Source organism: Epinephelus moara, chromosome 1, assembly GCF_006386435.1.
Source record: "Epinephelus moara isolate mb chromosome 1, YSFRI_EMoa_1.0, whole genome shotgun sequence".
Lineage (NCBI taxonomy): Eukaryota > Metazoa > Chordata > Actinopteri > Perciformes > Serranidae > Epinephelus > Epinephelus moara.
Genome location: NC_065506.1, coordinates 24,398,510 through 24,686,867, shown reverse-complemented (window position 1 = coordinate 24,686,867; position 288,358 = coordinate 24,398,510). Strand labels below are relative to the sequence as shown.

Sequence of the window (288,358 nt, the reverse complement as noted above, 5' to 3'; positions counted from 1 at the left end):
ATGACCTCTTTGATTTTTGTTACTCTGAAAACGTTTTCTGTGTGAGTACTTTATGAATCATTGAGTGTGTGTGTGCGTGCATGTGTTTGTGTGTGTGCTGCACTTGGACTTGATGGAGCTGAGTCTTAAGTTACTGATATAAAGATGGGCTGTTTGTGTGATGCAGAAAGTTTGAGAAGGTGGTCATTTGGAATAAATTGTCCTGTTTTTATAGAAGGTGTAATGTAATGTAAAAAAACAGTGGGCTTATGAATCTGCTCAAGGACACAGTTGTGACAATGGCTGAATGAGCTCTGTGGTGCATCTCAGTAATCCTTAAGTGATGATCCTGTCATAAGCAAATTACACAGGCAGATTTCCACCTGTCATTGCCTGTGCTATTTTTGCTGTTATATAAAGGGCACATGAAGGAAAAATGAAGAGGGCCAGTCTTTTTATGATATTGTCTTGAAAAGGTCATCTTACTCCAGCCTGTGTTTCAACTTTTCCTCCTAACCTGTTACAGCATTTCCTCTTTGTTCCCTCTGCACAAACGATGACTTTGATCTTTTTCATATTAAGTATTAACAGGCTTGTGTTATAGTTGGTGATGCGGAGAAAATTGATAGCATGTGCACATAACGGGCAAAGTTTCTGATCAAAAGCACTTGTTAATAACTCTTTTTTCTGTGTTCCTTGCAAGGGAAAAAAGAAGAGTGGTGCTCATTCTTTGCATCAACTTGATCCACATTAATTTGTTATAATGCAGAGTTGCATAGCAGGCTCACCATCTGGAGCACTGGGAGAATTCGCAGTGGGCCATTGGCTTGTGAGCTGGTGGCACGGAACCAATACAGATGGAGCAGCTCACTGATCTTTCTTCCGTTGCCCATTAGTGAAAAAGAAAAAATTGAAGTGAAAACCCTGCAGTGACTGTTAGAGCCTTTTTCCACTTGTGTTACCAAACAGAAAGCTTCCTCTTCACAAGTGGAATGTCATAAAACTAGTTAAAAACTCCAAAGTGACAGCGTGTCTTTAAGATGCCTTTTGTTGTTGTTGTTGTTGTTGTTTTGTAGTGCAACAGGTTATATCATGCTTTATGGAGGTTAGCTCTCATCATCAGAAGCTTATCCATACACGTGTTGCACATGTACCGAAGCATGCATGCTTATGTGCAACAGAAAGTCAGAGTGGGGGTGGTGTGTTTGTGTGTGTGTTGATGTATCATATATACTGAATGTACACGTCACACACGTTGTGTGCAGTTAATGAGGTTGCATTGATGCCAAAACCAAATGTTTGTGGTATTAACGACTGGAAGATGTTATTCTGCAGTGTGGTTGCTCTATTTTTAGAGAACCTGAGTCCCAGCAGGCTGCTCTGCCGTCAGACTGTGCACACTGATAAAAGATTTTACTGCTTTGCTAAACAAGAAGAGAAATAAACCTGCTGCATCTCCATTAAGTAGGGATGTGCATGATTAGTCAATTGGTTGATTAAACTTTGGTACCTGCGCTAGTCTGCACCAAAAATACTAGCAGGTTGAACTTATTAAAATTATTATTTTTATATGCAGTTGCTATCATGTAATGAAAATGCTGTTGTATTAATCAAGATTTATTTTCCTTAAGGATATTGTTTTCAATAAATATTATTTGTTAGTTTCTATTTAGTACGTTTTTGTTGTTTTTTTGTATGTTTTTAGGATAATTTGCCATGTTTATAATGCACAGGACAAAGTACAACACATTTCAGTAATATTTCAAAGATGATTTGGTCACTGAAAAATCAGATTGACAATTCCAAATAGTTCTTATAATATACGCAATATTTTTTCAAACAGTATTCATCCTTATCAGTTAAATCGCGCTCAGTTTTCGGAGTGTTTTTTAGTGTTTTCGTAGTTAATGACTACCCAACTATTCTAAGTTTAAAGTTCGGTTTATACTCAAAACATTAGTCATTAGAAACATCCCTAATTATAAGACACCTAAAATAATGCCTCCATATGCATATTTATGTGCTTTGACTTTGGTTAGTAAGATGAATTATGTCTTTATATTTTTTATATTATAAGTGGTTAAGCTTTATTCTGTTCTATTTATGTTTGTGAGCTGTTTTCCTCCCAATGTTAACTTGTATTATATCTAAATGATTTAATTGCTTAAGTGTGAGAGCATTTCATTGATATTAAAGTTCTATGTCAGTAGATTAAACAGGCTTTCCAAATTTTTAATAACTGTAAATACAGCAGCTCTCTATCATAGTGTGAGTTATTGCCTTTCCTTGCTAATCTCATTTTAGGACAATAAGATTTTTATAAGAGAAGTTTTTTTCAAACTCAGCCAAATAAGTGTGAAATGTTCTTGTCGAGCTCATAACGTTGGCAACGTCTGCAACTTGATTATCACATTCCTGAAGTCAAACCAACTTCATCGATCAAAATGTCTCACCAGTAAGAGTTGGTCTTCTTCCAGACTTCAGTTTTAATGTCACAGTTTAATGCATAAAGATACCGAGCTCTTTATTTTCCAGAAAGCATTGGCAGGTATCATGCACAAATGTTGAACAACGCCCCTCCAAGCAGGCTGAGCGGAGCAGTTGTTTGAAGAGGCATTGTGTCTGTCGTGCATACTAAGCCTCGTAAGTGTGTTAGATTTGGACTTGAAACAAAATGCCCCAGAGATATGGTTCGATTCCAAGTAATGACATACAGTACAAAAACAGCACACGCCATTAAGAGTGCGTTTGAACTCCTCTCTTTGAGCTTCTTGGCCATTAGCCTGATTTTCCCTCAGTTATATTTATTTTTTTAATTTTCCTTCCTTTCCTGTTATTACGTTGCATCCTTAGTGCGAGTTGACAGCTTGTGTTTTAACATTTAATATTTTGTTTGGTGTGGCATGAACTTCAAAGGCAGGTAGGTTTGGAGACATGGGGGGCGGGGGGGTGCAGAATATATTCAATTCTCAGTTGAGTCCTGTTGAAAGGCACAGCCAGGAACTGAACCAATAACTCAATACAGCATCTTTAATCTGAAGCAGGGTATTATCCACCAACAGCTCAAACTGTTTTACCATCACTATGAAGTCTTCATAGCTTATCATTCACCTATCTGGAGGTAAAATGATTATGTCATTGTTGGCCTTATTTATAGTTTGTTATAAATAGTTGTCAGGTCGTGTGTGTGCTATCTTAATGCAGTTTTGGTGTGGATGGATTTTATTGCTGGACATTTGGTGTTGTGTAGTACAAGGACACTTTTTAGGCTAGTGTGCCTCAGTTCAGGGTATGTGAACACTGGGGAAGGACAGGGTACAGACGGGAATTTATTTTTTAATATAAAATACCCGCTGATGCTCAAACAACTGGTGAAGGTCTGTGTTGGTGTGCTGATCCGTGTGAGTGACGGCTTTTAATTAATGGCCTTGTAAAGGGAAACCCAGGTGGGCCCTCTCTTCCATAGGCCAGCGGAATGAGGCACCCAGTGTTTGGGATGGTTTATTAATGCTTTGACTGGTTAGCCCAGGGTAAAAAGGACAATTAGCATTATCCGCTGCCATATGCTGCCCATTGAGACAGAGGCAAAAGACAAAAGCCCGGGCTCCTGTGCGAGGCTAACCTGAGATCTCCATGGAACTACTATCAACCCTGGGCACATGTGTAAACCAGAAGACCCATGAGAGCTCCACCCCTCCCAGAGCACTTTAATTACACACCCAGACAACAACACGCAGGAGTCCAGCTCACTCAGCAAAGCCCAACAGCCCTGAGTCTCACTTCGGCTGCTCTCTGCATTGATATTATGTTCACATGTGTGCTGCGAGTGCGAGCGAGTGATTAAATTGATATACTTTGGTCGTATGGCATATTTTCCATCAGCGCTGTGTCATAAAACAACTTTAGCGAGTAAACAACCTTTGCGGCCGTCATCACATCCGCAGGCATTAGAAACCAACCTTTGAGGAGGGAGCTGTCATAATGCCAACATCTGAGAACGATGTGAGGCCATTAAAAGACGGATTCATCTCGCGGAGCTCGGGACACAGGCTGGAAATGTGCAGGTGGAATCGAGCTGGCAGGTCTGGCTCTGATTAGTGTTACACCATGGTGGGGTCATCCAGTCCTGTCTGTGGGAGGGAGGATTTGTTCAAACCTTCTCTCCCTCCTTCCCTCCCTCGTGCTCTCTCTTTCTGCCTCACCCTCTCTCCCTCCATCTGGAGTGGATGAAGTCACGGACCACATCACTGGTGTTTGGCCTTCAGTCTCTTTGATCCTCCCGCCTAGCTTGGCACACACACAGCTGTACAACAGCATGCCCATTGTGCCTCTCCTTTCACTGTACCACCACCAGCTTGCAGGTACAAATATAAAGAAAGCAAAGCAGGCTGTTTTTGTACCACTTATTTGATTTCTGCCTCTCTGGGAATGCTGTAATTTGCCAGGCATTTAGACTATGCATGTAAACGGGTATCATTATACTTCCATTAGAGGTTGAGTAGATCTGAAATGCAAATACCCCTGATAATCCACTCCTCCCCTCACGAGCTTGATTGCTCGCTAGTCATTAAAGTGTGTTTGTGGTTTCAGGGTCATATCTGTAGTACATGTGCGTGTGAGATCACATATTTTTATGTACCCCAAATTTTAATTGTGATACTGTACAAGAATTGAGATTTGAAAGCTGATGGCATTTGTAGGTTTCAGCATCATTATAGTTGACAATGGTGGACCGAAGGTTATCTAACTAATACTATTTATGTTCTCACTGCAGGTGTACGCACCATCTCCAAACTCAGAAGACTTCAACAGAGATTCACCTTCTTACTCGTCTCCTAAACCCTCCAGCAGTATGTTTGCAAGCACTTTCTTTGGTAAGTTCTCTGCACTATTGGATTATGGTAGTATTGGATACTAATACACCTTTTCCACCAAATTAGCTCTGGTTTTTGAACCGTTTCCCTCCAGGAATTCTTGAAACCTTGGTGCTGTCTGGCAAAGCAACCTGTGTTTCCACCTGTGTTGAGCAGAACCATTGAAATGTGTTATCATCAGAGGGCGGTGCACGTTACACAATGGAAGTTAACAGTAGTAGCAAAATGGCGGATCATGTTGCAAAATTTTGTTCTGTTATGACAGATATTTGTTTTTACTCAAAAATCAAGCATGAACTAACTAATAATGAGACCACGGCATGCTGTTTTTTTGTCTGATGATTTCATATTTAACTTCTCCATCGTTGCCTTCTCCATCCTTTCTTCCCAACCTGTAGAATATGACATCCCCACTGATGTCATCACAGTTCGCACTTCAGGTTAAGAAAAACATGCTATATTCTGGTTTCAGCTGTGAACCAGCTTTTTGGGTTTTAGCCAATTTATTTTTGATGTAAATGCTCTAAACATTTAAAAAATAAGGTGCGGGAACCAGAACGAAGCCTGTTCTATGTTGGCGGAAAAGGGGTATAAGAGAGCTGTGCGATTGCTACGCTACAAGGTTTCAGAATTATATTACCATTACTATATTCTTATATTCTAATATTTTCTGGTCTTGTGTATGAATAATTTGAAGTAGTGTTTTTATATGTAAATTGTTCTTGCCTTTGCTTTTTTGCAGTATTTATTTATTTATTTATTTATTTATTATTAAGCCTGTGCTCAGTGTTTATTCCACTGTGACTGACAGAAGAGAGGACTTCTTCGTTGGTTTTTTCTTTGTGTTATCTCAGCTGTGTTCAGGACGAGGATCATGTTTCAGTTCCAAGAGTAAACGGACCCCAACTTTTAAGGGTCGGGGGGGGTTAGCCGCTGTCTGGCACTTTGTCAAAACTAAAATGCACGTTGTATACAATAATGCACTGAAATGATGCATTTATTATCTTCAGATGGTACCCACAGTTCGTCTGATCCTTGGAACTCGTCCAATGGGATGAGTCAGCCAGGCTACGGGGGAATGCTCGCTGGATCTTCATCTCACATGCCACAGTCAGGAAACTACAGCAGCCTGCACTCACACGACCGTTTGGTAAGGAGCACCTCTCAGCTGGTGATCCCTAAGCATATGAACAGCTGATAAATAATTGTTGGTTACTTTATTTTGCATCAGACTTATGTAAGATGTCTAATGCGTGTTGTTAAGCACATGCAAGATATGATTTTTTTTTCTTTTTTCTTTGCCCTCACTGTTAGAGTGGGCGTGTACGTCTTAAATTGTTGTCTGGTTATTATCAGTGAAGACACTGCTGACCCTTTTTGTCAGTGTTTGATCTCTGCCTGCCTGCCTCAGCTGGCTGGGCATCACAGGGAGTCTGCAGATGCTGCCTGCCCTCTCTTTATCTCCGTCCCTCCCCCCAGTAACTTTAGCTTCATCGCAGCCTGGGAGATGTCAAAGGAGAAAATAAAATTCAGAGAACAAATAAGCTCTTTCTTTCTCTCTCACACACACACACACACACACACACACACACGCACACACACACACACGCACACACACACACACACACACACACACACACACACACACACATTTGTGACTGAAAATAGAGCATTTCTGTTTCTTTATCTTCCAGAATTACCCCGCACACTCAGTCTCTCCAGACATCAATGCCAGTCTTCCTCCCATGTCCAGCTTCCACCGAAGCAACACCAGCACTTCGCCATTCGTCACTGCAGCGCACACCCCGTCCGTCAACACGGCCGATGGGGTCATGGGTACGTTCTCATGTTAACAGTCCAGCTACCTGCTCAGAATGACTAATTCAATGGCCCCTGGTGTAATCATCACTGAGCATCCATTCTGTAAAAGTAGTGAGTCAGGCAGTTGGACAGCTGCTTTGTATACCGTGACCACTCGTCATTTGTCTGAGTTTGCTGTTATAAAGCCTCCCTCTGTGTTTTCTTAGCTGCTGCAAATCGGGGGAACGCCACTGGAAGCTCACAGACTGGAGATGCACTGGGCAAGGCTTTAGCCTCGGTGAGTTATTGCCCCAGTTCATTTTACTCCTCATTCATAGCATCAATGAATGTGTTTCCAAGCACACAAGTATCCTAGTTTTGGGTCTTATCCTGGTTCAGCATGTGATGTTTACATGGTACATGACACACTGTTTTTTTATATCCCTGTATACATTATTCCAACGTTTTCCAAGTTCTCGCCAATATTTGTGCAGTTAATTTCTTATCATCTTAGTGTCTTTGCTCTGTACCAATAAAGAACATTCAGAAGCCTGGATAAGGTGTTTACATGCCACGGTGGCCTGGCTTCAGGATATGCGGTTTACATGCACAACACATACTCCAAAAACCTGATCATAACCAAGATGCCCGTACACATGTAAACACACTCAATCTGGCTTAAGCTTTTGCTGTCAACTGCACAGAAGTCTCTGCACACACCCCCCAAATCTGACCTTCTCTTGGGGTGTGAAGCTCAAGTCTAACTCCATTGCACCCATACTCTTCAATCATTTTTGGATTTCTCTGCAAAATAAAATAAATGTCTGTTTCCGTCTCTAAAGAAGGTGACCTCAGTAATCATGCAGGGAATTAAGTGCTATACTGACTGCTGATTAAAAAAAAAAAAGCCCAGAGGACATGTTTGTAGTTGTTTTTGGCCTAAGCCTGGATAATTGTGGGCTTAAACTAAGAGCATTCAAGAAAGAGAATTGTGCATTGAAAATACTCCTAAAGCCAGTGGATTACACTTCACTTTGGAAAACCAGCTCTGGATATTCGTGACATCCTGTAATGTATCGTAGTAAGTGTTTAATTCGTTGTAGGTCACATAATGGAAGGAAAATGTCTTGCATACAGTTGTGCACACATCAGGTGATGGATAGACTATTTGTTTTTAGTTCGATTCAGTCTCTATTCTTTGTTTTCTGTGCCTTAAAGCTCTGTCATATTATAGTTACAGTATAAGAGAAAGTCTTCAGTATTCACCTAAGAGGGTGATTTCCCCATTAAATGAAAAAGGACATTTAAGAGAAACAATCCACAGGGATAACCTTGAACTTAAACATGAAGTGAATGGGCAGATGTGACAAAAAAATACAGAGCTGAAATACAGGGAGTGACTTTTTGAGCTGAACAAAATCATTCAATCAAGTGTTGAAAGTAGGGACGCTACAAGCTGCTTTTGATTTAAAAAGTCTAAACCTTACAGTTTTACAAAAATGTCCTCAGATATTGTTAAACATGTTGCATAGACAATTTTAATTTCACACCCCCTTGGCACAAGCTGTATGTTCAGGAGGAATATTTCTCACTAGCGTAAAGCCAAAATATGAGAGTTTAGGGATGGTAATAACAAATTAAGTCCTTTATATTTGCAGACTCAATTCTATTAGCATGACAAAGCTGGAGTGAAATGGACACGGTTGGACTGGGGTGGGGGTGGGTGGATGGAGCAGGGGGCACAGGGGAGTTTATAACTGCTGTGGCTCAACTCCACGGGCCGCCCTTTGTAGAGCTTTTGTTCTCCGCCCTTTTAAATTGGCCGTGCTTATTGGCCCCATGCCGCCTGCGGGAGCGTAACTGATGATGAGGCGGAGCTTTCATTTATTCCAGTAAAATGAGCCATGTTTCACTTTGAATGCAGCGTTAGTAGCCGGTGAGTGAAAAGAATAGAAAGTCATATATTGTCGGGTCAGAAGTCACGGTTATAAACAGCTTGCTTTTGAGAAACTGAGAAATATTTGGGTATATTTGTGCTCTCAGAGCGTAGAGAAGCATAAATAGTCAGTCCTCCCCTCAGACAACAGCCAATCCCTCCTCCTCCACACTTCAATGAAATCTCCATCCTGATACTCCAACTTGATTGAAAAACTAAAGCTTAGAGATCAAGATTGAATAAGGAGATTATTAATAATGAGTGCATTCTATCATCCCCCACAGAAGTCAAACGTTTTCCTGCAAGCTCAATTTGATCTTAACTTGGAGGAGAAATCTCTGTGGACCTGCTGTTTTTTTCCTCTGCTAATTAGTCAGGATCCACCAGTAATACCCTGAGTTCTCCGAGACATGTTCCATTATGGCATAATATCCTCTTATTACAGGAGTTAAAAAAAAATCAGGGATGTGTTTGTGCTTTAATCCAGCATTTGTTTAAACAAATGAAATCCCTGTGGAAGTTCTGAAGACGTAATCTCCTCGTTCCCTAGTGATTGACATCATCCTAAAACTCAGTGACCTCGGCGTAACCTAACGGAGGATGCACTGACACAATGAAGCTACTGTGAACAGTCTGTCAGTGTAGAAATGAACCTGAAGTAACTTGTGGCAGAAATCCAAGGCATTTGCCCCAGTTGTCCTCTTCAAAGAGTTAAGAAACGTACAAAAATAAACAGCTTTTGAATCATACCAGATTTTGATATATGGTTCACAGTACAATATCTGGTGCAGGCTGAAATGCAGCCCTTTGAGATTTACTGTTGTTGGCTTAACGGGGTTTCCAGGTTGGGCGTCTGCACTTTTTGAAGCCACAGAGGAATAATAACCAGAATCACTTTCTATACAAGTGAGAAAAAACAAACTTTCCCCTGAAAAACTACAAGTTTAATAAGTTACTATGAGGATATGAGTCATTTCAAAAACAAGAAACTCTCACTTTTTACTCTTGTTGTATTTTAGTTGGAGCCAATTCAACACCAACCTCTTGACTGCAGGAGTGACCTTAATTCAACCTGTTACACTTTTTTATTTGCATGCTTATTTAAACACTAAGTTCAGTTTAGATACATTACATATAAGAAAAGAAAAGTCCAGTTTTAAGTTTTAAATTCAAATGCCCTCATACAGCGACATTAAAGGGAAACTTTTTAACCAACTCTGTTTCATCGCATGTCAAACACTGTTCATCTGCCCACACTGTGATGACACAGAGCTGGTTGAAATTAATTCCCCTTAAATTAAAAGAATTAAAGGTGCTGTCCAGATATACAGTATAGTGTTGATCTTCACCCGCCATTATCTGACTAATACCCCTTTTTCCACCAAAATAAGAGCATGTGTAGATTTTTGAAACACAGTATAACATGTTAAAATAGGCGATATACTCCTTTTCATTGCCAGTAAACCAGCTCTGCAGTGGACGAGTGTTTCTGGTGTGTCAAGTTCGATGTCATAGACAGAACAGAAAACAGGTTAGAAAACAGTAGAAATCAGCTTGGAGGCCAGCGAAAATGTTACTTTTTATATGTCTTACTCATTCAGTCTCTCTCTTAAACTTGGTGCTGACTAAATACACGTCATTGTATCGCGTTGTAAAAGGGAGTAACATTAGCTTGTCCACCCGGATGTCATATTTCCATCACTGCAGATAGGAGCCAGTCGGAGCTGGAGCTGATTAATACCCGTGACTACTGCAGAGTCATTTGTACCGGGAATGAATGTCTATTGTAACCTTTCCCATAAAATAAAAAAGTCAGATTTTAGTGGGTGTTAGTGGATTTTTGGCCAGTGGGAAAGAGGCTCTGCAGAAGGATACAGGAGCAAGACCCAGGTGAAAGACATCCAAGTGAATCCTGTTTATGGTTCATTTTGTTAAGGCCGTGCTCTGAGCACAGATGACTGTTAACGACTCACATGTATGCACTTAGCATTTTTATGACATCCCTGGTGGTAAAATCACCATAATTAATGATACATTTTTGGCTTGAAGATAGTAACAGCTGTTAAAGATCTGAAGAAACAGCGACCAGTGATATATATGTATATGTATATATATATATATATATATATATATATATGTATATACACTTTTTTTTTTAATTTTGGGCTGCTGATGGTGCATCAATGATGAATCTTAAATTTTTTCTCTTCCTCTCTGCTCCCACAGATTTACTCACCTGACCACACTAGCAGTAGTTTTCCATCCAACCCGTCGACACCTGTGGGTTCTCCTTCACCTCTGACAGCCACAGCAGGTGCTGCCTCAGCAGGTACCGTGGTGACTGCTGCCGGTACCCCGTCTGGAAGGCCAGGTAGAGCAGCACTGTTGGATTTTCATCTCATACACACCTCCAATGCATCTACACCAGAGATTAACAGTTAAACAGATCTTTAGTGAACTACTTCATAAAGGCTTTTTTAAGGGCCTGTGACAGACACACATAAGGTTGTGTTAGACTTAGGCCTTGAACTGAAATAGCCAAGGCTTTCATGAATATGCCTTTCCGTAATTTTATTACTGTTACTATGTGTTGCATTAGTTGGATTAATTAAAGCCTAAACAGAGTGAAGTGTAAAGTTTCCCTAAAGCTTAATTTAATATCACTTTTAGCTGTGAAGGAGCTCTAATCATTCTCTACTCATTCTCCATGCTTATCTATGCCAGGGCAGTTAATGCCATTGTTACATGAATCCATTGTAAAAAAAAAAATCAAGTATTCAAGTATTTGAAATCATACAAAAGGCCTCACTTCTTAAATTTCATTAAATGTATTTCTATCTAGTTACTTAACTTTTTATTTGATAGTAAGCGTAAGAATATGTAATGTAAACATGCCGGAGTTAGCAAGAATACTGATTAACATCCGTAGTTCCTCTGCAGTCCCTGAGCACACGGAGTGATGTGAGTTGTACTGAAAGCATGAAATCAGTGTTGTAAGTTCCACCTGAACGTTAAAACAGTGTCTGACGTGCTGGCCCAGTGTTCACAACATGGGCTTTACTTTCATGGCCAAGAGAGCTGCTCCGCATAGACTCCCAATGACATCACAGACTGGTTTTGGCTCTGAGCTTTTTATGAGGGTCTTTGTTCATGTTCATAAATTTAGATCTAGCTGACAAGTGATTTTGGAGTAACAGGACAGGAATTTGTTTTTAAGTGATGGGAATGAAGCTTTAATGACAAACCCTGGAATGACAGTGTAAATGAAAAAGATTGGGGCTGTGGCTTTTTGGGTGCTTAAGGATTTGAAAATCTTGTAATGAAAATGTTTGAAGTGGGTCTTGAATTACGTTTTTGAAAAGCTTTTTTTTTGTTTTGTTTTTTGTAGAACTGTTATCCAAGTTTTTATGGCTTATAACAGCGGCTCATTGCACTCGTCCTACTTTGTAATAAGACACACTTTTTGGGAGTAGATTTATCGTTACGTAATCGTGTTTTTCCACACAAGTGCTTGGCAGTTTATGTTTTTATGTCAGCTTGATTTTTGAGGATGGGCAAACAAGACTCCCTCTGAATTGAATTTTTATTTTGGAACAAATGCAGAGAACAAAACCAGGAACGTAGTTTAAAGAAACAGTGCACAGCCCGTACTCCAACCCCATACAAAAAGGTTCCTGTTTTTAATATATTGAGATTTTACAGTAAAAAGAGAAGTGCGTAATAAGAATATGGATTGTCAGACGTGTTGACAGAGGCCCGAGAGTAATGGAAAGTGAATGAGGGGAAACAGTAAGGGAAAGCCCGGTGTGTTGTTTTAGCGGGCAGTTGTGTCATGTGTGGTAATGGAGTGGCGACAGCTGTCTCTACGTATGCCCCCCTCATCCTCAGCTGTTGCCCTGCCCCATGGACAGCTGTTCCCCCAACACACACACACACAAACACACACACAGACCAGGCTGCAAAAGGCCTTGTTTATCTGCCAGTGGGTGAAGGAGGGCTGCTGTGACTCAGCTGATGATGAGGTCTATGACAGACTCACTTGGGGAGATCCCCCCTCTTGACCTATTTACAGTACAGCATGCCACACCTGGCTGCATAACAATAGAAGTGAAGTCCAGTTTATCATGCAATGTGTTCTGAAGTTTTTCCAAATACTGTTATGTTATGACATCATGTAGGGCTGGGCAGTGTAGGGAAAATCAAATACAAGGATATTTTTTGGCCAAATACCTTTTTCGACATATAAAGATATTGTAGGGTTGACTTTTGGTGCTTTCACAAAATATGTACACGGTGATATTTCTATTAAAATATCATCAGTAATATGGATATAATGACTAAGGTAAGGTTGGGTAGGGTACAAATAAGGAATAGAGCAGCTAGAACAGTCCTTACAATAGTATGATATCTAAAATCTAAGATGATATCTAGCCTCATAACGATACTGATATAATATTGATATATCGCCCAGCCTTAACATTATGTGTTGTTACAGGATGTTCTTATCAGTGTTTTAAGTTATTATGGGAAAAAAAATCAAATTTAAAAAGTGATAAAAGTTCAGTGTTTATTTTTATTAATGGAATTCATATAACAAATAAAAAACATACTGCAAAATGAATACACGTGGGATTTTTGGAAATGGATATCGTTTCGCTAATTATTCACCCTTATTACACTTCTGGGATTAGAAAAAGAACGCTACTTTGAAATTGGCACGAAATTTGGCTCGCTGTTGAAAATCCATTCATCATTACGATTACACCAATATACAGCACATTACTCAAGACTGGTTTGTTCAATTAGCCCTCTCCGGTGCACGTGGGAACCAGAGCCCCGGGCTAATTTTTCACAGCCGCCAGCCAGCAGAGGCTCATGTGGAGTTCCTGTCTCACTCACCTGGGAGAAAGCTGAGGCAGAACAGAGGCTTTTTCATTTCCTCCTCCAAAGTCACTTTTAATAGTCTGTTAATTAAAGTCTGATATATCCAAGGCTGTGAGGGTAAAGAACACGAAAACTCCAGTACTGAAGTTTAGCGAGACATTTCATTGGAATGAATTAATGGAAAAACAGCTTCCTGAGATTTAGGGAGTCATTTTTATTGTGTTTGTCAAAAATATACATGAGGTGTTTTTTTTTCTTTTTCTGTCACTGTAATTGTGCTGCGTTTGAAAACCACTGTGTTGAATTCAGTGGTCGATTATGTCACTGACCACATAGGCCTTGATTTGTAAAATCAAACGGTCTTTTTTCCCCCGATAATTCAGCATGTTAAATGGGTGTCACAGATGGCAGAACCTGTCGATGAATGAAATCACTGATTGTCGGTTCAGTTAGAGCACAAGAAGAGAAATGGAAGTGAGGAAAGTAAACAAATGGCTCAAGTCAAGAGGGCATGAGATCGAAACAAACATGTTATATGAAGTAAAATTATTCTTTTAGCCATTACACTCTTGAATAGAAACAGTTCGTAATTGTTTTTGTTACCGTTTGTAAATGTTCCTTTAAAATCGAGTTGTGTTGTTAATGTCCTAACTGGCTAACTAGCATCGTGAATCCGTCCTCTCGGCCTTCTGGTTTCCCTTTTTAAATGACAAATACAGACTACCGCCATCTGCTGGTATGGAGTGTTATATCCTCTCATGTAGGTGCAGAACATATGTGCTAGTTTTATGATGTGTGTTGGCCGAGACATAGGTGACATGAGGTAGTGCAACAGTCGGCCTTTGTCACGACTAGTTCTTTAATGTCGCTTTGGTGTATCTGGGCCTTTAGGAGTAAAAATACTGCATCACTCTACTCACACATTAGACTCAGAATGCCATTCTACCCCTTGCAACTTTTTAATTACTCTTTGAATTAAGAAAGGGTAACAGTTTATCTCAGCCAGGCCCCTCTACTATAACTTTGTCCCCTCATCCAAGTCTGCATGTTGAATTGCCGTGCTTTAGTAAGAAGAATGATTTTATAGATTCACCCTATAGGATAAATAACCCAAACAAAGTCTCAATCTGCAGAGTGTGCTGCTGACTGTGGACTCTATGTACCAGGATGTAGGCTGGGTTTGGCATCCATCCACCATAATAGGCACCAGTATAGCACAGAGAGCCCTGAGCTGGAAAGGCCCAAAGACATCCTATCCTGTGAATAACCTGGAAAGGTTCATTATTGTCAGAGTCCATTAGGGTTATTTGATTGTATAATGCTTTGCCTCCTGTTGCACATGGCAGGCAGGTTATTTGGATGATTGTGTTTTAGGAAAGGAGAAAGAAAGAAATGTTGTCCTGGAAATGTGATGAGCAGATGTGGATTCCTTTTCCTTTGCACTAATTTACACCAGATCAATCCAGCTTGATTTGCTTTCCTGTACTGGCCCGTAGATTTACTTTTTGGCTCGTATAAATGTACAACATCCACTGTGAACTTCTTCCAGCCAAAGGTAAATTGTAATCTCTAGTGCAGAGTATCTGAAGTTTCCCCATATTAAGATTACATGATTGAAATGCATGATGTTTCATTTGGATTGAAAAGAAGAAAAGTGCAGCAGTAGATCTGGCTTCACGAGACGTACCGTATTAGTAGAAATGAAACAATGGAAGTTAGATGTTTCCAGATGTGTACGCCGTAAAAGACGTGAAGGCAAACTGATTGTGCTGCCACTTGGGCTGACCCAAATGCTTCGAAGCTTCAGTTGTTGGCATGGTAATTGTTGACCAAATCAGTATTTGAATGCTCCATTTATACGTATATTATTAAGTTATTCTCTGACAAGGACATTTAAACCTATTGATTATTTTGTGACTCCAACTCACTCTCATCTAACGTCAGTCACCAGCAGTCCAGCACTACTGAAACTGAGACTCTCTGACCACACGTGACAGGTTTACAGATGCGCTAGCACGGTGTTCAGGCGTCTGGAATAGTCTCAAAATTTGTGAAGATGGCCCCCAAAAAGTCAAGTGCCAGATTCGCCAAAGAAATTTAGCTATCTAGCTATTATTGCCAATGTCTCTGTGACTTGCAAGCTAACAAAGGGGCCAATTGTCACATTATTTCAGGTGCAAAAAAGTCTGACTTACGTCGGCATCTGTCATTACCTGACCCAGAGCCCCCTCGCTGAAGCTTTGATTACTCATAAATATTTCTCACTGAAGCTACAATGCCCAAAAACTTGTATTCTGGACAGCCCTGATTGCCACTACATCACCAGCCGAATAAACTAACAGAAAAACTAAAGAGAAAGATAATACTGTAGTGGAAGAGTATGAAATATGCCAGATGCTTGGCATATTTCTTTCATCAAAAGCCCTGATGAAGGCCATGAGCCGAATACTATTCAGCCGGGCCGCATTTTTTAAATCACTCCGATGTGTTTCTAGAGATTCAAAGTTTCCATCAAAGAGGAAGTGTGAGGGAAAACTAATGTCTGAAGTCAGATCTCCCATATTGTCCTCCAGCCTCTCATAGCTTTCCACATTAATGTGCAGATGCAGCGTACATTTCAGGGTGGAAGTGGGTATTAGACGAACCCTCCTCTGGCTCATGTGTCAGGATGCAGTCCAGCCATCAGGAAATGATGCAACCGAGTCCTAAGAGATAAAAATATCCCACATGGAACAACAAGAAACCAGAAAATCAGGATGTCAGTGTGTTATGGCTGCGTGTTATTGTGTGTGTCAGTTAGATTTTGTATTGGAGCAGGATACAGCTATCAGCCATGTTGATATGAAAGTGAATCAGAGGATTGACCTCCACTACATCTCTCCCTCTCTTCATCAGGTACCAACCAGTGGCCCCGCGCTGGTGGACAGACCCCCTCCTCTCCAAATTATGAGAACTCCCTTCACTCACTGGTAAGCTCCCTGTCTGCCTCCGCCTTCTATGATGGATGTTCACTTTGGATATGTTACCCGTGGAAGACTGAGCTAGCATTACAGGGAGATTCCTGTCTGACAAATGTTTTGCTGAGGAAGGTGGGGGTAGAGGGATAACCAAACTGAACAATACCTGTCCCTTGGGGCTTGCCATCTGTCCTCCACTCCGTGGGCCAGGATGGGGATGACAGTTGGGGGATGGGTTTCGTTCAGGGGGCGGGTGTGGGGGTGGCAGCTGTTTGCTGAACAACTTCTCCAGGATTCCTTCGCTGCCATGCGACCAGAGCGACAGCTCACCTTTCATCCAGCCTTTTACCTGATGCACATGTCATGCATTTATATTTTCTGCGAGGAGGTTTATTACAGGTGAAAGTACTGAATTATGGAGCCCTAAATAGAAATGTAACTATAAACACATATAACACAAAACAGTCTATATCAAAGCAAGACTCAAAAAAAGTTTTCAAAAGCATTTTCTTATTGACATTAGTGTCTATTTAAGTTATTAACTCACAGATGTGTTTGCCACAGTATAAAGCTACTTACTGTCAGAGGAAGCCAAACATCTTGAAACCCACAGGCCTTTGCTGTCACTTTTCATAATCAGTAGACTTTTCAAATGCATGCTGCTGCATAGTCCACATGTTAAACACATTTATTGTTTCAAGTCCCCATAAAATGAAAGATAGATTTGTCCAGTTTTAATCCTATGTCGCTGTGTTAATTGATCATTTATCTTGTTATATTCACAATATATGTCACAAAATCAGCATCAGAGTTTTTTCACATAAATTCCCTGTCTTTTCTCCTCCTCTTTAAACAGGTATTTTAGTTTCAAATGTTTGATGACTCATCCTACACTGACGTTTACAAATGTTAATCAACTAAGACTTTGAGTGACTAGCTAGCTACCCATCATATATATGGATATCAGTCAGCAAAAACTTTGTTTTCAATTTCAAAACAGTGTGATCTAGTTAATTTATGCACCAAACTCTACGCCTGCTCACTTTTTTTTTTTTTTTTTAATATATTTTTCAGGGCATTTTTTCCCTTTAATTGATAGGATAGTGAGGTGTGAAGGGGGGAGAGAGAGAGGGAGAGACATGCAACAAAGGGCCACAAGCTGGATTCGAACTCGGGCCGCTGCAGCAACAGCCTTGTACATGGGGCGCCTGCTCTACCATTAAGCCACCGACGCCCCCGCCTGCCCACTTTTTAGCGGTCCAATCAAATTATTTAATTTAAATCCCACTTGTGACTGTACAAAGCTCAAATAGTCTGTTTTACTAGGAAATGCATAACAGCACAGGTGCTAAAGACACTCTAACTTGCTTTTCACATCGACTAGATAAATAAATAAAATAGCTCAGATCAGGACTTTAAAAGGCCACACTAATTCCAGTTGCAGTCTTATCACATAGTCCCATTCAAACAGCTGATTGCATGTGAAGAGGATATTGAACGTCACCTTGTAAAGGGTTCCTTCCACTCTTCCTCCGGCATTGTTTTATCTCTTCATGGCCACCACAGATAAGTAAGAGTACACAAGTGAAGCTAACAATGCAAGTGAATGAAATCAGATTACCGTAAAGTTAGCTGCTGATAAAACTAATGTGGAAACAAAAATTGATTCCCGCCCTGCTTGACATGATTTAGAACAGAAATGCAGCACTACAAGAAGTGGCTTATATATTTTTGAATATTTAATGTTGTATCTTATAGTTGTTAGAATGGGTTTCTTTGACTTGTAGGAGGGAGGGCAGACCTGCAGTAGAGTCAAAGGTAGTAGCTTTTGCAAGTGGCAACATTAATAGATAAAGATTTTTAAGTAGTGATGAGAAAAAATAAGGAGCTATTTGAAGCTGTTTAAAAACTCCTATGGTCCATGATGCAAATGTTCACTGACACCAAATTTCTGGACAAGGGAATGACTGCAAAAAGTGAAATTATCTGCATTTCTTTGTACTTTTCGGTTAACCATTTTACTTTCTGTTAGTCGGCCATTTACTGACCAGCATACTCCTGGTTGCCAGAGGGTCCCGTTTATCACATGTAAACTGTGGTGAGCATCATCTTCTTGCTGGTGGAGAAACTTTTGGATGCGTGCGGCCATAAAATCTGTAAAAATCATTCATCACTGCACATTTTTCAAATCTAAGCTCTAAATATACAAAACATTGAGCCTTAAAGAAACACAATGCAGGAATTGTCAGCTACTGATTGTAGACAGTATCGCCAAGTGAAAGTGAAAGCCAACCGCTGGGCGTTTTGCCTCGCTATATTTGTGGTTTTTTTAGGCACTAGTGTCCTCCTTTTTTACAGCTTTCTCTTCAATGCATACTGCTTAGTCTGGTACCTTGTCACTACCTTTTTATTAACTCCAACCCTCACCTGCACGCTGTGCACAGGATCATCCCAAACACAACGAAAAAAAGAAGAGAATAAGAAAATATAGGCAAATGGCAGAATTTCTGCCGATAAATCCACTGCTACACACTTCTAGTTGGTCATTAGTATACCTTTAAGAATGCTTAGTCTTTATGCCCAATGACTCCAGAGCCATTAGGCTTGTAAGTGGTTAAATATTATTTAAAAAGATTCTCTTACAGTTTTTAATGAATGAAATATTCCACTGGCAGGCAGTGGAGGGGAGTGATGACATAATCTCAGGATTCGCTCAAGAGTGTGTAGAGATAAAAGCATAGATCACAGTTCTCCTTGTAGCTGAGTCAAAAACTACTTGGAAATTTGGAAAGCCCCATCGCTTCTAGGAAACAGTGATGAACAACTGTCTAAACATGTGAGCTGAGGATTAGATTACACTCAAAATGACGGATCTCCTAAGTGAATATGTTTATGTTAGGATGGGAATTATCAGTATCAATTTCTGTGAATTAGCCGCTTTTAATAAGAAACACTCGTGTAAAGTGATCTGTTGCGTCATATCACTTGAGTATAGTAAAGGCACAGCTGGATATGATGACTAAAACAATGCAAAGTAATATCATGCATCATAATTATATCACTCAAGGGTGATATGGGACAATGGAGAAGGCAGCTTTTACAAATGATTTGTTTCAAGAGAGAAATAAAACTTGGGGGCCAACTGTGTAAAGAAACTTTTGTGCATTGTGTTTAAGATAATGTGGAGGATGTGAACTTTTTGTAGCACCCCCTACAAACCCAAAGAAAAGAAGAAAAGTCCAATACTGTAGAAGGGGTTATTAAATGTGCAAACATCCTTACAAAATGAATAGTCAGCATCTGTGTGCTTCCCTCCAAATCCTGCCCGTCTTGTCTGTGTGTCTTTACAAAAACAATCTTTATCCACAGTGTGTTTCTAGTATTTATAGATACTGATCTTTTTTCATAATCCTGTCTTATTCTTATTTGACTTTGCCAGAAAAACAGAGTTCATCAGCAGTTACATGAGCATCTCCAGGATGCCATGTCTTTCTTAAAGGATGTCTGCGAGGTACTCTTCAGACAGAGTCTTTACTCATTACGTGTTCCATACGTCTTTGCATTTCTCATTTTGTTTTTGACTTGCAGTTCACACACCTCACAGTGAAATGCACTTTCATCTTTATTGCCTTTGTTGCCATATTGTCATGTTATGTTTTAGCCGTTCCAGCTTGCAGTAATCAGCTTAAGTTTTGCTTAAATGTTAGATATTGAATTAATTGTTGAAGCACTCCTGATGTACATCTGTCCATTGTGCAGTTTCACAGAAATAATGGCATTTGCTGACTCTTACAACTCAAGCTGAAACAGCTCTATTGATCTTGCATTTGAATTGCCTTCTTTATCTTGTGTTTCAGATGTTTGTTCTTTTTCTTTTCAAGTCCACACCATACAATCAGTGTTTTCAATTTTTGTCCTAATGTGCTTATACTAAGCTGCTCTGTCCTTCTTTTCCTCTCCTCTCCCTCTCCCTAACCCTTCACTCTTCAATCCCTCTGGTCCTCCCAGTCTCGAATGGAGGATCGTCTGGACAGACTGGATGATGCAATCCTTGTTCTGAGGAACCATGCAGTGGGCTCCACCGCCAGTCTGCCCAGCGACATACACACTCTGCTGGGACAGGCACAAAATGGGCCAATAGCAGCCCTTGGAGCAAACTTCCCCGCCTCTGCATTGGTCCCAAGTCGGACAGCAGCGATGGTAAGAGTATTTCACATAAGTGTTTAGATCTTTAATTTTATATGGATTCAGGATAAAGTGAAGGAGAAAACTGATTTCTGTGGTGGATGTGTGTTATTTGTCAAACTTCCCAACGCAAAAGGCCTGGGCCACCTGTTCATACAGGTCCGCTGCCATGTGTAAAAACTAGACATTTTCCACACATGAACAGTTGAATTTATCCTGACATATTTTCCATAAGTGTCACGGCTGGCCTAAGGCTCACCCTCCTCTGGAGAGCGGCTGCATACACAAGGGTGAAAGAGAAATGAGAAAAACAGACGTAGTGGAGTGAAGTTGCGCTTTGGTGTAGGAAGTATTTGTGTGTTGCACTAAACCTCTTGAGAAACAGGAGAATGCAGGTCTCTGTATAAATCATGATGTGTTCACCCATCCTCCATCCGAGGTATTTCATGCTACAGAGCCAAGAGATTTGAACACATCTGCAGTGGAAAATAGATACGGCAGCTCGTCCAACTGCAATCCAGAGGTGATTAGGAATAATCATTTTCACACACAATAAAAAACAACAAAAACAGTGCTGTATTGGTTTAAAGAGTTCAGATTACTTAGATTAGAGTATTAAAGTAGAGTAGATTAGATTATTTATAAAGGTACTGAATGCAAATGATGGAAGGAAAAGTCTTAGACAATTGAACAGAAAACACAATATGTTTCATGACCTGTATTTTTTATATTATTATTTTTTCACTCTCTTAAAGACATGGTCTTCTGATGGAAATTATATGCTCCCATGAGTAATATTAAGTTAGTCAGATGTCAGCGGTCAGAGGAGACCAGAGCAAAGCCATACATTTGCACTACTTTCATTATTAACTTAAAGTATACGCATCAGAGTGCACATCTCCTCCAGGAAACCAGAAATGTGGATTTATTCATCTTGTATGATGCCTAACATTAGTGGATCATAACATATCGGGTGCAGATGCTCCAATTCAAAATGAGACAAAACTTCAGACAAAATTTCAGCTTTTGAGCCATGACGAAAGCCAAAATGCTGCTTGCAACAGAAGGTAAGGCTTGATGTTTTTAACTGAACCCTTTGTGGAAAATTTGCCGCCTCTACCAGCCAGTTAGGAGGAATGAGGAGTCGGCAGTCAATTATGGTATTAAACAGTCAATAGAACAGGTTTTTCAACAATTGGGAATCACCACAACCGCGAGAGCTTACAGTTATAAATGTGCACACAAACTATTAGGCTGATTGGTCCAGTAGTTTGTGAGATTAGCTGTGTACACGCACACACAGACACAACTAACCGTATGATCTGGTGATAATCAAGTGCTTTGTCTGTAAAATGTCAGAAATGAGTGAAAAATGCCCCTTACAGTTTCCAAAAGCCTAACATAATTTCTTCATATTGCTTGTTTTGTGAAGTGACTTAAATGATTAATTAATCATCAAAATAGCTGCCAATTATGATTCTGTTGATCAGCTAATCAACTTTTCCTTTCAGCTGTAGCGCTGTTACATTTTTCCTGTTAACCCAGCCCCAGGCATCCAGCTGACATGAAACACATATTTAATATTTTCTCCTGATGCTAATTTGAAATTTAGTGCGAATAAAAAGAAGAATGAGACATGTTTTCATTTAGTCAGACATTTTTATGTTTATTTTTCAAAAAAGATTTCACTTGTGTTTTGTTGGCATGAACATCAAAGCTGTGCTGTATTTTCTGGTCCAACTTCTAATCAGGATTTCTTCTGTCCCTCTCTGGTCTGTGGTCTCAAATCTCCTTTGTCAACATTAATTTATTTTGAATACAGTTAAAGTTTCTTGTTTGTTGTGAGGCTCTGTGTTTTCTGTTACTGGCTGTTTTCACTCTGGTGCTGAAGTTGGATCTTTTGAGCTTGTTTTGTCCCCTAACAAGAATTTTCTTGTGGTTGTCAGAAGAGCTCAGTTTGATGTATTTGTTACAGAGAGCTTGGTTGTGGCAGTGATGTTGACCGACTGCGACTGTGAGATAGAACATACTGTGTCTGCACTAACACAGCACTTCCTGTGTGGGAAGAGGTCCCCTCAGACAGAGCTCACCAGCCTCGGCACGGCACAGCCACAGGCTTTTTACTCAGGCTGACACCCCGCCCTCTACCCCCTTCCACCCCTTTTCATCACTTCTTTTTAACAACCCAGGAAATCTGAATCGTTGGAAACGTGTGTCTGAACCCGTGGCCTCCACCCAAATAGAGGTCCTCAGCTGTATGGTAATCAGGCCCAGCCATGAAAATGGCAGCGTTCTTTTCTTGCCAGAGCCCCAGCTTCCCTCCTCCTCCTCCAGACAAAGAGTTGTTTGGACACCTGTTGAGAGCACAGCAAAGATTAGCGTAGCACTGAGGAAGGGGAGGGTCTCGGGGTGGCGGGGTTAACAGAGGCCAACAGTGACTGGGGATCACATTCCTTTAAGAAAAGGAGGGGACAGCCTTCACCCTCAGTGACGATTTCCCCGCCTTTCCCCTGGTTCTCAGAGGGGATATCAAATAGCTGAAGAACATGTGGTAAACCTCAGGAAGGAGGGACTCTGTGGTGCAACACGGTTGGAGTTGACCATTTTAATGTTATGAATGTGGACAAAATAAGACGGAAATGGCCACACTGTGGAGTGGGTTCGGCTTGACATCTTTTGAAACAGAACACAGGAGGATTTGTCTCATTTTAGACATGAGAAACAGACATTGTTTTAATTGTGGTTACAAACAACAAAGTCTAAGAATGTCAGCAGCAGAGATGTTTTCATAATGTATTGTGAAGGGGGTCTTCTTTTGAAATATGATTACACAGGTGGCGCTTATTCTGTGTATTTCACTGTTGGTTATGCCCTCTACAACATACTATTGTGATCACCAAAGCACCAAAGCACCCCCGTGTTCGACATGACTGACGTGAATGAGTTTTTGAACCATGAACACATTGTTTTCCCAAAAAAGCCTTTTATGTGAATACATGAATCTTTGAATACATACAGGCTGTCAAACAGCATCAAAGAATGTTAATAATTAACTGTTTAACTGTTAATCAACAAGTAGAACTTTGACGGATCAATACTGCCAGTTAAACTGTTAAAAATATATATTAAATATAATATACTAGTGCTACAGGGGGAGATGATAAGACAGCAGAGTCTTCTGCCCAGGTTACAGTTGTTGGCCGCCACCAGGGCAATGCCATCATGTTGCTCCTGGGAGACAGCCACAGCACCCCTCACCAAGCCAGTGACCTCGAGACACAGGTGGGGTGGACACCTATATGAGAGACATTCGTCCCTCATTCTGTCACTAGATACCAATCCTCCTCACTGGTGGAAAAGGTTCAGCAAACTTTCTGTTGCTGCCATTACACAGAACATGTCTGCCTGGTTAGCAGAAGCCAACACAGCAGCAGCTAACATCCGAGACCAAGCAGTTAAACAGTCCTAACAACCTCAAAACCTCTCAACACCGAAACAGTTCGTCCCATTTTAGATCTTCAGGCTTCTATTAATCTCTCTTCTCTTGCTCAAAAATATAGTTTCATGAAATGTCTTCACAGAATGTCTGCTTCCTTTCTTGACAATGTCCTTCCTGTCTGTGTTGCAGCAGGGTGGTGCCCACACTGACGATGCTGCCAGCCTGAACAGTAACCACGGAGGCCTGCCCAGTGCCGGCTCCACGTCCAGCACAGAACTCAACCACCAGGTGGAAACGTTCAGAGGTCCGACCCACCCCCTCAGCCTTATCAACTCATTATATGGCTCACATAACATGACATGGGCATGGCTAAGTTTATGTATAATGCCTTACATTTACATTGTCTCTTTCAGGTCTTGCTTCAGCCCTGGCTGGCCAGGTGCCCGCCACACTGGAGCTGAAGGTGGAGAAACAAGACAAGGATGAAATGAACGATAACCTCTCCAATGATGACAAGTCAGATGACGAGAGCGACAGAAGAGATATGAGAACACCCAGAGCAGGCACACGCACAAGGTAACAACAGAACACAGACAGACATTCATTTTCCAAAGATGAAAGAAATTTAGTGTTTAGCTAATAATAATTTGAATTTAAAAGTGTTTAAACCACCCCAAATCTTGAGGATTGATTCTGTTTTTTTTGTTGCTGATGTTGTTTCATTTAGCGATTTAAATTGATGTTGTGTAAAGATGTAACACACACTGAGCGAGTATCAGGCCTGAGCAGTAACCCGCATGTAGCAGAAAGATGTCGCCAAACCATGACTATGTTGACATGCACATAATATTCCATGTTTTTCCCTTATTTCTGAAAACAGTATTCCTCTTCCACTAATGTTCCTATCTACCTGCAACCGAGTGTACTACAATTAACGCATCCTAACATGTAATTTATCATGTCAAAACATAAGTGGAACAGCCGGAGCCGCTTTTGCCATTTTCCACCGGTGGCGGACTTGTTAAATCGTGCAAACACAGACTCCCCCTTTTATTTCTTCAACCATCCTCTTGAAAAGAAAGTTGTTGAGTTATTTGTGCATATCCAAAAATCTATTGATATCCAAGTCTTTCATAACATTTGAATTTACGTGTGTTTCTCCCTGTGACCAGAAATGTGTCCTTTTCTTTTGGGAATCCATCTCTACTTAGCCTTGCAAACTGTTTGCGAGTTGGTTTGTGCACAAGGTATCCATGACAATGCACAGACCTGGCCATAAACAGGCAAGAGCCTAAGTGTCTCAAACTGCTGTACAAACCCCATTTGAGACGCATATTCCAAATGCACTGTATACATGTCCAAAGAATGCTCCTAAAACCTGGATATCGTTATATCCCACATCTTAACTGGAAAATGCTTCATTTGAAGAAGGCCTGATTTCGTAATATCCAAATGTAATATGATGTTTACATGATCTGTATCACATTCATAATATTGTCATGTCAATAATAGTGGAATATTAGTGTGCATGTAAATTTAGTCAGGGACATTAATCTGGGCAGGTAGTACATTACATAATTTTGAAACAGATTTCACTGTACACACCTCAAAGACTCCTTTCTGTGAGGTCAGGGCAGAATCGCATTAAAATGTTTAGGGTTAAAATGCTGAATTCCCTTTCAGCATCACAAAAACAAAAATTAATAATCTTCCTTTTAACAAGGAACACAGTGAAAAGGAAATACCTTAAAGCAATCATACTGACGCTGACAAGTTGAGTGTGGACAGCCACCCTCCTGTTCTTGTTATTAATCTTGCAGCAGTAGCAATAAGTAAGAAAGCAAACATTGAAACTGAATTACATGTAGCCTCAGGTCAAAATATAAATCTGTGTTACGTTATATTGATAAACTGTCACTAACAAGTATGCGTGTCATTAATTTTGGTTAATTAAGTCGACACATTTAATGTTGTTTTTACAAAGTGTGTAATACTTAACGTAGCTTGCCGCTTGGTCTTTCAGCGTAATGAGTTCACATTATTACAAATCGGTTGCTAATTATGAGCTGTGCCTGCACGCGTGCATGCGACCGTGAGATTGTTTCAGTGAGGATTATTTTGTCAGGCTGTGGCACACTGGTGGCCTGGTGGTTTAAGGTAGCGAACATGAGCCGTGAAATCATCATGAATGCATTAAAAGTGAATTTCATTACTGAGGTGAATTATAGCTGGTGAAAGTGACTGTTGTGATTTTTTTAAAGATATTTTTAGTGAGGCAGGGAGACATATATTCTTCTCAGTTTCATCATTTGTTGTTGAACTGTAAAAACAGTTCTTTCTCCCACAGTATCACTGAAGACGAGGACCTGAACCCAGAGCAGAAGGCTGAGCGTGAGCGCGAAAGGAGGATGGCTAACAACGCCCGTGAACGCCTAAGGGTGCGAGACATCAACGAGGCCTTCAAGGAGCTTGGTCGCATGTGCCAGCTGCACCTGAAAAGCGAGAAGCCCCAGACTAAACTGCTCATCCTCCATCAGGCTGTGGCCGTCATACTCAACCTGGAGCAGCAAGTCAGAGGTCAGTGTCCAGCTGATGAAAGCTTTACCCTAGAATTGTAGCAAATGACTAAACTGTCAGCGCTACATCACATCTAATCAATACTGATCCTTGAAAATGCTTCACATCATGTTCCTGCTGGCAGTAATTTCAGTTTAGTGTCACATCCAGAGAGAAGACTGTAAATGTGGAGTTATAAAAAGCAGAACTGCAGTAAACAGAGCTGCAGTCTGATTTATGGGGAGCTAATTCACTGACAGAGCTGCCAAATATGGATACTCAGCCAAAAGATCATAACACCAGCAGAGAAACTGCCGGGAAGCCATTCAAGTGTTAGAGTACACTCTACTGATGACCTTCTAGTTTGCTGTAGTATTACACTTACAGATATTAAAGCTAGTAAATCAAAGAATGTATCACAATAATGCCTCTCAATGCTTCATTCACTCACAGAAAAGTTTAATTTCTGTCTCTCTGATCTCACAGAGCGGAATCTGAACCCCAAAGCAGCCTGCCTTAAGAGGAGGGAGGAGGAGAAAGTGTCTGGGGGCTCCGGTGACGCCCAACAAGCCCACACGGGGGTCCATCCAGGCCTGACTGACACATCTAACCCCATGGGCCATCTCTGAGTAGCAGGTTTGTACTCTCACCTCCAGGGCTGCAGCTAACAATGGTTTTACATATTGATTAATCGGATGATTAGTGTCTCAAATACCATCAGTTAAGAGAAAGCGATAAAATAAAAACTATTGACTGAGATCCTAAGATGATTGATACTTAATTGCTTGTTTCAGTGGTTTTTAATTGTTTTGTGTGTTTGTTTTTTTTGTTTTTGTTTTTTTAAATCTCTTTTACATAGAGAATTTTTACTTTTTTCACTCTGTCTATAAAATGGTAAAAAAAATGTCCCTCACAGTTTCCTAAAACTCAAAAATATTTTGTTTACAATGATGACCAATAAAAAAATAGAACAGATAAAAGGCGTTACAACTACATAATGTCTGGCATCATTGCGTGATAAACCACTTAGACATTTTACATAGACACGTGCCAGCTTTTCTTGACTCAGTTTGACTAGCCCAGCACAGCAGGGATTTGCATCTCCATACAGCAGGTCTACCTGCTTGAAGGTGTGTCTTTAACTGATGACACGCTTGTGTTTGTGAACAGAATGCTTTCCTGTCCATCCTACTGGTGTTGTTGTGGATAACATATTTCTTGTACTGTTGTTGGAGGCATTACAAAAGAAAAAACAGTCAAGTAAAAAACACATACCCATGTAAACATATGCACAAGAACACACATAAACAGATACCTACATACATATAAAACATTTAAAGGAACAGGCAGTTGAAGAAAATAAAGGCCTAATCATGGCCTATCCTATTATGGTCGGCTACAATAAGATGTAAGCACATTTAGTGCAGCATGCACCACATGTGGAGTTATCAATAAAGTGTGGGAGTCGAGCTTTTATATATTCCATGAATGGATTCCAGATTCTCATAAATTTATCAGAAGAGCCATTTAATGTGAATCTTAGTTTCTCAAGTTTGAGGTGTTGCATCACTTCCCTCAACCGCTGAGTCCACTTCAGTGGAGGAGTTTTTTCAGTTATTGCTCGGTGATGCATTACTGTCCACTGGATACTGGATTGCTTGCTTGCAGTGTCTCAGAAGTATAGGTGCTGTCGGAGCACACTGGAACAACGCTCTGCCACTTTTTTTCCACCAAATGAGGGAATTTAATATTTGTAGTTTGCATGATTTGGCATAATGCATTTTGTTCTTATTTTAAAAGTTTATTTTCAACTTGGCACAAGATGGCGCACCTAAACTGTTGATGGAAACACAAATGGAGGCAGCATAGTTTGTCTCCGCGTGGCCAAAAGTGCCATTTGAAAAGCCATATTAGTTAATAATCAATAAGTTGCAGATCCACTGATGTTGCGAAAAAGAAGGATTATTGGCTGTTTGTTTTATCTCTACTTACTTTTCTATAAACACATAAGTAGTGATAATGGCACTTTAAAATCAACCATTTCTTATAGTCTTGATCCTCAGATATGAGTAGAAGTTGTTTGTACCTCGTGTGATTATTAATGAGCACCTCTGATCAGCGTATTTCCTCCTTCCTCTCCGCAGATCAAAGTGATCCACATCATTTCTGTCCCGTTTGAGTCGGTGACCTTGCTTCCCAGTGACAGACAGGACTCACAGTTTGTGACACCAATCGGAGGAGACAGACCACTTGAAGCAAAACTACGAGACTAACACAATCCAATCCTAAAAGATTGAAGAGGAGCAAAGTGTCCAGCTCCCTGTGACCAGTTTCCATCTGCAAATTACTCCCCACAATGAAAAAAAAAAATCTTCAGCACATATCACTGTCTGCAAGAAGTGTTGTTGCTTCTGAACAATCAGAGACTTCGCAATCTCCTCCAACCGTACGTGGAAATTGCCTTGTGCCTAAACTGAATTGACGAATGCATTGTAACAGCAATTGTTTTGTTTTCTTGTCTGTTTCTTTTTTTTTTCCTATTTATTATGTTATTGAGCTATAAAGTGTATGTCTAAAGGGAAAGTTGAGTAAATTCAAAGAGAAGTATGCAGCTTTTCAGTCGATCTATAGTTTGCCAGTGTCACCGTTAAAACTGAGAACTCCCTGGTAATTCTTCGGTGAGTCCGAGATGGAGGGGAAAAGATTAATTTATTGGCCAGTGTAGAGTGATATTTATACCCAACTGAAAATGATCATTAGCTGTTAGAAATGAAGATGTGAGTGCCCCATTTAAAAATGAAAAAGAGGATATATTATTTATATTTATATTTAATTCAGCCACTGACCACGTGTAACCAAAACTACCTATGTGTTTGTTTCTGTGTAGTTTAGATCTGTGCTTCTGACGAGCAGAATAATACTGTCGGCCCGACTACGTTAGCGTCAAAGATATTGTCTGCAGAGGTGACAGACGAACGGCAAACTCTAGGTTTACTGAAAGCTCAGATGTAGTTGTGTTTTTTTTTCCTCAGTAGTGAGCAGTGAAAATACAGAGAGCAAACTATTTGCAAACCTTAGCATTCCCTGCATATTTTTAGTGTCTTAACTGAAGGAACAGGGGACTTCATTGCCCTTCCCTTTGCCATATAGTGTTAAATGTAAGCAGTGACATATTTTTGCAGATTCCTGTCTTTGTTTAGCCTCCTGACAGTTACACGCTCCTGACGTCAGCACAGAAGTGGCTTGTTTTGTTTTTATTTTATGGTCCTTTTTCCCGCCACCAGCTAATCAGAGATCGCTTGATTAAGACATAGTTTAAAGACGACGACGACGACCACACTTTCTCCTGGCCTGATGAACACATCACTTCATTTTCTTTTCTGTTAATATCTCAAGACGTGAAATTTCAAACGCAGTTATTCTGAGTAAAATTTTTTAGTTATGCTTATTTGTGTTATAACAGGTAATTTTCTTTAGGCTTCCAGCATTATAATGTCCAGTTACAGTCAGCGGAGAGGAACCTCTAAGTTATTTTTCAATAATGTTTTCAATCCAAGCCGTGATATACTCAATACAATAAGCCAGAGTAGATATGTCATGAATTTTGTTGAATATCATAGAACTGTAGCACAATAATGAACAAAAGCAGTTAACAGGATTTTCTTTTATGTTTCGAGACATTGTTCATGGCTTTATTTTGTTTTCCCTATCAGTGTGCATGCTTTACGTTTGTCTTTGGTCTTAAGACTTGCTTTATATTCCATTTATTTCTTTGTATATTGTCTTCTGTCATTATCTACACCTTAAACAAGGCTGCCACATTCAGAATAACTATTCTGTACAAAAAGGGACTTAAATTACAAGACATGATGCCACACCAAGAGTTTACATTGAAGTTTTTTGATTTAAAAACTTTGTTTTTGTGGGGGGAAAAAAAAACCTTGAGCATTTCTGTGTATTCTCTGACTGAATGTGGCCTTGTTCTTCATTTCAGTATTCATGAGTTTGTATTCATGTTGGCAGACTTTGATTGAGGGTATAATGTATGTCACTTCCTGCTCTTTTTTATTTTATTTTTCCTGTTCTTCCTATATTTCTTTGCTCCTCTGTTTGCCAAGTTAGACTTTGCTGTAATCCCAGATGCTTTCCCTTGTATAATATATGAGAAAAAAAAAAGAAAATCAAAAGGAAAAAAAAACATTTGGCTTATTTTTCACTGTAGTTAGTCTTTTATACAATAATACTGTAAGAATATTTCTTGAATTCTAAATATTACTCTTTCTAGATTTTTGAAAGCAAAAGTTTTGAGTAAAAAGTTTCTTACTTTATTTTACTATATTAGATAGTAAAACATACGGTTATTTACAATAGCCTGTCCATTATTACAATAAATTTAAAAATGGCATCTCAAGAACATAGCTGAATTGTTGCTCGTAGCGCTAGTACTTCAAAAGGCTTCGTACGAGCTCCAGATTCCTAAAACTTTGACCTCCATCTTATTCTCCAGTCTCTCGTTGTTGATTGATAAACAATTTGTTCTTGTGTCAAACGAAAAGGTATTGTCGATGCACATCAAAAAGAAACAAACAAACAAAAAAAAAAGACTGCGGCAACGAGCATTTGAATTTTCTGTCTTTTTCAACAGAAAAACACAATGTATATAACATTTATGTTGCAATAAATGTGCCATCTTTTTTTAAAATCAATTGTATGTGCATTTATTTCTCTCACCCAGCAAACACATCTGTTTCTGTTTCTGCTCCATATTTGCATTTTCTGCTCTCCATAAAGTTTTATTTTATGAAAAGGCACAGGAAGGATGAAGTAGGACGAGCTCAGAAACACGGGGGTTAATTTAGACTTCCTTATTGTTTTTTTGTTTTTTAAGACATTTCTACAGTGGATTTAGGCCAAATGAGTGTTTTATAGTATGTAACTCATTTTTGAAAATAATACCAGTGGACCATTGTAGTCTGTATGAAAAGTACTATGGATATATGTTTCTATTTTTAATAAAGTGTGATAGCAGCGTACTGTACTTGTGCTGTGCTCCTACTTTTTTTACATTAAGATGTCAGCAGGATGAAGAAGAGCTATAGACAGCTCCTGTGTGAAAGCCAGTTCAGCAAAAAGGGAATGCATGAACAGGGAAAATAAATGAATATTTAGAGCACATACATTTTATCTTTGCTTATTAATTCAGTGTGACTTTATATCACAAGTAATATTGTTAATGTTTCTTATACTGAGTGTCAGCATGCATCATGTAAATGTAGAGGCAAGAAATAATGAAACAGTGAGCTGAAACTAGTGCAGGAGTGAAGTTAATGCAGGCATTATGAAAAGAACAAACCTAAACTGTGTTTTCTAATATTCGTTTTTGTACACCGCACTTCTCAATCTGCTACTTGTGCTGTGACTGAAGTTAATGAATCCCAAAAGTGTTGTGAAACTGCTGCTCCAAACCTGGAGGACTGTCGTGCTGTAAATCTCAGACCCCCGTACATCTGCACAGAATTATCCTCGTGCAGATGCGAGCATGAGAGTGCTCATCACGTCCTGAGAGGTCTGATCCCAGTTCAGTTCTCTGACAGAGGTGACACCCGGAGGAAAAAGTGCTGACTGCTGTTCAGCCTGTGGTGAGCTCAGTGATGCAATATAAATCATGACATGTCATTTTTCAATATTCTCTGCAGGGAGGAACAGAGCGTGTGAGCATGTTGGGGTGGAGGTGGTGCTGGTGGGTGTGCATGTGAGTGTTTTGTGTAGGAGTGGGACCACCATGTCAGAAGGCTGACTTCCTGTCATGGCTGCTGGGCCAGCTGACAGAGAGTCTTTGGCTCACATCCTTGAAGCCCGACCGTAGAGGCTGCTGCTCCTCCTGCTCCCAACAGTAAGATCATCCGCCTCTCTGCTAATTTCAGGATGCACGCTGCACTTAATGTGCTGCTTTTCTTCTCTCCACTTTGCTCTTTCAGTTATTTGGATAAATTATCACATGGCATGGACATTTTTATTTTCCCTTATCGAGCCCAAATTACAACAGTCTTTCCAGGGGACCTCTCAAAAATAACCACAAAATTATTAGAAAATTACAGAAAGTTAAGTGATTTGGTGTTTTTGTTTTCCTTCATATTGCAGCTGCACGGCATGCTGAGGCCACAGTCACATTTCATTAAGATACTGTCAAATTAGTACAGCAATTTAAATCACAACATCAAGATCAGCTCTGCTTTGAAAAAAGCAGAGCCTGCATCTCAGGCTTTCTTTGCTGGTTTCTTGTAACAGTTTGTTCACTTTGCTGTTGCATTTGGTGTAATATCCTGTGCAGGAGTCACACAGCCTCTCCTGGCCCCCAAATACTAACAGAGGTACCTGGGAGTTCTGGTTCACCTGCGAAATGCCACTGAATATACTCAAAAAGGCACATCTCTTTGAGTCTGGATGTCTTGTTCAATAGTGTCATTTGGAAGATTAATACCAATCCATTGGTAACTTTAAAGTTAAGATCTTTGTCCAACCCTCCTTCATGCTGCTTTTGAGCTTTTCAACCAACGCTGCTCCCAGTCGTCCACATATACCAAAACTGGCAATCATCAATCATCGCTCAGGTGCAATATCTATACCTCCTACATGCAATAATGTAAATTCAGCCATGTTATCTGTCCATTTATTATACTACTTTTTTTATAATACCTTTTCCTACTGTTTACTTTTTATATTGCTTTGAGTTTCCTGCTGCTGTTTCTTGTGTTGAGTCTCCCTTGCTGCTGCAACCACTGAAATTTTGCCACTGTGGGACTAATAAAGGATTGTCTTGTCTTGCCGTGTCTTATCTTAAATGTCCTCTAGGTCGGTGTTTCTCAAATAGTGTGCCGCGATGCAAATCCAGGTGTGCTGTGGGATTTTGTGATAACCACACATTTTTTATTGGAATATTCAACTGGGCCTAAAAAATGCATTAATGAATTTTTAATTGACTGTGTCAGTATGTTGTTTGCACCAATTCACCAACTGGGAAAATGGATCACTTTATTGCACTGAGCAAATTACAACAAAGCACCAGCGAAGACGACCTACCACTGGAAGAGAAAAAAAAGTCAGTAGAAAGTGTGACGAAAGCTACCTGTCTTATCTTTTCTTATGTTTATTGTCTTACGTTATGATAAAAGTGCTAACAAGCATAATAGAAGCTATAGTGCACAGATATAAATACAGGTGTGCCTTGAGATTTTGGCTTGGACACAAAAGTTTGAAAATCACTGCTCTAGGTAAAGTGCCATTGCTGAACCCATTTCTGATATTTTCCAGTCTTTTAAAAGAGGAGGAGCTTACAAAGGATGGTTATTGGGGTGAGGGGAGCCTTCAAGAATCTTGTGTCCATTTTTTCCAGGGGAGGGTAGCTCCAAGATGATTTTTTAGAGCATCACTTTGTACGGGCGCTTCCTATCTTGTGTTGAGGTGTTGCACACATACACAGTTAATCCGGAGGTGAGGATGCTCTCAATACCAGCATATTAGAATTGGATCATACCTAACTGCGATATGTAAAACTTTTCAGGCTATCCTAGAAGAAAAAGTCTTTGCTGAGAAGAAGACAAAAGAAGGGGAGATGGTTACACCCAATAATTTGAAGTTCTCCACCTGTTTACAGAGGTCCTTACAGAGGTCCATGACAACTTTCATTCAGCTCCCAGCTGTCTGCTGCACATCAGTCCACCAGGGATGAAACCTCATTTCTGTGAGGTGCATCAGTGTTAGAAATCAGGCCTATTAATTCAATCTCATTGATGAACTTAAACAATTTAACAGACTGTGAGTGGGATATACAGTCATTTCTCCACCAGTGTCTTCAGCTGTGGCCTTTGTCTATCACATTGGTGCAGAGCCAGTTAAATCAACATTTGTTCTGTTATAAATCAGCAGAAAAGAGTAAATTAAATTGAGCTAAGGGCGTGCCTCTATAACATCTCCCATGCATGTCAGTTAGGTTGATTTGCCGCTGGAAAGCCTGCAGTCCGTCTTATAATCAGGATAAGACTGAGCTGTGCACTGAGCATGCCCAGAGGTCCCAGCTGTGGCACCTCAGCGGAGAACAGAGCTCTCATTGTGTGCTGCTGTAACCCAGCACAGTGGCACAGAGCTCAGATTAAAGACTGTGGTGCTGCGCCGTCTCTCTGCGGACACAAATATAAACAGTGGGCCACTACACAGGCACCGGGGCAGCTGGGCCTCCAGTTTCATGCAGTTTATGCTGGTTTATTAAAACTACTCTGAGTTGATCATTTCCTCAGAGTTTCAGTGTGAGTCAGAGTGGGCATTACAAATTTAGTGTTTCTGTCACTGTCTGTGCTGGAAAGTAATTAAGTACATTGACTAGAGTACTACACAGTACTTGAGTATTTTCATGTTATGCTTAGACTTTGCTACATGTCAGAGGGTAATACTGCACTTACTGCAAAACACTGATTTAATAACTTAAGTTACAGTTACTTTGAAAATTTACACTTTTAATTTAAACATATGATCAATTTACAGTATAAAATACAATGCATCATTGCAGATATATCTACCCAACAGTGTGGAAAGTAGTTCCAATTTGCACCATCTCAACCAGCATAACCTATGATATAAATACAGTATAGTACATTCATTCATCTTCCATAACTGCTTGTCCTATTAGGGGTCACAGGGGGGCTGGAGCCTATCCCAGCTGACACTAGGCGAGAGGCAGGGTACACCCTAGACAGGTGCCAGACTATCACAGGGCTGATACATAGAGACAGACAACCATATCTACGGGCAATTTAGAGCCACCAGTTAACCTGCAGGTCTTTGGACTGTGGGAGGAACCCGGAGTACCCCGAGAAGAAATAAAGCCCACACTGACACGGGGAGAACATGCAAACTCCGCACAGAAGGGCTCCCCAACCCCAGGGTACGAACCAGGAACCCTCTTGCTGTGAGGCCACAATGCTAACCACTGCATCACCATGCCACCTACAGTATACAGTTTAAATGTATGTACAACCCTGAACAGGGCTGTTTGTGTGCATAATGATTTACTTATGACTTTTACTTGATAACACGTAATTGAAACAAAGTATTTTTGCATAGTATTATTGCTTTTTTACCCAAGCAAAGAATCTAAGCACTTTTCTGTGGACTTTGTCTGAGAATGTGGAGTCCAGACTGTCCAGTCTGAGATTGTGAAAGTAGGGAATCTATCAGAAGTATTATTTGTGAAATAAAAGGTACATGTAATGAGTAATTTTATCCAGTTTCAGTGAAGTCAGGTTTATTTATAGAGCACATTTGAAAACAGCGAAGGGGCATGATCACTTAAAACACAGGAATAATTTTTAAAAAAAGCCAGAAACAAGAGTATAGAATAAAGTTGATAAAAGCATACAATATCTTATTAAAATCATAATACAAAAATTGCATAGCACAAACAACAAAATAAACTACAAGCAAAATAAATAAAAAACAGTGTGGTCAAGCATGTCATCATAAGTGTAAAGTAACATAAACTGAATGACCAGAAAAATGAATACTTTTTGTTGCCAAAATGTTCTGAGTATGGTCAGGTGTTGTTGTCTAAGCACAGGTGGTCATTCAAGAACTTACAAGAAGTATTGAAATTAAATATCCTATCAAGTGTGTTTCTAATATTTTGTCAACCTTCATACTTCTCTGTCAAAGGTAAAACATTAATGGCACCTTGGAAGTCTTTTATTGCAACATAAAAAAACTAGATACTGGCAGAAGCAAATGTTATTATTATTAATATCAAATCATTTTTTTCCTATCCAGTAAGGAGATTTGCGCCTTTAAACATGCTGTAAATATCATCACATATTGTTGTCTATGAAGATATTTATATGCAGTAAAAACAAAATAAACAGTATGTATACATCTCTCAGTGCACCTACAGTATCACTGAAGCTGACTGTACTCCTGCTCCTGTAACTCCCTACTTTAAGCCATCCTGGATACTATTTATCACTGCTCATTGTTGTTTGCTTAGTCCTGCACTTCCTCTTGAAGCACACATACACACACAGACACTTTATTTCTGCAACAATACTCACTCTCCACTACACCCAGAACATTTATCAACATTTCTTCATCCCACTCAGCATAATGCCTCCTCATGCCATGCTTTTACATTGTAATGCTGCACTCCCACCGTCCTGCTGCATCGCACTATCTGCTCACTGAGTACATCTATGGTGATGCGTTCACTGCACTGTCTGTGTGAGTCCCATGCATGCATGCACTAGTACCACTACCACCACCACCACCAGTACAGGTTCTCATTAACTAACCGCATTCAGGTCAGCTCACTATCCACTAGATGACGCTCTCGGTTTTTAAAGACATGCAGCTGCAAATTGCATTTATGCAGAGTGCAAATAATTAAATTGACAGGGAGTTTAGAGAGAGTACACACGTGGTTAATTCTCCCAGGTTCATTAAATAATTAATAAATCGGTTTGTATTCAAAATGAATACCAATTTATGAAGCTAAAGTGTGTAACTTCAACCTCAAAGTTCTTTATTTTATTATGTGCACTACAATTTCAGGAAGAAGCCGTTGGCAAAAGAAATCTTGGACTCCTCATCAAATTTGTTTTTTAAAAACAGAAAAGAAAAAAGCGCAAAAGCACAATGAGGATCTGAGACATAACTGCAAGTAGACAAAAAATAGTGTGAAATATCTGCCAGAATTTCTAAAATACTTCAGTGGGGTGTGTTTGGCTTATTTGTTTAGTAATTCTCAGAGAGATATATTATATCTGCTGGGTCCACCCATGTGTTTTTTCACATAGCAAAAAAGTGACTCACCCCAAAACTTGAGCTCAGTCATTTTGTATTTGCATTTGTATTTTTGTTTTGGCACAGCTTCTTCCAAACACAAGCAAACACACTTTATCACTTTCTGCCGCCCTAAAGTTCAATATTTATTTATCTATTTATTTATTTATTTATCTAATTGTTGATTTAATTTGATTCAATTTAATTATTTTTTTCTTTATTTCAAAGATGTTTTGATGTATTCATATGACATGAATTAAAGGAGTGTGAGGTCTCTCAACTACTACTTGTGGTTTCGGACTCTCAGGACCCTGCTGAGCTGACCCGAGCCGAGCCTGGCCGGTCCAAACTGAACCTGACCTGGGTGAAGAGGTGCTGGGGCGTCAGGGAGGGTTCCTGCTGTGAGATCTGATCCTGGACCAGCCGCCTGGCGTTTGGGTGGGTGGGCGGGTTTGTGCGCTTGTTTCAGGAGGCGGAGCGGCCCCGAGCGTCGGACGTCCTTCTGTAACTCTCCTGCTCTCTCCTGCTGGAAACAACACACAACTAAATAAGTTAGCAGGCAGCAGCGTGGGCACTTTTTATCTTTAAAAAACTTATTTTTAACTCTCGTTTATAATCTGCGGTAACTGAACCAGAGAGGGAAACGACGCCGGTGAGTAACCAGCTACCAGTGTTCATTGTACATGTCTGCTGTGGGAGCGTTAACAACTCAACAAGAGGCACAAAACTCAACATTTAACAGCAAAAGGGAGAATTAACCTGCTATAAACTGAAACTAGTGAGTGACTCAGAAAAGATAAATGAGTTTTACAGTGTATGTGAGGCTGGTGGTGTGATTCATGCCACCTGTTGCACTGAGCAGCGATGGAAAATGTCCACAAACTGCGTCAATTCAATTTATCGCAGTTTCAGTCACCTGGTTGCTCACAGATTTTACTCTCAATCTCTGTGTGTCATTTACACATTAGTGGTATTTTAATTGTGTTTACAGTCGCTCATGTTTATGGTTACCTGACGCCCCAGATTAGTGAACTCCCATTCATGTTACGTAACTTTATAATATTTTCCCACAGTGTAAATCCTCGCTGCTTTCACTGACTTCGTCCATATTTTACATTCAGTCTCTCAAGGTCGGCCCCTCTTAACTGATGTGTTTTCTTGATGCAGTCATGTGAGTGAATGCAGCTGCAGACACGGTGTCTGGACTCTCTGTGACACAGAAAACTAATGAGTTCACATGAGGAGATAAAAATCTGCTTTGTTAAATCTTTGCAGAGTCTCCCCTCCGCACAGATCAAAGCCAGGGCCTTGACATCCAACCTGGGCTCAGTGCTGACCTCCCTGTTCTGCAGCACAGGGGTCAGTGAAGGCAACACTGCCTCCATATGAAGGACAGACAGGCTCAGTGAGGGTTTCCTCCTTGTGCAGTGAGAAATACAATGGCAGGAAGACAGTTGCACACTTGTCGAGGCATACATGTGACACTGAGGATGAAAGAATCTATTGTGTGTCTTCTTTCACTTTAATCTGTCCTCTTCCTCCTGGAAGAAACACTTTACCTTGCAGGCCTCCTTCTTCCCTACTGTGCAAACAAAAGAGTGGGAAACTGAGTACTTATGACTTACTGAGGCACACAGATCAACCAGTTGACCTGTCAAAATCAAGCTGAGGTGAATTATGTACATATTTTTTAATTGTTTCTAGTCGTGTGTTATGGCAGAGGTAGGCCACCTCACCTGAAACAGACACAGCCTCTGCTAATATCCTATAAATTTGGGTAAATACACTTAATAAAATGTTACCCTTGGGGGGAAAACAGCAGAGGTGCTGCGTCGTGGAGCAAATGCTTTACACTTAATAAGATGTGTCAGGTGGCTTACCACCTCGGCTAACCAATTTCCTTGGAAACGCTGAAATTTTCGATCAGTGCTTATAATTTTGATATATTTTGTGATATTGATTCCCTAATGTAGTAGATTTTGGGGGGAATCAGTTTAAAGCTGTTATAGATAAAGGACTCGGACAGGAACGTCTGTTTTTGGCTAATCCAGCACATTGAATTCATAACAAATCCTCATCATATTGATGCAAAAACAATAAAGCAAAACATCCAATATTGCAATAAAGATATCTTGCTCATTGATTTGTGTTCTGCAGCTTTGCCCACAATGGTCTAATGCAGGGGTTCCCAGCTGGTGGGTCGTGGGTCCCTTCTGAAAGGACCGCAAGTGACACGCAAACATGTCGAGAAACAAAACAAACACAAAAAAATTACCCTTTATTTCTAAGAGCAGTGAAATTCCAACACAAAGCTTTTATTTTTGAAGTGCTGTTTCCTGCTCTAGAATGAGCAACAGATGACAGCTACTTAACAGAGACAGCAAACTAGCTCAAAGACATGGCCAAGCGCAAGAATGAAGCTGAATGCATTTAACTGTGTGGACCTTAATGACTAAAGAGAAATCTGGACTCTGTGGCTGCACCAGTTGGGAGCCACTGGTCTAATGCAACCAAGGACCAACAGTCTGGAAAGTCTTTGTTAACAAATGTGCATCTTCTCATGGTACATACAATCATATCTTTAAACCCTAGACGGCCCTTTATTCTTCTTAATGGGCTATGAGTTGTCAGTCTTTACCTATTTAACGCTAATGTGACATATCCTGCTTCTGCCTTTGTTTCCACTCTTATCAGTGTCTTTGTTCCAGGCCCATCTCCGTCTGTCTTTGTATTGTAACATCAGGTAGAATGGGACACTATCAGCAGGGCAAACAGGAACCTGCTAAAAGCCCATTGTCCGGTGAAACACATGGTGGCCGCTGATGGCTTTGTCTCCACCGGCTTCCCAGGCATAAATGTGTCTGAAGAACACTCAGCAGCTTACTTTGATATTTGTACACAGTTTGATATTTATTGCCAGCTGTGTTCTCACGATCCTGCTGCAAATCTGTCAACCCTCGACAACCCCGCAATTATTATAAATGTGACAAAAGTGAGCCGGATAAGATTTTGTTGCTCTCTTTTCATGGCGTATCACATGAGCGTGGGCTGCAAATTACAATGTCATTTACAAGGATCAATTACACTGGTATATACACACACACTACACATTCCCTCTAAACCTAACGCCCTCCAAAGTTGTGTCGAGATAGCAGAGCTCTCACATTTCTCCCAGGTCTGACTGACTCATGCTGAAGTGTTATCTTTCTCTCCATACCTTTCTCTTAACCTGTTGAACCAATTCTTTGTCATGCATGGCAAACAGTCATTTTGTTATGCCATACCTGTTAGTCACTGGCTTTTCTAAACAGCACCCAGTCATTTTTACAAAGAATGTGGCCGATGTTGACTCATATTTTTGGCGATATTATGGGTTCTGAGAGGCGACACAGGCAGCTTGTTGTCTCATTCTTCATTTGGTCAGAGCACATTAGCTGAGCAGTTTGACACAAAACATCTCAGTGGAGAGAAAGCACAACATTAAGAATGCAAAACAAGAAAAGCAAATGAAAGCAGGCGACGTAATTAAATGCAGCGAGGCTTTAATGTTTCATTAGTGGCTGAGTGTGGAACTGGGAAACATTTGTTGATATTACTGAATTACGTAGTGTCTCATCTCTAACTAATAGAGCCTGTCTGAATCTTTGCTTGCAGAGGTGGGCCACCTGATCCAGGGAGAGGGATTTATTTTCCTTCTGCATTCCTGATGGAGTCGTACAGAGTGACTGGCATTCCTAGCAGCGGACCACAGCGGGGCCACACTCAGCCGTCCCGCCCCTCCAGGCCCAACAGTAATGGAGCTGGAACATACGGTCTCAGCATCCGTGTCCAGGGTATCGATGGACACCCTTACGTAGTTCTCAACAACCAAGACAGAGGCCCTCAATCCCTCATCGACCCTGACAATAATGGGTACATCGACACAGAGGGCTCTTTTATTGAGAACTACCAGGAGTATGATTTCAGGGGAGGCAAGGAGGCTGGATCCATCAGCCCCTTCATGGAGTACAGGTCTCAGAAGATGGCGCAATACTCTGGGCCTCAAAATGGCATCACAGATTCACAGGGAAAGACCCTTTTGAACTTTCAGAAGCACCCTGAGATACTGCAGCCGTATGATCCAGAGAACAACTCCCTGAACATTGACGGTTTCCACAGCTTGCCTTCAAGATCTTTGGCTGAGAGTGGGAGCCAGCACCAGAGTTACTCCTCCAAACCTGCTGTCGTTGCACCGTCCAGTGCCAGGGCATCAAGTCTGGACCGGAATAAAGCTCCTGCGCAGCAAGAGAAAAGGCAACTTCCATCCCAGAGCCAGAGTGAGACGGCCCTCACTAAGCCGAGGTCACAGCCCCAGGCTCTGCCCCCATCCCAGATCGCTCAGCCTCAGTCGAGGCCGCAAACACAAGTCGCTCAGCCGCAGTCCAAACCTTTTCTCACTAACCTGAATCCACCTCAGTCCAAGCCAGGCTCTAAAACGCAGCGGCAAACAGCGCCTCCAGCCCAGCTTCAGCCCTCCACCGTGTCAAGTCCCACGAGTGAGCAGAGCAAGACATCATCCAGATCCCCCACTTCTATGAGTAGCACCAACTCAAGCCTTGAGCGCACCCGCCGCGAGCCTGATGTCCTTCCTCTCCGCAGGACTGACTCCAGTGGTCCAGTTCTTCAGTCCTCCTCCTCCCGTTCCCGCCACTCCTCCGGGTCTTCCATTTCTAAGACTCTGTTGGACGAACAGATGGATGCCCTGTACTCAGACTCCATCAACCGCCACGAGAACCGCCGCTACATCCCTTTCCACCCAGGTTCAGGCAGAGACATTGACACAGGCTCCATCCCTGGTGTCGATGAGCTCATTGAGAAGTTTGATGGCAAAGATGGCAGCCACCAGCGCAGGGGCAGGGCAGGGCGCAGGAACAGGATCAATCTCGAGGACAGGAAGCGCTCACGCAGTGTGGATAGCGCCTTCGGCCTGCGAGATGGCTCTAGCTATTCGGACGGGTTTAGCCGCCAGCGAGGCACATCAATGGAGCATGTCTTGCGGCCCTCACAGCTACGGCTGCAGAAAACAGCTGGCGGTCAGGACTCCTGGGTCACGTCTGTGGATGGTAAGGGTGATTCCAGGGCTTCATCTCGTGTCGCCAGCGCGCCCGGCTCCCCCCAGAGCACCATCTCTAAAGGTGTCGGCGCCATTCAGGGTTACAGAAAGCCAGAGACTCGCACTTCTTCACAGCCATTCAAGACTAAAGAGAATGAGGACAGTGCCTCTTCAGCTGGAAAGGTTTCGACAACATCACTGTCAACATCGCTGTCCAAACCGTCTACCACTGCGGACAAAAAGCTCAGCTCAGAGGCCGACGTTCAGGTAAAAGGGATCTATGCAGAAACTTGTCTCATTGTCTTTCAAATATAAGCACATTGTCCAACAGTACGTTAAGTCATCAAAATGAGGATCTGTGAGTCACCTTTTTTGCTTTGCTAAGATCTCCCTCTCTTTTCCTGCCATTTCCAGACGACACCTGATCTCTTGAGAGGTCAGCAAGAGCTTTCACAACAAACACATGAAGAGACAGCAAAACAGATCTTGTTTAATTACCTTAAGGACGGGTGAGTTCTTTTATTATTTCAGCTTTATTTGCTCATATTAATAAAATAAAATGGGACCAAATGTTGTGAAACAGTTCTCATCTTAATCCTTTGATGTTAGCTGAATCATGAATTGAGCATATTGTTCACTCTGAAGCCCAAATCCCACACGCTGCACCATAAGGCAATGCATCATGAAGGAAGAGACTGTTCTGTGGTTTTTATCAGAGTTGGACTGTTTGTGATAAAAGTAAAGGAATGTGCTCTTCTTACCCTCCCATCCAGCCTGTGAGAGATCCAGCTGTTTGTTATCTCGCTGAATCCCACTTTCTTTCTCTGCTTTCTCCATGCTGCAGTGTGAAAGCGTTCTGTTTACTTCTGTAATCAGACACTTGTTGCCCGTCAAGGAAAGGCATATTGGGTTAAAAGGTTAAATGTAGTTCAGGTTTGAAGGAGCCAGATATGATGTCTTGTGCATTCTCTACAGTCTTTGAACTTCAGGTAACAAGTCACTGTCAAGAATTGTTTTTTGAGAACGATGGACAAACGCCAGTCAGCCTGCACTGTTGTTCATGATGTCACAGTTAGAAACAGTTTGCAGGTTTCTGCGGTTCTTGCTAAAGGCTTGTGATAATGTAGAAAGAGAGCAGGAAACTGCTTGGGTGTGTCGGGCCACAGGTCAGGAGTCACAGGACAAAGGAAAGGAAACACAGATGGAAGTGCTGGGGCTGAAACTGAGCTACATTCCCAAGGCCTCAGAAGACAAACACTCACCAACAGGGGTTATAGAGGTTTAATAAAAATCATATGTATGAAGAGAAGAGAGTTTTAGGGGGTTTGGCTGTTTGTGACAGCCGCCTAATTTATTGAACTAATATATCACTGATGTCATGTGAAAGTGTTGTAACTCCATTTTTATGGATTCTGATGTTTTCACTTTAACTGAAGGATTAATAGTTTTTCTGTGGAGCGAGAAAATCCTCCCATCTTTGGGCTTACAAACGTCTGGTGATAAACTCAGAAATGCTGCTGCTTTTTTTTTTTTTTTTTTTTTTTAGCTACAAGAAGTTGCTGTTTACATTCAGGAACACTTAAGCTGGCAGAACAGCGCTGCAAATTGTTGCTCCGTTGCTATCTTTTTAATTAGGATGTAAATTATGTTACTCTCAGAGAGAATGGACCCAAGGTAGAAAAATGTGTGTGTGGCTGGTTTTGTGTCCAAATGCTGTGAATCCAGGCTCCCTAAAAGTTCTGTTTTTGTTTCAGTAATTATGTAAATGAATAAAACTACGACTTGACTGTATGTTAACTCTTGATAATATTATTTGAAGGCATTTGAGGGCATTAGAAATGGTGATTTTTCTTGGCCCTAGCATGGTTGCTGCTACATTTTTAGCTCTGTTTACTACAAAATTACCAGGCGATGACATTAAACTCAGCAATTCCATTATACTGCCCATACGTTTGATTCCTCTGCTCATGTGCCGCGTGGTTTATTGGACGGGTGTAATGAAGCTGTTTGTGCTGTGAGGTGACACATCAAAGCAGCATGATCCTCCCTGACCCTTTCTAAGCTGGGAATGACTTACTCTGTTCCTAGAACAGTCTGGAATTAATTCCTGATCCCCCCAAACACTGAGAAAAGTTGTTTTTTTACCTTTTAATAACCCGAGTGTGTTAACATACTGTGTGTGTGTGTGTGTCTGTGTGTATATGTGTGTGTCTGCAGAAGCAACGATAATGATGAAACGACAAAGCGAAAGGTCAACCTTGTCTTTGAGAAGATACAGACGTTGAAGTCTCGGGCCACGGCGAGTGCACAAAGTGATAACAAAGTGAGACATTGTTAGATCATTGTAACTGTGCTCCATTAACAGCTGAAGAACCCATAAAACATCTCCTTTGCAATCTTTATGTAGTTTTATATTGAAATCATAAACTTGGGATTATAAAGCTTCAGTTTTACCCTCATGCTTTAGCTGTCTGTCAGTATATAGAATAGTTGTGTGTTTGGGGTTCAGCTTCCCAAAGTGAAGCCCAGCTGGTTGATACATTGATACACGCAACAAACATTTTTTGTGCTAATGTATATTTCCAAATGAAATTCTTCCTTAACATCCTGTTTGATATAAACCACTGAGGAAAACTGTGATCTCAAAGCGGTTTAATGGACCCTTAAAAACTGTGTGCAAATTATCTTTCTGAAGCAGACACTGTCAGTTATTAAATATTCACGCTTTACTACATAACTGAGTACTAATGCTGGAGTCCTAATATTCCATTTGCATTTCATTTCAAAATGGATCCTAACAAAATAACTGTCTTCTTCTGTCAGCCCCTTGACTTCTCTGCACAGACCAAAGCTCTGCAGGAGCAAAATGATGAACTGGGGAAAGAAATAAACGACCTGAAGAGAAAACTTGAGGAACAAACCATGGTAAGTGTCTCTGTGCCTCTGACACCAGCTTGTTTATGTTGGCATGTCAGCTTATTGCTAAACTTGTTGTTGCAGTTTGAGAATATCCTTTTATTGAGGGTTTAAGGGATTACTCGTCAACTTGTTGAATGAAAGAGATATTTTGGGTGTACTGGTTAGATGTTAGAGTTGGATAAGCCCAGCACAAAGGCACATTTACTTGGACAGAATGAAAGAACAAACAGGCTACTCTCTTGAAAACTAATTTTTTTCACAACAGACATCTTATATGCTTCTTCTTCTTCTTCGCAACATTTAAAACAAATCCCATTAACAAAAATAACACTGAAACTGATCATATCTTTATGTTTCTACCAAACAATAAGTTGTCAGGATTAAATGCCAAAATCTTGGTGCAGGAAATGTAAAAGACCAGACATTTGTATCTGAACTGAAGCTGATATTGTCAACATTAATATTTCTGTGTCACCAACAGAAGAATCAGGCTGACAAGAGGGCAGTTGCAGGTTTGAAGGAGCTGCAGCAGGAGCTGGAGCGGAGTGCAGAGGAGTGCAAGCGTCTGAGGGAAAAACTAGCCAAAACAGAGGTCGAGCTCCAGACCACAGTGGAAGAGTAAGTGACCATTTTGGAGAAGTCAATAATGATCAGAGTATGTTATTCAACTAGTCTCGCATTGTTGTGTTGACTGTTTGATATGTCAGTGCCAGGATCTTTTTAACTTTTGTAAAATTTGGCCAGAGGCAAACCAGCCAAGTTCAGCTCCCTTCACTGGTATCTCCATCTTGATTGTATGAATCAGAATCAGAAATACTTTATTGATCCCCTAAGGGAAATTATGAGTCATTACAGTTGCTCCGATGTAAAGAATAGACAAGTGTAAGAAGTAAGAATTAGAACATGAAATGAAAATATGTAAATGTAAAGCAATAAAATAAATATAAAATAAATATTTTAGAGCGCACAGATTAATAATTAGCCAGAGAAAAAAAACAAGTACAAAGAAAGCTAAGAAGAAAGAAAGACTTTTCCAATGCTCCAGTATGCTTCAGTAAACACGAGTGTTTGCGGTGGGAAGCTGGTGAGGGATCCTGATTTTTTTAATGTTGTATTGATCCCTCTTTGTTGAAGTTTTGCACAGAGGGAGGTGGGAACAGGGAGGGATAGCATGACCCTCGTGCTTTCTATGCGATGCTGGCGAAGCTCCTTGTTGGCAGGTGAAATAAGGATGCTGTGTATCAGATGAACCATGCTGCTGTTGACACTTTCCCCAGATCATATAATAATAAATAATGATAATAATTAGCTTGATGTGTTATTTATCAGCTGTTGCTTTGCACTGAGATATTTCCATGCACTGTCACGCTGGAAGCAGTGTAGGATGAAACCACTCAGACTGTTGATAGTTACTGAAGTGGTTACCATGTCAGCTCCTCTGTCTTGATATACAGCCCTTTGTGCCTCCTCTGGTTTGTTAGGTTTATCTTTCACCTAACATATTAATGTGTGTTTGTTGACTGATTTACTATTCACTCTGACAGCACTAACTGTTCAGCTCCATTTCTGCCCTTTAACATACAAATCCGTAGTTGTCTTTCTCAGGACGAACATCATTTGGTGTGTTTTTACAGCAGGAATCAATGTGCCGCTTCAGCCTACATCACTGTGTGGTGATTTGTTTTAGGTGCCTCACATCACTTATCACCCTCCCCCTCTGTGTTGTCATGTGGAGGCAGTTTAAACATTATTGGTTTGCCATCGTTCAGGTATTCGTTTGAACCCCGGTGCTCTGTAGGCCTCACATGAAGCCCCAGCACAGGTGCTGCCATTTGTATGTGCGAATTAAGGGGCAGGTGTGCGGGTGTGTATATGCGCAGATACACAGTAGGTATGTGGAGTGACTGTACTGTGTTGTGACATGTCATGTGGTTTGTCAGGCTGTTCCAGGTGAAGATGGAGAGGGAGCAGTACCAGACAGAGATCAGAGACCTGCAGGACCAGCTGTCAGAGATGCATGACGAGCTTGACTCGGCCAAGAGGGCTGCCACAGATGGAGAGAAAGACATCATTATGGCGGTAATGCAGTGTTCATTGTTCTGGAGAAGAGGAAAGTTTTTTTTGTGTACGCTTGTATACCAGCCTGTCTGTAAGGAGCTCAATGATTTGTTTCTGTCAAACCATTGCAGCCTCACGTGGTGATGGCTTCATCTGAAAGATTTCTCACCACAGAATAAACTAAATATACAGAAATATAATATTGGAACTGTGTGTCTAAAATGACTTCATCGCTGTTATTGATTATTTCCAGAAGGTCCACATTCTGTCGTGTCTTTTGCTCTTCATGTTTGATCTATAAACAGCTACATAAATGTGGCTGCAATGAGAAATGTCTGTGTAACCAAGATGAAGAGCAAACTTAAGGATCATGGTCAAACTCAGCACTCCTCAATCTGATTCTTCAAATTCCGAAGTGATAAAGAGTAACCCGACCGTCTTTATTTACTGCAGGACATGATGCAACTGAAGGTAGAGATGCAGGAAGTTCTTCTGGCCAAGGAGGACCAAGAGGAGGTGCTGAGGAGGCGAGAGAGGGAGCTGACAGCTCTGAAAGGAGCCCTGAAGGAGGAAGTGGCCGCTCACGATCAGGAGGTGGACAAGATGAAGGAGCAGTACGAGAAGGAAATAAGCAAGCTGCAGACGTCTCTGGCGGAGGCCAAGCAGGTAATCAGCCCCCCGTTTGTTTTCCCTCCCCTCTCCTCCAGTTTGACTCCCTGTGTTCACCTCCTACTCATTTCCTTCGCTCTCGACCTCCCCCGCTCCAGAGACACCCTGTCACAGAGGAGTGTGGAGATAAGCATCAGGGGAGCTGTGAGCGTGTGTGCTTTGCATCGCAAGTTATGCCATGTGTTTGTCATTAGAGGTTGGGCTGCTGCTTTGAATTGACGGTATTTACACCTTACATCTGTGGCACTGAGTGTCAGAATACTGAGACACTGCCAGAACAGGCAAGATACACAATATCCAGTTACACTGGCACTTTAAATAAATATCACTGTATTTCTGTGGAAATTATTTGCAAAAAGAGCAGGAAATGAATCAATATTTGTCCCCAGTGGGGCAGTGGGATGAGTACATTTAGCAAACACAACACTCAGGGCACATAATACAACACTGAAACAATACAACAGTGAAAATACTCAGACAACTAAAAAGATAAAAGAACAAAACAATAGATTAAAGATAAATAACTATGTTTTACTCCTAGAGTTTAGGAGGGACGTGGCAGAGGGTGCAAAGGAGGGCTTGCGTCTGTTGGCTTTAGCTTGTTGAAGTCTGAAGAGGGTTCCAGATGGCTGAAACTGAAACTGCTGATGTAAAGGACGGGAACAATCAGACAGGATGGATTCAGCTTTCTTATATAACTGTTTGTTGGTAAAGATCCTGCAAAGTTTTCTGTGTGGTGCCAGTTACTTTCTTTCAAACATTGACACTTTATTAAGTAGATTTTTGGGGTGTAACTTTGAGAGATAATGGTGGTGAGGAGGCCTTGTCTCATTGTCTCCATTGCCTTTTAAGAAATCTTAAAGTCGTGATTTCGACACATGATTGGAGGGCAAATAAAAGTCATGAGTAAAATCCTATTTTTATATTAGCATAATTTCACAGACCTGTACTCAGCGTACTACTGCAGCCTCACATTCATGCTGAAAGTCAAGTTAGCAGTTGACTTTTCAATATTTACAGATTTCTGTTAACCCTGTAAACTCCAGCTGCACATGGGTTGGTTGGTTTGGTGCATATCTGCTGTGTTAGTCATACATTTGTGATTTGATGATTTGGTTTTATCAGCTCCAGAGAAATGCTGATGATAAAGAGCAGCGATGTTATCGCACTGCATAAACAAAGTCATTTAAACTCACTGATCACCACAGGATAGGATGTTCACCTGCTGCAGTGAGAAGTTGTACGTTTTTTTTAAATGACGAATGTGGAAATTAAGCTCAGCTTGAGTTCACACTCTTGAGCTGCGTCAACAGAGCAGACTGATAAAATGAAAATGAAACACTGTGTAAAATTTAGATCTAGCTCGTCATCATTTTTCATGGGAAGTCTGTCTCGCCAGTCAAGTGTACAAGTGTGTCCTTATCTCAGTTTTTCCTCTGGGGAGGAACGATTTACAGGAAGAATGATGTTCGATAATAACATTTAGAGACATTTATCTGTGTTTGACATATTTAGGAGTTGCCTTACTGGCAAGGTCACTGATGTAGCTCAGCAGCAAGTCTCAATTAAAGGCCCTGATTTACTGCGACACAGACGTGGACAGAGTTCTGGTTTTACTACACTGGCAAGAATTGAACTTCTGAAAACCTCACGTTAACAGTTATAAACCTCCTTGAACCAGCAATGAACTCGCCGTTATTTAAGGGCGAAAGATAAGATGTGAATTCCCTTCAGAGCAGAGAGGGTTTGTCAACTGTTGTTCCAGAAGTGAGGGAAAGTAAGTTAAGACGAGCAGCAGTGCATGGCAGGAGACAGCACAAGGACTGAAGACACATTGTTTTCAGTAGGTCGCTGTGTGACTCACGTGTGTCCTGTTTGTCTCAAAGACTGGAAGTTGTCCTTGTTCTTGGCTTCCTGCAGGCCCGTTGGGGGTCCGCAGCAGCGCTCTGCAGCAACAGTCTATGAGAACATTTCCTCTTGTCGAACAGAGGTACTGCTCCCCCGAGGGAGTGTGTCATCAGGGGTTTACCCTCAGTGCTTTGTAAACACTTGGCAAGATGAAATCATTGTTTGTTTCTCTTTTAAGATACAAAAGAGCATTTCATTCACGTCCTTGAAATAACGTGCTGTCCTCAGATCAAATGTTGTGAGGCCTTTGTAGGTTAGAAGACTGTGCCTGGCAATTATCATATAGAAATATCAACTCAAATTCATCTACACAGTGGCACATTAATGGTTTACCTGTTTATATATGCTGTTTATGTCGGGGCAATGTGCAGGCAGGTGATAAGGTCAGACAAGTCAGCACAAGACACATAAATCATAGTAGTCGTAATTGTAGTCATGTTTACAAAATAAGCGTATTGCTAGTGTGTCAGTAATTAAAGCTAGACCATTATTCTGGACATTATGGTTTTCTGTGTGATGAAAATACAGTGTGATAGACAGACACACCAAAACAAAAAAAATGTAAGCTTAATTTTAGCATGACACCCACTGCTTTTTAAAGTTCAAGCAGCCAAAGCAGTCTGAGCTACAAGTTATGTGAAAGCCTGACATTAAAAGGGAAAACTGCTTATTATCTCATGTGCGCTTCCACTTTGTATGAGGGTGTCAGACAGAGGGAAAAGAGAGCCGGAGTGAACTGCGCATCTTTTTATTATTCAGCCCCATCTCTGACTAAAGTGCTGCTTCCCCCCATTGAGCAGACCTGACGTTTGCGTTGACCGGAGCAGCCCATGCGAGGAAGAATGCTGGAAACTGGAGCACTGAGTTGCTCTGTATACTAGTTAATTGCAGTGGCAAGCCATCACTAATCTAATGAGCTACCGTTCCTGAGTTGCGTCGTGTCCCCTCTTCCCTCTGTGCCCTGAAAGAGTGGGGGTAATTGCGGACCTCAGTCGAAGATGAATGATGAGTTTGTTTCACACAATAATAGCAGCGGGGGTTGGGACATGCTGAATAAGTGGGTCAGTGTGCTGTAGAAAAGGGGATGCGTGGCTGACCCCCTGAAAAGAGCGGGGGGCCTGTTTTGTGTCTTAAATTGAAAGCTGCATTGTGTTTTCAATGAACCGAAATCTGTGGAATTTCATCAAGGTTGAAAAATCTTGGTTGCACTTTCTTGAGAAGATATGAATCTACTTATTTTAAGTTCTTAATGCCCTGTAACAAAAGATGTCTGCACATTTGGAAGTGGTTTTGATCTCTCATGCCAGCATGTGCTGGTATGCAGAAAATGTGGACAGATGAGGTGTGGTGAGCAGAGAGAACGGTCTGTTTCCAGGAATGTTGGGGTCAAAGTGGAGAATGTGCACCCTGCAGACCTCCTTCTTCACTCAGCTCCAGCTCTGTTACAGTGCACCCGCTCCCGACCTGCTGGAGAGGCGTTGGATCTTTTCATTTATACCTCTTCAGGGTGCTGCAGTTGCATCTCCATCTCCGCAGCGCTCTGGATCCTCAGTGTTAGAGGCTTTAATAGGTCTCAGCTGTACTCTCCCATCCTCACTGTAAAGACAGAGCCTTGTGCTTATCACACCATTTCCAGCTCTTGTTATGTTTCACCTTCAGCCCCCGAGCCACAGTGTGTAACACGGCCACATTGTTATCACGCTCTCATCTGTAACCTCAATCCAAAAATGCCATATTTTTTCATTTCCTAACTCCACAGTTTCCACACAAGACTCCGCAGTGATCTCCCGCTCACCTAAACGCAGCCCATTTTCTGGCCTGTGCCATTCTCGCCCGTATCTCCGCCTGCCTCTCAAGTAATCTCTGCCAGTGTGTGAACTGAAGTCTCACTGTCTGATCATCAAACTTACGTGGCCCAGAGAAGAGTTCCCCCTCGGGCTTGTTTTGAAAGTAAAGACTCCCGCATGAGTCTGTGTGTTTGATGATAGCACTATATTTCCCAGCATAGCTTTAGGAGCTGATTTAACAGGTAAAGAGGAGGAAGCAGACGCAGGGCAGGGAAGTGAGGAAGGAAATGATGGAGAGAGATTCTGGATCTCGACAGAGACGGGAAGGAACTAGCCATTTATCCTTGTTGGTCTTCAAATAGCTTTAACGATAACTTTACAGATTGATGACATTAAACAGTTTAAAAAAACGGGAACTAAATACAGCAGCAGCTCAGTCAGAAAAGATTCAGTTCAGAAAATGTTGCTGCACGGACACATGAGGGTCACATCCGTGTGAAACCAGGCAGCGGCTGGATTATAGTGTTTGTTGTTCCTTTACCTCGCTGCCTGTGAGCGCTGATGTGGAGGGGGCCTAATCTGCTAAAACAACTTGAAGGAGTCAAGTTTACTGTGTTTATATTAGTCCAGTCCTTATGTTTACCTGTTAAGCTTTGTTGCTTGTTTTTAACTGTATGGCTATCTCTGTGTTTGCACATTGAGAGCAACAGAAAACAGAGTCATATTCCTTGTATGTGTGCGCACTTACTTGGCCGATATTCTGATTCTGATCTACCATAGAGACGACCAACAACTTGTGAGACTAGTGGTTAAAAACTGAGAGTTTGCATTCATCAAGCAGTGCTTTTAAAGGCAATCAGTTTGTTTTTATGTGAAGTTGAAGGCGATTGTTCATTTCTCACATGAGTTCACATAGTTTTGATATTCTTGCCCCCTGTACTCCTCATCATGACCATTAAGTAATGAAGCAGTCTGGTCACATTTTAAATTACATTTTGATCTTTGTATTTGTAACTTTGCCAGTTCAGAACATCAAGTGTGTAAAGCGTGGGCCGAGATCTCCATGTTTGAGTTGTTAGTCTCCACACTTGAACTGTTGTGTGGGATGTGGATTTTGGGTGTTCCTTCTCTTGCTCACAAGTTTATCCAATCCTTGTCTTTTTTGGCCTTTGGCCTGGAAAACTGTTGCAGGAGTTTTCTCCCCTCTTTGTTTCACTGCTGCGACTTTACCAAGCCTTTGACTGAGTTGTAGCCAGGATGATAGTGTGAGATTTAATTGGCACTGTGAAGCCTGAAAGTCAAAGTCTGGAGTCACACTCATCTAACATGTTAATTTTGATAGATAGTCTGTAAGACATGTAATTCTTGAAGTGGTGCGTCTGGTGCAGTGCTTCGTGCAGTATTTTCTGCCGTCACATTGTGTGATCCAGTTTGACATTGGAGAAATGAATGGATTTACAGATCTTAGCAGAGTATTTTACAAAAATGAAAGAGTAATGTAGATTAGATGATCCTAAATGTTTTAATATCCAGGATATTCCCTGAGTGACTGCGCTGATGGTTAGGGAGTGAAAACTAGCAGAAATGATGGAGAATCTCAGCTCCACATCACTTCAGAAAGCTAGTTTACCTTTTTCTGATTGATAAGTTGTTTAGTCTTGCAAGTTACATGTAGGTGCACTGTGATGGAGGCACATCAAAACAGTTTCATGTCTTACAGTCATGCTTGTTTATATGTGATTGCAGTTGTGGGTGTAGTTGCCAGCAAACAGTGTTTATGGTGTCAACAGCTGAATCCCAAAGAGTCAAATGTGACACGTGAGGGAGGACTTAGGACTTTTGGCCAATAAAAAAGAAAGAAAATTAATCTCCCTAAATTCTCTTTCTAGTTTTAAACAGAAACATCAGTGTCTCTGTATATCCAGTTTCTACAATGTCCTGTTATATCCAACCACCCCTGCAAGCTTGCTATCTGTATCTATATCTACATCTATATCTTTATCTTTATCTATATCTACATCTATATCCTTGTAAAAAGTCTCCTTGACATTAAAGGTCTCTTTTTCACGAGCAACCTGGCCACTAAGGCAGCATAAACTTTGTCACAACATTGAACCCAACCGACAAAACCAGACAAATACAACTGTCACCACACATAAGCCAACACAGCATCCATGCCAACTTTGGCTCCACACAGAGACTCCTTTAAAAGCTGGTATCTGTTGCCATTTCTCTGAGGACAAGACAAGATTTGATTACCGTTCTCCTTTGACCAAAGAGATGCCAGTACTTCTCAGCTGTCGCGTTTTAATTTCGACTTCAATCCTTCCTTTCAGTCCGTGACAGGCCTTCTGTTCCCTCAGGTCTGGGGACCTTCTTTAATGAGGAATGCTGTTGTATTTGTAACACACACCTCGTGCTGGCGAAGCAAATCAAGGCTTCCACACTCCCAAAGAAGTTTTTCTTATTTGTTCTCCTGATATGAGGGTTACGCTCATATAACGTGATACCATACAGGAAATGACCTGTACTCTGAATGACCTTGGATAGTTTTATTTTACTATATCTTGTTTGGATTTTTTGTAGCCTCTTTGAGTCAAACACAACAAAGACATTTTTTGTTTTACACAACAAGACTACATCACTTCATCTGTCAAAAAGCTCAAACCCACGACAAGTTAAAACAGGTTCGGTTACATTTCATCTCCAACCACAGAAACAGTAAGCAGCCGCCAATAAACATGAAATACATGTCTACAACACTCACACTGCTGCTGGACCAAGAGTTAAAAAGCTTATTGTAGCCTGACTGTTTGCATGTTCTCCCCGTGTCAGCATGGATTTCCTCCGGGTACTCCAGCTTCCTCCCACAATCCAAAGCTATGCAAGTTAATTGGTAACTCTAAAAAACAAAAAAAACAAAAAAAAAACGTAGGTGTGAATATGAGTGTGAATGGTTGTCTGTCTCTGTGTCAGCCCTGTGATAGTCTGGCAACTATGATGCAATAACATTCATTTGAATGAGAAGACAACTAGAAACAGTGAATCAAAAAAAAGCATTGGTGAATACTTAAGTCCACCCCCTTAAAACAATAATTAGCAACATCTTCACAGCATGTTGGCCCATAAGTTAAAGTGTTATTTATATTGGAGTCTATAGATGCTTGTGGTCGTGCAGAGACAGCAGGTGGATGTTGAAGCTGAACCAGTGGTGCAATGTGATGGCAGTGATAGTCAGGTAGAGGTTATGGTTTTGCAACTCCTGGTCTAAAAAGAAGGGATCACACAGTACAGATTGGTTTGTAGTGCGCAGACGGACAGTTAAATGAACAGATATCGGTTATATATTAAGTTTGTGAACAAACATGTGAGTGACGATAGACAATAGGGGAAGCAGGGAAGAGAGAGGGAATTCACCAGAAGTTAAACAGAAAGAGAAAATGTGAGATAAAACACACTCCTGTTGACTGATTTGCTGATCCTGTTGGTATCAGCCAATCAGATTCTGTGTTGTTGTGCCTTTGTTTTAAGTGAAATCACAGTTTTTCCAGCTGTTGTAACCTTTGAAAGTGTTATTGCACCGCATGTTATGTTGTGTGCCATTCTGTTGGGTTTTGTGGAACAAATATTGTCATAGGTTGCCAGGTGGTGGACAGGGGGGAAACATGTGGAAAAATACCTCCAACATTTTCTTTGTCTACAAAAAAGAAAACAAAGCACAGGCAGAGTGACATCAGGAGCGGCGGGGGGGGGGGGGGGGGTAGTGACAAAATGAGTCAGCAGCTGGCGTCTTGGAAAGTGTTATAATTTGGGGAAACTGTCTGTTTACAGTAATTTTGAGATGCATTTGAACTTGGTTACTTGTAGCTCAAATGTTTGTATGAAAGTTCATGTGCAGTATTGTGAGTTTTTATGGTGTTACCTCTACAACTGATGAAGGGATTAATCTTGCTGACATTAATACAAAACTTCAGAGACATATTAAATTCAGGGCAGGAAAACAATCTGCACTCTTCATGCTTGTAGATTTCTGCCACAGGTTTCTTGCAGCTGTATATATCTTTGGACCATCAGCGCTTTTGTTGCACTGGAGGCTTATTTAATGGAAATAACTGGGAGAGCCAAGATTTCACCAGAGCACACGACCTGGGACACATACCTCACTCCAGCACTCGTGGTGTGCTTCAAAGACTGCACAAAGTTAGTTAATGTGCAACTTTATACAAACAGTTTGAGTACACACGAGGACCCAAGTCAAACTTTGAGTTAGTGTAAAGGAGAGAAAAAAGGACTCACGGTACGATATTACCACATATTCGTCTGTGATATTGTGGTACACTGAAGTCAGCTTGTGTTGTCAGTGTCTTTGTTAAATTTATATTTAAAGAGGTGATAAAGGATCATATTAAATGCACAGATTAAACAGATCATTGTCTAATAGCTGATAAAGTGTTTGTTTTGTTTGCACTAATCCTTCAGTGGTTGTTAGGTAATCTTTAATAAGGCTTTAACACTTTAAATGAATGATTAACTTTTTGTAGTAGTGTACAAGAAAATGATCTGGTTTGTGAAGGCTTATAAGAGAGGTGGCATTTCTGTCTTTGTCTTACAATGTAAGAAAAGTTGATCTTTCCACATATATCAGATACCATGTCAGGTCATGATGCTGGTCTGTTAGAATCCTTCCAAATAAATGAGAGTTGCAGATGGGAAAGTCTAATGGAAAAAGAGTCTAACGTCATCCCCTCCTGTTCCCTCTCACAGGCAGCGTCAGGGTGTCCCTCTTTGTGGCTGGGTGGCTTTGCCCGTGTTTTTAACTGGTATGACCCAGTGTGGGAAGTGGGACAGGCAGAGAAGTGTGAGGGCTGAACTTGTTGTGTGTGTTGTTAAAATGGAGCACTGACACACACTGTCAATGCTTTATTATTGTAGTGAAAGCTGTGTTTAGACCCACATCCCACCCAACCCCTTTGACAATCAACACTTTGATATTCAAGTTTTTTTTTTTTTAAACCAGCATGAGGAAGCTACTGTAACCCAAAATAACACAAGAGACCGCCCGGTTGTCTGGACCCAAACTGCAGATACATCGGTCCAGAAAACTGTAAATGTATTTCCTCAGTCAGTTGCTAGTTTATAAGGTCCAAGCTAAAGCCTTAATTGAGTTTTTTTAAATTAATATTTCTGTGTGCTTTTTATTTTTACTTTTATTTTTAATTTTTTATTTGTATTTTTATTTTTAATTTAATTTAATTTATTTTATTTTATTTTATTTTATTTTATTTTTTGTATTTGCACACAGATAAAACTTCATAAAATCCAGATAATGAAAAAAGTAGAAGTGTGTCAAGTGAGGAAAAGACGCCACAGGCTTATACAACAGCCCTCGCCTCAACTTTTAAGGAGAAAAACAAACAATTACATAAAAGGAGACTTAAGCTAAGGTAATTTAGAAACATGCATCAAAAGAGAAATGACAACAAGAAGCAGACAAAATGAGCAGAAAAACTAACAAATCAGTAGACAACAAACCAATAAATACAAAGAAATACATACAAACAATACAGAGAAAGGGAAAATATATATAGTTAGACATCATGAATTAAATGTCATGATAATGGTACTTGTGGCGACTGTAGCTTTTGGTGCTGAGGTACTGTACCGCATTATACTAAGTGGTTGTTTCTAGTATTTACAGTAGCCTTTTTATTTACAACAAAGTCTTATATGTTGTCTAACATGAATTCTCCTTTGTCAGGCTAATCTGACAGGTGAAACAGTGTTACCCGTGCATTAAGCAGCACAGTCTGTACAGATCTCCTCGCTCCTGTGACCAAACTAAATGACCCAGTCAGGCAGAGATGAGGGCGGCTCTGTGGAGACAGGAGAAACAGGTCTGACTGGCCTGCTGTCTCTGAAGCAGGGAGGCACCGTCACCTTTCTAGTACAGGAGGTGACTATAGTCATGCACGGTGACAACAAGACGAGCCGATCAACGAACGCCTTTCAGCTTAGTCACAACGGGCATTAAGGGGTGAAGAGAGGTAGACTTTGGATTCCAGGAGAAACTAAATTTTGCATTTGTAAATAAGTTACCACCTTCGAAACCTCGTTCAAATTCCCAGTAACGCTCACTGCATGCTGCAACTCACAAAGCTTCACACTTTTCGCCCGCCGCAGTTAAAATCCCTCTACATTGAAAAACCCACTGTGATAACTTGTGTCTTTGTGCTTTTTACGTCACTGATGCATCAGGAAAAACATGAAGGTTTTCCTGATGGTGTGGAGGGAAGGTGTGTTTTTTACTACGCTACAAACAGGTACTGCTTAAGAATAACAAACTACAGTAGTTTTTAGTTCCACTGTTTGTATTGGTGCATTTTTCTGTGCCGTCTTTCATCAGTGCGTCACCAGCTGGAGCACGACGCAGTCAGTTGGTTCTTGAAGACAGAAAGGTGTGTGTGTGTGTGTGTGTATGTGCTGTCATGCTTTTGTGCACACACACACATGCTGTGATGGAGAGTAACCTGCCTGTGCAGAAAGAGAACATTGAACTTTATTGACTCTTTGACACATTTTCACACCTGGAGCGTTTATTTAATAACTTTTAGCTTCAGTTTTCCGGCTCTGTTATACAGATAAACTGAAGCTATAGATTTTACAGATGTCCTCTCTCGTGTTGAACCTCATTGTACTGACATAAACAGGAAATTGCCAAACCAGTTTCCTAACATTCCATCTCCGTTCCAAAAAAATCTTGTTTCCAAACGAACATTTGTGACTCTGTTGTGACGCTGTAGTTCATCGAAAGGGTGTTATCACAACTGAAAACCTGTTATCTGTCGTACTGATTGAGTCGCGTGGTTGTTGTCAGTTTTCTTTGTCTCCTGTCACACAGACATGTATTTCCGCCTGTCTCCCGCTCTTTCTCTCCTGCATAGCACTCCACCCTCAAATGTCAGAGCCAAAGCACACTCTTCATTCAGAAATTTGGGCATGGAGAGAGCTCACAGGACTCCCCATTAACTCTGTCCCTGCCGCTGCTGGCACTGGACTTAAGACTTGTCTAAAAAGCTGTCTGACAGCAGTATGTCAGGTGGAAAACTTTAAATCTAGTGACACAGGAGACTGACAGATCTGCCTCGTTAGGCTGCTGATTTTATGTGGCCCTCAATCATCAGAGGCTGATGAAAGCTCAGATTTAGTTGCCTTCATTTGTGCTTTATTATGAGGTGTGAGAGAATCACAGGAGGACACTGTTATTCTGTGTCTCCACAGCAACAAATGTTCAGCAAGAAACTGAGCACTTCAAATAGCTTTTTGTTGCATGAGGCATTTGGGAGAGTCTCAAATGTTCCATCATGCATCGTTGTTCCACTTTCCGCCGAGTGTCACAGACTCCTGCTTCCTTTGTGCTGAGGCCTCGTGTCTTGTTCTGATCTACAGAGCAGCGCAGCAGTGGTCCGTGAGAAGGCTGAAGTGGAGGCAGCCAAGGGTGCAGCCGAGGGCCAAGCAGGACGGCTGACCCTAGAGACCGAGCGGCTGCGCAGGCGGGCACAGGAGCTGGAAAATGAGGTGGCCAAACTCAACCGCATCATCGATGAGGCCAAGCTACAGGAGAGCAGGCAGGGGGACAGAGCCGGCCGACTAGAGGTGAGAGGTCAAGATGAGTCAGTCACAGAACTGCTGTTACTGCTAGTTATATTTTGTATCATATTTTGTTATATGAAAGTTTTATATGCCACAATGTCTCCTTAACAGAGAGAGAAAAAGCAGTTGGAGGAATCTTTGGCTGAAATTAAGGAGCAAGAAGAGGAGATGTCTCGTGCCAATCGAGCGTTGACCATTCGGTTAGAGGACGTGCAGGTGAGATCGATATCACTGAGCTACACAGTATGTGGAGACATGTCTGTCACAAGGATGGTTTGATATCTTTAATGTTGTGTCCTTCTGTAGAGGAACTTTTCCAAACTGAGCACTGAACACAAGGACCTAGAGGAGAGGTTACAAGAGGAGAAGATTCAGAAGGACCAGTTCAAGCGCATGAAGAACGACATGGAGGATGAGAGGAAGCTGCTGGACCGCACAGTGGAGAAACTACAGAAGGAGGTGAGTGTCTGTAGTGAACAATCCATAATTTATTTTGTTTTCTAAAATTAAGGGATTTGACAGGATTCAGGTTGATTATGTGGATTTAAAGGTTTTTTTTTTCTCATATATCTTTCTGCCTCTCTCCCTGTACTTCACCTCACTGTGCCTGTAGATGAATGATATCGTGGAGGCGTCCCAGTCGTCCACTCTGGAGCTCCAAGAGCAGATTAATATTTACAAAGAGAACAACCGTCGGGAGCTGACAGATCTGCAGAGGCTTCTGAAGGAGCGAGGACAGGAGCTGGAGCAGTGCCTACTGGCTACCCAAACCCTACAAGACGAGGTACAGTGGGCTACGTCAGACTCATCTAGGGTAACATGCTGTCAGAGGGGAGTTACAGATTTGAACGCTGACACTGCTTCCGTGGTGCGAGTGGTCAGATCAAGGCCATTATTAGTCAGCCTGACCCAGCACTCCCATGCAGGACAGCAGATGATGAGCCATTGTTCTCACTCAACCAGTTTGACCCCTCCCGCCAACATCATCCTCTCCTCTCAGAGCGTGATGTCATCACTTAGGTATTTCTACTCCCTGCTGCCCTCCTAAACCCAAAACATAGCATTAAAGTGAAGTAGTTGAGCCGAGTAAAGCCCTAGAAAATCTCTGCTCTTTATTAAAATTAATGTTTACTCTCAAGAGTCAGAATTAAAAGGGCAAATGTGGAAAACTCCTCTGATATGTGGCCACAGCACCATAACGGTGAAAGTTAACAACTTGTGACCACTCTCTGCATTGTTTGCATTTGAGCAATTTATCCTCGTCAGCACTTTGGTATGTGAGGAATGTTTTTGTTGAAAGTGGGAACAGATGAATGTGAATAATTTATCTTAGAGAAGAGGGTGGCTTATGTGGTTTTATGTATTTATCAAACATTGATTTAACAGGGCAGGGCAGTTAAGACTGTACTTAGAGTGACCGCACAGAAATGGTTTTATAGTTTATGAAAGCAGAAATGCTTCAGGACATTGTGAGATATAATGTAGTTTAGGGAGGAAAGGACCATAGCAACGAAGGAGTAATACAGATAACAGTGTACAATAGATGACTGCCTCTGGGTTAGTAACCATCTCCAATGTTCCGGGACCAAGTAAATTATAGGGTCTGTGAATGAGATATAATTGATTGTCCCATTGTATGTCAGTTAATTTTCTTGCTCATTTCAGACCCAGGGGCAGCAAATGTAGAGGGATGATTTTCTTTGGAGGTGTTTTTGATGTGTCTGATGACCCCATGTGACTGATTTGTCGCAAGAACATATTGCTGTTTTCCAGAGCTGCACACCAAATATAAACCTGCCACTTTCTGTGTTAGTGAGTTACAAGGGGGAGATTAGTTGTGGTCCTGTAAAACGAAGAGTACGAACCAAAAACAAAAGAGTTCTTGACCATTAGTTGTGCTTTGAAGTAATGTAATGTTGCATTAATCTGCAGTCAACAGGCATGTAATGAAGCACTGCTGGTTGCACAGTTGTTTGAGGTCATGTGCCCCAAAATGAGACAACGTGCCTGTAAACGACATTGACTGTAAACACTGCAGATTTCGGGGCGTCGGTGGCTTGGTGGTAGAGCAGGCGCCCCATGTACAAGGCTGTTGCCGCAGCGGCCCGGGTTTGAATCCAGCCTGTGGCCCTTTGCTGCATGTCACTCCCTCTCTCTCTCCCCCTTTCACACTTGTCTGTCCTATCAATTAAAGGCTAAAATGCCCAAAAATATCTTTAAAAAAAACAAAAAAAACACTGCAGATTTTAAAACATTAAAAAGGGGTTTGAAAATGTTTTCTGAAGTAGGAAATTCATTCAGCGTGTTTGTTAGGCCTTTACGATACACACAATGTAGCCTAAATCTAACCCTGTAAACAAAACCGTGTCTGTTTATAATGAAAACTCCACTGGGTACCTTTTAATAGAGGTTTTGGCAGGCTCTGCCCTTTTAAGCTCAAGAGGCTCCCAAGCAAAGAGAAAAGAAGAGCAGTGACGTTTCCCTCTCTGGAAACTGTAGTCATTACTTTCAGCCTTTATTTGACATGCATAACTTGCTGTGGCTCAGTTTTACTGATTTACTGATCTGGATGTTCCTGATATGGGCTTTCAGCTGTACATGTGCTTGTGGGCAAAGTGTGTATGTAAGGACATGGTCAGCATCCTTTTTTTCCTGTCTACATTCATGCTGATGTATCTATGTCCAGCTGGTGCACAGGAAGAGGAGGATGTCAGTGTTGTGATATCATTGTTTTGAAAGCTGCAGCGGCAGGATTCACATCCTCCTCCTCCACCTCTCCTGAGAAACTGATTGCTCTCGACTGGGCCTAGTGAGTCCACTTTTCCAGCTGCTCTCGAACGCCTCGTCCATCTCCACCCATGTGAACTTGGCAGACTATCACTAAAATTACAAATGTAGGCTACACTCATGCTTTTTCTTTAACAGTCTCTATTTTCAAGAGTGATCTGTCCAGGAAGGCGGCGTAAAAGCAGCAATAAGTCATAGCAGGTTTCACTCCCTAGATCTGCCCTATTAATCCAAGTATACAGTAATTTATTCATCTCCTAACCTCCTTATTGCTCTTCAGGCCCTGAGAGAGGATGCACCATTATCCCATTACACTTATTATTAAGTCTTTGTGTGCTCAGCTTTAGCTCGACGGCTTGAATTAGGTCTTAAGTATTTACATGATGAAATATGGAATAATTCTGCACTAATGGCCAAATATTTGTTCCTGGTGAGACGTAAGGGCAGTTGATGTATTTTCATTGTCTTAGCATTAAGCAATGGGGGCAATTTTCCAGCTGTGGGGGGCACTGCTGCTGAATGAACACAGGGGTAAGCTCGAGCTGCACTGGATTCATTAGTCACTCAGGGGAACCATATAATAATTTTCCTTAAGCAGCAGCTAAATTGTTGGTCATTGCTTCAGCTGTGATACTTAAGATACTTAAGCTATTTAAGATGAGAAGTAATATGACTTACTGAACAGGGAGATGGTCTTTCCAGAAGTATTTATTACTGCACTGAGGGTCATTTAATTAGACACTGATTAAAGACAAGTTTCAGTGAAATGTGCATATGCATTCCTTCACACATAAACCTGATTGTGTTTTCTAAATCTTAAGATTATTGTGGAGCAGGGTGCACAAGCCTCATTTCCATTCCCACAGTTCACCATAAATGGATTGAATTGAATTTTCCTAGTCGACCAATAGTCGTCATTTGTTGCATGTCGTTTTAGTTGTCACTACGTGAGGAGGACTTGCGGCAGTGTCAGAGGGAGCGAGACGAGGCCCTGCTCAGGGAGAAGATGCTAAATGACAAGGTTCATGAACTGGAGGAGGAGGCTGAGACAAAAGCCAACGCTAAAGATGACAAAGCTCGACATGTCAAACTCATGGAGGTAAATGATGATGTCAGATAAAGCTGCTAATAAAGGTTTTATTAATAGTAGACATGATGACGTCAAATCATTGCAAAAGGCCTTATGATGATAAGTACGGATACTCATACACCTCAGTAAACATCAGTTATCAATAATTTTTGATATATAACAGATTCAGATAGCAACACTCACTGACTGTATGGCTGTAACCGCTTCATTGTGCAGGACAGAATCGCTCAGCTGGAGTTAGACCTGGAGGAGGAGCGTCAGAGTGGAGACCAGCTGATGGACAGGATAGACCGAGGAAGAGTACAGGTACAACACACACACACACACACACACACACACACACTCTCAACACTTTCTCATTATCAGTGCTCACCTGTGTAGGTGACCTGTGTCCATGTTCACTTTAGTTCACACAGACGTGTGTCTGTTCCATCTCAACCTGTAAATGATATCCAGATCTCCTGTTGCTTTGTCTTCCACCTCTAACATCATGACCACAATCACTAATCTCTGACTGAAACAAAAGTGATCTCCACAAAAATATTTCGGGTCTCAAATATAGTCCTGAAAGAGTCAGGTTACGTGATTTATATGTAGGCTGATGATGCTTCAGTGCATGTGCACACTCTCAGATGTGTGTGTCTTAACATTAAATATCCACACTACATACCCAGTTTATTCCTGGTCTGGATAAAGTGGACGGGTTATTGCTTTGTAAGATGATCTTGCATAATCATTCAGGTTGGCGGCCTGCCAGCGTGCTCTAAGAGCGTCTATCCAATTTTCATGCATCAGTCACAAAAGACCCCTCTTAATGCGCCGCTCGAGCCAAAATATGCGAGCTGCCAAATGTCTCAAGTTTGCAGGTTGCGGAGTTCACTTGGAAATTACGCTCAGTAACTTCATCTCGAGGAACAAATCCAGTTCTTGTGCTTGAAGTCAGTTTTTATACCCTCGCTAGCAAATGCTCCAGTTTTCCTTCCTCCCTGATAAAGCTGCTGACGGAGGCACCGTGAAGTAAGATTTAGATAAAGTACGTGTGCTTTTAGGATTGTTGTTTGTTCATGGGAGAGTGCTTACTAATCACAGGGAGGATGTTGGTTCTGGAGTTTTTGAAATAAAACTGCTTTATTGCAACCCTGCTGATTTTATGTAAAGGTGTGCGTCTTGTGGTCGGAGTTTTACGGGACCTTTGCATCTCTTTAACATTAAATGTAAAACTGAGATCCAGAGACGGGCCTGGCTACAGGTTCCTCTCAGTCTGGAACTGACACAAAGGTTGTGACCAAAATTTTGAATTAATGTGCGTGGCGACATCAAGAGAGGCTTAGTGTGGTTGAGTAGAGTATTTAAAATCTCCTTAAATGGTTTCCCTTATAAAAAATTCTTGGCAGGGAGAAAAGAGTGGCGTTGTGACAAAGTGGCAATAGTTCAGCATGAGGCTGAGGTCGGTTGTCAAGGCAACACTCGAGCTTTGTGCAGTCAGAGTGGAGTAGGTTGAATGCTAGTGGTGTGTGTTTTTCAGTGCACACGGAGACACACACACACACACACGCATGCGGGTATGTGCTGGTGTGTGTGCTCTAATGTCTGTGGGGAGGAGAGAGGCGATGTATGGCTATGGGATGGAGGGGTGGTGGGGTTGCAGCAGAGGCAGCAGGAAGAACACCTGCGTCTCTCTTGGCACCAGGTGCTCCTCTCCTGTCTAAATGAGAGTAATCTCCCCTCTCCTCTCCTGCCGTCTTTCACAAAGCAGATTAGTTTCGCTGTATGTTCCAGTCTGCTGATTCAGCTCCCTCAAGCACTGTGCTGGGTGCACCAGTTATAGGGGCCATCGTTCATCAGAGCAGCCCACTGTCACCCACTAATTGGCATAAAATATCACCAATTCTAAGCTCTCTTCACAAAGAAAAAACCATCACCGCTCTATCGATTACTTTTCATCCTCCTTTCTTTTGAAGCAGACTATCACTGAGCAGTCATGTTCATGCAGTAAGGCCTCTCTGAGTTCATTTTGTGTTCAGTGAGTGGATATACGATGACACCAGATTAGTTTTAAAGGAGTAGTTCGACATTTGGGAAATACGCTTACAGTATACGGTATTCACTCTCTTGCGGAGAGTTAGATGAGAAGATCCACAGGGATGGGAATTGATTTTATTGATACTAATGCCATTATCAATTCTGCTCATTAGTCTGGAGCCGGTTGCACAAAGCACCTTAAGTTTTCTCCTTCAGGTTTCCCTAAAATGTTTACTGTGATTTAAGTATTTCTCCCTATCTTGGTTTTATACTTAAGGAATTGCATAAAATCTGTTAAACCGTTGCACAAACAACCGTAGTAACCAACGTAAGGGCAAAAACCTGAAGTACCTTTGACTCTGTCTTAACTGCTACATGGTTGAGTTTATGGAAGTAAATGAGAAATGCTAAATGATAAGTAACTGATCTTGCACTTTAAATTTTACCAGAAGTCAGTTTATGATTGTGACCGTCTGGGGTTAGATCACTTAATTTCTTCAAGGCTGTGCTCTTCCAGCCCATTTACAATTAATGATTGCTCTGTGGTTTCAAGCAATAGGATCTTTTCAGTCACTTATTGGCGAGTTTTTTTCATGAAAGCCTTAAGTGTCTTACTTAAGGAGCAAACTTAGGGGGCTTTGTGCAACTGGCCCCTGATTCTTTATCGATTCCCTTATTGATTCCTGATATATTTTCTGTGTGGAAAAAAAAGTAGGGCTACGCAGGTTTTCACCACAACTGTTTTGTTATCTTTGAACCTGAACACTCAATTATCATTTTACAGTGCAGACATAACAATCAGCTGTTTTCATCTTTCTTCTTGGAGCGTTCCCGTCTCTGTCATCACTCCTTTCAGTTGTAACATCCAGCAGCGTAGACCCGTGAGTTTGACATTACTGTGTTGCAATGTGCAACTGTTAGTAAATATGTGCTGGCATTGATGAAAGGAATCAGAAAGCTTAGAGGAATACAATACCAGTGAATCGGACAATGTGGAACTGGTTCTCGATTCCCCATTGTTAAAGATCTATACCACTCTGATATCTATCTTTTAAATATAAGGGCCAGTAGCCAGTTAGCTTAGCTTAACATAAAGACTGGAAACAGGTGGAAACAGCTAACCTGGTAACAAAAAAATCTTATTATATTCACAGAATTTTGTTTCATTTTTTTTCTCAATATTGATCTCAGCTCTCTCATGAAACTGAATAACTGTATTAACCAAAATAATGAGCGATTCTTTCAATCTTGTATAATCCCACACACCTTACACAAAATTGTTGCTAGGTTTAAAAACATATACCTTCTACCTGTAGTCTCAATGCCTACAGCTATATTTTCCTTACAGAAACTACTGTCATTAATTTTTTTTTTTACTACAACCCCGTGTCACTGAGAGTTGACAGGAAGATTTCAACAAAAAGTGGAATGCAGCCAAACAAGAAAATCGAGCTCCCCAATTAACTGAGGCCCTTTACTGAGGCATTAACTCCTCTATTGTTTAGCGTTTTGAGTCACTCAGCACTGCAGTGGTTTCTGTTGTGAGTGAGACTCAGGCAGTGTCTGATAATAATTGTCATCAGACTGTGTGGGACCGTAGCGATGACAGTGTCTGGGCTCGGCTTGACAGGTGGAGCAGATGAGGAATGAACTCCTGCAGGAGAGGGCTAGCAGACAGGACCTGGAGTGTGACAAGATGGCTCTGGAGAGACAGGTACACACTCTCCTGTCTGGAGGAAAACAACTACACACAGTGTTACTCTACAGTCTCACAACAAAAGCACCAACTCATTTCATCCATATGTCTTTTCATCGTTTTCATTTGATAGTAGCCATTCTCAATTTCCAATTATATGTTTGAAACAATGATATTAAGATATGAACAAACATTCGCCCAGATCTGTACCTCACTACCTCTTTCTCTCTGTGACCTCTGTAGTCCAAAGACCTGAAGAGCAGAGTGGCTCATTTAGAGGGTTCCCACAAGTCCAACAAAGAGGGCCTGGTAGCCCAGCTGGAGGGTCGCATACAGGAGCTGGAGGAGAGGCTGGAGGGAGAGGAAAGGTGAGATGAAGGCTCCCGACTGGGAATAGAGATGAGGTGTGCTGTGGTGAAGGTGATGGAGGAGCAAAGGATTAGAGGGGAAAGTTGACTGTAAAGGTTCATTAGGTTGGTACCACAGTGACCTCTAGGCTGCAGGTGAGAGTTAGAGTTTATACTGGAACACTAATAAATGTAAGTTACAACGTTGAAGCCTATAAAGATCACGGCCAGAATATTGATTTAAACTGAAGTGGTACTTAGTAGTGATTTTTAAATCCAACTATGGTGCAGTCAGACCTGATAGAATCTGATAAGCTCTCAGTTCTTTCAATTCAAAGATGTAGTAAGTCAGAACAATGTGCTGGACTTACTACATGTACAGTATGATGATGCCTCTCATTGCATGTGTTTCAGGGAGCGTGCCAACCTGCAGCTGGCGAACCGCAGGCTAGAGAGGAAGGTAAAAGAGATGATGATGCAAGGTGAAGAAGAGCACAACTCATTGCAAGATCAAAAGGACCAAGTACGTAATACTCTTATTAGACTCAATACACTAGAGACCTTAAATTACATTAATAGCCATATAGTGAAACTATTTGTTGAACCCTTTTAACGCCATGCATGTTGGCTCTTCTTGTAGTTGAACCTGCGTCTAAAAGCCTTGAAGCGGCAGATGGACGAGGCTGAAGAAGAGATCGACCGGCTGGAAAACGGCAAGAAGAAGCTGCAGAGGGATCTGGATGAGCAGGTGGAGGCCAACGAGCAGCTGCAGAGCCAGCTCAAAACTCTGCGGAGTGAGATCAGGTAAACGGCTAAAAACAATACACAACTGTCCATTTGCAAGTTTGTTATCTGGAACACACTAAAGTAAGGAAACACAGACATTCTTACTGTCCCTGTTCTGATATTATTCTGTCTCATCCAGGCGTAAGGGCAACTCCGCTCCACTGCTCAACACGCTGGACGACGATGACGACGACGATGACATCAGCACCGACGGGGAGACGTACTTCAGCTCGTCTCTGGGATACAAGCGCTCCTCAAGTCAGGACAACATCTTGTCCACCTTCACTTTGTGAACGAACCCTGAGGTGGAGGATGAAGCTGCTTTAAATGCATCACTGCTGGAACAAACAGCTGGAGATCTGTGCCAAAACTGTAGATATTACACCAAAACATCTGTGCGGTGAATCCTGGGCACGATCTCGATGTAATTCACTCAGTATTATTTGAGCAGCTCTGATGGATGAAATCAGAACAGTCTTTGTATTAGAGCGTCCTGTAGAAATTAAATGTACATACTGTTTAATTTTTATATTCCCACTTTAAGTCTTATGTAAATTTGTCCGTTCTATTCTGAGTGGATTTTACTTTATTAACAAATGGATTACACGTGATTATCTTAGCGTTAGTAAACTTGAAAACGCACTCTTTAATGCACTGTAAAACAACGCAACCAGTACTGCCTTTTGTGAACAATATGAGGTTATTAATCCTCACTTTTTTATGCCTATCAAATATGTTAAATTTTCATACAGTATCTGAATATTAATTTGTATATCATTCAGTCAAATAAAATATATTTACCTTTTTTAATGAATTAAGATCAAATCCAAGTATATGAAGTGAGGAGTGCCAGGATGTTTTTTTTTATTTATTCATGGTTGAATACACAAAATCCTGGCTCAGTGAGGGTTTTAGGGACCAGTAAATGAGGGACTTTGTACACATCCATTTTTATACAGTTTTTATACAAAAAATAGATCATGAAAATATTATTAACAGGCATTTGTTGTAATTTTATTACACAGGTTATTCCAAATATTAGAGACAACACAGTATTGTTTTTACATCAACTGGAAAGGGCTGCTTCATGCAATCAAGACAAAACCTAAATTAAATTTCTGTAGTCAGCACTGGACTAAGTCACACATATCAAAACCATTACATCTCTTTTCACTGGAAACACTTTGATTTAACTTCATCTCTGGGGATTTCTCTCATGAATGGGGCAGTGTGGATACTGAACACAGCCTACGTCTTTTTGTTTAACGTCATACTTGTGTGTTGAAAGCCTCGTACGTGTTTCCTCCAATTTTCTTTGAACTGAATGAGGGAATTTCTTCTGATGAGCAAAACTGACATTCGATGTTTTGCTACACTGTGATGATTTGCACTCTCTGTTGGCTCTACGCTGAATATGTCCTCGTCTGACGCCTGTGGAGGGGGAGTGGATTGAGACAAATTGCTGCCACTACCTCTCTGTACACATTTGTATGATCATAAATCCTGCTGAGACTAAAATAAAGTTACTTCCAGTTACTCATGTTTTTTTTTTCTTTGTTGAACAATTCATGATTTTAACATTTACAGATCGGTTGTAGACATGTTTTAAGATGTATAAAAATACTTGCTTTGAATAATAATTTGCATCTCATAAGGTTTTTCCACAAAAAGTTAAAATACCTAGTTAAAAATGTATGTTTATTTATTGATTGATTACTTGTACGTGTTGTAGTCAAGACCATCTAAACTGAGACCAAGTAATGACCAAGATCAGAGTGCCTCAGGACAGAGACACGATCAGAACTTTGAGGAGTTGAGACTGAGTCAAGACCAAATCAGTGTGAGTCCCACGCTGCATCACACACTATAGGCACCCCTTAAATTGATCCTCAGGATCCACATTCCCATAAAAACACCCACAGAAAGCAAATAAAGATTCCTCTTCATGCATCTGTTTTACTGTTGCACTGAATGTGTGTATGTATCTATGTGAGTGCAACATGAAAAACATTTTGATAAAATAAAGGTATTGTAGATATGATTTATGTTTGGGAATTTCCCAGGAGCTGAAATCAACTTAACCATCTTAATTTAGCACTCCTTTTTTACTCAGGCAGTTTAGTGATATCCCCACAGATGTGGTCCTCACCGGTCTTGAAATTAAGTGTACTGTAAAGCCATCTTTGTCTGAGACCAAGACTAGACCAGGACCTTCAATAAGTGATTGAGACCGGTCAGTTGACCAAGACCGATCTGGATCTCAGTGCTGCTGAACTTTGTTTATATAGCACTTGTGATAACAAGGTTTCAAAATGCTTCAAAAAATAGTAGATAAAAACCAAAATCATCAATAAAAGAACATTACAATAAAATACCAACAACAGAGGGATCATAAAAACACTGGGGAACAAAATAAAATTAAAACACTGATAAAATGGCCAGTGAGGGGGTGATAAAACCCAGCAACGCATTAAATATTCATACATCTTTTCCTATAAAGTGAAAGACAAATACAATAAGTTATAGTTAGTTTTGGCTAGCAGGTGGAAGACGTATTTAGATCCTTTACAAAAGTAAAAGCATCAAAACCAAAGTGTGACAATACGCCATGACAAGTAAATGTCCTTCATATTAACTATTTTTTTTACTACTAGTAAAAGTATTATCAGCAAAATGTAAGCAAAGTATCAACAGTAAAAGTGCTCATTATACAGAACAGCCCCTTACAGAGTGCTAACATGTTAGTGAATTTTTATTACCTGTGTATTAACATGTATACAGTATTTTAATGTTATCTGATCCACGGGGAGCTGAATTGAACTATAAGATGATCATACTGTTTTTCTCTCATTAAAAGAAGCTAAAATCTGCCCAAATAAAACTTTCAGGACTCAATAATTTTACGTCTAATCCTTCTCACACTTTTTTTTTGAAGAAAATGAGCTTTTGCCATTTAGAGTCCCACAGACTCAACTGAACACGTTCAGCATCTCTTTTGTTCCTCAGTCTATCAACCAGTTAAATCAGAGTATGGCTTCTAAGTAGCCTCAGTGTACCTGGGCCATCACTAAATGTAACAGAAATGTTTAATTTATTGCACTGTAATGCCTGATGTGATTTGTAGTGTTTGTAGTAGTATGGTTTTTGTTGCTTGGTTACATGATGTTTTGTATTGTATTTATGTAAAACAGTTGATGTCCTAGTACACAGAGCAGTTTCAGATGTCCCTATGATATTGAAATGAAATCTTAATCTTAATATACACCACAAATTACTTGATAGATTTTTGCAGTGTTTGTATGATACAAAATGTGAAATCTACAAAGTAACTCAAACAGAAAACATGTAGTGGAGTAAAAAGTACAATATTTCTCTTTCAAATCTAGTGGTGTGAAAGTGTGACATACTAACTGAGATGACTTGATCGGCCCAGTGATGGTTGTATACTGACTTCATTCATCCTCAGATGAAATCTCTGTGGGGTTGAGGCAGCTGTGTCAATAGCGGCTCTTTATCTTTAATTTCGTGCTCAGTGGGTCAGTGTTTTTCCTGCTGGAACATATGAAGCACATGAATCCTGTGTTTGGGCCTGATCACCTTTCAGCCCGAGCTTTGACCTCCTTCAGCCTCTTGGGCAAAGAAAAAAAAGTATTCGTGGTGCAGGGCTTCGAGCTCACAGATGTATTTGTAATTTATTTAGATCACATTGTAGAGATCTGGTTTCAATTTAATATTAAAGATTAAAAGAAAAACATTAAAGCTACTTCTATGTCATGTTTTAACGTTGAGAAACTGAGAGCGTAGACTTGCCACTCTGAAAACTTTCTTCACACTTGTACCTACAGCAGGACAAGGAGGTGAATAGACTGAGCTTTCTTATTCACACTGGCTGACTGGCTATTGTTGGCAGGGCATGACCTTCATTTGTTGCTATTCTGTGTGGAACAAACAAATCAACCGTTCAAGTGCCACAGCATTATCTCTCCCTCCTTTGTGGCAAGCCAGGCAGTAAACTAATAGGGGCTGCAGGCCGGGCGGCTTAAGAGGGGAAAGTTGTGTATGCTTAACAAGGTGATCATTCCTGGGATTCTTTTATGTGCTTGAGTGACTTCAACCGGGGTGACTGCTGAGGAATAAAGAGGTAGACAGCTGAAAGAGTTGTCTCAGAGGGAACTGTGGGAGTTTTCTGATGTACAGGGTTTAAAAAGCTCCAGTTTTTCACACGGAGCTCTCTATTTCACAGCCCTTAACAGGAAACATACAAGTTTAACAAGTCTTACAGGGATCTAGAAACAACTCTGGCGGGTTAGTGTAGGTGGACAGAAAAAATAAAAACAGCTTGTGAGCGTCACTGTTAAAATGTCACAGTACCATGCTGCCCCCTAGCTGTAACAATGGGACCTGGTTTGATGGTTTAGATTCTCTGTGTGAGATTTCCTGAAAACTAAGAGGTGATAGAGCAGGGGTGTCAAACTCATTTTAGTCCATAGACCGCATAACAGATGATGAACAGCCTGATATGTCTTTAATGAATATAAGTGTAATTTCAAAATTGTCTCAGTTTTTCCACACTCAGTCAGTCATCTTTTCACTGTCATTACATGTGCATTTCTACATATATTTCCACCCCTGTGCAGAAATGCAAGCATCAACACACCAAGCTAAAGTTGAAGCTACTGAAGCTGCTGATTGACAATATTTTGCACAATGTTCAGTATCTTTAAATGTGACCACAATAATTAATTATTCTTTTTTCAGAGAACTGTATTCTTGTCGGGGTAGAGAAGTCTCTGAAACAACATTTTACATTTAATTCAACTTCAGTTTCATTTATAATGCCCAGTATCACAAATCACAATTTGCCTCAGAGGACTTTGCAGCATACGGCATCCCTCTGTCCTTTGGATCCTCACGGCGGATAAGGAAAAACTCCCTCCCAAAAAACCTTTTAATGGCCAAAAAAAAAAGGTAGAAACATCGAGAAGAGCAGCTGAGGAGGCTAATAACTGTTTAAGTTGCTTATGAAACCTGGCACCTCTTAGCCCTCACAAGTGCATCAACATTAGGTGTGCGATGTCATCCAGTGGGCTGGATTGGACAGTTCTGGACCACGAGCCGTATGTTTGAAACCCCCATGATAGAGGATTGAAAATAAATATTTAAATTATATTAACAAAACAGAGAGCTGATATTATTTTGTTAGTAAACTGTGGGGAATTTGTGCATTGGAGTTTTGCTAGTGAAGTGAGAAAAGTGGTCACTATCAATGGAGAGGCATGCCTGTCTCTGTGCTCCATTACTTTTGTAAAAGTATGAGCATCAGTAATGAAGTGGTGAGCAGTAAATGGTTTGTAAGTGAGCTGGTTTTTATCACCGAGCCGAGCTGTCAGGCCTCTGCAGACCCACAGGGACTCAAACAACCTACGTAACCCCCAGATACTCCCATCTTGACGATGAATAGCTCCCAGTAACACTGGCTGGCTTACTGAATATAGCCACCATCAACACCCACAAAGTTTTATTGTGTTTTTGTGTTGGGTAATACTATAGTAACTGTAGTAACACTGCTCAGGTTCTGTACAATAACGCCAAGGTAAACATTTGGTTCAGGCCTTTAGGCAGTGAATACCTCAGTGCAGCAGGACAAACCTGCTTTCAGGGCTTGTGCGTCTGGAGTCACTTTATCTCTTTTACAATCAACACATAGCTTTATCATTTAACGCGTATGTACTTAACACAGCTGAGTCCTTTTCTGCAACATAACAAAGGACGCTTTGTTCAGATGTGCAGTTCATTATGTGAAGGTTTTTTTAATTGTGTTGGCATCATAAAGTTCAGTACATTCTTCCAGCCGAGAAAACTGATCCATAGATTCAGATTGAATAACCTGACAGTTTATCAGATCAGTGTCAGGTTAGTTTTGCATTTTTATGGCTATATATTCTCATTGCAGTGTTCAACACAGTGTTATCACAGCATTAATCTTCAGGCCTGAGCTGTAAGAGATTAATAGCTGATCCTTGCTGATATGGGCCCAAAATGGGCATCTTATCTGGGGCCCACTAGGGTAAACCCACCCATATTGCCAATTGGCAAGGGGCCAGTATGTAACCCATGAACAATCCCATATATGCCCCATTTTTCAGCCCATTTACTACCCACATGAACTCCACATACAAATGTTGGCTGGCGGGGCGTCGGTGGCTTAGTGGTAGAGCAGGCGCCCCATGTACTGTATAAGGCTGTTGCCGCAGCGGCCCGGGCTCGACTCCAGCCTGTGGCCCCTTGCTGCATGTCCTTCCCTCTCTCTCCCCCCTTCACACTTAAGCTGTCCTATCAATTAAAGGCTAAACTGCCCTAAAAATATCTTTAAAAAAATTTTTTAAAATTGTTGGCTTGAAAGCGACATAGGTGGCCACCTTGGGCGCCACCTTGCTTGCCTAGGGCCCTGAATGTGCTAGGCCCACACTGTCTTTTCCTAAGCATAACCAAGTGGTTTTTGTGTCACAGCACTGCTGAAACATAAAGTTTCAACGCATCTGTGACATCATCGGTTCTCAAACTATGATACTCCCTCTGGTGGTATGTGGAGGAATCTCCGCAAAACTTTTTTTTTAACCTATAATGATAATTTAAATAATGGCCTATATCATTTAGAATGAACATACATAAACTATGAGATCCATAACATGTAATCTAAAAAAGATTTTGCCCTTTTTGTAATAATTTTGTTCAATATCAGCCTGCTACGGAATCGTGTTCATGAACGTAACACATGCATATATCCATAGTTCTGAGCTAAACTGTGATAGCAAGATAATAAGCCGAGGTAAAATGAAAGTTGTAAGGACACTTTAATTGTGGCTCCAAACAGGAACTATTAACTATTAAGGAAAAGTGTGGACCAGGAGGTGAATATTTTGAGCAGCCCTGTTGAAACTGAAGTGGACATCAACCAACAGAGTGCAAGTGCTAGTGGCTTCTAAAGCAGTGCCTGTGAAGTTTCCACAGCACCTGATGAGGGGTTGGCCTTTGCAGTGTACCAGAGCCGTATGGAAGACTGTAAGTGCCAGTTGTAGTTCTGCTGCCCCTTTGTGGAGGGTGGCTGCTCCTAGTCATCTGATTTAGAATAAACCTGCCTTCTGTGTGAATTGTCTGTAGCTAAACAGGGTAGGCCTACGCTACTGTACTTTAATGTTGGTTATAGTGGTGGTACTTTAACATCCTAATACAGTGGTTTCCAACTGGTGGGTCGCGGTCCAAAAGTGGATTGTGGTTCCATTCTGAATGGACTGAAGTGACTCGCAAATGTTGCAAGTTTGTAAAGAACACACTGTATCTTTAAGTGCAGTGAATTTCTGGCACAGAGCTTTTAATTTTTACGTGTAGTTCCTGCTGTAGAGTGAGCGGCTACTTGACAGAGTCAGCAAACTAGCTTGGTGACATGTCTAAACACAAATATGCCGCTGAAAGTGTTAAACTGTGTGGACCTTGAACTAATAACTTGACTAAGGAGGAATCTGGACCCAGTGGCTGGACCAGTTGGGAACCACTGGCCTAATATTTTCTGAGATGATACACTGTGTAAAAAGTTTAAGAACCACTGTGCTACATATTGATGTAAATGTAACATATCCATGGTTTATAGAAACATACAATGCAAACATTTTTTTGTCTGGTGATTGTGATGTTTTTCAGTGATGGATTTACATTTGTTCATAAAAAACAGTTAATTATAATAATTAGACTCCAGCAGTTGCACAACTCAAGTTGAGATCTTCTAGATTTTCTGTGTTTTTAGTAACAAATTCTCCCTTAGTGTTACTGTCCCTCCACCCTGCTCAGCGAGGAAACTCTGTTTGTGGATACACAAAGAGGGAAAGACTGTAACTTTAAAGGATCCCACCTGCTAAAGCTTCATATTAGCTTCTGTTAAACTTTAGAGGTAATTTTCACACAGAATTAGGATAGTGGAGTCCCCTATTGTTTACATGAAACTGTAAACTGCTTTAAGGGGATCTTTTTGCAGCCAAGAACCAGTGACTCATTGAATGTACATATTTGACATGTTAATTTAGTTTAAAGACTGACTTGAATAAACACTGACCTATCCTTTAAAGAGTACACGTTTGTGTACAGCAGCTTCGACCTACAGTATATGAGAAAAATTTCCTTCTTTACTTGAAAATATTCAGCCTCAAAACTTATCTCTCTGGCTGTATAGGAAAAGAACCCAGCCATTTTGAACAACCCTAAAATCAGTGCAAGTAAGTTTGAGTTGATTACCACACATTTTTCTAAAGCAGGTCAGCCTTGTGAGGCTGTGTAATCACAGACGGCACATTTGTCTGTCAGCAGTGGTAATGTTGCTTTGGGATAGAGCAATCACTAAAACACAAGTTAACCTAAATACTACAGCTGCAGAGACGCTAAATAGACAACAGCTATTGTTGTTGGTTTCAACAGTGAAATCCTCCACAAGCAACCGCTCCCACGCAGGAGATCAAACACCTCGACTGTAACCTGCACACAGCAACAAACAATACATGCAAGTTATTACTGAGAAAAAACAAGCTTCTAATTATCCCTGTCTGTCAGTGGGGCAGATAGTACGTAGTAACAATCCCTTCAAGAAAAAATATTGAAGTAAAAGTCTTGCATTAAAAATGTTACTTGAGCAAAAATACTAAATGTACTTAAAGTATCTCAAATTTCCGCTGTAAATGTACTATGGCATCATTAGATTTTTAGTATTGATGCATTAATGTGTTAGCAGGATTTCACTATAGTAGTTCTTCAAGGTAGAGCTAATTTTTAACAATTCTTACAAGGCTAAAACAATCAATGACATGAGGTTAGCTGGTGACTCTAAATTGCCTGTTGGTGTGAATGTGAGTGTGAATGGTTGCCTGTCTCTATAGCCCTGTTTCCACTGAGCAGTTCAGCTCAGTATGCTTTCCACTGTGAGAAGCTGTGGATGGTACCAATGAAACTGTTCCACACTGTCCCCATTTTTGGTTACCCCTCTGTTGGGGTACCTAACACACAGTTCTAGTACTAAAAGGTGGAGCTGTGAACACTGCAGTCCGTTGATTGGTCAATAGTGGACGGTCACACTGCTCAGGGCTGAGTTGTGGCTGGATTTTAGGGTTATGTAACCACTGTTCATACCATGGAGAGTTTTACCTACGTTAGCAATGACAGCCCTGTGACAGTTCTGTGACCTGTCCAGGGTGTATCCAGCCTCTCGCCTATAGTGTCAGCTGGGATGGGCTCCAAAGCCTGTCATTCTATCAAGCCCATTGATTCATCCAGACAATGAATGAATGAACAATCAATTAATCATCACCAGTGTGAAGTGTCCTTCAAGATTTCTCCTTGCCTAAAGTGACACCTTCAAATTACTTGTTCTGTGAAACACATACTCCAAACGCCCAGATTACTCAGTTTACTATAATTTAGTAAAAAAAACCCTGCTCATCATCTCATTTAAGAAGCAGGAATTATGATTAATGGGCTAATTGTTTCAGCTCTTGGGACTTTAACAGTTTGATCTATGACAAAGCAACATATTTTATAAACTCATCAAATATTTTATGTGTAGAATCTTAATCTGAAAAGTAACGACACCTGTCAAATAATTGTAGCGGAGTAAAAACACTACAGTATTTCCCCCTGAACTGTAGTTGAGTAACAGTATAAAATGCCATGAAATGGATGTACTCTTTTAAGTATAATTACCTCAGATAACAGTCCTTGAGTAGATGTACTTAGTTACCTTGTGTAACTGCAGTCTACATGTTGCTTTCTGCACATTGGCATGAATTAAGTTGACATTTGTTCTTTTCAGTGACACATACATCGTGTGGTTCTTGTAAGACCTGCCTTAAATCAAGATCTGATGTCAAAACAGTGAGAGCGCAATCACAACAGGAAGTAAATCTGATATGTTTATGGCAGAGGATTACGGCTTGACACTGGACTTGGATGAAGGCCTGGCTGAGTGACCGGCTCACCGATTGCAGGAGTAAAGAAACACCGTTTGTTTGATGTCTGGTTACTGATTAACTCCTCAGACCTGTAGAAATACCTCTTACATTTGTTCTGGAAATTTTTCTTTTCATATTTACTGACGTATTTTGACATCTTTTTTAACATCTGATCTTTGCTGAAGAATAATGTCCAGCTGAACAAGCTCTGGCTTGACAACTTCTATACCTTTAAAACTTTACTCTGCTTAGTGACTCTAATTTGTCTGTAGTTTCTATTAAAAGGGAGTGACCGCAGGCCATTCATAACAGGAATGTGATCCGTCTGTCAGGATGACTGTCTGTCTGTCCCTTAAAGATATCTGACAGGATGAGTGAGTTTAAACTGATGAGCTTAAATTTATTGTTTAAAACCAAACAACAGTGTAGCTGTGAGGAAGAAGGAAGACCATTAAAAAATAATGCTGCCTTCCTTTTCATCACGATCCACTATCAACAGTATCAATAATGTATAGGCTGAAGCAGCTCCTGCACCACAAAACACCTCCTGTACCTTCAGTATCAACCAGTTTCAAATCATTTACTGAAGTTAACTAACTAAACTAGCAACACCAATAGGCTAATGATCCAGTTATATAATAATATAAAACTTAGGAATAATTCTTGCATAATGAGTACTTAAACTTAGGATGCTTGCAGTCCATTTTGTTTCTAATACTTATTTTACTTAGTAAAATTTTCAGTGCAAGACTTTTAGTATAATGGAGTATTTGGGTGTATTAATATGTGAGTAGTACTTAAAGCTCCAGTGTGTAGGATTTAGTGTCACCTATGGTTATATAATATTCACAATTATGTTTTCATTACTTTATAATGAACCCAAAATAAGAATCATTGTGTTTTCATTACCTTAGAATGAGATGTTAATATCTACATACAGAGCGGATCCTCTCCCACAGGGTCCACTATGTTGTTCTACAGTAGGACAAACCAAACACTGGCTCTAGATAGGGCCATTCATGTTTTTGCATATTTGCATCTCCTACACACTTGGCACATGGAACAAGTTTCACCTCTGCAGCCTCACCGCTAGATGCCACTAACTCCTGAACACTGGACCATTAAGGGCAGTTCACGTGAGCAAAATTCACATCGGTGAATATATGTCTCCCGTCCACTTTTCAGTGCAAGCACAGGGATAAATAATACATTCTCTTCTAGTGGCAGAGCAAATTTGCATCTTTGCATCATGTAGTGTTAAACTAAAGTCAACTTTGACCGGCCAAGTCGCAGCCTTAAGAAACAGTAACAGAGTTTGTGTGGAGGAGACACTGATTTTTGTTTTGTCTAACCAGCTGATATCGTATGAAACTAACTACAAACTGCCCCACATGATAGGAGCTGCCTGGCTGGCAGTGAGTCAGGAGACAGGTATGGAACGTAAGAAAATGGTTAATGTACCAATACATCATATTTAGCCGTATTTATCAGTGGGCTAGCTAACATTAGGTAGCAAGCTAGCCCTCTGTAGGCGTCATACGCCGCACTGCCCACATTCAGCGCGAATATCACCTTGGCAAGTGGAAATTGCTCGTGGGTTACCATACTGTAAATGTTGTAATTGTTAGAGGTGGAGCTAACTTTAACTACTTCATATGGTGTTAGATATTTAACCTGTATTATTACATTATATGTAGATGATCATGTGATTTGTGTGAACAATCTTAATCTGAACGGATGTTAAATAAATGTAGTGAAGTAAAAAGACCAATAATTACCTCTGATATTTGGACTAGAAGTATTATGTAGGATAAAAAGGAGACACTCAAGTAATGTAGAAGTACCTTAAATTTGCACTTAAGTACAGCGCTTGAGTAAATGTATTTAGTTACTTTCCACAGCTGCACAGTAAGTGATCAAGCTTTTGATAAAAGAACAATAATCACCTCTGATATGTGGACTAGAAGTATTACATAAGATAAAATGGAATACAGTACTTGAGTAAATGTACTTAGTAACTGAAAAGAACAAAATACATTGTGTTTATTGCTTGTCAGAACTGTAAAACAGACCAATATCATAGATAAAGTGGATAAATATTTTACAGTTAGTAGAGCATTTCTAAGAAAGCTTTGCATGCATAGCTGTAACATGAGGATATTGCCAAACTGTGGAGTGAACAGTACACAGCTCCTCCTATTAGCCACTCCTGTTGATAAGAAGGACTCCACCTGTCCCAGCCCGAGTACGAGGCCCCTCCCTGTGAAAGTCCTGCTCTTTCAGGGCAGGAGGCACAGACCAGGGAGGCAGCTGAAATGTGGCCAGACAGGTCTGATGGGAATGCAAAGACAGAGAGAGAGAGAGAGGCAGAGAGAGACAGAGGGCAGGGAAGATTGCTGAGTGACTGACAAGCCTGTCAACCAGGTGGAGTTAGTAGCAGTCTGGCAGGAATTATCACAATGACATAGCTGTGTTTGTGTTACCAAGTGTGGAACTGGATTGCACCTGATCTTTTCACAGAAGGAGAGGCAACCTTAGGGCCCTGTGGACTCCCCACGACCACCACTAGGACCAGACTTGACAGAGTGGAATTTCCCTCCTCTTCCCTGGCTGGAGCCGGGGGCAGATGGTCACTCTGAGAGTTTGAGCAGAACTCAGGAAGGAGCAGCGAGAGGAAGGGTGGGAGGAGGTCCAGAGAGGGAGAGGAAGAGAAACGAGGAGTGGACAGAAGAGGAGACATGCATCGGTACGCTTCAGGACGAACTGTTTCCACCACCACCACCACAACAGAGGACTCTCCAGAGTCTACAAGTGAGGTAAGAAGTCCCAGAGAAGTCAGGACATTGAAACTCTCCCTCTGTCTCCCCCTTTTCTTCCTCTGTGTTTTGCAAACAGTTTTGTATTTCCCCTCCCACCCTTCTCTGTTTGTCCCCCATTGTCTTTAACTTTGCAGCCACTTGTTTCTTGTCTGTTTACAGTAGGATAAATGTCCTGAGTCCCAGCTAACATTTTCTGCTCCCTGATGATCTGAAAGTTCATGTTTGTGATAGGATGTGTTCACTAACAGGAGCATGTAATGGGAGCTGAGTGTGCAGGAGGCAGGGCTGTCATGTTTATTTGAACAGCTCTCTGATAAAACAGGCCTTTGTACTAAACAGGCCTTTAAACTTATTCCCATTGTTTTCTAATGAATAAAGAGCCTTAGTCAGCTGAGTATGATACAGGTTCATGACTGCAGTAATGTGTTTTGGAAAAATGTCTTAAAATAAAATCTTTTAACATATCTAGTTTTACTTTTTTTGTCTGTTACATAAACAAACAAAGAACTGACTGTGGTCTAAATATTATGATGTATCTGTAAGCAGTTACACAGCATTTACATGAACTTTGCTTGAAGCTCTGTTGTCACTGACTATAAATAAACCCACAGAGGAGTGTTAAAGTCTGTGAGATTCGTCACCTGTTCTATTTCTTAGCTTCACTTTTTTATCCACCTGCCACTTCCAAAACCTACCAGCAACTCATTAGATTACTATTGTTTTTTGGCTGGTGAATGAAGCAGCCACTTGCATATTTTACCAGCACTTGGCTTGTGGCTGGAGCTTATTCCCAGCCCTGGTTTCAGGGATGTTTCAGGGTCATCTGTTCTATATTTTCTCATGATGACTTAACGCAAACATTAATTTGCGTGCAGAACATTATTCATTTGCTTTTTGTCTGTTTGTTTTTCTCAGAGGAGGATCAGACGCCTCCGGTTAACTCTACACGCTGGAGATAATGGAAACAAGGAGCCCAAAACCTCAAACTCAGACACAGTAAGTCTGTGTGTATATCTCCCTCGTTGAAATTCTACAATTAAGCATGCTACTTCCTGCCTATAAGTCTTGCTTGACAGCCCTGTTTAGATAGGTAAAGGTTTAATGAATGGAGTTAACTCAAACCGCACACACAAAGGCGCTCTAAAAAAGTGGTGATGTGGAAGAATGATAAGCGCTGAAGATACAACATTAATTCATCATATAATACAAATAAAGAACCACTGAGATTTATGTGTGTTTTATCATCTGGACCAGTTACACAATCATGGCAGGAGGGTGTGTGCATGTGATAATGCACACACAGCTGTTTCACATTGACTTCAAAGCTCACCTCTGACTCTGTGTTATAAATCTATTCCATACAATAGAAAATATTTAAAACACTTTTGCTGAACAGACTTTTTCTGACATCACACCTGAGACACCTGCGGCACAGTACAAACTCAGTACAAACACTACTAACTACACAAACATCAATTTGAATGTCCTTAAAGAATTGCATAATTACACTCTCTCCGAGTCTGTTAGTGCACATTGTGACTGTGAGGATTATGAGTATGTGCTGCAGGCTGTGAAGGTGTTTGCTGTAGGTGGCTCTGCCCCTGCCTTTGTTTGTGTACAGGATCTGTGGTCCACAGACTGATGCCAGAATTTGACAGTGAGAGTGTGTGAACTGAAACTTGACTTATTGTTGGCACTGAGAGGATTTTTTGGTCCTTCAAGTGCAGAATCTTTACAGCAACATGGTGGTTTGTTTTGTATGAACCTTGGCCAGGGAGTATGGTGTTCGCCTAGTTACCACACCTCCACGCTCTCCACTGATAGCATGCTGCAACAATCTCTGAATGCACTTCCCTTTTAGTGGGTGTGATAATGACTTTTGGAACTGATGGCAGAGGACAGTGTGGTCAAGAGTGAACATAAAGTGGAGGGTAACACACATGTGCCCTTGGTGATGACGTGTGCTTCAGTATGTGTTTAGTAAGGACGTAAACTCTGCACCCATGCAACTGTGCAGCTCGTTTTGCCTGAACACACATCAGCAGCTCCAACAGCACAGCGGCACATTTTTACAGACAATCGACTGAAGCCCAAGGTGCAATAACAATGGCTGGAGGAAATGTAGAGAGTAAAAACACAATAGTAAGACGTGGCCCTGGAGGAATATTAGCATTATGGGAAATCCATATTTTCACTTTTTTGCTTAGAGTTAGCACAAAGACTGGAAACAGGTGGAAACGCCTAGCCAGTACCTCTAAACCTCCAAATATAATGATATGATTGATCTTGATTGTTTTATACTTACAAAAACTCATTAAAATGATCATTTGTTGTTTTAAGGCAAGGGGAGTGTGCAATTAATGAGCGTCAGAGGTGCTCCTAGGCAGATTTTTTTCCCCTTTGGACAGAGCCAGGCTAAACTATTTTAGCCCATTTCCAGTTTTCGTGCTAAGCTAAGCTAACCAGGTTCTCACAGTAGCTTCATATTTATTGTACAAATGCTTCACTTAATCAATGTTCACTGAAATACAGAAGATGATATTTTTGGAACAACATACTTCCATCCTATACAATCAACTTCTGCAGTCTCGTTATTAAAAACAAAAACATCTGAAAAGGACTCTAATTTGGAAAGATTTTTAACACTTCATGACTGTCTTTGTAATTTATTTCTGTGTTGCTGCTTAGTCTTAAAACCTTTAATTTAATTTCTTATGTTTTTGATTATTGTTTTTTAGTAGTTGAGGTACCTTCATAAGCCATTTTTTGCTTGTAACCTCTCCCGCACAATGTTCAAACTTGTCTTAATGCTTAGTGTCTTTCTTTTTTACACATGTATGTCCAAATAACTAAGCTAAATTCACTGAAGTGCTAAAATGAGCTTACACATAATTTGCATATGAATCTGCAGTGTGGAAAAACATAACTTTGAAGCCACTCTAGAGGAAATTAAGAGGAAAATCAGGGTTCAAGCGGTTAAAAACTCATCTCTCTGTGTCCTCTTCATGTGCTCATTATGCATTCAGAGCTGAACTTAGTGTTTTGTGCAGCTGCTGCTGCTGTGACACATAACTTTGTTGCTGTTGCAACAGCATTTAGTTAAAATACCAGCACAGTGTTCAAAAGTGACACAGTGTTGAGCAGGCTCCAATTTCTTATTTCAATTATTTAGACATGGCCCGTTTGCTTAAACAAATTTCTACTCAATCTGTGATTTTAAATGTAATCGGGAGGGAAGGTCAAATAAAGGTCAGTTGCGTATTTTTGAGCGTGTGACTGTGGGAAAAAAAAGAAAAAGGGAAGATGTGAGGTTAATCGAGGAGGAAGGAAGTGACAGAAACATGCTCTGTCAGAGGAATCCAGAGATATTATGTTTCAGCAGGGAAGCTGGTTAAAGTGGTTATTCTCCATAAAATTAGAACGGGTGTATCCTGCAACCTGACACATCGTCGACACAATCCAACCAATGACTATGGCCTAGATGAGATGTAATACATATGCACCATGATGACACACAGACACACACACACACACACACACACACACACACACACAGGGCTTAGACACAGTTGCTACATATATAGGTTTCTACACCTACATCATTGGATTTCATTTCCACATTCTTTGTTTTCATCAACCAAGTCCTTTACAATATAGTCATATGATAAAACAATCAGTTAACACGTAATTCCTTTAAGGGGGCATTTCTATGCAGTTTTTACGTGTTAACGTGATCCAGATTGTGACTTCTATGAGGAGCTCATCCTTCTTAAAGCAACAAAACAACAGAAACCCTGTCTGTTTCTTCCACTGACGTTACATGACGGCAGTAGTTTCAGTCACAAGAAGCAGGTAAACATTGTCACCAGTGTAGTCAAATACTAAAATTGTAAAATTCAAAGCTGAAGTGACAGCACACAGAGCATTGTTATTCTGGGCTCTCTCTCAGAGAGGGAGGCTGCCCTGTTGTTAAAACATAAAGATGGCTGTTCTTCCCTCCCATCTGCTGGAATTCACATCCGCCTATTTGCCGGCCTTCAACATTTCTCAACAGCGCGTCCTCTGTAGATTAAGTGGTGGAGAAATGTGAGGTTCGGCTGTGTCCACCACACAACAATGGCGTCTTTGTTCCAGTTCCTCCTCATTCTTATCTCTGAGAGCTGTGGAGACTGGTGCCTCTTTTACAGGGTAATAGGTCTGTCTGTCTGTCTATCTATCTATCTATCTATCTATCTATCTATCTATCTATCTGATTAAATTCAATTGTTTTTTGTACACGCCACCCCCCAAATTATTGCTTATTTAACAGTTGAAACCTGTGAAACCCTACCCATACCCACTACAACTTAGTCAACATTGTCGTAGTGACATAAACAAACAAACTTAGCTTCAACTCCACGTAGTAGATACAAAATAGAGTATTCACATGCAATGAGAAAAATATGCAACATATTTAAATAAGGACAGAATGAGGTAGAAAATGATAAGAAAATAGCAAAAATTTGCAAAAGAGTTTGCTTGCATTCTTGGTCTTGTTGACAGATTGCAACGACGTGTCTTATTGCAACAGAAACTTTGCTAGTTAGAAGGTGTCAGTGCTGTGAAATGTTTGCACACAATACAAAAATAATAATACATGTATTTTTTACTTTCCAGGGTCCACACCTGGAGTGTCTTGAATTATCCACAACAGCAATATTGAATATTTGTTGTTACTTTTTGTTCCTGTAGGCTGAGAAAGAGAAGGCTGTCAATGGGGCATGGAAGAAGAAGAATGGGCTGATCCAAAGAGAGAGGCCAGCTGGCAGGGAGTCACCTCAGCAGGTAGACAGCCACATCCAACACATGAATAATAGGCATGACACTGCCACTGCTTCAGCACGTGTGTCACCGTCATCCCTCTGTAAAAGCACGTTTCCGTGCGTGCACCTTGAGGCTGTCATTAATAATGTATTCAATGATATTCAACATGAACAGATGCTTGTAGATGACTGTAACAAATTCGATGTCTCAAGTCTATCTATCTATCTGGTTATCTATATACACAGATTAGTTTCAGCCCCAAATTAAGTTCTTTCTAATTTCCAGAGAAAATATTTACCCCTTCCACTACAGTATTGAAATATTTATAGAAACTGAATCTCTAAGCTTCAGTACTGTAATGTATCTGCAGCCATGCTATAATTGTATTTTGTTATTTAGTTATTACATTGTTTAAAATGCTGCACTTCTTCTCTGCTGGTGTGCATCTGTTTTCATCGGTTGCCCGGCTGCTGCAGGTACAATAGGCAGACACGGCAACAGCAGCTCATGTACTGGGTTGCAGAAACATGACACCCTCAATACACCCTGCACTTTTTTAGCCACTTGTTCCCAGCCTCCTGTTTCCAGTGCTCAGCAGCAGTAGTGCTGGAAATACCTGAACAAGTGTACATATGCAGGCATGTGCATCCACACACAAACACACAAACATGAGATGCACTTGAAAGTGTGCATGTATGCACATAAGTGAGCACACGAATACACAAACACAAAGACAGTAGAAGTCAGCCTCGGTGGAGGGTGGCTACAGAAACCTGACCGGTGCGATCCTGTCTCCCTCAGCACCTCGGAGATATGACCAATGGGGTGCCAGAGACCTCGCTGCAGCATCATGGGCCCAAAGTGTATGGCGTAGTGCAGCGGATGGGTTCGGACAGACAGCAGGAGGTGATGGCACGCGAGTGGGCGGCCAGTCACCTTCAGGATGAGATGAAGTACATCAGGGAGGTGAGTGGAAACTAACACAACAAGAAGTCAAGCCTTCAGGTCAACGCATCATCCTGTTCAAAGCTGTATGGGATGTTATGTAGATAATATCTCTACGTTGTGTATACAGGTGAGAGATTCTTTGGAGAAGGTGAGAGAGCGGATGTACGGGCAGTTCGGAGGAATGCAGCAATCAATGCAGAAGCTTTCACAGGAAATCAGGGTAATGAATTATGTAACACCGTGTGACTGCTCCAAACTCCCTCATCAAACCTCCAGTCTGTGAAGCTGTGAATAAATCTGAATAGTTTGCCATGTGCATCTGCAGGCTGCCAATTCACATCGCAGGAGTCTGGAGTCAGAGGTGAGGGTCCGGACGGCAGCCATGGAGAGCTTCGATCAGATGAACAGCTCCCTCATATCTTCCAACATCAGCCTGCAGGTAACAAATCAATGTCACTGAATTTGCGACAGCTGCATGCCGTCACAGAAAAGGCTGACTTGATAAGAAACGTTTCCTTTGCAGAAATCCCTTCTGGAGAACTGTCAGAGAAGGGTCGGCGTGAAAGATGAGGTGAAGAGTTTGCGGAGCACCTGTGAGAAAACACAACAAGAACTCAGAGAAAAGGAGAAGGAGCTGGCAGCAGCGCAGGTTGAAAACCAGTCTTTGAAACTGCAGGTAATCACATATCTCTTTGTGTGCAAGCTCACACTCACTCATTCACACAAACCCTAATGCATCCACAAAACATTACAGTGGAAGTACCTGCTCTGGCACATTCATGGAGATACTGGTCACCCAGCTGGTGTGACGCTCGAACAGCCTGATACAAAACAGTCTGATGAGTTAATAACAGTGATATGACGAATAGCAGATCCAGCAGCATGCTTTGATCCTGTAGATTTGATGACAGATCATCTCACCGCAGTAGTGCAACACATCAGCTGCACCTGAATCTTTTATTCTAGTGTCAATATGGAATAATCAGCTTAATTTTTGCTGTGCTGTGAATTGTCCAGGTGGAGTCTGCACAGGAGGCTCACAATCAGGCGATGCAGAAGCTCTCAGAAAAGCTCCAGCGGGAGTACGACGAGAAGCTGCAGGAGGAACAACGGAAACACAGGGAGGAGATTGAAAAGCTACAGGTCTGCATTCTTTACTCCTTATTCATTTGCTCATCACATACAGTTTCACTGCCAATAGAAACCAATGAGATGAGATGAGCCCTCAAGATGTCATTAAACGTGTCTGGTTTTTGAACATTTGACAAGCCATTTCAAAAGCAGTCCATCATATAAACTGAAATGTATTTCTGCTCACACAGGCCCAACTCGATGAGTACATCAGGCGACTGGAGGAAGCAGAGAGAAATATCAGGATTGCAGAGGCCAAGATTGAGGAGAGGGACCAGAGGATTATTGAACTGGATCGTCTGCTGGACTGTATGGGAAAGGTAAAACAAAAATATTAACGTAACAAAAATCGCTCTACACTTTTAGCAGATGATAAACCTCATAAATGAAATAAATATTTTTACAGGAAAAAAGTCAGCTCTGCAAGAAGCTGCAGGAATGTGAACAGCGCCTACGCTTGCTGGAGCTGACAGACCAGACCGATGCAAGTGTAGTCAAAAAGTATGAAAAGAGAGTCCAAATAAATACACTCACCAGTGTGATGAAACAAGCTAAACTCAAGGGTCACTTACAAGCTTTTTATGAGCTTTTAACTGCATCACACAGTCTTTATCAGCAGCTGGAGTTTATTATGTTGTCATTGAGTTTGATCTCATAGATTTTCATGTTCTATGCCACCTGACGTATAAAAGCTAATAAGAGGACCTTGAGTCTAGACTGATCATTTCTAAGGTTAAAAAGACACATTCATGCTTCAAGTAATACAGTTTTGTTTTGGTGGAGGTGCATTTTTAACAGAGTACAGCAGTCATTTTTTTCCCTTTCAAAGTTTGTTATTCTTGATCTGAGAAGCATGTGGCCTGGCTGCACATTTTTGGAAAAGATAAAACACCTTTTCACCTGGATTTAATTCTGGGTTTAACTCTATTTAGGTCCAAAGAGCTGCAAGCTGAATCTGTGGATCTCCGTGAGAGAATCAAACACTTGAACGACATGGTGTTCTGCCAACAGAGGAAAGTCAAAGGAATGATCGAGGAGGTGAGGAGAGTTTATTTATCCGTGTCTGAAATCCGATCGGGTCTTCTGATCTACCGGTGTTTTGATAAAGGGTGTGGATGAGATGCATATGTCAGCCAAAGTAGTAGAAGTTTGTTTACCGTCCAGAATGTGGATGAGATCAACGCACGCAGGGAGTATAAAACATGATCTGACTCAGAGTCAACAATGGGTGGGGCACTGCATTGGTCTAGTGGTTAAGATACATACTCATGAGCTAAAGATAAATGGTGAAGTGATTAAAAGGCATTATTAGTGTTCTAACTGTTCCCTCTTGAGCTCATAGTACAGTTTGGTTTTCCAGGAAGTTATTCCTTATATTCAGCGTCCATAGTAATGTATCACTGTTCTGTTCTCGTGTTGCATTGGCTGTTTTCTTTTCTTCTCGTAATGCTCTGTTTTATTGGTGTGTAATTTCTGAATAATTTCCAAGAACATTCCTGGAAGTAAGTTTTGCAGAAAATAGAGACAGTGTCCAATTCATACACTTCTCAATACATTCTAACACTAGAGTCACTAGTGTAAAAGAAAGTCTTATAGTCAGTGCACAGCAGGTTAACCAAACATGTTAAAGATATACTGTGCAAGATTTGCCTAAAAAAACAAAAAACAAAACAAAACAATGTACAGCCTCATACAGAAGTGATCCCTCTCAGTCATCATTTATGACCCACTGGCAGTGTGTGGTGGTGTATTTTTCTGCAGAGACTCTGCCTGGATTTTCTAATTTCCTGTGTTTGAGATGTTTAAAGTTGTGTACCCCCACAGCGTTCAGGTGGGCTTGAGGCCTTATTAAAAGGTAGTAACCAGATGCCAGACTGTGAGCAGCAGGCATCCAAGAGACACAGCGCTGAAAAAACACAACTATAGCGAGGCGAAACACCAAACCTTCGATGGCATACTTGTTTAAAAACAGTAACAATCCTGCATGGTAGACCTTTAAATTTGTCTACAGGCAAACATACAAATTTTCAATAATAGATGAATAATGAATGCATATTTGGTGCTCTCTTTTTCAATATGTTTATTGATTTTTTTTAGGGCAAAACAATACATATAACATTCATCAGAATATGCAATCCAAACAACTCAACTTGGCTCACAGATCAAACATCTATAAATGAATTACACACTAAAACTAAAAGCAAGACAAACAAATGACAAGTCATGTTAGTCCCCCACTACATAATCCCTCTTGTAAGAATAGCTGAAATATCCATTCCGATATAGGACATAAAAGGCTCCCATGTTGTATGGAGCGCATCATCCTTCAAGTGCAGGATACATGTCACATAATCTAAAGAAATATATACAAGTATGACCATATGCCACTGTGTTTTAGTTGGAATTCTGTCTGATATCCAATTCAGAAGTATGCACGTTCTTGCACAGACTGTAAGCAGTTTACCTTTAAACTCAGTAGTGATAAAACCATTTGATATACTAAATTGGGCGGCTGTGGCTCAGAGGTAGAGCGTGGACGACCCGCTCTACCTCTGACCCTCTCTACCAATCGGAGGATCAGCGGTGTAATCCACGGTTCCAGTCTGCATGTCGAAGTGTCCTTGAGCAAGATACTGAACCCCAGATTGCTCCTGATGGCTGTTCCATGGGTGTGAGAGTGTTAAAAACTGAGTAGCAGGTGGCACCTTGTATGGTAGCCTCGGCCACCAGTGTGTGAATGGGTGAATATCACTCGTAGTGTAAAAAGCGCCTTGAGTAGTTGGATGACTAGAAGGGCGCTGTACAAGTGCATGTCCATTTAATATGTATTTTGGATCACTTCTTCGATCAGTGACTAAGATGTTATTAATATTTGGTGTTTTCAGTGTAGCCTCCCTTTTCATTCATGTTTTTTTTATATATATAAATATCACCAAATCATATCGTTATTTCAAGGAAACTTCCAAAAAAAATATGAGTAAATTATGCGAACAATCCAGGAAGATCACAATAATGGATTGAATAAACTAAGCAGATAAAGGATCCGACTGAGAACACATGCTAATTATTTTCAACCTTCTGTGAAGGTTCAATCACTGCGAGCTCAAGTTGCTCAGAAGGACATGTTCATCTCAGAGCTCCTGGACAGAATCGCGATAGTGGAGTGTGAGGTAAGAAAAAAAAATGCTCGGCTGTTTGTTCACTGTGTGTTTTGATTTTGGTGTGGTGTGGTGATCTACTGCATGACTACATTACAGATGATCATCTGGGCTGCTGCTGAGCACTCAATATCCTGAGCTGTCACCAATGTCTGCATGGTTTCTTCATGTCACTGCACCTTTCTGTCACTTTCACATGTTAAGGGACTGCAGTCCTTTGCATGTCGCTGACCTGACAGTGTTGTTTCCTCTTTTCCTTTTTCCTAGAATAATGAATTAGAAGACAAGCTCAAGTATTTTATGTCCACACAGAATAGGCCCCACGAGGAAACCAGGGAGGTAGGAGTAGGCTGCGATCTGCTCCTCAGGTAAGAAGCAAAGTTAGAGAAACATATTTAGCAGCATCAGGTTATTTTTGGTGCCTCATTTGGAGGTGATTTCTCACTCTGAGTCTGACTGTTAATCTGCAGCCAAGAAGCTAAAAGGCATGATGTTGAGCCTACCTGTCATGAATCAACTCATCTCCATACCATACAAGAACTACTACCTGCTCCACCTCCACCACCACCAGTGAAACCTTCACCATCCACTCTACCTCCACCCTCCACACAACCTCCACCCCCCTCACAACCTACATCCCCCACACCACCACTATCTCCCCCACCACCTCTATCTCCCCCACCACCTCTATCTCCCACCCAACCTCTATCTCCTATTCAACCTTCATCCCCGATACAACCTGCATTCCCAGTACAACCATCCTCCCCAATACAACCTGCATTCCCAATACAACCATCCTCCCCGATACAACCTGCATTCCCGATACAACCTGCATTCCCGATACAACCTTCATCTCCCACACAACCTTCACCCCCTACATCTCCCACTCAAAGTCCATTCCACTATCTAACAATGCCCACCCAACCAAGGACGTTCAAGTCTAACAACCCTCCACCCAGCAGGCTGGAGTCCAGTTTACTGAGGTACACTCCTGTCCAATACAGCCGCTTCCTGCAGTCCAACCCCTCAGTATCAAGTGGGATGTTTCCCTACACCCGCCCGTCTGACTCGCCTCCTGCGAATCCAGTCCAGTCAGGGACAGATGAGGTGGACGCGGAAACAAACACAGACACACGATCAAGTTCTGAGGAATCCACGTCTTCCCTGTCCTCTCTGCGACCTAGATCAAGAGTACCTCAGGTTTATACGCCGTTCATGAAACTTATGGAAATAACAGCAAACATAAACATAGAGTGATTATGAAGTTAAAGCTATACATTTTGGGGAATACATTTATTTGCTTTCTTGTTGAGACATGAGAAATGGGAAGGTTGATACCACGCTAGTTGTGGGGGGTAACTATGAAGCTAGCAGCTGGGTAGCTTAGCTTAGCATGAAGACTGAAAACAGGGGGAAAGAGCTAACCTGCAGGCTTGTCCGAAATTAAAAGTGTGTGTTTTTTTATTTGTAATTGCGTTCAAACTGGATTAAAAACACACCAATTCTAGTGACCTGTGCAAATTCAAATATACATTATATAAGCACAACCGACCATTTGCAGAGCAAAGGCGTACTCTTGCAATTCACTATCAGCTCATTAACCTATCAATAAACAGCCAAGAGATAACGAGAAGGGCGCTCAGCACGCAGACCTACACCAAGGCCAAATGCCCTATCTCACAATATAAACAGAAGTAAAAAATAATTTGTGTAGCTGCACCTTGATTAGGATCCTCTCCAAAATTGAATGGGTTCTTCCTTAACTCATGCTACACCCCTCCACCAAGACAAACAAACCGAACTGAAAACATAACCCCTTTGGTTGAGGTAAAAATGGAGGACACTGGTGAGCAAAGCCATGCTGACCAGATAATCACAGCACCTAATTACCTAAAAAGCAGCTTGTTGACATATTTTGGGTTCTGCACCATAATTGGCAAAATTACCAGGAAGTGTTTACAAACATTTTCAAAGCCTGCTCCACAATTACAACACATCTGCTGACTCACTTGCTAGCTGCAACCCAAGTGGCAGTGGAGGCACCAGAAACGATTGGAGCAACATCTGCTGTTCAACCTCGGCTGACTGCCTGCTTTCACCACACATGCTCAGGACCCTCGCCAGGAGCTTGTAAAAAGGCTGGCACTGATAAAATAGCAAGATTTACATGCAAGGATTTACGGCCCATTGGTACTGTTTGGGGTTAAGATTTTTTTTTATTATACTGACAGAGCAGGAGTTGTTTTTCCTTTTCTTTTATTTGTCAATCCACAAAGTTAACCAATTGACAGTTAAAATGTACCTCTTCGCACATTAGTTTCAAGTCTCACCACAATTTCAAGACACATAGTGGGGATGCATTACACTATATGGGTGTGTTTGAAATATGTCAAACTACTTATGTGGTAGATTTAATTATTCTGAAATTGACTTTCTGAAAAAGTTGGCAGGTGTACTTCCTACAAGCAGCGCAAAAAGTCGAAAGGAGAAATATAACTGAAAGGAAATTCACCTGTTTCCCATTCTACGAGATTATGGGAGCAACCAGTGGTGTGATGGGAGTTGACGAGGCGTGTGTACTACTAGGTAGACTGGTAGGTTACCTAAGAGAGAGTGGGTAAACCGTCCTGTATATTCTGATGGCTATTTTTCTGATAGATGGGTTTACTATAAATGGCCAGAAAAAGAGCTGGGTATACCCCATATATCTGCATATATCCTCCACTACACCACAGGGAGCAAATGTGGAGACATGAGTCACTGATCCCAACAAAAATAGTGCAATCCTGAACCCCCCACTAAACGGCAAATTGATGTTTTTAGACTTAAGGTTTTTTACAAATACAAAACTAAAAAAGAAATTAGTGAGCTTTGGTGCTGGTAGGCCAATTTTGATACTCTTGGATTGGAACAGCCCACTAATTTCCCGTTTCCAATCTTTATGCACTTTATGCTAAGCTAAACTACATGTAGCTGCAGTAAGCTTAGCATAAAGCTAATCTGTAAGTGTGTTGCTGCGTTCAAAGCAACTTAACTGCAGTTACATATTTAGCAAACAGTCAGTGGTATTTATCCTCTCTTATAACTCTGAGCAAGAAATCATATACGTGTAATTCCCAAAATGTTGAACAATTCCTTTAAAACCCAGTTCTCTTTGTCTTCTTTTGGACTGCTGGTTATCTTTATTAAACTAACCATCCATGACACAGATGTATATGAGTCCTTCCTTTGTCACATGTGTTGAACAACATGAAACTGATTGATGTAAAAAGTCTTATGTAGGTTTTCAGCGTAGCACTATGATAATAAAATGTTGCTTGCTGTAGGGTGTAAATAATCTCATGCTCTGTAAAAATATTTTGTAAGTAATGTACCGAAGGATTATATTTGTTTTGTTTACAGTGAATGTAGCCTACTTATGTTGCTCACGGAGCTATGAGCATTCAGTCCTACATGAAGGGTGTTACAGTTACTGTATGTATGTTCCCATCGTTTTTTATCGGCTCTGTACAAATTAAATGAATATTATTTTGTTACTGTCACAATATGTACAAAATATTTATTAACATGCTTTGTGCCTTTGTATACAGCCTACTGTCTGATACTGGTGGTGGGAGTGAATCGCTTTGAATTGGCAACAGGGTAGTATAGTAATATACGTAAATTTCTCAGTTATTGATGAAACTGTTCAATCACTTTAAAGATATTGACCTTATTGAGGTGACTGCCATTCCTGAGCCACAGGCACAAGTATTATCCAGCTGTTATCTGCACTGCCACGACTGTATTTGAAAAAGCTTTATGATGTGCCTTTTCCTTAACGATACATATCATATTGCAACTAATGGTAAGAGGCCAGTGTATGTTTGGATAATAAAGACTTTACTATATAAGCACACAGACATCGTGATTGTGTCAGCGCTTGAAAGCCTGAAGCCTGTGACTACTTCATTGTTTGAGTTTATCGTAGCTGGTAAGAAACACAAAAGGAGCTTTATAAATGTCTTCTGTTCCCTCCATTTCTGATGATTCACTTTCACACTTACATGTCATGCATTCACACTGAACTCTACTCCACAAGCTTTATTTAAAAATGGAAAAGCTCAGTGTCTTCTATCTGTAGACATCTGTAAACTACCTCTGCTATTTCACTCAACAAAATATTATTCGTTATTGTAATTTACATTTATTGTGCAATGACGATACACTAATTCAAAATGAGGTAAGACATGGTGTTAGAGCATTTGTTTATGTAAATAATGTTGCAGAAGATGTTTAGGTTCTCAAGCCGTGTGTAGTCCATGAAAACAAAAAGGTAGAAATAGACATTTGGCAGAATTAGGATCAGGATTAAAAGAACAAAATCTAAAGTGTGCACTCAGTGATATTATCAGTAAAGTACATCCAATTCTGGGCTTCAGATTTTGATAACCATGAAGCACACATAATGCACTTGTTTCCATTAGTTTGTGGGATTTTGATTAGAAGAGGGGATGAGGGTACATGTCAAGAAAACAAAAAATATATAACAAAGCCATCAATGTTTAACATTGTCTGGCAGTGCCGTACCTAACACATTCGGCACTCTAGGCAAGCTTCCTACCAGTATAAGCCTTGATTTGGCCCACCAGATGATTCTTTAAAAAAAAATTAAAATTAATTTTAAAAAAATTCTAATATACAGTATATGTTTATGCTGTTTTCATTTCTTTATGTATCTAGAATCCCGAATTATTATTATTAATTATTTTCCATAATCTGAGCACAGCCAGCAGAGTGACGAAACATCTTTAAGAAACGATACGGCATGATATGCTACGATACTATATGCTACAATGTGTTGAGATATGATACAATACGATATGATATGATACAATATGCTACCATTTGATACAGTGTGATACAATACAATAGGATAGGATACGATGCGATATGATGCGATATGATGCGATACGATGCGATATGATACGATGCAGTGCAATACAATACGATACGATACAAAATATTACAATATGATATGGTAGGTGTTAACTTTAGGTGTCTGGCCCACCATCAATTTTTACTCCTGGCCCTCTATGGGAAAAAAAAGTTTGGGCAGCCCTCCTCTAGCATACTCTGACTGTGATGATCCCTCACTGATGAACAGATTAATCGTCCATGTCCTCTATTGCAAGGTCCACCACTGTTATCTGGTGTGATTAGACATGGTACGTAAGACATAAATGCCTAATACATGCATTACATTGTAGAGGAGATAATAAAGGTGAATAAAGCAAATACAAATATATTTTTTTGAAAAGAACTAGTGAGATAAAGTCTACCGAGATTTTATTCAAACTGTGCAGCTGCGTGCAGCCAAACGCTGAACTGACTTTGAACTCGGAGAGAAGACAGAAAGGACACAGCTGTAACCTCTTGGTTGAAGTAGGGTCATTGTTTGTTGCGCTCAGTGAGAAATGGGTTGTCACAGTGGGTGGAAAACATCCGGACTGGTGAATGCAGCTGTGGAAAATCTGAGACGTGACGCCTGTTAAAAGTGACTCCACAGAGACGACAGAAATATCTCACATAAGGAACTGTCACAAGTTCACAGACAACTATTTGAAATCTAAACTTGCGGCTCTTGACTACATTTGACCCGCAGAGGGCAGCAAATCACCTTCACTGGCTGTGACATGGAGCAGAGGTGCAGTACACTGTCCTATACAGAGGGGGCGGTAGAGCTACACCTCACGTTTCACTTCCGCCTACGAAGAAGAGGAAGAAACCCACTTTGAAATGTTGTTGTCTCATGTCGTTGAAGAAGTGAACCTGCCGCTATTAGACGTCTCTAAAACTCACTAACTATGACAGACTCGGTTAACAGACGGAGTTTTGAGCTTGTTAACGTATGACTAAAGTTTCAATGTCGCAAACTGAACAGAGACGCTAGCTCATGTTGTTTGTGACCGTTAGCTAACCGTCACTAGCTAACAGTGATGATGATGTCCTCGTCGTGGACGGAGCGCCAGGGACAGGTGGGAGACCTGAGACACCAGAGCAAAGAGGAGCTCCAAGAACTGCTCCTGCGACAGGAGAAGATACTCTCTAACAAGTAAGTTCACACTACTAGACACAAATATACAAATACATGTACAGGAAACAGTTGTGCCACCAGTGTGTGACACCTGAGAAGGCGAAAACTGAGGGCTAAGTTCAGGGTGGCACTTCTTGGCGTAGTTTGAAACTATTGTAACAGTGTGACAGAAGAGACACTAGCCACACTAATAAGCTTTATTAGCTGTAATGAGAGCTGGTTATGAAGTTATTATAGATCTACTGTGACAGAGCCACTACACTGTTGTGTTGTTGCCCATCAGTAAAGCACAGATGTTGGTTTCCACTACAAAATGTAGATCTACAGGTTCACTAATCATCTCTGTGCTCAATAACATAAATTTAAACTGTGTTGTAAGCAAGCATAAGACTCTGTCACATTTAAATGAAATGATTGGTGGACAAAAGTGTTTCTGGGAGGAAGTAGCTCAAGGCTTTCTTATGTTTATGATGCCTTTTTGACCATGCATACATAGATGTGCAAAAGTTGATTTTTTATTTCTCTCTGGCTGTAGTTTTGAACACAGTTGTGTCTGTGTGCTATACATTTTGGATTATTTATTCCCTAAAATTGAACAGTTTCAAATGTGACTATGTCAAGCATGTCAAGGAAGGAACAGACTATGGTCAAAACAGCCCAGCACATCTATTATTGTTCTACAGCAGTGTTAAGTCCTATAGAATATACAATATTGCAATACTAGTATGATTACACAACGATTTGAATGTTGGCTGTGAGAACACAGAAGAGTGAAAAAGAAAAAACTCAATAAAGAATAGAGAAACTTGAGAAATGCAGATCATGGGGTGCCCAGTAGCTCAGTAGCTAGTGCTGGTGTCTCATGTAAAAAAGGCAATGTCCTTGCCACAGCGGCCACAGGTTCAATTCTAGCCCATGGCCCTTTGCTGCATACCATCCCTCTCTATCCTCCTTTCACACTTAATCTGTCCTGTCCAATGAAGGCATAAAAAAGCCCCAAAAATAATCTTAAAAAACAGAAGTGCAGATCATTTCATACAGGGTCAGCGAATGGTTTCATGAAAAAGAAAATGATGTGAATGAAATGCTGTCTCAACCCATCTGAACGCCTATGAGTTTGGTGTGACTCCATCCCCATCATCAAAGCAACATACTGAAAAAAAACTTTTTGAAGAAGGTGTTCATTCATTAGACTTTGAGAGACTTGTAGTATCTATCTCTTTTGTTTGTCTCCTGTCTGTATCTTGGTGTGACTGTTTTGAATCCAGCATGAAATGACGTGTTTGTGTTCTTCTTAGGAGGTTTGTACAGAATCTTCCTGACAAAGGGAAAAAAATAAAGGACTTCGCAGAGAAACTGCGCCTTGCCATTGAACATCATGATGAAGAGGAGAGGAGACAGGGCTTGGTGTCCGCTGCCAGGACAGAGTTACAGTCCAAGTATCAGCAAGCTTTCACTTTGCAACGGCGTGATATCCCCAACACACCAGCAGACTCACACCTCAACAGGCAAATTGAGGCTGCTGCAAGCAATGCGGTACAGGACAGGGAGACATTACCTGTCTCAGCTCATGTGCTAGAAAATAACACTTTGAATGAGCAACAGGACCGGTTTGTCTCCAGAGCAGCTGCTGGTGAAACCATGGAGACGGCTGCTGCTGGGGCCTCTCTGAACTCTGATGGGACAAAAGAGAATGACCTTGTGGAGGCCTTGGAAAGGGTCAGAGTGTCTGAAACTAGTACTGGTTTCAGTAGCGAGTCCAAAGACGCATTAAACAGCACAGCAAGAGACAATTACTTCCTCCGAAAGCAAACACCAAAGAAGCCTCACTATGTAACTGTCCTGGAAAAAACGGAGAAGACACCAGCTACCAGGAAGCAAAAATTCAAACCAAATCAGTGAGTAGACTTTGTTTCATGATGTGATGATTACTTGTGTAAATATAAATACAAAAAATACTTTGTGCCAATTTCATTCATTCACATTGTGCGTCATTTTGCTTTCTCCCAAAGTTCTTATTGTAAATAACTTTTTCTCAATTGTGTTTTCAGGCTACCCAACAGAAGTGACATCTCTCCATCAGGATCCTCGTCACCCAGCCAGTCTTCTGAAGGCTCATCACCGCTTTCTGCTCAGGCCAGGAGGGAGCGGGACAGAAAACACCTGGATGACATCACTGCAGCCAAACTCCCTCCTCTCCACCACAGTCCGGTCCAGCTTCTGTCTTTGGATGAGTCGGCCATTCTCCTGAGGGAACAAACCAAAAAGCAGCAGGTTAGTGCAGCTGAGTCCTCCACACACTTATACTTCCAGCGTGTACATTCGGCAGACTAAAATGAATAAGACTACTCACGCTGCTGGGTGGCCGCATGTTGAGGTAAAGGTATTTGAATGACTTAGTTACAATCAGTCATGGCAAAATAATTAACATTCTGTGGGAGCTCAGACCAAAAACAGCCCTGTGTTAAGAAATGCATAAAATTGTGATCCAGAAAATCCAGTTTAGGTAAAAAATACTTGTTCTGGGGACATATCAGTCTGCAAAACACTGAACAATGTTTTATACAGTGTGTTTGCAGGTCCTTAAAATATCTTACAGTGTCTTAAATTCAATTTTATTAATATTAGAAATTTGAATTTGTGAGGTCTTAATTGCCACAGACACTTTCATATATCCATCTTTTAATTTCTTTTTGTCAAAATGAGTCAAGCTCTTCTGCCTGAAGGTTCACATCTCTGATGTTAAAAATCCAAAATCTACCCCTGCACTTACCTGTTGGTAAAAATAGATCGTCTAACTCACTCTAATAACCATATTCCCTACATGAAATAATACTTCTGATCACATTTACACAACTTACCTTTATTCTTATCTGCAGTACTTGAATAAGAAAAAGATGATTTTCCCAAAGAATCTGTCTTATATCTTGAAAATCTTGTCTTCTTACTTAAAAAGGTCTTTAAAAAGCACTGAATTTAAGTGTCTGCAGAACCCCTTGGTTTATATTATGAGAAGGGATGTTACTCACTGTGGTTTAATCAGCTTAATTTTATCTATACGTGTAAATAATAGAAATGTGACATTTGCATGAAAAAGTAATTACCGGAGATGTGCACTTGCACATATTTGATTGGCTACCACAGCGCCTTACTGGATGTCATAGTGTTGTGGTCAAACAAAAGTTGTGCATGTTCAACTATTTTTCTGGACCCCACTTTATTTTCTGGAGCCCTCTGTGTGTAAACCCCGCCCGTTCAAATGAATGGGAGTGCTGCGTTTTTTCACACAGTACCAAAGTCGTTTTGGAGGCTGCGGTCTATCAGGACCAAAACCTTACGCCTCAGAAACGGTTTCTTTCCATCTGCAGATGGCCTCATCAAAAAGGCCCCACTGACACAGACTCTTATCCCCCTATCCCTGTATGCTACATCAACACACGTCTTATCTGTACTGTGAAATTTTCCACATCCTCTGATAAATATTTTTGCACATTCTGCACAAAACTCCACAGCTTTCTCATTCTGAAACAACTGGCTTTGTTATGTTACAGTATTTTTTAAAATATCTTTTTCATGTTTTTATTGTAATTTTTCTGTTCTGTTTATGTTCTTGACTGTTGCATTACTATACATTTCTTTTTCTCTTAATAGGTTTATTGTATGCACCAAACAGCAAAGCAAACTCTTTGTAGGTGAAAACCTACTTGGTAATAAACTTTATTCTGATTATTTTAATCTGATTTTAAACGCTAAAAAACAAAACATCTTAAATACAATCATAATATGCAGAGTAATAGATTAAAATAGCAACCCTGAAGTATGTGAGTGTGGTGTATATGGGCATTTTATTATTTTATTTTTATTTATTATTATTATATATTTTTTTTCCTGTTAACAAAAACACTAAGAAAACTGATTGAAAAAGAAATGCAACTACCCTGTAAAGTGAGCGAGAAACAAGAATTTTTTTTCTTTATTTTTTGTATTTGTTGTTTTATCAACCACAAATAAAAAAAAAATAAATAAAAGTGAAATTTAAAAAAAAACAACTCTCAGTTTCTATGGAAATGTTATTACAACAAACTAATTTATTTATATTTATTTGGCAGCAGTGATTTCATCAAGTGTGGAATTAATTAATAATGAATCCAAGCATGAATTCTATTAAAGTCCACATCAGATCCCTCCGTCATCTCTAGAGGGCAGCGTTCAGGCACTGAAGGCATCGTGTATCCCTTCACATCTAAAGTAATGACTTCAGAGCCAAACGTCAAACAGTGTGCTGTTGTCAACTTAAGGAGGCCTGTTAAGCTCATTATCAGTCCTACTTTTGTTGAGGGTTTAATAGCTATGGCTCTGCTGCTTTATAATAATGTTCTTGTTTTCTGTTTACCAGCCTATTCATGTCAACTTTCTCTCTGTGTTTAATTTCAGGAGTTGCAGGCCAAGCTGGCAGCCCAGAAACTGTCTGAGGGATTGAAGATCTCTATGGGGAGCTACACTCCTGACAGTGGCCCCATGGCTGCCTACAGAGAGGTTCACGATGAAGGAGCCCAGCTCTCCTCAGAGGAGGACTGATCCTGGAAGGCTGGAGCTGGGGAAACCGGTGTGACCTTGGCCCTGAGGGAAACAAGCTTTGGACCTCGCAATCAGGACCCATCAAACAGGATTTTAGCTCCAAGGACAAGAATTCTTAAGAGAGGAAAAGAGTCTTTGCAGCATGTGAAGGCAGAGTTGCTATCCAGACTCAGCTCAGGAAATTGAATGGCGGGCATTCAGTCATTCAGCTCGTATTGGGTTCAGTTGTTTCAGTGTCCTGCAGGAATAATAATACCTGCTGCTGAGCGGGAGTCTGAAATGCTAAATTTAAAGCATGTAGGGGAATGTTACTCGTCACAATACTGAGACTGATGCTGTCAGGACTGTTTTAACCTGAGAGTATTATATGTTGAGATTTTACTATATTAAAAATTAAATGCACTTAAAGCCCATCAGCAGGCGGAGCAGACTGTTTTGGCACAAAGGTGATTGTTTACAACTTTGTTTAAAAAAAAATAAACATGAGCCTGCAGTGGTTTATCAAATTTTAATTATTGCAGAATGTGTGACAGAGTTCAATAAATGTATCTGATTTCCCAAATGGTTGTATTTGTGTAAATTCACGTTACAATTCATTTTTTCCCACATTCCAGGTACTGTGTAGTCCCTCATTAGCTTTTACAGTGCGGTTGAAAACTGATCTGTAAGAGATGGTCTTTTATTTCTCTTCCTTAGAGTCAAACTGCTCGTTGATGAGGGGATCAGGAAAACTGTTTCCTTACCTGTGTGTTTAATTTACGTGACATTTTAGTTTTATTAGTACAAAGTTAATAATTATATAACAATAATGATTTTTTTTCTGACACATGGAAGTAGCAGTACGGCCTTTAACACCTGTAAGATTTTCTGTTGAAGCCTCAGGTCACTGTGCTTCTCACAATCTCACAAACTGTTTTCTCTTGGCTGTAACAAGTGTGCTGTTATTTCTAGTGATGTCTTGGAGACGTGTCATCAAGAAAAAGCTTGTTCTGCCAAAGGCTTGAGTGGAGTCTGAGGGCTGAACTCTAAATCTATAAAAACAGCTCAAAACCTCGCAGTCTCTGAACTACAAGTCTTCGGGGCTGATCATACAGAAATGAGACGCGGACGCTTCAAAGACGCTTGAACGCTGGAAGCGCTTATTCGATGCGCGCTAGCTACTGGTGTCTGACGCTCAAAAAAGTTGAAAATATTTGAACTTTTCAGTGTCTACGCGCATCTAAAAAGAAGCGTCTACAAAAACGTGCGTCTAAAAAGACGCCGGAAAAATGCCCGTCTAAAAAGACGTTTGAACGCCGGTCAGATGCGCCGTATCATAGGAAAACAATGGTTTTACTGGCGTCACGTTTCTAGCATTTCATCTCGGTGTGATCGCTCCCTTAATCTGTAAGTATTTATATGAAGGTCCAGTGTGTAGGATTTAGGGACATATATTTGCATAAACGGAATATCATATGAATTATTTCATAATCACCTGAAAATAAGAATTGTGTTTTCGTTACCTTAGATTCAGCTTTTTATATCTACATATGGAGTGGGTCCTCTTTCACGGATGTGTTAAGAGACCTGGATACAGAGTTTGAGGTGTGCCCCGTTCACATATGAAAGTCACTCAGTGGCGCATAAAGCCAAAAAAGCTTGACTTCGTAGATGTAAAATTACCCAGATCTTCTGCATTGTGGGGCCCATAGAGCAAGTGCACTTGAGACTTCGGCTTGCCAAGCGGCTACCTTCTGGTTTAGTGTTTTGCTAATTTGAAAGAGTAAAGCAATTTATATGTTCTGCTTTTCTGGACTTTCAAATAGATATCGGACTGAATAAATGAAATTCTGATAGTGAAACGAGTCATTTTGCGCTAAAAAAATGCATTCACTGATGACACAAAGTAAGTCTGTGGGAAATAGTCTTTTTGGGTCCAACGGCATCCCGTGATGGACCTGAAAGTTGTAGTTAGGCTAGTATGTCAAATTGGCTTCACTTTCTGGGGGTCTGGGGTCTCATTTATAAACACTGCGTACGCACAAAACAAAAAGGCCTGAAAGAGATGTATGCCACTTCCCATGCAGAAGTTGTGATCTGTTAAAACCGACTTGATGGAAAAATCTTTGACCCATGCATGCAAATATTATGGAGACAGGAAATAGGTGATGCAGATGGTGAGGTGGAAGCCTGATTGTAGAAATTGTTGAATATTTTTTGGTGCACGCAAATTTTGGCTTTTGTCTGTATGTACATTTTTAGTGTAGATCCTACGCACTGTTTTATAAAAGAGACCCCTGGTCCTCTTCCACAAAGTCTGTCATGCTTGCTGTTCTACAGCAACCCAGAATAGACAAATCAAACACTGGATCTAGATAGGGCCATTTGTGTTTTGGTGTTGGCCACCGCAGTTCTACCCGCTTGGAACATGGGAGAAGTTTCAGTTCTGCAACCTCACCACTAGATGCCACTAAATCCTTCACACTAGACCTTTAATTAAAACATTTGCCACCATCTGTTCATTAGTTTTAATAGTAAGAAGAGAAACCATGAAAAAGGGTTTTTGTAATAATGTTCATTGCAGAGTATTATACTGTGTTGTATTTAGTAGGCTTAACACACCCCTGAAATCTAACATTGTGAGCAGTATTTCCAGTGTCAGGAGAAAATTGTGCCAAAGTACATGAGTTATGTTTTTGTTACTCTCCAAATCTTGATAAGGAAATGTGAGGTAATTTTACATGAACAGTTCTCATATGTTATCTGCTCTCTCTGTAAACTGAATATTTGTAATCAGTGCTGATATTTGGAGGTCTTTGTCCGTACATTCAGATAAAACAAAAGACCCAGGTTCTCTCTTTCTCTGCAGAGCATTTAAGTTTCACTATTTTCTGAGTATTAAATAGTTGCAAACTATTCTATTGTTAGACTTCCAGCTTATTTAGCTCATTTATGTGCAACATAAATCTGCAAGGTGATATCAGTTTCTAATGAAGCCGTGGTCAGCTGCAGGCACTGATTTTCTAAAATCCTGCGAGATGTTATCAGGCTGGGATCTGTGACACACTTGATAAGATTAATGCAGGGGTAGTGAAATATTGAAGCTTGATGGCTGAGACATCTGGACCGCATTTGGATCATGTTGTTGCTGGGAATGGCAGGCGATGATGGGACGGCAGCAGGCTAATGCAACATGGCAAATACCATTTCTCAACTTTGCTAATATGTGGTAGATAAGAAGTGCCAGCTACGTTCAGCATATTTCCAAACTGCCTTTCCCATCGTCTCTCTTCCAACTCTCGCAGAAGACTGCAGGCCATCTTAATTTAAACAGCCTGATTCAGGGATTTTAATGAGGGAGAAATGAGGCACGTTTTGGGGGAAATGAGGGTGGGTTCATGTAGGTCAGAGTCTGGTGGGAGATGCCCCTTGATAACCTTTGGTAATATTTGCCGAGGCATTGGTGGGAGTAGTTTCAGAGGAAAAAAAACCCCATCTGATTGCTGTGTATTTAGACACTGTATCTGATGGGCTCCAGAGTGGCCCTGTGGTGATGTCCAATAACAAATACATGAGCACGCTCCGCAGAGGATCCTCATTGTGCTGGGATTAATTACAGCCTACCTTGCTTACATAAATTCAGAGACTGTTACCAATTATGGGGCACATTTTTGCTGTAGCTTTTCTCTGTGGTATCTGGCGTCAAACCTAACTCTGAACGTATGTTGATGTTGTTGAGGTGAAACCAAGCACACTCTCTCTAGCTGAAGCTTTTCTTTTTTTGCGTTGTCCATTGATGATGAGGTTGTTGATACTTCAACATGAATCCCAGACCCCTTGTCTCAGATTAATAAGCTCCTCGTGAAGTAGTCTGCAAGTGATTTGCTCCAACTCTGAGTCCGAAATCACACGTCTCGTGGGAGTAGAAATAATTTGCTGTTTGGGAGGGGAAACTGGAATGTGATTTCAAAACTGCCTCTTCAAAGACCAGTCAGCTCAGCCTTAAATTAGATATACAGTATGATGTATAGACTGGCGTTAAACACGAGTTAGGCCCTCAGCAGAATGATTGGATTATACCTGCCAGGTTACAAAGTCTGAGGTCATGCTTTTTCCATTCTCTGATGTTTCTGTCATATTTTTTTTCAGGGCACATGAGGAGATGAAATAATGCAGCACACAGCAGCTTTCTGCAGATAAGGTTACAGCCTATCTCTCCTCATCCCAATTAGAACCAGCTCTCCCACCTCTTACTGCACTGGAACCAGTGATGGAGGGAGTACTTCACATCCTTTCCTTCAGTAAAAGTATCAATACAACAATGTCAAAAAATAACCTGTTACAACTTAAAGGTTTGCATTCAAAACTCTACATGCAGGAAGGTGCAGGAATATTATCATCTGAAAGTACTTGGTCTGAAGTAAAATATCCCCTGTGACAGTATTGTTATATCTGACATTACTGTGTAAGCAGCATTTTACTGCTGTAACTGGTAAATGAGGAGCTGGATTTAGTCCAGTGGTTCCCAACCTGAGGGTCTGGCCCCTAAAAGGTCACAAGATAAATCTGAGGGGTTGTCAGAAGATGATCATGGGAGAAGAAAGGGGAAAAACAAAGTTCGATTAATTTATGGGACTTTTTTTCTATTTTTTGCGTAAATTATTGGGTCATTTTTATCTCTTTGGGCTTCAATCACAGACTGTATAAAATAATGGCTGTAGCTACTGTGATATTGCCCGCTGGTTTGTGGACTCCTGCTGTGAAGCCTTGAGTTTGGCATTTTGGCCACGGCATCTTGTTTTTAGGAGCCAGAAGTATAGAAGAAGAACCATATTTGAGTGAGAACATGGAGCTGTGGAGGAGCGAGGGATGGATCTGACTTGTATGCCCGTTATTCTTTATAATTCCTTATTTTTATCCTGTTTGAGGCGGGATTGTTGCGCCGATATTTCACCTCAACCTTCTTTATAAACGCTACCAATGTAGAATCGGGGTATAGAATCATCTCGCCTTTAAGCTGGCAGCACAGGTAATAAAAGCGCAGAATAGACGTCTGTGTAAAGGGACAGCTGTTAGGACGGGACTGTGAATAGAGTGTGACATCACCAGGAGATTTTTTTAAGCAGCTACTAGCAGTTAGCAGCTTACTTAAAGATGAAGAACTGAAGCTAAAAAATGTTTGTAAAATGGGTATGCAATGAGGTCTGGGAGCTCCCGACCCTCCAAGCAGAGGATGAGATCAGCCTCCATATATCAGAAACAGGTAAATTTTACTCTCATGTTATGCCATTGCTATTATTAAGAATGCACTGCCAGACATGCATATGTCACGTTAGAGGCTAACCCCGTTGTGTTACACGTCACACCCAACACACCTTTTTTTTTGCCTTCTGACCTACATCATGCTACCTAAAAATCACGCACTGGGGAAGCTGTATGCCGACATTGTTTGGTTCTGCATAAAAAAGCAAAGGCGGTCTGAGGAAGGGACTTTGCAAACATGTTTATGTATGCTGTAACGCTGGACATTTTAACACGGGGGTCTATGAGGACTGACCCTCTTCTGGAGCTCGCCTCAAGTGGTCATTCAAGGAACTGCAGTTTCTGGCACTTCTGTATTGGCTTCCATTTTTAAGCCCTGGCGGTTGCCACTTGCCAATTGTTTAGGAAATCACCTGGAAAAGTTCAAGGAAAAATATCTCTGTGAAACTGCTAACAGCTCATAACATCTGAAACTAGAGAACCAATTGGACACCAGTTTCACATGTGGGGTCACAAGCTGGAAAGGTTGGAAACCAGTGGTTTGTATTTTGTATTTAGTGCAAGTGTGGAGTAGAAGTACGAAGTAGCATAAAATGGAAAAAATTATTATTAAAAAATTATTTTTAAACATTTCATTCACTGATATGTTAAGATGTCTTTACTAATGCTAACATGTGGAAGACAAACCTCACAGCGGGTCAGATGAAAACAATGCAGCTCCTTTGTGTTTGTCTCAAAGGTGAAAGCTGAACAAATGTTTCATATGTAAATGCCACGAGCTGTGAATGAGAAACAAACCTTTGCACGTGTGTGACTTCAGCGCATGTGTGGGTGTCTTCTCTTGACGAGGCGACGAGGAAAGTAAATACTTTCCTGACAGGACTGTGCTGAGCTCTCCACTTATCTCACCGCGAAACGTGTGTGTGAGAGGAAGCTCGCACATAGTTCATGTCATGACTGTTGACTGCCAGAGGAAGCATGATATGTGGCTGCAACATTCATGAGAGTCCTGCAGCTGTCTCACCAGCAGTGCCGATAGGAGAATGCTCCCAGACTGGTGGATGAATCTGTCTTGAGCTGAGTGCAGGTTGTAAAACAGTTCTGGGGATGATTTATTGCATTTTTGCATTCTTAAGATGAAGCTTTCTTATTCGTTTTGCTTTACATTCACCAGACATTGCTAGGTTACTGCACATGAACGTGGTCAGAACCTGTTTGTCTGTTAAATACTAAACTCAGACGCTGGCATTACAGGATGTTAGAATTGGACCATGTTCTGTTCACTGTGGCCTGAGCTGCACCAGGTGTTTTACAGAGATTTGGTACATGTAAGTGGATGCTCAACCCAATTTAATCAGATTTGCAGATGGGATTAATTTAATTTCATCAAAATTTTCAAATTTGTGACTCGAGTCAGACTTGAGTCACAAATTTGATCATTTTTGACTTCACAAAATCAAAAGAGACTGGCAGCTCGACTTGGACTTCAACACCAATGACTCATGACTTCAATTGGACTTGAGCCTTCGACTTGAAAATACTTAATACCTTTCCCCCAAGCCCAAAGTATGTCATTTAAAAAGTGTGCCACAAATACATTTCTTTCCCTTCATATCCTGAATCATCCAAATAAATGGTATTCTTTCCCAGCAAGCTGACACATAATTTCCTAGATCCACTTTGTTTGAACCAATCTGACAATGTCCAGCCAATTAGCAGAAGAGAACCATGAAGATCTGTTGTTACGTTACAGAGCGCCAGTTGGAAAAAAATGATGCTTAAGATAATTTTTTTTGTGTTCAAAAACAATGGGGTGGACAACAAAAAACTAACTGCAGTATGCAAAACGTGCAGGTTGAAAATTTCAAAAGCAACTTTTTAAAAACATTCATGATCTTCATATATTAATTTGTTATTACTCTGTAGTTAAAATGGCATTACATTTGGTGAAGAGTGCATTATGACTTGTTTAGGACTCAAAACTCAAAGTTTAGGACTCAGGACTTGTCAGTCTTGACCTGGGACTTGAGTGCAAAGACTTGAGACATACTTGTGACTTACAAAAAAAAAAATTACTTGGTCCCACCTCTCTTCACAGGGTTGACAGTGTGAAAGCTTTTCTACAGAAATATGCTAACAGTGTAAATGGACCTCAAGAAGCAGAGGGCAGATATTCACCCAGGGCTGTAGCTTTGTGTAACACTGTGGAGCACAAATGTGCTGATGACAGGGGGACACTTTTAAGCTTATTTTCACAATTACAGTGGCAGCATGAGAGTGTTGTGACTGAAGTGAAGCGTTATTTTAAATAATTAAAATCAATTATTTGTACGGTGTTAACAATAATACGTTTTTTTTTATCAACAACTGATGCAAACCTTAACAGACTCAACTTTATGCAAAGCTAGCAGGTGAAATAGGCTCAGAATTTATGCTGATCAGCTGTTAGCTGGCTAATCCAAAAAATGTATGCTCGCTAACTAACATACTGACAGGATTTTAGCATAACATTGCGAGAAGATAACAGTTCATGAAGTTATCATTTTCATATCACTTTACAGAAACTATCACAATCAGCAGTGACACAGCCTATGTAACACTTACATTACATTCTTGTTTTCCACTTTTAAATACACCTGAAAGTAATGAAATAGAGACAGTACAGTGATTGACACTAATTGTACCCACAGGAGCTGAGCAACGGCTTCTGGACGAACCACACACAAAACTACAGTACACAATTATACTTAAACTAGAAGTAACAATAAAGGCAATTTGCTAATTTTAATGAATAATTACATTTGATTAATCGATCAGTTTGGACAGTGGTGCGTGGTTTCCTGTCATAGCATAGGTATACCCATATTCAAATATTGGGGGCTGATGTGCCTCTCAAATTTAGATTTTAATTACTGCCTTGTATTCACACAAAAAAGAGCCTGAGCTGCTCAGTCTCCCTGTTCCCTACAGCCCCCTTCCTGCTGCACACAAATACCTGTTGCTATCTCCATATACTATTCCTTCCATGATTGTTACCAATTCATGTTACTTATTGCTTTGTGGTACTAATGTAGTAATGTGTGCAGTATTTCCCCATAAAGAGCTTCAGGTCTCAGACAATGGAAATCTGTGTACTTTGTCATGTTCCACATCTGGATAAGGAAGAGTTGAACATATCACATTTACGCCTCATCTGCAGTTTATTCTAAACTATTTCTATAAATTGACACAAGCATGAGGTTAATAGTTTTCCATTTCCTGCTCGTACCAGGATTCATTCGACACATGCAGAGCTTTCAACCATTGATTATCTGTGAACACAGTGGAAGTCTGTGTGGTCACTGGCAACCGTATCCAATGCATGTTTTTGTTTTTACACATGGTAAACTGCTGAGTGTGAGAATCTCAGTGGCCCTGCTTCATTTCACACTTTCAAATAGAAAGGTCCATTTATCTGTTCCTTATAACAACAGTCTAACACCCTCCTCAAAGAGTCTCCTTCATCTCCATGAATTTGGATAAATAGGTGTAATCAATAAGAAATGAGTGAACAGGGCTTCTGAACATGTGTTTCCAATAACCTGTAGAGCACAATAAATTGCACATGCACTGTTTTTTTATTGCACACACAGCTGTTTTGATTATAAGAAAGAGTTTTGTGCTTATTTTTCCACCAACACATTTTGCCCTCCAACAGTTAAGTGACTACCAGGTTTAATGTGAGCGCAATAAAGCAGCCCTGAGAGTTTTAGTTAGATAAGAATGTCACAACACAAGCGTTATGTGTTTCCTTTTCCTTGGAACAATGTTTACAGTTCAAAAGCCATAAAACTGACCACAAATGGAAAAGGCATGGTATAGCTGTAATGAGTTATCCTTGTGTAGTCACGTCTCATAGCAGATGGACTGCATGTTTATTTGAACCCTCTGCAGGTAGTGGTCATGTTTCAACACTGGATGGCAGTAGTGTATCTTTGTTCTTTATCTCTGCAACCTGAGCTTTTATTCTCATGTCAAGTTTTCCTTTACAAAACTGTTGTTTGACTGACATGAGATTGTAAATTTGTGGATGTTTCTTATATGTCGTTGTGCATGTTTTCAAAAGCAGTGCAACTATAAGGAGCTTGTGTTAACCTAAAGATTGTTATGGATTGGAGGCACCATGTCCGAGGGAATCTGTAGGATCAGCAGCTGTCAGCAGTTATTTGCGGCAAAGAGCTAAAATTACTGTTTGATTCCAGATAGTGAGTCTCTGTGTTTTAAAGGTGTGGTGCGTGTCCCAGGTGAGGCCACGGCCTTGCACCTGGCCGCTCAGCCACAGATAACCCAGCTCTCATCCGGGACGCTACAGTACATCTCTCGCCATGACAGGAGATTGTACAAATATGATTTGGATACATCTGTGCTCGCAAGAACTCCCACATCCCTGCTTGGAAAGCTTTGCATAACAATCCTGAGGCACTAGAAAGAAAGGGCGGAGAGAGAGAGAGAGGGAGAGAGGGAGAGAGGGAGAGGGGAGAAAAACTAGGGGTAAAATGGGTTGAGGCCCGTGATGCATGGTGTGGGCCAAGAAGCTGCCAGCATCCCAGCCGCTCCATGTCTGGCCTGGCACAGCATTAAGCAGGCTGTTTTGGGGCCTGTCAAAAGCTCATCACGGCAAGGAAGCCGTCTCTGTGGGGATGCTGCGGGGGTGCCAGGGCACGGCAGGGGGGAGAAACCAGAGACCCTGCCCGGCAGCTTGGTCATAATGAGGAGGAAAATTCTTATTCTTGCATCCCCATTAATGTTACAACAACAATGCACTTTTGTCCAACTTTTTTTCCTCTCTCCTCAAGCATTTTTATACTACACGTTATCTTTGTTTACGCCCCTCAACTCGCATTTGGTGAAATCTGAGCCCTGAATATTCCTTTATAGTTAAATTATGTCATAAGCTTCCACACTGTGATAGAAGTACCTCTTGTACTAATTAAAGTTATACATCTTGATACATGAATCTGCTTGTTCTCAGTGAACTCTTTACTTAATGTCTGAGCCATCCTTTTCCATTAATCTGATGCACATTTCTCAAACCAGTGGAAAACACTGTTGATTATCTCAGTGTATTGTGTTCAGTAATGGCCTGGTGGAGGGATTATAAAACTCTGGGTAATGTCAGTTGTGGCAATCAAGCAGAGTACCAGTGTGTTAAGGTATAATTTCTTGGCCAGCATTGTTTGTGACATCAATCTAAAGCTGTCCAGAAACAAGGGCGGACCAAAACAACATAATATTGTTTTTCATTACTGCTTGAGTGAAATCATGCCCCTTGATTTGAGAACATCCCAACTAACAAGCACCAGGAGTGTAAATTCAGCCATTCGGAGCCCTGACAGATCTTACAGATTCCACTATGAGTATCTGGAAAAGTAACATCTAAAATATAAAGAAAAGTGTTGATGCCAAATTCTTTTTTTGTGTGTTGCAGGTGTGAAACAGATATGTGTGGGTGTTGGGAATCACTTAACGCTGAAGGACAGCTCACTTTATTTCTCATGCCAGGCAGAGTCTCACAGCTCTGGTGAGTCAGCGCAGTATAGCTTTCTGGGTAATCCCTATTTGTTTGTAAAATTATGTTCATAAAGTCAGTATTGGATGGTTAAATTTGGCCCTGGGTCTTGTGTCTTACAACAATAGTAAAACTGTGCAGTAAAAAAAAAGCAGAAATCCTCTTCAGTCCAACAATTATGGGGCCTCTATATGGAGTAGTTGGCTCGTTTATATGCTGTAATGTTGTGACCATTCCAAGCCCCGAAGCCAGGTGTTTTTGATTGCAGTACAGCACGTTGGAGCGCAGACTCTGCAGCACGGCCCTGGCCCCACAGGATGGTTGGATACGAGTTTGATAAACCAGAGGAGACTGAGTGGGAGTGGGAGGCCCAGACTGTTTTCCTTATTTATTTATTAATGTTTTGTTTTCTCCGGGAGAAGCTGTCAGACAGACAGGCAGCTACACCCTCCTATTAGATGACTTCCTTCACTGTGTAAATATATTCCAGCTGAGATGTAACATTTCAGTGTGCAAAGTGTTTTGGATAAACTACAGACGAGGACAACATTGGATTTTATAGCACAAAAATCTGTTTCAGGGGCAAAAACATAACAGACTAGACACAGCAATGACTTCACTTTCACCCTATTAAAAACAATCTGTAAATTTTCTCTGGATGATTTGGTTTGCATACCAACAACTTTGAATTTCCTTGCCAGTGGATGTCCAACATTCTTCTTCCTCGCCCCATCCTGGTTGCTGTTTTCTGTAAATATCTTAGATGTTACTACAATCGTTGTCTTTATTGTAGCTACACAATCAACAACCTGCTGTGAAAATAGTCCTCTGAGCAACATGTAAAAATAAAAAGATCCAGTGAATAGTTAAAAGTTAGTGTTATCTGTGGGGAGACAACGTGATAGTGTCACCCTCTAGTGGTCCCATCTCTTAATCAGGGCCCCTTTAAACACTCCCTTTAATTTCATTAAGAGACGTACCTCATACAACATATTAATATAAAAGAATAAACTTGTCTTCATAGTTTTAGCCAACGTTTCTACATTCCTAAAGATTTTATTAACATTTTACTACCAGGTTTTGCAGAGTTGTAAGGATGTACAGAGCCCCTAAAGTCCTGAAAGGGGATATTTTTTACTTTGTGCACACAAGTGAATTGTCTCGTGCACACAAGATAATAACTTCTTTCCACAGGATTAAAAAAAAAGATCTTTTAGGACATTATAGGCTCTGCAGGGATGCAATGCCACAGTTTGAACAAAGTCCAATAGAGATCAATAGCACAAATGATCAGACAGTTTTTTAAAATTCCATCCAAACCACTGATTTAGACATTAAAACCAAAAGTCAACACATCTGAATATTTGTCATTACCTTCTCATGCATTACTATCAATGTACAAAGTTTGGCCCCAAAAGAAACAGGCAAAAGAGCAGTGAGACCAAAACAATCAGCCAAAAGAGGCTAAAAAGCTCCATTAGGCTGAAAACACATCATGCAGTGGCAAAGTGCAACTCACCGAGAGACCTGTTTATGTGTTCCAGGCAGGAAGACATTCTTTGTAACTTAGGTTACCATGTCCAAGGACTCACAGGATTTTATTCAGTGATTGGCTGCAGGTAAATAAATAAGAAATATCCATAAACTACCAAGCTACACATGACATGTGAATTTATGCTACTTTTAGAAGTTTAAAATGAAATCCTGATTAATCAGTTTATCAAATTCTGCAGTTGCTCTTACGTATTTGTTGTTGCTGAATACAACAGAGGAGATTCAGACTCGTTTTGGACATGGAAAATAGCCACAAAATGATTCCCTTTTTCAGTTTTGTCAGTCATTATAATGTATGCTATGCATAAACTGTATAATGAAAATGTATTTTTAAATTTGTCTAAATAAATTTTGGCCTGCTGCACTAGGGGAAGTGGAGATGTATAAGGTTCATATTTCTTTAACTCTTCATCCTTTACAGCTAAACGTAAACTTAAATTATAACTGACAGGCACTTTGATGCCAGTGATACTACCATTACACATCCAAAGCAATGACAGTGCAGAGCAAAGGGTGTGATCCATGTAGTTATGGTCTTTTAGATAAAAGAAAAAAATCTCTTTACATTACAAATGTCCCACCAAGTTATCAATCAAATACTGGAATTCAAAACAATCAGACCCCATTTACATTTCCTCTGGCATAACAATAATAACATCAGTGTGATAGCAGGCAGAAGATTATCCATTTGTGTTGAGGGTACAGTGTCATCTACACAGTCACTTAACTAAATTCATAAAGGCTGTTTGTCTTCCTGTTGCTCTTTCTTCTCTGTCAGCATAAAACATAACAACATTACAAAGAGGGCCATGACCAATGAAGAATGTATCACACTCTGGCAAACATTTACAGGCTGCAGATGGTCCTGGTTGACTTGTGTATACATCCCTGTCTCAGCCCCTACAGGTGCCACGGCACTGGGTAATAAAAAGCAGAGTGTGGAGGAGCTGTGGGTGCAGGAAGAGGTGGAGGAGAGAACAAGGCTGTGCTCCTTTGTGACATGTTTTACATGCTGTGTGGCGTGCTTCTTCAGACAGGTGCTGCTAGTCAGGCTGTAGATTTAACAGCCATGCTTTTTTAAAGGGACAGCTCAACCCAGAATGAAAAAGTATATATATTTTTCCTCTTTGTAAATTGTTTTGGTGTGAGTTGCACACTGTTGGAGAAATTAGCTGTAGAGATGTCTGCCTTCTCTCAAACATGATTGAACTTGATGGCACTTGGCTTGTGATGCTCGAAGTGCCAAAAAAACACATTTGAAAAACTCAACCACAGTGTCAGAAATTATGATCTTGTCACTCAAGATAATCCACAGACCTTGTTGTAAGCAGTTTCATGTAGGAACTATTTTCTTTCCACGAAACTACACCCATCAGTCTTATCACTGTGAGGATGGAAGTGGTCATCTTAGTTTAATGCTGCTAGCATCACCAAGCTAGCTAATGTCACAGCTCAGCTGAGGGGGACGCCATTGTTGTTTGCATTTCGTGCTGTCATGAGCATGATCCTCTCATCCATTTCAATCAGGAGAGACAGAAGAATGAAGTAAGGATAATGTTAAGTACTGAATATGAGTGTACAAATTAACAGATGATATAACAGAAGTCTTTGGCACTTGGACACCAGAGGGAGACACTTTGTGATCTAGAGACGTCTGACCTGCAGCAACATAATTCCCCCCAATGGAGTCCAGACACTGGTGGTGGTGGCTGCTGACTCTGAGGCTGCTGACTGCTGAGGCGGATGAGGCTGATGAATCTGTGAAGACTGGGTGGAGGGCTTGCACGACTGCAGCAAGAAACAACTACGGCAGAGAAAGAACCATATTCAAAATGAGAAGGAGTAAGGCGAGAAGGTGTGTCGCCGTGGTATTGGTTGACACCTAGAGATAGTGGGTGAGCATGTGTGCAAGGAGTGAATGGCAGGGTGAGAAAGAAAACTCACAGCCTGAGCATGAAAAATATTGTCTTCCTGACTCAACTTTTGCTAGAGCTTCATTAGTAGATACTCACCTCCTTCTGCATGGTGATATAGTTGACGGATGTTCGGCAGACAGCAATAGTAAATAGAAAGAAATAGTTCCTGGGGCATCCCAGTAGCTCACCTCATAGAGCATGTTCCCCATGTACCTGAGCTGTTGCTGTATTCAAATGAAACTCATGAGCTTGTGATTTCAGTGGCCTCAGAAACTGTCCACTTACAAAGTCATGAATACCACAACAGCAGTCCGTTCATATGGACTCATCTCATGAACATGGTAAACACAATCCCATTTGAAGGCAGCATCTGTCCTTACTGCAGCGGCCTTGGTTCAATTCCAACCTGAAGCTATTTGCTGCAAATTGTCCCCCCTCTCTCTCCCTCGTTTTCTGTCACCCTTCAATTATAGTATCCAAACAAGGCCAAAAACTTCCGTTTGCTTCATGCCTGCTAATTACATGGAATTTTTTTGCAACCTAAAGTGATGTTAGTTAAAATCAACTACAGAGAAACACATAGTCAGATTTAGTTCTTCCATTCTGACAGGTTCACTCTTTTGTCCATGATCAATCCCACCATCCTTCAGCTTCAGTCCTGTTTTTTGGATGTGGTCATACAAGTTGTTTTAGTCAGATATTTGATGCCACATCAGGAAATCTTTCTCCCATTAGGTATGGAAAAGCATTGTATTCATTTACACTCCCTGCCCACTTTAGGTACACCTGATCAATCTAATGCCATTCAGTACAGACAGCAATGTGTTCATTTTTGAGGTAGTAGTGGGTTGTGGTGTTGTACTGAAGCACATTATAAAAGATGTTTCTAATATTCTGAGAACGTATAGGCTTCGTAAAAATTGAGCATAGTTAGTTCAGGCAGGACATAATGTCAAGCTCAGCTCACATCCCAGCCACATCAGCTGATCTCAAACAGCCCAGTCAACTGATGGAGCAGCTGATTGATGGAAGGGAGTCAGCTGATAGATCACATGATTCCTGTCTATGCAACCAATCAGCAAATCTCATTCAGGGCGCCCTATTTAAACTGCTCTGGTCTGCCTACTGTTGCTGCTTCCTCTGCAAGCTGCTTTGCAACCCACCTCCACCCCAGCTCCTCCTTTTCATGTTGTGTCTGACTTATCAATGTCATTTCTGTTTGTCATTGATGCTGCTCTGTTCTGTTCCTGAGGGGTCTTTGCTGCTGCTCTCCCTGCCTTAGGCTTTCCATGTAGGTGCATGGAAGGGCAGGAAGGTTTGCTCTCTGCCTCAGGCTTTCCGTGTTTGCACGTGAAAGGGTAGACAGGTATGCTCTCTCTGCCTTAAGGCTTTCTACGCAGGTGTGTGGAAGGGCAGGAAGGTTTGCTCTCTTTGCCTCAGGCTTTCCATGTAGGAGCTTGTAAGAGGCTTTCTGTGTAGGCCTAGGAAAGGCAGAGATGCCTCACAGAGAGGCCTCGCACTACAGGTGTGCCTAATTAAGTGTATAACTACATGTATAGAATATGTTTAGCGTGTTGGGTGGTCTTTAATAACTCTGGTTTTGTGCTTAATGTAGTGCTCGTGGTTTTGTTCTTTGTCCTGTTGGGTACATGGGGTTTTTAAAATCCCAGCCATAAATTCCAGGTCATGACAAACTGCTTTAATCAAGTCTCTTATTGCTGCATTGAGTCAATATCATGGTAATTCTAAAGGCCTTTGTTTTTACGAGCTTCATCTCACAACAGGTGCTCTGCTGTGACGGAGCAGTTTATCTGTGTTTTTGGACATGAAGGTCTCGAGGTGATGACTGTCAGGTCTGACACATGCTGGGAATACACAGTGAATGTAACATGACTCAGCTGTGTAATCACCTTTGTAATTTTGATGTCGCCGCTTCAAAGTCCTATTTCATGTGGTTTTTTCATTATGCTGTTCATCCCTTATATGACGTGCCATATGACTGCCTCAGGTCTAAAGATACAAACTATGTTGCAGCTAATGCTAACATTATGGCAGGCCACCACAAATAAATGAATATGTGGGAAACCCTGCCTGATGGCATGACCAAATACAGAAAGATCATGCAACTGCAACAGAATAAGTGTTATGCTTTTATATCTCAGCATAGCACAGTTTGTCTTCCACTATTCAATAAATCTTAACAAATCTTATCTCTCATGTATTTTGTTGTTGTTTGTAAACAACAGCAACAATTACTCAGGGTGAGAATCGGATCTTGAATAAAAAAAATAATTAGTACGACAAAATAGAATCAAACAAAACTCTAAAGTAGCCCACACATCCAAACAGCCGCCAAATACAAAAATGACCCTCTGTCTCTACCACTAACCCCCACATCATGGAGCCAGTAGCAGTTTTACCTTTAGCCATGCTTGTTGTTATTGTGTGTAATGGTGTGACGTCATTAACTCAACAAGTTGGAATATAACCATTATCACGATTTGATTTAAGTGTTATCATAGTAAAAGTTTTGTTGGTATTATTATTATTATTATTATTATAGGATAAGGCACATCCCTTCTTAATGTAGGATTAAGATTTTGGCCTAAACTGGCAGACATTTCTAGGGACATTTTTGCCCTTTGTCGTCACTAAATTCTGACGTTGGAAGATAGAGACGTAGAAGAAAATATGAAGAACAGAGACTATTTCAAGTGTTGGAAACACTATGTATTATTTGTTACCAAACACTGATGCTATGAAAGTCCCACCAATGGATGTTAGACATGTGAAATCCTCCAATTCTCTGCCATTTGATAATGGTTGTTAACTGACAGCCTCTCCTAAAATGAAACTATTTTCATAAAGATAATGATGCAGATTCTGTATCTCCATCCTGTAAATGGTTTGTATCATCTGCATTAATCATCTCCCTGTCTGCACCACCTGAGTCAGCAGACAAACTGGAGGAAGATGTAGTGACAACTTCTTCATACAGCTGGAAAGAATCCTAAATGCTGCTCACTTTAAAATGATCGGTGTCAGAGCTCAGCCCATCCCCATCTGGTGAGACAGAAGACGACGTGGAGAACAGTCTTTCCAAAACACTGTCTGATCCTTCACTGTCAGAGTTAAAGTACGGCCAAGCCTCATTCTCCATTAACTGTAACCTGGAGATTTGTATCAGGAAATGTTACACACTAATTAACAGGGTTGGGGAGTAACAAAATACAAGTAACTGGATTCAGTTAGTTACAGTTTAATTTGGTGGTATTTAGATATAGGTCATGTCAAAATAAATTACTTAAAGATATTACTTTGTTTTGTTTTATTTGCTCTGATACTGTGTCCTAACTGAATGCAACACGACCATGCATCAGTTTGATTGCACTGTTTTCTTATTGGAATGTTCGAACTGGCTGTGAGGGACGCAGTGTAGCTGTTTCGAGCTAAACTATTGTTGGATGCCCTCATTGTATTTATTGCTGTCACTTTCTTTGACAGCACCACAATGGACGAAGAACAATTGATTGATGCAGTTGAAATGAGGGGTTCTCAACAACACCTCCTTATTTCACCACAAAAACATAAATAAGGTGGCAGCCTTGTAGAGAGATGGAAAGTACTCGCCCATCTTTTGGGTGGTTATGTCTCCAATCGAGCACACAGCTGATAGGTAGGCTACATGGTTTACATGACATAACGGTGTGGACAGAGAGCAGTGCTTGCTGATAGGATATGGTGTAATATTCAGACAGAACACGCATTTCCCATAAACAGATTTCATCACTCTCATCCCGCTCCCACAAAAAAAAAAAAAAAAACCACGCACAACTTGTCCTGTCCCAGTCCTGTGCATGTGTTGTGAAATATGAAATCTTCCATTCCTCTTCTGTTGAATAGAGATCATGGGTTCAGATTATCAGCTGACCAATTAGCTGGACCAAAGACAAACAAAGAAACAAAAAAAAAAAAACAGAACTAAAAGGCAATAAAACCAGTGTTGAGCTGCAGAGTCGGGTGGTAACTCTCAGTAGGTTAGACAGTACAGAAAGGAAAAAATATATTACAATAACTAAAAAAAAAAGACAATGGACACTTAAATAAATAAAGAACACTTTGTCCAGAGAGCAGCGAGGAATGTATACTGAAGGAAACCTCAGACTCACCCTATCTAATCCCATTGGGTATCCAGTTTCTCTTTGGCCTTGCAGCAGTGGTGCTCATCACACTTCAGCAGCCTCATATAATACCTCGTAGCGGTTTTGGACTCAAGGTGCAAGGTAATCGTAATCATGCTATGTTGCCCAAGTGTGATAAAACTAGGGCAGGCACTCTAAACACTGGTTTTGCGTCAAACTTGCATGTGAAGTGTGCCTGGTACGTGCTTGGAACAACTTTACACTATATACAAGCAGTCCAACAAGCTGCACTCAGCAGCCTGATCTGCACAGTTTCATTTCACTGGCACATCGACACACTAACACACACTCCCTCAACAAATTATTATATTTCCTCCCGGCTTTGGTGTCAGTGAGATTTTGAAGGAAATGTTTCTTCGAGTCTCATTGATTAAGGGTGATTTTGTTTTCACTATATTCTTTAGAGATCTCATAATGTAATCAAAGTTAATTCTGTGTTTTGACAGGTAAATGGCGTTAAAGATTACAGTGTATGATAATACACATCGTGTTGTGCACACTGTGTTATGTACGTATGTAATTATGCTCACTAATCTTTTTTATTGGATGTTTCTCACGGCACTTCAACTTGTCAAACGCAGGAATGGTTAACAACATAAACACTGGCTGTGTTCCATTTAGCTGCTTCAGTGCCAAGGTCCTGTTATTGTACATGTTGGCTCACTGGCATGACTGGGGCACCTTAATGGAAAAGAGCCATCGTTAATGATACCGACACCTGACAAGTGACTGTGAGAAAGGTGTGATCAGGTAAAATTTACTTCATAAGCAACCTGGATTACGTGTTTCTGTAAACTGACTTACCAAAAAAAAAAAAAAAAAAAAAAAAAAAAGAGTCTATAATCACTGTTTCTGTATCATTCATAGATCATATCATTATAAACACATGAAAAGAGTTGCTTGCAGTGATGAACTCCTCAGAGAATCATTAAGTGGCTCTGCATTTTCCCTCAGCTTTACAGAGCTTTGTTTTAAAGTTTAAAAAACCCTCTAAAAACAGACTATACTGTACCAGAGACAGACACAGTTAACAACAACATTTAACAGATAAAGAGTGAGAGTCAATTTTTCCCACAGGAGTTGGTGGAGAGCAAAAAGAGTTCAGTCAGGGAACCAGAGAAACCTGCGAGCTCATGTTTTATTTGCTCTGGTAGATACTTCAGGTCCTCCTCACGTTCAGACAGATTTCCAGCCGACCTGGCCCATGCCGAGCCAATCACAACTTATATTGTGCAGGATTCAGACAATTACCGACAACTTGAGGAGCCTCTGAGCTTCATGCAAAATATGTGATGATATCATTTTTCGCTCGCGTGTCAGGATAAACCTAGCATAAACTTATCTTAGTACAGGGGAGTGTTGTTAAGGCAATTTCAAAAACAACCAAGATGGCTGCAGCTGGAACTTTCTGTTGAATTACCACATGGCACTGGAAGTCAATATGATGTCGTTGGATGACTCGTCAGACGTTGGTTGCCATTATTCTGTGATGGCACCAGGCGGCATCATGGGGGAAACGCAGCTGGACAACAACGTAGTTCAGGGTGCAAAAGTCTATGACGGGGGAGAGGGGTGGTGGATGGGTCCAGCAACCACTGACTTGGGGTTCACCTCCTGCATGAATGTAAAGCCAAACCCAGTTCTTTTTTCCTAAACCCAACCCTGTATGTGTGTTGGCTAAACGTAACCATGTGCATTTGTTGTTGAAGGAAAAAAACTTTGCGGTGTTGTACTGACGTAGTTGTTAATTTTGAAAGAATGCGAGCTGTAAATTTCCTGTGAAAATGGAAGTGTATTTTGAAAACAGACAATGCATGCAACAGGCTGAAGTTGACATGGTGTTGCAAGACGTCGACAACCAGCGCACCCTGGGTACCTTGAGCGTCATATTTCAACATGGAAACATCGATATGTGACGAGGTCGGAGTGAGAGTGTGTTGGCATGATGATGTTTTGCTAATCATACCTTACAACTTAATGTTGTTATTCTACGTCAAGATGACATTTGCATGACAGCATGACATGAGGAAAACCATCAGTGTGCACAACTATGGCAAGTGAGGCAGGTCAAAGTTGAAGCAGGAAGTAAACTGTGACAGATGTTTACAAAGAACTGCTTCTTTGTTTTCTCTTCCAAATAAATATTGGTAAGTACAATATTATCATAGCTGAGAAGCTGATGTCCACAGCTACAAAAACAAAACCCAAGTTTTAATAAACCATAGTTTGGTCTCTATAAATGGGCATTTAAAGAAACAACAGAGCTTTTCTTGCTGTCGTTGATGTCATGCAGACAGGGGGGATTCTTAAGGGAGACATAATGATACATTTAGATGCATTTTGGTTGATTCTCAGTGATGCCAGTCAGTACATGGGGCACCATAATCACACAAGGACAACAATGATGAATTGTCTCTCTACTGAGAAGTGGCAGGTATTTACTGCTTCCAGAGGCACTGGCACAGGGCAGAGCTGGTTCTCATGAAAATTACAGTTACATACAGTTTTCTGACAGGGGGCAGATATGAAAAACACTCTGGGATGGCTGGACGCTTTTTCATTCATTAGCTTGAAGGTCTATTCGTCAGAGCAGTTATGGCAGAGCTCCATGCATTGTGGTCTCAACTCTCTGGAGGTGGGCCATTCGTCCACCCCGGCACTGGTACTACAAGACCATCACACTAAACAGAAAACAAATGGCAATAAAGGACCTGGCAAAAGGAGAGAAGCAGCTGTGACTGTGTCTGTGGCCCAAACTCCTCTGAGAGTATTCTTTAATCCTGACACCTGCAAGCCATTTCATCATGATTTACAGTGGGGAAAATGCAGGCTGGGGGCAGGGAGGCCACCAGAGGGACTGTTTTCACAACAAATGATGAGGAACACACTGTTTTTTCTTGCAGTTCCAGGCATTTGTAGTTTGTTGTTCACAAACATATGGATCGCTTAATCTGACAATGAAAGCACTGACAGAAAATGGGCTTCTCAGGAGACTGTATGAATGCTTGTTGTATTTATGTATGTGCTTACTGCCTCATGTTTGAGTGAAGAGACAGGAGAGTGGAGGAGAGTGTGACTGAATGAATGAATATGTGTGTGTGAGAGAGAGAGCGAGTCAAGCCGAGCAAAGATAAATAGGCTGGAGGTTTTGGGACAGGATATGGAGCTCACATGAATGATCATTAGCAGGATCTCTGCAGACCAGAGCAGCACCGTTTAGTGGCTGAAAAGTCGCCCAGCTGCTCACCCATAATGTCTGCGTATTATGGTATTGTTTACATCCATTCACTTTCTCATGTCGTTACTTGTGTGTGAGTTTGCCACATGCTGAATTACTTTAATTTTGGACATACTGAATGTGTTGTATTGTGTAATGTAGCAGCAGTAATTATCTGTGACAAACACTGTTCACATGTGGTGAAAGGATTTAGCTGAGTTGTCCTATCTAAACACATTTTGGAGTTTGTGTCTGCACATTACAAACACAGTTATTCCCCAAGACTGCGAGGAATTCATTTTTTTGTGGAACTGAGCTGACATCAACGCACATGATTACTGTTCATCATTGCCTTCAAATGCTGCAGTTACTAGGCTAACATTATTGTTTTCTGCCCTGTTACAAATATCATGAAAACATTACTACGTTGTTATTTATTGTTGAGTGTACTTTTTTAATTGCATTTTTTCATACAGATATTTTCTCCCAGGTTTCAGCCTCTCTGCCCACTAAATCTGAAAAAAGTCAACAATAAGGCAAACAAAAACACACTAAGGAACTGAATTAAGAGCTTTCCTCTCTCAGCAGAGTGCCATTTAATAGTAATCCCCAACCGTTACATTGACCCCTCCGAGTCTGCCCAGAAAAACACATCATGTGCAGAATCTTTTATTTGCCACTCGGCTCACTCGAAGCCGGGAGGTGAGGGGGGAAAGAATGAGCTGAAAGTGAGATCCTCTGGCTCCAGTGGCATCGCTACCTGTGGAGTGCGCACAGCTCATTGTGTGTCCTACATCATGCCAGCTCCTTCAGTCCTAGCTGCTCCAGTAACCACCTACCTCCTGAGCAGTGCACTTTTTGCAACCATGTCGCCAGGATAAATGTTGGCATTGTATGTTTCTGCAAACCACAAATATTTTACAGTTGTACGTTTCAGACGTAGCCGGATATGTTAACACTTTACATTTCGTTTTTTTTTTGTTAGATTGGACAATCTAAGCGTGAAAGGGGGAGAGATAGGGACTGACATGCATTAAGGGGCTTGGTTGCAGGCTGGAGTCAAGCCCGTGGCTGCTGTGGCTGGGACATTTCCTTTCCGCATATGGGACGCCTACTCTACCCACTAAGCCACTGGGCGCCCCAACTTTACGTTTCTTTATGTTGTCATTGTTGTGGTTAACTTGTGGTTTGGTCTAAGCACAAAATCCACTTGGTTAGGATTTGGAAAAAAGTGTTTTATCTTAAAAATTTGTTTCTACAAACATGGCAGTGAATGTCCCAAACTCTCATTAAAAAATAATCCCTTTTGTCGCTACAATCACGCCATGAAATGTCCCGAACTATAACTGAGAGACATATGGGTTGGTTGCTACAAACATAACTGGAAATGTCCCGAAGTTTTGTTAAAAAATACTCTTTTATCACTATAATCATGACATAATCAGGAAATGTCCTGAACTATCATAAAACATATCCAGTTTGGTCGATACAAACACAAATAGAAATGTCCTGAACTCTCCTTAAAAAAAATACCCACTTCTGTTGGTCTCAAACAGTGGTCTGCTGTCTGAGGCTTGGCAGCTGTCTCGCAGAGATGTCAACCCATCCTTGACCCCCTTCTCCTGATGAGAAACTCAGCTCAGATACATGAAACTCGAACAACGTCACTTCAGAAATGTTGATATGATACGTATGAAATATAAAAATGAAACATATTGGTTAGAAACGTACCATGCCAGCATTTTATTCTGCTGCTTTTTGAGCCGCACAAATGAAATATAGTTGACCTCTATTGGCATGGAAAGAAAAACCCCGGAGACAGATAACTTGAAATACTGCTGTTACTTAGCTAACTTTTTCCCCTCTTTCTCTATATTGTTACTAGGCACTGGTTTTACTTGTACATTTGCATATTTTGCCAGATATTGTTTTAAAACTGGGCCCAGTGAGTGACCCTGACCTGGGGAACCCACTGGTTGTCTGGTTGGTACTGGTTGTGAAATATTAAAATTGTGGTTACTGTAATTTGAAGCGTTCTCTGGCTTAAGAATCTCCTTTGGGATAAATAAAGTTCTGGTGAATTGAACTGAATTAAATTGAATCATAAGACTTGGATAGATTAAACCACAACAGTGCATGGCTAAATACCACAAGAAATTAGTGATGAAAAATATGACTTCTTTTTTAACCCAAACCAAATCTTTAAGATTGTGTTTCCACAAATGTTCATGTAAGCGCTAATGCGTGAAGCAAATTTTCTTGCTTCAAACCATATTGAAGGAGCTTAGGAAAATAAATCTTAAGGAAACATGCCTGATTATTACAAGAGCATTTTTACTGGGTGAACACTGACTGCCGACTAATTGTGCACATCCTCAATAACCACAAAATTCATCAAAGTCTGTAGCTATCTTATAAAACACTCATATGCTGCATGGAAGTGTTAACAAACACTTGACTTAAATCAAACCACTTATTTTCCAGGTTTTAAAGTTAATCAATAGTAATTAAAGTACTGATTTAGATTAATACAGTGATAGTAGGCTGAAAACAAATGTTCTCCCAAGCAGAAAGCCAGATGAGGCTCTGAGGACTGGTAATCACCATGAGTGTCATGTGTATACTTTACTCTGCAGACTTACAGTACCTCAGCTACAGGCAGTAATAATGAGAGAATAACTTTTCGATGCAGCACTGGAACTCAGATGGTGAGTTGGACGATCTACATGCCCTGCAGATCATTTGTTTCCACCACTCTTATCTTTCCATGCTATAATGTAGTGTTGCGTAAATCACAGAAGTGGGCTGGTATCAATCAGCCTCCAAAAATGGTTTCCCTAACACAAAACACGTTCAGGACATTGGATATCCATCTTGTGACCTGGAGATTTTTATCTTGCAAATTACAAATGAGCCTGATGGCAGTGGAGGTTATCTAATATCCATCAACTGACAAATAAATCAAGCAGAAACAACCACAAAGGACCACAAAATACACTGGAATCACTACAAAAATGCAAAAGTGTGCAACAGAGCACCACAAATTTAACATAGTACATGACAGTTTTGGCTCACGTCGCTGTAGTCACTTTGTTTTTTTCTTTTTGAGACAATTTGTGATTGTAAATCTGTTGTAATATGATTTTAGTATTAGTTGTAAACTTTAAGAGGATTCTTTGTTGTTCTTTGGCTTAAAATCATAGTGAATTCATCATAAATAAAAACTGCATGAGCAAAACTGGTTACAAAACATTTTCTTGGCATTAAGCAACAAGTCATGTTTCATGTATTTGTTGGCATTTGTGTTGCTTTTCTTTTTTGATTTTCATTGTTTTTTTCCCCACTTTGCATTTCTATGTTTTATTGTGCGAATAAACATAATAAAAACAATAAAGACCAAATACTATATTTGGTTAAAAGTGATAAATAAAACACATGAAAGTCAACATATCTCAACGTTTATGTACTTAATATTTTCATCAATTAAAAGGTTGAACTTCACCTCACATCACACTAAACTTACCTCAGGCTCCGCTCAGTTTATTGCCTTTCTCCACACACTTTTTTCCTCACTCCGTTTCCCTTTTCTTTCCTCTGTACTCCCTTCCCAGAGATGACACTGTCATATTTTGAAACATCTCTCTCTTGGTTGGCACTGCTGTGCTTCCCTCTGTCTCTCTGTTTCTCTTTTGTTAAGGACCACACAGAGGGATGACATGTTGGAGGCACATCCAGGCTGGGTGGCCCGGCTGCAGGAAAGATGTGGGTGACAGGATCAGCCTTCAACAGACTATGGGAGTAATGCGTGTAGACAGTGTAAAACCAGTCTTTTGGAGACCTGTAGAAAGAGCAACGCTGGCAATTCTGAATAAATGCACTTTGAAAAAACGGAGGAAAAAAAAGTTCTTTGGGAGCCTTGTTTTAGCTGCAGCCTCATGCACTGGACTCCCATGCACTACTAATGTCTTTAAACATCTCGGGCAATAGAAGTAACTCTAATCTATCTAACTTTCAATTCCCACCAGTTTATTCAAAGATTCATCCGGTGAAATTTGGCTTGTACAGTTTTCAGAAGTGAAAAAAACCCCCAAACAAACAGAAAGGATAAAGCTCAGGAAATTTAATGATCGCTTTTCTTGGAATGTTTTTACGAAAATGAACCTTGTAAAGTTGGCACTGTTAAACATTGCAATTCACAGAATGAAAGAAGCATTGCATTTTCTGGAAGGTACATCATTTCCAAATTTACCATGACAGCAACCATTACAATGTCCTTGTCTTTGTAACAGTGTTTTGAAGTCTTAAATGTTATATAATCTCATCAGGAGAAACTGTTAAACAGAAAAATCTCAAAAAGATAAAGCGTAGTTTTCTTAGAGGCAGTGATTTTTAAAGTGTGTTCATGTTTTTATTAATCATTTTTATTCAAAATGCTCTGCGACCAATAGCTCTAGTTTTTATATCTTGAACTTTACTGTCATCTTGTTTTTATATTTGCTTTTATATTCTGCTTTGTTATTTTAGTCCCTTGTATGTTGCACTCTTTACACTGCACTTATATCACAGTTGCTGCACAGCAATTTCTTTCGGAATAAATAAAGTTCTGTCCTATCTGATGTTATCTTAAAGCATTTTTGACTCACTGGTGGGCTCATCAACACTGAAACCACTTCTGTGAAGTTCAAGGAGGGCTGAGAACTCCCCGAGCTGAGGTGTTTCCTACCAGAGTCATTAAACCTCTTTGGCTCCTGCAGAAAATGGGGAAGATCACCACCTTTCCTGATAATCACCTTGTAGCATTTAGCAAGCACTTAACAAAACAAATGGCCTGTGTGTGTGTGTGTGTGTGTGTGTGTGTGTGTGTGTGTGGGTCTGGGAGAGAGAAAGAGAGAGATGCTGGACTTTGTCAAGGCTGAGAGGCTGCGGAAAAAAATAGATCCAAAGTGTCATCACTAACAGACCCCTGGATCCCAGTGGCCCGACAGCTTCTACATTCTTGCTCTGGATGAAGAATGGTGCGACTGGTGATTGTTTATTTTGTTTCTCTATCTTGTCTTAGCAACTTCTCTTTAATGAGAATGTGCAGTTGCACGTCAGGCTCTGGTCTCCCTTCCTTTCTTGTTAACTGCTTTTTAAAAGAAAGATAAACATAGCAAATACTCTGGAAATGTGGAAAGCTGGGAATCTCACACACACACACACACAAACAAAAATACACTTAAAACACTTAATTAAAATTACTTAGTTGTTTATCCAGTCCAAATGTCTTTACTTTGGAAATTCATTTGAAAATCTTTTTTAAAAGTTTTCTTCAGAACTGCAGCGATAACATGAGTCATGAATATCCCATGACTACACAAATCAACATGAACCATCTACACCCACAAACCTCATATCTGACACGTATTATGAACAGACAAAACATTTACAGATTATAATAACATGCCAGATGAGGTGGATGGAAATATAAGGGTGGGTAGTCTTATGAATGAAAAAAAGGTGCGATAATGAACTTAAAGGAGCAGTGTGTAGGATTTAGTGGTTTCTAGCACTGAGGATTGCAGATTGCAACCAGCTGAAACTTCTCCTGGTTAGAATTCCTTCAGTTTTAAATGTTCAGGAGGTTTTTACCAGGAGCCAAATCATCCACAGTGGTCTCTCCCTCTCCAAAACAAACAGACCAGGTGATTTAAAGCAGTAGAAACACTGAATAAAGCAGTTTCATTTACAAATTAGTGTTTTTCCTGTGCTGTTTGGCTTGTCACAGACAGGACACTAGCCCAACAACTGCTAATGTGTACTCACCTTTTTTCTCTGATAACTTAAGATCCGGATGTTCAGGAGGTTTTCACCGGGAAGTGAATTATCTGCAGAGGTCTCTTCTCCAAACCAAATTGACCCGGTGATTTAAACTGGTAAAAACACTGAATAAAGCAGTTTCATGTTAAAAAAAGAGGAACTAAATTAGTGTGTTTCTGATGCTGCACATTGCGGAGGGATTGCTAACTATGGTAGCCAAAAACATAGATAGATAGATAGATAGATAGATAGATAGATAGATATACTTTATTTAATCCCCAGGGGGGAAATTTAAAATGTCCTCAGCAGCAGGGGCAATAATGAGCAAGAATGGCCCTATCTAGAGTCAGTCGCCCCTTTTACACTGCCAGATTTTTGGCAAATGTTGGGCCATTTTGCCAGCAAGCTGCGAGCGTTTAGACACACAGAGCCGGATTGGCGAGTTGATCCGAGGTTCCCAATTTTCCGCCTCGTAGGGTAGTAGTATTGGCGGAACCCTTTTTGGTTTAAAAAGAACGAGGAGGGGTTGTTGATGATTTGTGGGAGGAGCTGTTGATGACGCCGCACGTGCGATCCACTTGAGGTGGACAAACAGAAACGGCTGATAGCAGGAATTAGCGAGCAGCTAGTAGCAAGAGGGAAACGCAAACCTGAAGAACACTGTAAAGATGAGCAACTGGGGAGACAAGGAATTGCGCGCCCTCCTTGCCCTCGCAAACGAAGAGGCCATTAACTGTCAAATGACGGGAATGGTGAAGGACGGGCCAACTTATGAGAGAATCGCCGACGGACTGACCAGCCGCGGCATCCCTTGGAGCACATGTTGAGCTACACGTTTTGTTACTTGCTTTCGCCCCCCATTGCCCCGAAAAAGGCACATTCTGTATGAACAAAAGTAGATAGGTGGCATTTTGCCGCACTCCCCAATTTTGTTTTTATACTGCCAATGCTGAAAAAAGACTGATTGGGCTTTGCTGCAAATTTGCGCAATTCCTATTTCAAAAGGGCTAGTGTTTGGTTTGTCTGTTCTGGGCTACTGTAGAAACATGGAGGTGCAACATCTCCATAGCTGAGGACCTACTCCCTATTATATAAACGGCTCATTCCAAGGCAACGAAAACACAATGATTCTTGTTTTCAGGTGATTTTAACTAAAGAAAACACACTTATTATATTATATTCCATTTCTGCCAATATATCCCCCTAAATCTTACACACTGGACCTCTAATAATGGACAACAACTTTATCATTTCAACAAGACTGAGAAAGAAGTCTGCACTTTAGTGTTTAAAATAATCCTCTGAGCAAGTAGCAGCCTATTACACACCACAGTGTATGTGGTTTGGTATGTCAAAGTAGAATAAAGCATGTTAACTCACTCTATAGGAGGGGGCGGAGAAATAAAGAAACATTCAAACAATCTGCTGTCACGAAACAGATAAAGACACAATCAGCAGTGTGTGTGTGTGTGTGTGTATGTGTGTGTATGTGTTCCCCGGGCACCAGTAGGCGGTCAGGTGGTCCCTCTGTGCTCTCCAGTCAAGCGTCCCACCACCCCACCAACCACCCTGATGCCATTGTGCGACGCAGAAGCTGCATGACTGATGCGACAAAAGAGGAGACATTGATCTTCCAAGACAAGCTCTGCTCTCAGCACACTGTGTTGTGTGGTAAGGGAAATGAGCTGATCCTCTCGAGCAGACCGCAACTAAGCTTTGCCTTTTTTTTAAAACCGTAGTAGCACTTAATCCACAGCTCCAGGAGGAGGGAAAACTCGGGAACAAAATGAATTTGTGTAACAGGCCTTGTAAGATCCAAGCAGACTGTGGTAATAGTCTTTAATAAAGACTAATAAGGAAATCCCCAAGCTTTTGCAAAGTAAAGTAAATTCTGGAAACTGAAATATGAATCTCACAGGCAGAATTTTGTGTTTTGTTAACATATTTGACTTGATGTGGAGGGAAAGCTTTCATAACATGGAGCCAAACCCATCCACACAACACTGACAGGTGTGGCATTTCTAGTGTACCCTTGAGCATGGTACTTCAGCTCACTTATCACAGCTTAATTCAATTGCTCCAATAAAACAATCCAGCTGCATAAACATGTTACAGAATGTGTGAAATCTAAAACAGAGTGCATCTTTAACGCTCCCCGGATAACGCTGTCTGCTACAGGGGCCAATAAATCATTTCAGTCTGTAATGTAATGATTTAGGAGCTCACTATTTGTCACATAGTGGCACCACGCTGGGCGGAGGTGTCGCTTTCTTAAGTGTCCATTACTGTGAAAGTCCACTCTCCCAAATGGCAGAATGGGAGGCCCCATTTGGGGTGGCTGGTTGAAGCTGTGACAGCATGAATCTGTGCTTAAGGCCTGGGCTTTTACACCTGTGTGTGACACAGGGGAGGTTCAGCAGTGAGTGGGAGAGTCGGCCAGCTGTGCTCTCTTGTGGTAGCTCCAGGGATAGCCTGGAAAACGTCAAATGTAAAATCCCTCTCCTATAAGCCACAAAAGCCTCTCTATCTGTTCATAATTCTCTAAACTGATATAAAAAACACTTTACAACTTCTGAAACACACATGTTGTTGTGACTCAGTGGTCCTGATTTAGCTGCATTTGGACTTTTTTTATGTAACCGCAGATGTTCGATCAGTTTTGGGCGCTCGCACTTATCATGCAAAACTTTACTTCTTGAGATGAGGTCACAAGATGAACACTCCAGCCAGTATTTTTTTGGGGGGGTGGGGCTCATTGCTTTGCTCGGTGCTGCGAGATGTAATTGCTCACTAAATAACCATCTCTCAGGGGTGGCCAGCCTGCCATTCAGCCCAGGCCTGCACAGTGTCCTCTCCTGCTCTGAGGCCACTCCAACACGTACAGTGGCTTTCCCCTGTCTCCCAGGACAGCCCCACCAGCCGCTTCATCAAGGCTGATTGCCGGAGACATTCCTCTCCCAGCGATATATTCACCTGATGTGAAGCAGGCCTGTGTCCTGAACACTCACTGAGGCAGGGAAACAAGAGGAGTCTCCCTGCTGTGGGAACTGGAGGGTCCAATTTGGCGAAACACCATGTCGAGAGAGTTTGACAACGACTGATAACTACACACTTGCAGCCACTATTACACAGGGCACACTATGAACTTACAGATACACTGAACCACGGTGGCACACAAGTCTTGTTGAGTTGATCCTCAGCTTTGTCACTGTGAAGTACTACAATCACAGCTACCAGCCAAGCAGAAATAACCCTATTTTTCGTTAGGATTGAAATCACTTTTTGGGTCTTACAAAAAGATTTGACCCCAGAGAGAGGCCCCTTCTTGTTTACACAACACATAAAGTTGCTGTAGAGTTATTTATACAGAAATCGTTTCATCAGAGCAGAAAAAAAAAATCTTTATTTATGACCCCGACAATGACACAAGAATAGGTTCAAGCCCTTCTCCATCTGTTTGCAATCCCAGTGTAATGCTATCATCACCTGTTTCCATGGTCCCGGTCACATCTGGCTTGCATTACAGAAAAAAAGAAAAAAAAATCACACAAGGTGCATTTTTTCTTCCCTCTTTGTGTGTGCTTTACTTTAGTATTTGGCTTATATTTCTGAAATAGGCTACAACAACAAATTAAGATCTGAGACACGGAGGAAAAAAACACTTATATTGAACAGCAATTTGCTTTAAATTTCAGAACCAGACTCCCTGGGGCTCTGGACATATTAAACGCAGGAGTTAAAGCACTCTGTAAGGTTTATTGCAATGTAAAGCTAGTTTACAAAGATAACAGCGGGTTCAGTTCTCAAAGCTGGCAAGGAACGACTCCAATTTGTTTGTAGTTAAATCCACTGACTTGTAAATAACGTGGAATCCCTTCCAATGTGTGTCTCATTTGAAGGTAGACCTTTACGTCAAATAGTGGGCCCAATATATTTATTTAGGAAGGAAAAATGCATTGTAAGTAACACTGTGGGAACGCTAGAGTCTTTTGATCCACTGTTAAATAGACATAAACATATATAAGACCATCAAAACATGTAGCTGAATTTATATACTCAGCTTCACATTTTGATGGTCTTATATGGTTGCATGTCTGTGGTTTATGAAGGGGTAACATTTGCCATATGATACCATAAAGGACACACACCACAGTGTACTGTAAGAGAAATCTTGCCCAAGGAAATGTATTTCCCTGCCTCATAACAGTCTGGAATTTGTGTATCCGTTCTGTCTCTCCCATAGACACCAGCTGTGCAGCTGGTGCTCGCTGGAAACTGCAGTTAGCCTGTAGTCAAGAGGGATTTTTAACACAATTCTCCCATGTGCATTCAAGGAAGCAGTAATGTCATGCAATCGGGGCCATGTTATCATTGTGTGAATCCCGGAGAGTGATGTCAGAGGAAAAAGGAAACTAGCTAACTCCCAAACCAAAAGAGCAAAGGTTAGAGGCAGGTTGGCAGAGACCCAGATTGGCTTAAAGACTTTCCTTATTCTCTTTCCTTTTTGCTTTCCTTAAAAGCATAGTCACTTGGTCCAAATGGCTTGCGTGGACAGGATGCTGCTTCCTTTGGCATATCTGGTTATGAGCTGTGATTTATCATAATGGAGTAATAGTTGTCGTTTTGGGGTTAAAGATAACAGCTTTTTTAAATGGAACATCCTGTGAGATGGCTCTGCATTGATGGAATACACTGTTGTAAATGGATGAAGCCGAGACAAATGGATGGATGGACAAACTAATCCATTCGCTACATTAACGCGAGCTTTTCATCATCTGTAATGAAAAATCAACACCAGCTAACCTATTATGTGAAAGATCGTTTTGTGTCCTTCGGATGTGCACATTGTATCGCTCCTCTGGAGGGAGGGATCAAAGCAGACTTTTTTAGAAATTCAATTCTCCGTCTCGAGGAGGGAAGGAAAGAGTTTTCTATAATAAAATGTGTCATATATCACAGTGGAGCTTGCAACAGCTACTCTTTGATCGCTGGAAAAACCAGGCATGATGTGTCAAACTATGCATTTTTTTCCATTTAGCAGCTTCATTATTTAGTCGCTATATTGTGGCAGTATGATGACTCAGCCCTGCTCCTCAGCGGTGACAGATAACCATTTATGTTGGAATACATTTTTTGGCACACCTGCTCTATAAGTTCAGAGCAGCACTTTTTATGGGAATATGAAGTAATGGTCTTACGAGAAGAGAAATTTTAGTGATTCCAAGAGTATGAGTGTGTGTAGGAAGGAGTTTCTAACCTCGACTGGGCCAGTAGTGACTTCCAGACGGCAGTATCTGTACATTCAGTGTTGCATCACACATCAGAATCCACAGTTCCCTCCTTTGAGGTTCAACAAATATCCACTGAGGTTTATAAAATGTACACTAACTCTCAGGAAGTGTGATAACAGCATTCCAAAAACACAAAGAAATCATGATTGCTTCAGTTCAGCATTTTATTTCTTATACTGACAATTTTTTGGCCAACAAGCCTTAATCAGAGCACTATGAGATTGGTATTTATCTTATTTTAATGAGATTAAGCAATCATTGCCAGGTGTGAAGGGGTGGTACTCAGGGGCGGAAATATAGACAGTGCAGGCAATGCGGTTGCACTGGGGCCCCTGGGGTGGAGGGGCCCGATTACCACCTGGAAATACGCGGCATTCAAAGAAGAACTTGTGTTAAATCAAAAATGGTGTGATTTTCTATATTTGCCCTTAAAAAGGCAAACCCATCCCTGTCATGGTCTTCTGTTCTTGTAAAGTAGAATCAATCTATAGCAAAATATATGCTTATTCTACATAAACTATAAAAACTATAATGTGTGTGTGTGTGTGTGTGTGTGTGTGTGTATGCGTGCGCTTCATAACTAGTAACTAGAGCACACTAGGGCCCATCTTGAAATCGTGCACTGGGACTCATCGTGACTACCTTACGCCACTGGCGGTACTGAGATAGAAACAAACTTGTTATATGAGGTAACATTTTTAGCCACTGAGCTCTTCAGCAGCAGCCATTCATAATCATTTGTGTTGTTGTCAACTAGTGGTGAATATCATTTATTCTTTTAACATCATGTTGTGTTGTTAATGTGCTAACTGGCTAACTAGCTTCTTGAATCCATTTAATGCAAAATACAGACTACTGCCGCCTGCTGGTATGGAGAGTTATATCCTCTCATGCAGGCGCAGAACATATGTTCTAGCTGGTCATTGGCTGTAACCTTTGCAATGTGTTCAAATGCAACTTTTTGGCTGAGACACAGGCAACAGTTGGCCTTTGGCACCATTTGTTCTTTGATGTCGGTTTGATGTGTCTGGGCCTCAATGTATAATAGCGACAGATATACAGATAGGATTGTTTATTGAAATGTGTCAGCATAAGAAATAAAATGCTAAACTGAGGCCATAAAGTGAGATTCTATTATTGGGTAATAAAATGTTTTCAGCCAAGTAACCCATTGACTCAGAGGAAGTACACCTGTATAGCATTGGAGATACACTAGCCTGTATTACTGTCCAGATGGCCCCAGGTTGTCCAAGTCTCTGTCAGACCTGGTAATTTGATTAAATGCTAATTTGTTTGGAAAATGCAATATCAACTGAAACGCTAGGAGCCTTCCAGCAGTAATATTCTGGCAGAGGCCTAATGTTTGGTTTCTGGCAACCTGCAGGCAGAATATACTGTAATTTGGGCATGTTCTTATCTGAGTCTTGTACCATAAAAGGCCTCAGATGCCGTGCAACAAGTTGTGATTAAGTGCATGCACAGTGTAAAGAGCAGCAGAGAGCAGTAGTGGTGGAGAGGAGGGAGTAATGGGAGCGCTGTCGCAGTTATTATGTACTTTAACTTTCTTCAGGCCCTGCAGAGGCTTGATACCATAGATTTTAATGACTTCCTGCAACTACCTTGTCTCAATGCTGTAAACTTATGTCATTAAAAGGACATTTTAATGAAGCACATATTGTGTGAAAACTGCTGCTTTGTTTTGCTGGTTTCAAAGGTAAGCAGATAATGTTGATGGATGTCTGCTCTGCAGCCAACTGGACTTCCCTTATTTAATTTTGATGGCTCACAGCTTGTGCTGTCCTGTCTGCAGAGGGAGAGGGGATGTAAAAGAAAAAATAACTTTATTGTGCTGTTGTATTGAGAGAGATCTTACAGAATTCAACATTTTCTTTATCTTTACTGAGCAGAGGGTGCATCACCACACCAGAAAAAATATCAAACTGAATTTAGGAGAAAGACATGATTTAGCAGATTGTTTATGACATAAAGTTTAGGATAAATATGTTTGGTCATTAATCTGTCATGAAAACAAGTACAAGAGGAACAGATACTGAACTGAAACTAAAAACCAGACTGCAATAAAATTGTGTAAAAACCACTGGCAGCACATCGACCATCCCTCCTTCCCAGAACCAACTTAAGTGGAGCAAATGGTGCAAATCAGCATCAGTTGAACTTCCAAATGGTTTCTGTTATTCTATTTGTAAAACCAGTCCTGGTTTTATAATACACTCCAGTAGCACTTTATTATGAATAGAAACAAATAGCTCTGCGTACAGAAAATCTCCACTGGAGCTTAGCGCCCACATGCTGCCTGTTGCAACATCCAGGCATGTAAACAACACTTATTTGTTGTAAACATTTCGAAGTTTCTGTAGGGTTTGTACACTTTGATTATTTTTCTAGGTTTAGAGAAAAATGTATTTCTACTCAGTTTGCTTTTTCTGAGCTTGTCGAAAACATCCATAAATATTTTCTTATACAGTTTTGAAATATTGCAGCACATGTTGTTTCCATAATAATGAAGCTGGAAGAGAAAGTATTCATAAAATAGATTCGCTGAGTGAGACAACAGGATATATAAACAGATGTTGTTTAAGCCTGACTGTGTCAAATTCCAGGACTGATGCTGCTGTACTTGACAAAAGTGTGCGCATTATACGTGTTGTTGGAAGCTTTGGACTTAATTTTCTTCTTGCATTGGTAATAGAAATAAACTTTACATTGATACATCGGTAACACCTTTGAAAACAACAGGCTCAGTAACCACAAACTGGCACTTGAAAAAGGACGATACAAAAAAATCATGGTAACTAAAAGAAAACTGAATATGTGGTCACTGTTTGACAGGTGAGGGATGGAGATGAACTTTCACCTACAATGTAAAACATTTACTGAAATAAGGAGCATTCATTTTTAGCAAGCTCTGTGATTTCATATTCCAAAGAGTTTAATGACCACTCAAAATTAAAAAGTACTCCTAGGAGTAGGCTGAAGAGCATATCTTGTTGCCTGATATGTATAAGCATGCCACAAAGTGAGGTATGTACAGCGAATGACCAAGACGCACAAACACACACACACACACACACACACACACACACACACACACACAGCACAGCACAGCACACGCATGCATTCATACACACACATGCACACAAACGCAAAAGGAGTGTTATTTTTTTCTACCAAAAGAACAACTTTTATATATTTTATATCCTTTATATATCTACCTATTTTGTTCATTCTAATGAATTGTATACAGTATATACACTTTTTTGTCTCATGCCATTATTGAATTGTATGATTCTCGACACTGTGGCAGCATTATTCACCTGTTATTCAAGCCAATAAAGCATATTGAAATTGAAATTGGAAGTGAAAATTGAGAGAGGAAGCAATGCTTTAGATTACGTCCAACAAATTACAGCACAATTATTTGGGGTGCAACATTTAAAGGCAGGATTTTCCTTAGAAAGAATGTAAAGACTCATACAGCAGTAACCCCCCTCAGTCATCACTTATGACTCACTAGAAGTGTGTCATGGTGTATTTTTCTGCAGAGACTCCTGAGAGACTTCTGCCTGTATTTTCTTATTTTGTTCTTGCTGTGTGTGTTTGGGATGTTTATGAATGTGTCCAGTGCTCAGGTGAGGTCAGGGCTTTATGAAAAGGTGGCGACCAGGGATTGGCTGGTAAGAGAGTTTACAAACAGTAATCAAAGATCCTGCATTGTGTATCTTTAACAATGACTGGATACACTGGTACTGTCAGAGTAGCAGACAGATAAACTGGTAAATTGGTTTCAGTGCTGATATTGCAATGGAATAAGTCATGGTATCATCACATTACTTATCAATGTGTTGCACGTTTCCTGGGAACAAAACGTCAGTATTGTACATGTTTCCATGTACCCACGGGTTCTGCAATCAAAAGCATTAGAGAAAGAGAAAGAAAAAAGGAGTAGCTTACATCACATTCAGACGTCCTTCTTTCTTCTTCTTTCTCACAGTTGATCATATAGACAGATGGAAACTATTTCGACATCATTAGTGACTGTGAGCATTATGATCATTACACTGACATCACTCTGAACGTAGTCTCGCATTTATTTTTGGATATTCTTTGTGGACAAATTGACACCCCTCCCAACTTTCAGAAATAGTTCCTGGTGATTTAAAATATGATGTATATGCTGTTTTTGCTGCTGCACTTTTATTTCCTAAGCCAGCTAAGCCTACACAGTTAGGTGTCTCCGCCTTGAGTATAGGGAAGTATTGAAACCTCCCTCTGGGTCAGTCTGATAGGCGTCATCTTCTACCTCTCTGACCCCATTGTGTTAAAGGAAGCACTACTCAAGTGTGGCCATAGACATGTCAAGCACAAATTTTATGATGACATTCAAAGCCGCAATGTCACCATCTCATTTAAGTCCTTAAGGTACAAATGAGTCATTTCATTAGTCCCAGAATGAATTTGGCACACCATGGAAAACCAATTGATCACTTCAGTAATTCTGTTCTTAAGGAAGTTATGTCTCCGTGGTCGAGTCTGAGAATCTGCGCTGCAAAATTGAACCTTTGAGGCTATCGAGCAGATGGAGAGATTAGCATGCAAATGGCTCTCATAGATCATCTTTCTGAGCATAGGGTAATGGCTGGTGAATGATACTTATCAAGCTCCATAAGTGCTCCTTCCAATAAATACATAGTCCAGGTCATTTGTATTGGGATTCAAGTGTTGATGGATATGGGATTACCACTTAACCTTGGAGTAATTCCAAGACACCGCTTAAATCATTCAATACATTATGTATCCCATAACGGCTTGACCAGTCTTTAAGGATATCACTTCTTAATGCAAAATGTGTTTTATGTGATAAATTAAACTGGAGGTGTTAGTGACCTATTAATCACATAGATGTACACGTGACAGGGCATCACTGTCCTTTTATTTTCAAAAGGTTGGTAGTGTATGTACCACTCATGATTATTATTAATTTGACCTTTGGTGGCTGACACACAGGATATGAGTCAACAAAAAAACTTTATGTTGTCTGTTCAGGATTAATTTAACAATTCTCAAAACCAGCTTCTCAAACCTTCTTCAGGTTCAGTAGGTTTGATTCTGCCTACTAACAAAGCAGGACACTAATATATGAAGGTTGATTATCATCATGTGCCTCTTGTCGGAGACCTGGCTCTCATTTCCAAACCCACACTTGGCCCTGACCCTGCCTGCTACAATTATATTTGAAGGGTTTCATTACAAAACACTGTGTAAAAAAGTTCAGTCTCACACATGATCCCTCAGAAACACAATGTCTTTTTATTTGAACATCGATATTCTTACTTTGATAGTCAGTCACACAATCATTGACTTAAGGTAGTTTTTTGTATGTACAATGGTTTCTTAATACAATATTCTCATGCTCATTTGTACACTGAGAGAGTTAATGGCTGCTGTAATCATTCCTCCTCTCCATATGAACCATGGCGAAACCCATTCCCATAAATCTGCTGTTAGTCAGGGAAAAAAAATCACAGTCCTCATTTTGTGCAGAAACACTTTCTCACATCCAGCTGAATCTAATAGTTTCCGTCTCATTAGCACTAAATTTCCTCCTTGGAAATTTTTGTCACTACATCCCTCCGTATCCGTCTCGACTGGAGCTTCAGTGAGGAAACACTGTCCATGGAAACACAAAGAGGGAATATTGTGAACACATGACTACGTCTGCTCTGTGAGGCTGAGCTTAGCCACAGTAGTGTATGATAACATCAGCATGTTAACAGGCTCATATGTCATCATGCTTATAATGACAATGCTAACATACATTATGTAAGCATTTGCCAGATATGAGAGATAATTGTCAGTTTAAGCTCCATTTTCATCTTCAGTCTGACATTGCGTCCACGTTAAGTGGCTTCCATGGGTGAAGAGTATTTGATTTTCCCAAAACAATCACAAGCGACCAACGTATCCACCTAAATCTAACGTCATTTTAAGTCCACACTTATGTGTAGCCATGCCAACATGTCTGTTTTGCCCGGGTTTTGGAGGAAGATACAGTGATTTAGAACAGCCTTGATAGCAGCATCTATCTTGTCTATAGTGCTCACCATTATCGTTATTACTCCTCATTGAATCCAGCAAGTTGTTTGACAACATCTTATCAGCTGCGTTCATCCCGCCTGTGGATCTGATTGGCTAATAAAGCTCCAAACAATAAGAATTTTGACCCAATAATGAAGTTATGTAAAAAGTTGAGAGGTCACTGAAGAAGTTACAACTGGCATCATGACTGTCTGTACCAAATCTCATTAAAATTCGTCTTAGTGGCCAGACACATGCTGCGTCTTTTATCACCTGGAAAATGCAAGGTCGGGCACTGGGTGTTACTTTTGTGCCTTTTCTGTGCCAGCTTTCAAGAGCACAGTGGCAGGTTATGTCTGAGGTTGCTAAGCAACCTTAACAAGCACTGTATCATAGCCGTTTTACCTGAAATCCTGAGTGATGATCAACTTCTCCTCCATATTTAAAACAGACTGATATTTATGGAAGACGGAAAGGTATCTGTCAGCTGTGATTGGTTGGTCCTCGTCAAATGACATACTGTGATTGTTGCTGCGTTCCAAATGATGAACTCAGTTTATCTCAGGGCGCTCCAGAATGTGTGCCTGCCGCACGTCTACATGAAAAACAATGAATTTGAGGGCGCCAAAAATGTGGCATGTAAGCCCTGTCTCACTCTGAAGTTGTTGAAGTCGGCACTTGGGCAGTGACACCAAGAGTACCTTGCGCGTCATATGTAGACGTGGAAACCAAACATCAGTATGTGATGAGGTCGGAGTGAGAATGTGCTGGGCATGTGTATGGCCCCTAATAGTTGTCTAAATATTTAAGTAAAAACCACAAATATGAACCTTGTTAATGTTAAAGTAAAAGTTCTGAAAGTCTGGAGACAACGTCCTCGGGGGGCACTGTACAAAATTATTGAGATATTTCAGTCTGGACCAAAGTCCAGGACTGACTGATTGACCATCAGACCAGCATTGTCATCCATAGAGTCTTGTTGTTAGTGTGGCTAAAAAGACTGAAGCTATGGAAGTTGCACTTATTTGGCACTTATTGTCTTGTTTAGCTTTTGCCAAACTTGTAATATACTTAACCACAGAATGAGGACTACACTGGGTTCGCACTAAAAAGGGGCTGTAGATCCACTGACTTAGACATTTTTTATCTCCTGTAATGTCAGCTCCAGTGCAGATATTAGTTGTCACAGCATCACTGTGTGGAGGAGTCTCTGCTCTCCAGATCTGTTCACCCAGAGCTTCCTGACTCACACTACACTGGAATGAGAAGCATGTAAAGAGACGCTTGCACAACATTTCAGTGAAAAGAGTCAGACCTCTCCTGCAAGCACACACACACACACACACACACACACACACACACACACACACACACACGGTGCTACAGCACAATACATGTCTGTAAAATGTCTCAGAAAACAAACACAAACTAAAGAGCAAATGCCCTTTTAGTGACAAATGAAGAGGACCAGACAACATCACACATGATCCAACAAACACAGAGGGGACATGTCTGTTTGTTGGTCAGTTAACTCATGTGAGAAAATATAATGAAAGAACAGATAATAAGAATAGCAACGCCATATAACTGGAACATTATCTAAAGCTATAAACACAGCTTTTGAAGGATAAGGGTCCATCTGGACAAAGGGTGAATGTCCTTGTCAGTGTGTGGTCTGTTTCCAAGCTGATGTCCTCAACTGCGGGGTTATGCTTGTACACACTCAGAAAATAAGGCTTTCTAAAAGGGTTCTCACTAAGAAGATGTGGACTTGATTGGGCTGATTTTTTTTTCCTTTTAGAAGTTTAAATGTAGATTTAAAGAAGAGTTTGACAGCACTTTTCAATTCAGTACTGAAACATTAATCCAGTAAGGTTAAATTATATGTTCTGATAATCAGTTTTTAAATTTCAGTTATTTCTAATGTGTAACATTGCAGTCTCTATGATATGTTTATAATAGATTGTGGAAAAAAGTTAAGAATCTACGGAAGCCCTGAGAGGCAAATGAGAAAAAATTGTGCAATTCATTTGTCTGATCTAAATTGAGCTCTCTCCTGTGTTTGTGACTTAAGAACAGGTGAAAAAGTTCCTCCGGGATAATCTTTATAAATTCCTTGATTTTTTTTCATCTGTGAAACAGATGGGGGAAAAAAGTTTTGCCAAGATCATTTTTACTTATTACTTTTCTTTTCATCTCTGAAAACAAGTGGAAAAAACGGTCATATTGGCCAAACCTTTGCTTCAGCTGTTCTTCAGTCATAAACACAGGAGAGAAAACAGTTTTTTTTCTCACTTGCCTCTCAGGGCTTCTGAAGAAAGCTGTCACTTACTGGAGATTAATGCGTGGTTTATCTTTCTGCAGTGCCCCAAGCATCAGGAAATTATGTAATCACCCATTTTCCATCAAGCACAAAGGCTCTGAAAGTTGCTGTGCTGCTTGGTCATGCACCTCTCAATTGCTGTCACAAGGTTCCCACTGCACATTCTACGCTTTTCAGCTCAACAGGGAAGACTGGCAGGTTCCCCTGTACAGACATCTCTAATGATCTCTAATAATGACTCAGTCAAATGGCCCTAAATTATTGAAAAGAAATAACCCAGTCTCGTCTGACTGCAGTCGACGAGACTTTGGGTATTGAAGAACATGAGCGATAGCACAGGCTAACAAACGGCCTCATGGAAAGAGTGGCCACCCGGGGAAAAGAGTGCAGTATAACATAATTTTGACTTTGGGGTAAGGACAGTTGTAATAGTACACAAATATAATACTTGGTGATATCACATGGTCAGTGTTCAGGCAGCCTACTTTTTGAGTATCGTTCTTTCAGTAACATTTGTTGATATTTTTTTTACCTGGCGTTTCAGAGAATATTGCATTGAACAACACAATAAGCATAAACACCTCTGTGCATCAGCTACAGACCTCCATGCCACATTGTCCTGCTCTGCACTAGTAAAAACAAAGATTTAAGGGACACATAGCACATAGAGCTCCCTGCTATGGGGCTGTTGCTCGATCTACAGATTGTCCTTCCCCATTTTGTGTGACACAAAGATTATTCGTAAATAGTAAATGGACTGTGTTAGTATAGTAATTTTTCAACAAATTCTTACTCCAACCTGGTTACATTTTGAGGTTTGGTCATGGACTTTCCACGTCCAGACAAGACGTGAAAGGTACCCTGGGTGCGTTGGTTGCTGACGTTCTTGGACACCATGTCTAGCTCTGTTACATGCATTGTCTTCTTTCAAGATACACTTCCATTTTCACAGGAAATTTAATGTTTGCATACAGTCTCTTTCAAAATAAATGCATTACGTTGGTACAACACCACAAATTGGCTTTTTTTCCCCCTTCAGCAACAAACACACATGGTTGGGTTTAGGCAACAAAAGCACATGGTTAGGTTAAGGAAAAAAAGAACAGGGTTTAGCTTTAGAATCTTATGGGATGTAAACACTGCTCTCCCAGGTGAAGTGTGTTTGTTGGCGCCATACCTGGAGCCACCTGCTACTCAGAAACCATTCACAGACAGTCACACACAAATGGAACAGCCATTGGGAGCAACTTGGGGTTCAGTATTTTGCCCATGGGAACTTCCACATGCAGACGGACCGCCCTAACTTTTGAGCCACAGGCGCCCAAGGACACAAAGATTATTGAAGTGGATTGAGAGCGAGAAAGAGCCATCCCTCTCTCTTTCTCTTTCAAACTCAGACCAAATTCCAAACAAATGGTGAAACAAGGCAATTAGGATCAAGAGATCATTTGTTAAAATCCACCGCCATATTGTTTTCAGACTGGCAGCTCACATTACATCACCCACTAGTGGGGGCTTTTAGCTTTGGTCCTGTGTGGGGTAGTGCATTCTGGTAGTTGTAGGTTTTCCTCCTTATGAACAAAAGCTAATGCCATGAAACTGTTCCTCAGTTTTCTCTGGTCATGAAACACCAATTTCAAAAGTATTTGCGTCTTTCTACGGCATGGACAGCCTAGTTTTATGAAGAGAGCGTCTTTACAGCAGTGAAATACCCAAAGGAGCTGAAGAGTCAAAGCAGCATGGGGCACCTAAAATAGATATGAAACTATAGGACAGTTAGTTTTATTGTGGCCTTTCTGGTGTGGGACCCAGTGCCGCCTTATTTCATTAGTTCTCTTGCTACAAGACACATGAAGGTTCATGGCTGCACTTTAAACTTGAGAGTGTGTGTTCATAGTCTGCGCTGACATTCCCTGTTGTGTTAACAGAGTGCTGCAATAAGGAGATCACTTTTTCATCTCTTTGGAAAGAATGCAGATACCAACTGGGAAGGGAATTGTGGGAAAATGTACCCTGATAATTTAAAAGCTGATTGCTAAAGACAGGCTCCAGTGCAGTGTCTTCATATCTGTTCATCTCCAACAAGAACACCAACACCAGGCTGACTCATATTTCTGTTGTTTTAGCCCCTCTCAATGGGCACATATCCACACTTCTCTCTCTTAATATGTCAGAGAGGGCAGTCGATTAATGTAACTGTGTGTGTGTGTGTGTGTGTGTGTGTGTGTGTGTGTGTGTGTGTGTGTGTAAAATATAAGCTAACATGCATGTGGAGGAGCCCCTGATCATAATCGTTTATACAATATACTGTAGAAAAGTGATATCACTTTAAACTGATGTAATTTCCTCCGTTTTTAACAGTTTGTTGTCTCTTTAGTTTAATTTCAACAGCAGAAACCATGCTTGTATTTCTACACATGAAATCAGCACGTGCAGCAGATTAATCAGAGCAATCAGCAGACTAAAAAAAGCAAATTGTTTTTCTCCATAGGACTTTTCCACAGCTGGCATTTTGACACAGTAGGGAAAGCACAGGTGTAAATAATAAAATGAATGATGGCTAATTCCTTTTAGCTGCAGTTTCAAAATCCTGGTGATGTGTATGCTGGCTCACTGTTACTGGAGCAATTCAACAGAACAGAGCCATCATTAAAGGGAAAATTCATAATTTTTCAACCTGGACACTATTTTCCCATATTTTTGTGTCTAAGTCTCTAATGGAGACAATACATTTTGAAAGTGGTCCAGTATGGAGCGAGCCCTTACTGCTGTAGCGACAAAACTGCACCGTCAATTTATGTCCATTCAAAAGTGAATATTACAGAAAAGACCCTACTAAGAAACAAAACGTTTTTCTTTACCTTTCTTGCTCAATGAGAAGTCTTGCGGACTTTTTGACATTGTCAAGATCAGCTACATATTCAGCCATGACAGTAAAAATCTTTTAGATAACATGAAGCTATGCATTCTGAGCTCCAGCACAACAAAATTTTCCCAGTACTCCTCTCTCCAACTCTCACCAACATTTCCACCATTGTTTTTCCTGCAACAAGTCATCCCTGGCAAGATTTCAGAGCGAGATTCTCCTTGAGTGACACTTGGTCACAATAACAAACACTCTGTAGGGCCTCTTCTGTAATGTTGTCAGACACTTCCAATAGCAATCTGAGCCTGTCAGTGGCAAAAACAACCACTTTTAACAGATGTAAACTGAAGGTACACAACTGACCGTAGGGATTACAGTGCAGTTTTTTTTTTTTGCCACTACAGCTGCAGTGGTCTCTCTTTCACAATACTGGACTACTGTTAGAAAAGTTGTTTTCTCCATTATTCACTTACACACAAAAACATGGGAAAATAGGGTACAGGTTCAAAAATATCAGAATTTCTCTGTAATGTTTTAAGCAACACCTGTGCTTATCCTGTAATATCTACTGTGAACAAAGATCTGTAATGTTGGTTTGTTTGGCCTTCCAAATATTTCAAACTGCATTTTAAGGAGACAGTAAATCTGTGTATCTACACCTTCTATCAATGTTCATTGTACCTGTTCCTCCACTCTTTCATTTTACAGTAGTTGTTGACTTTACTCGGTGGCTGTGACACAGTCTAAATTTAGACACTGGTGCAGTTATGTAACCAGGTTTTACTTCATGCTTGTAAATGTCAGAAGCTGTCATTAAGCAATGTGTGGCCTTGGAAGTTGCTCATCCCACCCTCCTCCCTTCTGTTGGTCATAACCCTCCACAGAATGTCAGACATTTTGATGAGCTGTCTATCTGATGTAGACACAAAAGCAGCCATGTTTGTGAAAGTATCTGATCTGCTGCATGTTTAGATCTGAATTTATTTGTTGCAGATCCTCTAAATATGTTTATTTTTTTCAATTTCAATTTCATTTTTCATTTCATTTTTTTCAACCTCTCTGTAGTTTGTAATTGTATCTACTGTAGCGTTTCACAGTAAAACAAGCACATGAGTTACTAGAAAAACTGATAACACCAGGACCCTGGACCCGAAGAAGCTAAATGGAATTCAGCCACCATTTATTTTATTATTGTCATCTGTGCTGGTCCTACTGTTGTCCTACTACCGGATACTACCTCCGTGTCATTAGTTAACCTGCACGATAGGTTGTCTGAGAATTTATAACGATGTAGCTAATTACATATGTATTTCAGTACTTCTACAGCAATTAAAATACATGTGTTCGGTGTTGACAAATATTTCAATTAAGTCCTCTCTTCAGGCCTGTTTATTTCCAAATAAGATGCATCAACAAGTATTTTCAAGTAGGACGAATTAAATAATCGATATGTTTGACCCAGGTCTGTTTTTTACCATTTTATTCATATATGTTTACATTCTATGTAGAATTGTTATGTGGACTGGCTTTACTGTAATTTTACTCTTGTGGTTATTCTGTACAGACAAAAGTGTCTGTCCTAGGAGAGGGATCCTTCCTCAGCTCCTCTTCCTAATGGTTTCTACCATTTTTTCCTCCGTTAAAGGGTTTTATTGGGGGAATTTTTCCTCATTTGAAGTGAGGATAAAGGGACAGAGGGTGTCATATGCCTACAAATTGCAAAGCGTCTTGATGATAGTTTTGTGATATGCAGGACTGGCAGCACGGTGGTGCAGTGGTTAGCACTGGGTTCCTGCAAGAGGGTTCCTGTACCCCAGGACAGGGGAGCCCTTCTGTGCGGAGTTTGTTTGTCAGCGTGGGTTTTCTCCGGGTACTCTGGCTTCCTCCCACAATCCAAAGACATGCAGGCTAGGTTAATTGGTAACTTTAAATTGCCCATAAGTGTGAATGTTGATATTGTGACCCCCACCTCTTGCCTAATGTCAATTGGTATAGGTTCCAGCCCCCCTGCGACCCCTAACAGGAAAAACGGTTACAGAAAATGGAGTAATGAATGATATAGGACTATACAAATAATATTGACCAGACTATCTCCCATTTGTTGAACATAAAATGTGTCCACAAAGATCTCAGTCCTGAATCAAAAACTGTAAACTGTGTGAACTACTGAGCAGCAAAGGAGGCTGGGACGTGACTGTGGACACTGAGTCCTAATAATGTAGTGAACACTCAGGGAAAAAGAGTTTTCCAGTAAAAAAAAAAAAAAGATTTTACTGAAAAAAACTATGGTCATTTTATAATTTTATAGCATATGATTGTATAAACATAAACATAGATGGACAACAATGAAAATCAGTTACATAATGTTTAAAATACATCTACTCCTCTTTTAGCAGGTGAGAGTAAAATGCTTTTTAAGAGGTTAAAATCTTCACGTTTACATCAGTCAAAGGTTTGACATACAGTGTTAAAGTCATACAAGCTAAAATATAAACAAAGACAATTAGAAATCCATTTTAATTCTGAATTAACATTTCATCCATTCATATCTGAGGCGGCCAACATCAGTGGTCTTGAATGAGCTGACATGCTTGCATAAATTCTACCAAGACAATGACACATGAGGTTTTTTGACGATCATACCGCACAGTACAAAGAAAAACTGCCTCCCAACACATGAAAAGTTGCTAGTAAAGGGTTGATTGCAAGAGCGGCAACTGAGTCTCTGAGCATCCAGCATCGGGTGGGGGTTTGAGGATCAGGGTGTAGCGGCTGGGAGGGGGTTGTTATTGGGGTTTGCAGTCAGAGCAGCCTCCCCCATCGTCTCTGTGAGTGCTTTAGTGTAGTTAGTGGAGGAGGTATACATTATGGGGGTAGTTCAGTGGTTGTCGGTTAGACTGGAGACAGTCCACAAACTCAAGCTGGGTGGAGATAGCTGGACAGGGATTGGCTGACTGTCCATGGCGAGCAATGCAGAGTTGATGGAGAAACTGGGAGGGCAGCGAGTGGTCACAGCCTGTAGTTACCCTGGAGATAACTAGTTTTGATGGTTAATGTGGTTTGCCACCGTGGACGGACCAACAAGAGGCGGGTCAGTGATGAGGAAGACGCTACCTCCTCCCAAAAAAGTGTTGCTGCCTTAAGAGTTCTTGCTGACCATCTTCATCGTGATGGTCTTCACTTCTGAGTACTCCTTCAAGCCGCACTCTCCCCTGAAAACATAAAACAGGAAAAAATAAAAATGCTGCTCGTTTTGTTTAAACAAAATAAACTGAAATATAGTGTATACACTGCTGGAGGCAGAAATATTGCAGTATCCTCTTAGATTAAGATTTATGGGATGTTAAGCAATTTTGGAAAGTAGGCTTTCAAAACATAAAGTCAGTATTAGTAATATTGTGGTTAATTTGTGTATATTCAGTGGGCAGGCAGTCAAGTCATACTCACAATTCACGTCCATTCCCAGACATTTTATATCCTCCAAATGGACACTGTGTGCTCAGAGCATTGAAGCAGTTTATCCTGAGAAATATACAAAACATTGATCACTCTTGTGCGTTTCACTCCTGTGGTTTGCTTTTGTAAAATGGGGCATAATTCTGTCCCAAAGTATTAAAGTTGCATTTAGTAAGGCTGATTTACTGTTGTCATCATCGCTGCTATTCTTGAAACCCTCCGGATTTAACAACCTAATTCCATTATTGTTTAGTAAACACAGCTGAAAGTTGTCAGGTTGTGTATTTGTGACTTTACTAGCTGCAGCAGCCTGGGAAGAAAGGAGTGAATGGATGCTAAGAAGAATGAAGATGAGGAAGGGTGGAAGGGAAAACTTTGGTACTGTGGGAGTTGGGGAAAGGAGCAGCCTGAAGACAAAGAATTTTCAGTCTGAGAAACTGAGACAAACGTCTGACTGAGAAGATCCTGAGGAGGAGAAGGATTCAGTGGTGTATAGAACAATGGCCACTTTATTTCAAAGCATTTCCTGACAGTAACCCAGCAAACATTGCTCAGACGGTGACGTCGTGTCCCTGGCCAAAAATGGTCCCTGATGGACGCCAAAGATTGCAATGCGGTAATGAGGCAGACGGCGAGATGGTAATGTTTCCACGTCTAGTAATTGGCCAGTAAGACCCTCTCTTACAAATTAGGAAAAGAAAAAAAGCTAATGATTGATGATTTTTTATTTATTTATTTATTTTTTTGAATACAACAACATTTTACTGACAGTTTATTTGTTTGGTTGCGAAATGGTTGCGATCAGACGTCCACACTGTGATGTCCAATTCCCCTCCAAAGACTAACTTGGTACCCAATATTTAAATATAAAAAAGACATTTATGTCATTTATAAAGCCAATATGTATATGTAAATTATATTCCTGTCTCATTTTTCTTTTAAGTTTGTGGTGTTCCTAAGAGCCAATTGAGCCATCTTTGATCGCGCATGGGAGAATTAGCCTTCAGGACTTTATGCCAGAAAGTCAGGTGATGTACTTTACAAAGTTTCAAAGTCCATTCTGACAGAAAGTTGTGGTGGCTGAATGGGTAAAGCACAGGACTTTCACCCAGGAGACTGGCGTTCAAGTCCTTTGTGCATTAGTTTATTGTTTGGTTGAGTTGACGTCCTATTTCGAGGTTGCTATGATGCAGGAAGGAAGCCCAGCTGACAGCCAGGGTAACATAGCTGACATCAGCACAACTTTCATTTTGGAGCTATTTTTGAGCCATAACAGGATGTCCTGATTGGACGCTCAAACAGTCACTCAGCATCTCATTGTCTGCTGCAAACCCAAACATAGAGCAACAAAGATTCAAACTGAGTAAATGTGGCTGTTCAAGAGACACAGGGAGTTAATCTGTTGCTTTGTATTGAAAAATTGACAGTCAACATTTTTTTCTCATTGATGGATTAAAGGAATTCAGCATTATTTTGAAAATATGCTTATTCTCTTCCTTGTCTTTCTCTTAGGCCTAATAAATATGACACTACTGCCAGCAGCCAGTCAGCTTAGCACAAAGGCTGAGAGCAGGGACAAACAGCAAACAGGAGCTCTGTCCAAAGGTAACAAAGCTCAATAATTAACATGTTATATGTAATCTGTTAATGGAAAACGAAGTGTGAAAACGGTATGTTGCTGTGTTATGGGAAGTTATGACCACTGACTTCCTGAAGTTATCATCAAAAGAGAGTGCAAAAGTCATATCTGTAAAATCAGGAGACAACTTCTAGTTATCTGCGGTCAGTGCCAAATATCTTTATAATATAAGAAGTGGTCACTGTGGTTGTTATCAGCTGTGAGGGGATAATGTTTGGAATAGACGGTACTTTTTTGAGGAAAAAAAAAGTTGGTATGAAAAGAGGTTTGGTCCTTCTTTGAATACCGAACAAAACCCTCAACAGAGGAAGAGAAGTGGGATGGTGATTGGGCGGCATCAAGAGTGAAGGACAAGGTAGAGAAATGTTTCCTCAGCGAGCAGAGGATTGTATGACAAGTGGTGAAAATTTCTTGGCAGACACTGTATGTTAGCTATAATTCTACCCCTGCTCATAGCCATCTGCAGGTAATTACAAAAGAAACAAAACAAGTTTAGGTGGACTCAAGAAGTAACATTTTACGACCATTTCATTTATACAAATTATAAAATTAGGGTGTCAGTTTACATTTACAATTTACATTCTGCGTTGTTGTCTTGCGCTGGCACGTTGCTTTTGGTATTTTTATATCTCAAATGTCTGAGCTGAGGGAAAGAAGTGAAAAAAAGGGAAGGAAAACATTTCTTTGTGGCTTGTGTAATGATAGTGAAGTGGCACATTGCCAGTTTACAGTTTCTGGATGCCAGAGTCTGAGATGGTTGATACTTCCCACATGAAAAATATTACTGATTGCAGCTGAAGAAACACAGCAGATTAAGCTTACCAGACAGTGCCAGCCTGCATGGCTGTGGATACGGTCATGGCTTTGTTGATGTCGTTGGTGAATACAGCCGCAGCCAAACCGTAATCTGTGTTGTTGGCTCTTTCTATCACTTCCTCGATAGTTTTGAACTTCATGATCTGCTGGACAGGGCCAAAAATCTGGAAACAGATGAGAATATAAAGGTTTTTAACATCTGCTCATTTGTTCACCTTCTTTATTCATATACATTAGATTTATATATTACCGGTCACATATAAAGAAGTTAAGGATAGGGTTACCACCAATTACCTTGGACTTAAATTTTATCCAATATGTATTTTCACCACTGGTGGAAAGTAACATAAGTACATTTACTCAAGTGCTATAGTTATGTACAATTTTGAAGTACCTATACTCTGCTTGAGTATTTCCATTTCATTATACTCTAAACTTCACCCACATTTCAAAGAGAATTACTGCACATATTTACATCTTTTTGACAACTTCAGCTACTTCTGACTCTGCAGGTCCACATTTTAAAGGAACAGTGTGGAGGATTTAGGGCAGAAATGGTTTATAATATAATAAGTATGTTTTCTTTGGTGTATAATCACTTGAAAATAAGAATTGTTGTGTTTTCCTAATCTTAAAATGAGCCGTTTTTTATCCAAATAAGGAGTGGGTTCTCATCCATGGAGATCGCCTTGTTGCACCGCTATGTGACTACAGTAGCCCAGAATGGACAAACCAAACATTGGCTCTAGAAAGAGCCATTTGAATTTCATGCTTTTGCTTTTGTTTATCGGTCATCATAGTTAGCAGCCCCTCCGTGATAAGCAATGTCAGAAAAACACAGATTTTTTTAATGTGACACGGCTTTAATCGTTGTTTTTACTGGTTTAAACCAGCAGGTCTATTTGATTTTGAGAGGAAGAGACCTCTGCAGACAATGTCACTAAATCTTCCTAAATCTTTCACACTGTTCCTTTACATACAAAATATAAGAACAACAAATAAATTGTAATGCATTTTTATAGATTATTCAATGACCCAACTGCGTATATAGTGGCTCTGCGTCAACCAGATATAACATTAAATATTAATACATTAATAATAGAATTTAAATACTATAATATACATGATAATATAACACGCTGAAAAGGGTTATTCTGCATAATTACTTCTTTTACGTTTGAAACTTAAATCATACTTTGACTCATGTAAAGTTTTGAATGCAGGACATTGACTTGAATGGAGCATTTTTCATTTTGTGGTATTATACAGGTATACATGCATTAGTTGCGCTGGAGTTATGAAAATCTCTGTTATCTTTGTACCTCCTCTCTGGCGATGCGCATGTCATCCCTCACGTTAGAGAAAACAGTGGGCTCAATGAAGAACCCTTTCAAGCCCAGAGCTTTGCCTCCACACTCCATCTTGGCTCCTTCACTGATGCCGCTCTGGATAAACTCCAACACACGATTCTGCTGCTCCCGACTGATCTGTGGAGGCAGAGGGCAGAGATAATATGAGAGGCCATGACAGAGAAGACAAATCAAAAAAACGTTGGAAAAACAAACATTTTGAAGGTGGAAAAAAAGGGGAGTTATAATCTGTTGACCTCACCTGTGGACCCTGCTCAGTGGTGGGATCAAAGGGGCTGCCGACTATCCTCCTCTTGGCTCGCTCCACGCTTCTCCGAACAAACTCATCATATATGGGCTCTTCCACATAAATGCGAGAGCCTGCCGTGCAGCACTGGCCTGCATTGAAAAACACGCCCTGATGGGCCTGTTCTACAGCCAGATCCACTGGGGGGAAAAGAGGGATTTTATTTAATCAGTGCTGGATAAAACTTCTTTGTTCATCAAAGAAAAGCACACCATGGGAATATCCTTTAAAGGTCAATTATTATATAATAAATTAAATCTTGCTTGAAAGTTAAATGAGTCAGAATGTGTCGTTAACAGAAACTATCATTACATCTACACACACAAACTTCATTTGGATTAAAACGAATGTGTGTAGTATATTGTTACAAAATTTGGCCCAATATTTATTGGAGCTATCCTGTGCAAATCTGATACCTGACACCTGAGAGACAGGACCCTGCTGTTGCATACGAAGGGTTAACGGACCCCTGTGATTTATGGGTCTCGGCTGAAGCACCCGACTGAGTCAGGGTCCATTCTCCTGATTTACAGACCTTAGGGAGCCCCTCTCACGGCTGCTGAAAGCATTTGAAAGCCTCTGCACCCCCAGTTTGGTGAGCCACTTAGAATTTATATGAAACCCATCCATCCACAGGTTTTCATAGCACTACAAAGCTTCTGAGCATTTTAAGAATCTCCGTCCGTGTGTGTTTATCCACAGACTGGAGGTCCTGAGAGAGGGACACATGACTAAACAAAACAGTGATAGTGACGGACCACCTAGTGAGGGTGACGGGCAAATGGAGCGCTGAATAAAACATTACTTGAAAACTTACAATCAGCATCTGCAAAGATGATGTTGGGGTTCTTTCCTCCCAGCTCCAGCGTCACTCTCTTCAGGTTACTCTTCCCAGCTGCTTCTTGGATCAGCTTGCCGACCTAGCGAAGGAAACAGATCTGGGGTTTACTCACAGAAATGCAGGCCCGTGGCCAGATCAGTAAATCAGCTGGAGCCATTAAATAGCTTAAAGAGGTTGGTTAGCTCCGAACAGGGAATGCACCGGTAGGTCAGCTGAAACATGAGTTCTGCAAACAGACAGAATGAATATCTATTACAGGATTTTGGAGACAGCAACGGGGAAATAAAATGATGTTTCAGACGGGAACAGCATCTGATTTCTAATGAAGGGCAGGAAGAAGCAACCACAAGGTGTGTGGGTGGTGACGTAACTATCTGAGGTTGGTATAAAATGGGTCTGGCGTGTCAATATAGAAGGGGGATTTTCTGTGGTTTTTCTTTATCCTCCTACATACTTATTTCTACTTAATATGATGCAAAAAAAAAAAAAACTGAAACAATAAGATAAGGTCACTAAAGGGAATCTTATGTGTGACTCATCTTCAGGGACTATACCAGTGCTTTTTGCAGGTTTAAACTTCTGTAAATCATGTATACTTTCAGATTTTTTTTAATGTTTTTTCTACTGTTCCTGACAGCCATTGATTTTCATTCTTTTCCCTGTGGTATGAAAAATAAATAAGCTGAATCTGAAATGTCAATCACAGCGAACACCAGAGCTGCATTCATTTATGTTACGTTACAATGTAATGACATTATCATCGTCATCATAATGAGGCAGTTTAAGAGCAGAAAAGTATGTTTTTTGTTTCCTCACAGTTAGGCTTGGGTGGTATCAAGGTATTAGGGAAAACTGCGGTATTTTCAAATCCTGAAGGTATGATTTTCAATACTGTCAAAAAGTCAGACACTCCTCTTCCTATTAAACTGATATGGAGATGCTGTATTGAGGTGATGTAGTGCAAGGCACCTGCCACCAGAGGTCAGTCTCTACAGGTGGAACAGGAAGCTGAGCTGAGAAAGATGGTGACTGAGAGTGGTGGGGATAACGTTACACTAGTAAAAAAGAAAAATTACCCCAGGAAAATGTCAGGAAGGTATGAAATTAAGTATGGAAAAGTAGATACCGCCCAAGCCTACTCACAATGTTAATGCTAACTGGCTGTGATGCGAGCAAGCACCTCCAACCTGTTTTCAGGGCAACAACAAGTTGCCGCTTAGGTTCAGTCAGGGCTTGATAGGCTCCCTGAATAATGTTGTTGCGCTCCATCTACCAGAGTTTGCTTTCTCACTGTATGTTAGGAAGAAGTGTGTTACAGTAGATAAACAAAAATGAATGTAGATATGAGATTCACTGTTCCTGATAATACAACTCAACAAAGTTTCAGGAGTCTGCTGATAGATTTTAAAGACAAAAGGAAATTAATGGAACTTATGGATGCCTAAAACAGTAGACAAAATTCCCCTAACCAGTTTTCAAACTTGTTAGTTAGTTACCATATAAAGTATGAGTAACTTGTAGCAGATACTGTAGGCTAAAATATGTGAAACCACCAGTATTGTTCTTTAAGGCAACAGTTTGACATTCTGGAAAATCGCTTTTTTGTCCAGAGTTACATGAGAAGATTGATATCACTCTATGCCAGAAGAGTTGTATCAATCTTCTCATCTAACTCTTGACAAGACAGCAAAAGTCCATACTTCCCAAAATGTTAAACTATTCCTTTATGACAGAAGATAGTAGTCATAGTAATGATGTGGTCATTATAAGTCCGCTTTCATACGTCATATGAGTGAGAATTATTTTTATAATCATGTGATTTGACATTGTGAGTGATTTGCCTCCATGCAAGATATTTTCTCTGCTGTCAAATATGTTCTCACGAGTCTACTTTGTCTCAACAGTAGACTGAATCAGCTGCTTTCACTTGTATTTTTTTAATGTCGTAAAATATTGCACCAACTCAAAAGATAACAGTCCTGAGAAACCCCACACACCTCTCTCACAACCCTACACCCTAAACAAGTATTCATCTTCCTGTTACTCATACAGCCTGTTTTATTTTCCAAGATAACTGACAAGATAAAGCGGAAAAATACCCTCTCAGTGTGCAACTGAAAAAACCCCACCTCCAACATGGAAAAGATTCATATTCTCTTTCTGTGTTCTCTTGTGTATGGGTCGCTTTAAGATACTAAGACATAATAGAAAAGAGGAGAATCAACTGCTGTGCTGTGGCTGGTACCGAAGCTGTATAAATACAACACAATATTTGGCTCGGCTTCAATGTTTCTGATGTGTTTTGTCTGTCTTTGATGAGAAACACAAAGCGGCTGACTAAGGGGAGGTTCGCGTGTGTTTATTCAGGGGTAAAGGAAATACTCTGGGCTGCGAGACTCCACCATGTGGAGTCACAGCCACATGTGAGTCAGAACAAGGATGAGTTGTGGTCCTAAAATCCACCTGTAGCTACACCACCACCTTCCATCATGTGCGAAGATGCTGTGGTGGCTAGTATCCCCCCTTCACCGCTGCTACTACAGCGTGGTGACTCACTGTCTGGGCATCAGCAGTCTCTTACAGCACTGGCTCATTCTCTCAGTAATTGACTCCAGATCACATGAAACAACAGGAAAACTAGTAAAAAAAAACTGGGCCACTCACAAAGGAAATGTTCAATCAAGACGGGATGATAAAACAAAGAAGATGTTTGTGTTAGAAGGTGCATTTATGCAAGCTCGCGTGCACACACTGATTGGGTGTGTCTGTGTGTGTGAGAGATTAGAATAGGAAAATGTATGTTTTATGTTACACTGTGCTGGAAAATCATAAAGACACAATGTTAAAGCCATTCATACACCGGATAAATATACGTATATCATCATGCTGTCCAATTCTGCTTTCATCACTGTGTGTGTTTAGCTCATCAGGAACAGTAATCTATGACTTCTATACCTGTGTGGGTTTATCGGAGGTTTCTCACAACAAGTCTTATAATGGTCAGAATAACCCTACTGTTTATTCTGGAATCATGCTGGCTTAAATTATGGTGACATTCTGATGTAAACAAATGTGCATGTAAACACAAGGGCAATATTGTACAATATATGGGCATGACCTCAATCATTTTTCTGACCTCGAAATGTTGATTATATAATTATCGTGACAGGCCTTATTACATGCAGTGCCAAAATAAACTCTCATGCTCACAGGAAATGTAGGTTTCATCACCAAAACTAAGTTGGGTTAAGGCAACAAAACTACTTTAGAAAACAGATCATGGTTTGGGTTAAAACTAGGATGTTTGTTACGTACGTACGTAATATGTGGGTTAAGAACTGTGTCACGTGACATATGTAACGTATACACATGAAGTTATCTACATAATGGCCGTAGTTTGGTCTGTCGGGACTTGGCTTGTGAACTGGAGGGTTGCTGATTCATATCAGAGTGTGAACTGGTAGCTGGAGAGGTGTCAGCTCACCTCCTGGGCACTACCAAGGTGCCCTTGAGCAAGGCACCGCACCCCTAAATGCATGCTGTGCAGTGGCGATCAATCATTATAGCAACTTAAGCACCGTTTCCACCAAACACATTCAGTATGGTACCTTTGGAACCAAAAGTAACCCTTCAGACATGGTACCTAGACCCTAGCGTAATAGTTAAAGTCGTCACAGTGAAATTTAAGGTGTGTCGATTGATTCACACCGTCATTTCATGCATTGAGTAACATTACAAGTTAACGTTCCACCTTAAAGGTTGCCAGCAGTCGGCCCAGTGAATTAAGTTATTTTGCTGCAAGAGGCAGCAAAACATCCTTTCATCTTATAGATGAGTAGTAGTTAGAGTCTACTAATAAAACTTTCCACAGTATGAACAATGGTTACATGAGCCTCAAAACCAGCCACAACTCAGCCCTGAGCAGAGTGACCATCTGCTATTGACCAATCAATGGACTGCAATGTTCACAGCTCCACCTTTTAGTACCAGATCTGCGTTCTAGGTACCCCAAAAGAAGGGTGACCAAAAATGGGGACAGTACAGAACAGTTCCATTGGTACCATCCACAACTTTTCGCAGTGGAAACGGAAAGAAACGTATCATACTGAACTGTACAGTACTGCTCAGTAGAAACAGGGCTTTAGTTTCACACAAGACACAAACAGTGGTCTCCTGGATGAAAGTCCTGTGTCTGTTTGACCCATCCACCACCCCTCTTTTCCTACTCAGATTTTCTCATTCTTTATACTACGTCATTGCCACTGATAGGTTACACTGGAGTTTAATGCGTGTCAGACTCAGACATTGATGACCCCTGACCAAGCTGCCATATTTGATGCCCTGGGAATAAAAACAGGCTAGCATAAACCACAAGGCTAATCTGAACATTAGATAAAACTGGCTCATTTACCAACAACACATATGAAATACAGGCTGGTCACATCAAAACATAAATTCTACATGAGGACTGCTGTGAACAGTTTCACCAGTTGGGTTAGCTTGCAGTTAGAAATAACAGATGTTTATAAATGATTTACAGTAAAATAATCTCCTGTCGCTCTGGCTGTTCCCTCTGGCTTGAGGAATGTGTTCTGACCGCAACACCTCCTAGCACTCAACACCTAACATGGTATGTCCTTGATGATTTAGCTTTCCATTAACTGTTATGCTGTTCTGCAGAGTTACAGGGTTTATCCTGATAGTAAGTTCAATGACAGGCGCTGTGGAGGTGCTTTAATACAGCAGAGACAGCGGAGGGAAAACAGAAGAGAGGCAGTGTTTTCACAGAGATGTGTTTGTATACTCTCGACAGCGCAAATATGTGCATGTGTGCCAGATAAAATCGGAGCCCCCTGTCATGAGTAGTAATGACAGGGCACACAGCTTATATAAGACCCCATTTGTTTGTCATTTAGACTTCAATACAGGCACACAACGTCCCCTAATTACCCAGCCTGCTCTTATGCTCTGCACATGTTGGTCACTGTGTCACTTGTGTTCGCTGACAAAAGCAAGCAGTAGGCAGCTGTTGATCTGAGTCACATTATTAAAGAAAAGTACCTCGGTTGATCCTGTGAAAGCCACTTTGTCTATGCCCATGTGCGAAGCAATCGCAGCTCCTGCCGTTGGCCCGAATCCTGGCAAAATATTGATGACTCCCGGTGGAAACCCGGCCTGTCAAAACAATATGAGAGGAAACAAGCTTTAGCGGAGATGACAGCAGAGCCAAGCAAAACCACAGGCAGTGTGGGGGAATCCGGACCCAACCCAACCTCCCTACCAGCAGAGAACGGAGAGAACATCAAAAAGAAGAAGGCGACAGACAGATAGTCTCCAGAAAGAGGCGAGGCCAGAGAGGGCAGGGGGGAGACAGGGAGGATGTGGACACTGAGATCTGTACAGATGATTAAGTTTTTCTACATTAACATAACGCTGCATTGTTCCTATCTTGTTTAACTTACTCATGTGTTTACCTCTATTGTACACAACGTGCTTACCCTGTTGCCACTGACTAAGACAATACAATGCACTGGTACACCACATTTTGGATCTGGATTTACTAAATACTTGAATTAGTCTTATTTTGTGTTGACTGTCTTTGCTGCAGTGTATATAAAGCTCTGTTATGTTTTATCCTGCTTTGTGTGTCAGTGCTCTTTTGTAATGTGTCAGCACTGACATTAAACTTCCTGTTGACATTAAACTTTGCTGATTCCAAATGTTTCGTTCAGTTCAAAGTTACCAACTAATGCTTGATTTATGTCTGATGGTGTGACCCGAAGTGAGGTCACACCATTAGACACGCCCCTTCTAGGGGATATACCACAGGTTTTCGCCTGTCTGTGCACATCAGACATTTTATAACTACGCAGACGGGTTAAGGAAATGGAAAGTCATGCTGTGGACATGACTTTTCAATACGCTGGCCCCTACAGTTTGGGAGAATACTGGTTTGTCACAAGGAGTTTAAACAATCCAAAATGCTTTCTTATCATAATTCCGTGTCAGTTTATGTCAGTACGGAAAGCGTAACTGAGGCTTAAGCAGCTTTTTTATCACATCACCATTCAAACGTACTTCAGGACGTCGATCATTAAGTGACGACTTTGTATACGGTCGCTACGTTCGACACTAATTCAGACTTCGATTTGGTGCTAAACTTTACCTATATAATCCTACAGGATTAAGCTTTATTCCAAGGTGTTAGCCCAAGTGCTAACCTTTAGCTACTTTTTGTGTTACGTATTTGTCACAGTTTATTTCCAAGTGAAACTAGATATAAACAAACACTGTACAGCCCCAATAAAATCAGCTGAATCAATTGAATCAATGATAATATTGGTTTTTATTTCAATAGTTTGCAGCCAACCATTTGTTGACACGTCTGCAGTTCTTTCCACCAAGTAGGACATATCGTCAGTGTCAGAAATTCCCAATACAAGTCAAAGACTGGCGAAAACATATTTTTCCCACTCAGCTGCTTGTAATTTTGGTTGAATCAACATGACGTGAAAGCAGCATAATATCTCAGTCAGCAACTATTTGCAACAGTAATAACATTATGATTGTTTCTGTGGCTTTCACAGTCATTTAATATGCTTTTAACAAGATTTGTTCGTACATGTACTTAAAATCTTTTTTTCATCTCTGTCCCAATAAAACCAGAGCATTGTTTCATCAAGGCATGTTGCTGTTGAGTTTTTAAAGTGGAATTTCTCAATGCTTTAAGACCACAAAAAAATTCCATTAACCTCCACTAAAACTGGGGTAGCAGCAGAGTAAAATCTCAACACTTAAGCTGATAAAATCAAAACTATCTGAGTGGCTACATATCACTGTGAGTGAGTGTCAAAATATGTTTGGTTTTTTTGTGATTTAGGTGAACTGACCCTTTAACTCTCGCAAACATGTTGTGTGGTGTTAATCTCAGGGTGGAAATTAGGATTACAGACTCTGAAAAGATGTGCCAGATAGACAAGTGACACTTTGTTAAACATCTGTTCTTTGTCGCCTTGTGGTTACGTTAATATTGGATTATCCAAATAAAGTGTTGGCCAGATTCATAGTGAACACTGTGTTCTTGGCAAACTGAAGCCTGTAAGTGATTCGGATTCAGTTATTGGGAGTATTAATGCTGGACTGCCCGAATAAAATGTTGGCAAACTGCCTCGTGAACATATGTGCGGTTGGCAACGAGATTCTGTCATTTACCTCCTTGACAAGAGCCGCCATGTAGAGGCAGGTGAGCGGCGTCTGCTCAGCAGGTTTGAGGACAACAGTGTTTCCACATGCGATTGCTGGACCCAGCTTCCATGCTGTCATCATGAGGGGGAAGTTCCACTGTGCATGACAAACACACACACACACACACACACACGTACGCACACACACACACACACACACACACACACACACCGGAAAAAGACATCATGCATCTGACTGACACACTGGGTGGTCACAAGTCAAGCTCAATAACTCATCGCTCTTAAGTCACTTACTCTCATTTTCACTCTGTCTAAACATAGTCAAGTGAGAAAATGTTCTCGGCACTTGTACAGTATTTTCTCTTCCCACAGTATTCTGAGAAAGCCGGGAAATTGCAACACATGTGCAATAGACCCATATCACTGCACAAAACACAGGCCTGTGTTATTTCTGCTTTACACAGGAGCCCATGGGGCTCAACGCAGAACCACACGCTTTCTGCACTCTTGCACAATCAACAGTGTCTCTTTCTCCTTGATCTTTTTCCTCCTTTCTCACCATTCTCTTTTCCTCAAACCCACTCTGTGAAATCCCTCAGCTCGCTCTTTTTGCCTCTCACTTCTCGTTCTCTATTAGTCAAACTCACTGGCACCAGCCATCTCGGGGCTTACCAGCAGGACTTACACACATAAACAGTGACTGTCAGGGAATTACTGGAAAATGCAGAATGTAATTCAACAAACAGGACAGACTAACAACCAACGACATGTCTTTTAAACTTTGCCAGTTCATTGTTATCTGTGTTTTTCCCCTTTTTTCCCCCATCCGTCCGTATCCATCATGCATGTCACTTGTAGGAAGGGTTATACTCACAGGGATAATTTGTCCACAAACTCCAATGGGCTCATATCTGGTAAATGTCAGATACTCTCCATCTGTGGAGGAACACACGTGCAGCACACACACACACACACACACACACACAAATGAGAAACAGGGTTATTTATTTCATGCTTCAGTAGATTAAAGCTTGTAAAATGCCTGAAACAGATGAAATATGTCACCACCTGATACCCCCGGTGTTGTTGACTCAACATGTTAATTTGTAAATGAATCCACACGCAACATTCCTGGTTGCTTTACCCCGGTGAGAGATTACATTTCGTTTCGAGCCTCCTACAGCACAGGCATGTGTGTAACTGTTTTAGGTCATAGAGATGGGTGTTATGCTGGAAATGTTTGCTCATTCCTCTTGCATTACTTAAGTAAAAGGAGGTACTTACTGAGGGTGTGCCATGCTTGTTCATTCTCCACAAAAACAATTGATATTGAGAAATGTGTGTATAAATTTGTTACAACAGTCGTCAGCTGACGAAACATTGCCTCATGTTGGATTTGGACCGCAATGACCGATGCTAGATAACAAGCCAGATAATCATTTTCAATGGGATGCAGTGGAAGTATGACAATGGACAAAGACCTGCAGTACAGATTCTCATATGTCAACCTCTTTCCTTAATTTCAAAGTGGATGTTGGGTCTTTCCAAACTGTTATTGTTTGGAGAATGAAACTTTAAACCTATTAGATGTGAGACTTTCAGGAGGAGCTCAAGTATCTGCGAAGTTTGTTTGAAAGTACGTCTCCTGCAAGATGAATTATATTTCAATTTGGAACAAGCAGTGTAAACTATACCAAAGTGTGTAGCCAAAGGTGCTCCACACAATGTCACTCCCCATTCATTTCACTCTGTCTGTGATACAGATTTAACACAATCATCTCAGCATAACGTGCAAGACAGATTGATGCTGAAGGGTTGTTGATGAAAGATGTCCTCGACTTCATCCTGACAGGTGAACAAACTCGATCACTGACAGCCTTACATCACACAGGCTACAGGCTACCTTGTTTATTTCCTCTGGATGTCTACTAGAGCAATAAAGCTTTAAACCAAAGCTCTGGCAAAATGCTCACCGCGGTTGGTTTGGCAGCAGTGTACAAGAGAAGCTTTGAGAGGGACAATACGGCGGTATCAGGAGGTTTCTCATGTCCTCTCTCTTATTCTATTTTCCTCTTTCGTGCTTCCTGTCGAAACAGACAGCCAACTTTCCCCTCTACCCCCCCAAATTCAACTGCCTTAGAGAGGCGACACTGGTGACAGTCTCATCAGGACGAGTAATGCTAGTGTTGGGATTGATCACCAATTTGATACCTTACGTTGCTTATTGAAAGTGTTTTTTCTACAAAAACTTTCTTACTTAAATAAATTAATAACTTAAAAATTTCTAACTTAAATATGCCTAGGAGACAGACACAGTTAGTGACTAGCTGGTGAACTTAACCCTTGTGTTACCCCTGGACATTTTTGTCCATTTCCAAAATTCAAAACTCCCTCACAAGACAAATTAAAAGGTCACAGGGGGGTGATTTTTTGCATGGTGGTGTCATTCTGGGTGAAATTTCAAAATCCCAACTTTCAGCATGAAAATCCGTTATTTGACCCTGTAATGCATTTTTATCCCAGCAAAAATAACAAATGGCTAAATGACAGGTGGCCATTTTTGTCCACTTGAAGGGTCATGGATAGAAATAAAAATGCATTACAGGTTCAAATAATGGATTTTCATGCTGAAAGTTGGGATTTTGAAATTTCACCCAGAATGACACCCCCATGCAAAAAATCACCCCCCTGTGACTTTTTGTTGGACACTACAAAAGTTTCTAGAAAATGGACATTTTTGTCCACTTGAAGGGTCATGGATGTAACTTTTTTTGAAGGGGAACAAGGAGCATTTAGCAGCTAAAGAGCCAGATATTTCCCCTGGTGGAGACAGAAAACAGAGCTAAAGGAGAGTATTGGGCTTACATGTATCAGGAGGACAGAAACATCACTCCAAATACTAATGATGTTCCATAACTACTGGATGTGTAAATGAACAACTGTTGCTATCAATATAGCAACATGGCATATCAAAGATGATCATATGTCAGTGTTGAGTTTGCATCATGTTTCAAATGCCCCCAAGAAGCCCCCCAAAAATAATTTATTGCAGGTTTAAAATCGAACGGTAACCTCCTGGGCTGACAAATGAAGCCAGTATGGAAGTGCCAAAAACTGCAGTTCCTCTGAAGGCCACTTGAGGCTGGCCCCAGAAGCCGGTCAGTCCCCACAGACATCCATGTTAACATGCCCAACTTTACAGCAGAAGTGAACATGTTTACAGCCTTGTACTAAAAACAGTTTTGGCGTGTAGTTAAAATCCTTTTTCAAGACAACTGTATGGGGATGAATTTTTGTGTAAGTCACCTGTTTAAATGTTTAAAGATATGTGGGGTTTTTTAAAGATTATTTTTTGGGCTTTTTTGTCTTTATTGTATAGGACAGAGTGAAGGGGGTGAGAGAGAGAGAGAGAGAGAGAGAGAGAGTGGGGGGTGACATGCAGAAATGGCTGCAAGCCGGAGTTGAACCTGCGACCGCTGCAGCGAGGCATCACCTCTGTACATGGGGCGCCAGCACTATCCACTATGCTACCGACGCCCCAGAGATATGTGTTTATAATGTTTAAAGGCTTAAAGATAAGAATAATTAAGGGTGTGGTCGCTTTGAGTGACAAGTAGGTGCCGTCTATTGACAAGTTGTTACCGCGGCAACGACGCTGCTCGGTAACTTAACCAAGACATAACCTCACTTTTACAGAGTGTAGGCGTAGCCATAGCTGTCGCTATTTCAGTGTCTTTTGAAGTCATCAAAGCTTAATTATGACATTTTGGTAGCCTAAAAAAGTCTTACGTGTTTAGTTGTACTCAAATCTCTACAGAGTCAGATGTATATTTTTTACTGGTAAGAACATTTTGTTTTAATGATTTTAAGCCTGTTTGTTGCAGATGAAAATTAAGTAAATGCACCATGCTAACCGAGTTAGCAGCTAGCGTTATGGTTAATTCCAGCATCTTGTCCAAATATGGTCATTTGTGGCTCTAAAAATCAAAGATGATGACGGTCAAGGCTTCAAAACAGGACTTCACAAATCAATGGGTGACGTCACAGTGGCCACATCCATTATTCTATACAGTCTATGTTTGAAATGTGTCCGTGTTTCATGTCTTTATAAAAACTGTTGTACAAGAACTTTGCCTGAGAAACACCTGATCATTATAATCTGACCAAGAAACAAACTTTTGTTCAGTAGTTTTTACTGTAATACTTAGTGAAATTGATACGCAAAAAAGTTTGGTTCGATACCCAACCCTAACAATAACAAGCCAGGGATTTCACCTTACCATCAACTGTGTTCATGTAAAAAATGTCTCTTTAGAGTGTAACCCTACAATTCCTTTCTTTTACCTACAGTCTCAAACCAACACTCGGCCTTTTGTCCACGTCACTACAGCTCTGCTATCATGCTCAAAGAGGGATCTTACCCATTGGAATGGAAGTGCCGTGGATCTTGTCTGCATATCCAGCAAAGTATCTCAGTGTCTTTATTGTTCCTTGGAGGTCCACAAACAGGGTGGGCAGGAAAGGCTTCCCACTGTTCAGTGACTCAATAGTCTGAAGAGAGACGGGGGAGACGTTTGAGAAATATGTGATATAACCTTGTGATCCTCACATAATTTCATACTGTTCCAGTCTTTACACTGTCCCATGGGTGAAATGCGACACTAAGATAACACTACGCTATAAGTATAGCTCTTGGTTACAGCTGTATGCTCTCTGTAAGGCAAAGCAAGTTTGTAAGTGTTGTTAAACACAGCGGCACTCAAAGTGCTTTGCAGATGGTATAAAATGAAATAAACATGAGAATAAATGTTATACTGTTAACAGTTACATAAATAGGGTAATAATCAAGTGGATAAGAGGCCTTAATTCATTTTCAGAGGTATATCCATGTTGGAAATACCTTACCTTACCTTACCTTACCTTACCTTACCTTACCTTACCTTACCTTACCTTACCCATACCTTAGCCTAACTTAAAAAACAACTAAGGGTTATTCACAGTAATTGATTCAGAATAATACTAATATCCGGTTGACTTACAGCTAGATAGATGCTGTCTCTCTCCACCAGGTCAGCCAGTTTGGACAGCAGACGACCCCTCTCAGATGCATCCATCCTTCGCCATACAGAGCCCAAAGAAAAGGCAAGGCGAGCCGCCTGCACCGCCTTATCAACATCAGCCTATCAGACAAGGAGCATACTTTGAAACACACTTTTTTTTTTTTTGTACTCAATGTCACTGAAATAAGTACTGGAATAGAACAACTGGCAGCTCTGCAAAATGTAAGCAACTACCTAACACATGTATGACATAATAAAAGGTGAGATTTAAGGCTGTCATGAGAAGAAAACCCCAGACTGTATTTTTCAGTTTCTACTCCACTACATTTCAGAGGGAAATATTGTACTTTATACTCTTTACACACAGAACATATGCTCAGTTTACAAAATATGATGCATTGTTATTGATTAGACCACTAAGCAGTTTATGGAGAAGTTAAAATTTGCTTCATCTTAACAACTACAACAGTAAAGTACTGCTGCTTATATGTTAATGCATTAATTATAATGATCCAAAAGTATAACATTATAACATGGACTGGGGTAATTCTGCATAATGAGTACTTTTAGTTTTGATACTTTAATTACATTTTGTTGCTAATATTTACTTTATTTAAGTAAACTTTTGAATGCAGGACTTTTACCTGGAGTATTTATAAAGTATGGCACTGATACTCATATGTAAGATAGTTGAATATCAGTGAAAAAGACAGATGGAAGATGCCATGCTGCAGAACATTTACCTTCTCTGCTTCCTGGACCTCACAGATCTGCTCTCCAGTAGCCGGGTTGTAGGTAGGAAAGACCTTCCCACTAACAGAGTCATGCCACTCGTTGTTGATGAAGATCTGCAGGGGAAAAATGCAGTTATCAGTATTTCAGTGAGCAGATGCAATAACGGATCTGAATGTTAGGTTATGGATGTAGTTTCCTTTGTATGAATTCAATTTAAATGCAACTTGCAAACCAACCGAGCTTGAGTGAGAGATCGTGACTTTTTTTTATTTTTAAATATTTGTTATGTTAAGTAATCATTTCATCACATGCTTGTAGCCGAGGCTGTGAAAGACCAACAGTCCCAGCTCTTCCAGGCGGTTGTGTAAGGGATATGGGAGAATCTCTGGAAATCTGGACAGAGATTCCTGCCTGTCCTGCATTGCTCTCTGGGGAGTGCTCCACCATCCAGACAAAGGGGTGGGGGGTTGTGGGGGGGCAGATAAATCCCTATCAGACACCAGAGCCCCACCAACCCACCCCCAAGCACACAGACACACGTTTCACAACATCGCTGCTCGTTTACGAGATCATAAAACACGTGCCGTGCTTGGTTTTCTGTGATGCGTTAAAGCAAGTCTTCCGTTAAACAACCGCCTGGGATTCCAAACAGGACATATTCAACATCTATTAAGACCAGAAGAAAAACAAATGTTTACAGAGCCACAAAGCTGGGAATTACACCACAAAAAACACAAGTGAACGCCTCATAAGCTGATGAAAAGTGGAACAGAAGGCAAGGTGTGATTTGACAATTTGAAAATTTGAAAACTGAACTTGCATTTTTTATGCAAGTTAAGTCATAAGAGAATGCTCCTTCCTCGCTGACATGTTTAGATCCATTAGGCAGACTACTCACACACTGTTTTTAATGGCTGTCAGTCTGCCTGATAGATAGAGTGCAAGGAGAACATCTGCTGGCACAAATCCCTCTGTGTATACATATGCTCTTACCGTCCTTCTACTTTAGAGGAGTTCAGATGCACTGAGAGCAAAACTGAGAGCAGGGTTCAAGTATCCCACTGGCCTGAGCCTCCCTAAACTCTCCAACATGTTTACCTCCATAAACGCTGGGCTTTAAGCACTATTTAATTGGCTGTAAACTGTTACCCGTGTTTACTTTCGGGTTGGTATAAAATGCCAGGGAGTCTGAAAACTGTTGGAGTCACAGCAAACACATCACTCTGCCCCCCTCCTCCTCTTCATTCCCACGGCTCACAGGCTCATAATGTGCTCTCTGCGTATGAATAACTCACATTCAGACGTTTAAGGTGTTCAGTATCTGTGTGTACCACCCCGCAGAACCATACGTTACAGACTCATTCCTTGACGTTTCCTTTGTACTGGTCACACACACCATCCCCCACACACCTTAACACGCACACACACACACACACACACACACATAGAGATAGACAAGGCTGAAGTGGCTTCTTTCTCCCCGCCCAGTGTTCTCAGGCGCCTTCCATCAGAGGCCACCTTTAATCTGACGCTCATTAAGAGCACTTCATAAAATTGTCAGTAACGATAAGGAGCAGAGGGCCAGCTACAAAAACAGAAAGTCCTGTAGAGCACTGAATTAGTTTTTAAATTTATAGGGGCCACTGAAGTGGGGCGCCCTAAATCAGAGGAGCCCCCTGACAGCCTCAACAGTCTGAGCAAGAATGCAGACCATGGGTAGCTTTATGCATGGCGTAACCCCTCTCACAAGACGCTGCTAAAGGAGAACGGATGAAGCACGAGAACAGTGGAGCAGGCCGCCACCTAAATCACGGCCAGAAAAGGACAACTGTCAGCCGCCGTTTGGCTCGGCCCTCTCTCTGGGCTCGGACTGGTGTTAGACTTTTGTCTCGTTCCATTGAGAGACTTGATTAAGATGACAGGGCCGAGTCGTAAATCAACTCTCGAGGTTTCTTAAAATTGCTTTTAGGATCATTTGGACGAGGGGCAAAGAACACAAGAATGAAAAAGCTAGTGCAAGGGTGCACATTTTCAAATGACAAATTGTGTTTTCTTTCCCATTCCCTGCCGGGTTGTTACTATCACTTCACATGATAGTTTCATGTTCATAACAACCCGCACTGCCAACGAGTGCTTAGAATTAAGAGCAGAGATGACAACATGTTCAGAATAAACTACTTTCTGCTCACGCAATGAAGGCATTTAAGTTCAACTTTTAAATGATAAAGTTTTGAACATTTTGTGCTGCTGCATTAATTCAGAAACGCATTAAAGCAGACAAAAAGCTGTGATCTGTGATGCCTGACGCATAACGAGGAGGCCTGATGTGGATTAGAGCTAAGCAGTAAGCATATAGGTCAAGACTTTCTGCATGGGCCACAGGGCAGCTGCAAACATTTAGCAACTCCCAAGTTTTTCTGCAAAAGTTGTCAGTCACATCATCTGGAGAGAGCCTGGCCATGGGGATAATGAAAAGATGACACATGATGTGCACAAACACATTTCAAAGCTTTTTTTGTTAGTTTGCTAATTTGGCCATTTGATGCAGGTGTCTTAATAATCGCCATCCGTCATAAAAAGTTTCAGTCACTCGATGTAAAAATCGAGATTTTTTTCACGATACACCGAGCAAAATGTCCATGTCTTTAAGTTTTTTATGTTAACACAACTTTGCGTGATTTTTTGTGATAATTCATTTTCGGAGTGAAGTGTAATGGGAAGGAAGAAATGCCAAAATATTTTCTGCAGCCAACAAAACATCTGTTTGGCTCTTTGCTTCTTCTCACAGCTCAGATGCTAACGGCTGAAGGAATATGTAATGCTACTCTGTTCTTTTTTTTTCAAAGGGGGAGGACGAGAGGTGGGGTGGTGTGAGGGGGGGAGCTAAGGAGGGGGGGTTTAAGGGTTTATACTGTATATATGTGCGTGTTTATACACAACACGCCAAGATTCCACAGCCAGACGAACCCTACCCGGGCACCTGCAACTCTCGTCTGTGCAGGAAGTTTCATATCCTCCCCTATCACAGGACCTCTATTTCCTCTCTGGTTCTGGACGGGTTTCAAAAGTCTTATAATTACTACTGTTACAAGTGAGTGGAGAGCATGTGAAAGTGGAGACCAGCTGGTGTTTTTTCTCCTACTCCTCTCCACATGTCTGACACCATGGAGCCTTCATGTTTTTCATTCACACACCCACAGACAATGCCACCCTGCGATCCTGGGTTTGGCGAGGGCGACCTCGCTGTCACTGACTGGCAAACGTCTTTGTCTCGTCGGTGTGTGTGGGCAAGTGGTTAAAGTTGTTCATTCTGACTCAGAAGTTATGTGAGAAACACTAATTTGACATAAGGCTGTAATTACAAACAATGTGTTATTCACTTTTTCTGTTGATTCACTGAATTAGTGTGCTTCTTCCAGTAGTCGGAAAGACTGGGAACATCCCTGGAGCACCAGACAGTTTAAAATAAAGCCTTTTTCAGGGATTATATCATGCTAGTTTCTTTACACCTTAAAAGGGATATTACATTTTGCTTTTTACAGCTGAATACAACTGGTTGAAAGTGTTTCTAGGGGAATTCTTCTCCAATAAACAGTGTTGGGGAGGAGTGAACTACATATAGTAGTATAGTAGCTTGCTGGTAATTCAACCACACTCATATTTGCATAGTAGTTAAATTACTTTTTGGCTATTTTTGTGCAGTTAACTACTAAAACTACAAACAAGTTTGGACCATAAAATGAAAGAAATTATTTTTAAAAATTCTGATTTTACCATTGCTCTCTACTGTAATTAAACCCCCTTTGACCATAATAATCATAATCATCATATTGATTATTGCTATTTATTAACAAATATTCAGAGAAGTGGTTTCATGCTGTTTTAGAAGTTACCTGGCTAACTCCTGCTTAGTGCACCTGGACGCTTGTTTCTGAAGGCAGGTGTCTGACTGATAGTAATTTCATACAAAACCAAAACTCCTGCACTTTATCATGAGTAAGGGGGTATTTTATTTATTTGGTTTATGTACCAAACAAGTGGACACTTTATGCAATAAACTCCACTGACTTGCATTTTTTGCTGGCATGCGACTTTTGTATTACATTTTATTATAATTTTGTATGACATGTACATGGTCAATTCGATCATTTCTTTTACAAAGCAGTATGAACTACTTTTTCTTGGTAGCTTTAGTAAACCAAACTACATTTCTCCTGAGAGTAGCTTTGCTGTAGTTAAGCGTCCTCCAGTGTGATGTAACAGGTAGCTTGCAGAGCTATGCTTCCAAAGCAGCTTCCCTAACATTGCCAATAAATGCATATAAGTCAGTAACTTAACCAACTGGCATCCCCAAATCCCAAAACTTCCATTTTCAAACATCTGCGAAGAGCAAAATGCCAGAAAATGTGTCACCACTCAATAGACACCTTTGAGGTTTAATACAGTAAATACTATTAACTGCACAAAATATATCAGAGCTTACTCTACAGTCTTGATGAAATGTCCACATTGCTAAGACAAAGGCTACATGCAGTTAGATTTTCATGAATCAACAATAAATCTGACCTCTCCTAGCACTGCTGGGTTTTTTGCCTTGGAACATCTGAGATTTGATGGGTTTCCTGTGTACTTAACCGTTCTCTAAATCTCAGGTCAAGGAAATGTTTAAAGGACAGTAGTTTTACTCGTGGGATCTGTGGACAAAGAGGAAGTAATTTTTAAAGAAATGTGAAGCTTTTCCACAGACAAATAAACATCTAGAGGAGCACTTCTGTCTCGGCCGCGTCTCGTGCTCGCCAGAGAAAGAGCCCATACTGCAACAGATTTATGAAGCCAAGTGTTTTTCATAATGACACCGTAAGGATTTACACGTTCCTTGTCAGGAGGGCCGCAGACTGAAGGTATGGGAAGTTAACAGGGTAACCTCGCTGTCACTGCTCTTCCTTAAACAGTGATTAAGAGACAGGGGACGTGATGTTGACGTGTCTGCTAAGATGATAATTTACACTTGCTGCACAAGTAGGCATTTCACACCAATGGACATATTAATGGCGGTGCACACTTACCCTGTCACAATCAAAGAGATGTGTTTTAGAGAGTATGTGGCCATGTGTGTGCGAACAGGGAGATTGTGTAAGCAAAGGCCGAGGAGGAGGGGGGAGAGTTCTCGCTGTGCTCGTTGTGATAAATCATTTAGTTGCACAGTATCCCCTAACTTTGGCTCTGTTTGATCTTGATCGCAGTAAGATGGTGGTTTTGAAGTGAAAAACTCCAGAACTGCAGGTCAGGCTCTGGCGAGGCAGGGCCACTAACCCACACAGTGAGACAGGGCCATAATTTACACCCCGGTGGACAGCACCTAGCATCGGGGAGCCCCAAGCCTCCATCTGTGCTATCTCAATCAGTGACAGATTGATGGAGCCTCTTATTCATCCAAAGTGAGTGGATGTCTCTGCATAGGCCGCTCTACAAATACACGGGTCTTCAGCAGGCAAGTTCTGCAAAGGTTCCTACGGTGAAAGTGCACTAATGCCACCATGAGCAAAGCAACAAAGAAAATTTACAGCTGTTGATTAGTTTAAGAGATCTGTAACTCAGACAATGAACAAGGCCACTGAATTGGATCCCTCAATCTGGTCCTTGTTAGTTCTTTATTGTTGTGACACTATTTGCTGTGTTATTACTCTATTAACAAATTAGGCAACAATAAAACCACACAGAAACCACTTTAAGAATTCTTATCATTTGCTAGAGCTTAACATAAACTTTTGTGGAGAGCAAAATAACATGTTGACTTTTCACTACACACACACACACACACACACACACACACACACACACACACAAACATTTTACAGACTGCTCATTCAGAGTAAAAGCAGCAACAGAGTTATTTCCATTCCTGTTAAATTTGTCCCACTAAGTGTCTGGTTTAACAACTCATTATCACTGAACGGTGTGAAAAACCACAAAGGCCAGAAGAATCACCTACTAAAAAAGAGCCGAAAAAGTTTCTCTGTTTGCTTTAATTATTCATAAAACAGAGTCGCTCCTCTCCACATCTACCACAAGTGGAAAACATCAATAAACAGCTATCTTGGCTCTCTTATTTATGGCTTCCTTCGTGGTCCTATCAACCTTTAAACTGTTTCTGTCTTGTAACCCAGCTGTTGGAGCCTTCCAGCAATAGAAATGTGGGGGTAGGGGACAGAAGAACCGAGAGACAGCTTTCCTCTTCAAGCTTTTAGCTACAAGACAGAGAGCGCATGAGAAAATCTGCTTTTGTGGGTATTGATAACAGAACTCCAATCTTATATAGATGCACACATGAAGGAAGAAAGCTTTACTGATAGGATCAACGTGTCATTGACGGTGAGAAGTTCATGACTCAGTGAAAAGGACAAGGGGCAAACCCTGACTGCAATTTAGCTCTTTTTTATCACATGCTCATGCTATAGAAGCCAACCTGTTAAGTAATGATACTGTATCAGCCATATCTCTGTCTCTGGGGTCGCTCACATGTAATCGTTGCATTACAAAACAAAAGATTTTTATTTTTACGTAAGCTAGGAAAAGCTTAATTTTGCCTTCATGTTGCAGAGAACTTGAATGTATCTGTGTAAAATCAATATGTGAGGAAAGAATCTGTGTCTGAGAGCTTGCAGCTCCATCCACACACCCCATAGGCCAGTGAACAGTGCTGGTTGTTTCCCTTGCAGGGAGGAGAACAGGAACAGGGTGTGAGGAGAGCCCACGCCAGGGGTTCCCATAAATCAGGGCCCTTCTGCCCCCTATGTCCACCAAACCAACAGGGACTGGATGATCCAAATTCCTGGGGGTTAATTCACCAAGTCGCTCCCTAAATTTCCTCCTGTACACTGTTGTGTCCGTGCATTTTAACTAACACTCTGCACTGTGAGGGAATGTAAAGCTTACAACACAACATGAGCCGATACAACACGTACCGTCCTCGTTACGGTGCGGTAACAGCAACAGCAGCAGAGTGCCCTTTGAACTTAAAACACAGAGGTATGTATAAAAATTAAACAATTACAGCCCTGGCTGAACTTACAACATGCTATCAGGGATCTGACCTCTGTGAGACGTGCCCTTTAATCTCATACAAAGACTTGCTCTGCAGCTAAGAGAGGCTCTCAGTAGCAGCAAGGCTACATCCTGGCTGCTATGGCTCACGATGAGACCTCAACCCCCCCAAAATCACAGTAAACAGTACAAGAATCTCTCAGGATCTTTAACTAATGACTTCAATTTACTTCAAAGTGTTTCAATGTGTGCGTAAAAAAAAGACAAAACTATCAAGACGTTGCAGAGATGTTGCCAAACAGGCTATTTTCAACATGTGTGTAACTGGCTCAAGACTTGCGGTGGGTCAAGACTCACATTCAAAGCACGAACGCTCAAAAACATTAATGAGAAAATAAGAGAATGAGATTCACTGGTTATTTATTGCCTCAGTTGTGCAATAGTAAAATGACTGCTATTTATTTATTATGGTGACAAAGCACTTCACCTTCTAATACAGGACTTATCCTCACCAGATGTTTGATCAAAATCTCTGTGAAAGCATTTTTTTAGTCATATCTGCAACTTGATTTTTGTCATGACTCAAGCTCCCTTTTTCCAGCTGTTTCTGCACCCCTTTCCTCCCACCCACACATTTCTGACTGCAGGACGATCCAAAACCTGCTCTGATAACACATTTATTCTTCGACTATGTGTATTTTAAATCAAACCATTTATTCGCTTAACCAACTTGCTGTCATATAACCACGAGATAATGCCTCAAATTACTGCCAAATCTTTGGACGTGACCAAAGTGTATGTGTAGTGTTATTGTAGGAAAAGACTTCAAGAACAGGCAGATAAAAAATGTGGGCTGTTTTGTCTATACACAAACCTTTGCTACTAATACTTAAAATTATTTTTCACCATCAAAGATTTTTTAAGAACTTAAGGAGAAGCTGGACACCACAAACACAATGTGGTATAACATCATAATCATAGTGCAAAAAATGAAATGTAGTAATATTCTAAATTTTATAACTATCCCTTTAATTACTTGTTTAATATCCCTTTAGTAGGCGACTTTAATTGAAAAATATATTTCATCTATTGGATTCTAATGCAGGAAACTGAAAGGTTGTTGGTCTGTGTCTTCAGGTGCAACACCAAACAAATTTTAAAAAATACATATATATAATAAAAGTAATAAAAAAAATGTCCTCGTGACTCAGTCTTGTATAAATTTTAAGGCACTCTCCTAAACAAGCTTAAACTATGACACACCCTTATCAATACTTTATTGCGCCCCATATTGTGGCAATTATAAGTGGCTGAAATTAAAGCCAAAATCAATTATCAGATTTTATCAAAATCCACTGACTAAAATCTGAAGATTTAAAAAACTACTTTAACTTTTTTCTTTTCTTGTAATAAAGTAAAAGGAGAGCAAGAAAACACGCACACAGATATCCGTATAGTGTATTAAATGTCTTATTATCTAGTCTTTAGTGTTGTCTATGGTTATTGATTATTAAATCCAGAGCTACACTGAGCACGTGGACGCAGAAGAGACTCATCGGGACTTTAAAGCCTTCAATCGTCACTTTATCAGGTCTGTGCTGAAAGTTAGAGAGTTTAGCGCGAAGAAGTTTATCAGCTCCAGCCCTGAGTGAGCTGCACGGGCTGATACTCGAGCTCCAGCCGCTGACACACATGAAAAGTTTGGGGGAAAGTTTTGGTCTAAAGACGCAAACATGATCTAGGAGCAGAAGCGGAGTGGTTTTACGCGCAAAGCGAGTCGGAGAGAAGTCGGAGAGAAGTGTGTAGAGAAACAGACCTTGGTGTACTTGATCTCCGGGTTGGGCACCGGTGAGGGCATCAGCTGGAGGGATGCCATGAGAGCAGCGGGGTCGCTCTTCACCTCTCCGGGGATCTCGATCTTACTGGAAGTCATCGCGGCCGTCTCTCTCCACTCGTGTGCCTGCTGCGCCTCTCGGGGTTTTTTACAACAGATTTCTGATTAGGACTTTGGGTTTCTTCCTGGGTTTATAGCCAGGTGTCAGCCGCGGTTCATTTTCATTGGGCAAAGAAAAGGGCCGTCCTTTTGAAAATTAAATTCACGCATTTACATAAACGACCTCAACCATGCGTGTTAAGGAGGAGAAACATCCACCCCACCCACCTCACACTCCCGGTACACTCCGTCTCCACTGCTTTCACCAACACACGACGGTTTGCTGTAGTTTAACACATATTAAAACACTTCGACATGACTTATCAAGAGTGGAACTGATCATTATGTTGATCACAGGTATAATGTTATCTGAAGCCAGTGATAAGGCTGCAACTTTTAAATGGCATTGGACTACTTTTTTTTAAGAGTTTGGCCCCTGTGGTGACTATAATCTCCAAAGGGTCCATTTAGGAGCTACTGACTTTAAGTGCCATCTTCCTTAAAATTCAAGAGTAACTTTTGTCCTATAAGGGGGGGAATGTGTCTTTGGCCCTTCACCCGTAGTACAGCCACACAAAAAATACAACATACAACAAAGTACATTGACAAATTGACATTATACCCAGGTTAGCAACAGGAAACACAAAGATAAATAAATAAATAACATCATATGCTAAAAATATCCCTATAAAATCAGCAAATATTCATAATCCAATGCCAGATCTGGCTTTATCTGCCATTTATTAAAAGCTTTATAGACACAGGTATGAATGAATTCATAAAAAAATCATCAGTCATCAGTCAACTTCAGCAGTTGTTACACAACCATAGATATGCAACCTCCAGAAGCTTCACTTTTGACCCTATAAAAAACAAGTCTCCACAAACATAAGTGTAGATTTCCCCTCAATATTAAGAACATATGCATTTGCACATGGAGAACTTTTATTTTGGCAAAATTAAAGACATTTACACCATAAACTGATACAGAAAATACACAAATTGGTGCGTAAAAACTCCCTAAAATGCATGAAATTAATGGCAGAGGACCCTCAAACCCCCCTGGTTCACGTGTGCCCCCCAATTTTTAAAAAAACTGCACCCTTGTCCACAAATACCTATAAATGCATCTTCACTGAATATATAAACTTACATTCTTACATCATCATTAACCATTTCCTTCGTGGCATAAAGGTGTTAAACTACTTTCCTCGGCTCACTCTCACCCTGTGGCCTTTATTTGCCTAACACAACCTCCCCACGCTCTAAGATGTTATGTAAATGTGGACTAGAGGGATTGCTGCTACTTGCTGGGGTGTTGTTGGCAGAGATTTGTCCTGCAGGTGATAATTCCTTCCAGCGCCTCCTTTAAACCTCCCAATAAACATCCATCAATCAGCTGCGAGCGTCTCAGAAAGCTAAAGGTATTAAAGCAAAGCCACACATGTATTAGCACATCTACAGCTGTATATCCTCACACATGCATGACGACACTTAGGTAACAGACCAGGAGTTTATTAGTGGTTTTAGACTGTGGTCAGAGATAAAGAGAGAGGGAGAGAAGTGTATCTGTGCTCAGTGGGATGACGATGTAGTTTACAAACAAGCTCAGGATAATTTCCCCAATCAGCAACAGGGCCTTTAAATTTTCAGATTTCATAACCTGCGCCTCTTGACAGGACAAAGGAGTGTGGAGAGACAGATGTAGGCCCATCATTTGCAAACCCCCAGAGGATGCTGTTTCTCCATCAGCACATCATCCTTTTTTCACAGCATGGGCAACACTCTCCAAGTGTCTGTTTCACATCAAAGAGGAAACGGTGCCTGCAAACGGTGACATTGATTAATGCATTGAAAACATCCCATCCTCAGCCTGTCGCCTCACCTTTTCACAGAGCCCAGTGAACGGAAGATAAGACATGCCGGTGTGACAAACTTCAGAGCCCGCTGCACTTCAAATGTATTCATGGAGCTCCCTCTGTTGGATGGACCGGGCCTCGGACACTCCACAGTCACACTCACATATTATTCAAAGTTTTAACAGTGTTTACAACGAGCGGATTAATCAGGTAAATGGGAAGGTAATTGTAACAGCAAGGAAGGAGAGTGACAAGATAAATGGGAATTTGACTCATGAGAGGAAACAGCAGGAGCTGCATGGAGAAAGGTGAGTGAGGAAACTTTACAAACTTTCTGATGTGGGAAAAGGAAAAGTGACAAAAATGCAACGAGCTCTGGGAAGCTGTTTCCCCTGCAAGTTTCAAAAATAAATAATTGAATATAGAGGAATATGGAGGTTTTTAGATTTTTAATTTCCCACATTTTTTAAAACTATAATTCTATAGGAAAACACGCAGATATGAAGTCATCTTTAATGTAATGCTCAGTTACTTTCTGTCACATTTTCTCACACACACGCTACATGGTCAGTTTTATAATCCAACATATAATAGTCCATTATATGTACAGCACTCCACGGGTGGAAATGTACCCTGAAGGGACACAAAGCGTGTGAAAACTGGCACTCGCTCACATAAAGTCAAAAATATAAATCTCTCTTTATATTTTTCATACATCACTCTGGCGAATTTGTGTTTTGGCATTTAGCAATAAATTTGACCATCATTATTTTTAAAATTCTCGTGGGACTTTTAAACAGACACATGCCGGCCGATTCATGCAGGCGAATTGGTAGCTTTTTATTTTCCCAAAGGTGATTTTAAAAGTGCTTTTTTAAAGTGTTCTAAATGCCAACATGACGCAAACATATAATTTGAAATTGATAAATGTATTAACAGCTAAAACTGTCAAATAGCTTAAAATAATCGTCTGAATTAAGACAATAATAGTTGCATACTGAAAACTAGAAGGGCTCAATCTTCTAAACTGGATATTATCCACGTTACATTCTGCTAGAAATATACAGACTTTTAAAAAATAAACTTTTAATTGACCTTTTTAAGTTTGCTCACATTTTTTTTAGATTTGCACGGAGTCAAAGTATTGTTTTTAAAACTTCATCAGCATCCTAAATTGTGTGTCAAACCTCCGAATGAACAATAAATACATAAATAAATAACCTTTATATGTAATATTTTCACTGGGCAGTAGCTGCTACTCACACAGCTTTAAACTAAATAATATTTTGTGATTAGTGGCTGCTCGTTTATACTTTTGAATTTAACATACCTAATTGTTGGTGATAAATGGTACATTTGAGACTTTCAATCCACCAGTCCCAGTTGAGAGTTGGTTTTCTATCTTTCTAAATTATTCACATTTCATTTTGGACATCAGTGTGTCTGAGTCTCATGGCTGTGAGTTTAGGCATCTATTAAAATATCTTTTGGGAAAAATATGATCCATCTTATCTTATCTTATCTTATCTTATCTTATCTTATCTTATCTTTCATGGTTTTATTGCTAAAGCAGCCTCTCATTTAAGAAAATACGTATAAAGACATTTTAAAGTCATATAATATCCTAATTCAATGTGCAGCCCAATGCACTGTAATTTGTATATCTAAAAAAAAACTTTCAAAAGTAGTCTGAATGCAAACAAAATAAAGGCTACTACATTTCTCTAAGCATCTGGTGTGGATGTCAGTGCAATGCTCTGGAGCCTATATTTCCAATAAAAGTAGACCCCTTGTGGTTATAAAGGGAAATAGATGAAGAAAGCTTAACGTGCCTGTCAGCCTGCACGGCCCGAGCGCACCGAGTGGGAGGCGGCAACCTGCACTGACAATCACACAGAGACTCCCTCATAGTTGTTAGCTGTTTGTTCTGCTCGGAGGAAGACATCAAGGAGCCGCAGGAGGAAAAAAAACATGGAAAATGAAAGCAAGAGGAAGATGAAGGAGAGATTTGGCCTGAGGCGGGACATCTTTAAGGAGTTCCTGGCGGAATTTCTGGGGATATTTGTCCTGATAGTGAGTACCTCCCTCTGCACCTGTCATCCAGCTTAAACAGCCGCTTTAAGCTTTGAACTAGTATGCTAATAATGTGTCAAACTGGGTCTCCCGGGACTCTGACTGCTGTCTCTCATATGTCTCTATTAACAGATAGTATATTCTGGGAGTAACAGACTTTGTCTTTGATGTGCTCAGCTGTAATTTGCTCCTGACAATCAGAACAAGATGTGAGTGATGTGCGACTGTTTTCCTTCCTCATGACTCCTCCAGAAGTGCAGTGTGACATCAAATGTGAATCATTATAGCTGTAATAAGTCATTGTCTCTCAGTCATGAGGTTATGAAAAGAATTTAATTATAGGACATGATCATCTCACTTTGCAGTACACATCATTGTTTTTCTGTTCCCTGATGATTCCTTGAGAGAGTGTCCTGCTTTCTCAGTCCTTATGTGTCAGGACTGTCCTCGCCTCCACCTGTCATCCCTGAGCTCCACCTGTCACCTCTCTGAGGCCACTTTAATGCCTGTGATGCCAACTCGGAGGAGAGATGCAGCCTCCACAACAGCCCTTTTTATTGCTCTCCTCCCATAACCTTTTTTTTTTTTTTTTACTTCTGCCATTTACCTAATAAATGGGGGGTTCATTATTTTTTTTCGGGGCTCCAAGTAGGACAAATTGCCTGTGGCTGTTGGTGGACAAGAGGGCTAGTGTTAATGGTGGGTATAATTGGAATAATTAAAAACAATGAGTCTTTCTACCTCCACCCTTTGTGTTTTTGTTCTTGTCTGTGTCCCAGCTCTTTGGATGTGGTTCAGTGGCCCAGACGGTGCTGAGTAAAGGGGCTCTCGGGGAGCCTTTGACCATCCATGTTGGTTTCACTCTGGGAGTCATGATGGCCGTCTACATGGCAGGGGGCGTGTCAGGTAAAAGTGGCCCACATTTTATACACAGCTCACGTTCATTACAGTACTTAATCTTACACTTATCAACTCTTGAAACTAATGACTGCATCCATTATCAATTATTCTACAGATAAATCAATTTATTTGTCACAAAAATGTCAGAAAATGGTGAAAATGCCACTTTTCAAAAGCCCAGGGTAACATTTTTATGTTGCTTTTTTTGTTTGTTTGATTAACAGTCTAAAGTCCAGAGATATTGAGTTTACAGTGATATGAAACAGAGCAAAGCACACATTCAAACAATTATGAAGATAGAGCCAATGGACGCGTGGCAAATTTGCTTGAAAACAACCCCCAAAACTATACGATTATTAAGATAAGAGTTGGAAATTGTTTGAGTGACTAATTGTTGCAGATCTACCTGCAAGCATGTTGACATTAATCCCAGAGATTGTTCCTCATTAGAGCAGCGCTTAATAAATGATTACTGGTCAAATATCAAATTAATCGTCAACTAATTTGGTCATCGATTAACTGATTTGAGTCATTTTTAAGACAAAAAAAGTCCAAATTCTCTGATTCCAGCTTAATATTTTCAGTTTTTTTACTCCTCTATGACAGTATATTAAATATCTTTGGGTGTTTGACAGAAAAAGACATTTGAGGACATCATGTTGGGCTTCGGGAAACACTGCTCTAACATTTTATAGACTAAACAACTAATTAATTGAGAAGGTGATCAACAGATTAACCAACAATGAAAATAATCACTAGTTGCAGCCCTGTTTCTCATCAGCTCCGTTGTTTTCTCAGATCTCTGGACATGTCACTAAAAGAAAAACAGGGAAATCATGATTATTTGATATTTCGGCCTGTAAAATGCTACAAACTCAGGCTGGTAACAAAGGTCGTCACTCTGTGTTTGTCTGTGGTGGTGGTGGTGGTGGTGGTACGATCTTTGGTCGTGGATGTCTGACAGCCTCTTTGCTCTTAGAGCAAACTGATTGATATCACCGCCTACTCATCTAGATAAAGTAATGACCTAAGAAGACCAGTATGAACCTTTATTGTGGACTTGTAGTGTTGCATAATGGACATTATGCAACACGTAGTAAACTCTTTTTCTGGTCTACAAGGCAACAATTTTTGTAGAGTATGTTGTAATTATTGTCACTGATGGGCTGATTTTTAACGTAAGAGCTTTGTCAGTGTGCCTAAAATGTGTCCAAGTGGGACATTTTCGGGTACATTCCTCTAGGATTACAGCAAAAGGAGCTCTCTGTCTTTTGCCAGCAATGATAGGGATAGGATAGCATGGTTCTTAAATGTCACAGTGCTTCTCGTGGGCTCACTGAGCCAAAACTGTGAGTGTCCATTAATCAGCAATCAAGGGATTCATTATGTTGGAGGTGGTGTTGTGCAGGCTTCACAGACTGTTGTGTGGTCATTTCCATCACTGCTGGGAAGCAAAGAATCATCATCAAAACAGAGTTAGACAGTGTGACATTTTAGGAAATACACTTATTCTCTCAGCATCCAACAGACAGCTCATCTTATCTTGGCTACCAGCCACTACCATCTATCTATTAGTTGAATATTTTATGTTTTGTTTCTTTAATCCATACAAAGCAGAAGTGTAAAAACAACAATTCACAGTTACAGGGGTTATGTGTCAGACTATTTCTTGGTCTGAGCAGTTGCCAGGCAACCAGGAGAGACTCCAGAAGTTACTGATCCCAGCAAAGAAACATTTTTACACTTTTGTGATACGTTACAGAGCCAGGCTAGCTGTTTCCGTGTTTCCAGGCTTTGTGCTCTCTAAACCAACCAGCTGCTGGATCCAACTACATGCTCACCGTACAGACATGAGAGTGGTTCACCTAAATCCAGACCTTTGAATCATGTCACTTCTACAAGTCAACCAATTAATCTGTCATCTTGACTTGAAACAACGGTTTCTCAGTTAAAATTAAAAAAATAACGGATCCAATCAGCACCACAGGCAGGACTAACACTGTTGTCAAGCTGTTGTCAAGCAGTGTGCCAGAACCAATGAGGAGAATTAACAACAACAACAAGGGCTATAAATAACATAGACGCTGTTTACGAGGCTGGTCTAAATCAACATAGAGTTTGACTTCGTTTTGCTCCACTCCTAAAACCTGTATGTATGTTGGCACGGCATCAATATGGACCTAAAAATGACGTTAGATACTGGCAGATACACTGGTCTCTAGTGATTGGTCAGGGAAAATCGAGCCCCCCCCCCACCACTGAAATTGGTTAGAGTGGATGAATGGAGTTTAACAAGTTGACAATTTTGTCTGTTATAAGGCAAGTGAGTGATATCAATCCGCTCGTTTGACTCTCTGCAAGAAAGCAAATAACCTTATTCACAAAAAAAAGGAACTATTCCTTTAAAATCTTAAAAAAGTCAGTGCCATACAGACTTTGTATTCCTCACTTAACAGTTAAGGGAGGTGACAAATTCCCCTGTGTCATGTATTTTAGTTTCACCAATTATTTGGTGGAACTTCTCTATTTTTTTTTTTTAAAAGTATATATTTGAGTTTTAAAATTATTCAGTGGGAAATTTAGCTTTGATAGAAAATGGAAAAAAGCTGAATGAAACAGGCTTTACGTCTCTATCTGGTTTAGGATGGATGTTGTTGGTCGCTCTGACCAGTGTCACAGTGTTACTTGTGCTACATGTTTAATGAGAGGAGTTGTAAGGCTTCAGAGGAATAGCAGAAAAGCCTGAGGACAGGGAGGTTAATATATGGAGAGCTTTTGCTGCATGACTGGGCCATTCAGCCCCAGGGTCCACCGCTCAGTGGGAAGCTTCTGTCCAACGACATCTCTGAAGATGATCATAGGTATTGGACTAATGAGCTTTACTGGGGCATGGGTCTCTGGAGAGGAGGGGGGTAAGGTGTGACAAGCCTGGCTTACGAGGCTTCCCTGGCAGGGCGGCCCCATACGAGAAGAAAACACAATTGTTTTCACTTTGTAGTCTCAGATTTTAAATGACAGTGTACCGTAAGTGTGACACATCATGGTCACTCTAATGACCTGCAGTCTACGTGTGCCTTAAGCAGATTCAGGCAGATTATGTCAGATGCAATTCAGACAGGCCGGTCTGGCTGGTTGTCGTGGTCAGTGTTTGTGAACAGGATGGGGAGATTAACAATGGGCGCATGGCTGATACCCCCAGTGGTGTTACCACAGCGAGGTCAAAGCCAAGATCCCAGAGTGTTAAATAAATGACCCCACACTGTCATCACAGCCCAGTAACATTTGGCTGGAATGTGTTCAAACACGCCTCTTAAGGACAATGCAGGAGATAGGAAAACACTCTGACAGCACACAAATCCGGTGCTCTTTGTTTGAAAATATCCTGAAAGTTCTGAATGAATGAGCACCAGAGGGTTTGAACACAAACACTAATGATCAGGCAGCCTGTGTTTGAAACCACTGAGATCACTTTGTCTCGTAAGAGAAATCCCCCCTCTCAACTTGGTCCCAGATGTTCGACATTTGATTTAGAACTGAAATGGTTAGTGAATTAATCAACTGGTCAACTGACAGAAAAATAATTGGCAACCATTTTTATAATCAATCATCATTTTTATTGGAACTTGACCAATTTTTTTTCAAAGATATTGGGGAGTTTTACTGCAAAATATGTGACAAAAAGTGGCGTGAAATCTGATAAACTGCCTCAAGTGATGTCACTTGTCTATCAGTCAGTGTCCACTACAGCAGTGTCCAAAATCACTCACTACTCCCTATATAATCGACTGTTTAATGAGTCTGCCATTTGTAGTGCAGGCTGTTCTCATGTTCTCTGTCGTACGTTCTTACATATAACCCACGTAATCAGGAGGGCTGCAATCATGTGACCAATGAGCTGACAGAAGTAAAGAAAGTAGTATAAACTGTGAAAATCTGCCTGATGAGGCAGGTCAAGGTGGTGGATGGGTCAAACAAACATAGGACTCTCCCCCAGGAGACCAGTGTTTGTGTCCTGTGAAGTGAACTTTGAGTTATTTTAAGGTACATTGTCGCCACATTTCTTTTACTTAACCTAAATTACGTAACTTTACTTTGTACAGTAGTTGCCATTGGCAAATACTATAGGGGGGGGCTATAATGTTTAGAATGAGTAGCGAAATTACATTAGAGTGTCACATGAGCACTAGAAAAATATGGGTTGTCAATTTATTTTAATCTCTTCAGGGACCCATGACGACGGTCCACTAGCTGATATTGATTTGGCACATTTTGATTATGCGACAGCAATGACCTAATTACTGATGCAGAGAAAATGAACTGTATAGTTTTGGAAAGTATATGTATAGACCTCTACATTGAGCTCCCTAGTGAGTAGGAAGTAGCGAATGAGTGACTCTCACCAAACTGTCAGCAGTAGATTTGGATTGTGGGTAAAGTAGGTGTGAGATTTTGAGAAGGAAGATAAATGTGTTAAATAAAAAAGATGATATCTCTGGTTCTGCTGCATCAAATTTGGTTGTTTTTCAACATGAGTGTTGTGGCAGTCTGTCTGAACTTCTCAAATGTGAGAATGTGCTGCCATCCTTTATCTTATCTTATAGCAAATTGAATGTCTTTAAGGCTTAAGCAGTTGATCAGACAGGTCTTTGGAAACTTGTGATTGGCATTTTTCACCGTTTTTTGAAATGTTAATGGTACTTTTTGTCTCTTCCATTTGTTGATATTGTTCCTAATTTTTGCTCATCTTTATTGTCTCATTGTTCCAGGAGCCCATGTGAACCCTGCGGTGTCTCTGGCCATGGTGATCCTGGGGAAGCTTCCACTGAAGAAGTTCCCTGTGTATGTGGTGGCACAGTTCCTGGGGGCTTTTGCTGGATCCTGTGCTGTCTATGCATTGTATTATGGTGGGTGTAAATGTGTGTGAAAAACTATTTCAGAGATGAACACTAGTTTATCTGGACACCCAGACACATTAACTGAAGTGAGATTATCTGGGTAATATAGTAATCCTGCTGTAAGGCAGCCCCTGTTTAAGATGAAAAAAAATAAAGTGGAGACAAGATGGTTCTGCAAGGAGTCCCTGTTTTATTATAGTGTTTTAATGTTTGACTTACTGAAAACAAAACACAAAAACTACAGTTGCTTATCATTGTTGTATTTCCTTTTCACAGATGCTTTAATGGAATTTACCGATGGAGAATTTGCTGTTACTGGTGCAAACGCCACAGCCAATATATTTGCATCATATCCTGCAAAACATCTCTCAGTCCTGAATGGGTTTGTTGATCAGGTGAGGCTTAACTTGTGACTTTATTTATAAGTAATGTCCCCTGAAAATATACCATGATAAAATACTGTAACCACTTTATACAAGCTGCCTGAAAGGATGACAGTAAAAGAGGTTTTTCTCATATCAGCTATTCACCATGGAGGGCCTTTGCCCCCTTTCTATATATATATATATATATATCGAATTATTGATGTCAGTGAGATTTTCCACCGGGATGCAGTGTATTTGGAAGCCAACAGAGCATACAGAGATGCATGTGAGCGTGCATTTAGTGCAGTCATGGATGATTGTGAGCATAAATGGACATGTGAGTTGTTTGCTGATGTATGAACAATGATGCTGAGAATAGCTCCCATCTGTTCTGGATGTGTGCGAGGCAGATGCACATGGTAGTTTATGTATTTGTGAGGACATTAAACATCCAATCCACTACCTTGTTTTCCTTTGATCATATAAATTTGAGGTACATTAACATTCTTAAGTGGCTGTGTTTTAGATGAAAACTTAACATTATGTTTGTTGTATGAAAACTTTAAATAAAGCTGTGATTTACGCCAACGTTTAAAAGCTTTACTGATGTGAACAAAGCAACTACACCATCAGAAACACTAATAATTCACTTTCAACTGTTATGTAGAGTTATGACGAGACCTGCTGATGAATTTGAGAGTTATAGTGAATGGTGATATTTGGTATTTGGATCATGGACTGTGTGCCTCTCACTAGTCAAATTAGAATTTGTAAAATTATACAACTTTAGATTTTAGATAATATGTTTATAATGTAAAATATACAGCCATATGGGTCTGTATAGTAAAGCTGCTTTCTACAGACTGAAACCAGGGGAAAGGGGAAGCCCCATAATAAGCTTAGACAAAATAACAGAGGGGAGAGGTCACCTCAGGATGTAAACAAAAATAAAAAACACCAAACAATAGTAAATTATGTTATTGTATTCCCTTAATTTTGGGTTGCTCACTTTATTTAAACTGTATTTATTGTTGTAGTCTGTAACTGAATGTAACCAACTAATTGCCTGATGCTTTTATTTTCAAGGTAATTGCAACTGCCTCGCTGATCCTGTGTATCCTGGCCATCACTGACAGGAAGAACATCGGTGCTCCAAAGGGCATGGAGCCACTGTGCATCGGCCTGATCATCCTGGCCATCGGAGTGTCCATGGGTCTGAACTGCGGCTATCCAATCAACCCGGCACGAGACCTCGGCCCACGGTTCTTCACGGCTGTGGCCGGGTGGGGGATGGACGTATTCAGGTAGTTTTACTGATAAAGAAACAAAAGGGTGTCTGTTTACAAAATGCGAATAGGAAAGAGAGAGTTTAAAAGTGGGATTATTATCAGAAACACGGAAGACATTTTTATCGCCTGCCTGAGAGAGAGGTCCATTATTCACTGCTGCTCTCACTCCCACCAGTGCCTGAGATGTAGTAGTAGTGTTACGTAATAAACTCTTTTCTATTCAGCATGAAGAGCAGCGTTTGTAGCTCCATCTCTGCCCTCTTTACTGTCTGAATTAATATTTCAAAGTCCATTCGTGTGTTTCAGCATCAAGAAAAAGAGTTCTGGGATTTTAGTGAACAGGGAGAGATTCCATGCACATGAATATAAAATATTCAATGCTGCATCATCGAAGTGGCACAATTGCTTGTTCCTCACTGACTTTCTTCCCTTTCTTCTCACTTTAGTGCACATGCTCACTGATTTATATTCATCTAACTAGACCAAAGTATTTAGTTTATGTATATATAGTGTCATATTTTGTTAAGAGACAACTACATACACCCAATCAGTTCAACCACTGCAAAGTGTGGCCACAATTTAATAGAACAAAAAGCAACAACATCACACTGAAGGTGCCACCGTAATGTCACCGTGTTGTTCATTTCAGAAACTGCATGTGTGTTGCACACGGGACAGGGGACAAGATGCATCCCTGTCTCACTTTCACTTTGGACTTTGTCAAGAAAGCAAACAAAGCTGTCATGCTACATGTATACAAACTAAATGGCACATGACAACAGCAGACTTTGTATATGTGCTCCTGCAGGATACTTCCTGGAACATGTCCAAAATCTATAAACATACACGTATAGGCAGGATAAGCACTGTTGAATGACCTCTCGAATGTCTGTGCAAAGCTGAAATGTCGGTCCACCGTTCTGTGACGTGGACATAATAAGTTCTTTGTCAAGTCTTCTTTCCAGTATCTTGATTCAAGCTTTAATTATCGCCGAGACAAAGTAGTGTAATCCCTTGGAAAGTTGGAACGCATTCCTCTGGTCACCTTTTCCGGGCCTTGAGGATGACAATGTTGGTTTGTTGGTGACTCGGTCAGTCGGTCTGACTTTTGTGCCAGGTCTGAGGCTCTTTTCCAAAATCTCTGTGATACTGATGAGGCATGTTGCACAGTTGCACCCTTAAACATCCAAAGCTGCTGGCATCTCAGGGGTTGATCTCATCCATCCACCCCTGGCACCTTTCCACAGGGGAGCTTTCTAACTAACCAACAAACTCTGCCAGTGAGATACTGTAGGCTTTGAGCTCCTTGATCCTCCCAGGTCAAAGTGTTTCCCTCGCTTTTCTCCAACTTCAGTGCCGTGCTTGCTGACAACAATGTCCTGTTTTTTGCTGTGATGACGAAGAGTTTGCCAGAATGTCTTTGACATGCTAAAAGACGTTCTCTTTTGCCTCTCAAAACTCTATACTGGGGCTTTAACAGACGTACAGCCTCAGAAATTGCAACCTTTTTAGCTTGATGCTGGCTCTCTAAAGCCTTCACTGCCATTATTGACCATTTAAACAAGAAAATACAAATCGTTTCATACACTCACATGTTGCATGTCTCTATTTTGACTGTCTTTGCCCTCAGGGTGTTATTGATCATTGGTCCTGCCCTGTCCTTTAGGTCTTTTTTTTTTTTTTTTTTTTAAACCCCTGTCCATTAAACTGTCCGTGACACTGCTGACGTGCATTAAGGGCCCTGACACACCAAGCCAACAGTCAGCCATTGGTCAGTGTCTGCTGCCCTAGTTTTTGCAGTGTGTCCCGTACTGTTGGCACTAAACGGCCTTTGCTGGCTTTTTTCTTTGGCCAGTTCAGCATGTTGAATTGGCATTGATGGGGAAAATCACTATGACTGGCAAAAGCTCAGTCCACGTGAAGAGAAACTGAAGTGAGGAAAGCAAACAAACAGCTAAAGTCAAGAGGACGTGAGATCAAAACATTTTTTTTATACTAGGCAAGATTATGATTTTGGCCACTGAGCACTTCAGCATAAATTATTATGTAAGGGTTTGCTTACTTACTCTTTCAGCATTGGGTTGTGTTGTTAATATGCTAACTGGCTAACTTATTAGCATCTTGAATCAGTCCTGTAGGTCTTCCGGTTTCCCTTTTTGAATGACGAATACAGCCTACCGCTACCTGCTAGTATGGAGAATTATTTTCTTTCATGCAGGCAGAGACTGTACGTGCTAGTCGGCCACTGGCTGTAGTCTTTGCGGTGTGTTCAAGTGCAACATTTTGGCCAAGACGCAGGCAACATGAGATGATTCAACAGTCAGCCTTCGTCACCACTAAATCTCTGATGTTGGTTTGGTGTGTCTGGGCCTTAAGAGGAGGGGATTTTGTGGCTGTCAAACTAACAACAAAATACTGCTTGATAAATATGATATATAGTATATTTTAAAAAGCAACATTAAGGCTGACCTGAGTGAAAATGCTGTTTAATACAGCTGGGTGTTTTAAAAAAGTAGTTCTTGATTTACTTTTCTTGACTTAACATCATAACATAAATAAGAGCTGAAAGCAGTCTGAAGGCTTGCTTTGGAACAGATACTGTTTCTCTCGGTCTCCATGTTGCAGATGTAACGATCACCAGATGGCTCGTATAAATTTATACATATAAAGCAAGATTGCTCTAATGCACATATAAGCCCTTGGTAGTATCATGTTCATGTCATGCATAAAGTATGTGCTAAATCTGACATAATCTTTTACATTTGCCATATATATATACAGCAGGTTCACATGCAGTCAAATGCATAGGGAGAAACATTTGGCCCCACTTGGTCCACATGGCGTCAATGTGACCCACTGTCTCCTGGCCTGATCATCTTAGCTGTAGCCATAGATTAAAGTCTGTAATCCAGCCGCTTCCCTTCTCTAGTCTACTTTCTGAATGCATACAAAAGGAAAAGATGACCCCACGCAGACACTTGTTTACCTCCAGGCCTATTCATCAGTGCTCTTAAGTGAAGCCCTTTCACCTGCAGTAAAGGCTCATAACAGCCACATTGACCAGCAGGACTCTAATCTTCCTCCGGCTCCATCTGAGGTCAGCCAGAATGAGAATGAGGACACGTGCAGTAGATCTAACACACAGAGCTCCTTAAGACTTTACTGTAATCTGGGATAACTGCGTATAACTCACCTCTGGTGGAATGATACTAACGTAAACATTCAGATCAAAGAGGCAGTGTGTAATTTATTTCAGTTAAAACAGAAAAACAGCAGTATTTCTGGGACAGACTAATAAAGGAATGGTCAAGTCACGCAGAGGTCAAGATAGCCTAAGATTTAGTGTCTAAAGTCAAACTGGATCCTATCCTTTAAATAATGCAACTTGTGTCTGTCATTATGTCATATCTCAGAAACCATAATTATAAGTTTTACACCCAAGTCGAAATAATGATCAGAATTTTTTTGTGAAATCTTTGAATTTGATTTTGTGCTTAATGAAATGTGTCAGCTCAAGTGTCTAAAAAAACAACACAGATGCCTCATTTCAGCCAAAGTCTGCCATTCAAAGTAATTAAAAGTATAGTCTGACATCTAGAAAACAGTTCTTGCTGAGAGTATGATCAGAGTGTGAATATTTCATATCATACGGCAAATATTAAGCTAAGGACAGCAGCCTGTTAGCTTAGCTTAGGTTAGCTTACCACAAAAACCAGTGACTCCAGCGCAGAATCCAGGAAGTTACTGCGATGAGCCAAAAAGTAGTCCACCCAAGCACCCAGGAAAGCAGCTCAGCTCTGCCTTCAATTTTTCCCAGTGGACACTTGTGGTATTGCAGCAAAAAAGGTCCCCTGCGGCTGTACAAAACATTTTCCTCATAGACCACCACTGTAAACGAGATGATGGTAAAACTGTTGACAGGACACCTCGAACTTCAAGCAAGGTCAATTATGACTTTTTCTAATGTACATTTTTAATCCATGTTGTTTTATATTTGTAAAACTTTCTTCGAGCCAAGAAAAGCAATTTGAAAACCCCTGACGTAAAGTCTAATAGCTGAGTGGGACCTCATGGGCGAATCAGAATCAGGGGCTAGAAAACATTATGCATATGCCATAGGCGACATCTTGGCATTTGGTATGTATGTATTATTATTATACATCTATGGGAACAGTGCTGGGGTCCAGCGGCAACCTCCAGGAATGAAAACTGAAGCTAACACAGAAGTGCCAAAAACGGCAGTTCCTCGAATGGCCTCTTGAGGCTGGCACCAGCAGCTAGTCGATCCCCATTGACACCCAAGTTAAAATGTACAGCTTTGTAGCAGAAATAAACATGTTTATAGCCTGGTACAAAAAATGGTTATAGTTTCTATAGCTAATCTCAACATTCATGACAACTGTAGAGGGGTGAATTTTTATAAGACTCACCCATTAACATGTTATTAAGGCCTAAAGTTACGCATAATTAAGGGCTGCTTTGAGTGACAGGCTGTCTGCTGATAGTGTCCTCGGCTTCTCAGTCAGATCCTCCACAGCGCCAGCCTCTCACCCAAATATGGTTACTTCTGGATCTATCTTTCCAGTCCAGCGCTTGGTTTGCACTAGTGTGCTTATTCAGTACGCCCATGGATGCAGAGGATCTGTGCCATTTTCTATCTGGAAAATTGAACTTTTTGGCCCCATGCACAGGTGAGCTGTTGCCATATATTTAATGTGCAGACATGAGAGTGATCTTCTCATCTAACTTGCTGCAAGAAACCGAAAAAGCATATTTCACAAAATGTCAAACTACTCATTTGAACCTCAGGCTCGAAATTGAAAGGAAGTGGCAACACAAATGAGGCCAGTGTTCTCAATGCAGTCAGCAACCCTTACTCCAAGCAATAAATAGGCAGTCTGATGAGGCAGGTAAAACGAATTGCGTATGGTTATTCATGGCTGTCAACTGTACTGAAACACTTGATTTGCGTCTAGTGATTAGGCACAGCCCGCGGTGTTCACAGTCAATTATAACTAAAAAAAAGTTACTGTTGCTTCTCATCAAAGCTTCATGTTATTACCACTGAATCTTCGAAGCCCCCAAAATGGTACTCAGGTTAGCCCTATGGCAAAGGTGTAAGACTTTAAAGGTTTAGTTCATGCAGGATAAAGTGTAAATGACAGGAAATACACTGTTAAATTGTATTTTGTCATAGTTATTAATGTGTTTGGGTCCTCTCTGCAGAGCTGGAGGTTGCTGGTGGTGGATTCCTGTGGCGGGGCCCATGGTGGGTGGAGCAGTTGGAGCCGGCATTTACTTCCTCTTCATTGAGTTGCACCAGCAAGAGCCTGAAAAACAGGAGGAGAACAACGTCCAGGACAAATATGAAATGATTACTATGAGTAAAAATTTAGAATGAGGGTTGCAGCTGATTTTCACCCTCAGATGGCAAAAATGTTTGTCTAGATGAAGCATTTTATACATTTTTATGATCAAAGTTCAGTGAAAATTTACAGTTAATGGTTTAATACAAAGCATGCATCAAAGCATCTGACAACACAATTTCATAGTCATTTATAAAATATGCATGAACCTTTTATGAAGCCTTTAAAATCTATTTTTGGATAAAATCTGGTCTGTTTGTAAGTTCGAGGTTTTACCTGCCTGGGCTCTTTCATATATCAAAATGTTAAACTTGCTCTTTAGACATCAAGCTTCTCTTTTAATTCCATGAATCATAATCTACTGCGGAGTTTCCTCTGCATTGTAGCTATGCAGTATTCTTTATTTCCTAACTGGGATCATGTCCTTCTTGTTAGAAATATTTGCCAAGATTCTGTACAGCATTTTTATTTTTACTCAACAAACAGGGTCATTAAACACATGTAGCACTTAGAAACTGTTGATTTAATGTGTAAATGTCGTAATTTATATTACTTTTAGCCAATGTGTTACAGTAATTATGTGTTTGATGGAGTAACGTCCTTATTCTGTTTCACTTCATTCTTTGCATGTTTGTTTAAAACTGTGAATGATTGCTCTACAGCGTTGTAGTTTTTACAACATGTTTATGTAGAAAATCCAGCCTTAAATGATTACACTGGCATTGCTTACTTTTTCACTCATCTCCACAATTTTGTGGCACACAAACTTGTGTTATATTGCTGGATTACAGATTTATGTTACTTGTTACAGACGCCCTTGATACTGAAAAGCCATAAATTAACATGAGACATGTAAATGTGCTTTCTGCACCAAAAAATGTTTAGTTTCCAGCAGAAGCTTTTGCAAATGTCACTGAATTGAAGTGTTTACATTAAAAATGATTCTGAGCTAAGGTGAAAAAGCTCACATTTTTTAGGTGGTTTTACAAAAAGAACAATACTGTGTGGAAATGTTTATTAATTGTGCTTTTATGTTTTATGATGCTTGTATCCTGTGAGCACAGACATGAATTTGCAAAGACAAACCAAATGTCAACAGGCCAAGTTAGTTGAACATGCAACATGAACATGAACATTTGTACATAAACTAATTGTGAGATTTTACTGTACCGCGCTGAATATTATTTCTCAACACAAGACACCTGTTTGGCAACATGACAATATCTCAAATTAATAGTTTTTCTTATTCATTTGTTTCCTTTACTTTTGTGAAACAGAAAAAATGTGAAGAACATCGGAGGCACAAACATTAAAAAGGGATATTTTTGTGAGGTGAATTATACACGCAGTTCATCATTTGGTCCTGCTTTCACCAGAACTCATGTAGAGAACCTTGTATGTGGCCTACGTTTGAATCTCAGTAATCACAGTTTGAAAAGCAGCTGAAGGAGTTTGTTTCACTGAATCTGTTCAGCTGTTCTGTGAGATGATGAATATTCTGTGTCTCCCTGTCCACTTTGATGTCAGTGCTTCGGAGTCGCAGCCTGCCAGGTATTAGCATTTTCATCTTTTTGTCTCTGTATTTTTTTTTTTTTGTTGAGTTGCTTTTTCTAAGTTAGTTTCCTAACATGATTTTATCTGTCTGTATCAGCTGTTTTTCTTATTCAGTGTATCTTAATGTTGAATAAAGTTTGTTGAAGAACTTAGGAGTGTAACACTTAATGATGGCACGATATTTTGTGATACATAAATGTGATGATGTGCAACTATGACACCTCTCAAAAGGTACCCGTTGTTTTCATTTAGAAAATGAATTGAATTAAAACGACTACTACTGCGAACAGTCTGAGTTTTTTTCCTACTTGATTTGATTTGATTTTTATTGGGAATTTAAAAGTGCAATGACACAAAGGAGTATCATGACACAGAAATCCCAGAGGACAGCACTTAAAAGCATCACTGAAAACATTTATTTCCAAAGTTGTACTCAATGGAAACAACAAACGATACATAGAAGCACACAAATCACTGCAAACAAAACAAATTATATGATAAACCTTCTCACCCCCCCTTGCAACTCTACACCCATGTTTAAGAAAAAATGGCCCATGGTAGAGAAAATTATTTCATGCTGATTTTCTTAAAATAAACAAATAACATATGTCTGTCCGTGGACGGAAATTTAAAATCACTGGATGATTAGATAGTTGGTGCTTGCGGGGACAATAGTTGTCGATTCAGACATTTGCTCTTTAGTGTAGTGAAAATACTGTCAGCCAGCATTGTTACAATCCAACAGGGAAAAAAAGACCTTTTCACAGAGAACATTTACGTCACAGCACAAAATACAGAGGTTTAAATAATACAGTGGATGATGGCTTAATTCCATTGAGCTGCTTTAGTTTTAGGTCCTGATTAATCATGCTGGCTCACTGTTAAGGGCGTAAGTTTCATTTTAACACTGGAGGAGACACATATGAAGGCTCTGGGGGTCCTCTGACGGGATATTTTGAGTGTCAAACACATTTCCTGCATTGGGGAATTTTTATTCGCAAATGTATGATGGAAATGTCTTTAAGTTTGTAAAAACAAAATTCCTTTGCTACTATAATGTTTTTATGGGGGGTAACAAATGCACATGTTCTAAATATTTAGGGGGACATGTCCCCTGCATCCCCTGCAAAATCTACACCTATGCTCACTGAGCACTCATACAGACTATGTTAGTTTGATGTCTTACACACACACACACACACACACACACACCAAGTGCATTAATTCTACAAATAAAATCTGCAGTCATTACTCTGGTCTCAGAGCACTCAGTCACCCCAGTGAATCTATGCACAATCAGTGATCAATATGAGCACTAAGTACAGCAGAAACACAATAAAAGTTAACAGAAGACAACTGGTAAAGCTTATATAACTTCATGGAGAATTGATGAAGAGTGTATTTTTACAGTTCAGTGGTTTCAGAGCTCTTCCCCAGAGTGTGCCCTCTCTTTGACTTGAATAATAACAGCTTCACATAATAATAGACCACACATGAGCATGAGCATGAAGTATTCCTTCAGTTTTCTGTCCTTAATCTGAAAATGAATTGTGTATTTGTACCCTTATGGCAGCGTTGATTCATTATCAGTAATAGTAATTATAGTATTTATAGTCTGTTTCTGTCTGAGCTGGGTTGTTACGTGTCGCAGAGTTGTGTTTGGTGTTCTGTTCTGCTCTCTCTGGTGTGTCTCTCCAGGTGCTGCCCTCTCCTCATCCTCACCACGCAGAGAGTGGATGAGTACACCTGTGCTTAATCTGCTCATCAGGGACGGCCAGTTAAAAGGACTGGAGAGGAGACTAGTAGGTGCCAGTGGGTCAGTTGGCAGCTTGCAGGCTGTGTGTGTTTGGTTGTGAAACCTCTCTGTTGGTGTACCAGGATCGGTACACTTTACTCTCTTCCAGGAGGAGTGTGTTTTGGAGTGCTGTGTTCTGATTTAACAGTCAGCTTGATTAGTTTGATTTAATTCAACTTGTTTACATATCAGTGCAGCGTTCTCATTTTGTGAGAAATTAGTTTTCAGTTCTTGCCTTTTAAGATTTTGGTTTGAAACATTTTATTTCTTTACTGTTAATAAAATCCTTCCCTCTTGATTGTCTTTTCCACAGTCTGATTTTATTGTTCCTCCCCTCATCCCCTGGGCTTAATCCGGGAACATTACATCGACAAACGTTTGTCTTTGTGTATTTTTGCTCATAAAGTCATTGACTGGCTGCCAAATTGGCATGTCGAGACAGAAGCAAACATACACACGCAGTACTTGGAAAAGCAAAGGTTCATCGTGTTTGCTCTTCCAAAAAGTTGCTTTGCAGATGTGACATCACACATTAAACAAACTGTGGCTTTAACTCTTTAACTCCGCTGGACTGAAACAAGGCTTTGAAGGAACATGTTTACGGTTTAAATTTTGTTCTGTTCATGTTTAATGTAGCCAACAGATTAGCATGCTTACTGAGGCCTGAACAACAGAGACTTTGTGTCTATATATATATGTGTGTGTGTGTGTGTGTGTGTGTGTGTGTGTGTGTGTGTGTGTGGCCATTACGATTTAAAAAATGTTGTTGGTGTCGATGCATTTAAAGCCAAAGCTGATATACTAACACAGGAGCATGCTGTTGAATAGAATAGTTAGAGACAAAATTAAATTGTAATTTGATTACAGCATTGAATAATGAGGCCACATGCAATCAGTGACTGTATCTTAATTTCCAGAGAGTCTCAGAAACTATTAACTTACATATTGACTTTAACAGCATCAGTTATTAATCTTATAATCTGAGATTAGTGTCCATGGGATGTTTTTTCAGAACTCAAATTGAGATTTCTTACGGTTTATTTCAAAATATAGAGCAATATGGGAAAGTTAACAGACCACAGCAGCAGCCTACCATATAAGAAGAGCAGTAAAGGAGGCTAAAAGGGACTAAACTGGAAGCTTGAAATTGAAGGAGCGGATGGGATTGCATTTCACTTGAGGTATACCTTGTTAGATTTCATGTGACAAATAAATTGATAGATTAATAATTTAATCAGTCATCAAAACTAGCAGACTGATACACATAAAGGAGAATCCAATAGGTTTATAAAGTTTGATACGGCATCCTGGGGGAAAACGGACTACTTAAACATCCTCACACTGAGCTACATTAGCATTCATTTAGAGTCTTCTTCCCTCCTTTCTATTATAATTATTTGATTCAGTATTAACATCAAAGATATTGATTAAAGTTTAAATGGTTTAAACCACCATTTTTCAGTGATCCAGAACAGACAAACCAAACACTGGGTCCAGAGAGGGCCATTTGTGTTTTCATGTCAGCCACCATAGTTAGCATCACTCTCCGCGACGAGCTGAACAGCAATGGAAAAACATTGATTTTTAAGGTGAAACTGCTTTATTCAGTGATTTTACTGGTTAAAATGGAGGGGTCTGTTTGTCTTGGAGAGAAAGAGACCTCTGCAGATAATTCGGCTCCTGGTAAAAACCTCCTGAACATCTGGATCTTAAGTTATAAGAGAAACCAGGTAAGCACACAGCCACCTACAATTAAGAAAACAGCATTGGAGAAACCCTGATTTGTGATGTGAAACTGCTTTATTCAGTGTTTTTACTGGTTTTAATCACCTGGTCTGTTTTTTTTTTTTTGGAAAGGAAGAGACCACTGTGGATAATTCAGCTCCCAGTAAATAGCCTACCTCCTGAACAATGAACACTGAAGGAATACTAACCAGGAGTTCACGCTTAGCACACGGGAGAAGTTTCAGCTGGCTACAATCTGTATCCACACCGGGGGATGCTACTAAATCCTACACACTGCTCCTTTGAAAAAGAAAAAGTGTGTAAGTTCCAGACTTGCCGCAGTACATGAGGGTCTCCATGATCCCATCAAGTCCGGTCCATATAAGTACTGTGTTTCCACACATCATTTACCTCAGACTGAGTGATACTTTGAAACAGTCCAGTGAAAATGTGATAGTACACGATGTATCCTGTGACATTTAACTCCCTGGCGTAAGAACACGGCCGACATTACAAACAGAAATGAGGATTGGGCATGCTGAAATATTATCTAGATGATAGTTTGTTTTGTTGGATCATTAAACAAAAAAAAAGATAACCTCTGAATATAACCTCTGTTGTTAGACTGAGCACACCGGGTACATCAAGTGCTGCTTTTCACTTTTCAAACAGGTATTGCGGTAAGATAAGAAAACTCGAGTTTTTGTCTATATAAAACATTTTGGTTGACACGGGTGGTTCAGTAAAAACTACATAAAGAAGGACTGTTCTTGCAGCTACAGGTGGGACACAGAGAGGACCTGAGGTCATATTTACATGTGAGTCACTATCACCACATTCATACGCCCTCCCTGTTCATACCTTTCGCAACACGTTCGATGATCATGGCCTGACCCCCAGCCAATCAGGATAGGACCTAATCTGTCCTTATCCATAAACCTTTACTCCTGGTGTCCCCTCTCTTTTTGTTCAGGACAGCACTGTGTGTTGCCCACAGTGACAGTAATGAGGGTTCTTTAACAAATCAACTTAAGTCACAGACAGAAGGATCTCACCTGTAGACTCTACAGTACCTGCATTTCCCCTCACTAAATATTTTAAGCATCACCTGTGGGAGAAGTTTTGGTTCTTTGGAATTCCCAAAGTGTCTGTGCGACATCATGTCTGTGGTCAAAATCCTGTGCTGTTTGCTGTTAATGTTTCACCTCAGTGAGGGGAAGAAAATCAAGGGACACAGAGCAGGTGAGTGATATTTCATGTTCAAAAGATTCCAGAAAGTGTTATAAAAGACATTTGTAACATTTGTCTACCTGCCTTTATTAATGGACACCCTATATCTCATTGTACACCCTTAGTCATGTTGTGTACTGTGGGTTCATTATGTAATCATTACCAAGCTCCTGGTGACAGTTTTCAAACAGGGGGCACCAAACTGCAGCTTAAACACTGAGCCTTGAGCCTCTTAAACTTTGTTTTCCTCTCAGATTTCCTCGAAAGTTTATTTAAATTTACAATTTGCAATATTCTTTATCTGAAACTATATGATGCTGAGTGAAGTATTTACATAAGACTTAATCATGACTTCACACAGAAATATCAAGGTTTATTGAGAATAGATTTCCTGTGAAGATGTTGGAAAATTTTGGATCTTTGTTCCTCTAGAACAGTAAATATCTGTGTTTGCACAAAGTTCAGCTGCACAACATGTGTGTGTAAAGTTGAAACCTTCAGTGGGCACAGTTCAGCAGTTCTCCTTTTCCATCTTGTTTTATTGTTTATTTGAAAACTATTAATTCAAAGTCTGTACAAGTCCATATATTTTACACTTCTATGTTTTCAATTCAAGGGTTGTTCTCTTATTGGCAGTCTGGGATCATCTCTTATATTTGCATCTTCTCTGTCTGTATACATAGTTGTTTCCTTCATTTAATCTGTACCTGCTTTGTATGTGCTTATTACTTATTTGTGCATATATTATTTGTTTATTTTATGTATTTATTTAATTTTCCACTTGCATCTCAATATTTCCATGTGTGGGCTCAGTGCTGTTGGGCTTACCTGGGTTTCAGATTTTTTTGTAAGTCTGTAAATAAAATAATTGTCACCATCATTATTATTATTAGTAGTAGTAGTATTTTAGATTGTAAAACGTTTTCAAACCTTGTTTCTTGTACTCCTGATAGGATATTATTTGAGTCAGGATAAACTCCACTGACAACTCGTCAGTGTCAAGTGACAATTTAAAAATAAAATCTGTTAAACAACCCAAATAAAAATTCAAAGGACATTTTATGGCACTTGCTGTTGTATTATCTATTGAAAATGTTTTTCAGTGGTGAATAAATTGTTACGTCACTACACATTACGGTGGTTGTTGCTGAAAATATAGGGGATACAATAACCAAACATTTAGGAAATATTGCTGGATATTAGCTGTTTTATTTAAAGGTTTTTTTTCCTAAATATTTGCCTTTTTTAAATCTGCTTAAACCTGTTTGTTGCTGAGCTTGTTCGTAATAATTGTAAAATAAATTTTCTCTTAATCATTTCATTTGGTGAATTCACACATAGTAGAGAGTAAAAATGAGTCTCCAAGCCACATGGAAAGTATCAGTCAGAGTGCAGCGCATGCAAACACTGCTGCAGTTTGTTTTTATCCTTCAACATTATTGCAGAAACCGTATTAAACTAATTACAGTGTGAGATTTGTAAAGTACACTCTTGTGCTCTGTTACCAATGAGTCACACTGTTTTTAAGTGCTCTCTGTGTTCTCATAGATAAACAGTCATAACAGTGAAGAGACACACCAAGGAAAATGTGGGATTTAACGAGCAGAGGGGAGGATGATGGGTGGATAATTACTTTTCATTACTTTCACTGTGAACGTGTTTTTATCATATCAGCATCCAGAGCTCATCGGATGGCAACTGCATCGCTGAACACTCAGGCGCCTGGGTTTCTGGCATTATTAACATTAAAATTAGAATAATAAATATGTTGGACATGAATCAATGACGAATCATAAAGGAAATGTAATGATAGATTTCTTTGGAGAAGGATCTGTGACGTTTGTGAGTGACTGTGGGCTGTGGTTTTAGACATGTTAAGGGAGGAGGAGTTTATATAAGAAATTATGAGAAGAGTCTGGCAGAGACTCAGTTGATGGGACTTTTTATGAAGTGTTATCTGTGTGCATCTGCCAAAGAGATCTGTATGACCTGGAAACACAGCAAAGTGCTTCTGAAAGGGCGTTAGTCAGCCTGCAGTGTTCAACAGGAAGTGTCCCCTTGTTTACTCGCAGATATTTGTATCAAGACATTAAAACATATCCTCTTCTCTCGAGTGGACAAATAAGGTGAATTTTCTGCGTTATTTGTAATCATTGACCTCAAATTAAACACACTGCAGCATGTTCTGATGTGCAGAGTAACCACAAAGAACAAACAGATAACTCTTGTGCTGTTTGATTTCCGAGGTGCAGTGGACGCAGAGCAGAGGGTCGTCCTAAAGGAGAAAAAGCCGTATGTCATCAGTTCTGTCTTCAAGATGTTTTCAGAAGGTGAGGACAACTGCACACTGGACCCTCTGCAGCTGCACACTCTCACCTCCTGTGGCTTCAACAGCAGTAATCCCCTCATCATCATCACTCACGGGTGGTCGGTAAGGTCAACTTTTATTCCACTTCACTGACTTGAGCCACTGCATACAAAACATGGAACTCAGGCCAGTGTGAAGGAACTGCAGCTGGCATAGTTTCAGATGTAAATGTTGCATAAAAATCCCTGTGATATACTGAACAGAGCCGACCTTAACCATTCAGCCATACAAGCAGCTGCTTTGGGCCCTCCTGGTCTCTGGGGACTCCTAGAAAAGATTTTCCTTAATGAACATGAGACAATAACAAAATAGAAATTGAACTTCTCAAACAAATTGTGCCATTTTTGCCAACAAGGAGTGACAAAACAATGAGCTCAGAGACAGGAGAAAGAGACGATTTAGTTTCATAATTTTACCCGTACCTCTCATCTTTGAGTGCCACCTTGCCCCTAGACACAGAATAACAAGTGATGGTGGTTGAAAACCTCTCCTATGAAAGAGGACTACCTTTCGAGACCCTTACAGACTCTGCAGAGGCTCATTTAAAACTGGGGTCATTTAAGTTATACATCTTTCTTTCACATCATTTGGTCCAGTTAGTTTGACTGATTACGGTTTAGACCATTAGAATTAAGATTTATACTGTTTCTTGTGTTTCCTGAGGTGGATGGTATGATGGAGAGCTGGATGCCCCGGATGGCCACAGCCCTGAAGGCAAATCTCATAGACGTCAACGTGGTGATTACTGACTGGCTGTCCCTGGCTCACCAGCACTACCCTAAAGCTGCACACGCAACCCGCACCATTGGCAAAGACATAGCTCACCTGCTGCAGTCGCTTCAGGTCAGAAAATTAAAAACTTAATTTTCAGGGTCAATATCATGTACACAATAAAGTAAAATCAGCAACTGGTATATTAATACTGAAGAGGCAGTTTAAAACACCATGCAGGTACCAGATTCAACGTATTTACCATAATAATGTCATCATAAACCCCAACAGGCACATTACCAGTACCCAGTTAAAAAGGTTCATTTGATTGGCTACAGTCTTGGCGCTCACATCTCTGGGTTTGCTGGAAGCTATCTGGAGGGTTCGGAGAAGATTGGAAGAATCACTGGTGAGTTTTTCTACCTGGTGATGGGAATAATTGTGCTTTCTAAATCCATCAACCCAGACAAATATAATTAGCAAAAGTGTATTTTGTATAGTGAATTTATCTATTCTGTGTTTTGTAACAAAGCTGTTCTTGATTGTGTTTTGTATTTGTCCAGGTCTTGATCCAGCAGGGCCGCTGTTTGAAGGCATGTCTCCCACAGACAGACTGTCTCCTGATGATGCTGAATTTGTAGATGCCATTCACACCTTCACCCAGGAGCGTTTGGGCCTCAGTGTGGGCATCAAGCAAGCTGTGGCACATTATGACTTTTACCCAAATGGAGGAGACTTCCAACCAGGATGTGACCTGCACAACATTTACGAGCACGTAACCCAGTACGGGATCCTTGGTACGATAAAGAATACATTACAACATCTTAGAAAATGAATTTATTTAAAAAAACAAACAAAAAAAAACATATATGAACTTAAAATAATGTGGCCCTCTAGAGCCCCTAGAGGCTGAAATGTATATTACACCCTAAAATATCATGGTGGGGCTGAAAAATAAAGCCAATGTGGAAGTGCCAAAAACTGCACTTCCTCAAATGGCCACTTGAGGCTGGCTTCAGAAGGCAGTCAGTCCCCATTAGTCTGAACGGGTGGAAGTTCGCTGCAGATCAGCCTCTCATTGGGCGGAACAAGCCACCCGCTGAAGTCCCGCCCTACCACCTCCGGTTGCAGTTTTCAACACGTCCTTTACTAACTTTTGCAGTGTTTGATCTTACGGGGATGTAGCCATTTTTCTGCCATGGTTCGCGTCCTGTAGGCGTGTTGGCGTGTTACACCAAAACCTGTTTCCCCCCAGCAATATTTTTGCAAGCGCACCGTTGCTGTGGCACCGCCAAGAACGATTGTGATTGGTTGAAAGAAATACAAGCAGCCGGGGCGTTTTTTTCTCCAATCTTAAAGTGAGAGTCGGCCCAGCCAGACCTTTCTTTTCTTGAGAAAGGTCTGGTGAGCGAGACTAGTCCCCATAGACTTGTACCCCATAGCCTGGTCCAAAGAGTCAGATCCACCCTTCGCTCCTTCACAGCTCCACCTTCTTGTCCAAATGTAGTACCTCCTAGCTAAAAAAAAAAACAAAAACAAGAAGGCAACGGGCAAAATGCCAAAGTTGAGGCTTCAAAACCAGGCCTCCAAGAAGTGCATTGGGCTTTAAAGACAATTTTTATAGTGGCCAAACAGTGGAATCACAACTGCTGGGTCCATTATGTAATGCCATACAACCCAAAAAGACTTTTTCCCATTGACTTACATTACGAAAGAGACATCTGTAAATCAGTGAATAAATTTTTGGGAGTGTCACAACCCAAGCAAAATGATTCATTTCACTATCAGGATTTGATCCATTCAGTCTGATAACATTTGGAAAGTGTAGGAGAGCCGCACAATTGAATCATTGAATCATTTCATTCCCATTCAAGTTAACAAAGCGATAAACCAGAAGTAGCTGGCTCTGCTGGCGTAAGTTAGCCACTCAGCCACAGTGGCCACGCTTGGCCACTGAAGTCTGTAGAGCTCTTGCTCAATGGACTGCACACTGCGGAAACAGCGCTGATCATCCATGTGATTTTATATGCTGCAGTTGAACCATTTTGGCTTCAAGAGCCACTGAGCAACTCTCTAGGAATGAACAGGGTCTGTGGAGGGTGAATGTGCACAGAAAATTCTGGTTGTTGGATTTTCTTGTGTAAAAGTAGAAATTTTAGCCTGATGGTGTTGTAAGAAAGTTCCACGGAAAACATCAGGATTCAGCCTCTAGGAGCTATATGAACATTTCCTGGCGATCAAGGCAATAGATGCAATGATTAAAACACTGTTACATTTTGGCTTTACAAATATCTACAGCACAGGAGTGGAATATTTAAAGATTTAAGTGCCTCGAGAAAGGCATTCAGGTATTTTTACCTTTCCGCAACTCTCCTGAAATAAACAGTCTGAAACAAATCCAGGCCAAAGACCATTAGAGTGACTTCTCAGGGACACAATTTCATGTTTTTTTTAAGTGACAGTCAAGCTCTTACCTGAAGTGCTATTTATCAATCTAGATTGTGTTGGTGTGAGTTGCTGAGTGTTGGAGATATCAGCCATAGAGATGTCTGCTTTCTCTTGAATATAATGGAACTGGCACTCGGCAATGTCTCTTTCCAGAAATCATGCAATTCACGCTTCTTTCTGCATTGGTGGGTGTAGATCAGTAGAAAGAAAATAGTTCCTACATGAAACAAGGTCTGGGGATTATCTTGAGTCACCGAGTCAGTATTTCTGGAAAGAGATAATGCTGTTGAGTTAATCAAATGTTTTTTTGGCACTTTGAGCACCACAAGCTGAGTGCCATCTAGTTCCATTATATTCTAGAGAAGGCAGACATCTCTACGACTGATATCTCCATCACTCAGCAACTCACACCAAAATAATCTAGACTGATAATTAACACTTCAGGTAAGAGGAAACATATGTATTTTTGATTATGGGATGAGCTGTCCCTTTGAGGTCCGGATGATTCTTTGTAAGATGTAAGGGTGCTTTGATTTAGGCCTGAACAGATGCCATTCAGCGTTCTGGTACCCCTATGTGCCATTTACAACCCTGCATCTGAAGAGAAGATGTAAAACTCCAATCAGAGCAGTGTGTTCTGCTGCCTAACCGCTTACTGGTTTGCCTCTTCCTCTGCTCTATCATAACATTTTTTTTTTCTTAATTGGTCTTGCCACCTCAAAACAGTGGTTCAGAAGGAATATCTTGGGCACCAATTCATCTCTTGCTTGTTGACAGTTTCTCGTACTGTGTTCAGGCAGATGAGTTTAATTCCCTCCAGTCTCAACACAAGTGGCTGTGGGATTTATGGTGCCTCTCAATCCAAAACACATCCGCATAATATGACAGTCAGAGCCACATTAAAGCATCTGTCATCCTCAGGATTTAATTAGCAACATGTGCCTTCCTCCGCTCTGTCCACCCCTCTGAGCTGAGCTGCCTCCAGGCTACAAGAGTCAACTCAAAGAAAAGGCCTTCAGAGCAGCCTAGTATCAGACATAATGAGACGCTTTAAGGAGATGTGACAGAAGGACAATCTGATAGACGTCAGGCTTTAATGATAATGAAGTCAATCCTCAAATAATGGTCAGACACTATGATTAAGGTAGCCCGCAGCCTCTCAATCCACAGGAGAATATTTTGTCTGTTAAAAGAAATAAATCAATGTCTCACATTTAAATGTCCACCATATTTGTTTTTATTTTCTTCCCACAGGTTTGGATCAGACAGTGAAATGTGCTCATGAGCGGTCCGTCCATCTCTTCATTGACTCTGTGCTGAATAAAGACAAGCAGAGCAGGGCCTACAGGTGCACTGACAAGAGTGCTTTTAACAAAGGTGTGTGTCTGGACTGTCGGAAGAATCGCTGCAACACGCTGGGCTACGATATCAAGAGGGTTCGCAGTGGCAACAGCAAGAGGCTCTACCTGAACACACGCCCTCGGATGCCCTACAAGCGTATGTGGTCTTCATTTAAACCAAACAGCCTTAAAGGGACAGTTCACCACAAAAGCAAAAACATATTTTTCCTCTCACCTGTGGTGCTATTTATCAGTTTAGATTGTTTTGGTGTGAGTTGCCGAGTGTTGGAGATATTGTTCGTAGAGATATCTGTCTTCTCTCGAATATAATGAAACTAGATGGCACTCGCATTGTGGTGCTCAATGTGCCAAAACAGAAAACAAAAACAAACAAAAAAACAGTTGAAAATCAGCAATGTCTCTTTCCAGAAATTGTAGATAATCCACAGACCTTGTTGTGAGCAGTTTCACCTGGGAACTATTTTCTTTCTACAGAACTACACCCGTCAACCCTATCACTGCGTAGAAGGAAGCGTGCATCTACTGCTAGCTCACCTAGCACCACTGAGCTAGCTAACGTTACAGCTCAGCAGGGGAGGACACCATTAATATTTACGTTTCATGCTGTCATGAGCATGAGCCTCTCATCCATGAATAGATGAATGCTTCCTTCTGCACGGTGATACAGTTGGCTGGTATAGTTTGAACGACAAAAAAACATTTTTTTTCCCAATGAAACTGCTCAAAACAAGGTCTGTGAATCATCTTGAGTAACTCGGTCATGATTTCTCACCGACAAAACAACCAAATAGGTTGACGTGCAAGCAGCTTGTTACAACCCATAATTCAGTTTATTGTAAGGAGATGCCAGCTATTAATTACCACAGAAACAGAGGAGGAAGTAATGTGACGTAGCATAATGGGTGGATGGGTCAAACAAACACAGGACTTTCCCATTGGAGACCAGTGTTTCGTCCCAAAGTAAAGTTGACTTTTTTTGATAACAACATAGCCTAATATGCTAGTATGTGTAGCATGCTATGCCAGTGACGTATGCGGTGTGTCATAATTGAGTTTTGTCATGTGAGGTTAGTGACAAAAGAATGTATTTAATGCCAAACCGTTATGTTTTTCTGGACCCTAACCAAGTAGTTCTGGAGCGGAACTGTGACTGTTGCATGACATTGAGGACATGTTGAAAAGTGCGACCGTTACAATAGTCATATAAGTAATTGCAGAAGTCAGTGGAAATAGACTTATTCTGTTGTTTAGGCATCAGAGAGCACTGGGAAAAAGAGCCTACAGTTAAGTTTTTTAAATGATTGCACACCACAAGCTGAGTGCCATTTGGGTCCTTTGTATTCAAAAGATGGCAGACAATTCTACGGCCGATATCTCCAACACTTTTATCCAAGACTGATAAACAGAGCTACAGGTAAGGGGAACATGTGTATTTTTGATTTGGGGTGATCTGTCCCTTTAAGATACATTTATATATCTCTAGTCAATATATACTCAGTTTGCAGACCAACAGTGCCGCATGTCTTTCATTAGTAACTCAGTACTTCTACAATATACTTTACATACTGTATAGATCATACAGGCTAGACTGATCATCTGGGATGGATTTGCAAGGTGATGACATATTTTATAAATATATTTAAGCAAATCAATTACTTTTAATATTCAATTAATTCTTGTAATTTTTCTTCTTGTCAACAAACCCCATGAAAAGACCAAAACTCTCAACAGAGAAAACAAACACTTTTCTGTCTTCATCTCTTCTTCCTCTGGTTTCTTCTTCGCAGTCTTTCATTACCAGTTCAGGATCCAGTTTGTTAACCAGACGGAGGCAATGGAGCCCATCCTCACCATCTCCCTCACTGGAACAAAGGAGGAGAGTGAAGACCTCCCCATTACCATGTGAGTACTGCACCACCTCCCGTCACATCTAGATGCTGATGTACTCGGTCTTTGACACATGCAATATGCAGCTGTGCTCTCAGCTCTATAAAGAAAGACGGCAAGTTAAGGAGCGCAGCTGACACACATGGAAACAACTGGAGCTGCTGCATGAAAGAGAACTATAAATGGGGGATGATGGAGTAAATAATTTACTCAAGCCACAATTCCCTGACTGTGTGATCCCTCATGTTCTGCGTATCAGAGAGCCGTGGGCACACCAGTATGAGAAGAGGAAATCTCATGTGCTGTCCTGCTTTAGTTGCAGACCATCACTTATAAATAAATGTGACAGCCTGTTGCAAGATGTTCCCCGCTGTTATAATCTCACTCTGTCTGTCTTGTTTTTGTATCTATCTCTTTAAACTCCAACAGCACTGAAAAGATTTTGGGTAATAAGACCTACACCTTCCTGATCACCCTGGACAGAGACTTAGGGGATCTGATGTTCCTCAACTTGCAGTGGGAGAGATCAGATGTGTGGAAGAACGTGTGGAACAAGATGCAGAGCATCTTTGTCTGGGGCAGCCAGCAAAGTAACCCACAGCTGACAGTGGGCAGGATCAGCATCAAAGCAGGCGAAACACAGGAGAGGTACAGCTGCAGAAGTAGTCAGAAGTTTTAAAGTTACAATACTTTAAAGTAAAAATACTCAATTACAAAGAAAAAACTGTACACTTTTAGAAGTATAATCGTAAAAGTACCTTTAACACAGATTTTTGCTGTTTATTGTTTATCTACGTATATCCAGAAAATTAATAGATAATTAATAATTATTACTGTTGCAATAGAATGTAAGCAGCATTTTAACATTGTAGGTGGGAGAAGTGGAGCTAATTTTAACAAACATACTGTTGGCAGTCAGACATATGGAGTTGAGTTGTATAACTTGGACTGGAGTCACTCAAATCACAGATTTGATGACATTAGACTCAACTTGACAACATCAAAGACGACTTGCAACTGGACTTGGACTTGAACCTTTTGACTTGAATATACTTGTTACCTTCCCATGCCCAAAGTCTGAAAAGTATGTTATTTAAAAAGTGTGCCACAAATCTGTTAATTTACTGAAACGTTTTTTTCTCCCAGCCAGTCGAAAATTAAATTCCCAAGATCTACTCTGTTTGAACCAATTCAGCAGCATCCAATCAACTTGCAGTAGGCAGCAATGAGCAACTAATGCTGCGTTACAGAGCACCAGTTGGAAAAAATTATACCAAAGATAATTTCTTTTGCATACAACAATTACATGGTGGTCAACAAAAATGAATTGCAGTATGAAAATTGAAAATGCAGTCGATATTTACAGACAAGATGCAACAGCTTTCAACAAACTTGTTTTTTAAACTTACTTTGTTTTGTAATTTTGATATATTATTACTCTGTTGTTTAAATGGCATTACATTATGTGAGAGCACATTATGACATCAAAACTCAAAGTTTAGGACTCAGGACTTGACAGTCTTGACTTGGGACTTTACTCAGGATTTGCTTTTCTTGACTTGGGACTTGACTTTGGACTTCAGTACAAAGACTTGAGACTCACTTTTACTTGCAAAACAATGACTAGGTCCCACCTCTGCTGGTAGTTTCTTTTCATTTTTGAGAATACACACACAGCAAAGAGCAGAGCAGTGGGAGCTTAGACACATCCAAATTAAACACATCACACAACTCTTCTACAACACACCACACCACACCTTATCCCCTAAATGTTGTCTGTTTGTCCTAATTATGAGTCATGTGACTTATAAATGCTACAAAGACCAAATGTAGGCAACATCACAACTATCTTTTCAAATGTTCTTTTATTTACAGCTAGAAACTGCTTTGAAGAGGTGGTTGTTTAAGATGATTGAGCATCATATATTAGAAGCTATTCATACTTTTTGTATGAAAAATTATCACTCTGCAAAATAACTAACTGCCATATAAATGTAGTGCTGGAAAAAGGACTGTGTGACTGCTGTGAGATGTAGTGGAGCAGAAGTATAGAATACCATGACATAAATTAGTCAAGTAAACTTAAGGACAGTAGACAAGTAAATGCGCTGTTCATATGTTTTACTAAGGGTAGTAGTAGTTAGTATTAGAGGACTATTACTACTTGAGCATTACTATTAAATATAGATATTTAAAGTAGCTGTCACATATCATGTACTATTTAAGTAAACTGCGCCAAATTATAAATCCTACAAAATACATCAAATACACATAAAAACATTCAATAAATAATAAATATACTTATTTTCAGACACAAATCACATCTTGCAGAGTCCCACCACTTACAGCAGTTAAACCTTCTACATCTACACCATTACAGTGTTTTAATGCCACCTAGTGGATTCTTCCCACACACAGAGTTTAGGTCATTCATCATCATGACTGCTCTCTGCTTCACTCCTCTGTTCAACAACAGCATGTCAACGACATCCTTTCTGTTATTCAGGACATCTTTTTGTGCCATGAACGATGATGGACAGCACATGGAAGAGTTGGAGGATAAAGTGTTTGTACGCTGTAAAGAAGACAAACCAAGACACCGCAGAAGGAAGCAGCACTGATGCACTCATGAACAGACTGAAGATCTCTGATGGAGGGGCTGGAGGTTCACAACTGGATGCAACTCAGAAAGCTCCTCAAAGTGAGGCTGGGCAGATTTGGGAAGTAAATTAGAAATCATTAATTATCTGAAGATGTGCCACAGAACAAATAAGTGCTGAAATTTAATAGGAGATTTTTTGTAACTGTGCAACTGATGTAAACTGTGTTTACAATTCACAGAAACCTGTTTAAGTTTGATTTTGCGATAAAGCTATTAATAAGTTAAGTATTGCACAGTGCATTTTTAAGAACCAGCCCATATTTACATTTCTGTCTTCATACAAATGTTTTTCAAGTGTACAAAGAGATGGAAATTTGCCAATTTAAACACTAAGTGAACAGTGAACAGTCAGGCGTTCAACGACCTTTTGATGACGTTAATTCCAAAGCATGTTAATGTATTTTTTTCTATGTGTGTCTTACTTGTACATCATTTAAAAACCTACATTAAGTCTTACCAATAACATAATATAAATACATGTTAATCAAACTCAAACCAAAGCAATAAATATACACTTTTTCTTTTCTATTCTGTTTTGTGGTGTTTGATTTTTTACAGCTGTAAACTCAGGGGCAGGTTAAATCAGCTGCCAGTAAAGCTGGAACATTAAATACAAGCTCATGTCAGGCTATCCTGTCCTGAATGTCTAAATTGCATGTCTAACTTGCACAAACAGAGCGTACAATCATAATACTACCTTTTGCAACTACGTACAAACAGCAAAACAAACATTTGATCAACTCTGGTTTATTAATGCATTTCAAGTAGTTCAAAAGAAATTATAGTTTTGCACAATAACTTTGCAAATTTAGTAAAATTTTCAAAGTAAGCAGAATGGGAAACAGAACAAAAAGGGAAAAAGGAAATTTAAAAAAAAAAATAAAGACCACTGAAGACACTGTATAAAACACAGGAGACATTAAAATCAGACAGTAGTACTGAATCTATACCATTTTGGATTCTCTGTTTACATCACTTACACTTCAGTGCACATTTTCTCAACATCACAGCAACACATGTGAAAGACAGAAAAATTTTCCCAGAGTATTATCCCCCGACACCCAGTAATGTCCACATCTTACCATATCAACAAAAAAAAGATAAGGATGATTCAGCAAAGCATCTCACTCTCTCTCTCTCTCTCTCTTTTACACTTACACACACACACACACACACACACACACACACACACACACACAGCTTTGAAAATTAAAAATATACCTTAAGCTCCGACCCAAGAGAAAAGCACTATCAGTAGCACCGGAAAACAAACGAAATCAGTAAGAGAAGCAACAGACGATTGCATTTTCAGAAACTTTGCTGCAGCACATAGACATGAGTAACTATTTAGTTATGAAAACACAATTGAATATTCCATGCACCCATTTAGGAGAAAACATTAAAGGCATTTCTCTGTGAAGAGGCTAACTTGTTCGCTGTTGAGCTCTGTGATACTCTGCATAGAATCGATCTGATCGATGTCACAACATCCTGAAGACAATGATGAGCTGCAGCTGTGCTCCACGCAACTCTTCTGCAAGGGTAAGTCTTCGCTCCATTGAGTCGTTTCCTCCTAAAGTAATTCTAAGAAACTATAAATATATATATTTATATAATCTGCCAGTAACTCGACACAGAGTATTCTGCACCCTCATCCATCTGTCAGTGAAGTTGACCCAAGATTCATCTGGTTGGGGACGACTGAAAACTTAAATTGAGCCAAATTAGAGTTGGGCAGTGATACAATACTAATTATAATGTCTCAAAAAATCAGAAACTAATGCAAATTTGTGATTATAACATTTAATTTTTATGTATTGGGAAATAAATGTCAATCATCACTTGCCAAGCTCTAACTCACATCATTCCCAGCACATTTCTTTTTTAAATTTCAGCATCCCAGACTGAAAACAGTGCTTGCTCATGCATGGTTTTACTATTTTGTCTTTCTTTGTCTTTGTTTAAGTGAGCTCACTGAGACAAATTCAAATTAACCATGGTGATATGGCAATAAAGTATTGAATCTTGAAAGGTTTCAGCCTGGGTGAAGATAACTGACTCCAACTTCAGTCTCCCTGCTCTGAGTAGGCACATTTCAATGCAATTACACAAACCAAGGGGGTAGAACAAGGGTGACAAAGGTTCCTTGAGAAAATCCTGATCAGTAGGAAATGAAAGGACAGAACTGTGTTGGATGGCTGACACATAGTGATTGTTCACTCTGGTAAATGTCTGTTAACAGCAGCAGCAAAGCAACAATAAAATTAGAAGCTCTAGTTTTCCTCAACTGATTCAATTCCTGCACATATACAAATAATCTGAACTGCAAGTAAAAATCAATAAAAGTAAAATCACATTTAAGACAGAAAGGTTCCTTATTCAGGCTAGAGGAAGGATCTAACTGCTTCTGAGTGGTTTTAACAGGTTTTTGTCATTTCTTGAACAACTGCCAGTGTGTAATATTCAAAAGGTGGACAGAAAACAACAAACATGGGCAAGACGATGGCAATGGGACCCTTATTTTCTATAATAACTCCTTACATTCTCCTTTTTGCTTCCACTGTCTTCACTCTGAATGAAAAGACGCACACTGTGGCGCAAAGTGGTCATTTCACAAATGTGTCACAAATCAGTGTCAAAGCAACGAGTCAAGGGAAAAACAGCTACGACAGAATAAGTGTGATATAATCAGGTTGATAAAAAGCTATTCTCTCACCATTCATTTCAGCCCCAGACTATATCTTTATGTAAACACAGCTGCAAAGCCATATGACAACAAGAAATATACATATCATATCAATCTCCCCCTCCGCAGCTCCTCCATCTGATATCAGACGGCACAATAATCTTATTAAGCTCGTTTATCTACATTCTTTCCATACAGTCCGTCCTCTACATCTCTACATCCCATGGCAGCGAACCCTTCTGCACAGGCTTCAGCCAGGAGGGACTTGACCCTGAAATACGCATGCAGCCATCTTTCCCACTCAGTACACCTGTTTGCTGTTGTTTTATTAATCCTGAGAAAGTGAATCAAAACAGTAAATAATCTTCATCATAAAGAAAATCAATTTCATTTGAAACAGAAACAAAAGAACCTACTGCAACATCTGTACAATTGCACGCTGAGAGAACATGTATGCTCCAGAAAGAAAAAGCTTCTGTTTTCAATGGTGCTTTGATTTTTAAACTAATTACATTGGCAGAAACAAGAGTTCTCTGCCACCTGAATGCTGTTTCTGATTGGCAGTAAATACCCATGTGACTTGCAGTCCTGCCATTGTGCTGATGGTGGCAGCACTTCAGAGAGGAAGAACAGGAAAAAGGAAAAGGTAGCACAGATGAAAGACAGAAGAGGGCGACACAAAACTGCTATCTCTCCTCTATTCTGGTAAAAACAAAAAAAAAAAAGCATTCAAAGATTAAGACCACACAACAAGAGATCGGTGAATTTCTCCTCCTGTCTTTCCTTGGAAAAGTTATTCATTTCCTATAAAAGCTGAGTGAACCACTGCTAATCTGGCTCTCAGACCAGAGGTGCTGAGTGAGTTTGTAGGGCCCAAAACAACACTTTGGGCTTTGTCCAGTGAAATCAGTCCAGTTGCAAGTTCTTTGAATTTTGCAATAGGTGGTAAAGGTAACTCTTTGGAGTGAAGTGCTCCCATTGTAGGCACTAGGAAGAACCAAGGCAAAGAGCAGTAGAGTCTCAGCGTCTCATCTGTCCCATCTGATAGTTCTCTCTGTGACGGTGTTGGCGCGGGCCCTGTGCGTGTTGGTTTGCGTGCTGCTGCTGCCTTCTCCTCAGTGTACCTGCAGGACATCAACATCTCGGTGAGAGTCATAAAAGGACAATGAACGCTAGAAACTAAGGCTGCTCCTTTCCTACATCGTCAGAAAAGCTGAAGATGAGGCAGTCATAGCAACAACATATACATTTTAAAACAGAATAGCTATAGTCACATTTCAAAACCCCACAACAGGACTGCCTAAAAACTTATTTTCACCCAGGGATGGTGCCTTACGTCCTCCTCACACAAGAGTTTTGCATGCCTGACGCATGTTCTCATCTCATCTACCTACTGTGGTTGCACATGGACATACATGTAAATATATGATGTGCAGTACCTGGCAGTGGCTTTGGTGGAGGCAGTTTGGGATTGCTGCTGGGGGTGTGGACGCTGCAGATCTTGATGAAGCCAGCCATTAGCATAATGAGAGCAATGCCCATCAACAGCACTGCCCACCAGTGAGCCTGCATAACAGAGGATAGATTAAAGGATACATAAATACAGGCAAAAAACACTGCAGCAATAGTTTGACACTATTCTGACACACTCACCACTATCCACTCTGCAATATTCTCGTAGAGCTCTGCATTGAAGATGGCTTTCTTCAGTCTTGCCAGTGGCCCATCGGCGTCCACTAGACGACACCTCATAAAGACATCACAGTAGCCCTTAAAGTCATTGCAGGGTGAGCCGGGCTGCAGCGTTTTGACCTTCTTGTTGAAGAACTGGACCCACTTATCTGAGCCGGTGCTGCTGCAGGTGTTGGGCTTCACTGAGGGCAGAAGGAGAGAGAGTGACCTCTGAGATACTGACAATAAGTCTGTGCTTCATAGCATAGACTGTTTATAAAGATGGAAGACATGGCAACTCTTCAAAAGTAAAGCTAAAACATCTTGATTGCCCCCTGGTGGCTGGCTGCAGGAAAGATCACATAAGCCCCCGCCCCCTCCATGTTAACAGATGGGTCAAGGGCCAAACTAAAAGATCGAAGTACATGGCAAAACATTTTTGGGGTTTCTGTTACGTGACACTGATGTATGTTCAAGTATTCGCTTACAAAAAAGGGGTTTGACATTATAATTGACAGCTGTGTGCGCCAATCAGTGAGCTCGCAATCAAGTGATTGGTCAGAGGGGTGTATGAGCAGGAACTCAATACCGCAGAGATTGCTACTGAGCTGACTCTGGCTTCAAATGACATAACAAGCGCAAGATGGCTGCAGCAATATCCAGAATATTTTGGCTTCAATTTAGTACAGTGTAGGGAAGTGGAAATGCATTGTCAATCTTTATATACAATCAGTGCTTCAGACTGAAGAAGACCAAACGAAGACAAAAAAGGAGAACTAGTTGAGGTCATTAATGTCACCACATCATTCAAACTTAACATTACTACTGTGATTGTGTATGTTGATCCATGAACAGTTCTGCAGCCCGTCACTCACTTTTCTCCATGCAGCACACGTGGCAAAGCTCAGCCGCCTCATCCTTGTCGTCTTGGCTGGCACAGGTGCAGACCTCCAGACCATACTTTGCACAAATGGATCCAGAGCATACCTGGTCCAAACAAGCAAGCAGCAGAAAAAACAATCTTTTGAAACCTTTTACTTATATATAAACACATGCTCACAAACTGCACATACCAGACATTAAACAGCAAGAATGCAGCTAATACTAACATACCCCGTTGAGGCAGACTTGTGTTTCTTTATGGCAAGAGGTGAAGTTTGCCTTTGGTTCTGAGGCAGGACACAGAGCAGTGGCTCCGTTGCATGAGCCCACTTGGGCGCAGTCGGACTCCTTTCTGCACTGTTCATTTGAGCCCTTGAAAGTACACTCTGCTGTGCAGCATGGGCCTTGGCTCGGACTGTGGGATAAAAATTACAAATATGGAATGAAAAGTCAAACAAATGCTGCGCTGTTAACAATGGTTTGTGCTTAATAACTCTTTCACACATTACAGGACTATACAAAGACATGCTGATCACATCTGACCTGCAGATTTTGCCAGGTTGGAGTTTGCACTTTTTGCCCTCTCCTTCATTGGCACTATAGCAGCAGGGGTCTTTACACTGATCACTGTAGCCGCAGTCACACTCTTCTCCTTCTTCCACTAGTCCATTACCACAGATTGGCTGGCCAGACTCTGTACAGAGACACAACAGCATGAGGACAGAATCTCTCTCACAGACATTCAGACAGGAACAGATTTGTTCATAAGAGGGAATTTACCAACAAAACAGTCGTCTCTCTTCTTCGTCAGAACAGCACTTATATTGCGGATGCTGCAGATAGAGAACTTGTTATTGTTGAGCTTGTCCCCTGATGTGGCTCTGGCATACATGATGTAGTTGCCCTGCTCCTTTTTGTCCTGCAACTTAGACTCTCCAGGGGTGCATTCAATCCCAGAATCATGCTGTAAAAAGTTGGCAATTAAAGGACAGAGGGCAGAGAGATTAGAGAGAGAGCTGTGTATGATCTGTTGCACAGCTTGACAAGAGAAAGAAGTGTACTGTCAAAGGCAGTTGTTTTAAGTCATAGCACTTACAGGAGAGCCAAAGTTGTGCCCAACCTCATGAGCGAAGGTAATGTGTGACACCTTGGGAGGGACGTGGGAGGCGTAGTTCTGCACAGTGATGATACCAGTGTTAAGAGACTTCCTCTTCCCATCAGAGTACAGTTTGCTCTTCTCACAGATGCCCCCAGAGCTTCCTGTGACAGCAGAATAAAACAATTAAGAGCAGAATGCATTATCATACTATTTTAATACACACAAGAGGTCACAGAGAAAGTTATTCACTGTCGCAGATTGAAGTTAAACAACCATCAAATAGGTTCAATGAGCTTCAATCATCCGTCCTGTGGGGAAAGATGTTAAGAGTTAGGGAAAGTGATCATCTGAATCCTGCAGCCAAGTACCCCAGAAGGTTAAACACACACACACAAACAGACACACACACCCGCAGCAGGGAGAGCAGTCTACTGGTGCTAGTAGTTGCTTCTGAGGAGGGCAACAGCTTGGCCACAGCAGTCGCTGCTCCACAGTTCACAAAAAACACTTCTCATGTATTTCTGCACTCAAGAGAAAATTACTGAACCATTAACTTCAGTAACTTTCACAGATGGTTTAAGTTGATCTTGCATATCAAATTAGCCAAGTCTCTGCAGTGTCAGTCTGACCACAAAGCTAAAATTTAAATTGCTGTTTAAAACATGTGGTGTCAGACACAATATCACAAGTTTCCCTGATGCTGTAAAACATTAAGTCTGTAATCATCACTGTCATCACTTTTCTGCATCGAGCAAAATAGAAGAAGCAATATGCTATGCTATGAAAAGATCACAGCATATGCCAAACACAAAGCAACTGCATCAGCAGAAGAACAATGATAGAGCACATAGATTCTAAATGAGCCTCCCATGACTATATATGTATGTATATATATATATATATATATTATAAGTTACATCAACATATTCTATGTTGATATTCTCAAATAACTAGTCATTACTTTTAGGATCATGACTTAGGTTTTACAAGTAAAACATAACCACTGATGTACAGGTCATACACCTACAAGTCTGTGTTGTCACATATATAAACTACCAAAAAGTAAACAAAAGAAGTGAAACATAACCCAAGTGACTACACCAATGATTTGAAAAGAGAAAGGTAAAAGTTAAAACCTGTAGTGCTTGTTATAATTGCCCAGGGTATACGCTCACCGAGTCTTGGTTCAACATGTACGAACAACCTCCTGTACTTCACACAGTTTAGTTTGTAGTGATAGTTTACTAGAAAGTGGATTTTACAAGATAGTTTACACAAAGGTGTACCATATATCGTTTTTAACATGTGTCGGGTGTTCCAATAGCTCCCCTGGTAGAGTGAGTGCTGCATGTACTTAAGGCTGAGTCCTTGGCAGTGGCCCTTTGCTGCATGCCCCATAATTTACCTAAAATTAAAATGCCAAAAACAAGATCAGCTTGAAAAAACATTTCAGTCACGGTCAACAACTAGAGACCATCTTGCGATAGAATCACAGCAGCCGTGACACTGATTCACAACTGTAAAATGATTGTGGCCCAGGGGGGTAAAACTGAGCGACAAATGGCAGCTTTCTTACTTCCTATCCCCTACCTCTGGTGTCCTTGCTCAGACCACACCCATCTTCAACCTCGTTATAATCTCACTTACAAGCTGGTTATGTTTTGTGACTGCATCCTGCTCATACGTGACGCTATTGCGTTGATAAAATCTGTACACAGACAACAGACAGACACCTGGCAAAATACTCACAAACACTTCTGTGGTAGTTCCTGCTACAGTAGGTGCCTTCAGGAGCACATTCTGTCGTGATGACAAACACACACTCACACAGACTCGCAGAGCATAAGCATGCCTGCGGTGCTTCTGTTTTTCCCATAATCCATAAACCCTGTCATAAGGAGGCAACTTCAGCTTCTACTGTGGCTGCACAGACACAAAAGACCAAAGCACTTAAAGCAATAAACAATGTGTCCATTATATGTATGTGTGCAGGAACATGGCTGCACATTATGTGTTTATCTATTGCATGCACTGTATGTAAGTGTTCTTGTGAAGCTCCTCCTGAAGCAATGAAACAGCTGGTCACATCAAATAAGACACACGTTAGTTATGCTCGACTAGTGTCTCTGATGGCTGTTCGTTCTAGCCTCCCTTTGTTCAAACAATCACACCGCAGCTCACTGCAGCCCATTCTCCTCTCCATCTCTTATCCTCAATCGATTCCTTCAGCTTACAGCATTGCCAATTTGCCCGTATTGATTGTCTGTGTTTTCTGCTGTATTCCTCATGTTGAGATGGAGGTGTCTGAACTTATTCAAAAGGAGTAGGCAGGAGAACTCCCTATAACTATCATTCATACATGTTGTGCCTATGAGGGAAGAACTGGTTTATATAAGACGTGTGGGAAAAACACATGATGAATCCTGAGAAAGGAGGAGGAGGCTTTCCCTTTGGCATACATATATAGATATAATAATATTACATCTATTGTATCTTATAGAATGTCCTAGTATTGTTCATAATATAAAGTACCAGAATAGGGTAAGTTAAACTTGCATACTGACAAGTTAAAACACTGTAAACTTCAGGGTAGAGCGTGTAACTCCTATAATGCAATTTCCTCCATGCCCCTTTTCCACCGTCTTTGACGTTAGGAGACAAACACATTTAATGACCAACTGAGTGATGGTCAATGTGAGATAATGTGTTTTCAAATTTGAGCCACTTTCATGCACTTAAGCCAAGTGTTGCAGCAGCATGTGGCCAGTCTAGGCTGTCTTTTGCTCACAGGCCATTAAAGCTCTCGTTCTAACCCTGCACCAAAGTCTTAAAAAAATAAGCAGGTTATTAACGCCTAAAATATAAATGATTTCTAACCAGTGTGCCAATGTATTTGCTTCTTCTTCTTCTCTAATATTTGTGCTGCTACACAAATGACTCTGGAAGCCTCTTTGTGAAATTTAAGTTATATTTAGGTCCATACATTTGGTTAATGCAGATAATAAGTATGTTTCATTAATGATGTTGGTATGAAAAAAAAGAAACCAATATAACTGGTTCATTTTGGTGTGAAGATAAATTCTTTATAACTTTCAACTTTCAGTAGGGCTTGATTTTGACGGCATTTACACACCGGGGTGTGACAAATGCACGACACAAAAACGCTAGAATATTTTGCATCCAAACGTCAGAGATGCAAATTTTCAACACACATCAGGATTGCCCCAGAATGACGTCTGTATGTCTGAGGTAAGTTGTTGCACAGTCCAAGCTTCTGTAAGCTATTTTGTTGAGTTTCCTCTCAGCGAAATCCTCTGAGTCAATTTGAGCTCTCTCTGTTAAACCATTACGCAGTGTGCATGTCTAGGGCTTTTACTGTGAAAGGTAAGAATGCAAAGAATGGATCTGGTCTGCGTTGCCTTTGTCAAGGTTGAAGGGAGTAATATAGTTTGCAATCTTGGTTTGGACTAGTCTCCATTGTGTTGTTTGATAATCATCGTAAGAACAGGTGCAACATGATTGGAATATACTGAGAATTTATCGCATGAAAAACAAAAACAAAAAAAAACATCCTCAGTGACAAAAGGCCTTCAGTTTAAGCCTTTTTTAAGAAAGGCCCTACTTTAATCTTAAAATGTATTCAGCTGGTTTTACTTTGAGTTACTTGCAAGTGTGTGTGTGTGTGTGTGTGTGTGTGTGTCGTTGAGTACCAACCTGAAGGAGCCCCAACCCAAGCCAAGCCAAGAACTCCATCATCAAAGTCCCTGTCAGAGAAGACGTAGGCTAGGCAGTAGTCGTCGTGGTTCTGCTCAGAGTTAAGCTCCAAAAACTTCTCCACTCCGATGTTGGCGAAGCGGAAAGGATTGGTTCTGTCTTTTTCATCATTGGTACCATTTATCTGAATGAAGGAGAGTTGAGCAATTACACAGGAGGAGCGAGAAGAGAGACACTAACATACACTATACATACATGATCAGATCTGCACCACCGTGACTACGATTATGTTCACAAAATATTCTGTTTTTTTGCCCTTATTCTGAAAGAGAGAATGCCTTCTAGGCTGTTTACATGGCTAATAAAATGAATATTCCACTAATATTCCAGTTTACATGCAGCTGTGCATACTCTGATTTACGTAAGGTGCCCCCATGACGTATATCCTATGACTGTGATATCTGCACACATCCAAAAACCTGTTAATATCCAACCCTTTCATAATGTTTAAAAGTGAGTGTGCTTTTCTTCCAACCAGAAATGTGGGCCTGTTTGGCCATGCATTTCTACCCCAGCCTTGCAAACTGTTGGCTAATTGGTTTGTGCACAATGTATACATGACGACGCACAGAGCTGACCGTATTCAACTCAACTCAAGTTTATTTATAAAGCACAGCCGAGCTGGTCAGAAATCCCTTTGATGGAGTCAGAGGGGGCCAAAGAGGAAAACTTCTGACTTGCCCTCATTCAGCTGAAGGAAGTTCTGTCCCTAAACAGACAAGAGGTCATGTGTCGCAAACTGCTGTAAAAACCCCGCTTGAGACGTACATTCTGAATGCGCTGTATACATGACCGAAGAATGCTCCTAAAACCTGAATAATACTGGCGTAGCCCACATGTCTAAATCAGAAATTGTTACATTCGGAATAATATTAATGACAGTGGAATATCAGTGTGCATGTTCACGTGGCTACTGTTCACTGCTAGGAAGACAGGTCGACAGACTTTTCCACTCATATCAGCAGCTTGTTTCCTTTCAGGTCAGTTGTTATATAAAGTGATTCTGCAGCATTGACATTCAACTCACCCTGATCCTTTTGACCATGAAGCTGATGTTTCGGATGCCCAGGAAGTCTGTGGCCTGGTAAATGGAGTCAATAGCCTTTACATGGCTGGAGATCTGTAGAGAGAGTGATCATTTGTAAGGCTGAAAAAGCAGCATGTCATGATAGCTAGTCTCTGTTATTTCTGCTGCACTGAAGACACTAAGCTTTGTCACGTTCCCACAGGCTGAAGCTTTTTTTCTGAAAAAAAAGGATGCTTCTCATACATTTCCACATGTCTGCTAATCAGACCTTTAAGTAATTCTGTGATTTAAATCATGTTTATAAAGTGTGTGTATACCTGGGCAATGACAGCCTCTCTTGTGCCGTAGTATCTGAAGAAGAGGTGATCTGTCTGGATGAAGAGCTGGCAAGTGTTTTTCTCTCTCGCCGCCGCCCTCTTTCTCCTCAGAATAACAGGACCATGGGAGCTCTCCTCCTCTGACACACCGTTCCCCCCCTGCACAACAAACAACCATCAGGTTCAAACGGAAGGAAGATGGAGTTAAAAAGTTGAGCTTGGCTACATTGCTGATGATCAGGTGTTAACTTTAAAGCGCCCGTGCTAAAAATACACTCATGCTCTTATTGTTAGTGTAAGTTCGGCTGGATATGAGATAAGATCCTTTTAATCCCATGAGCCTTGTCCATCTGTGTGTTTAATTATGAGCTGGGAGGACGAGGGAGGGGCTTTGTTGTGATGCTGGCACTTACTTTGACCGGCTCCTCCACCGCAGATGCCTGATACTTCCTCATCCTTTCATATACCGTGTGGTCAGCGCAGCCACCCGCTGAGCCATACTTATGAGGATAATCTGGCGGATAGGAAGGAGATAAGGGAATGGTTGTGAAGAGCTTACATTGCATCATGAACCTCTTTAGAATCATGTGTGCTCTGCAGGAGAAGGTGAATCAGGGTGAGTCGGGGGGTGTGAGAGCAGCTGCATTAAATAAAAATCTTGAGCGATGTGGCTTTTCTTCTCTCCAAATCCTAACTGACAAATCAGTGTTATCTTTCTCTCTTCTTCCTCCCCAAGCAGAAAGAGGTATTACCAATGATCTGCCTCTTCCAATTGAAAACACTGCTTCTCTGTTCCACACAGTCCTTTTCCAATTTACAGCTGCTGTGTAACAGTTGTTCCCTCAAAGCTGGTACACACACTACACTAACCCTTACAGTCGCCTGTATTGAATTTTAAAGGGCAAATGGGGTGGAGCTTCAAACAAACTGAATTTCCATTCTTTGGGTTTAACTACTTTGGATCAAGGAATGTTACAGATATAGTCTACTCAGGGAATTCTCACAGTGTTTTCACAGTCTCCACTGTGTTCATATCTAGGCCAGAGTCCAGAGTCCAGGTCAGGTATCTGGCAGCTGACCCACAAAAAAAAAAGCAGACTCCTGGGTGGTATTTGTCTTAATTTCATTTCCAGGTTCGGTTATGGGTAAAAAAAGAACATGGATGTTGTACTATGGGTGTTGGATGATAAATATATTTTTTAAAAATGAGAATAAAAATCATTTAATTTAATGTTTTAACATTTTAATCCTCTGACTACTGACTTTGCGTCGGCTCTATCTTCTGCACCAGCTGGAATATGAGAGACGCTTAAATCAGGTATGTTAAGACAGGGAAGTTAACTGGGGAGATGTGTTGCTCAATATTATGAGAATAAGGAAAAAATATTCAGTTAAATTGTCTTTTCTGGCTATAGAATTTGTGGTTTCGGGCTGATGACCTCGTGTTGGTGTGTCTGGTCGGGCTGTGGAGCTAACTGGTCATATGTGTGGTTAGCAGGAGGGTACTGTATTGCACGTTGCAGCTCCAGTTCAGAAGCAGGTAATGTAAATCAGTCCCGTGCAGGACTCTGATCTAGACTGCACACAGCGTATTAAGTGACTGTATTCTTCTTTTTTCATTTAAGCAATACATATTTCAGCAACAACGTATGAATCTGTATCCCACTGCATCACGGCCGTTTGACTTCAGCAGCTGTTTTTACTGGCTCACAAAAGATGGGATCAGTCTTTCAATGTACAATCACCACCTCTGTTGATAGTCACATCACAGTTCAACACTGGCCACACAAACAGCAATCTCACATCAGTGTGATTCAGAGTTTCCAAAACATCTCTGAAAAAGCTATTTCAGATAGAGGAAGTACGAACAAACAGGCCGATGACAAGGAATTTATCATGTTTGCTTTGGGCTTATCTACTGTAAAAATATTACACACTTGAAATAAAAAAAGCAATATAACACCAGTTGTTTGAATGAAGCAGCCGGTGCAAAGTCCTGTAATAAAATTATAAAAGTTAACAGCAAGAGTTGTCACTCATAGCGAATGTAAATAGCAAACTTTCAACTGTCATGCAGTACTATGTCTTTTACGCCTAATGAGGGTCATCAGCTAAAATGACTTGAAAGATAACGATCAATGCTGACGGCATGCTGATGTTTTATATTATTTTAAAGCATTCATACACAAAATGGGTTTGAAAAAAATTTCATTTTAAGTGTGATGTCAATCAAACTGTTGTAAACTAATGGCTCACTTGCCTCTGAGCACCTTGTACCGCAGAACTTACAATCCCATTAATACTGGTGCAGGACATGAAACTGAATGTCTCACAACTAATGCTGGTCATTCAGTAAAAGAGAGCAGTCCTGTGCTGGTGACTGAACTGACTGGACACACACTGAAACAACGCATTCAACCTCTGACAATGTGTTTTCAATTTTTTCAGAGAAAGCCCTCTTTGTCCCTTCAGTGAATGCCGTCTCATTCAAATGCTAATCAAAAGGCCCTTGCAATTTAGACAGAACTTAAAAAAAAAAGAGTCAAGAGTCAGAAGTGAAGGCTTTGCGATTTTGTTACCATCATTCGTCCATCTTTTTTCACTGATAGCAGCATCAAAAACCACAGAGAGACTTCTAAAAAACAAGATTTCACAGTTGGTCTGAAATATTACGAATGGCCGAGTTGAATCTTGAAATGTGGTTTTATTCCGTGACAGGACTATCTGAGTACAGCTCACACTGCCCAGACAGTGATCAACCTTTACAAGTACAGTGTGAACAGTCAACTAAACATCTTCAATAGTCTAAAGTTAGGGCGTATTTCAACTACAGTAAACACCTGAATAATCTTTAAAGGAGAGTCTTAGAGAAGTCTTAGAGGTCTTTATGTTAATGAATGCAGTTTTCAGCTATTGTCTTTCACTTATGTTACTACTACTAATGAACCATACACTTTCAAACACACCCACACAAGTTTAGATAGGCACACCACATTCCACCACTACTCATAAATGATAGGCAGACAAGTCTTGCCAAATCAGTGCAACTAAATAGGCTCTGTTATCTAAAACAAATTTGAAACTTGGCTGCGAATTCATTTGCTTAAATTTCCTTCTATAGTTCAAAGAATCTCCCTATGTCTGTGTTTATGCATTTGTGTGTGTGTGTGTGTGTGTGTGTGTGTTTTCCAGAGAAGTAATCAACAGGAAAGAGTGCAGTGAGTCAGCCAGCCCAAAGCCAGGGAGGAGTTCCTATCAGACTCTGCCTGTCTGTTAAATGTAGTTCTTCTGGCTGGAATCATGAGTCTCAAGTCGCTGGATTGTGTTTCTCCTCATACAGAGTTCGCTACATTGTGTTCACCCACAACCACACCTTACATCTCTCAAAACTACTCATAACATCCAACTATTTTCAGGGAAGTCTCACTGTTTCCTAACTGAGCATCCATCAGTTGGTTGTAGCCTGACCTTAGCAGTGGATATGAGTCATACCTTTGCTGTGTCGTGCTCCGATACTGCTTCCAGTATAAATACTGACCACCTTGTTTGTGTCCTAGGGCCCAAAGCCAAACCCCGCTGCTTCCAGTCTGTCAAACACAACCTACTCTCCAGGGTTGTCAGGCTAGTGTATGAACTGCTTAACCATTAGCCCCTTACTTCACAACACTTGCCAGACCAACTCTAGAGTTGCAGTCGTTTCAATCACTTTTTAAGTGAAAAATGTTGAACTTTTGCTGGTTGTATCATCTTACATGTGAGAATTTGCTGCTTTTCTATGCCATTTATAATAGTATATGATGTATGGTGTAGTAAATGTATGACATTCTTTGAGTTTTGGACTGTTAGTTGGACAAAAGAAGACACCACTTTGAGGTCTGGGAAACTGTGGTGAGCATTTTTTAAATTTTTTTTTGACATTTTATAGAATAAGCGACAAATCAAATAATCATGAAAGTCTTTGTCAGATGAATCAGTAATGAAAATAATAAGTTGGAGTCCAAAGCAACACATCACAATCCTATTCCTAACCGTGCAAAAGCAATGTTTTTCTCAATTTTATCCTTACCAAATATCAGTTCTTTTCCTTTGTAGCTTCCAATATACTATCTCGATTTTTAACAACATAAAAGGATTCAGGCAAAAGCCTTTAGCCAACTCATTCCTACATAGACGCAATCCAAAGAAGCTCCTATTAAAAGTACTTGTACTTAAACTAATAAGCCGCAATGCTCATATCTAAAGGCAAGGATGTCACAACCTTTCCCCACAGGTGCACCTAGTATGTGGACATGAAGTAGCTCTAGACCACACAGAGCCTTTCAGTAAAACAAGTGCAGTGGGAGATACTTACTGATGTCATCCTCATGGTAGATGACGGAGTGGAAGGGTACATCCTTGTCTTTTAGGTACCTTTCCGAGGGCTCAACATAGTATGTTCCTTGGTGGGTTTTAATGAAGCCCTCAAAGCGCCCGTCAACTACAGAGCCATGAGTCAGTGTGCCCTTTTCACCTGAAACACATAAAAGAGTGAGGATGAGCAGAGGCAGATGTAACACAGTCTTTGTAACACTGAAGATCAGTATAATATCCTTCCGTACCCAACACACAATGACACATCTGATCTAAATATTAGAGCAGTTTAAGGGTAGGAACTAGCTGTTTAATACGCACACAATGGGACATGCATGAAAAACATCCATTTAATCCAAATTGTTGTCACACAGACTGCACAAGAAGGACAGTGGTCATGTATGCATTAATATAGCAAGGTGAAATTTAGCTTAGTGCTCAACCTGACCACACCTTAACTTGTTTGGTTAATTAAAAACCCAGTTTCTTGCAGCAAACTATAATCTGTAGCATTCTTAAATGTGAGGGAAATTGGTCAATTAAAAATAAACAAAGCATTTATGATTGTAAGCATTTGTGACATTATAAAATAACATTCTTAAAATCATATGAACTTAAAATCATGTTCAATTTGTTTAAGGGTAAGACATTTGTATGGATTTTCACAGCCTTATTTTTAGATTCAATATATTTATTTTATTATTTCAGAAAATTCTGTGCTGAGATTAAGGTCACTTATTGTGAAGGCGCCTTCCTCAGGATGAAAAATATAAATCTCTATGTTTTTAGGTCCCCTTTCTCTTTGTTTCCCAAACACTCATCACAACAGGACAAACAAACTTGTTTTGTTTTTCTCTTGTTCATTTGAACTCTGCAGGAGACAGGCAGCGGGAAGTCGTCCAGGAAGGGAAGGGATTTAAGAGTGGAAGGAAAAACTGGATGAAAGGTAAAATGTGTGTTGGGTTGTGATGTGATAAACACTGGACAAAAACTACCTTTAAATATCCCTCTCACACGTACACACATTCAATTTGATATGATGCTGTAGATGAAAACACTGTTGAAATGTTTGTGAAGCCACTTCAGAGATGATGTAAGGGGAAATGCAGAGATGATACAATAAGAGGTGATGACTCAGACTTTCAATGTAATTGAAAAATAAAAGCATCATAATTGCATTAGAGACATTTCCTTTTAAGAAACTGCACTTCCCTCAAGAATGTAGTGTGTGAAAACAGCGGCACTTACCAAATATTTCTCCACTGTAAATATGTGATGTATCAACAGGTGTCTCATCTCCTGATACCTCAATGATGAGATCTGGAGAAAATATAGTTGTTTCTCTCTTCATTTGCAGGTTAAAATGTCTAAAAGAAGGAATGGGTAAAAATTGCGTAATTAGCATCAGTAAGTAATAAACACCAAATGCGAGGTTAAACTGACACGTTGACATGTCAGTAACACAATACACACCCTCAACCTTGGAAATGTTAATGTCATGCTTTCACCATAATTTTAGTATACAGGACGAGACCCAAGAGACGGCTGAGATAACACTAAAAAAGCACCATCATTCACACATTTCTACTGAGCTTTACAATGCTGCTGTGCTCAGTGACTTAGAGGACGACTTATGTCATGAGGAAAAGCATGTGAACATTTGTGCACAACCACAGTGCTTTTTTGTAATCCTCTCGTTAGCATAACCATAATGTCAGAGAAAAAAGGCAAGCATCACATGAGGTGCACATGAGCCACTAGCTTCCCAGAAACCTCCCAACCAAGACTCTCAATAGAGATCACATGGACTGATCTCAAGGTGTGAGACGCAAATGATTCTCACATTGCTAGCTCATGCTGAAACCTTTATCCATTGTAACATTTTGGTTTTCTTACATTAGTACAGTTCACACCAAAGCAAAAAATGCTTCAGGAAAAATTAAGGGGCGGTAATGCACCAAAGTGATGGATGCCAACCGCCGTAAAATCTGAAGAAGAAGAAGAAGAAGAAGAAGAAGAAGGAAGAAAAATTAAGATTAAAGCTGTAGTTGGTAACTTTTATTAAAAAAATACTTTAAGCTGAAACTGTCACTATATGTACACAGCACTAAATGAGACGGATATAAAAATCATATTCCTCTGCTTCCTCTATTGCTCTGTAGCATTTCTAATAGCCTTACTGTACATGAACGAAAACAACCAATCAGAGCCGAGGAGTCTCTTAACGCAGTTGTCAATAATGTCAATCACTGCTCGGAAACTGCGGTCAAACTGTTAAGTTTTCAGAAACTTATTTAAGTGTACTGTTTAGCTGTAAAATAAAAACGTTGCTTCAGCCAGTGGGCGGTGCTTGGTATTTCAGTCGACCATTTCCAACATTGTGGCCAGGTCACAAACTCTCATTTTACAGCTAAACAGTACACTGAAATATGTTTTTGAAAAAATTTGAGGTGAGAAATAGCTGTTGAGTTTGATAGTTTGACCACAGTTCACAAGCAGTGTTAGAGACTCCTCGGCTCGGACTGATTATTTTTTGTGCACTGCAGTAGATTCTAGAAAATGCCATTTGAGGCAGTAGGAAGAGGAGGATGTTTCTTTAATATCTGTCCCATGTACTTTTTTCAGAAGAGTCCATTTCAGCAAATATGACACAGGTTATTTTAAGAAAAGTTACTATAGCTTTAACTGTCAGCTGTCTAAATGATTTCGTAAGCGGTCTGCAGCTTGCCCCTTCTTTAAAATCACATGTCAATTTAAGATTAGGTATTTGTCAGGCAGGTATACATTTTTTTTAAAAAGTATACAAGTGTAGTCACTGTTTTAATTATTTATTTGTAATTTTTAGATCATATGACAGGGTCAAGCTCCACTAAAACAGAATCCCCTGGCTGGTAAAGGCCCATGACATTCAAACTTTTGTAACACAGGCTATCAACTGGAATTTTTTGTCTCCATGGCCTAGCTGAGATAATGTGGTGTCATCAACAAGGTTTTTACGGCTTTGGAGAACACCCTCCAAGGACATTATAGTACCATTTTCAAAGGCTCACAATGAATAGACAATTGGCCGTTATGAGTAAAATCAGTGCCCCTTAATGGTCTGTGTGGGAGATGGACCAATAGTAGAGGGTTATTTCCATCTGAGGAGCTCTACGACATGGCACACCATTAACGTCTGCTTAAGCCAGATGTTTTGCGGGAGCAGTGTGGTGAGGAGTGTAGCAGAAAATATTTAGGGGAGGAAGAGACAGCAGAAAAGGTCAGACACAGTGCAGGATATCCCTGTACAGGATGATTCATTGACTTGCCAAAACATTCAGTCTTTCCTTCATCACTCCTGTTCTCATTTCACAGTTATGATATCCTTCATCCAGTGGTTCACTTTACCTTCTTACACAACGACAACGGTGATAATTCATAAAGAAGCCCAATGTCTCTGTTTCTGGAGTTCATTTTGTTGCCTTACTTTCGTTCAATTTGGTAATGGTGAAGTAGCATGTGATCTAGGCCTGGATCTGTGGATTTGTCCTTACTGACGGGTTGCCACACATCTTTACCAATGAATTCTCAAAACTTTTCCATAATATTTCACCCCACATCCATGAATTTATCGACATAGTTTGAAATGCGTAACGTTATGCCAATATAGCAATCATAGGGTGTGATAATGAGACTCTTACTCCCATGTGTTGTGCTCTAAAACAGGAATTACAGCAAAAGTGACTTGGAAACGAAAAAAATACACTTTGTTTTTAAGTACAGTGAATTTCCAACACAGAGCTTTTATTTTGAAGTGCCATTTCCTGCTATGAGTGAGTGACTAATGGACAGCTACTTGACAGAGACAGAAAACTAGCTCGACAACATGGCCAAACGCAAGTATGACGCTGAATGTATTACACTGTGGGATCTCGAACTAATGATTAAGGAGATGGCTAATGGTGTGGTCCACATACAGAAGACACAAAGTAGCAACTGGCCATATCAGGCATCGCTATGGCAGCCGTGAAACGTGCTGACAATGACAGTGTGTTGAACGGACTTTTAGTTATCTTGTTGCTTTTTCTCTTTAGCATTGCTGGCCAGAGCCGCTTTCCTCATGTCTCCAACGTCAAACGTTTTGATGCAGAGCCTCCATCCAGCATGAGTTGAGCCTGCCTTTTTCTTGGTTTTTTATAACCATATTCTAAACAACAGCCAACATCAAAAACATTCTGTTAATTCCAAACCATTTCCAGGCCCCGAAAACTGTTTTTCTAATTTCATAACTTTCCCAGTAATTTGATGACTGTGGGAACCCTGTTATTTAAAGCAGTCTAAAATGATGGGATCTGTTTTCTGAACTGGAAGTATTCTGTCAGAGGATCATTTTAATTGAAGCCAAGAGAAGGGTAACAGAGAAAGAAAGAAGAGAGGAAGAGAATTTGAACAAAAGAAAGAAAGACAGAGAGAGAGAGAGAGAGAGAAAGAGAGGAAACTGCAGAACATGTGGTATAAAGACTCAAAGACTGCATTATGAGATACTCTTTGAAGTCAGCATTGTGACACAAGAGATCATTTGGCAATAGATTTCGTAAATTCCTCTGCTTTTTATTCATCATGGCATACCCATTACAGTTCTTGGCCTCTCCCCACCTTATTAATGGGCACTACAAAAGTCAATATGACCTCATGACTTCATCTATGCCCAGTCAAAAGCTCAGCCCATGATGGCACGCTTGTCACAGACACAGATGAATCCTTAAGTAGATTATTCAGTGAGCAAAATAATCTGTATTATCAGGGATCTGCACAGGCATTTTGAATGTAAAGCGTCAGGCATTTTTCACAAAATAGCTTTGAAATAAAAGCGTCACTGAACAAGAAGCATTCAATGACACACAAATGTAACCTAGTTGCTTTAAACGTACACTGTGCAACTTTTTGCACGTTGGATCACTCACATCCTCCCACATGACATTTTCCAAATAACACCTATGAGTAATGGTTATTCTGTGATTTACTATCACACACTTGAAATTTTGTTGCTCTTGGTTATAAAACTACTAAACAACACCCAAGAAAATGTCCACAACCCCCATATCTTTAGACCATGTTTCAAACCTGAACACCAAGCCTGTCTTACATCAGAATCAAAGGTCCTCGCCCAGAGCTGTCTTACGAATGGACTCCTACAGTATCATATGAATACTGAATACTTCAGGCTGATTCAGGTTACCCCCAGTCTGTATTCAACTTTTTGAATCAAACCACAGTAAGCGCCCTGCATATCCCCTGACACATAACAAGGCTAAAGCACAAAGAAAAAAAATCTTTATTTTGTGTTCAAGGCTGTGTGATTACCAGTGAATAAATGTACAATCTCTTAAATGCAAACAGTTTTTTCCAGTTTCTACATCAAGGAGAGATGATGTGACACTTTACATTATGCATTTATTGTTCATTACTCCTTTCAAAAGGCTGAGCTCCAGCAGTGTACATCCACTGGCTGTGAGCACAGCTGCAGCTGCTCTACCTGGCTGTGGTGGCATCCTGTTCTAATTCCCTCAGCATCAAATACTGCAGCCTCGTCAGTGGCCCTTGGCAGGTGAAGCTGTGTCTGTGGTTATCGTTAATGCTCAGACTGCAGATGCATTTGTGATTGAATCTATGATGCTATGTGGATATGGCTACTGCTGAGGTTAGTGTTACTCTCATTATTATCTAATGTATCACAGTCATATTATAACAGCCAAAGCACAGCCATGACAACAGCCACAATCACGGCAGCAGCATCGGCCAAAGCTATATCATCCCACGGCTGTAGTCATAATCACAGCTACACAGCAGTCACAGCTAGCGGAGGTCCGCTACACAATACATAATGCAATACCCTAATCCAGCTCAGCCTTTCTCCATGGATCAGAGTGAATGCAAAATTGTATTGTGCATATTGTGAGGTATCAAAAGAATTCCAGGAAAAAACTGCATGAACTAACCAAGCAAGTAAGAACACGGGAGAGTGGATTCATGTTGGAGAGTATGAAAAAAGGAAGGAGTTAACATTAATAAATTCACATAAAAAAATCTATTAAAGTCACTCCAAATTATCAAAATAAAAAGGAAACAAATCACTACATTGTGTTCCAGACAAAAAACAACTGCAGACAAATAAACACGGCTTGCAACAGACAGGAAGAGGAGAGGCTGTGGATCAAGTCAGTGCTACTCATCTCACAGAAGCAGCTGACTAATAAATTATTCAGATATATCCCAAATGCTGAACATCCTGACTCAAGCATTTGACAGTCATACATTTTGCTCGGTAAGCCGGCCGGCTCTAAGAAATAGATTGCCCTCAAGCCATGTCTACAGAGATGGTATGCCTACAAACAGGCCAATATCTACAGTATATATATATAAAGTTATTATATCTATAAACAATCAACTATACCTCATCCTTATATCTGTGTTGGTGCTTTCTGGTCTGCTAACCACACTGTCACTGAACTTTCACAACTTAAGTAAGCACACATGTTTACCCTGATTAGAATTAGCTGTGTTTGAGTACCACAGAACTGAACTATGATCACAATACAAGAGCAGGTGACAGTTCTTCCTGTGTGTGTGATCGCTCACTATGCAAGTTATAATCATTATGAAGCCTGCTACAGTATGTGAGCCTGGGCCCCTAAACACAGATCTCTTCTTATTGCAAATCTTTTATTATCTTGATGTATTACAAAGGGGGGAAAATACATCTCACAAATGAGTCTCATTCCTGAAAAGCAGGACACTACTCTGCTGAACTATGAATTGTGTCACTTCCCCCTGCATTGTATTATAGCCAACTACTTTTTTGGCACCACTCCTTGTAAAGAAACCCTCCACAGAGACAACTGTCTGCCCTGCCTTGTTCCGTCACCTGATCCAGCCACACATACTCATGTGAGTGGGCATACACAAGAAAGCTTTTCTCTTGTTACAACGAACCTCCATCGTGCCACACAGCCCTGCCTTGGGTTTTCACAGAGGGGAGAGTGTGTGTCTGTGTTTGCACATGCTGCACACATTTGTAAACCTAATGAATTCAGTGAGGATATAAAGAATATGATACTAGATTTATGACCACTGGCTTCATTCTGTCTGTCTTGAAGCCAACTTTATCATTTTTATGGCAAACACAAGTGCTTGTGTACGATGTGATGTCAGTCAACACAACAGATGAAAGCCTAAACACCACTGAGTTAAATCAAAACCTCTCTGACAAATTACAAAACAATAAAAACCTAATATTGTAGGCATCACACAGGTGATATTTCTTTCATTTCTTGCATTCAATTGTGCGAGAGTATTGAGTCCAACCCTGTGATGCTCCAAGGAACTGGGGAATTTATAACTGGAGCCAACGATGCTAAACACCATCCTTTCCTTGCTCTGACACAACATCAGCATGCATCAATGAAAATTCAAAACATTTGTCAGAAAATGTCATAAACCTTAACATATAATCCAACCCTTGTTTGTTGACAGTAAATACACAGCAAGTCCACTTGACCAAGGCTCTGCATCAAACATCTCCAGTTCACCTCCCTCTACCAAATGTTGCGTATGTCCTCTTTCGACACTACAGCGAGACATCAACAACAATCATGCCGTATGACTCTGTCGTCACGTCACCAATACACACAAGCTGTTTCTCTCAGGCTAGCAAAGGCAGGAAAGAGCAAAAACACAGGAAAGGGATCTGTTTGACAGGGCCTTGATAACCCACAACAGACAGGGTTGCTGAAGAGGAAAGCAGGGGGAGCTTGCAAAAGGGAGCTTGCAAAAAAAAAAAAACACACAGTGCTGCTGAGGTGAATTATTGTTCTGCTCTTCAACATGGCACAAAAATGAAAAAGAGTAAGAGGGAAAAAGCAGATGAGAGAGAAAATGAGAGCAAGACAGAAAGGGACAAATTGAAAAGCCATTTCCCACTGGTAGGAAGAGCCCCAGAACTGGGACTTGGGATTGGGGGATTACAAGATGGAAATTAAAGTCCCCCTCCACTCAAAATGTGTATTTCTTCTGTTTATGTCTCCTAAAGTGTCTGACCTTGACTATGATGACTTATATCTGTGCAAAGTTATAGAGGTGTTTTCACATTCCTCTACTAAAGAGGGCGATGCTGCGCACTTCCCTAAAATCTGAGATACAAATGTACACCAGGTGCGCTAGAATAGGTACATCACTAACACAAATGCCAGTCGCAGTCTGATACGGGAAACACACATTGACGGGGGAACAGACTTCAGCACAACACCGGAAAGGAAACGTGAAACCTCCAACACAGAGCAGACTTGTCAGTACAGTGAGCAGAGTCTGAATTAGCATTGTGAAAGTTTTTAGAAGCAAGCAGAGTGGCAGAGTGTGCAGTTTTTGGATGTTAACCGGACTCCTTTCACTATCTACCAAAAATCCCATCGTAGCAGATATCATTGTATGTCTCACAACCACTAACACAGCCACTGCTAGTTAGCCTACAAGCAAACAAACAACATTAACAAGAGAAAAAAGGGGGCTAAGTATCATTCTAACATGTCTGCTAGTCGATTTTGGTGCAACGGCGACTTCTCATCTTTGACTGAGGCTCAAACATGTATGGCTAAATAAGATCTCAGATGTTCCTTCTAATACCAACACTAGCCATCTTGATGCACACTGCTCTGTCACTGGTCAACCTGGTGCATTTTCAGTTTTTTTTTTAAACTATTATGCAAGAAAACCATGTTAAATAAAGATAAAAGCATTAGAAGGCAATAAATATTCTTACATGCTTTAAAATGTGTCTGGTGGGGGACTATAAAATATGCTTGACTGTGTGCGAGTGTGTGTGGACACTGAAGGGCTGATATTTACATACAAAATACCAGGAGCAGAACCCAAACACCTTTGTTAGAGAGTCAAGGTAAGCCAGCTCGTCCACATTTTCTATAACGTGTTGAGGACAAAGGCAGGCAGGATTCCAGGTTCCCTTGGAGCTGTAGCATATAGTTGCCGTCAGAAAAACCTTAGCAAAACGTTGAGTCATGTCATCGGGACTGAGTAGTAGCTACGCTTTTTGACAAAGAAATGTGAGTTACAACATTCTTTGTCGTCTTTATTTGGTAGAAACTGAACCACCAGTCTCATAAAGTAACACCTTAAGTACAAAATCATCAGCTAGGTCTCTGTGAATATTTTAAGCCACTTCTTGTTCAAAGTCTTGTTCACTACTGCAAGCCATTTGTTTCCAAATGCTTAACTCACACACAATCTGCTGCAGCCCGCTGTCACTTTATACCCAGGGACAAGAACTCAGCTGATACAAATCTGAGAACATTTAAACAGTGTTACTGCCTGAAATAATCTGTTTCCAAAACAGCGGTGGCACCACTGTACTCAGACTACCTGGCCTTGACAAGGGCTCATCTCAAATTACATATCATTTAAAACAGAATCAGAAAGAGGTGAAAAGAAAAGACGGGGTCTCCACTGTCAGAGGTATAAAGGGAAGGATTTGATTACGGCTTGCAATAATGTGGTTAGTCAGGTCTTTTCAGGGATTTAAATAACTGCAATGTGGCCGCTGGTGCTCTCACAGAAGCCTGGCAGGTATCGCTTATACCAGGTATAAAACCTACTTATCACAAGATCAATGATGTTCCCTCAAATGTCTGGGGTTAATTAAATTTTCACATTTCTCGTCTAGTGCAAAGAAAACAGCAGGTACTTTCTCTATGTGAGGATTTTTTAAGATCTGATGCCACCGCACACAGTATCATGGTAACATTTATTTTGTCTTTGGGTACATTACTTTCAACGACCAGATGGTTCAATTATGAGGTAGTAAAACCATATTATAAATAATATGATATGCCACATTTAATGGCACTGAGGGGAACTGGATAAACATTAACACATCAGTATCACATTCACAGGTCAAAGTAAAATCAACCAATCAAAAAAAAAATGTCCATAAGAATGTTAAGATACTTAATATTGTTGTAAATATTCTTAAGTAAAAATGTATTATTTGTAGGTCTATTCAGTAAAATAATTACAGCATGTGCACACAACTTGAGTGCACTGAGAAACATCAAAAATTCAAGCAGCATAGGTGAAGTCAGAGAACAGAAAGAAAGTGTGAATAAGTGAAGAGGACAGTGTGTGTAATTAGACTGACCTTCCATGTGAATGGAAGTCCAGGTGCACCATCCTGTCTTGAGGAGAGAGTGCCCTCTTGGCTCTCTGGTGACTGTTGTGCAGGGCTTCTGTGTCATATGATAAACCTTCATAATGGGTAATATAGTTGTTCAAGCGGTTCCCAAACTGACCTGAAAGAGAGTTCAGAGGCACATTAGCATTCATCAACAACCAACAATGTCAGCACTGATGCTAGGATACCTTATTTTAAAATGACTATTTAGAGTTAATTTAGAGAAATTGAAACAAACATCTGCTTCAAGGGCAACATTACGCTTTTATATTTTCCTGTTGTTCCTGGCCCAGTTATTAATCCGACTATTCATCTAGAATTTCACTGACACATCAGACAGATATTACAACTTTCTATGTCTTTGTTTCCACTAAACACATTTTTTTTTTAAAGTTAGCATTCCATTGAGAACAAAATTGTAAATGATAACTTCATGTTTTGAATTTTTTAATGAGAGCTGAGGCACTTAAACAGGTAATTATTTGAAAAGCCTTCACAAAGTCATGGCGATTTAGTCATAGTAGCAGTTAAAAACATGCCCACACATTTCAGTCAGGGCAAGTACAAAATGGTTGCCTCTGGGCAGCAATTCTAAACTAGTTAGATCCCCACACTGAGGAGCACCAGAGGTACGCCTTCTCACACCTGAGCAGCACCCCATGCATACTGCTTTGTGACTGAATCACTTCATGTTGTTATAGTTTTGGTGAATCCTGTTTACAGCAAATGGACTAAGTGCTTATCAGATGACAGCGATGAGCTCTTTTAGTGAAGGACACAGTATGCAATCAACAGCAGAACGACTGCACCTGTACAACTGAAACAGGAACCACAAGGTACTGCACATATGTCTGTGCATTTCACAGACATTTTAACTTGTCATAGTAGGAAAAAGCACAGGTTTTACTGAGATTATTAATAATGGCTCTGTTCTATTCAAGTGTCGCAGTAAGCTGTGGCAGGGAGCCAGCATATGCAACACCAGGACCCTTAAACTGAAGCAGCTAAATGGAATTCAGCCAATTATTAATCTTGTTATTTACCTGTGCCTTTCCTACTGTGATTCATCAACATGTCTTTCATAAAAAAAGCCAATGGAGCAAGATTGGTAAAACAAGGATGAACCTCGACCACAGCTGCCGGCTATCATACAAGCTGTCACTCACCAGACATGCTTAACAGGCTTTTTCAGCTTATTGGTGTGACCCCACCAAGGTAATCCTGCCCGCTTTCATACTGACCATTTCTTTGTTCTTTTCACAAAGACAAAGAAAGTTGGTTTAAAGCGCAAATGAGGAGCACATGATGCACATCAGGTGACAGAGGCTCTGTTTCAGTACTACTGTATGTCATTGTGCGAGAACAGTGACTGAACTGGCTGCTGGCCATTCAAATGCTAATCTACATTCCTAAGGCAACACAGAGTGCTATTAACTAAATATCTCAAGTTCTGAGTCAAAATAGGAAATGCTCTCTTGTGGCCTCCTACAGCAGCCTTTGGAAATAAGTTCATTGGCAAGAGCTCCATTTAAATTGCTTGTAGTGACACTCAGCTCTGAGCTTCTGTAATTAAAGATAAATAGTAGTAAAATACAAATTACTAAGAGGCTAAAAGGGGTATGGCATGTGCTCCATCTTTCCTGTATTTGTACACTACTATGTGTCATTACTGTAGGGCCTCTGTGTAGTGGGAGTCACCACTCCCCAAAAAGGGAGTGGCTGTACCAGGCTAGAACCAACTTGCCCAAGAATTGAGCAAAAACATACTCCCACCCTCAACTTCTTCTTTAGCTCCTCTTTAACACTGAAAATAAGCAGACAGCAGACTAGACTGAACCAAACGCCAGTCTGAAAATCAACAAGATGGGCTTTGAGATGAGAGAGCGAGGCTGTAATTAATCAGGGAATATGTTGATTTTGTACAAAAACAAACACTGCCAGCTCAGATTGCCCAGATCTGCCTTCTCAGTAGGACGTGACAACTCCATTAATATGTAATAATGTGTCAGCACAAAGCTGATTTATGAACAGACGGTTGCTTGCATAATAAGTAAGTCTGACATTTATGGGATATTAGAACATTTCTACTGACATTAAAAGAATACAGAATATATCATAAAAGATAATGTAGCAGCTAAAGCATAATTTGTAAGTACTTTTACATGCACGCTAGCATCCTGGTTATTATCAGGTCTACTGGAGTAACCTGTTTGTTTGAGCATGTAAAGATTCTATCCTGGTTTCAGGCACCTAAATAAGCCCTCATTGCAAAGACAGAGACAGATATAAGATATCAAGGAGTCCAAGACACACCTGGACAGAGGGAGACAATCAGAAACCTGGATAATGATCATTTATACAGGCATCTGTGTGACTAATCATGTTACTCTCATGCTGGACATTATCAAAACTAGGATGCTTTTGGGCATGTAAAATTTCTTGTTAAGACAAGCAGCTTCCTCAACAGCTGTGCTTGAAATGAAAAAAAATAAAACACATATTTTTACAATTACAACTAGGTCGACTAGTCGATTAGTCGACTAATCAATGACTAATCGACTATTAAAATAATCGGTGACTATTTTAGTAGTCGACTAATCGGTGTGAGTCATTTTTCATAGAAAAGCACTATAAAAGTGCCCCAAAATACTCTTACTGCAGCTTCTTACGTTCAGATATTGGCAGCTTTACACACTCTCCCGTGACAGTGAACTAAAACCCTTTGGCGTGAGTATGAAACAAGACATTAGATGATGTAATTTTGGGGTTTGGGCGAGACAGACCGACATTTTTCAACATTTTAACACATTTTTCGATGAAATGATTAGTCGACTAATCGAAGAAATAATCGACAGATTAGTCGACAATGAAAATAATCGTTAGTGGCAGCCCTAATTACAACCAAGAATCTGAACCTGTTGTCACACAGAAAAACATGTATTTTTCTACTTTAAATCCAGAGACTAACACTTTACAACAACAAAACTGTATGTTATTAAGAGGATTATTATCAAGTTAACCACAACAATTAAGTCAAAACTCGGGGAAACTGGAGTTTCCCTGGCTGTGATGGTGGTACCAGGACATTTCTTGAACTCTTACCTAGTCTCAACCACAGGGCTCAACTAGTATTACAAAATTCCCACCAAAATCACTTTAAAGGGCTTTCCCCACAGCCCCTAAACGTAACATGGCCATGGGCTTCCTTAAATCCACAATTTTTTTGTCATAATAATTTGACCTCATCTGCCAGTATCAGGGTTATGAATGCCTGTTATTATTACATGATCAAGATTAAATTAAATGGATCTTTGAATATTACAATCATATATAAAAGTCAACCTGCTTGAAGCATTTTCCAAGATATGAGCATAAACATGTTATCGTTCCATACAGAACCCATTAGTTATGTCTATAATAATTTATTTGATAAGTTATATTCCATAAAAATTGCAATTTATAAATGGCGCCTTTTGTTTTAGGGTAAATTCCACATGGCTGTTTTTAATGATTTGTGAAATGTAATTTCTGTATTGAAAAAAAAAATACACTGAATAAATGACCTGACAAAACTATCCTACTTTCTGTGGAACTTAACAGATTACTACACGAAGAGGTGGTGGCTGAAATATCTGCACAGAGCAACAAAAGCTGAGAAAAAATCTGGCAGTCAGTTTTACTGTAAGGGCTACGTCATCATGATTTCAGTGCAATCTGTTTCAGCCTCAAGAGCTCCAGTGAAGTGCAGTTCTTGACAGAGAGGAAACTGCTGACAGGAACAGAGGAGGTGGTCACAGCATGCATCACAACTGATCTGAGCCTTGCATTACCATGCATGCTGGGTGATGGCAGGCTGGCTAACACGACACATCAGACACCCCACAGCTCACGGCAACGAAAACATCTCAATGTCCTCAACTTGTGTGTCATACAGTACTGGAAAAATAACAGTGAGAGGGTTTGCTGCAACCTGCAAGCATCAACTCTGACCAAGATTGCCCATAACAAAATTCTATTCTACTGTACATGTATCACTGGAGAAAATTCTCTGCAATGTCCCATCACTGTAAGCAGACCAAGTAACAGCAGCTGTGTCAAAAGGGAGATAACGTAGCTTCTCAGAAAAAGACTTCCTCAGAAATTTTCACAACATTCACAATCCACATTTAACCACACAGCTTTTCTAATGTGCCAGTCATATTGATCGTGCATTTTAGGGCAGTGGGTGGTTTACTGGAATGAAGCAAACTGCTGGGTGTTTGTAGCCATTTAAGGTCAGACCAGGATATATCTTGTCCTTTTCTATCTCTTAGGAGTATATTAATTTGTTCTCTATTTGTTTTGGTGTACACTGCCTCTCACTGCAGCTGAAGCACTGACAAATTTCTGACCGGCCAATAAATGGAAAGATGTAAGGCAAACATGGAGAGAAAAGGGGAGGCTTTCTCACCTAAAGTTCACACTTCAACTACTGCAAAAAAAACCTGCTATGGTTGCTAATGTGCCAGTCAGGATGCAAAAATGATGTAGCAGCACTGTGCATCAATCGTGTCTTGTACAGTGAACGTCTTAAACTCACAATACGTTAATGCATGAACAGACGATGAAACATATCTGAAACCCATCATAAATGTAGGCTTTTGTGAACATAACTTAAAGAATTACACTCTTTGCAACACTTTACTATAACGTCTCAGAACCATGTTGTGAAAATGAGATCAAGCGTACATTCACCAGTGTTAAATAAACGCTATAAAGTGATGCTTGATTATTAATGTATAAATAGAAGTGTGACAGATGTCCTGTTAGCTCATGGTTTATGAAATAAGGCACTCAGCTCTGTATAAGTGCAACAGAAGGCATGATGAAGTACATGCATGACGAAAAAATTCTCTAATTGGTTTTGCATGCAGCCACAGCTCAACCTACACTTTAAAGCAGCTTGTGCTGTTGGGATCTGAATCTGAGCAGCATCCTTTTAAAAACCTCAGAAATATTAATGTATAAAGGTTATAAACTGCTGCATTTAATCAGGCTCCTATGACCATATATTGTTTACTTGTACTTCCCAGTAGCCATTTCTGTATACAGTCTTTTTGATGTTTCCATTTTGATGTTTATCATATTGTTTGTGAAGCAGTTTGAGTTGTATAACTGTATTAAAAAAAGTAAACATTCCTCAGAAATAAGCATTTTATTTTAATCATATGGGTGGAGGGACACTAATTCTCAAGTTAACAGAAATTACTTGTGTTTTCATTTAGTCATTTTAACCACAGTGGAAGATTTGTTTGACTAATGGTGACTCACTGAGACCGGGAAACTGACTGCATCTATAGTGAAATTACACCAGAGTCTTAGTCAAAACTGTCCTCAAAAATATTACATGTGACACTTCTTGGATATTATAATACTGTCATTGGAGAATATCTTGGGTAAGCATTTGAGTAAACAGTTGTGACAAGCACCAACTGATTTAACAAATGCAATGTGTTTTTTCCCCTCACAACCTTTATCTTGTCATCCCTGGTAAGAACAGGAAACAGACACTAAGATGATGTGAACAACGCCCGTGGACCAAATCAACTTTCCAGTTAGGGTCGTTAAAGGTCAATAGTGGAAAAACGAGACTGAGCTTATGGAGTTGCCTCTGGCAGATGTAATAGCTGTCAAACGTTGCGGCATAGCAGCATATCATATATCTGCATTAACTAAACTGCCACTTCAGAGTGCTGGCGAGTTTTTATGTATTTTCCAGCGTAGCTAAAATTAAAATTAAGCCAGCTTTAGTTGTTTTAAGTTGTAAACATTTCTGTAACTTCCGAGTGTACTGGCTGCGTCCTCGCCATTCAGTTTGTCAGTTGTAGACGTTAGCAATGTTAACGTTAGTTTACCACCCAGCAACTGTCAAAAACAGGCTGTTTTCCTGTGAGAGTCTCAACCTGAATTACCCAGACGAAATTAACTTGATACCTAAACCAACCAAAAAATGCTGGTTAACTTAGCCTGGGTAACTTAAACACTCTTTAACGGGTAAACACAGGTTAGCAGCCATAAACACAACAGTTAACGTTAACGTTAGCCTGCGAGCTAGCAAGTTAGATAGCCAGAGTACAACTGCCTGATCCGATTAGCGCGAGCTCCACTGACGATCACTGAACACTTTCCTTTCCGTGTGAATCAACGGTAAACTTACCTGTAATGTCGTGAAGGCAGCAAAGCATGAGAATTAGTTTGACAAATATCATAGCGAAATTCCCTGTGAGCCCAGTAAACTAGCTAAGCGACCCAGCGACACCGCTGATTGCTTCTTGTTTCGTTTTGTTTCACTTAAAGGTATAGTCGCCCTTCCTAGTTAGCCAGCTCCCATCACAAACACCTCTGCCTGTCTCCCGCAGCCCCGACGTCAGACAGACAGATAGACCGACAGACAGGCCCTCCTCCCTTCCGGCGTGTTTTGCCAAGAGAGCCAGGACACACCCATTCCTCTATTATTGTGGTCATAGGTCGAGGCGGTGTAAAGCGCAGCTACAAATCACCTCTGCGCCACCATTCAGTGTGACACAAGGACAACACAACAATGCGCTGCTAATGTCAAAGCTAGCAGACTGAAAACAGACACCAAGCTGCTGTTTAGGAGCTGTTTGCATTCAATACTCTGCAGGTTGTTTACTTCCGCACATCATGACTTCCGGGTTTACCCTGTTATTGGAGGGCTCTTCATAGTGGTGAGGTTATATGGAGAACAAAAAAGCTCTTATGAGAAAATATAAACTTTATTATAATATAGAAATGGCAACAACAGTTTGAAATACAAGTATACAATGTTATACATATTTATATTTAAACATATACATCTAAAAAAATAAATTGCAATATTAGCTGCTGCAAGATTAGCCTTAAAATGTGCATGCATGTTTATTTATTTATTGTTTTTTGCTTAAGTGTTTGGTCATATGCAGATTACATTAATCCTTTCACATCAAAATCAGCTAACTTCTTATGAGAAACAGAATGGGCCTGGATCTTTATAGAGGTTATCTTTCTAGAGAGTGCGTACTGATTCACTTAAAGATTATAATTTTTTAGGCTTTTTGTCTGAATGAATTATACCAAGTTAATAAATGAAGTAAAAAAAAAATCAGCCACACAGCATATGTTTGTCATGATGATGCCACCAAAACCACCTGAGGAACACTACACAGGTTGTGTCACCTTTCTTTTTCACTAACTCTAGTTATAAGATGATAGTATTTTTGGATATGTTTACATATTACATGAATTTAAGACTTTACATTCCAATTAAATGCTATTTTTTTCCACTATTAAGAGCAATTCTGTATGAAAGCTTACACTACTGTATACAGACAACAGACATGCAGTGCAATTAACTATCGAGAAAATACAAACAATGCACAGTTCAAATCTGTATGTGGACTTCCCGTTAATGATAACAAAGAATTCAAAAATGAAAAAAGTTTTAGCATAATGACATCTTCCTGGAAACAAACACACACACACAAGAAAACCACACACGTTAAAATAGAGTGAGAGTGGTGGTTTGGTTTCCTTTGTTCGCCACAAAGTTGCAGCGAGTCTTTCCGTTTCACCCAAATAATATTTGCACAAACACAGTAGGCTACTATTATGGACGTCTCTGTTGTCTTTATGTGCTAAACTATGACACCAGCAGATAAAATATATATGTATTTAGATCTTAGTAGACTCTCAGTATAAACAACTAAAGGTTGCAGTACTGACTGGCGTGCAGTTAACAGTGGTTTTGTATGTGGTTGGACATTGGTAAATCTTAAGGTATCACATGTGGTTATGGTCCTCTTAACCACTTGCTAATGTTGTAGGCTACTGCTGCTGTTACTACACCCACAGCAGGTCAGGTGCTTTATGTCTACACTTGTGTCTGGTGCCCTGATGACCTGCTTACAGGTGTTGGCCTATTTGAAAGCAAATTTTGTACTGAACGTACTAAAATATTTTTTAAAATAATAGTAGGTCTTTAACTATGTTGTACTAATCATCACATTCACGCAGAGCTCAAATTAATCATAGCTAATTGTGTAAAAGTTTTTTCATAAAGGCATTTTAACTGAAGAGGTTTTACATATTACACTGCGCAGTCAGAACAAACCAGATCCTTGTTAAGATGATATCTAGCCTGTCTTGAGAGTGGCGTTGAGAGCCATGAGTTGCACTGTCCTCTGCATTGTCACTGTGGCACAGTATAAACATGCCTACCAATCAAATGCTCTAGGTCATGGGTTGTTGGGCCATAGGGCTGTGTTTGGGTTGCACATAGAGGAAGTTTGCCTTTAGGGCCCTTTCTTTCAGAATTGTTTCATTTAACCAAAACCATGATCATTTTCCTTCACCTAATCAAGAAAAGGGCTTTCTATGAAAACGCCCTGAAGTCACATTTCTCTCAAAAGGGTGGATTTAAGGTTTTTATGCAGTCTGATAGAAATATCAACCTGTTAAGCTGTCAGGAATGAGCAATGGAGCTCCCCTGCTGCTCGGGGTTTTGCTGTCATCTAGCGACCGTAAACAGTTACTGCATGTGAATTGATCAAGCCTGTCAAAATAATGATTTATTATGCGTACTATATACTGAAGACATTTTAGAAAATTGGTAATTAAATGGCTATAAAAGTGCGGTGATGCTAAAATAACATAGATCACTTTATATGATGGTTTATATGTGTGTTTTTGCACCCAACTAAAGAAGTAAAAACATATTTTTGTTTTCGTGTGTGTTCCCAAACCATGAATGTGGTTCAAGCTCACAACCATCACGTCTGCCTCATAATTAAAGTGTCGTTTATCTTGACAGTAGTAGGCATGGCGCTGGTAGTGGGGGGTGGGGGGGGTGGGGGGTGGGGGGTCTGGCAACGCGAGATTATTATGGTCTCACAAATACGCGAGCACTCATAACGCACGACTGTCACGGCCACGGCAGGTTCCGTTCAGTCTACGTTCAGGAGTCCTCGTAAAAGGCTGTATCACGGCAGAAGCACTCCGTATAAAAGACAGGGCCAGCCATACATAGTACAAAGGTGCGGGCCGGTGGCAATATTTTAAACGGTTTTGTATATTCTGTATTTTGGCACCTTGTTGAGAAGTCAGGACACACGGGAAACAATCTTAACTGTTCTTTTGCTTCAGAGACTTGCAGTTATACACGCGGTGTAACCAAGAATCGTCAGCATCGTTTGTTTTGAGGTGGACACTCTTACAAATTCGGCTTTTTTAACTCGTCATCAATGACTATCAGCTAAAATTTAACGGTTTACGTGCGACCTAGTTATTTCAGTCATTAAAACATGTTTGAGGAATATGGTTCGTTAAATAAATACCTTGTTTGGGTCACACATTTTTAACTTGAGTTGAGAACGTGAAGAATACGAGCCCACGCGAAGGCATCACCGCCTGCCCGTTGCTTTTATACCGCCCCCTTGCTCGGCCTGAAAGCAATTCACTCTGATGACGTCACTCGCAGAGTTGTCATGGCGTCTTTGGGACTGAAGCTGCTGCTGCAATTGAGCTAAAATCTGTCGACAGTCTGTAAATCGAAATGGAGAAAAATGCAAACCTGCATCGAGACACTGACGGGAGCGCTTTGTGTGCCACGATCGCGGGAGAGATGGGCGACGTAACGGCTGTCGGCGGAGTGAAAGGAACAGCCGAGAAATGCAAGAATAGTGAGGCTGCTCTCAGTACTTTGGTTAACGTTAGTTGTAATAACAGCACCACAAATGTTGGTGCTCCCACCGCCGTTAATGTCATTTCCACTGCCGGGAAGTCGGACGTGCCAGAAGTGATCGAAGTCCTCCCGGTGCTGGAAGATACGAAGAAGGACACTACGACGACGAGCGGCTCGGGGTCCGGGGATCAGATCAGTAACGGGATGGGGCATGACTCGGTGCTGGCTGCAGAAGATAGCGAGGGTGGTGCCTCAAAGTTAGTAAACAACAAAACCGACGGCCCGTCCTCACCTTCCGCTAAGGAGGGCACAGATGTGCGGGCTGAGGTTTTGCCTTGTGAGGAAAGTGAGCCGACAAAACTTGCCAAGCCGACTCATCTGTGTCCGGACAATGCCATCACAGCAACCGTCAAACCGGGGCTGTCCGGTGATCACACCTTATCGGAGGGATTGCCGAGTGGGAGTGACCCCGATCCCAGCCTCGGTGGAGAGTCTCGAAGCATAGATTCACTCGAGTCCTTCTCCAACCTCAACTCATGCCCCAGCTCCGACCTGAACAGCGAGGGGCTGGAGGACAGAGGACTGGCCCTGGCCCTGCAGGGCGAGTACGGGGCTGATGGGACAAAGACTTCGTGTGCTAAGGACCGGGCCGCCGGCCAGTCCATATACCACATTAAGTGGATCAAGTGGAGGGAGGAGAATACGCCGATCATCACCCAGAACGAGAACGGCCCATGTCCATTACTGGCAATTATGAATGTCCTCCTGCTTGCATGGAAGGTAAAGACTCTGAGATCAGCATGGGTCAATAGAAACTTGATTGTAACTTCACAATATGCACATTTATAACCTCTGTCAGCAGTTTATTTATATAATTATAATGGCAAGTTTGTGTAAGACTTAGATTTGCCATTGGTTAACATACACACCCAGTCCTAGTGCCTCTCTGTGTCTCAGCACTTCCACTTCCTGTCACACAATGTATTTCTGTCAAGACATGTTTATCAATTTCAGCATTAGGTCTCATGATGTACCAGCACGTCAGAGCATGATGCATGCTGACGTGATGTGCGTGGTGTTTACTAACTAAAACACATGGGTCCCTTCAGTACATAGTCTTGTCCTGGTAACTTGAGTTGCAGTGCCTTGTTTGGTAACTGGATACTGAATGATGACGATGCGTCTGTGTTGCAGGTAAAGATGCCACCTATGATGGAAATTATAACTGCTGAGCAACTGATGGAATATCTCGGTGAGTGTTTGAAGCTATTAAACCTACAAGACCAGAAACAAGTCGATGCCACATCATTGATCAGAGGGGGAGATATAATAATTATGATATTAATCCATGTTACACCAGTGAGTATGGCACTCCACCTGGTTTTACATTTACAATATAATCTGTTTGTAGCTTGCAGAAGTATAAAGTAACTTACTTTAATACTAAAATGTTGCACTGCTTTTACAGTGTTAGTCCACACTTGTAAACACACCAACCCATCAAGCTGCATTTCAACAGCCTTGTAAACATTCTTGTGTTTCACATCCTCTCAAATTTTCGTGATTACATACTAAAGGTCGTATATATATATATATACATATTCCAGTGTCAACAGAGGAAGAGACCCGAACGGGGGAATCCCCCCTGATTAAATCTTCTGCTGTTGCAAAGGAAACATGAGCTATCTCTTCTCTCTGGCTGTCTCCTGCCCTTCATAACTAAAATTACTCCACAATATCAAAGTAGAGAGTCTGATTACAGCAGGGGTTCTTCAGAGGTAGAGACAGTCCTCACTCGTGTCTTCTCCCAGCTCAGGGCCTTCTGTGTTCATTGACGTAAGTAGACTAAAAGTAGTCCATGTCACAGCACTATATGTTAACTCATAAATGGTAGATGGTTTGCGTCCATGCTTCAAACAGCACTCCAACAGTGAAGTAAGTTTGCAGTGTTTCACTATGTCCAAAAGTGCCCATATGTGTGGTATTTGGGACAATGACTTCACCTTGTGCCTGCGTGTGATAATTACAGCACACAATATTAATCTTGTATCATGTTCAGGGGCTGCTGGGTAACATCTCAACTAAGCACTGTGTCATAATACACAGACACAAACACCAAGGGTGATGTTGTGCAGATGTGCTGTTGACAGTGGGTGGTGGTTGTCGCTCGACAGCACGCAACGTAGCATGGCCAGTGATTCAGAGGCACAGAGGCAGACAGCTCCAGATATTCAGGGAGGACCTGAGACGAGTGAGTCCACAGTTCACTGGAGTACAGAGCAGTGAGGGGTTTTCCCTGTCGTGGACATGCTGTAGTAAAACCACTCAGCTGGCCGGCCGGCCCCCTGCTGGAAAAAATCTTGACTTGCAATAAAATCTTCAGCTAGGGTGACAGCATGGAAATCAAATCTGAAGTGGTCTTTTAAACTGCAGCCAGCAGTTAGTCTGTTGTTCGGTGCAAACACCTCGTAAAGTACAAGTTCACATGTTGCAGAAGACAGCAACAAAGAGTCTTTGAGCTTGACTGATGCGTTAGTTTGAGTTAAGGTCATCAAGCATAGGTTTGTGCACTCATTAAGAGAGTCAAACACGTCACATTAACTGTACTCTGTGCATAGATAGGCTGGTAATGGATTGGGCAGTTATTTCTCATAGCACGTACATGAAGACATCACCATGCCTTTCTACATCAGTCACTGCAATTATAAAGCACAACAAGAAAAAAGTTTAAAGGGACAGTTCGCCCCCAAATCAAAAATACATTTCTTTCCTCTGACCTGATGTGCTGTTTATTTATGTATATTGTTTTGGTGTGAGCTGCATAGTATTGGAGATATCAGCTGTAGAGATGTCTGCCTTTTCTTGAATATAACGGAAGTAGATGTCACTCGGCTTGTTGTCCCCAAAGCGCCAAAAATACATCAGAAACTCCCCAGGAAAGTCTCTTTCCTAGTTACTCAAAATAATCCACAGATCTTGTTGTAAGCAGTTTCATGTAGGAACTATTTTCTTCCCACCAAATTACACCCACCAACCATATCCCCGCACAGAAGGGAGCGTGCATCTACTTATGGACGAGAGGCTTGTGCTCGTAAACATTAATGGCCTCCTCCTCAGCTGTGCTAGGTGAGCTAGCAGTAGATGCACGCCTCTGTCTGCGTAATGATGCCGTTGGTGGGTGTAGTTCGGTAGAAAGAAAATAGTTCCTACATGAAACTGCTCACAACAAGGTCTGTGGATTATCCTCAGTAACAGGATCATGATTTCTGGAAAGTGACACTGCTGTTGAGTTTTCCAAATGTTTTTTGTGGTTTGAGCACCACCAGTTGAGTGCCATCTAGTTCCTTTATATTCAAGAGAAGGTCGGCATCTGAACTGCAGGTATCTCCAGCGCTCAGCAACTCACACCAAAACGATGTAGAATGATAAACGGCACTCGAGGTTAGAGAGAAAAACTTTTTTATTTTGAGTTTAGGGTGAACTGTCCCTTTAATAGACTTTTTCTTTTATATACTCCATTCATTCTCTGGAAGTGTTTTTCTCTCCATGTGTAGCTGTTTTTACTTAATGTTGCTTTTAATGACAAGAGGTCGATGGCATTCCTCTGAGTAATACTCAGGAAAAGTATGTGTTGACAGTGCAGCATGATGTTCTCGCCAGTTCCTGATAAATTAATGACTCTCCGTAAAGTATTTCAAAAAACACTTACACAAGAGTTTTTAAAGTAAGGGCTGCTGTAACATTTTACCAGCAATAACAAGAATATATTTCCATGACTCCTATGCCGTTGAATCTATGTCAAATTCAGTTTTTGTTTTCTGTGTTCATGATAAAAAAGCAGCCTGTTTGTAGCGCTGATCAGGCTGCACAGAGCTGGAGCCAGACAGCTGCCAGGCTGTACTTTCTGCCACAGAGCCGAGTCGACAGAGCTCTCAGGTGACACCACAGTGGACAGGGACTCGACTGATGCTACATGTTTGGCACAGCCTTTTCTCTGGAAAACAGCTGGCCAATGCTAAACCCTCCCGATGGCTCTTTAAAACACGTCAAAGCACCTGTCATCTTCTGTACAAACGTTCAAGCTATGAAGCTGTTGTGATAATCAATCATGGTAGTGATTGTTTTGCTCTGTTGTCGATACAATATAAGTCAACATCTCTCTCCCTCTGTCACTCTGCAGGAGACTACATCCTGGAAACCAAACCTAAAGAGATATCAGAGGCTCAGCGGCTAAACTATGAGCAGGTAAGGCCTGTCTAATCACTGCGGGATATTATTATTAACCAGGCATGTGTTTTTGCTTATGTGTGTGCATTAGCAAGCTGCTGACTGTTCATGGTACTTAAGGAGCGCAGGGCTTTTGGGATGAACTCACTCTCTCTCCTCTCTCTCCCTCTTTGTTGAAACCGTAATTGTGCAAGTTGAATGTGAGCGCTCGCTTTGTCTCATCGACACATTCAAAATATCTCAGCTGTTCTCAACGCCATTATTGATGTGTTTTTTTTACCACAGTGTGCAAAGTGAGGTGCACACTGCTCTGATGTCCATTCAGTCGCTGCATGCTTACAATAAAGCAGGTTTGTACATTTGCATTGAGGTAGCAGAGAAGGTCAGCTGTGTTCCATGATATGGAAATAAGCATCGAGTTGATTACAAACCACATGAAACTGCAGCTTAGCTTTTTTCCCCCACTGCTCTATAGGTTACATAAGATGTGTCTTGCAAGGCCCAGGGAACAACAGGGGTCAGGAGTGTCAGATTATGTTGTTTCACATGGCTGTGAATGCTTAGAGACGCATGGCTGGGTTCAGCTCCTGGCTATTACTGAGGCTGTGTGTGTATGTGTAACTCTCCATGAGATGCACTTGGAGATGGAGCTCCAGCTCCCCTGCTTCCTCCCATCTCCTCTGCCTGCCTACGGTGCGAGAGAGGCCCTGCCTCTCCTCCTCTTGCGTGGCAGAGCACCAGCACATCTGTGAATGATTTGAGTCCACACTTGTCCCTCATTCAAAGAGGAGAAAATATAATGTGTAGCCTCCTCGTAGAAGCTCACTGCAACTTTCTAAATTTAAGTTGAGCCGAAATACAACCTCTTAAATAAATCAGTGGTGGCCTCAGCATGGACAGTTAAAGCAAGGGAGTGGTAAGAGTTTGTGTAGCATAGTTATTATGGCAGTCTAATCCTAGACACTGGCCTGAGAGCTCCTTTGCATGTGGGTGTCCTCATGTCCGTTCACTGTGGTTGACAGTATGTGGAGACTACAGTGGGCAGGGCTCTGGGATCTAACAGAGAGCAAGTCTGAAATGTGTTTATGTGCATGTCAAACAAAAGGTGTCCTCCTCTCGATATCTGCGAGAGATGTGCTTTCATTGCTTATTGGATTGTTATAAAATACAACTGAAGCCACTCTGACTTTGAAAAGAGCTGAAGCAGTTCACAACAGAAGTGGATCTATTTATAAATTCAGCTTAAAAAACATCATCTGCCACAGGAGTGTATGAGGATTAAAATAGCAGTTGCACGGCTGCTCTTTAGCTATTGTTAAATATTTACTCGGAGGAGCTGTGGAAGTGAGAGTGGAGTTTTGCTCTGCTTTTGTCTCAGTGGACGCAGCTCAACAGCACTCTTACAAGGCAATTCATCCATGATGGCTGTTCAGCCATTGGAGGAAATGGGTTATTATGTTTAAGAAGCCTCTTTTGTTTTAATTTGGTGTCATTCACAGTGATGGGCCTGCCTCACACATGTTTCTTGAATCTTTTCATCTGATTTATTCTTTTGAGTAGAGCAGATGAAATCTCAATGTGGGATTAAAGACATTAATCTCCAATTTTGCACATGGCCTTAGACCTAGCCTGTTTGATGATAAACAGATGCTACTTTTCCATACATTTCTGTTCAGTAGACTCCCTGATAATCAAATTAAAGTCCCTCTGATTAGGAATCTATCTCTAATCGAGTAGGCAGACACATTAAATGAGATGAAAACATGATGGAGAATTGCTGATGGTGATGTCAGAGATATAGAAATAGTTTTTGAATCATAAAACGTTAATAACGAGGGTAAAGGGAGAGCTATTAGATGTACAGGTTGTAGTGTTGTACACTGATTTAATTCAAGCAGGAGTAATCTAATTATAAGATCAGCGATTAAGCTACACACAGGGTTATCAGTTTGTTAGGTACGCGTGTACTATTTAATGCAATCCATTACAATAGCTCCAGTGCACAAGCATGTACCTATATGAGCTTATAATCATTCTATGTTGAGAGGTGTTCAGTCCTCCGTATGTGTGTAAATGAGGGGCTGTTAAACATTAGAAAGTTCACATTAGCTCGACGATACATCCAACAGAAATGTAGAGCAGTGACAGCTGCTGATGTGTGCCAGGATTCATAAAAGTATGACCCACATTGTGGGACATCACAGTCTCGTAAACCGTTCATTATTTACAGCTCCCGCTGCCGGGTCACGGCGTTATGTAATGGTTTACTTTTGTCCTCCGGTGATTGATGCGCTGTTTTATTTCGCTTCATATATTGGTTGTGTGTATTTTTATAGATTTACATGAATGCAGACACACTAGTAAATTTTGCACCCTCAGGACAAATATCTGACAGCTGAATTTCCTAAGAGTGATATTTATTTAGCAATAGCACAACATTTGATGACACTATAAACCTTAGTATGTTTTTCTCAGCCAAAAACAGTTGCTCAATTGTGTTGCTTGGCAGGAAGGTTTTGGTTTATAAACTCAAAGTGCAGCATGAGAAAAAGAGCTCATTCTCCAATATTCTTTCTTACAGTTTTTTATACAGTGAGGCTGCAACTAATGATTATTCACACTATTGATTAATTTGCCCATTATTTTGTTGATTAATTGTTTTGTCAGTAAAATAGTAAAACGGGCCCTGTCCAACTTCCAAAACCCCAAAGTGATGTGTTCAGTATTTTTATCTGACTAACATCCTAAAAATCCAAAGCTATTCAATTTATTTTCATGCATAACAAAGAAATGCATCAAATTCTGCAATTTAGGAAGAATAAAATCAGCAAATGTTTGGCTTTTTTGCTTAAAAAAACTATTAAAAATACTTTCTTAACCGACTAATCACTGCAGCTCTAGATTATAGTTTGATTTCTTGGCTACATGCTTTAATGGCCACACATCCATTATCATCTGGGGCTCTTATGTTAAGAGAAGCTTTGTCATAATCAGATCCCTCATCTTGGCACTGAAATGCCATATGCTGTCAACTAGCAGTTAATTACACCATCTCAGGATTTTCTTTTTAGGTAAATTTTGGATGAAAGTCATCAGTTAGTTAAGCAGAGAGGCCTTCCTTTACACACCTGGGCTGAGGAGAGTGAAAGTAAAATACAGAAAGGCCTAAGCAGAGCACTGAGCTAGTGTTATACTGTGGAAGTGCATCCAACAAGCACAGATGAATGCGAGCGATGCTTCGCTAATCATCTGATCTCTGAGCGCTCATCTGCTGTTGGAGCGCTCTGCCCTAAAGTGAAGAGATGTGGTCCATTACACAGCCCTGCTAATCCTGCCATCACTGCTGCTCGTAAGCGTCCTAATCCACACACTCAGATGGGACAGCTGAAGGCTTTTCACCTTAGCTCGCCGCGCCGAGCATCAAAGCGGGAGTAGCTCACCGTTAATGGGACATACAGTATCTCTACTGTAAACTGAACATATAGAGTCCACATGCTGTGCCGAAAACTTTTGCTAATTTATTTTTTGTACCTCTTTGCTAATAATTTTTCAAAACAAGCTGGTCGATACTGTAGTTGAAATTAATCTAATGACATTAATCAGAATATGATAACGTTGTCTTGTATAAATAGTCTAATTTATGTGTAGTGAATCAAACTGTCCACTGTTATATTTTGCACTGCGCAAAACTCTTCACACTTATGAAATATCTCATTTTGTAAGGTTTTATATACAGTTTTCTTTTAATTATTGTTTTGGACAACACAATTAAAATGATTAAACAACATGATGACATTATTTCAATACCATACTGCTGAAAGTCAGTATGCATGGTTGTAATGAACTATCATTCAGAGCTGCAGATAACTCTGAAGTTTGTAGACTCAAGTTTATTGTTCTGTAAAGTAATTTGCTTCAGGGTTATTTTTCTTGTGTCTTTACCATCTCTAGTTGTTTATTGTGAAAAAGCAGAAATCAAACAGAAATCGCTCACAACTGCACACTCATAAAAGAGTTGTAGGGCTCAGCTGCGAGGCTTATCTTGATCCAAGACTTAAATGGCAGCAGAGGTTTAAAGCCAGCTGGGAAACATTGCTCTGAGGCTTGATGCTAGAATTGATCTGTTTCGTCGGGCTCACAGGTGCGTGGATGCATACGTTTGACATATATGACATACATGTGATGTGGTGTGTGTATATAAAGACTTTCACACAGTGCAGTGAACAGTTGTTTTGCTGATAACATCCTCCTCACTCATAATTAGAGGATTAATGCCAATCATAGTGGACACAGTTCATTCTCTTCAATCATTCAGTCACTGAAATAAAATAATTTCTTTCCACACATTTATATTTTTGGCAGCCTCAAGCCATTTAGTTCAGATTTTTCTACCTCAAAACAAAGTTCTGATGTTTTCCTATTAGCCCGAGAGACAAATAGCAGCATGAAGAGGCATTTTTCTCAGCTCTGTTTGGGCCACATGAATACCAGAGAAGACAAATCCAATTAAAACCTGCAGGAACCGAGTGGTAGATTTAATTTAAATGCAACTTGTAAACACTCTGCACATTGGTGATGCCATTCTTCTTCTGGAGAGCTTAGACGCTGCTTTAAAAAAGAGAAACCTGAAATGGAATATTTCTGATATGGTATATTGGGAAATCCTATCTGCAAAATTTAACATTCACCATGGTGCATTCACTTGTGTAAAATGTAGAAAACAGTGGTAAGGTGGTAAAAGCTGTTATTGAATTGGCTGCGGAGATTTAGAAAGAATTCAGGCAGAAGTTCTTACAGACTGCTGAAGGCCAAAGAGAAGTGAAGCAAGGTGAAGCAATGCTTTCCCCGCGTCTGTGTAACATTAACAGAGCAAGCAAACATTTGGAGCTGTAAGCCATTTTGACCAGACAGTTCAGCCCAAAATCAATACATATTTCTCCTCTTACCTGCAGTGCTATTTATCAATCTAGATTGTTTTGGTGTGAGTTGCAGAGTGTTGGAGAATTCGTCCGTAGAGATGTCTGCCTTCTCTCGGATATAATGGAACTAGATGGCACTCAGCTTGTGGTGCTCAAAGTGCCAGGAAAATACCAAAAAAAGGAAGTGTGCATCTACTCATGGACGAGAGGCTCTTGCTCGTGACAGCACAGGATGTAAACATTAATGACGTCCTCCTCAGCTAGCTCAGTGGTGCTAGGTGAGCTAGCAGTAGATGCTTGCTTCCTTCTGTCCAGTGTTACGGTTTGCAGGTGTAGCTCGGTTGAGAGAAAATAGTTCCTACATGAAACTGCTCACAACAATGTCTGTGGATTATCTTGACTAACTGGGACATGATTTCTGGAAAGGGACATTGCTGTTGATGAGTTTTTTTAATGGGTTTTTTTGGCACTTTGAGCACCGCAAGATGAGTGCCATCTAGTTCCATTATATTGGAGAGAAGGCAGACATCTCTACAGCTGCTATCTCCAACACTTGGCAACTTGCACCAAAACAACCTAGACTGATAAATAGCACTACAGGTAAGAGGCAAAATATGTATTTTTTATTCTGAGGTGAACTGTCTGGTTAAAGAAATAGCCTAGAGGTCTGTTTGCAGGATGGTTTTGCTGAATTAAACCCAGAACAGCTTCTTTTTTTTTTTAAAGCTTTTGTGTTCTGGACAGTAAACCCAGTCATCTTAACGCCACCAGGCTTTGTTTTGTGTAACATTACTTCCCTGGTGTGACGCTACATTAAGGTTATACATCAACTTGATATCTGTCTACAGTGCACGGACCATTGACTGTCTGGTACAGTACATAGCATGGGGCGCTGTAGACTCTGATGGCCTTCACTTTTTTGTGTGTGTTTTCCTCCTGGTATCACGGCTCAGTCTGCTCATAGTGAGGGTGGTTGGTATCATGTGAAAGTGACGTCAATGCATACCTTCTGCTACAGTGAGTCATCTCCCATCACTTAGACAAAAAGACACAACAATGTCTTTAGTTAAAGCCATTTAAATCTGATAGTTTGTTAACAAAAGAAGTGAATAACATGCGTTATCCATCAATTTTACCTCAGTTTATATTTGTTTTTGAAAAGGTTTCCTGACCTTATGGCCCACAATAGAGTTGTCAATGCGATCTAAGATGTAGTATGAACTCTGTAGTAGTTTACATTTGGAGTCATTCTGTAACTTAATGTTTGAGCCTTGACAAATTGTTAAAAAATGGGCACTGATTTCTGTGAAACCATTTACAATGTATTATAATCTAAGTAAACAGAATACATCCTCAAAATGGCCACAAATGTCTGACATAAAACATTTCAGGGGTTAACTGGTGGGCTCGGGCTTTATGACGCTGACAGTGTGGTCACAGCAGATGTTAAACACTTTATATTTTACTTATTTTACCACTAAAGATGTAATTTATAACCATCAATACAATGGTATGTCATCCCTCCTCTCTCTCCTCTCATTTCCCGTCATGTCTCTGCTGTTCACTACCAGAAATAAAGGCCAAAATGTCCCAAAAAATCAAATAAAGATTGTGTTTATTGCAGGCCTAATGGATAACATTATATTGTCAAGTGTTTCTAATATTTTGTCCACCCCTTGGTAATATTATCCAAGGGAAATATCATGTCACAGTCTCACAATGATAAGCCTGAGAGCTTACTCAGAAATGAAATATCAAATTGTTTCCCGGCAGCGACTTCCATTTCTTCCTGTGGCTGTAGGAAGATTGACAGTAAGCAGAGCAAAACCTAATAAGTGCAGTAAATATGAAAAAATTCAACTTAGTCACAGTGAAGTCACGATGAAGCAAAAAATATTTGACAAAACCAAATTAAGGCGCAAGTGTTGGGAAGCTGTTTCTTTAATTGTACGGGAGTGAATGGCAGCTAATGGCTTCTTGTAAAGGTAGAAAAATCAATCGCTGATAGCTTCAGATGTGCTGACTGTGTGCAGACAACCAGGAATAATGTAACACAGAAAGACGGCTTACAGCACGTGGAAACAGCTGGATGGGACACAACTTTTGGTTCTGTATTATGTCTTATACACAAGCAAAAAGAATATTTTGTGCAAACTTAAATTTCACATTGTGTAATCCCTCTGCTGCATTATTATAACACATTTAATAACATTAATCTGAACCATTGTTCTCCTTGTGTCCTAGAACATGAGTGATGCCATGGCAGTGTTGCACAAGCTGCAGACTGGTCTGGATGTGAACGTGAAGTTCACGGGGGTGCGAGTCTTCGAGTACACCCCAGAATGCATTGTGTTTGATCTGCTCGACATCCCTCTCTACCACGGCTGGCTGGTTGACCCCCAGGTGAGACTGACCTTACTCATCACTGCTGTTTCTCTTTACCTCCCAGAAACAAACAGGTTTTTCTTGCCCTGCTCCCTATCCTGGACACGTCTCTGTCAAATTCACTACGAGAAAGAAATATTCTGCCTTCCAGTTCTTGTAGTTTCACTGTTAAAATCTGACAAGTTGATGTTACTTTAAACAATCTAGAAAACCAATGTCCTGGAAAAAGTTAAGTAAATGTTACTTTTAGTCTTAAGTTATGTTAACTTAAAATGTATTTGCATTTACTTATTTTTGTGAAGTTGTTATAATTTAAAAATGACAAGTGAAGTTAACTTGTTCTTTCTAGGTAATAGCAACTTAAGTAAGCCAAGTTAGTCTGACTTAGCTGAACAGTTTTATGTATTATATCTGCAAGTTCTGTTTTGTTAACATGTGGATATACAAATGTGATTGATTAGTTTGCAACAAGCAGGATACAGATATACAGAGTAGCACAATGTTAACACCTACAGTGTTGTTGTGTTTATTACACTTCAAAGCATACGCATAATATGTCTAGTTTATTTGAATGTTTCATTTTAGCTTGTGAGCTGACTGAAGCTTTGTTGAATACTGGTATTTTAGAGAAAGAGAGAAAATATTTGGTCTAGAGTTTTTCAGATTTTTTTAAAGATTATTTTCTAAGGCTCAAAGGGGAATTTGTTTTGAAGGTATGATTTCGTTTGTTGCCACAAACACTGGCCTTGTTGTGAAGGTCCAGTGTGTAGGATTTAGGGGGATCTATTGACAGAAATGGAACTTGATATTCATACCTATGTTTTCATTAATTGATAATCACCTGAATCATTTGTTCGCTACCTTAGAATGAGCCCTTTATATCTACATATGGCACAGATCCTCTGCCATGTTGTTCTGCTGTAGCACAGAACAAACAAACCAAACACTGGCCCTGGATAGGGCTATTCACAGCCACTGTAGTTCTCCTTGATGCTAGATTCCAGTAGATCATACTGTACACAGTGGACCCTTACAATGCCAAGAATGGCATTGTGTTAAAATAAAAAATAACCCAATTTACTAATCATTCTTTGTTGTGCTTACTTTATTTATCTAAGGCAATCATTTTCCTAAATTCTACTGAATAAACACAACTGTTAGGTTTAGTCAGACTGACTTGGTTTACTTAAGTTAATTAATACTTAGAACGAACAAGTTAATCTCACTTGTCATTTTTAAGTTGCAACAACTTCACAAAATGTATTAAATACAACTACATTTTAAGTAAACTTAACACTTGGATATAAAGTAAACCACTAATGATGAATAGTTGTATTTACTTACCTTTTACAAGTCAATCTGTTTCTTTGAAGATCAATTTGTCACATTGTTGCCCTCTAGCTTTTTGTGTTTTGTATCAACCCTAACTGGTTATTATGATGATGCCATACACACTGACAGGAAACTCTTTCTCAGAAATCTGTGGTAAGTGTCATCCTGAATCATCAGTGTTTCCTGAGCCCACAGGACTGAGCTTTACTGAACTTTAATGTATCTAATTTCTCTTCTCTCGTGTAACAAAGAGCTCAGAAATAAAACTAGAAACAGGATTAAAACCTGCACCACATGAGCTGGATACAGTAGTTGTTGTATAAGTGTGGTCTCTACATTTTTCTCACTTAACTGCCAAGCATACATGTTATCATGGTTACCAAATTACTTTGGATAATTATACAGGCGATCACCTCCTTGACAGTTCCCAGAATCAGCAGATGGGATGCATCCATTCAGTAGTTTGAAATCATATTAATGTCATATCTGCTACTACACAGTCCTGTGGTCCGGTTTGCTTTTCAGCCACAAACTAACAGCTCCACAGTTCTCCTGGAAGCACACCATCTCCTTTTAAGGTGGTCTGTGTGCAGACATTTTGTCAAGTTCAAATGACAGCATTCACACCATGTAAAATAAAGATAATTAATGGGTAAATGCACCGGTTGAACTGCACCAAAAAAGGGATCAGGTTTACACAGCGGTAATAGTTTCAGTATGAACCCCTTGTCACCGTAATGTTTCTCCTGGGTTATAAATTTTGAATAAATCTACTGCTACGGCTTTTAGGAAAACGGCATCAAAGCTCGGTGAACGCTCTTTCCCACAGTGTTTTTTCAATCTTTGTTTGCAGATGCATGACATTGTCAAGGCAGTGGGCAACTGCAGCTACAACCAGCTGGTGGAGAAGATAATATCCTGCAAACAGTCAGACAACAGCGAGCTGGCAGGGGAAGGTGAGTGCTTTCTCCTCACTCCCTCTACTCTCTGACCTGCCTGACTCCCTTCCTGTGTCCCCTCATCTCTTCTCTCTCCCCCTGGTGTAGTTAGAGATAGAGAAAAGGGAGCAGAGTCATGCACTTGGGAGGAAATGTTAAAGTTAGAAAATTGGAGCTTCAGAGTGAATAGATATTACCGGATTGATTAAAATCCTCTAGTGTCACAAGTGCCACTTTGCACAGGAACAACAGTGTGCACCGTAACATTAAGTATATTTGTTCACTGGACTGTCCGGGGCATCACAGATCAAGCTCAGCTGAAACCAGGACATACATGTAGCCACTCATCAAATGGCCTACTTCCACAGCTTACACTTTTCTCACCAGCTGTCACTAACTTCTCCACTAAAAATATTTGCTCATTCAACACTGAGCTTCCTGAGTGGTTGTCAGCTGGGCCGCTGCCAAGTCAACACATCAAAGCCTTTAGCCGATGATGATATTGATATGGAAGATTCACTTCTGTTTATTGTATTTCTGCATTTTGAGAGTAGGAATTCCTATGAGGGCTTAATTTAAGTGATTTGATGCTGATGCTGCTCCAAGAGACGACTTCAAAACCACTTAAAAATGACTAATATGACTAAACATTTCCGGCTTTTGTTGTCTGGCTTTAATGTGCTGAAATATTTAATAGCAAGTATCCAATAGGTAGCTGATTTCCTGCCAGCCTCTAAAGGTTGACTGTTGCTCATCTGTTTGGGTCTGATTTTGTGGGTGTTTGCTCCAAATTGAATGCCGCTCCATCTTACAGATGTCCCTCACCATCTGCCTCCCAGCCTATATTGAGTTCACTATAGTTACTGCGATCACTTCCAGCAGCAGAGTCAGAGTGTTCAAACAGCTACTGCAGACATTACAGCAGGGTTTCCTACACGCTCTCCAAATAGTGACCTATGAATGAGTAACGATTGCTTGATTGTAGTGCGGATGACTCATCCAGTGGTCTAATGATGAAAATATCCGTAAATCAAAAAGACTGCATTTATAAGAAACATGTGAAAGTTGTGCTGCTTCCTGAGCTAAATAATTGATTGTCTTCAGAACTACTTTAGTGACTCGCAGGTCAACAGATGAAGCTTATCAATAATAAAAGCATCCTAATATACATGGACACCATTCAGTTTTTTGTCCGTTTTAAATTTGTCTGTGAATTCTGCAAAAGAAAATACAGACTAAAAAAAAATTAATCACAAACTCAGTCTCTCCTTCTTTGTTTGCCTGACTGTTTCCTCCTCCCCTTCTCTCGCCCCCAGGCATCGTGGCAGAGCAGTTTCTGAGCAGCACAGCCACGCAGCTTACGTACCACGGCTTGTGTGAGCTCACATCCACTGTACAAGAGGGAGAGCTCTGTGTCTTCTTCAGGAACAACCACTTCAGCACTATGATCAAATATAAGGTAAACACCTAGGGCTGCTACAGGAATGGACTGATATAACCAAGTAGTCCTGAAACTTCTCCAGTCAAACGATACCTGCATTCAATCCGTTTTGTACCCAGATCTAGAAAAAATGCATACTTGTATGGTGTTGCTTGCAGCCAATCACTGCAGGCATTCTTTAATTTAATGCGACATGTGATTGGCCCACTACCGCAGCAGCTAAGGCACACACAGTCTGTAGTGTGGTGAAGTTGAATGCAGTGTATTTGACAGAGTTGGCAGTTCACTATGCCAAGATGCCCTGCTACAGTTTCATGTTGGCATCTCCCCGCATGTTATTGACACTTGCAACACCAACACACACATTTACTCTCTGTCTCTCTTTCTGTCTTTCTCTCTCTCTCACTCACACACACACAGAGATAGGCTACCAACAAATTAATTTGCCCCGCGTCTGGTGGCATTTTCCCCAACTGAATGCTTCCATTCACATGATGGCTATCAAATTAAGTAGAAAAAATTAACTCAATGAAGTTCTTTGTATGAGTATAATTTTAAGGATACTGGTTTTGGTACTGGTATCGTAATTTTTTAAATGATACCCAGCCCTCTGACAACTCCTTCACAGTAAGTGCATGAGTCAGATTGAGAATCACATGTGGAGCTTACTTCATAAATTGCAGCGACCTAAATGGGTCAGGATGTGTTATGAACTGTCCCTACAGTCCGTGACAAGCGTCTTGAAGCGCTTTACTTGTACAGGATAATTACTTTTTTTTCTGTGAAATATTTCAAGGGGTAATTTGACACCCTTGTAAGGATAGATTTCTTTCTTTTCTTTTCTTTTGCTGATTTTCATACAGATATCAGCAAAACTACTTTTGCAATCTGAAACAGACTGCCCTATATTTTGTCTGTGGGCTAAACATAATAAACCTGCTTTAATTAATTGCTTCTCTGCAGGCTATTCAATAAGAAGTAGCTCAGTTGCGTACTTCTGTTTTGATGGATAGTTGATTTTTTTATAGGAAAGCCTTTGAGTAATATTTAATTGAGTTTTTACATTTGCAATTATTATTTGCAGTAGATTAAGAAAAATAAGTTGCTATCAAGTGTTGTCATCTATCTACCTGATTGAAAGCACACTCTTCTCTCTGTTTCTCTTCCCGTTCCACTAAAGCTTCTCAGTGTTTTTGGTAATGTTCACCACACAGACTTGCTGTAACGTGTTCTTCAAACTGATGAAAGCTTTGAGCAATTGTACAACATTAGACCAATCATGATGACCCTTTAAGAGGTCTGTATCCCATCTCTAACAGCCCCTGCCCACAGCTGGCTTGCCATATCACTGCAGCTTGGACAGACCTTTCCTGTTATCTGCAGGAGGGGAAGTGGTGTCTGCTCACTTTCAATTTGAATAGCACTCTGTCGTCGCCAATGTAAGCAAAGCTGTGTGTATCACCTATAACCCTCAGACAGAGCACCAAGGCAGCCTAAATTCTCTTGTTGCACTTTTACATGCAGTCACACATGATAAACAACCATACACAGATCGCATTGACTTGTAGAAACCATTCAGCCCTGTATGTCTCCGTATAGTGTGACACTGAGTAGATGTGTGTATGTAATGTGTGTGTGATTGTTTCCTAGGGCCAGCTGTACCTCCTGGTCACAGACCAAGGCTTCCTGACAGAGGAAAAGGTCGTCTGGGAGAGTCTGCACAACGTCGATGGAGACGGCAACTTCTGTGACTCCGAGTTCCGGTTGCGGCCTCCTTCGGATCCAGAGACTGTTTACCGCGGCCAGCAGGATCAGATAGACCAGGTCTGAGCACTGATGCAGGCAAGACTAGCAGAACCAGCAATTATCCACTCCAAAACCATGATTGTGCTTTATCATGATGTGCGTTCCACACCATTAGCGCACCACAAAGGCCCAGGCAGAAGACAAGACCGGTAAGGTCTTACTGGTCTTCATTGTACTACTTTACAGAAATAGGAGAAACTCTGGAGGAAAGGAGATTCAAAAAGAAACAAAACATATAGTATCAAATCTCTGCAAACACAAGATACAAAAAAAATCAACTGTGCATCATCCCAAACTAAAACAGAGGAGAAAATAAGGGCAGTTCTTTAATAATAGATGTGTTATAGCTCCCCATTTCAGCCTTTTAAAGGGGAACATCACCCAAATTAAGAATTTAAATATGTCGTTTCCATGGCCTAGGAAAGTTCAACAATATTTGTGAACATGAGCTACTCTTTCTGAAAGCCTGAAACCAGCAAAGTAATACTTTAACTTGTTATGTCATAGGGTACAACGTCTAGAGCTGCTCCAAAGACAGTTAATGGGAGTCTGATTTTGTGGACCACAAAATGTTTGCTCATTTTTTTTGTACCCAAATGAGCTTTATTCTATCTTAGTGTTCTCAGTTCTGAAACAGAAAATGTACTCTTATACTCAGAACTATGAAGTCTTTCACAGTCCATTGTCTATGGAGCAGCTCCAGACTTAACACTTGATGACATCACAAATTTGAGTTTTAGCACTCTAGATTTTGGAGATTTATTCATGTTTACTAATGGATTTGTACTGACTTAAAGCCCAGACACACCAAAGAACTAGTGGCGTCAAAGGCAGACTGTTGTCTCGCCTCACATCACCTGTGTCTCAGACAAAAACTTGCACTTGAACACACCATAAAGAGTACACCAGACGGCCAACTAGCACGTGAGTTCTGCATCTGCATGAGAGGAAATATAAAATACATATATATATATACATATATATATCCATTTCGGCAGGCGGCGGTAGTCTGTATTTGTTGTTCAAAAAGGGGAACCTAAAGACCGACAGAACAAATTCAAGATGTTAGTTAGCCAGTTAGCACATAAACAACACAACCAGAAGTTGAAAGAACAAATTATATTTAACGTGCGCCAGCGAACAATAACATAATCATTTTTGGTGAAGTGCTCAACGGCTAGCATTATAATCTTGCCTAATATAACAAGTTTGTTTCAATCTCACACGCTCTTGACTTGAGTCGTTTGTTTACTTTCCTCACTTCCGTTTTTCCTCTCGTGCACTTAGCTTAATCGGCATTTAGAGTGACTTCACTCACCAATGGGCTTTGCTGTCTCTGACACCGATTCAACGTGCTGAATTGGCTGGGAAAAAAAACAGACAAGACCAAAATGTAGGGTGACAGACGTTCACCAATGACCTGACATTGACCAACAAACGGCCGTCAACTTGATGTGTCAGGGCACTTATACCATATAAATAACATAGGCGTAATTCTCCTTTTAACACACACACACGACAACCTGAAAGACACATGTCAGGGTTGAATGGCGCCCATATACGATCTCATCCATGCTGTACCATACACTCTCCACTCAGACCCCTGTTGCATCGGGTCCATGTCTCCTGAGTACTTTTACTGTTTTCACAGCTGTCTGCTCTTTGGCCAGCCAGAGTGGTCCAAACGCAGCGCTCACTGACAAATTGTCTGCCTTTGCTCCCACACACACAGACCAGACAAGAGCATGGGGGCTATTACTTTTTATTCCCCTTGCTTAGTCAGACACAGCCCCTCCTTATCTCCAAGATGGGTTTGGTGAGAAAAATCCATTCAGGCAATGTTCTGCACTCATAATCAATTCAGTTAGATTGGAGAAAACTTGTAATGATCCCAGTGGGGAAATTAGGTCTTTGCCAGTGACAAAGTACATGACATAATAGAAGATACCGAGTACATCACAGTGGATAGCACCAGCATAAAAGGCATTTTGTAAACTGCACTGCAACTAATTACAACAAAAGCAAAATTAAGATATTACAACATATGAAAATTAATGAAGACAGACACAAATGGCTCAGTTAATAAGTGAGGAGCTGTGGTTGTGGATTGTGGCTGTGCTTGTTTGCAATATAGGCTGAGGAAGTTCAGCTGTTGCATAATCAAAGCACAGTATATCTACTTAAACATCATACTGACAGCTTTGCTCATAAGTCATCAATTATTTTTCTCTCTTTCTCTTTGTGCGTGTTCATGTGTGTCAGGACTATCTGATGGCACTGTCGCTGCAGCAGGAGCAGCAAAGCCAGGACCTGCAGTGGGAGCAGCTCCCCGAGGGCATCAGTGACCTAGAGCTGGCGAAAAAGCTTCAGGAGGAGGAGGACCGACGAGCCTCCCAGTACTACCAGGAGCAAGAGCAGGAGCAGGCGGCGGCGGCAGCAGCAGCAGCGGCGGCACAGGCACAGGTGGGGAGGGAGGGGCTGAGGGAGACAGAAGCAGGTGGAAGGAGGAGGAGAAGTAGGACTTTGAACAAATGTGGGGCATTTAATGTAGCATAGAGGGAAGATGTGGCGTTCTGGAGACAGATGGATGTATGCATCAGAGAGTTTGAGCTGTAAAGAACGAATTAAAGATGAAAAGGGATAGTGGTATTCTTCTCTCTTGTAATGATGCCTCCCTTAACTGTGAGATCAAGACACAGGCATTGTCCTTAGAGGCGCTTGGGGCAGTGGTTACACCTTGTTGCACGTACGTGAGATATGAAGTATAGTGAGAGAACCTTTAATGCTCGTTTTCAGGTTCATACTGGTATTTTGGATTTCTGCCAGAACATGTGTACATGTTTTAACATTCAAAAATTACTTTCTTTTCCTTATGCTGGGACACCTGTATTCACCCTTCGTCTGAAAGGCTCCGTTTGGCACCCGTCTCTTTAAGACCGTCTCCTGAAAAAGCCCAGTCTGCTCTGATTGGTCAGCATTTGCAGGTGTCCTGTTTCTCTGCATCTCTGCACCATCATTTCAGCGGGGGGAGTGACTGTAACGCAGAAAAGCGACACTTTCTACAGTGAAAAATCACCAATTAAAGCTTCTAAATACCACCACGCAGGTTTCAGCAGGAAGTCGCGGAGAAAGTAACAACATCGGCAACCAAGTTTACATGTTTCCCTGACGATAGCATGGAGTTATTTGTGCCAGTGTAGGCTATGTAATATAAACACTTGGCAGTAGTGTGCCTGGATCAGATGACTATTTAAAGATGCTTGTCGCACTATGACATCATACTGTAGCCAGAGAAGAAAAAAACATTAGAAACATAGTGTTTAGACCGATTAAAGCCTGAGGTTTTTGATCACAGGGATTACTTCTACATACATGTACTTTATTATTTGAAACTTTGGGCATGATTAATATGAACATCCTTCATTGTAACACATGTATAAGAAACAAAATATAGAAAAGCTAACAAGTCCCCTTTAAATAATTTCTATATATGACATTATTAGAGCATCTTATTAGAGATGTGGTTTTGTTAGCTTCTCTGAAAGATGTCTGTCTTCAGTTTTGTTTCTGAAAATAATCTTTTTACTAACAAATATACATGCCTTTTTCCATCATATGTTTTTGAACAGCACATAAAAATCAGAACTTTAAAAACAAAACAAAACTGAAACTAAAACTTCCCTCCTGTTTCCCCTCCTACTTTCCTCTTACCTCTTTTTTACAAATACCTCAGTAATGTTATTGACATATACATAATCAAAAGGTTGAAAATTAAAGTAAAAGAGAAGACTATATAAATGAGAGCGCCTGCATGTCAGGACTTAGGATAAGATTTTGTTATATCTTATAAGGTATGCTATTACATTTATATTTAAACATCACCCAATATGTAATTCATCATTCATTAATTATTATTATTATTATTGTTATTATGTTTTAATATTATGTTTTCGGGTTGTCTGTCCAATTCTTGTCAACGTGGTAACTCAAGAATGACTTTAGGGAATTTCCTCAAATTTGGCACAAGTGTCCACTGGAACTCAAAAATGAACTGATTAGATTTTGTTGGTCAAAGGTCAAATAATTAGGTCACTGTGACCTCACACGACATGTTTTTGGCCATACCTCAAGAATTGAAACACTAATAAATAAGGATAAAATGATGAGGGGATGACATTTCATATCCAAAAGGTCAAAGGTCAGCTTCACTGTGACATCGTAATACTCACAAAAACATTTCTCTGGCCATTATTCAACATGGTATCTCAGGAACAGAAGGGGAAACATTTGGTCAGATGCTGTATTGATGACACTAATCTTGGTTGTCCACCGAGAAACCGTGCTGATTGATGTTCTGTGCTGCTGGGCTGAAGATGTGTGTGAAGCTTCTGTGTTTTAGAATATGTACCGACTTTGCAGCACCATCCATATTTGAGGCTTTGACAGCTGTCGTGGCTGCGTATAAGTCTGGATAGACATGGCTGTAAAATTTAACTGCAACTTTAGTGGTTTGCTGAGGCATACAACTACTTTTGACTTTCTTTTTGCACAATAAAACAAACACTAATACCTGAAGTATCCAGTGCCACTTACAGAAAATAACAGAGAGAAAGAAAAAGGATTCATATCTAGAATCTGGTCCAAAGCTGTCAGTCGACAGCAGCATTGGCAAAACAGGAGACTGTCCCTTTCACCACGAGGGTCAAGGGTGAAAAAACAAAACAAACAAAAAAGGATCTCAAGGCAATTTTATCGAACGCAACTGGACTTGGTTTTGTCTTAGAAGACGTTTCACCTCTTATCCAAGAGGCTTCTTCAGTTCATGCTTGTCTGGAACTAGTCTGACAACCTGGTATGGAATCACCCAGGTATTTAACCTCTGGGGAGGTCTTCACAAGGCCAATGATGTCACTGGTTCGTTAGTGCTCCAATGGTGTGTCAACGACAGTCGTTGAAACTCCTGCTGCAACGCTGCAATTGGAGTCGTTAGAGTCACATCAACCTCCTGGGCAAGGATGAAAGGACAGCATTATAGGTGGGGGATAGGTGGTGTCGCAGACCTCCTCCTCTATTGAGAGGCCCAACACAGAAGGGCTAACTCATCAGGGCAAGACTCAGCTGTCTATTTACACCTCAAGGAGAAAGTACACTCCTTCGAAGACAGCAATGTGCACATTTTGGACAGGGAAGACCGATGGTTTGAAAGAGGTGTAAAAGAAGCCATCTATGTGAAATTGGAAAAGCCATCTCTCAATAGAGGAGGAGGTCTGCGACACCACCTATCCCCCACCTATAATGCTGTCCTTTCATCCTTGCCCAGGAGGTTTAACAACTTAACCTCTAAAAACAATGGTCGTTCACAAATGGCCTGATGTGACTCTAACGACTCCAATTGCAGCATTGCAGCAGGAGTTTCAGCAACTGTTGTTGACACACCATTGGAGCACTAACGAACCAGTGACATCATTGGCCTTGTGAAGACCTCCCCAGAGGTTAAATACCTGGGTGCTTCCACACCAGTTTGTCAGACTAGTTCCAGCCTAGTCAGACAAGCATGAACTGAAGAAGCCTCTTGATAAGAGGTGAAATGTCTTCTAAGACAAAACCAAGTCCAGCTGCGTTCGATTAAATTGCCTTGAGATAACTATGACCTGAATGAATGAGAATATCCACAGGCATCAAACAAAAAAGGAAAAAACACATTGGTGGGGGGCTGCCAGAATATCAGCCAGTACAGGATGAGGATGATGTTTCATCTTAGTGCTAGAAAGTATTTAATTGAGCCACCTCCTGCCACACAGGGTCGACAGAGACTTCCAGTTTACTAATATATTTTTTTTAGCTGCGATCGTGCCTGCCTCAAGAGTCTGCTTTTGATTGTCCTGTCAGAGCAACCAAATATTGTCAAATTACAATCTGGCTGAATGTTTATTTTATTGTTAACGTTCATATATGGTTTATCACTTTATTCCAGTTCAGAGTAATAAGTAGCCTTGCTTGTAACATACACAGACATATGAATTTACGCTCTTTTGCCCCTTGGTCCTTTTTGTGCAGCAGGGCCAGCAGGAGCCCGCCGAGGGAGACGAAGCAGACAGAGGAGGTGCAGGAACAGGCGGAGCAGCTTCCAGCGCTGGGACGGCGGCAGCAGCAGGAGCCACACCCAGCCCGGGAAAACAGTCCTCCGGCGGGGAGCGCAAAGCCAAGAAAGAATCGAAGGATAAAGACAAATGTGTTATTTTGTAACATACAGCGTGTCTGTGTGAGTGTGAGTGTTTTGTGCATTTGCTTATCTGTGAGAAAGGGGGCAGCATTTGTTTCTCCACGGACCGGACACACAACACGTGGCCCCAACTTGACAACAAACAAGGGAAGGAGACATTTTGAGGAAGGGACGCGACAGGACTAACAGAGGATCTGCTGTTCCCAAACCACTGGTGCCTGCTATCCTCTATCCTCAGTGGAACCTGGACAACAGAGGAAGGGACACTACAACGACAACTACCCCTTATCTTTCATAGAGTCGGCCAAACTTTGTTACAAGTTGCACAGTGCACTATATTTGTGATGTGGGGTCAAGTTTATTCGGGGTGGTATATTTTATAGCAAAAGACATAATCTGAAGAAACAAAATGTCACCCTCTCACCATGTTCTTTAAAAAAACAATAATTTCAGTCATTGTTCATTACTGCAGCTTCAAAGCTTTTTTGTACGTATCAATATTTGCAAAACATATTTAGACAAACCTACGGTTTTTAAGTTGATGCCAAGATCCACACTTTATTTATGTGTCTATGTTAGAGGTATCTGTGGGGAGAGGTTTAATTTTTTTCTGTAAGCCAAGAGGGATTTTCTCATAATATTGCCTGTTGGAAATCAGTGTAACACTATTTGTGTCCCCTCCGAAACACTATGTACCCAAGGGTTAATTAATGCCAGATAGCTGCCAGACACTGTAGCTACTGCACAATACTCATCACAGCTTGCCCTGTTCAGATTTGCCTTACCAGAGTATGGCAGTGTTGTATTCTGCTCTGTTTGAATGTGAACGTGTGTTTGTTTTCATGTGTATGGTGTGTACAGAACACGTGTGGTATACATGTCTCATTTACATAGAGCATCGAGTCTCAATTTAGAAATAGCCAAATCTTTTTACGCTGTTTTAGTTCAGCCACAACTTTGGACATTTAGTGTCATTTATCTTGCGATTCAGTTTCATAAAAACATTTGGGATAGTCAAACTGAGAGTCATGTTGGAGAGGACATTTTATGTGAATCTGAAGTTGTTTCTGTGTGAGACACAACTAGGGTTTTGGCAGATTAGATTTGTGTTAGAGTGAACCCAGTTTAGAGTGTATGGTAGTTCTGAAAGGCCCTTTTCTTTCTCACAGTCTCTTCTGGCAGCTTCCTGAAGAGCTGCAGTGTGTGTGAGTGTGTGTGTGCGTGTGTGTGTGTGCAGGCACTATCATGATCTCCTCTGTTAGCTTCTGGATGTAGAAGTTCCACTGCAGTTTTTGAAAAGAAATACCACAGAATTCAGTAATTGGCATGTAACTTCCTCTTAACTGGGGAAGTTCATTAAATACAGTGAACATGTAATATTGTTTTCCACAAATATAAGCCCCAAAATCTGTGACACCAAGATATACAACCCCAGTAAGCCCTGTTACGTTGTTGGGAACCTGACTTGTTCATGCCATAGCTGTGTTGAGTAGATATTTTCTTCCTCGTTCTCCACAAGTCTTACGAGGTTCATCTCATTTGCTTTTTCTGGCGCACTGGTTCTCAAAGTGGGGGCTTCATTGGGGGTTATGAGGCCTTTTGACTATAGGCCTATATCTTAGCATAAATCAAATTGTTATTTTTAAATTTAGATTACAATTAAAGCTGCAGACTTAAAAATTTGCAGCCTTGTCCCACGTTAGAAAAATACGCAGTTAAAACAACCAAAGAGCTAATAGAACAATGGCCAAGTGTCAGGAAGAAGAAAATGCAGAATTTGTCAAAAATAGAAGCCTTACTGTTAAAAATGACAAAATATATACATTATCCAGACAGAGAATTGTATGAAAAGTTACTAAAAATGTCAGGAAAACTAATCTCTGAAGCAAAATTCACAGGAAAATCTGCACAAAATTCATCCAAATTGCTTGTTCACAGTTATTGTGTTCACTATTTGGTTTAATTGTACAGTTAAACAGTTGTTATGTACTGTTTTTGTTATGCATTTAATATAAAATACAACCTTTAGTCAGGGGTCTTCAGTTTACCCAGTGATAGAAAAGGGGCTCCTTAGGGAAGAAGTTTGCGCCACCCTGAGTAGAAATGTACATGTGCAAATGTCAGATTCAGAGAGGAGTAAATTCATCTGTTATTTGTGGAAAACTATAATTAAAGTTCACACACTGAGCTGTCCTGGGCTCGTAGGATACACGCTCTGAATTCTGTGGTATCACCTTTTAACTGGTGTGCATTTCACTGCAGCATGCAAACACATGATGTACATATTTACCTAATGCGTTCTTATAATGGATTTAGCTAGTGGTTTGTGCCATTATTGTACCATGGGACTGCCTCCTGAGAAACTTTTCTATCTATACATTCCAAGTGGATGCCTTGACTCAAGCCTTCTGTTACAGACTGAGGGAGACAGTCGTCGTAGGAGGTCGCCGCAGCGCTCGTAAGGCGGTCTCCGTTATTTTGTTCGGTGAGATTTCACTGTCAGGACAGGACGATTACATGGAGGCAGCAGGCTACCTACTGTGTGGGAACCCTTTCTTATGGGCTTCATGTGATGGCTGGAGTTTGAGCTCCGTGTTCGTTTGGCCCTAACAAGGCTGTGTTTTGTATATATATATAACGCCTTACAACATTTCAACATATTTTATAGGACATAGGGAAACAGGCGTATTACCAGAACGAGACAATCCATGCATTTTTCCACACACAAACATCGGACACACTCTCAGGCCTTTTGTGAAGGGACATATCCTCCAGTGTCTTTTATGTATCGGCACAGTTCCTAGGCCTGTAGTCACTTTCTCAGTCGCAACTTTAAGTATCTGCTCATGTACACACACAACTATTTTGACACGTTGAAGGACTTTAACACTTTATTTAAGATCCTCATTGTTGAAGTTCACACTTAAAAAAATATGAATAAAGCTGCTCCTGTTGTGTTAACTTGGACTACCTGATTAAAAATAAAAACCTTGAACAGGGTTAAGACACGTTAATTATGTACACTTTCATTGACTCCTCAGTAGTTTTTTTCCCCATGCAGCTTAGATAAATAATTTAATTAAGTGAAACCAAGAAGGCAGAGAGGAAGCTTTTGGCAATATTTTGCTTTTTTTTATGTCTGAGTTTCGCTTCATTTACGTCTCAGCCCATCAAGTGAACATGCTGATTAAACATTCCAGAGGAAGTTTAAGAAAATGTAACTTCACTACGGGCCGTTTCAATCGATATGGAAAATTTGATGCTGGTCGCTGTTTGTATGAGTGAAAAGAGCGTAGAGTGACACATGCCACACGTTTTTATTTTCATTTCAGATTTACTACTGTGCATTAGCTCGCTGTCCCCTAGTCATCACTACCAGAAATTGATATTTTTGTTGTGATGTGTTCGTTTGACCCTATAGTTCCCTAAGACAAACTGATCTGAAGGATATTGTGTGTTTAATGTCTCCAAGTGGTTTTTATTGTATGCCTTGTAAAAGTGACGGTGGGGTAAATGCTGTAACATTGGTGTTTTGACAAGGTGGTCGTTGAACAAATAGTCGTTGTAATTGGTTTTGCACTGTTACATTGATATGCACTAACAGAAGAGAAACATACCTCATTTTATACAGAACATAAAATTGTGCAAGAGTGCTATTGTCCTTTGGGTACCTTTTAAAAAAACTGGCCAAAAGAATTATCTCAATGTGGTAGCGGTGTATTAAACCAGCTGAATAATATTAATTTGTAAAAGTATGAAAGGGCTGTTCATTTTTTTTGTTTGTTTTTGGCTTAAAACGAAAGAGTACATTTGTCGACAAATAGTACCACTTGCTGCAATTTGATATATTCAGGTTAGCGGTACACCTATACCAGACAAAAGGCTACCAGTACAAAGGCCTGAGTACCAGCACACCGCTCATAGATGATGAGGAAGATGTGAATTACAACGACACATAGCTGGATGTCATTTTAATGGTCTAACAGGAGCAGTTTTTATACAAAGTACGGAAGATAATACGTAGACGACACTGGTACTCGACACAATCAGCAAAAAACAATGGTGTAGGTGCACCCCTAATTCAGGTCGTTATTTTTCCAGTCCACAGTCCTTCATTGACCCACACAACTTTTCACAAATATTCTCAAACTTTGACAAACAAAAAAAAAAGCGTAAAATGCTGTTCGAGTGTCATCATCTATGTAGCAGAGGGAAATGTTCATTCTTGTCGTACGAGACACACATCCAGAGTGCTGAACAATCTAAAGGGAGACATTTTCTTTAATGCAATATCAAACTTCCAGAATTTTACTTTGTGGTGCATGTATAGCGCGGACTGAGAAGTAAGCCAGAGTAAAATTTTCAACTACCCCAACTACCATTACTTCCACTGTACGGCCCATTGTGTTTATATTTCACATAAAAGCATACAAGTAAAAGGAAGGTGTTTGTGAATATGGGAGGTTACTCATTGTGTTGATTTCAATGTTCATCTATTTACATAAATGACCAAATAATGTATGTAGCCTTTCACATCACAGTCACACAATGTATATGGTGATATATATATAACAAAATGCCTTATAGACGAGGGACATTCAACCTGATTAGAAGTACCAGGATAATAAAAGACTAAGATCAATAGTTGCCTTGCTGTCATTTGTAATAAGCCCTCATCACTTTGATGACAACCTGATACGAGTCTCACAAGAGCATGGGATTAAAGGGTAAGTTCTGTATTTTCCAATGTGGATCCTATTTCCCATGTTTAGTGTCAAAGAGACTAATGAGAACAGCGATTTTTGAAATGGGTCTAGTATTGAAAGAGAACCCAGCTGCAATGTAATCCCTTCAGGCAACTGGCCACTGTCAATTTCTGTCCATTTCAAGTGCTTGGTTTTGTCACTGACAGGCTCACATTGTTATTCTCAGGGTGCTTTCAGACCTAGAGTTGTTTCTTTGGTCTGAATCAGGGTATAATTTTGTTACAAAGTTGCAAAATTGCCTAGAGTTGGTTGGTGTTCTCACGGCAGCATTTACAAGCGGACCAGATCAGATGCCTTGCACGAGAAAGCTGCTCTTGATTGGTCAGAATTTCCATGTGGGAAAAATTCACAAAGTAAACAAAACGAAGAAGAGTACACTTGCAAGATAAATGCGACACTTTCTAATGTCACAATGGAGGGACAACTACGCAGGTTGATTTTAGCACTGCTCATCGTGGACTATATTGCCGTCATTGTTCATTTTAGTCAAACCATACAGTTTGAAAACGAGGCGCGGCTCCAACTATAAAACAATGTTTTGATGCATTGGATGTGCTGAATGTGCATATTAAGGCAGTACAGGAGGAGGTGCACATTAATAATCCTCCAGGACTGTAACAGGCTCATGTTTAACCCAAACAATGTGTCGTGACTGCAGTTGGTTCGGATCGAGTCAGAACACGTTCTCACTACAAACGAACCGCACCAGAGTTGATTTGTAACCGAACTGAGACCACCTCTTCAAGAAGGTCTCCGGTCTGGTTGTTTTAGTGCAAACCCGAGTGGGATTGCTGTGTTCACACCTGCCCAAATGAACCGCACTTAGTGGGCAAAAGAACCTGAGTTCGATTGAACAGAACCAAACAGGGCAGGTGTGAAAGTGCCCTTAGTGTCTGACAACACTATGGTTAGGATCCCCACAGAAATATACCGTTTTGTTAAAGATCATTTTTGTTTAACCACAAACAGCCTCCAAATCACTGTTGCTGAACTCACCAGAGTCCATTTAGATAAACAGTAATTTTAGCATGTATAGTCAGCATATTTTCACACCTAACTGGGTGGATCAAGAGTTTTATTTCAACTTAAGCAGAGTTGGTGAATGTTAGAACAGTGGAAAGACAGACGAGCATGGTTTTTTGTCAGCTTTATTTTGCTTCTGTTGACTTGGAAGGAAAAGTGATTTACATTTATAAAATTACCGTTTTTTTAAATGGAGTCCAGTGGGTTTGACGATAGCAATTTTGGGGTTGTTTTTGGTTAAATAAAAAGGATCTTATTCTATAACAAAAAGCTCTATCTCTGTAGAGATCCTTTGTAAAATGCTGTCAGACACTAAGAAAAGTAATCTGAGCCTGTCAGTGACAAAACAAGCACTTTTAGTGGACGTAAATTGACAGTGCACAATTGCCCATTAACTTACACTGCAGCCTGTTTCCCTGCTTGCTGTCCTCTTGCTAAATACTGGATCAATTTAAAAAATGGTTGTTCCCATCAGTCACTTAGACACGAAAACATGTGAAAATAGGGTCCATGTTGAAAAAATACATGTTACCCTTTAAGCATAAACTTAAGTGTCAACAATTGGGGTGGGGTCAATAAATCACATCAGTAAACTTTCATTGTGAGGGGAGACAATAAGGCTACAACAGCATGAGTCATTCTGCTCGAGTTTTGTGTAGTTTAATCAAGCTTTATCGACCACTTCGGACATGTGCAGGTAAAGAGTGACAGTCAAATACATAGTGCAGACCTGGATGTGTTGGTCCAACGATAAAGGACAAAAACACAACTTATCGGTTGTTATATTAATGAGTAAATAAAACTCAAATGTCTGAAAAAGCAATATGAAGGTTAAAGGTGATTGTTTAGTCGAATCTGACATGTTTGCTTCACTAAAGTGTTAACCTTTTGTAGTTTTACTCAATGTGCAGATCTCATGCTGTCACTGCATTTTTCAGATTCTTTTACGAGCTGTCATCAAAGTACTTCCTGCTTCTATCACAGGCTTAATGACTTACACAGCATGTCCCAATATCATGTGATGTACAAAACCATATCCATTACAAATTCAGACTACAGGCTGTGGACTGACTGAGAAAACCACACTGTCAGAGCCATTACTTCACTGCCACGTGTAATTGAATTTGCAGTGTTTTTAGAATAACAATGACCAAATATAAAAACGATGCGTCCTATCAGCGACACCACTGAATGCTCTGCAGCAACAGATTTGAAAGTCAGTTTTATTTTAGACACACAGGCCTGTATACGTGGCCTGTGAGAGGTATTTTGCTACAATACAGGCTAGTTTACAATTTGACATTGTTTTAGCAAATCCAACTACTCTTTACAAAACAGGACGTCCACACGAGCATGACTTTTCAAAAAAAAAGAAAAAAAAGAATTCCTGTTACGTGTTTCCTCACAGAGAAACATCCAAATGAGTTAATCATCTGTGACACCCATGAGCTCTATAGTACACTAAAATAAGACCCATTACACAGGAGAACTGAGTGTGACACTAGGCTATTGAAAATGTACATACGACACTCAGAGAAGCTCATAACATCACTTAAAAACTTGTTACAAAGACCTAGGGCTGTACAGTATCTTCCTAAATACAAGTAAAACGTGTGCATGGGGTTGTTTAATGGTAACAGCAGAACTGTCAGGGAAAACCCCACACCGAGGTAAACACTTGTCTATACAAAATAAAATAGTGTCGTCAACCTCATGGCTACAAATGTGCCACCTGAAACAGCTGATTTTCTAATAATAAAGAGTTCACAAAAGTCTTCAAATTTTCAGGTGCCTTTATGTGGCAGAATTTGGTTGCAGTTAGAACTGCCGCGGCGTTCCTTTGAAGGGTTTGAATCCACCCACGTTTCCACCGCTGGGCATGGAGTTGTTGGTGATCTGTACAATTCGGTTCATTCCAGATGAAGAGTGACTGCACACAGAGAGACAAAGACCAAGATTAGCATGATTCATTTTCTCTGCTGTTCTATTGAGTCAACATTTGTTGGTATGTTTGGTATACCTGGACGGAGCCATCATGCTGCCCCGGCTGTCTCCCATTCTGCGATTGTCAGGGTAGCCCCCAGCCTGGGAGCTTGATCCACCATGCCACTCCTTCCTCATCCCCTGATCCCTGCTGTGACGTTCCACCACAACCTGGCGGCCAGAGCTGAAGGGCTGCAGAGAAAGAAGAGATTTTAAGTCAGGAGCCAGTCTTCTATGAATTGTTAAATGTGTGTGTTTGCTACACATTTATACTGAAACTGTTTAAACACCAGTCGTACTAAAACACGACTAAAGTTACAAGTGAAAAACTAGGATCTTGCAGCTTATAGTTCATAAGATTCCACTAACATTTCATTAGTAAAACTGACACAGTAATACTTTCAATTTCTACAGCTGAGTAGGGATCTGAGGATTATTTTTATTACAAGTTATGTTAATTAGATAAAAATAGAAAAGCAGCAACTTCTCACATTTGAGAGACAGGATTTGTCTTTTATCAAAACAAAAATTACAAAGATCAAAGTTGAGGATAACTGCATTTCCGTAAATCAACTTAACATCAAATTGCACATTTTGAGCTGGCTTCCTAATTTAATTTCAAGATTTAAGATAATCTTGAGACGTGTTGTTGTTGTTTTTTCACAAGTCCTGTCAATACCCTGCACCATCAGTACAGAGGACCTGAGAAATACAGTGGAACTCTTGAGGTATTTTCACACCAGGGACCAGAGAAAACAAACAAACAATAAAGGAAACTAAAATAGGAAATATTCACTGACGATTAAACTAAATCAAAAAAGTTTTGGATTTGGTATGGATAGGCTCATTAAAATAATCTATTTATCTATTATACAATCTATTTATTAGCACAAATAAATTGCATTTGGTGTGGGAAGACCTTCAGTCAGAAGGTAAGCTGACCTGGTCACTCATCACCATGGGTCTCCCATCTCGCTCATTAAAGCTGCTCCTTCCACGGCTGGCCGAGGCGCCTCCCCTCATAGATGGGCCTGGACCATCTCTGCCTGATCGCTCTGCACGCATGCGCATAGGTCCTCTGCTCAACCCAGCAAGAAATTTAAAAAAGAAAAACAAATTAGCTTTCACTGACTGTGAGGGGAGAACAGTTAACTGATGATGCTTTGAGTTCAAAAACTGCATTTTTACCGCATATCTCCCTTATTGGTGTTCATGCCTCCATCGTTCTTCCATCCATGCCCTCCGTCCCTGGGTGAGCGGTTGTGCGACATGCCGGGCATTGTAGCTCTGGCTCCCATAGGGCGGTCATGCATGGGCACGGGACGCCTCTCATCTCTGTCCCTGCGGTCGGTGTCCCGGAGCTCGGTGCGCGGTGGAGGAGGTGGCTCAGGTCTGCGGACTGTTTCGAAGCTCTTGGGGTAGCGCTCAAAGCCGGAGCTCTCTCGGTGAGGAGCAGGGCGACTCTTCTTTGGCTCGGGCTCACCGTCAAACCGGTTACGTCTTGCAACAAAACAAAGATCAAAATGAGATTAGTGACATCACACAAAGTTCAATTAGCAAAAAGCAGCACAAAACAGAATCTGTTAGGGAAGGAACAAAGAGCCTAAAGTACTGTGGACTGACGGAGAACACAAGCAATAGCACAGATTCACAACTCAACATGAGCACTATCAGGATGCTTAAACTGAAGCATCTGAATGAAATTCAGACATTATTATTATTTTCATTGTTTCAAAATTTGGTCTTCCTACTTAAACATGTCAAAATGCCTTCTGTGAAAAAGGCCTGCAACTAATAATGTTACCACAGTGAACTACTTCAACTCTTATAGTTCAACACTTGTACCTGTCATACGTGTTGGGCTGCTCAGCAGCAGCCTCTGGAAAACGGCCCCTCTCTCGGGGAGAGAAGTTTGAAAAGCGGTTCTGCTGCCGGTTGTAGTTTGAGCCTTGGTTCATACGGACATCAGACTCAGACTGCATCTTCTTGTTGCCGTTCCAGTAGGAATCGTCTCTCCGGCTGAAACATTGAATACAACCTCGTAAGTAATGAGCTTGGATAGTTCAAGATGTATTCAATACGGTGGCAACATTTTCTATTTAAATACAACATTATGTTTGTATAAGGAGGGTTATGCACTGATGTAAATTATACCATGTCAAACTTCCCTCACAGCCACTATAGGCAGCAAAACAAAACCATATGACTGCAATGAATGGGGAGCACGACTATGTTGTTTTACACAGGCAACATTTGTCAAATAGATAAAAAGCTAAGCTGTAAGTTTGTGAACCTCTTGCCTGACTTGTCCCCACTAAAGTCCAACAATTTCAGTCATAATCACACTACCATGAAACTGCTGAGGGACAAAAACTTTAATAGTGTATCTACCTGTGTTCCACTTCACGGCCCCTCTTGAGGTTGTTTCTCTTCTCCTGCTCATAACGGAGCTGCTCCTGCTGTCTACGCAGCTCCTCACGTTCACGTGCCAGGCGTTCTGCCTCTTTACGCCGCTCCTGAGAGAGGCAGTATTAAAATGCAGATTAAAATTAATTATGGAGAGATGTAGACAATGTTAGACAATAACAAGCAGCAACAAACACCTAATGTCCTGGACGGAAACTGTTTGACATAATAATTCATTCCTGAGATAAGCAGCTTTCACAGAAGTCTGAAGATGTGACTGCGGGAAGGTGAATTTGTTTAAGCTCACTGTACCTGCTCTATACGGGCTCTTTCTCTCTCAAGCCTCTCTCTCTCCAAGCGCTCCCTTTCCAGTTTTTGTCTTTCCATCTCAAGTCTCTGTCGTTCCCGGAGCAGGTTCTCCCGTTCTTCACGCTCCCGTAACAGGCGGACACGCTCACGTTCACGACGTTCTTGTTCAGCAATTTCACGCCGTCTTAAAAAAAAACACTCGTATTAGAACTTTATGACTATAAATACACAATGATCAACAATAACCGTAATTAATTTGAAATTCAATAAATGTGTACAAAAGTATGGACTCTGCATTATTCAACCCTACCTGCGCAACTCCACAGCTCTACGAACGCGCTCCACACGAGCCACCCGTTCACGCATCCTCTGCTCCTTCATCTTCTCAAAAGGCAGGATGTCTTTGACTTCCCCCTTGTTGGCAAAAGGTCGCGGCCTATCTCTCATCATCTCTAACTGAAGGGGAAAATACAAATTTAAGTTTAAAAACGAGCTCAAAAGATAATGCATGTTAAAAGCAAATATAAAGCTGTATGTCCATAACATCAAGAACTTTATACCTCTTCGGGAGGAATCAACCATTTTGGCCGCCTTTGAACATTCATGTTGACAAAGGGCTGGAAAAAAAATAAATAAAAATAATTTACCAAAAGGAATCTTATTATATATCCTCAGATGACAAACTTTAAATAAGCTTTAAATCTATGATTAAACTTAATCAAATAGAAATAAAGGTCTTACTTTGTCAAAATACCTTCCCCTTCTGAAAGGTCTCATTTTGCCAAAATTCGAATCTCCTTTGGGATGATGTATCACCGCCATTTTGCCTGGGCTCTTTGCCCCTAGAAAAAAAAAGGACAATAGGAATAATCAGAGAGAACAGATGTATGCTTATTGATTAACTCAATGAGATTATCTAAATAAGACATAAAGACAAATAAAAACTTACTCCCATGCTTTCTGTCATCTTTCTTTGCAGAATCTTGCCCCGAGTTGGATGAAACTGATTCTGAATTTCCGCTTCTGGCCTCCTGCTTCTTGGATAAATCTTTGTCCTTTTCGGAGAGTTTATCCGACTTCTTGTCCTCTTTTTTGTAAGATGGCTGTGCTCTACATGCAAAGAGAACAAAATGTTAAATGTGCTTTCAATCAACAAAGGATTAACTTTTCAACTTCTTCGGTCACCCACTTGTTAGTCTGTTTTATCCCAGTGGAAGTGCGTTTGTCACTTGATTTGCTGGAACTCGCTTTGTCCTCTGCTTCCTTCTTTGAGCTCTCCTTTTTGAAGGGATCATTTTTGGCCTAAAAATCAGCAGCAGTGAAATATGAATGACACAGGCTCACAATTTTTCCATGAATACAGAGGGCAGCATTAGAACAATCAAGGTTTCCAGAACCATTTTGACTCTACATCTGCTTCCCAACTTACCCTTTCAACATATATCTGCTGTCCATGAAGCTCTGTACAGTCGATATGGGAGACGCACCGTGTCACCTCTGTACTGGAGGACATCGTCACCAAGCCGTAACACTTTGAACCAGGACTGCGAGCATTTGTAACCACCTTGGCGCTTAGAACCTGTTGGCAACAAATTTCTGTCAACATTTTTCTACGACACTAAACAAAGTTATGGCGATAGTTTCAGAAATATTCAAAATAAGCAACAACTAACTCTAAAAATAAATAAACTGCACTCGTTTTTTACCTTCCCATATTTGCCAAACAGGTTCTTCAGATCAGCTGCTTTTGTGTTTGAAGACAGGCCGCTCACCCATATGTTACGAGAAGAGCTGCTGTTGCTGCTACTGCTGACGACTCCTGATAAAGATGTCGGCAGTCATTGGGTATGAAAATACTGCATCCCTAGGTTTCAAATTATTAAGATGATTTGAACATAATTCTTACCCTTTTCATCTTTTGTAGCTTTTCCATCTCTGTCTCTTGAAGAGCTACAAAGCAAACGTTGCAACAACAAACAGAGGAAATGAGTGAAGGTAAATAAAACCTGGTGTAAAGTGATACGCATTCATCTAGTGGAATAAAACACCACATTTTGTACTTTTCAGGACAAAAAAAAATCCTGTGGGCAAGGCGTGGATCTGAACCAATGTCTCAAAGGCTTCATTGCTTTTCCAGTGGTGAGATGGGTCAGGTTGTCAGCCAATTTATTCCCTGGACCAATGAAATCTTCAGAGGTTTGTTCAACTTCACAGTGAATCATTTGACCAAAAAGGGAAAAAAAAAAATAACCACTGCCATCACGGGGACTAATGCTCTTTTAGAATGCCTTGTGCAGAAAATGGAAATGGCTTTAAAACTGCCGGAAAGATCAAAGTAACAAAATAAGAGATGTTTTCTCAGCTCCTGGTTAATGTCACAATTTAACCAACTTCAAAAAAAAATAAATCAAAGTAGTAAATGGCAGGATTAGGTACATCAGTGAACATTTCCCTTATGGCAAAAAAAATCTTGAGGCTACCCACAATGTTGCGTTCTTAGTGAGCTGGACTTGGTAGTAGTATCAAAGAACTGACATAGAAAGACAAACCTCTTTGCTTGACCTGATGCCCCAGTAGTGGAGGGGCCTTTCTTCCCAGAATCCTTGTCTTTGTCTCCTGTTTCAGCTTTCTTCTGGGCCTCTCTGCCGTCTTTCTTCGTGGGCTCACCCCTGGATCCATCATCTTTCTTACCATCTTTGTGGCCCTCGGTCTCTTCCGCTTTCATGTCATCATCTGGGCCCGTCTCAGCAGAGGCCTCTGGCTCATCAGTGCCCTTCTCGGCCTCTGGATCTGGAAGTTTCACATGTTTACCTGTTTCCAAGAGATCATCACCATCAACATCTAGGGTGATGGCGTCTTCATTTTGGATTGAGACCGACAGGTGATCGTCCTCAGCTTCTTTGGGGGAATTCATGGCTTCAGCCTCCATCTCAGCCAGATCGGCCTCCCCCTCTGGCTCAGCCTCCCCATCCATCTCTGGGTCGGCGTCCTCATCCACCTCTGGCTCAGCGTCTGCATCGACCTCTGGCTCAGCATCCACCTCTGGGTCAGCCTCCGCATCCACCTCTGGCTCTGGTTCTGGCTCAGGCTCTGAATCAGCCTCTGCCGCCACAGCTTCTGACTCTGGCTCAGCCTCAGCCAGGGCGTCAGCCTCAGGCTCAGCGAGGCTGTCCTCACAGGGTGCAGGCTTAGAATTTTCACGAGTACCATCATCTGTATCAGTTACATCTGAGGGATTTAACAAGGATAAACATGGCAAAACACAACTTTTAACATTGACATGTCGCATGTTACTTGACCTAAAAAGTAGAATAGAAAGCACATTTAGTGTTAATGGTCATCGAGGGCGTAGACACCACAGGAAGACACAAAACACACACTCTTCACTGAAAACGGGGGATGATTCAGTGCTCTTCATTTCTTGACACATGTAAAGTATTTGAGTCATGATTCACACTGAACGTGCAATCCCAGATGCTTCCTGTAGTGTGGCAGATCTCCAGGTGGGAATCTTGTAGCAAAGTTCAAACGAGGAGGAACAACTCATCAGTTCATCTGTCAGTCTTTTTCCATTATGCAAAATGCATCCCCAGCTGATCAGTCCATGGAACGTCATCTTAATTATAGGAAATCTTCAATTCCCTCAATATTTCTTCAATAGTCAATATCATCAATGTCTTATCAGCAGATTTCAGAGCACTCTGAAAAATTATTTTTCATCAGCGAGTCCAACCAGCTGTAATGTGTCCAGTCAATTGTACACATCCGTGTACAAAAAGCATGTCCTTTTGGTGGCAACAGTCTGCCCTTCCTGTCTCAGGCCATGCTGTATGTCAGATCTCTTCAGTGTATGCATCATGCTGGGGCTGCAATCGGCCGGCAGGATTATGTGCCAATTTCGATGGATGTCGTCTGCAAAGAATGTATGAAGTCTCTTGATCGTTCAGTTGCCTCCTGAATTGAGGTCTCTGCATCTTTGTTAAATGTTTGGAGGGATCTAGCATTCCTTGAGCCACCCAAATCTCATCCTCATCCACAGGCTGTCTCACCTGACAAAACCTGTAATAAGGTGTTTTATTCATGTGGCAAAGGCAGCAAAGTATTCAGACCTGCACAGGTCACTTGTCTGTCCACCAATGTTGTCGATCAAAATGTCAACAGGTAAGTGCAACGATCCTCGAGTGCTACAAGTTGTTGCTTCATCTGATTCATTGGACATAATAAAATATCAGCTTGTTTGTGAGCCTTCACTCTGTTTCCCTGGGGAATGTAGGAAGTTGAATGCCAGAGCAACAGAAATCCAGACGCAAAGAGAACTTCTCTGTAAAATATTTTGAGTAATCCACGAAAATGTGGTGACTGAGTCAAGGCAACCCACATCCAATGATTCATGTGTACCAATTACAAAAAGCTCGAGTAGGTCTTCAGAAATGTCTTCATTAAACACATCCTTGGTGCTCTTTTTAGCACATTGTGACCTAGATAGTGCAGAAGCATGAAACACCACTAGATGTGGTTTTGCATTCTAACAGGAGTTTCTTGTCATCATACATTTAAACTGTAAAGAAGAAACAACCTTGCTTTAGCATTGGTCATTAGTGCGCCAGCATACATACCTTTTTCTGACTCATACTCCTCAGTTTCCTAAAAAAGAAAACAGTGAGATGAGCTGCCAAATATTTCAAAACAATAGGTGCAGCAACAAAAAGTTGTTATAACTAATTGTACAGAAATAACAAATAACTGTCGTATTTAAGTTTTTTTTCCTATTAAGTAAACGCTTCTATAATATGAATCCATGAAGCATCAATCAAATCTCACAAGAGATAGTGCTTTTAGAGGTTCTAATTTCTATCAGACAACTACAAGATGTGGCTTAAAACTAAAAGAAGACAAATACACTGGCTATGAGTTTTCACAATAGTTTTACACAATTGCAATTAAGAAGTTTGAGCCAGTGTGAATAAAGTTTGTGGGTTTGAATTCAGTTCTTAAATGGGACTGAGAAAGGGCTGAACTAACGTGTAACAACTTTGTAAACAATATTTTCAAGCATGGTAAGTGTAACAAGTATCTTACTGCTTTTTTCATACATCCTTTTTGCAATTTTCAGACGATGACTTCCAAACTTTTAAATAAATTCAATTTTGGCTTTAATACAAACCATTTAAAAAGGTTTTCATTACGGTGATCAGGTTCACACTCTGGTTCAAAACAATTAGTGCTAAGAGTTTATGCACAAGAACACTAAAAAGGAATGACATTAGATGTCATTTTAATGATCATTGTGGGGGCCAAAGATAAAAAAAAAGGGACTAACTCATGAACAACATTTATGCAACAGAAATGTATGCCACAGTCACCTTGGAAAACACATCCTCTTCCCCAGTGGTGTCCGCATCTGAATCCACTTTCTTCCCTGTAAGGTGAAATATAGAAAAAATTAAAAACCTACATGAAAACTAAAAATAGAACAGAACATATGAACTCACTTTGCCTCCCCGTCTCACTGATTAAATCAAAAGCAAAATTACCTTTGGCTTTCCCACTTTTCCGAGCTGATGAGTCAGTTGAAAGTGGGACTTGAATATTTTCTGCATCACCATCTTCATCCTGAAGAGCCTTAAAAAAGATTTAATAAAAACAGTTTAAAATATTTTCACCAAACACAGTATATCCTTGTTGTTCCAGTTTCATCCATCGCCAGTTGTCTAGTAGGGATGCACCGAATATTTGGTAACCTAATATATTCGACCGAATATTGCAAAAAACCACACATCCGGTATTCGGTGGAATAAGTGAAAAGCAAGGCCGAATAATAACGGCGTGTTTTGATAACGCAATCAAACAGCGTGCGGTGACGGACGGAGTAAAATGTTGGCAGTGTGGCGATATTTCTAAAGTGTTGACACAGACAGGAATGTATTCCTGTCAAATACGGCGGCCATAGTGCTCCGCGGCGCAAGGTAAGGGCTTACCGGCGACGGAGAAGCCCGGTTCCAGGTCCAATAATTTCCTCTTCTTGGTGTCATGACGGCCCAAAAGTACCTGGACAGCCGAGCCGTGGCGGCACACAGGTATGTGACGTGTCAGAGGAGAAACGAGCCGTTCACATTTCTCTCTTTGTGGCAGGTAACGCTCCACAAACCTCACCGCACTTTAGGGACTGTTCTTAACTTGTCAGGGGAGGAGGGTGGCTGGTTGATTTTTATTTTATTTATTTATTTATTTTATTTTGATCCCCGCAATGTTAATCACTCATTGATGCTGTTTTTGAAGTATGAATAAGTCAATAAGTAATTTATTCCATTGAAATATCATTGATGTATTATAGAAAAGTGATTTATCTTTTTATAATGACAAAAGGCACATCTGCCTCATTTTCGCTGTGGTATCGTGATACTACTCAGAACCGTGATACTTTCACTGGTATCGTACCGTGGGCCACAAATTTTCATTTCGGTGCATCCCTATTGTCTAGTTAAATGAAAACGCATGCACCTGTTAAAACAGAATAACCTGTGTCTTTTGAAAAGTGATGACCGAGTGTGTTGTTTTATGCTTCGTGGGACAGTATTCAGGTCCAGACTGTCAGTGATTAAGGCTGCATAGTCCTGGTTTACTGACTATAGATGAAGGCTCTTATTTTGGCTTTTTTTTTTTTACTCTAGCCAGAATACATTAGCAGAAATATTTTTTATTGTTTCTGCCTTCTCATGAGGCAGCCGCAGCAAAACATGATTATGGGAACGTGGAATACTTTGAGGTTTCAAGTGGGTTCAAATCAAAAAGACAGGCATGGTGTAAAATCTAATATTCTCTATATAAATGACTTTGGAAAGCAAATATTACATATACAAGCATTCTTAGATGTGGAATTATGGATACATTTTAACTTTTGTCTTCCCAAAACTAAATGAACATATTGGCCATAATCTTGTGGTCCTACTACAGATGTCTAGTTTTAGTCAATCATGTATGTAACAAACCCCAAAATATAACCAATCTAATTTCAAAACACAGATCTGATCTTAGTTGTGAACTAACTTGACATAGCAGCCCTGTTGTTTGGGGGCATAGGGAGCCTACAGAGGCCTTCCGTGTCTATTTTGCTCCCGTTCATTTAACGTTACAGAATCATGTTCTTTCGCTTATCACACTAGCTCGAGTAGCTAACACTTTTTCCGACAGGTGTAACGTTAGCGTTATGAGTACAGGGTAAGCAGTTGACCCAGAGTATAGTAACTAAAGCTAAATACAACCAGCGGGTATTTCGACAGTTAAACTGACCACACTAAACACCATACAGATATTTAACACATAACCTAGCAGCAAACACAACCGTCACAACGCTAGCTGACGTTAGCATTAGCAACTCCGCAACGCATTTCCCAGCTCGGTCACCCCTCCTTGCAAGTATTTGCTTCTTTTTAAGTTACCTGTCTCAATCTTGCAACAAGAACGCTCTTTACACCAGAAGTGTCCAAATTCCTTCGTTTGAGCTCGGATTTAAGATCAACAACTCTTAATTCGGATATTTTCTTCGACTCCGTGGAAATGGCACCCGTCGCCATTTTACCTCAAGATTATAGATTTTAGCGCACGCGCAGATCTAATTTTGCCCAGCTTCTTCTTCGTTGTCTTTATTTGTCGTCACTAAATGATGCATCGCCACCTACTGTGGTGGGGGAGCCAGTGGATTAGTAAATGAAATCAAATTTGTGTCCCATAACATATTTCAGGAACAAAATCGTTCAACCAAATTACAGAGTGGTAAATCCAGCACCTTGTATCCAACACAGTTGCAGAGTTTTTAATTTAATTTGAGTAGTTTGCAGAAGAAGCCGCATTGAGCACAGTAAATTTGCCATTGCAAAAAAAGCACTGATGCGGGCATTTTTATTTATGATGTGGAATAAAGCCTAATCCTTAGCAAAGTATTGACAATGTACAGGTCAAAGTACATTTTTATTCACCCACATGTCACTGCACACATTTAGGCCTACCCAGCTGTTGATTTTACAAAGACCATATTCAGCTGCTTTTCTTGTTGGTCTCAAAAGACTTTTAGGCTCTCCATTTAATCCAGACCCAATCCTAAACTTGTCTCACCAGCCCCAGATACTTGTTGGGTGTAAATCTACTGTTCCACACTACAGTATATGCAAATCCTGCTTTATGATGCCC

General features: G+C 40.6%; 9 protein-coding genes across 24 annotated transcripts in view; 6 read left to right on the top strand and 3 right to left on the bottom strand.

Annotated features, from left to right (window-relative positions):
* The window catches only part of tcf12 (transcription factor 12), a 103,750-nt gene extending 72,110 nt beyond the window's left edge, over nucleotides 1-31,640 (top strand). For 3 of the 11 annotated variants that reach the window (XM_050040516.1, XM_050040507.1, XM_050040578.1), the window contains 13 exons: nucleotides 4,754-4,853; nucleotides 5,864-6,003; nucleotides 6,548-6,689; nucleotides 6,881-6,951; nucleotides 10,816-10,960; nucleotides 16,369-16,442; nucleotides 19,870-19,941; nucleotides 20,439-20,630; nucleotides 24,244-24,358; nucleotides 24,468-24,630; nucleotides 26,387-26,631; nucleotides 27,097-27,246; nucleotides 28,755-31,640. In XM_050040516.1, coding sequence (XP_049896473.1) covers nucleotides 4,754-4,853; nucleotides 5,864-6,003; nucleotides 6,548-6,689; nucleotides 6,881-6,951; nucleotides 10,816-10,960; nucleotides 16,369-16,442; nucleotides 19,870-19,941; nucleotides 20,439-20,630; nucleotides 24,244-24,358; nucleotides 24,468-24,630; nucleotides 26,387-26,631; nucleotides 27,097-27,239 — 1,602 coding nt within the window. In that variant the 3' untranslated portion in view covers nucleotides 27,240-27,246; nucleotides 28,755-31,640. The remainder of the gene's footprint in view (nucleotides 1-4,753; nucleotides 4,854-5,863; nucleotides 6,004-6,547; nucleotides 6,690-6,880; nucleotides 6,952-10,815; nucleotides 10,961-16,368; nucleotides 16,443-19,869; nucleotides 19,942-20,438; nucleotides 20,631-24,243; nucleotides 24,359-24,467; nucleotides 24,631-26,386; nucleotides 26,632-27,096; nucleotides 27,247-28,754) is intronic. The other 8 variants (XM_050040543.1, XM_050040587.1, XM_050040568.1 and 5 more) reach the window with 6 other exon arrangements.
* Nucleotides 31,641-37,919: 6,279 nt separating this feature from the next.
* cgnl1 (cingulin-like 1) lies at nucleotides 37,920-69,778 on the top strand. Of its 2 annotated transcripts, XM_050044458.1 has the most exons (19): nucleotides 37,920-38,083; nucleotides 41,086-42,790; nucleotides 42,938-43,032; nucleotides 44,741-44,846; nucleotides 45,347-45,448; nucleotides 45,924-46,060; nucleotides 47,383-47,521; nucleotides 47,954-48,166; nucleotides 59,311-59,517; nucleotides 59,626-59,730; nucleotides 59,821-59,973; nucleotides 60,128-60,298; nucleotides 63,239-63,400; nucleotides 63,608-63,697; nucleotides 67,044-67,127; nucleotides 67,353-67,477; nucleotides 67,871-67,979; nucleotides 68,097-68,260; nucleotides 68,382-69,778. In XM_050044458.1, exons 2-19 carry the CDS (start codon nucleotides 41,138-41,140, stop codon nucleotides 68,533-68,535), a joined length of 3,969 nt encoding a protein of 1,322 aa, XP_049900415.1. In that variant the 5' UTR covers nucleotides 37,920-38,083; nucleotides 41,086-41,137; the 3' UTR covers nucleotides 68,536-69,778. The 2 variants fall into 2 exon arrangements, with proteins under 2 accessions (XP_049900415.1, XP_049900424.1); XM_050044467.1 differs by lacking the exon at nucleotides 67,044-67,127.
* A 10,782-nt stretch (nucleotides 69,779-80,560) lies between these two features.
* On the top strand, nucleotides 80,561-102,306 carry polr2m (RNA polymerase II subunit M). The gene is made up of 18 exons (XM_050050387.1): nucleotides 80,561-81,047; nucleotides 81,966-82,046; nucleotides 85,782-85,874; nucleotides 86,655-86,819; nucleotides 86,929-87,021; nucleotides 87,127-87,240; nucleotides 87,325-87,477; nucleotides 87,819-87,944; nucleotides 88,124-88,252; nucleotides 88,339-88,433; nucleotides 88,865-88,970; nucleotides 91,019-91,102; nucleotides 91,358-91,458; nucleotides 91,561-92,344; nucleotides 97,060-97,184; nucleotides 98,465-99,064; nucleotides 99,218-99,440; nucleotides 101,601-102,306. The coding sequence occupies exons 1-18, from the start codon at nucleotides 80,970-80,972 to the stop codon at nucleotides 101,742-101,744; spliced, it is 3,294 nt and encodes a 1,097-aa protein (XP_049906344.1). The 5' UTR covers nucleotides 80,561-80,969; the 3' UTR covers nucleotides 101,745-102,306.
* Nucleotides 102,307-148,085: 45,779 nt separating this feature from the next.
* aldh1a2 (aldehyde dehydrogenase 1 family, member A2) lies at nucleotides 148,086-176,293 on the bottom strand. The gene is made up of 13 exons (XM_050045067.1): nucleotides 176,066-176,293; nucleotides 167,214-167,318; nucleotides 166,450-166,590; nucleotides 165,832-165,961; nucleotides 162,285-162,346; nucleotides 161,418-161,546; nucleotides 159,267-159,380; nucleotides 154,182-154,284; nucleotides 153,320-153,504; nucleotides 153,031-153,195; nucleotides 151,715-151,872; nucleotides 149,245-149,319; nucleotides 148,086-149,009 (listed from the first exon to the last, which is right to left on the bottom strand). Exons 1-13 carry the CDS (start codon nucleotides 176,180-176,182, stop codon nucleotides 148,937-148,939), a joined length of 1,557 nt encoding a protein of 518 aa, XP_049901024.1. The 5' UTR covers nucleotides 176,183-176,293; the 3' UTR covers nucleotides 148,086-148,936.
* A 3,609-nt stretch (nucleotides 176,294-179,902) lies between these two features.
* aqp9b (aquaporin 9b) lies at nucleotides 179,903-194,773 on the top strand. The gene is made up of 6 exons (XM_050047713.1): nucleotides 179,903-180,114; nucleotides 180,894-181,020; nucleotides 185,781-185,918; nucleotides 186,186-186,304; nucleotides 187,361-187,578; nucleotides 192,790-194,773. Exons 1-6 carry the CDS (start codon nucleotides 180,013-180,015, stop codon nucleotides 192,962-192,964), a joined length of 879 nt encoding a protein of 292 aa, XP_049903670.1. The 5' UTR covers nucleotides 179,903-180,012; the 3' UTR covers nucleotides 192,965-194,773.
* Nucleotides 194,774-198,958: 4,185 nt separating this feature from the next.
* Nucleotides 198,959-211,198, top strand: lipca (lipase, hepatic a). Its single transcript, XM_050054202.1, has 9 exons — nucleotides 198,959-199,245; nucleotides 201,486-201,664; nucleotides 202,265-202,444; nucleotides 202,604-202,721; nucleotides 202,876-203,109; nucleotides 206,015-206,257; nucleotides 207,909-208,023; nucleotides 208,438-208,656; nucleotides 210,515-211,198. Exons 1-9 carry the CDS (start codon nucleotides 199,164-199,166, stop codon nucleotides 210,627-210,629), a joined length of 1,485 nt encoding a protein of 494 aa, XP_049910159.1. The 5' UTR covers nucleotides 198,959-199,163; the 3' UTR covers nucleotides 210,630-211,198.
* Nucleotides 211,199-211,401: 203 nt separating this feature from the next.
* Nucleotides 211,402-243,124, bottom strand: adam10a (ADAM metallopeptidase domain 10a). The gene is made up of 16 exons (XM_050054193.1): nucleotides 242,892-243,124; nucleotides 236,663-236,813; nucleotides 227,725-227,843; nucleotides 226,478-226,636; nucleotides 222,540-222,640; nucleotides 222,127-222,285; nucleotides 221,810-221,902; nucleotides 220,723-220,906; nucleotides 217,006-217,169; nucleotides 216,690-216,873; nucleotides 216,453-216,603; nucleotides 216,141-216,324; nucleotides 215,903-216,014; nucleotides 215,010-215,230; nucleotides 214,796-214,922; nucleotides 211,402-214,480 (listed from the first exon to the last, which is right to left on the bottom strand). Exons 1-16 carry the CDS (start codon nucleotides 242,941-242,943, stop codon nucleotides 214,377-214,379), a joined length of 2,265 nt encoding a protein of 754 aa, XP_049910150.1. The 5' UTR covers nucleotides 242,944-243,124; the 3' UTR covers nucleotides 211,402-214,376.
* A 2,589-nt stretch (nucleotides 243,125-245,713) lies between these two features.
* Nucleotides 245,714-274,123, top strand: mindy2 (MINDY lysine 48 deubiquitinase 2). Of its 5 annotated transcripts, none has more exons than XM_050054148.1 (9): nucleotides 245,714-247,193; nucleotides 247,608-247,665; nucleotides 250,594-250,658; nucleotides 257,804-257,962; nucleotides 260,130-260,232; nucleotides 261,531-261,673; nucleotides 263,306-263,479; nucleotides 265,724-265,924; nucleotides 266,370-268,203. In XM_050054148.1, exons 1-9 carry the CDS (start codon nucleotides 246,285-246,287, stop codon nucleotides 266,406-266,408), a joined length of 1,851 nt encoding a protein of 616 aa, XP_049910105.1. In that variant the 5' UTR covers nucleotides 245,714-246,284; the 3' UTR covers nucleotides 266,409-268,203. The 5 variants fall into 5 exon arrangements, 4 of the variants coding, with proteins under 4 accessions (XP_049910105.1, XP_049910113.1, XP_049910094.1 ...); XM_050054137.1 differs by lacking the exon at nucleotides 266,370-268,203 and adding an exon at nucleotides 269,522-274,123 and having other exon boundaries at nucleotides 245,721-247,193; XM_050054127.1 differs by lacking the exon at nucleotides 266,370-268,203 and adding an exon at nucleotides 269,519-274,123 and having other exon boundaries at nucleotides 245,721-247,193.
* A 1,994-nt stretch (nucleotides 274,124-276,117) lies between these two features.
* On the bottom strand, nucleotides 276,118-287,759 carry sltm (SAFB-like, transcription modulator). The gene is made up of 20 exons (XM_050054113.1): nucleotides 287,611-287,759; nucleotides 285,706-285,793; nucleotides 285,535-285,590; nucleotides 284,788-284,815; nucleotides 282,721-283,399; nucleotides 282,078-282,121; nucleotides 281,878-281,990; nucleotides 281,601-281,750; nucleotides 281,361-281,473; nucleotides 281,121-281,281; nucleotides 280,913-281,013; nucleotides 280,732-280,788; nucleotides 280,482-280,627; nucleotides 280,175-280,355; nucleotides 279,848-279,972; nucleotides 279,302-279,475; nucleotides 278,645-278,956; nucleotides 278,399-278,534; nucleotides 277,494-277,648; nucleotides 276,118-277,403 (listed from the first exon to the last, which is right to left on the bottom strand). Exons 1-20 carry the CDS (start codon nucleotides 287,743-287,745, stop codon nucleotides 277,292-277,294), a joined length of 3,066 nt encoding a protein of 1,021 aa, XP_049910070.1. The 5' UTR covers nucleotides 287,746-287,759; the 3' UTR covers nucleotides 276,118-277,291.
* Between the last annotated feature and the right edge of the window lie 599 nt (nucleotides 287,760-288,358).

Excerpts from the sequence above, each read along its gene's own strand:
- cgnl1 (XM_050044458.1), top strand. The coding sequence starts at position 41,138 with ATGGAGTCGTACAGAGTGACTGGCATTCCTAGCAGCGGACCACAGCGG. Across the intron at positions 43,033-44,740 it reads TTTAATTACCTTAAGGACGG|AAGCAACGATAATGATGAAA; the intron begins GTGAGTTCTTTT and ends GTGTGTCTGCAG. Across the intron at positions 59,518-59,625 it reads ACAGAGCCGGCCGACTAGAG|AGAGAGAAAAAGCAGTTGGA; the intron begins GTGAGAGGTCAA and ends TCTCCTTAACAG.
- polr2m (XM_050050387.1), top strand. The coding sequence starts at position 80,970 with ATGCATCGGTACGCTTCAGGACGAACTGTTTCCACCACCACCACCACA. Across the intron at positions 91,459-91,560 it reads GGCTGCGATCTGCTCCTCAG|CCAAGAAGCTAAAAGGCATG; the intron begins GTAAGAAGCAAA and ends GTTAATCTGCAG. Across the intron at positions 99,065-99,217 it reads CAAAAATTCAAACCAAATCA|GCTACCCAACAGAAGTGACA; the intron begins GTGAGTAGACTT and ends TTGTGTTTTCAG.
- aldh1a2 (XM_050045067.1), bottom strand. The coding sequence starts at position 176,182 with ATGACTTCCAGTAAGATCGAGATCCCCGGAGAGGTGAAGAGCGACCCC. Across the intron at positions 153,196-153,319 it reads CCACTGAGCAGGGTCCACAG|ATCAGTCGGGAGCAGCAGAA; the intron begins GTGAGGTCAACA and ends CTGCCTCCACAG. Across the intron at positions 149,010-149,244 it reads TCTGGGAATGGACGTGAATT|GGGAGAGTGCGGCTTGAAGG; the intron begins GTGAGTATGACT and ends TTATGTTTTCAG.
- aqp9b (XM_050047713.1), top strand. The coding sequence starts at position 180,013 with ATGGAAAATGAAAGCAAGAGGAAGATGAAGGAGAGATTTGGCCTGAGG. Across the intron at positions 181,021-185,780 it reads CATGGCAGGGGGCGTGTCAG|GAGCCCATGTGAACCCTGCG; the intron begins GTAAAAGTGGCC and ends TCATTGTTCCAG. Across the intron at positions 187,579-192,789 it reads TGGGGGATGGACGTATTCAG|AGCTGGAGGTTGCTGGTGGT; the intron begins GTAGTTTTACTG and ends TCCTCTCTGCAG.
- lipca (XM_050054202.1), top strand. The coding sequence starts at position 199,164 with ATGTCTGTGGTCAAAATCCTGTGCTGTTTGCTGTTAATGTTTCACCTC. Across the intron at positions 199,246-201,485 it reads AATCAAGGGACACAGAGCAG|TGGACGCAGAGCAGAGGGTC; the intron begins GTGAGTGATATT and ends TCCGAGGTGCAG. Across the intron at positions 202,722-202,875 it reads GAAGATTGGAAGAATCACTG|GTCTTGATCCAGCAGGGCCG; the intron begins GTGAGTTTTTCT and ends GTATTTGTCCAG.
- adam10a (XM_050054193.1), bottom strand. The coding sequence starts at position 242,943 with ATGATATTTGTCAAACTAATTCTCATGCTTTGCTGCCTTCACGACATT. Across the intron at positions 217,170-220,722 it reads TTGGGTTGGGGCTCCTTCAG|GAAGCTCTGGGGGCATCTGT; the intron begins GTTGGTACTCAA and ends CTGCTGTCACAG. Across the intron at positions 216,604-216,689 it reads GAGAGACGACTGTTTTGTTG|AGTCTGGCCAGCCAATCTGT; the intron begins GTAAATTCCCTC and ends GTCTCTGTACAG.
- mindy2 (XM_050054127.1), top strand. The coding sequence starts at position 246,285 with ATGGAGAAAAATGCAAACCTGCATCGAGACACTGACGGGAGCGCTTTG. Across the intron at positions 247,194-247,607 it reads TCCTCCTGCTTGCATGGAAG|GTAAAGATGCCACCTATGAT; the intron begins GTAAAGACTCTG and ends TCTGTGTTGCAG. Across the intron at positions 263,480-265,723 it reads AGCAGGATCAGATAGACCAG|GACTATCTGATGGCACTGTC; the intron begins GTCTGAGCACTG and ends CATGTGTGTCAG.
- sltm (XM_050054113.1), bottom strand. The coding sequence starts at position 287,745 with ATGGCGACGGGTGCCATTTCCACGGAGTCGAAGAAAATATCCGAATTA. Across the intron at positions 281,282-281,360 it reads GGGATAAAACAGACTAACAA|AGCACAGCCATCTTACAAAA; the intron begins GTGGGTGACCGA and ends CTTTGCATGTAG. Across the intron at positions 279,476-279,847 it reads GGCCGTGAAGTGGAACACAG|CCGGAGAGACGATTCCTACT; the intron begins GTAGATACACTA and ends TCAATGTTTCAG.